The 239,473-nt window shown below is 37.9% G+C and overlaps 3 protein-coding genes across 5 annotated transcripts; all 3 read right to left on the minus strand.

Moving 5' to 3' along the window:
* Positions 1 to 20,760: 20,760 nt before the first annotated feature.
* On the minus strand, positions 20,761 to 62,955 carry C4H4orf50 (chromosome 4 C4orf50 homolog). 2 transcript variants are annotated; one of them, XR_008430531.1, is made up of 11 exons: positions 61,537 to 62,955; positions 60,704 to 60,805; positions 58,766 to 58,912; positions 54,241 to 54,417; positions 51,980 to 52,036; positions 51,400 to 51,582; positions 42,154 to 42,390; positions 40,655 to 41,065; positions 24,060 to 24,180; positions 22,401 to 22,456; positions 20,761 to 20,784 (listed from the first exon to the last, which is right to left on the minus strand). XR_008430531.1 is itself a non-coding variant. In XM_053940828.1 (8 exons), exons 1-8 carry the CDS (start codon positions 62,887 to 62,889, stop codon positions 40,676 to 40,678), a joined length of 2,646 nt encoding a protein of 881 aa, XP_053796803.1. In that variant the 5' UTR covers positions 62,890 to 62,955; the 3' UTR covers positions 39,952 to 40,675. The 2 variants fall into 2 exon arrangements, 1 of the variants encoding a protein (XP_053796803.1); XM_053940828.1 differs by lacking the exons at positions 20,761 to 20,784; positions 22,401 to 22,456; positions 24,060 to 24,180 and having other exon boundaries at positions 39,952 to 41,065.
* LOC128787481 (uncharacterized) lies at positions 62,895 to 75,346 on the minus strand. The gene is made up of 8 exons (XM_053941643.1): positions 75,320 to 75,346; positions 72,475 to 72,626; positions 71,047 to 71,185; positions 68,820 to 69,527; positions 64,960 to 65,074; positions 64,084 to 64,208; positions 62,947 to 63,714; positions 62,895 to 62,900 (listed from the first exon to the last, which is right to left on the minus strand). The coding sequence occupies exons 3-8, from the start codon at positions 71,182 to 71,184 to the stop codon at positions 62,895 to 62,897; spliced, it is 1,860 nt and encodes a 619-aa protein (XP_053797618.1). The 5' UTR covers position 71,185; positions 72,475 to 72,626; positions 75,320 to 75,346.
* A 169-nt stretch (positions 75,347 to 75,515) lies between these two features.
* On the minus strand, positions 75,516 to 218,755 carry JAKMIP1 (janus kinase and microtubule interacting protein 1). 2 transcript variants are annotated; one of them, XM_053940829.1, is made up of 24 exons: positions 218,650 to 218,755; positions 167,355 to 167,549; positions 158,304 to 158,375; positions 154,257 to 154,529; positions 146,477 to 146,971; positions 134,822 to 135,031; positions 134,040 to 134,159; positions 132,072 to 132,218; positions 131,320 to 131,460; positions 128,155 to 128,214; positions 120,433 to 120,561; positions 119,089 to 119,217; positions 117,104 to 117,187; positions 113,445 to 113,507; positions 112,180 to 112,278; positions 109,056 to 109,157; positions 106,151 to 106,204; positions 105,095 to 105,160; positions 102,662 to 102,730; positions 99,492 to 99,569; positions 97,714 to 97,917; positions 82,492 to 82,557; positions 79,762 to 79,806; positions 75,516 to 77,339 (listed from the first exon to the last, which is right to left on the minus strand). In XM_053940829.1, the coding sequence occupies exons 4-24, from the start codon at positions 154,383 to 154,385 to the stop codon at positions 77,307 to 77,309; spliced, it is 2,523 nt and encodes an 840-aa protein (XP_053796804.1). In that variant the 5' UTR covers positions 154,386 to 154,529; positions 158,304 to 158,375; positions 167,355 to 167,549; positions 218,650 to 218,755; the 3' UTR covers positions 75,516 to 77,306. The 2 variants fall into 2 exon arrangements, with proteins under 2 accessions (XP_053796804.1, XP_053796805.1); XM_053940830.1 differs by lacking the exons at positions 167,355 to 167,549; positions 218,650 to 218,755 and adding an exon at positions 164,475 to 164,655.
* Positions 218,756 to 239,473: the final 20,718 nt, after the last annotated feature.

Here is a 239,473-nt window from a genome sequence, read left to right on the forward strand (position 1 = left end):
TCTACCATAAATTGTTTAGTATGTGTTTTATAGTACTTTGCTTTTAAATATAAACATCTTATTTTAGAAAAAAATTGATTAGTTGTAAATAGGAAAACTGGAAAAAAAAAGAAAGTGATTACGAGAAAGGAAAGGTTGCAAAGCTGCATTTTGCAATAATACACATGGGATCCCTCAGCTGTTTGGTAAAGAAATGCTACATAACTAAGAGCATGGTCTTTGCAAAAAGATTTGATTTCTGTGCTTGGTTAAAAGAAAAAAGATCAAATAGTATTCAGTGTAGTCTTCTCATTCACAAATTGCTGCCTCTAAAATGCATTTCTATTTGATGGATTCACTTTGCAGCTGAAGAGGTGTGAATCTCATTAAACTCTCAATGAAGACATATCGATCCCAATTATAACCAATGGCCAACAGAGCTTGCCTATATCTCAGAGGAAAAGAATTGCATCCACGGGAGAAAAAACCCAACAACCAACTAACCAACCATGAATACTGAAAATCACAAATAAATTATGTTCTCTTCTGTTAGAAAATGATATTATGTATTTCTACATTCTTGTGCTTAATAAAGGCATTAAATACTAGAAAAGGTCACATATATAGATCTCATTCAACATAATTTCTCTGGCTTTATGTCAGTTTCTTTCTTATGAAACTAATGGTGCAATGCTGCAAAAAAGAATTCATGAATGATAAATTAGCCTTGTCTTACTCAGCTCTATGGAAAATACATTATTTTCATTAACAGTGGAATATGGACAATATACAACAATACAAGCAGTGCTGCTATTTAATGCTACAGAGCTCTTCATAAAAATGTCACACACACACAGACTCATTTTCACACTGCTTGGAGAAGAACAACTTAGGAGTCTTAATTAAGGTTGGGTAACTATAGTGAAGAGGACTTGCAAATGTGAATCTTAGAAGTGTGCATGGACAGGTGAACTCACTATTGTGCTGAACATCATTCTGGGAGTTAATTTCTTCTGTTAATGGCCTATAAATATATATATATAATATATTTGCTTTCAAAAAATGTCTTCTAGAACAATATTCCTGCAATCCTTTGCAGCTCTGAGACGCAAATGATTACAGAAGATCCCCGATGTCTAACCTCCAGCTTATCAAATATTCCACAGCTTTGCAGGCAGGCAGCAGTAACATACATACACACTTCTGAGATCAGTTGCTAACCCAAAATCCCCAACATGCAGCCAAGGATAGCTAGCTTGCCAAGAGGCTTAGGGTGAAACGTGCTGATATGAGGCAGTTCAGCAATTTAAAATGACAAACTAGGAAACCTTGAAGACTGATCACAGATTGTTGGAACACACACATAAAAAAGGAAAAACCAGCTGGATTTTTTTTTTTTTTTTAAGATAGTCTTCACTCAGTGCTAGTCCTTATCAAAAAGTGGCCTTATTCCAATTTAAAATACGAAACAATTAAAACACCTTTGTATTCAGAGGAACTTCCACAGGACTCCATTTACTTTGCTGATTTGATTTTCCTGCAGTGGCACTGCCTCATTTAGACAGCTCCAAGCCTTTATTAGCCTTGTAAACCTAACAGCATTTATTAAACACAGGAGCTTTTTTTGTGGTAAATTATGCACATGAACTTAATGTTATTTACATTTCTCCCATTAAGACAATCATAAAGGATAATGTAAATGAATTAACATCATACTACAGAGACAGTAACAGCATGACATGTCCAAATACGATGGCAGAGTGGTACCTTCTGTGTATCAGGCACATTGCTTTTGAGAATCATCTCTCAACAATAATGCAACCCAGTACAATGAAAAAGCAAATTCCAGGATTACCTTGTCAAGTCAAAGATGAAGAAAACCTCCATCATGTGCATGTTTTGCTGAGGTTAAAGAAGTGAGCATTATCAAGAAGTTACCTACAGTAACAGACAGTAGGAACAACCCACAACAAATACTTCACATCTAACATAATTCACTGTGTGCTTTAGTACTGTAAAACATCCAGTTACAACATGGTGCTCCTTCCAGTGCTGAAAATGTAACAGACAGATTGACCCACAAGAGTCCCACAGCCTCCCTCCCCTGAAAAAAAATCCAATAAAAGTGTGTTCAACTTGGTTAATTTCACATCCTTCCCCTTTCAGTTTCTCAGGAGGCACCCTTAACACAGAAATCATCATGATGTGTACAACACATCTTGTGGTCCCATTCCCCAGATATGTTTGCAATATGTAGCAGCCATGCACCTTGTAAGTACAGTCATGATGATATGAAAGACCTGCTAGGATTGAAGAGCACAAATTGTGAGCAGAACAAAACAAGGCCCTTGGAAGTGGAGGCTGTTTGAGCCCTTCAGTCTCTGGAACATGCTGCCTCCTTCCTAGATGACCCTTCCAGGCAGTTCTATTCACATCTGCATGGTAACAGCTGCACACAACACTGAGGGCTGTATTCATCTAAGGCACAGCACCCTTTGGGCTAGAGGGGCTTTGTCCTGGAGACACCAGTGATGCCTGCAAATGCAGACCTGCCCATTGTCCTTCAGGAATTTTAATGATCTGAAAAGCACTGCAAATATCCTACAGAAAACCATTAATTTAAATTATTTGACTTAGGGGATGTCACAGGCTTTTTTTTTTTTTTTTTTTTTTTTTAAGTCAAGGTCATTAAGAATAGCTCATTCAATATGAGACAAGATTTTATGACTCACGGGAGACTAGAAAAATCAGCAGCAACACTGCATATTTAAAGTATAATGTTTAGTCATCAAAGACACTTTCAGAGTTATTGCCTCCTCCTTAGACACATTTTTTTAATTGCTACAACAGAGCTGCAGCAGTAACAAAGAAATGTCTTTCCCTAAGATGCACAGTCATAGGAGTAACTGATCAGCAGGTCTGCCTTGCTGCTACCAGCCTAAGAAAAACAGGCAAGTGAATTCACATTTCAGCAAAGCATTTTTATCTCACAGCCTCTCCAACCATGCAGGGAATAATGATGTGTATGCATCCAGAGCACATTAAGCAGCATCTGAAGAAGAGGATTTCTAGATGCTCTGCACCCCATAGCAAAACCTTAGAAACACACAAATATTTGAACATTACTGTTTTGCTTTGTTTTCCTTGCCTGATCTTTATAAAGTCCTGACAAATGCCAGAATAACTGCTAGAGTAGGTCAGATTTAAATTTTTTTTTAAATAGTAATCCAAGCAGTATCATTACAAGTCTGTGAGCAAATCATAGGCTTTCTGTTCCCAGATGAACCCACTGCAGATCCGTGTGTCAGCCTGCACAGCCCTGTCAGACAGACACAGAGGATGCACAGCCATGGTTCCAGGATCAGGAGGGTGATGGTACTTTTGAACACCTCATGGCAGAGCCAGACACACCACTTGTCACTTCCAAAGCCTCCAGACCAAGAGTGAATCTTGCCCAGCCACAGAAATCTAAACACTGCAGAGTTTAATAACTGCAATACATTGCAGTTAAGTTGCAGTTACTACAACGTATTTTAATGTACCATCAACAGTAAAAGCCTAGATGGTTTTATCACAAATTAAACTCCTTGGAAATTATTCAGTAAAAGAAAAACATCTGCTACTCCCATTGATATTTACAGATGCAAATCAAGTTTCTCTGGTCCAGCTTTATCCCTGTGATGGAGGATTCAGCATGCAGCATATGACCTACATAGCAGGAATTCGAACTTTGTTATAATGCTGTCCCCCTGAGCACTGAAAAATTTGGAAATCAGACAAGATGAGCACAGTGGCCCAGATTCTCTCTGTCATTTGGGCAATTTTGCATTGCATCATTAGTCCTAATTCACCCTGCAGTGGCCATAGTCATGACAGTGAGCCACAGGGCCCATCATCCTACATCTCTTTGCCTAGGAAAAGCAAGGGGATGCTCACCTTCTAGGGCTCCCCAGCTGCTAAAACATCACTCTGTAGCTGTAGATTATAAATATAAATTACAGCAACCTTTAGGATGCTCTAACTCACATTGGCGATATCTACTGAATTTTGAGTACATGCTTGGGGTCTATGTGTGCCCAGAAAATTCTCCTGTGCACACTGTTTGGACCAGTATCTCTACTCAGACATAGATCTCAGGGTCAATACTAAAGCAAGCATGAGAAGAAGGGAAAAAACATAGGATACCAACATGTATTCATCCACTTTGCCAGCACCATCATTCTAGCCAATACGTCAGTCAAGAGCCTTCCTGGAATAATCACGCCTTCGAATACCTTCAGGACAGCTGGGGTTTGTAGGCCGTCTGACTACAGGCAGGCTAGTGCTGTTTGAAGAGCTGCAGGTCACCCACATCCCAACTTCAAAGATACTGGAATAGTGTAAATATTTCTTTGTCCTCTCTTCTGCTTCACTGAGCTTTGTACCCACGATATCAGCAGCAAAGGGGTGCAGGACTTCTAGGATCAGGTGTGACACGTTAGGATTACTGCGTGGGGTTACTAAAAGTGGTCAGAAACATTTTTAATGGCACATTTGACTTTGATGACACTGCAGAAATCACACCCAATTTCCTGCCAGGTCCTCTTCCCTGTTCTTCATGTGTATTCCTGACAAGTTGACAGAGAGTGGGAGTTAGAAAGAAGTTATTGCTCCAGGATTATCTCAGAGATTGCAGAGCTCCTAAGCTGCTGGCTCTTCTACAGATCTCATTAGGCAGGATGCCAAGAAACTCAGAGCAGAGTATCTCTGCCCATCAACTCCAAGGCTGCCAGCTCTCTGTTAGCTCACCAGGCAAAAAGAAGAGAAGCAAGAGCCTGGAAGCCCTGGAGATATGTAACTCCTTGGCACCCTAGGCAGCCAGAGGATCCAGACAGAATTCCTCCAGCTGGGGACCCCAGAGCCTGATGTCTCTAGTTCTAGATATCATTACCTTCAGACTGCATGATTGTCGTAGGTCCCTTCCAACTGAAAATATTCTATTTTATTCACTAAGAATGGAAAAAAAAGACTAATTTTCATTTCAAATCAGAATACAATCAAATTAAAGAAATCCTTCAAAATCCTCTGCAAATTGGCATGAACTTTTTTCATGCTGCGCCACTTGAATAATAGGCTGTTATGGCTGGTGTGCAACACATCTTGTGGTCCCATTCCCCAAATATGCAGACTGTAGCATTAGTCAGCAGACTGACCTTGAATCATATTAGCTGCCTCCTCTCCCATCCTCTTTGTCCCAAGTATGTGAGCCCTCCCAACTTAAATTTAAAAACCAAGCCCCATAGGGAATAACATGTTTTGTGGAGTTTCCCATTGTAAACATACCTGGATTTTCTATCTTCGTGTAAGCTAAATTGAATAGGATTTATTTTTCTGAAACCCATATTATCACAAAGCTCTATATGCAGGTCAGCAGGCTTATGTAACAGTGATGCATCTGGCTCTCTGTCCTACATAAGTAAGGCAGAATATGCTGTGACTGCTACATAACCTTGTGCAGTGCTCATCAAAGACTTATATCCATCCTTTTTTTTTCCTATTAAGGGAGACCCACGGAAACCACAGTCTTCCAAAGACCAACTTTTCCAAAGACCTGTAATCATTATATGCTCCGCACAGGGTGCTTCCAAACAGACACGCTGGATCATTTGCATGAGGCTTTTAATTTTTTTTTTTTTTAATTCACTAGTGCTCATCCATTCAAGTCAGTTTTGTTTCTGGAAATAAGGTATTTTGATTTAATTCATATTAGTTGTATTTTAATATAATTTTTTAAACTTAGTTGTTATCTTGTGAGTTCATTCCAGCACATACTCTTGCAGCTGCTTCTTGCTCTGCATTTTCCTTTGACCTTTTCCATTTTGTCACACAACCACCAGTCACTCCAGTGAAATGCTCATGGAAGTGGTCAGGGATTCATACCCACAGGGCACAGCATGGAATAGTCTATCCAGTCTCAGATGCTGTAAAAATCTTCTCTCCATTTAAACTAGGTCAAGGTATCGTGCAGGGAACAGAACACAAGTCAACAGCAAGTGCCCAGCTCTCATGCTAGAGAGGAAGCATGCACAGATCCATGACACACTCATACATACTTGAGAACAGCAAATCTGGCCTACTGCAGCAGGCACAGTGATGTGCTTTATTCAGCTATCAAATACATGTAGACATCTATGCATATCCCAGGTCTAGATCAAGCACATAACTCTAACTTGTAACTCTAGCCTCCAGCTAGTGGGGAAATGAAATCACTGACTTTCTATAAAGATGAAAATATAGTTACAATGCAAGGTGATCTACCAGGAACAAGGAGTACAGCTCACACCTGCAGAATGGTGGATTTGTCCAGAATGGCCCTAAAGAAAGATCAGAGGCTGTTCTAGCAGACAAGTCAGCACATCTAACAAGCACAAACGAGAAAGACCAAACAGGACTTGGCAGGTAAACCAGCAGGCTGTCTGACAGACAAGCCTTTGACACCTCTCAGGGGTACTTATGGTGAGGAGAATATGTGAAGGAGGATTTCCCTCCCATTACTCCCAAATAAGAGACTTTTCAGAATAAATGGTCTATTCTGCAGATATGACTTTACACTTTTTTTGGTGTCTAATTCTATTTTTACAAATAAAATATTGACACTAGGCCAGGACAATAATGCAATACCAAGTTCACCAAAACCAATGGTACTCTTTGCAGAAGTGTAACACCAAAACTCCCTAAATCCACATCTGTAATAACAATCCAGAGCATGGCCTGTTTAGATCATGCACAGAGCAGGCTCATCCACTGAGCAGTTGGATAATTAGTTAATATATGCAGTGCTATACTAAACCCAGTTAATCAACATCGCCTATTCTAAAAGCAGAAAAAAAAATCTGTGTGTCTATCACACTCCATCAGCTTTCCCCACTCACTTCAAGCAATTAGTTTTGAAGACTTCCTGACTAAATTTACATAAAATGCATCCTTCCCACCTACACTTTGTTAAAGCATTAGGCTATAATTTTATAAGGGGTTCTTGGAGATCAACAGTGGCAGACAAGTATCAGAGATTACACTATGCCTCAAGAACAGACACAGGAATTTATGAGAGCAGCAATTTCCTGGATCACCTCATCACCTTCAATCGACTTAAATACTTGTGGAACAAGAATGTTATTTATTGTCTGAGGTTTTCTGGGTCTGTCTGCAGAGATGGCTGTGGTTGCAGATGGAATAGGCAGATGAGAAACCTATCAGTGGACATAAAGCTGCAGCTGAAAGGTCAGCAAGACTCATTGGAAAACCTCTGAAAGAACAAACTTCAGTCATTTGCAAGGGGAGAAGGTGGAATGACCTATCTGGGTTTGAGGTCCAGGCTTCTGATGGTCAAAATGTTTGGTTACCAGGGTTTTGGGCTTTTTAGCCAGGACTCCAGCTGGCATAACTTCATGAGCTAGCTCAGTTCTAGACTGATTAATTAAGCAGGTGGTGATGTATTTGTGGCTTTCAGTTAATGACTTGGTCTTGCAAAACCTCCTCACATGGATCTGTTCAAAGTGTTGTAATGGGAACAGCATATTCAGGAGACTTACAAGATGAAGCCCAAAGTACTAGGACACAACAGCTGTGTTGGCAACAAGCTACTGCAAACAGTTGCATAAGCTGAAGAGAAGCAAGAGCAATAGTTCCAAGCGCCTGCTTTTAGCATTATATTTACAGCTTCTCCTTGACTGTGCATATATTAAGCAGATTGCAAACTTGTAGTGAGTGGAGGGAACAATCTGGGTACTTAGAAGGAAGTTAACCTTTGGCAATGGCCTTTGTATTAACATTAAACAGGTCTGCTTCACTTTCAGAGGACCAGGGTTTTCATCATTTGGAAAAATTAGAAAATATCTCATAGCTACCTGTGGAGATAGCCAGAAAGATTTTATCCTTGCACTGTGAAAGATCTTGGCTGATACAGACTACATGAAGTCAATGCAAACCTGGGACAAAGCACAGACATTGGCAGAAAGCAGCGACTCCAGAACACTGCCAGGCTGAGGGAGACTTTTCACCATGTAATACTCCCATTGACCTTGTTCTCATCAAAAGAAATATGCCACACCTATCTGTGTTCAGAAGTCACCTGCCAGTATCAACTATTAGCTGGACTCCCAGCCACATAATTTATCCAGTATTACGATGGAACCAAAGAAACCGAAACAACAATGGCTGGCATGACACTTATTTTTCTGACCTAACTTCAGTGTTTGCTTGTTTCTAGGGCAACTCACAAAACCCATGTAAGAAAATCTCTGTCATGATGGGAAAATAAGATTTTATTTTTAGATTTGGTAAACCCATCCATTAAGAAAAGGAAACTAAATGAAATTGAGAGTTGCAATAACACTGCCATGGGATAAACACAATGTTGTCATTGACTACATCTGAGGAAACAATTAACTGAAAGTACAACACACTGCTGTTTACAGAGGTCCAGGGCTGATTTACTTGGGTTATTTCCAGCTTAGCAAGTAATTTCATAAAAATATTTCAAATATAGTGTGCATACTATACTCTTGAGATGCGTACTTTAATTTTATTGGCTAATTCGGAATTTTCTTTCTGATAAAGGACCACAGAAGCCAGAACCTGCTTTCTACTCATCTTCAAATACACAAAACCAGCAAAGCAAGTTCTCCCTGGTTTTCTCCCTGGATTCTCAGGGAGAACTTACGGTGGTCCCTAATTGCATGTTAATACTGTGAATTATTCAAAATCACAGCAGGTAACAACAAACATTCTGTTAAGCTTAATGATACAGCTAAACATGAAAAACCATACAAGTAGTATAATTAATAGCTAGAAAAGCACAGTTCAATTAAACAGCAAATCCCACTGTTGCTTATGCACTTCACTGGTAGATGGTTGATGCCACTAACTTCAGAAGTGCCAAGCTGCTGTAGCCCCAGGAGACACAAGGCTTCAAAGAGTCCTTCTTTCTCCATGGGAAGACAGGTCAGGAGGTTTACAAGGACACCCACTACAACCAGTCCCACTTCATTTCAGCAAGAGAGAGAAGTGTCCATCTGCTTTCAGTTTGCTGTTTTCATTGGGAATATTTGGAGGGGAATTTGAGGCAGGCCATACTCCTCTCCATCCACCACATCTGTCCAGTAAATCTTACCCCATACGATCAGAATTCACTACATTATTCACTGTTACCATTAGTAATACCAGTTTTCTAAATGTTAAAAATGAGGCTCAGGTTTAAGAAACATGTCCTCTGCCATTCAGTAAAGCACTAGGGGTACTTCATGGGACCAGTTAGTACCTCTTCTACACTGTTGCCTGACTCAATGTAATTAAAGGGTAGTTGTAATGACGTGTCTAGAAGAAAAGAAAAAATCAATTAAATCCAGGAACATAAAAATGAGGCATAATATTTTCATGGTTTGAATTGTTCAGCTACAAATTGTAGAAAGTGAGATTTTTCAGAAAAAGAAAGCAAAGGAAAAAAAAACTTTCATTTCCAGAAAACTAGTGAAGATCAGCCATTTGGCAAAGTACAGATCCCCTGCACCCTCTGTCTCATAAACTACAACAAAAGAATGTAATTTAGGCATGGCACATGCTTCCTCAGAAGAGTGTTGCAGTGGTTATGAGGAGAAAATTCAACTCAAAAGAGTTAAAGAGTTAAAATATAAGTACCTGCTGCAGTGCTCTTTAACAATTACAGATGACCTTCTTTTTTGACTGAAGGTCTCAAGTTGGAGATAATGCATCTAACATATTACCAGCTATACCTCATTCATTTTCAATTTACATTTCCTGTCTCCCCAAGCAATCATTATTTAGTGATACAGAAAAGACAATTCAAAGCTTCCCTACACCCAGAAGTAATTTTATTCTAAGTGATATGAATTAAGGGATGTTGGCAAGCTCACAGGGAAAACCAGAACTTCGCTGAAAGCATGAACTAATTTTTAAATAAAATTGTTTGTTCACACTTTATTTCTTCCCACCCTTCTTCACTCCATTATAAATAGATTTTTATGTGATGTCTTTTGAAGATTCAGCAGCAGCCCTGGGATGAGCTAGTCCAACTGGTATGTTCCTCTGATGGAAAGCAGCTCCCCAGACCACAGCTTCTTCCATTTCTCACATCTGTGCACAGGCTGCAATGAGGAACAGAATGACTGTGCTTTCTCTCAAGTCATCTCCAAGCCAATATTTAACTTGCAGTATTGGACACCAGGTTCAAAGGTCAGCTCTCTGAGCCATTTTTAGCCAAAAAGCCAGAAGTAGATTGTCACAGCTAACTATGCAGACATTCTGTATCCCACACCTTTGCTTGAACATACCAAGTCATTGGGATTATGTGGATGATTATCCTGCAAATTCCATAGACCTGAAACTGAGAAAGGGCACCAAGCCCATAAAGAATGACACTAGGCAACTTCTAGGTACCCTCACTTCACTAACATTTCTTATGGAGGCATTACACATTCTGTCTTCACTTCAAAATATGTAAACCACCCACTTTTGCAGAAGCAAAAGGAAATAAACAAATTCCTTCAAGCTTCCTCTATCATTGCCCAAGGGATTTAAGCACAAAGTCAGACATTCTGTTACCCATCTGATTTAGTGCCCAAATGCCTTGGATGCAGGGGCCATATCTATCCCTTTATTGCTGGAGCCTAAACCCTGAAATGTGCTCAGCAGTGCTTGGTGCAAGGCTACATTTTCATAAGACTAATACACAAAAAACTCCTTAGTCTCTGACAGGAAGTAAAACAATGTGGATACTTCCCTAATCCTGCAAACCCTTCTTTACACAAGAAACAAGCAACATGGATAAATCTCTTCAGGGACAGAACCTATTTTATCAGCAGAGATTGATACACTATACACTGCATCAGAATACACCAGGGTGTACACCAGTGGGAACTACAGGGAGAGTTTTTATTTCCATGAGTCTAACATTATTCAGTCTACTGGAGTAATGCCCACCTTGAGAAGCCTAAGTGAGTGTCAGCTGCAAGGGAAGTGCTTTTCTTCTCTCCCCCTTTTGGCAGCACCAAATACTCTGAATTGAAAAAAATACCAATGTGAGCAAATTACAAATACCCAAATATTCCCTGTGTCCCACCAACAAGGGGGAAGCACTTTTTTGTCAAGTTTTTTCTATCTAATTATATCACAGAATAAGAATAAATTATTCTAACTTATTAAATTACTTCTTCAAGGATTCAAATCAACAGCTGCTGTCTCATGAGCTGCCCTGCAGCCGAGTGAAGTAACACAACAACCAGCTAATGCAACAGCCATCTCTAACCCATGACCTGGAGGAGTGAGTGGGTACAAGTTTGTGTCTGAAGCTGGATGCTACATGTTCCACCCCTTCCCCTTTCTCCAGAGGAGAGCTCATTTCACAGCCAAACTTTTTAGTTGGTTCTTGAGCACAAACAAAACAACCTTTGTGCTGGGAGGGAGGCAAGGAAAGCCATACAAGTGGAATTTCTGATGCAGAATCTTTCTTTCCCTTGTTCCCCCTGCAGAAAGCTGCCCGGCCAGCAGCAGCCTCTCGGCAGGAGCAGGCTGACAGTCCCAATAAAGCAAGTAGCAAAAGTGATCTGCCTTTTCAGGGCCAGACAAAAAGGAAAAGAGCTGGGACCCTTCTAAACCAATGAGAGGTTTTCTTTTTTGAGGACCTTCTAAACCAATGAGAGGTTTTCTGAGAGGACTGAAGGCTGAACAAAGGCTCACAGGAGACTAGAATTTTAACTCTTCCCTTATTTCACTGGTTTAGGCTCAAGTGGTATGTTACAGACTTAGCTAGCAAATTCAATTGGTAGCACAGATGAGCTGTGGCTACAAGAGAATTTTTAGGTTTGGTTTCCAATGAAAATGGAGTAATCATCATTCCTCCATATGTCTGCACTCACTGTTGCCTCTATTTATCTGCATTCCTGCATTACTTTTGAACTAAGTGGCCATGCTTAACTAAAACAAAACAAACAAAAAAAAAGCCTCAAACTTCCTACAAGAATTTCCTACAAGAAGGAAGTGCTTTCTGAAAACTCAGAGGCAAGGTAAAAGCAAACAACTCTCACAGGAAGCTTCCTTGTGCCACAAAAAAGTATAGAAATTAGGATTTTCCTGCCTGTAGAGTTCACATGGGTCCTCTACATACCAAAATACTGCAAAGCTTCTTTGGGGGCATGGACTATGAGAAATATTCAACTCACAGGCAAATCTGATTCAGAATTTTGTTGCTTTTCACTTGAAAATTCTCATTCCTTTGTCATCAAGACAAGTCTCCCTGACAGACCAGCACTAACACTTAATGATGCCTGTAACAAACCTCTCTGTAATCAGGTTGTTTCTCATGTTAAGACAAAGTGTCTGATCCCCACTAGCACTGGACTGTGTCTTCAACAACTGCATTCAACAACATGGGCTTACCTCAGCTTCACAGAAAACACCTTTTCTTGGTTTTCAAAGTATCTAAACAACATCTGCATCTAGAGAGCAGGTTTCACACCCAGGATCCATAGCAGTCTGTCTTCTGACAATGTGATTGGCGACTGGAACAAATGAACATCAGCTGTGATACAAATCGGGGGCCTTCCCAGGGAAGAGCATCTCTCTAATTACTAACCTGTTTCACAGGAAATTGGCTTCAAGTGCCAGCCTTTCTCATACTCCTCAAGGCAAGGCCATAATCCATGCAGGACCAAGTGCTCATTCAATGGATCTAAGCATTACATTAAGCAGAAAGCTGTTGCAGGCACCCCTCAATTATTTTATTTATCTAGATAGCCAGATCCTTCACTGTCTTTGCATTGATAATGCAAGGTTACTATAGCAACATCTGTGACCTGCATGATCAAGATAGCAGAGAAGAGCTGATGCCTGGATTAATGTATTTGTAGGCTTAAATAGGAACTCTAAAGATTAAAGATTAATAGTCTATGAAATTCATATGTACTCTACTCATGATGTTACATTTATCCCATTTCCTCTCCTTTTCAAAAAACATATATCTCTAGAGTATGTCATGCAATATATTATGACAACACTATTTAAACATGCTGTTTATTCTCTGTTTTCAGTTTAGCACTCAATTAAACTTCTTCATGAGGTCCTAAGACTAATGTATATTTTATACTATGGTTGGCCACTTTATTAGCATCTTGTAGAAGCTAGAGTTCTTGACCAGATTTGCAGATTATTTAGACCTCCACAATATTTCAAAAAGAAGAACATTCAACAAGTTGTGCAGCTAATGCAACATTAACCACAGAGACATCTTCAATTTGCTTTTTATTTTCTTGTACTTAATAGGTTCTTTTTAAGAGTCAATGACTTTCATTCAACTAGAGATTTGATTGCCAGCAGTCTGCCACAAGTTCATAACAATCAACACACATTTAGCTGCTTCCTTGACAGCTCTTCTGTAGACAAGAGAAGACATTGTTCCTGAATCCAAGGCTGGATGAAAGCTGCTCACATAACCAGGATGGTGAGATGAAGGTTAGGCATGGAGGAGGTACTGGAGAACTGAGGTAATTTTTTTCTTTTCTTTTTCTGGTTTCTCATTAAAGTACAGGCTTAGCTCCTCTAAGAATTTCAGCCAGAAAATATAGTTTTACTTTTAATGTTAATGTTTCCTCCATTAGTGCTGCACAAACTGCCTGAATGGGCACACATGATCACAGATCAGAAAAACATTAGTAGTTCTATCCAGTTTTAATTGCTTCAGGTGCAGGACAGGAAAAGAATTCTCATTCTAAGTAATCATTCAAGCAAAAGAAACAAAACAGTGGGCCCTAAAGTGTGACTTCAGCAGCATATAAGTCATATGGTGACCTTCCACGGAGTCACAAAATGTCTCCATGAGACAGCAAATGAGTGTTCATTGTGCTCTCTCAAGCAAGTTTCTTCTTTATTTTTATATTTTTTAATATTTCATGCTAATATAATTCTTCTCTGAGCCAACTACTTCTCCCAAAGGCAGCAGGATTACTATTCTATTTTCAGAAAGGAAGGGAACTGAGCTTCAAAGTATAGTGCCTCAAAGCCATGCAGTATAAAAACCTCCACCAGTATCAGTGGAAGAACTGATGGGGATGAACTAAACCCACTGTAAGAATATTTCCTCTTTGCAGTCTTGGCCTTAGAGTCTCACAGACTCTCTGCTCTGCTCTTAGAGCAGAAAGTTTAAGGGATTCTTGGACTAAAAAGTTCTGTCATCATAGGGTCAGTTGCATTTAGGTTTTTTTTGTTGTTGTTTTGTTGGTTTTCTAGCTTTGATTTCATACTGTTGGTGATTTAGCTAACAAAGAGCTTTTGTATCTCCTGCATTTGGCCTTTTCTTTCTCATTGTTTCAATTGCAGTCTGTAGACAGCATAGGAAAGATAGGCCCTCACAAATGCAGCAAAAAATTTTGTTAGTCCACAGACATTTTCCAACAGGAACACTTATTTCAAAGAAATCCAGTTGAGACTGCAGAGGGAAGAAGCTGATTACATTGGGTCCATCCACCTGGTTTCTCATTATTGTTAGAGTTCTATTTAATTCCAATCAACCTGCGTAATTGACACCAACCCAACCATATGTCAGCTTCACACTTCTAATTTTTAGATTTACTTCCCTTTGATAATTTAAGGCTTTTGGCTAAGATTTTTAAAACTCACCTTCCCTAACCCCCCAGCTATAATTAAATGGCCTGGTTTTATAAAAGTGCTGAGTGTGTCACACCATCACAGAGGCCTGAATGGTACTTAGTGTTTCTTGGTTTCAGTCTCACACATCACAAGTTAATCTTCAGAAAGTCTTAACTGCATTTTCTTGCAACACTCACATCAACCACCAAGGAAGAAAAATCTTCCTATGCTCCCAGCATAATAGGAAAATGAGAGGAGGTTTTTTTTGTCCCATCATCATTGCATTCCCTTGTGTCTTTGCAAATGAATATTACACCTCTCCAGCTCATATGACCATACATCATTTCTTCTCACCTCTTTGCACCCTCCTGTGTTCTAAGCCTTTTATTTTAATTGACTTAAGAAAAGGTTTTATCAAAGAGGACAGCACACTGGCTAGCAATTAAAATCTATCAACATCATTTCTGCAACCTCCCTTAAAATCCTAGCCTGTCTTTCTCATCTTTTGCGGAAAAGGGTCATATAGTCTCTAAAAACAACACAAAGACAAGGAAAAATATACATAGATGTATCAAAGGGATGACTGAAACCTTTAAAATTTATTTTTGTGTTAAAAGTTTCCCTCACTTTCATTGATAAAACTAGCCTAAAATATCTCATCCAAAACATCCGTCTAAAAAGATGCTTAGTAAAAGCCCCTAGTGGTACAAAGACTGGATTTTTTTCCCATTCTACCAGGATTTGCATCAACAAATAACAATGTTGACATCATCTGCATTTTAGGGTGATTTTGTAGGTCACTCTTGAGTCTAATCTGGGGTCTAAAGCACAAGAAAATCTGGTTCAGCTTCTTTCGTATCTTCAAACTTCTTGGAAACTGTTGGAGAAATTATTCAGGCTCTTTGTGTCTTGACCATCTTCTTGTAAAAACAATGATGTAACAACTACTCCAATGTTTAAACACCTGCCTAACCCCTCAGTTTATCTACACCTTTAGTGAACTGTCTTCTGCTATTGAAGTTCATGAAATTTCCCTAAACTTGCACTTAGCAGTTTTGCTGATATGGCACTGTAGTGTACAGAGCATTCTCATCTCTAGGCTGATGTTAAACATATATGAAGTGATATAATAATGTATATTTTATACTCACGAACCAAGTCAATATTTTCTTTCTTAAATCCTAGGCAATCAAGTTCTGCCTTTGTTAAAGAATCCATGTGGCTCTGTGTGCCCCAAATTGAAGCCATTAATCTCTCCTGTTTGTCACCTCCAGATTAAAGTAGTTTTACAGCTAGAGCCAGTGTAGTGTGCTCCTGATGCTGGAACAAAGCTCTCTCTCAGGAGCCTCTACTTGTGCACAAAGGGTGAAAATTGAATGGTATATGAAGAGCATCACAAGTAAGAAGGAAATTGTGAATTCCTTCAGGCTTTGATCCTGCCTATCTGAACTGCATTTCACTATTGACTTTAACAGGAGCTATTCTGTAAAAAAGCACACAGGTAAGTATTTAATATACTGTTAGCATCAAAAACTTATTTGTGTTAAGTTACACCAGCCTTTTCAAGATTGTATGATTATCACAACAAAGACCATAAATTTGCAAATTGTCTAAAAAGTATCTGATTATGAAATTCTGTTTTGCTTTGGTTTTGTTGTTGTTTTTTTTTTCCTTAGCAAATGTCTGCTTTTAAAGGCATTTCCTATTTTGTGAAAAATATTTGGGAGAAATAAAATTTCTTTTCTTTGGCAATTTCTAAATATTTAGAGAACATTGAAAACAAGTTTGTCATTATATAGCCTGACCTACTGAGGTGTTTGAAGTTACCTTTAGTGACTACAAAAACAGCTAAAGCACAGTAAAAATGTAAAACTACCATTAATATGTTGTGCTTTGTCTAACTTAGCAATTAATGAAGTGCAATGGGAGCACAGAGAACAGAAAGCTGGTATTAAGGACTCACTAGACACACTGGACAAGTTTTGGGGCTTGATTTTGGAATAGCTTTAGTCTGATCTGATGAACTGAAAACCATCAGCATCTGGAAAGTATTTTTCAGTAGGGAGTCACTTTGAAGAAATTAGTTTTACCTACTGCGCTATTTTATCTATACTGCAGCAGAGGGAATGAGCAGGGGATTAATTTCAAAAGTGTAAACTAAATACTCAGGCCAACACATGCAATCTGAGTGCAATTTAGGGATTAGTCAAACACTTCTTACAAAAAAAAAAAAAAAAGGAAGTAGTGTCCATCAGCAGTCACAGAATTTTTGATTTTACCCAAGACAACTAGTTTTCTTCATCATTAGCTTTCTCTTCTATTCACTACAGTATGTTGTTTGCCAAGGCAGTTTTTCATTTTACCTGAGGTAGGTCAAAAGATACCTCTGCTAGAAAAGGTAGGTTGTTAAACTAAAATAAAGATGTTCTAAAAATATTAAATCAACATCTGTTGAATAAACTATTGAGTATAATCAGAGACTAAAGATTTTTTGTGAAAATTTTTAATTTAAGTGTTCTATGCATTAATTAAAAATAGACCAGCAAACATGCAGAACCTACTGTATGGCAATAAACACATAAGAATCACTTCTTTGCCCTTTAGATGAGTAAAATTATTTTGCCATGACTAACATACAGCATAAGGAAGAAAGACACTCTCTCTTATTTGTCTGGATCAAGATTATTTCCTTTTACTTTTTTGTATCTGTCATCAAGACTAATCCTTCCAGAAATTGTGTGAAATCAAGATTTTCCAATTTTTATTTTAAAGGTAAAAAAAAATCCCAAATCAAACAAAGTTCTATCTCAAATGAGTAAATTTGTGTTGTCTTTGTCATCCAACAGGCTGAGTGACTGCATTTTTGTGGCAATGGACAGCACAGCAACACACAGCCTCTGCCTTCCCTTGGACACGTACTGTGCAAGGACACATGATGTGGGAGGCATATCCTGGGGTAATAAACTGACAGATCTCTACCCTGGAGACACTACAGCAAAAAGGGAACATAACCATGTTCACATGTGAACATTTGTCACTCTGATCTGGGTAAAAAAGTCACCTTTAGCCCTAAGTACTTATGTTACAATTCATATTTATGATTTTTAGGTGAGGGACCTGCCACAGCTCCTGTGCTGAAGGGCTGGCTTGGTGGCTTGTGAAAACCACTACAAAGCACTTCCAAAATGGAGCCAGTAACAACATTTAAACAACTATAATTTCTTACTGAGGTCAGCCTGGGCATGCAGGGGCCCGAAACAGCAGGAATTTATTATTTCCACTTGCATTCTAGGTAGGATGTGTATAACACAGAACTGCTCATGTCATGGAAACCTCTGGGTAGCCAGCACTGTATAATGCCTCGCCCAGCCAAACCCAAACTCAGCTGTCACACCTTGCAGAACAGGCATTCTTGGTGACAAACTCTTTTCCTTCATGCAGTGCAGGAACCTGCCTTTAAAGGCACGTAGATTACCATACAAAACCTAATTAAAATCTTTTTATCAGAGACTCTCTCTACCAGGCCAGCATTTTTCTTCATTCTTCACCAAGATATAATGTCTGCCTCCTACTTTCTTCAGAAAGAGAAATTGTAACTTTCTTAATCAAGTTTCAGAAGATCCTCCAAACTTTGAACTCCCTGTATTTCTAACCCATAAGTCCTTACATACTAGTTTTATTAAATCCTCAAAGCAAACTTTGCCATAGCTGAGTACTCTTTCACTGTGTCCTTACTAACATTTTTTCATGTTACAGAGAATAAAATCAGGTCCTAAACAGGTGATCTGAGGTTGCTCTTTATCTCCCAGCTACAGTAATCTCTTTATCAATCTGTATCAAATCCAAATATCTCAGAGTTAACTAGGGCAGGAAGTTTGATTCTTAAAACTGAAACAAAACACCCTCAGCCCTCACTTTCCTTAACAATTAATCCCAGCTCCTACTCCATTTGCTGTCACTTGGAATTTGGTTTTAATGAGGCACTGAAACTCTGTTCTACTCTGATACATGATATCTACTCAGGAATCACAAACAGATGCTTCAGTTAAAAAAAAAATCAAAATACTAAACTACTTTGTGCATTTCTGCTGAATAACCAATAAATGAATGTAGTACTGACCCTTTACGAGTTCTCTGGCATAAAAGTGTCTCCGTATTAGAATGGGCCTCTATTTAAATTAGAGGCTTTTTCCACAAAGACATTAGCATGGACTCAGCACAGAGATGTTGTGGGGATAAACATTGGCATTAACTTTCCCATGAAGAGCACAACTGCTGCCTTACAAGAGCTGGTGACAGGCTGGTGCTTTTCAGAGCAAAACTGAACTTCAATTCATGGGGCTGCTCTCCTACACCTGCACTGGACATTTCTCTTCTCAGACAGCAAGCCAGAAACACCAGCAGTCTGAACACTGATTTGAAATGGACACAGAGAGCCTGGAAAGAGAAGAAATGTTAATGGTAAAATAAATGACTTTTGTACAGCCTTTTTAGCAATACTACTGACTGCACAAATTTTTCTGATACAGTGCTAGACCAAGCTAGTAAATGAGTACTGATCCTTTGCCCTGAAAGGAGTTTTACTTGATTGCAGCATAAGAGATTGCAGTACTTTGTGTGCTACGTAGTATATATATGTAATATGTGGTATATGAAATGAGAAAGAAATAGCACTGAGTTTTCTTTTAATCTATAACACAAGAGTGCCAGAACACTTGTGAGTAATGCAGCTTTTCTTAAATCTTTACCATTTAAAGATTTTGTTATCATCTTTAGAAATTTTTAAAATATATTTTTGGCAAAGTACTTCACTGCACTATGCTTTGGCATCTGGACTTCTGCTGAAGACCTCACTAAAAGTCAATAAATTGTTTATAAATTAAATTAGTTATTTCATGCTAAACATTACTATGGTTTCAAATCTACGATTTCAATCTTTAGGGAGCTAAGCGTTAATGGCATTGAAAAAAGTTCTCTCCTGTGGGAGAGAATACTATAATATCCTTGACATAAAAATGCTTGTATTTAACAGCCCCTGAGACAATCCTACTCCCCTCACAGCACCTGCAAGGGAGCAATTAGTATCTGAGAATTTCACATGACATAGAAAGAAATTATCTTGCCTGTTGTAATTTTTATTGGCAGCTCCTAGGTCACTGGTGTGGGGTGCTGGAAGAGACCCCTGCAGCAGAGATCAGATGGACTGGGGGCAAAGGAACAAGATAAACCCGTTTGCCACATGGTTACACAGTTTTTCCTATTTTTTCTCATACTTGTATCACCCATGCATACAGCTGACAGAGAAAGGAACCAGTAGCTGCAGTGGAAGAAGGTATGCTACTGTATTTCCAAGCATAGATGCACGGTGTTGACATGAGAAACAAAGGGTCAAATGAGCATTTTTAGATCACAGACTGAATCAAACTATGATGATTAAGACATCTGGGAAAAGGACACACAGGCAAAGCAGCACAGATAATGACTTCACAGAATTTGTTTCAGATATTCAGAGTTAACTCTAGCTCAGAGAAATGAACCTAATCTTTGTGTACTTAGAGTAATAACTGCAAATGATGCTCTTAAAGAGCTGCCATAACAGACTCGGAAGCTGCCTCAGCATTCAGAGCCCACAAAAGATGGATAAGGCTGAGCAGGAGCAATAGAACCAAGGGCAACCCCACCGAGTCTCTTCCCACTGCTCAGGATGAGTAACTTGGTGTCTTCAGGGGCTTACTGGGGGAAGAACCACAAATCCCAGCAAGAGCTAATGTGTGCCTGAGAAGGCACATCACACACTGTGTGCTGGGAACCCACTTCAGTGTGCCAGGAGAGCCCCTGAGCAGCCAACCAGCTCAGAGACACTGATGAGCCCCCAGAGGAATTTCAGAAAAACAGACAGGAAAATTTATGTGCAATACCAAGTACTCTTGGCTTGTTTCACAGTTTTTTTCCACAATTCAGTATTTGCTGTTTATTTATTTACATTCCTTCTAAAAAGTGAAGAAAGCATGAGAGGTGTTCAGGGAGCAGCTTACCCATCTCTATCAAATTATGCAGGTCAGTGGTTGCTCCAGATTAAACATTAATAGAATAAATAATGTCTTTCAGCAAAGACTTGGGTTACCTTAGTACTTGCTGAACTCATGGCAGACTTCCCCAGTCCCTCATCTGGGTATAATAACCATGGCAGAAAACAAAAATAGTTAAAAAGGGCATGTGAAAAGCACAAGTTTATATGATTTAATATAGGATAGAAACTACATTTGGTAGTCATGAAGTTGTAGCTGGTTATTAAAGGGTGATCTATATTTCATAACATTTACTTTATTATGATTTGATTAGATGGACTCAAGGGCAAGTAGATCTTCTATCAGACTTGGAGACAAACATAGCAGTCTCTCTGACCCAAGCACAGCTGTATTATTCACATGGCTGACTAGAAATGGTCTTATTAAAGCTTTCTAATATCTGGTTTCAAGCTTATCCTCTGATTCACATCCACCAATTACAGCAGAAAGGCTACAAAGTAAGTAATATATATGTAAACAAAGACAGTAATATATATGTAAAAACTGAAAAACCCAGGCTAGGTACATTAGGCCAAATCCTATAGTCATTCTTCTTCTTCCCCTCCTCCCCACATACATATTTAGGTAACTGACTTGCTTAAGCATCTTTAAATAATTAAACATCTTTAGCATTCAGGTAACTTTCAGGCTAATTCAAACAAAAGATAAATTTCCAGGCTTTCACAGGAAGCTACTAGCTTGGTCTACCTGTACCTGTGCTACAGAAAGCCACAGGAATCTCTCCAACTTGACCCAGTGTTCACTGCATAAATGAAGTGGCACATGTTCATGCCAGCTACCTCCTGCAGATATATCCAAATTCTCTTTCAAGTTGGTGTGTACATCTTCAGTCCATACCGCTAATTTGGATCATTTGGATTTAATTTCAGCTTTGCATGGCAAAGTGCAACTTAATCATCAGGAAGCAGTGGATTTCAAAAGGACTGAACAAAGAATCAGCTCTTAGTTGATGCTGAGCAAGGGCTTCAGCCATGAAACTGAAATTTCTGTTTGCAAAAAAATTCTCCTGAGTACCACAGTATAAACACTGACTAAAAAAACCAGACACAAATATACAGCAACTGTGAGCAAAAAAATTCTTCAACTATTCTCTTAGTCTGAAGGAACACAATTTAAACAGCCTAAAGATCTGTTCCTAAATGCATGTGTCTATACAGACATCTTAACCCATGAATTATTGTATGAATAACACATATTATTGTATAGTAATAAAGAAAATGGGACTACTATTATCATTAATGAAACAGGACCAAAGCCTTGATAAGAAGATGAAAACAACATCCCTTTGAAAGATCATAAGTCATTTCAGATAACACTTGCATAAATCCAAATGACAGGATGATTAGGAGAAGTGATGTTACACTCATGGGGACTGTGTTTAGAGTAACGGCAAGGGCAGCAAAGACACGTATTTAAAATTAATGTGCACAGGAAGATGTTGAAGAATTGCAAAGAATACACCATTTTAAACTAGAGATAACAGTAGCCAAACACCCTGTGTACCCTTAATATTGCATCTATACTAAAATAGTATAAAGACGAGAATGTATTCAATTTATACATTGATAATATAATGCATTTTCAATAATGCATTCTATTATCAATCAGAAAGTTATTTAAATTTTCATAACAAAAAGAGAATCAAGTGATCCTGACTAAGTCAGCACAGATGTGTTGGTTAAAATGAGCACATACCTACACACAAGCGAGCTGCAGCAACCACTGTCTCCTGTCCATCCAGTTGCCAGGAGCTGTGAAAAATGGTTAACAGCATTGCAGGTTGAAGAGGGAGTGAAATGTCGAAGGGACGTAATGGGGCAGACAGAGGAAACACTGAAAGAGAGGAAACTGATGTGTGAAAGATGTAGGAAGATGGAGCAGCAAGGTAAGTACTTGGAATCTCATAAGTAATCCAGTAACGTGTTTCCTCCGTGAATAGTGATCTAAGCATTCAGGCAACCAAAGGATCAAAATACAGGCTGTGAACTCTCATTTTTGTAGAAAACTATCTCTTTCAAGTCCACACAAGCTTTCAGTAACTATATCAATGCAATTATTGTGTTTATTAATGAATATAGGACTCCTGCCTGTCCCAGGTAATCAGTATGACGCCTTTCACAAGCACTAAATCTATTCAGAATCACAGAATAGTTTAGGTTGGAAAAGACCTTTAAGATCATGAAGTTCAACTATTAACCCAGCACTGCCAAGTCCACCAGCAAACAAACCATGCTCCTAAGTGTCACATCTACACATCTTTAAAATACCTTCATACTCCACCATTTCCCTGAGCAGCATGTCCTTGACAACCCTTTCTGTGTAGAAATTTTTCCTAATATCCAAATTAAACCTCCTCTGGTGCAGCTTTGAGGCCATTCCCCTCCTCCTGTCACTAGTTACCCAAGAGAAGAGGTCATTCCCCACCTGGCTACAGCCTCCTTTCAGGTAGGTGTAGAGAGTGATAAGGTCCCCCAAGTCGCCTTTCTCCAGACATAAGTTCTTATGTATTTAGTTAACACATAAATCAATCTCCCATTAAAATTACATCTCAGCTTTCAATGCATTTATTTGTATTGGGTAAAAACGTGTCAACTCTTCCTTCTTGATGTAAAGGGATCCATTGCTTAGTGCACTGCCCTCAGATTTAGACCAGATTTTGATACCCTGTTTTGTCACTTTGAGACCCAAAGTCTGTATGACTTTGGGTTTAATCTCTCTGTACCTCAGTAAAGGATAAAGCTTCTGCATTTCAAGGGCATGGTGAAGCCTGATAGGTTAAGACTGTGTAAATCTTGAATGCAATCAAAGCAAGCATTACACAGCTCAGAGAGGCAGGTAAATAGTTTGTACAAATTGGCTGACTCAGCAACCATTGCACAGCCTGAGTCCTAGCCAAGTCCAAGTCATGGACCAGAATCAATGGGAGCAAGAAACCTAGCCTTCTAAAATGAAAAGGAAATATAAATAAACATGGTAGTTCAGCTAAAAATACAATAATTACATTAAGACCAATTTTAAATTGTTTATTTTAAAGATATTGTAATATATATTTCTACTTAGTTTGCTGGCTTCATTTTTTTTTTTTTTTTTTTGGTAAGGCAACAGAATGGATTATATGTCAGTGACCATTGTGCAAAAAAATGACAGATGTGCATTTGTCACCAGAAATGGTTCTATTGACTTTATTGACTGTTTCAAGATCAATGTGCTTATTTGAAATTTAACACTCCTAAAAATTAGCATAGAGGGTTTTCTTTATCTAAATGAAACTAAGAAAAAAAAAGCATGAAATTTAAATAAAACTTATTTACTGTTGAGATAAGACTTTAAATGTTCATTTTTTACTGAGCCTACCTTGCATTCTGCATTGTAAGTTATTGCAACATCCTAGTTCATCCTCATCTCTGAACTGAACATCAGAATGCCTCTCTCCACTGTTAAATAATACAGACTGAACCAACTGGTAAACTCATCCCTGGAGAGAAAAAGAAAAATCATACAGCAAGAAGAGTGTTTTCATTAGCTTTTTCAATCACTGACACAGTGTAAAAGTAGGCACTGGAGCTTTTGTTTCAGAGAGGAAAGTCAACTTAACAGTGTCCTCAGTTCAGCACATCTCATCTGAGTTCATGCTATTAAGTCAATTGTTACCCCCTGGCCAATACAGCATTCCAGTTACAATGCAGTTTCAGATAATGCTTTAAATGCTTTGGTTCAACAAGGACACAGCTTTCTAGTATCAACCACTCCTGATCAACACTGTGATTTTTCTCAATTAATTCTATATTTTGGAGATTAGCAAAATATTACTCATGTCAGTCACTATCTTCAGCATTAGCTAGGCAGGCTGCATAAAATTTGCATTAAAATATGTGGTGGTACAATTACTTTAATAAAAGTGGACTTAACAGACAAAACAGTGAATGAAAAGAAGCAGGTTTAATAGAATAGGGTGGAATAGTAAGACAATATCTGAAATAGCTGCTAAATTCACAAGGCAGGAATGTGAGGAACGCAACACCTCAAGCAGAAAAGCCTGACTGTCTTTCTTAATATTCAACAGTAGAACAAGTGAGAATTTGGGGTAGAAATGTGACTCAATGACATTAAGACTTTGGCTTTAAAAGTTCTGTCAGAATGGGTAGCAACTGAAAAGGCAAGAGGAAGCCTGGAGATGTTAATTGTGCATACATGGCTGAACAGGGCTGACAAGAAAAGACTCTCATTCTGTTTTGCCTATTTATTTATTTTGGATTGTAGTAACCTAAGACAACATGTGAAACTGAGGATTTCCAGAGTGCAAAATTTTACAGCTGTACAGGGAAATGTCAAGTACATCAAACAGAAGTACTTAACTGAAATAATAATTTTTTTAAAAAGTGTATATTTTGTAATTTAGTTCACCATCCCACTACTTATCCTATGTTCCTATGACAAGGAACACAGGTTACAGTATTAGTTATACCTCCAAAATTTGCCTGTGGTCTGGAATTGGCCCAGTGTGTAATAGTAATAGTAAGCTCTATTTACAATAAAGACTGTAATTTTGGAGGAGAGAGGTTTTAAGACTTTTCAAAAATGTTTACCCTATATATGACATGAAATGGCTTTGGAAATTTGATTCCAAAAGCTAAGAGAGAACTAAGATGTTGTTTGCTAGATAGATTCTTGTGCAAACTTTATAGTGAAGATGGATTCTTGGGTAAGACTATACCTAAGTGGAGAGGGAAACCAAGAATGACAAGATCCAGGATGCACTGACTGGTAACAGGTTTCTAACATGTTAAGAACATATAACTAAGTGGTGGGACTCCTTTCCATGGAATACTGCTAAGAGAAAAAGCTTATAAGGGTTCAAGAGAGCCTTGACAACTTAAAATCCATCAAGGTTCTCCGAACAAACAGAAACCAACACTGCTTCAGGAAATCCTTGAGCAGAAAATGATGAAAGCCCTGGAGAGAACCAGTCTGCCCCCATCTCTTCCCCAAGGTATCTGCTTTCAGCTGCTGGCTCATTTTTTATGGATCTTCCTTTTCTGACAATAAACATATTTCTACCCTATTCACAAACAAGTTTCCTTTCTCTAAGCATAAGAAACAGCACAACAATCTGGCTATTTGACTTCACCACTCGTGCTCTGCTGTATGCCTGCAAAACCCACGAGGAGGTAACTTTGCAAGTAAGAATGAAGCCAATTTTTAGGACACTATACCTTACAGTAATTTGAATGCTGTAACTTACTTGCTCAGAGGAGGTCCATGCCACAGTGTCAGCATGTGTGGGGGTACCACACAGGCATAATGTGCACAAGCCCTGTCCTGGCACGACTCAGCAACAGCAAAACCACTTTTGGCAGCAGTACCTACTGTCATCTCATAACTAAAAGGTCTGAGAAAGGCCTAAAATAAATTTTAAATGATGCTGCCCACTTTAATAACTCATTAAGGACAGAAATATAAGCCAGATCCAACTGTCACACTTCACCAGGACTGAAAAAGCCGTGATCTGTCTGGATAAAATCGTAGAGTGCACAAAGAAAGCTCTAAGTGCTCCAGCAAGGGAAAGAAATTTCAGCTAACCAGACACTACTTCTGTCTCAGTTAAAGATACTTTCAGAAGAAAAAAGAAAGGAAATCCACAACAGCAACTAAAAATGACATGGAAGTAACCATCAGCTCTCTCTATAGGAAACCAGGTGTTCATTTGTCACAGCTGATCTTATAACAAGGCTCTCAGCTGAAAACACATTGTCATAGGGTTTCTGTAGGTGACCAGATAAAATGAATGGGAATTCCAGCCTAGACAACATCTGTTGCTTCATTCTGATCCACTCTCTCCTTCCCCCAAGAAGTCCTTCAGCACCTGGGCTCAGCCAGGCACACGTGTTTTCCCATCTGAGTCAACCCACCTGAAGATTTCCAATTCTGGCCGCTTGCTGTGGAGGGACAAACATCTCCAGCATGATGAGACTGAACTTCATATGAAAAATATTTACACTGACTGTCTCAGCCATGAATTCTTGAAACTCTGGGGAACAGAAGGAGGCTCCACCCTTCCTCCTTTTCTCCCCATTTTGAAGAATAGCATAATGCATCCCATTTTCTTCTTCAAATGCATCTCTAAGAAATCTAATAAAAACTTGGTTTTCTCCCTTTTAATTACTACATGAGCAACATATACACAAGACAATCCAGAGCTAGGGTTCACCCTGGATATTATTTCACCTATTTTGTTGAAAATGCTTCTTCATGCAAACACCAGTTTGGAGAAAGACAAGCAATTACAGAACTTATAATTTTTTCTGATACAGGTCATTTAGCAGTATATAAAGCCTTCCACCCCTGAAGAAAGCTGTTCATATTCTTACCACAAACCATAATGTTTCTGGCTTTAACTATGTTTTACTGAAGAATTAAATGTGTGCTATAGAATTAAGTATATATGATTTATAAAACATAACCATCAGAATTGAGAAACAAGGATTCACTTGTAAATTTTGTCCTTCCTAACACACATTGCCTGTTTATCTCTTAGTGCTTCTGCCTCAACAAAACTTCATCTCTTTTTCCACCAGCCTCTGCTTCTGTTCCTGGACAGATTCTTGTTTCCATTGTTTCTTCTCTTCAGTATTTTTCCTCTTCCTCTCACCTCCTTTAAAATGAGTAGGAAAGAAACTTCTACCCAACTCAGCCCACTAGCCTTAAATCCTTCATAATTTCACTGCAGCTTGTGGACTACATGAATAATGAGACTCTCTGTCACCAGAAACCTGACCAACACTCTTTATCATCACCTCCTGTCACATGACAATTATGAGCACTCCTGAAGGAGACAAACAGCCAAGCCAGCATGGAATACTTTTTTTTCCAGCTTTCCAACCACAAGAAATTTCTAAACTTCTCAGCAGAGAGAAGATCTGTATCACCTCAGTGGGAAAACCTTGGTTTTGGGGCACTGGTGGGTGAGGCCTGGCAGGGTACCCCTTCCCACATCAGATGCAGACTGTGAAAGAGGCAAGAGCCTTCCCAGCAGCTGCCTGGGACATGGCTCTGCTCACTGGTGCAGATTGCTAAAGGTCAGAACATGGAAAAAAAAAATCCTATTTTCTGGGAGTTAGGAATTGTCTTTTGGACTCTGCATTTCCCAAACATGAGTGTTATGGCCTGGACTCACTTCAAGTCCACCAAATAAGCAGGCAGAGCTTGCTGTCTTTCAGGTTACCAACAAGTAGAAAGGAGAAGGGAAATTAAAAAAAAACAAAAACAAAAACCAAAAAAAAAAAAAAAAAAAAAAAAAACAAAAAAACAAAACAAAACAAAAAAACCAAAACAAACAAACAAAAAACACACACAAAAAAAAACAAAAACAAACAAAATAAATTGAAATCCAAATGCCATAACTCACCAATTAAATAATGTGATTGACAAGGCACTGAAATCCTCTGAGGACCAGACCCTAACTGAACTCCAACTGAATCAGGGAAAGCCTCTGTTGAAATTGGAGTGTAATCATCCTCAAACTTCTTTAGATCACAAGTACCTGCAAGCTGGAGGTCTCAATTTACAGCTGTTTGATAAATATGAAAATTAGTAAAAATTCCAGGTCTAAAATGCTAAGAAGCAATAGCTGCTAAAATCACAGCTCTGGTACTGAATTAGTGCATTTGGAAGCCATCTGTGCTCTTACAGATCTGATTACAGGTGGCAATTTTGCTGATAGTGGCATATGATTATCAGTGGCAGCAAAAAAAGGCTGGTTGTACTGTTCTGTGGATGAATTTGCAATCAAGCTGTCTGGGCACAGCCACAGCAGACCAAAAAAGAGAGAAAAAAACAATATCCATGGCCTACTAGTAAGAAGAGGATGAAGGAGGTGTGGCCCTAAAACACCAGGCACTGATTCATACCCTTTTCCTAAGTTTTGTACCTTTCCTTGGCTCCAGGCAGTCACACAATATCCCATTTCTGCAGCATTCCATCACATGGGTTTGGCAAAGGAAGAAAAAAAACTCCAGATTGGCTTTTCATGAAGAAAATAGGGCTGTCCTCTTAAACTACAACTGTTCCTTCCAGCTTTTATGTGCAGGGATATTGGAAAGAGATTTCTACACTTTTCCAAAGGTTTTAGACACATGCACTTCTAAACCAAAATATGATGCAGAGAACAGAATCACTTTTCAAATAAAGGTATTCCAAGGAAAAAGCATCACTGCCTATGTGCTTACTGCACTTGGGTACCTCATGACATTTTGGGAGGGAGGAGCTCCTGCTGGAATGACTGTGCTCAGCCAGGGGAGCAGGGTACATACCTGTCTGCCTGCCCAGGGTTTTGAAGTGAAGCACTTCTGAAGCCTCTGATACATGAGTCTCATCAAAAGCTAGTAAAAAATGATACAAATGCACAAGATCCAGTAGTCCCAGGGCAGTGGCAAAACCACAGCATTAACCATTGTCACCTCACTGTACTAAGAAAACAGTTTCTCTTTGGTTAGCCAAGATGACATTATGATTATAATACGTTTAGAGTACTTCACTGTTCCAGAGGGAGAATCCTGAGGTGGAATTTGCTAAATTTCTTCCCAAGATTGCATGACTTGGATCCCACAATAGCCCAGAGTCACGCCTGCAGACCTCCATTCCTCCAGCATGGTCAGGCCCAGAGGAACAATGATAATTCCAGCCTCATCACAGCTAACTTGCTTTCTGCTCCAACAAGCAAGGCTTCTTTTGGTTTAGTAAATTAACTAGTACCTGTATTCTGTATTCTATACAGAATAATGGGAGTCTTTCCCCTCTCTTACTGATTTCTGGGGGGAAAAAAACAGACTCACAAACCAAGAATATTTGACCCACATCCAACCCACCTAGGAATTAAGGCTTTTTAGAGGATCTAAAATAAAAGAAAGATCAACAACATGTTTGTAAATGTAATAATATATGCCCATATGGAAGGAAAAGCTAAACTGTCCTTTTCTGTGAAAGAAACTCAACAGATTGCCTAGAAATAGGCAGCTCCCATTCCACTTACTGAGGGAAGCAAATGCCATCCAGATGGAAATTATCAAATGGATCAAACAGCTACATTTTATTCCCAAATGATCTTCGTTCTACTTATCACTCATTACACCAGGAAAATTATTTTTCCTATAGCCCAAATATAGTAAAGAGTATTATTTATCGTATGCCCATTCAAAATGCTCTGTATTGAAGGTTTCCCTGATGAGATATCGATCTTGACACACAAAAAGGGTGATAAGAAAAGCGTCCTTCCTAATGAGAACATTCCTTTAAGATCTGTGGAATCTTTTAATTCCCATTAAGTCCACACTGTCCTGGTAGCAGTTGGATCTGCAGCTACTTTCTGATGCCCAGGGTGATGAAACTCCCCTTGAGCAGCCCTGTCACTTGCCAGTTTTTAAAAAGGGGAATGCTACCAAGTCCCAGTGAAACCACACTGAGGTTCTTCAGCTACTTTAATTTATACTGTCCAAAGGGTAAATACTTCAACTGTAAATTTGCATTGAATAAAACCTAAATTTAAAAATCACAAAGAATCCTCATCTTTGATCCCAAGTGATTATGTAGGGCATGTATAATCAAATTCGATATTTTAGGGGGCATTTTCAAGGACATAAGAGGCATTCATTACCACCTAAAAGAAAGGCAATAAAATCTGAAATCCTAATTTTTTCTTATGACTTTGAAAAATTTCTGTAGTGTTTTATGTGGTAAAAATAATATTTGTTTAAGCATGTCCTCCTATAAATTTATGATTATATATATGGATAATCATCCTAGTCTCCTATATATGCTCTAGCTATTTAATTATAATATGATCTTCTTTTAGCCTGAAAACTGACAGCAGCACAAGTGCAGTTTTATATGAGGACCTAAAATGTTAACAGCTGTGGCTGACTGACAGGACTAGATCAAGAGCATCTAATCTAACTGGGCCATGTAACACTACCTTTTATTTCACATTAATCATTGAACAGGAGCTCAACTGTGTCATAGATCGATCAAGTGGGCCTATAAATTAGGCAATAAATTAGAAGTTGATTTTTTAATGGTGTGGTCACTAACATAACACTGGGTTCAGGTGCAGCAATCCAAAAATACAAAGGATCCCACAGCTCCATGAATACTGATAATCAAGGAGAACTTCAAGCAGTGTCAGATATTTTGTACAACTCTGTGACTTGGAAATTAGTCCCAAAACAGTCATTCTGAAGTGGGAAGAAGCCCCCAGTATTAAACTTCCAGTGTATGCAGCTGAGACATACAAAACAATGTATTGCTACAACCTCTGTTCATCTGAGAGCTCAAAAGTAGTAATTCATAATAAGTTGTATATCATGACATTTCTAATAAAACTTAGAGACAGGACAACCTCTTCTAAGAGAAAAGCTAGTCTGGAATAAAACATTTGAATGGTTTTACATTTTAAAAGGGTCAGATTTATCCACAACAGAAGTTATTACTCCTAATAATACTGCTAAGGCAATTGTCTTATTCATAACCTATCTATAAAATTTACAGGGTAGCCCAGTAGTGCAGAAGACTGTTTATTTCAAAACAGACAAGGAGTGTTTGCTTTCATGCTAGAGTTCAGAATTTTTTTTTCCCCCAAGGACCACTATTAAATCGAAGCAAAGCCTTCTTTTCAAAATGGTTTATTAAAGTGAAAGATGTGTCTTGACAATAGCATTATTCTTTCCCCAGTATCCAGTTTGCCAGTGCAGAGAGCAGCACTCATTCTTAGCTGACATGTCATTTTCCTTAGACTTGCAGGAGTCTGAGCAGTTGCTTTTCATTTAGGAGCAGCAAAAACCACTTCCCTCCTGTGCACTCTGCAAAGCTCCCAAGGAAGCATACCAACAAGGAATAGCTTTAATATCACCTTACTTAGGACACAGAAATTAAGAAGAACAACACAAAAGAGGTCAGAAGCCCTCTAAAGGAAACACTTGTGCTTAGGCAATTTCCCAGGAGAACAGCAGTGCTGCAGCCACTAATCCACTGCAGAGACCTCCCCACAGCTCAGGCTGAATCCATGTTTGAACACACTATTTTATAAGCTGCTGCCGTCTGTTCTGCACTGTCCTCTTTTAAACTACTCAAGAGGAAGCATGCACAAGTGCAGAGGAGTGCAGAGTTCACAAATAAAGAACAATGCATCTGGCTTATTACCATGCAAAAGCTCCTGAGTATTAGCACTACACCTGGCATATGTTCAATACCTCACTTGATGAATGCTGCCTCTGATCTCCTGGGGCCTTGTGAGAATCTGTCAGGTCAACAGGGCTTCAGGTATACATGGTCATTTTATTTCCTGTTTAATCTATTTATAAACTGGTACCTAAAATTTTTACAGTGAATCCAGAGTTTGTGACTGTAAATTAAGACAAAACTATACACCCAATCCAAGCTGTAGATATGGAGGGAAAGTCCTCAGGCAGAACATTCAAAAAAAAAACCCAGATAGAACAACACAAAAATGAGGTTCCCAATGATTAATGCCCCCTTTCTCTTCTATAAACACTGCTCTGGTGTTCAGAGCAGTCACCTAGGACTCAGGAGGAAGACTGCAAGTCTTTGTCCTGCTAAGCACAACCAGGTCACCACAACCAAGCACCACGTGACCTTGGTCACTTCACTACTGAAGTACCTTGGGCAGGAATCTCCTCCCCTTTTTCCTGCAGTGTAGATTTGACATCTGAGGTAGTTCCATTCCACTCATCTTTGTAGTCAGTGAGTTGAAAAGGCACCTCTACAGTACAGATCATCTTGCCTACTTTAGATCTACATTATGAAGATGAATCCTGTCCTGTAGATCAAGAGATGATTTCTCTTCATGATGGCAGGGACGCCAGGAGACTAACTCAGACTTATACATGTGCCAAGGAATCCCACTCCTTGGAGCATGACTTAAGCTTAGTTCTTAAACACATGGTAACCAACTCCTTGCCAGGGAGACAGACACCTGACAATCACTGCTTGAAGGTCTGCAGTGTTGGCTGACCTGTAAGCAATAAAGAGCTTAATTTTGCAGCCTAATAAAGGCATCTTGTCACCAGAGAAGATCCAGGAAATGTTGAATCAATTTTCCATCCACATGAAAAAGTCAATGCAAATGGCAGTCTCAGAGTCATTTCCAAAGGGGACAACAGGAATTGCTGTTCTGGGAAAGATGCAGATGTCAGATATAACAGAATCACAGAATTACACAACATTTTGAGTTGGAAGGGACCCAGCAGGATCATAGAAGTCCAACTTCTGGCCCTGCACAGGATGGTTCCAAGAATCACACCACATGCCTGAGAGCATTGTCCAAGTACTTCTTGAGCTCTGTCAGGCTGGTGCTGTGACCCCTTCCCTGGAAAGCTGTTCCAGTGCCCAACCACTCTGGATGAAAAACCCTTTCCTGACATGCAGTCCTAACCCTCCTCTGACAACTTCAGGCCATTCCCTTGGCTACTGTCACTGTCACCACAAAGAGATCAGTGTCTGCCCCTCCTCTTACCCTCACGAGGAAGCTGTAACTGCACTGAGGTCTCCCCTCAGTCTCCTCCAGGCTGAACAGACCAAGTGACCTCAGCTGCTCCTCATAAAGCTTCCCCTCAAGGCCCTTTGTCATCTTTTAGCCCTCTTTTGGACACTCCAATTGCTTTATATTTTTCTGATATTGTGATGCCCAAAACTACACAGAGGATGTCACCTAATCTTGCTTCCATTGCTCATACATCCTCCTTTTTTGCCTTATCTTCAAAGAAAAATCCCTGCTCAGCCAAGACAGCCTTCTGCCTGATCTGACAGACTTGAGACATTTAGGAATTGCCTGCTCCTGTGCCCTTAGGAGGTGCTGCTTAAAAGCTGACCAGCATAGATAGACCCCAGCATCTGAAAAAGCTTTTCTCAGGGAACCTTACTCACTACTCCCCTGAGCAGTCAGAATTCTGCTCTCCTCATGTCGAGAACTGAAATTTTGCTGGCACATTTCATCCTGTTTAAAACAAGGGATTTTAAAATCAATCACTTAATGGCTGCTGTGGCCTAGACAGCCACCAATCTCCACCTCATTCAAGACCCTTTCTGTTAACAAGCAGCAAATCAAGGAGGGCATCTTTCTTAACTGCCTTATGATTTAGAGGAATCTCTTAGTTCCTCAAAGATCAATTTATCAGTGTCATTGGCCTGGCTAGACAGTCTATAGCAGAGTCCTACAATGATATCCACATTATTTGTTAGCAAGTTGTGTTTTTTGGCTCTCCTGAGCACCATCACACGAGGTACTTTCTGGATGAACCCGATTCAGTCCATGTAACAGACCATGATTCCTGTCCACACCAGCTGCAGCTTTGTTTCTTAGGTTTCAAAACCCTGAAGAGGTCATTGCCTTCAACATGCTCTCCAGCACTCACTCAGGGCCAGCCACCTGCTACCCACCACTCATTCTCCAGAATTACTGCACAGCTCCTTCTGTGGTCATCTGCTCTTGAGCAGGCTCATTGTGACAGAAATGGTTTCTGGTTATGCTCACCAGCTACAGGTTACAGACAGAATACTTCTGCCTTGCAAAATGATGAGACACCAGATCATCTAGGAGCTATATAAAGTAGATTTGTTATTTATTTCTATCTACCAAGCTCAGGTACTTCAAATGACCCTGTCTGCTCATTCATAAAGAGTCATTTGCAAAAGATCTACCACCCACAAAAGGTCTCTAATTAACGGTTAATTCAGTAACCATGTCATATTGGTGATTATAACCAGCACAGAAAAGGCACATAAACTTGGAAGGGTGGCAGGCATCAGCAGAGCCCAGTCCTTTGCTATCCACATCTACATTATGGAGTACACTTTCTCCTACAAATCAGCTCCTCTAAGAGACAAGAACTGCCTTGTGTCCCCAAGCAAAGCTCTCTGTGCAAACAGTCACAAATTATCAATACCTTTCAGCTAGGCAACCTCATCACGGCATTTTAAAGCCCATTTACCAGAAGGGACTGTCTGCAGCCAGCTGGAAATGGAGATGTGGCTGCTGAGAGACAGAATCCCCAGCCCACAGATGGAAAGCAGGGAGGCAGCACTCAGCAGATGGTGGGGGCAAATGTCAGCCATGTCCTCCCTTTTTAGCTGCTGCTTTCAGTGAGGGTGAGAAATCACTCACAATTTTCAGCCTTGGAGCCACATTATAAAAACCAGCAATGTGCTCCAGGTGCTTCCCCTTCAAGGAGGTTTTGCCAGCCAGCCATACACTGACAAGCCACAGCACTTCAAATTCCAAATTGTCCAAATGCAATTAATAGTCCAAAACAAACTCCCAGCAATTTTTAACTGAAATTCCCTTTTGCTCCATGTTCTCACACCATAATCAAAAAACAGTGACTAGGCAGAACAGCTAGCATCTTAATTTCTGAGTAATCACTGATTAAATACTCCCAGTAACCTACGAGAAAAAGAACGCTCTCTCCATCCTTAGACATTTGACCTGGTTTAGTAATGGCTTGAACACACAGGCTCAGTGCCTGGGAAGCCAGGCTCACAGCTGCTCTGCACCACCAGGCTGGAACTGAGCTGCTCTTGCACCCTGCTGAACCTGACCCACCATCTGTAACAGGATCCTCTAGCTCTTTTCCCTTTCTTTTGCTTTTTTCTCTCTTTTTTTTTAAAGACCTGCTTACTTCACAAGTCATAGCTTTTTCTCTCAAGAACTTTCCACACTACAGTAAGATTTCCAAAGGCAGATAGTTTACATTACATGAAATATGACAGTGGCCACAGTTCAAGAGCCCTTTGCAAGGCTGCAAGTCAGTCTGGCTCCCAACACAGCAGCTTGACACTTTTCCTAGGGGTGCCTAACTCCCACTCAGAAAAAGCTCAATGGTTTATGCAGATAAAAGCAAAATTGTGCTAACAATATTTTATGCAACCACTGATCTTTTTCCCCCCACCCTTTCAGCAGCAAAAGAGACAAAAGGAAGCTAAACTGCTACAGGACAAAGTGTGCCCCACTGGCCTGGTCCCACTGTCATCTACATTTGGGCTGGCATGTGTGGCACACAAGTGAGTGTCCTTCCCATGGAATCTAGTTTATTTGGGAAGGAGAAGACAGATTGATACATATCTGGATTTTTAATCTGCAGTGTAGTCAACTGGTACAACCAGAACTTCCACTGTGCAGTCTTAGTTCCCTCTTAATTTAAGGTTTAAATTCAGTCTTTAAAATAAGAATTAAATCAGTCTCTACTCTTGTCCTTACTTGTATTTGCAAATCCCTAGACAAAGGAAAAAACAAAGCACAAAAAAAAAAGAGAATGATCTGCAGAAAATAACTTCTCCCTATTATTTTAAACCATATTTATTTATGCCAAATGGCATGCAATTATACATATATATGTGTGTATATATATGCACATAAATATTTTATGCACATTTATATGTAAATGAACACATTATTCTATGGTTTACTATTATCCTGACTGATAGGATGATTAAAGCCAGATAGACTGCTGACAGACTATAGTCCTAGCTAAATGTAATAGGCCATTCTATCTGAAATACCTGATTTTCTGTCCCTGCCTTTGTTCTCCTCATTCCCAAGAACGAGGTATTGTGAGAAGGATGGACCTAAGTCAGTGCCTGACCTGGTGCCTGACCTGGTGAGAATACATTTGTGCAAACAGATATGGGAGGTTCTCTGGTTTAATCAGGCCTTAAGAGAAAGGTTTGCACTGTATAAATCTTTCACACATTATCTGGTTTTAATTAGGGGCTTTAATATCCATCAGCTTACGGGCTCAGTGAAAAGGCTGTTGCTAAGAAGGTACTAGATCGTGCTTTTACAAATCAGAATTGCTACTGAAAAAGAATATAAAGATATATTCTTAGGGATTTAATCATGGGCAACGTGGTTCTGTTCCCACTCCTACAAATGCCAGTCCTGAGGATGAAACTGAGTAACCACAGATTGAACATAAGACCTGATTCCCAAATTTCCTATGGGAATGAAAGCTTTCCATAGCACAAGGCAAGCAATACATGGGGAGTGACAGGCTTCACAAGCAACCCTTCTGCATTTTCTACAAATGTTTAATATACAGGACAACCTAGGATCCTGGCATCTTTTACCTGAAAGACACTGAGTTTTGTCATCTTCCATACTTTCCTGTGCCTTCCCAGCCTTCTCTAGCATATCAGTTCTCAAAGAGGAATGCAGAACATGTTCCTTCCACTGACTCTGATCAAACCATTTCTGTTGTAGACATTCATAAGATGCAATGGGCAACTTTATCTTTTTAACTTGCAGAATGAATTCTTTCCAGTTAAGTGAGACTGCATGCACAGCTGAGTGCAGACAAAATACAGGGCAACTTACCATTAAAAAAAAAAGTATTATGAATGCTATTTTCCTGAAAAATAAGAGAAGTAGTCTAATGCAGGAATTGCACTGACTAAAGAGAACTCTTTTAAAATATGCATGATCTGTCATTCTAGGTGTTCTTTGCATTTGAACATAAAAACTGGCATTACATTCCATGTTTATGACTTCTCCTATGAGTGAAGAGCAAAACAGGAGGAGGATTATTACAGGAGGATTATTAGTTTTCTTTAATTTCAGGAAAATGCTCATTCAGTGTTGGAAGAAAGTGATGGATTTTTTTTTTCATCTCTTACAGGAGAAAGACTATTCTTTCCAGTGGTTTTTGATTCTCAGATTCCAATTTCTCCCTCATAGTGGGTACAGACTACTCCACAGTGCATTTTTAGTCTCAGATACACCATGAGTTTCCTTTTTTATGTTTATCTCTCACACAGCCTTTAGAAAGCACTATGCACTATTTCAGGTTAATGCTTCCATGTAATTCCATTTCTAAGTAACACTTCTATTGAAACTAGAGATAAAAAATATAACTTTGCTGCTAAAAAAGAGGTATTTTAATTTCAGTATTAGGTAGTTCAAATCTAAAAAAAAGAACAGGGCAAATATTGCCTGTATATATTAATAAACACTCATTTGATACTAACTATTGATCCCAGAAAATAGTTTCCTGTGCTGTTTCAGACAATATCTTTGGGAGTGGAAGAGTCTGAACGGGGAGCAGGCTCAGTGAGCATCAGTCAATAGGCAGCATGCTGTCATCCAGCTTCCTTCCAAGTATCCTCATCATCCAGCCCAGTACAGATAATGCCATTCGACTGATGCAGGTCCATGGATGGCAAACAGCAGACCACAGGTGGCTCAACACAGGCCAGTTCAGATGTGATCTGCAAGCACTTTGCTACTGATCCCTCTCCATATAGAAAACCCCCAGCAAATAGTTTACAGAATAAGGGCCAAAATTAATTATCCTGTATAACTCACTGAGCAAGCTGAGACTCCCACAGGACCTCAGCTCAGCAGGACACCAATAGAGGAACCATCTGGTCTGACACTGCATATTTTGGGTCAGGTTTCTATAAATGACCATGTTTAAATAATTTGAAACTCCTTGTTTGATGGTGCAATGTACCCTCTCATCTTCTTGTAAATCAACTAGTACATAATTATTTGGTATGATCTTACTATCACTTCTCATTTCTCCATTCAGTAGTGGGAGAAATGGAGTTAGACAGAGGTTTAAAAGAGGAAACCTTTAGCTCACTCACCTTTTCCAGTGCTGCTGCATGCAGCTCTCCAAACTGATTGCTGCTAATTTATTGCCATTCCTCCACTGTAGTGTCTGAACCATGGCATTTTTAATTAAGAGAAATGAAAAGCAGCTGAAACAGCTGGCCAAATGGTAACTGTGGTATCTGCACATCTTTAAACAATGCTTTGTAGCAGGAAGAATGGATGTCTTAAAAAATTAAAACCACAAGGATCTACAGGATTTTAACTGAAATCTGTGACTTGTGAAGCAAAGCAATGAAATGCCAGCACAGGATCCATTTGCTGGATGAATTGCTTGAGTCCATTTTGAATTACTGTGCTTCAATGCAGGTAATATCCTTGCAAATGTCTGTTCTTCCATCTACATCTCTGTGTCTGCAGCCCTTGTTCAGGAAATTATTAGTTCCAGCAGGAGGAAGAATGGGGCCAAATAACCTAATTAGCTTAAAATGAAGCCTGAACACTTAAAATAAACCACACTTATCTGTGATAGAAAGGGACTGGACTGACAAAGGCTTAATTTCATGGAAAGTCACCATAGCTCCAAACACAAAGTAGATTGCTTCACCAGCGTAACAAAGACTTATTATCATATTATCACAGAGTATTATTATTAATACCCTCATTATTATCACACTTCATGCATTATGATCTGACCTCAGACTGAACTGGCAGGCCCTGTATTTTACTGTAAGCAAGATAAACCTCCAAAAAGTTCTCACAATGGCAAATTCTTAAAGCATCATTTTATCAATGTAACAGTTACCATGTTCAATATTTACAAGTGGTTTTGCATATCAAAATATCTTAATACTTGACAAGGCACCTTATGGCTGGATAGCAGGTATATCTGTCTTCAGAAGCTCTGGCCAGCCATCAGGAAGAAGAGAAAGACACATAAAAGCAAAAGCCCACATTTTGGAATCTTGCTGTTACCTCCTGCTTAGGCAGCACTCAACAACATCACTTCCAGGGACTACTTCCCTTGGCATCTGGGGTGTGCTTTCTAAAGCTCTGCTGGATAAAGAGCAATTCAGTTACTGCTGCACTGCTACCTTACTGAGCAACTGGAGCTGGGTTTCCACAATAAAGTGTGAGTGTGTGCATTAATATTTCATCAAACCAGGCATTTTATTTCTGGCTTCCGAAAAACAAGTAGTAACATACTATGAACCAGCTGGGGTAATCAATGGAGGCAGAGGAAAAGCACAGCAACTGTGACATGCATTACTGGGTGTGAATGCCCTTTTCTAATAAAAGTGATGAAAAATACAGAATAATGATAAAGGTGTACGAATAATGGATGTTTCTCAAACACATTGACTCTGGTGAGATCACAATATAAATCAGTATTTTGTGGAATTTACAACCATGCTCAGTTAAACTTCCCAGAGCCAACCAGCATCAGTGCACTCATGCACCTGCACAGACACACTACTCCCTCCTCCTTTTCATAGCCAGGATGCACCCAAGGCTCCTGCAGCCCAGATCACAACTATTTCTGAGCCAGACTGCGAGGAAGCACTGTCCTGGTGGTGCACTCCATACACTTGTCCCTGTGCAGGGGTCTGGCAGCACAGGGTGCAGCCTGCATCGTCCATCCTGTGAACTCAGATGTTTCTGTACCCACAGTGGCCACGCAGTCCCCTACAGAAAGTGGCTGTGGACATGTCCAGCAAAGCTACTCAAGCTAAGCTGCAATTTGTTACTTAAAAGCAGCAATTGAAGGATGCTACTTTACAGAAACTAGCTCCTACAGCAACACACTGAATGTCCTGCTGTAGGTGGGCCTATTAAAAAAAAAAGCATGTATTTTTTTAAAATTTCCCAATAGTAAAGAAACACAGCAAAATTACCCTCTAATTTTTATGAAATTAATTTCTAGGAGGTCCATGACACTATATTTCCTGAAATTCCAAAGGAAACAGTCCCACAAGGGAGATGTTCTTTCAGAACTTGCCACTGCACACTGAAGAAACAGGTTACACATAGTAGCAAAAGTGATTTAATAGATTTGTTTCACAGTTTCAGTTAAAAGAAAATCAAATCACCAACAAAAGGTGAAAAGAAAATAGGGAGGTGGCCTGGCTAAAGAAAAATAAATGTGTTTCAGTGATCTCAAATATTCTATGAAGCTTTCATAATGAAAAATATCACAGTTCTTTTCCATATAAATTTTCCAGTCATCTCAAACTACTTGCTAGGCCGTGCTAACTAGTAAAATATCCCTGATTAAAAAAAAAAAAATAGTACTTTTGTATCAATAGGAAAAAAATCACATTGCTAAGATGTTTACCTTGTTTTATTTCTGCAGGTTTTATTCTTTCCCATGCAGCTGATTTCTCCCCACAGGATATAGACCTTTATTACTTGCTGACAACACGTCTGGCAAATAGCTTTCTGCTGTGGTAGCTGAGGTTGAGCCATCTGTTTTTTCTCTAGAGAGCCATGCCTTATTCATAATGGCATTTTTGTGTTTCATTCCCTGGGCAATAGCACCTGCATGCTGATTTCCCATTTGACCCCAAAATACATCATCGTGTTTCGACAGCCGATCCCTCCCCTTCGTGGCCCAGAACACGGCACGCTCCGGGGGCACCGCAGCATCCTTCATCCCTGACAGCACAGGCCAAGGGGCTTCCCCATGGATCATGGGCAGGCTGGGACCAGCCCACGGGTTTGAGCTGGAGGGGACAACTGAAGGTATCTGAGGAGGAAAGAAGAACAGAAACCGTAACCTTGGATGTCCCAGTGTGTTGCTGTATGTTTTTATGGAAACAGGATGCTCTGTGCATTGAGGCTGATTTCAGTTGGAGCCTCCCATATAAATGTACAACAGGCCCATGTCCTGCTTTCTTTGGGATTTAATTAAAGCTCATATGATTTATATAAAAATTAATCAAAGAGCTACTTCCATTCTGCTTTTCATAATAGTTTTCTTTTATGGCCATATTTCATTGATCTTTTTAATATGTGTGTGAGAGAGAAAAGGACTAAAAAACCTGATTTGAACTGTTACATATATGCCCTGGACTAAGTAACGTGTTATCAGAATTCTGAGTCACCATTTCATTGCATAATAAATTACTTAACTAAAAGGAAATCTCAGTATCTTCTATGTTCTTTTCATTCATGCCAAAAGCAAAAACTATGCTTTTAGTTGCTTCATTGCATGTATTTTAATCCAAGATTATGAAGGAACTTCACTAGAGTAACATTTTTAACTACTCTACCTAACTGGCTCTGGTAATTGCATATTTGGCTTTTGTTTCCATACAAGTATGAAGAGGTTATGTTGTCTCAGAGAGGCTGAAATCTCTTGCGTGTTTAGTTTAGCAGCAGACTGTCACAAATGCAATTGCAATTGATCAGCTCTGTTCTTAACAGGATTCCTGCAGTTAATGGAAATTACTATAAAGAGCTTCAGGGCATAGGAATAATTGGATCACCAAAAAAAAAAAAAAAAAAAAGAATTGGAGGGGAAAAAAGGTAGGACAAGATCAACATAATAACTTTTTTTAAAACATCCAACAATTTGCAAAGATTATCTTACCATAGAGTAAGATACACCATGATGAAATCAAAATCTTTTAATTATTTTTATAAGCCCGAAGCCCCTCTTAAACAATGGGAAAGAAAATGCATAATGAAAAACATTAAACAGTTATTATTGTCAGCTTGTCTAAACTAACAACCAACTGTGCATCTCTGGAAGGAATCATTCAAACATCTGTATCTTCTGCCAAGAATAAGAGATTTCACTGAACTAAAAACAGTGAGAAAACTTTTACTGACCTGGCAGTTTTTGTGATGGTTCTCTCTTAGCTCTCGATGCAAGGCTGTGATCCTCTCAGGGTTTGTTACAGAAGAACCAGCACACACATTTGGGGTGAGGGGAGAACTGTGGGGGCCATCCATCCCTGGCTGAGAGTCTGCAGATACTGACCCAGTCATCCTGTTCCCTTTGGCACCTGCCACACGATCCTCTGGCTGCCCATTAGCCTGTGAAATGTCTGTGGAGGATGGCAGCACCTGCAAGAGAAAATAGCATTTCAACAAATTCAAGATACATTAAACTTTCAAATGCTGCTCATTTTGGATTAGTGGGAGCCATTTGGATGAGTTCACTAAAAGAAATATTCACGGAAATTAGCTGTAAATAAACTACATTTAGCAAAATAAGGGAAAAGATAACATACCAATTATTTCAGACGTGGAGCATTCCTGCACCTCTCTAAATAAAGAATCCTGTATTCAACAAGTCATCCTCAAAATAAAACAAAAAATATCTCTAAGCTTTAACTGCAGCTGAAAATTTGGCTTGGGCTATTAAGAAAACCTAGATTAAAACTAGAAAAAATTCCTATTTTAAAAAATTATCTCAGTTCTCCTGAAGAATCTAAAAATTTCTAACAGCATTCTTTTACACACATATTTTTTTACTCCACACTGCACAACTAATTCAGGTTTGTCTACCTATGAATGCTCAAGAAAGTTAAGCTGAACAGACTCCAAAAGTCTGTTAGTTCAACTGCATGAACTCTTATCTGGAGCCTCCTATTCAAAACAAAAAAAAATATTAATTCAGTTGATCTTATTTCATATCTAAATTAACTTTAACACCACAGCAAACTATCCATTTAGAATATCTTTACTGAGCTGCAGACAAATTTAAGAGAGAAATGGCAGTTTATGCACATTTTCATAACAGTTGCAAGCAGATCTCCCTGAATACCAATGACTACTACAAGGCAGTAGCATTTTATCACTCAAAACCAAATTTATTATACCTACCAGATCATTGTTGCATTTTTTCTTGAGATTGCAAGCCTTGCCATTTCAGCCTTTCAGTTTTTGAAGAGTTATTTATTTATTTATAAAATTAATACACCTTGTTATGCATTAACATCTCATTGCCATTACTCTTCCTGCAAAACTCCAGAAATGCAGATATATATATATGCCAGGTCAGGAAGAATTACTTAAAAGAAAACACATTTTACTTAAAGTAATATATTGGTTTTGCTCTGTGCATCTTTATTGAGTTTTAGCTACATCACTTGTGGCCATTAAAAAAAAGAAAAAACCAAAGGACTCTGAAATGCAACAGCAGAGTAAGATTGCTCTGAAATGACCCAACAGAAAGATGAGCATTTATTGACAAGCTCCTGCATCTAAATATAGTTCTATTATGACATGAAGAAGAACACATGGTGTTTTTGTTGTTGCCATTTCACCTCCTGTTCTTGGCTCCCCACCATGAGCAGAGGGAACCAGTCCTGATGAATTGTGGCCATTGGTCTCCTTAAAGTACCCAACACAAGCATGTGTGGCCAGCTGAGACACTGCCCAGCAGCAGCTTCCACCTGGATCCTTTACTTCAGGCTGAACAACAGGCCAGGGAACAAGGCAGGCACATCCAGGAATGGAAGGACCACTCACATTGGTCAGTTTGGGGCACAGAATTTAGATTGCTGCTCTTCCCTAAAAGGTTTGCTTTCTCTATGCTGATTACAGAGAGGGCCTGTGATGCCATCTGGATATTGCATTTATTTAGGCAAGGTGGCATGGGTACCCAAACATATCCTAGCACTGCAGGCATAGATCAGTTGGAAAGTGAAAGCTTTACATTTGGATGTTCCTCTCTAAACACAGGAGCCCAAGGCAGCTCCTGAAGTCCTTGGTTTCTAACCAAGGTTACAAGTGCAGTATCTCTCCCCATCACTCACAAAAAATGCCAGCTGGCTTAAAGCAATGAAAGGTCAGCCCTGAAATGTTTTGAGGCATGAAGATATCAGATCTAAAAATATTTGATGAGAATATCCTCACTACAGGAAGCACAGTTAGAGGCATTTGTGGTGATAGATGAGAGTGAGCAGAAGCAGAACAAGTTCTGGGGCTCAATGACCCATGCAAAGGCAAATCACTGTCCTGCTCATAGGCAGAGGAGCTGGGGAGCTGGTAAAGCTGCTAGAAATAAACACACTACCAAATCAAAGCTCTGACACAGGCACATTTCTAGAAAAATAACCTCCTTGCAGGGTCATTCCTTTCCTTCAACTCTTTACCCCACAAACCCTTTTGCCTCCTGCAATTAGCAAATTCTTCTGCAGCCAAAGTAGTGACGCAGCAGAAAGACTCATCTCCAGTATGTCGTAAGACTAGCACTAAAGATTGCATTTCCTATAGCACTAAGGATGTAGCTAAGCAAAAATTCTGTGTTTTGTCTCAGTTGCCCAGACATTAACTTGTTCTTTTTCAAGTTGTTTCATTTTTATTACTAATTTTTACTATATTCATTCTATTTTCCTATTCTTTTTTTGCTTTCATCTCAATTTTCCACAAATTATCCCACTTAGGAAGAAATTAAAATATTGTGATACTTGACCAAACTGAGAAGAGTGTAAACTTGTATAATGTCAAGTTCTAGAAAGGATTGCTATTGAAACCAAAAACCAATAGCTTCCCCCAACACTACAAAAAAATAAGACAGTGGTGTCAGAGAGAAGATGAAAATGTTTTACCTGCATATTTTTAATTGTACATTTTATGTTAATCTAAATTCTATCATTTATCAGAATATAAAGGAAGGGTTCGTTTTTAAAGCTTTTCTTTTTTTTAGTCATGGCTATTCCTGTACTGGCATGTGTGCTGTACAGAAATGCATGCTGTTGCCCATGAACTACAGCAAAAACCACTGCTGAAATATCTACTATGCAGTCAGGAAATAGATCTAAATCTTGCCAACTAAGCCCAATTTTACTTTCAAATTAATGGGCACTAACCTTGAGTAAGAACCTTTTCCTCAGCCAGCACAAATTCTTGAGATCCCCTCTACCCAAACAACCAACATAATTATTGAACAGCTTTATCAGTTATTTCATTGGAAAGGCCAGGCTGCCACTAACTTTTTAAAATCTGTATTTCATGTCTCTCAGTATTTTTAGTAATTTCTCTAAAGGTCATAAAATAACATATCTCTCAGCAATCGACTTCACCCTTCTTTAAAAAAATTGATAAGTAACTAACTCCACTCCTTCATCCACTTGCAATTCCAATCATTCAAGGCACATTTTTTGTAATGTCAGGTAAAAAAAAAGCCTCTTCCTGCAAAGAAACCTTTGTCTTGAAAGATTCCTTGCTCTTCATCAGCCTTGTCCCAAAAAGATGAAAGCCTGCGGCGTGGGTTTTTGCTCTCCCCGGCTGCACGCAGCTCTTGGGAGCCCGGCTGTGGCGTAGCTTCCACGTGCTGCCGGGGTTTGCTGCCGCGGGTTCCCGGACACGGCTCCGTGTCTCGGGCGCGTGGGCCGGCCAGTCTCTGTTGCCGTGCGCTAGGGACCCGGCAAAGAGGAAGGAATTTGTCCATTTACTCCGTGCTTGGCAGGAACGGTTTATTGGTCACGTGGCGCGGATCGATGGAAAGACGCGACCGCTCCCGGCACTCGCATGGGAGCAAATGGCGTCTGACTGCCGGCGGGATAGGGCTTTATAGAGGGGCGGGGCGAGAGGATCCACGGCCTGCCGGCCAATAGGGGCGGCTGCCGTGACGGTGACGCCAGCAACAGCGACCAACCAGAGAACCCCGCAGGGGCGGGCACCGAGCCAGAGCGGGCTGAGCGGGACCGTGCGGCTCGGGGCGGCCAGCACGGGGTTTCCCGGGGCCGGGCGGCAGGGTGGCTACAGGAGCGGCACAGGGGTAAGATCCGGCAGCGGGCAGCGTGGGGCCAGAAACCGCGGGGGGGAACAACGCGGGGGAAACGCGGGATTACAGAACTTGGCTTATTTTAACATAAATTAAAAACCCTAATCTAAACCCAAACTCCGGGATGCAACAAAAGCCCAAAGTTAAATTCTTTCTCCCTTCTGAGGGTGGGACTCATTGAACCAAAGCGTATCTCCCCTGGCCCCCTTGACAATCACTGGAGTCCAACTTCTACAGCTCTTCCACCTAATCACAGGATGGGTCAGGCTGGAAGGGACCACACTGGGTCATCTGGTCCACCCTCCCTGCTCAAGCAGGGCCATCCCAAAGCACATGGCACAGGATTGTGTCCAGGTGGTTCTTGAAGATCTCCAATGAGGGAGACTCCACTCCCTCTCTGGGCAGCCTGTCAGTGCCCAGTCATCTGCACTTACCTAAAGCAGGTACATAAAATAGGCAGGATAATTCCTTGGAAGTATGTTTTTGTCTGCTTTAACTATGAAAACAAATAGATTAACTACCACATATGACTGTCAGAAGTACAGACATCATATAGGAAATGTATCTCACCCTCAGTGCCTCTGAGGCACTGAGGCACTGAGAAAAGCCTCTGACCTTAACAGCCACGCACAAACCATTTTAAGGAAAGCATCAGAGAATTTTACTTCAGGCCTATTATCTTCAAATACGATTCACTGGAAAGCAGTAAGTGATTTCTTGCAAAGTAATGAGTAGAAACACAAACCAATAAACAAACAAAAAGCATTGTTCTACCAAAACATATCTCAGAAGAAATCCCTTGACAGAAGGAAGAATTCAGCTATGCTGTTCTGAGCATTTAATCCCTGTTCTGTAAAACAATTCACTGCACTGGACACATTCCTTGCCTGGAGCTTTCCATCCATAAGGTTTAAGACGACTGCATGAAAAGCATTAAAAAGCACTACCATTTATCCCTACATTCCTTGCAAAAATTCCCTTTCAGCCCCAAGAAATGAGGGCAAATAGCCACAATGGTTTCAGATCCACTATGGAAAGAATATATAAAATATATCATCAAGTCAAAGTGTTCCAGCACAAGAGAAATTGGATGAGCAGCATTTTCCGTTACAGACATCCAGACAGAGGCTGTTTGCTTAATCATTTGAAGGAAAGAATTTAACATACTCCCTTCTCTCCACACCTAGCCCAAAAGAGAGAGAAAAGGCCCAAAATACTGCACAACTGTACTGGCTGGACTGTGTACATATGAAAGAAGAGCCAAGCTCACTTGCTCCTCTGTGTGGTTCTCTGATCCACCAAAGGCAGCATGGACACTGCCTCACACTCAGGCCAGCCAGTCTGGATAAATCCTGGCTCTTAAACTGCAAGTAGACACTGAAACTCAGGGAAAAAATCGAGACTCCTCTTTCACATGTCCTATTACTCATCTGGAACATCTTCTCTTGCTTCCCACTTTTACCATCCCAAGTAAAGAAGCTATTGCACAGCTAAGTCCCAGTCCTTTTTTGTTTGATGTTTCGTGAACATGAATGTGCAAGATCAGCTGATGAATGCTGTCCTGTGTTCTTTTCACTGGGAAAGGCAAAAAAACAGTAACTCTTAATAATGTCCACAAATTAATTATACAAAAGTAAGAAAAGAAAGATGAGGCCAAGGTCCTTCCAATTAAAAAAAAAAATCAGCATTCAAAAGGAGGTGATTAAAATGGGACATGACAGAAGGCCAAAGACGGACACACATTTTGTGTCTGACATTGGGCACGTGAATCCCCGCTATGGCACTGTGCCGAGTGCCACATGTACCCGCTGGAGGCAGCCCTTGTCCCAGGAATGTGTCCTCTTCAGCCACATGCTTTTTATTTTCCAGACACAAAAGAAGAAAATATTTAAAATATTTCTATTGCCAAAATTTATTATCGCTCCACTCCAATGGGCTGCAATGGTTTCTTAAGTCTTTAAAAAGAGAATATATCACAAAGTCTTAGAAATTAACTTCTTCGTGCCTCAAAAAATTTCAAGTCCATATTAGACATAGATTGTCATTCCAATGACTGCCCAAAAGATGACTATTTTCAAAGCTGAGAGGCAGGATTTGTTCAACATCCTGCACAGAATTTTTCTTTCATCAAAGTGACATAGGTGGTGGATGAAAAAGAATTGAAATAAAACCCCTTCTGTGCAATCATATATGTTTATTATGATAAAAACCCACTAAAATTAAATTATACTAAATTTGTCAATTAAACTAAATTACAAATGAAGAGCTTCATGGTGTGCAGTTTTATCATGAGGAAAAGTAATTCAAAACCTAGTCCTCTTTACAGGGACTTACTAAGAGAAGGAAAACATATGAACATATTACTCTACCATATATCTGACCTCACTGAAGAGTGCATTGCTAGAACAAAATTGTGAGATATTACATGATTTAAGGAAATTTTATTTCTCACTCACAAACATTTGGATGTAATTCTGGGCTGTGAAAATAATCAAGAATGACAAGCCTCAAAATGTATGCTGCTCTGCTGAACTGAACCATTAAGACATTGATGAAGTCTTAAGTTAGTCAGCAAAATAAAGCCACAGGGACAACAGGGATTTATCATGTCTGAGAGCAGAGCTTTGAATGCTGAAAGTGAAGTCTGAAGACAAGCTCCAAAGACAGTGGGTTTTGCACAACACCATCTTTGTGGTTTAGTATTTTAATTGGGATGGAAATTAGGGAGAAAATTCTTCTGGCAAACAGAAGAAAATGACCAACAATCCATTGTGTCCTGAATAAGCAAAGAACTGAAGTTTGCCTTGGTCTGTAAGCATGAGTAACTTGGTAGTGTCCATAAGTCCCCCACCAAAGCTGGGGATCCCAGCACCCAGCTGAAGCAACTCTATCCCCTCTACATGTAATTCCATGTACAGGTCAAAAAAATAAAAATAGTTCTTAATAGAACTATGAACCAATATTTTCTCTGAGAACATGACTCAAAGTTTTTTACTGAACTATAAAATGCCAGGCACTTAATTGAATACAGAGTACTCTTTCCCTTCAAAAGGCTCTGTATCAGTTCTTCATGCATCATTGCAAACTTTGAGCTGAAATTTATCAGTAAGTGAAGGCACAGAGGTTTGCTGCCAATGTGTGACAGGCTTCCACTTGTTACTGGGTCCAGTAATCAATAAAGCCAATTGCAAATCTTTAATTTAAGAGGAAAAAAAAATAAAGCAATCCACCACATTTTGTATAGTAGAATTCTAATGTTAGGAACAAAAAACTGAGGGGAAGGAAGGAATGAGCTTTCAAAGGAATTTTATGTAAGTGGATGCTGGGCATAGCTCTGGAATCTTAGATGTAAAGTCCAGCAAGAATTAAGAGTTGAAAGCAAGAAATAAAACTTCCAAGATGAAAAGTTAGTTCACTTAAACATATGTCTACAAAATCTTTTAAACCAAAGGAATGTATCACATGAATATGAAACAGTCTTTTTTTTTTTTTTTTTTTTTTTTTTTTTTTTTTTGGTAAACATTATTAAATTAGTAGTAGGGAAACTTGGACATTTTTTCATTGAAGTGCCTTCCTTTGGAAACCTGATGTATAGAAATAGACATTTTTCATGAGAACATGCAACTCTTCTTTTGTAGGAAAGTTTCCTCATGTTATATGTGGAACTACTTATCACAGACCAGAAGAGCCTTTAGCTCAGTGTCAACTCACCCAGCAAGAGCCAGTTTGTTCTTTGCATGATAAAAAACCCCAGGCTTGAATCCTATTTGTGCTGAGCCTAAGTGAGACCTCTTGCCACTACAGTGCTAGACACCATGGGAAGGGGCTTGTACTCCACTTACTATGAACAGCTAAATATCTGTCAAAGCAGGGGATTTAATATGGGGCTCTATGCTGCAGGTAAGTTCACTTATGTATTTAATCTCATTCTCTCTCGTTGAACCGGCTAAGTCTTGTGATAATTGAACATTTAGAGTGTGAGTGTGAATACTGTTTTGATATCTATTGTGTTGGCAAGCTTTACTAATGCTCATCTATCACAGCAGTGTCTGAGAAAGTACTCCACTGCCTTCAGACTATCTCCCTTCTGACAGATGAGTTCCATAAAACACTCCTGTGCAGTGGGAGCTTGGGTGAGGCAGTGGTGGACCCACACTTGAGGTACTCAAGGAGACACAGCCAGAGAGTCCTGTCCCATCCTGCAACCAGGAACTGACCCACCTTTTCCTTAACATGCAGTTAAATTGCTTTTTGCCACAAAAACAAGTATGACTGATAGCTTGCAACACTTAGTAACACTGTAAGAAAAAGCACTATCAACATGATGCAGAATACCACTCAGTGTGTAAAAATGCAAAATCATCAAAAAAAAAAGTCTGTAGATTTACTATACTATATGCCCATTTTGAGCATCTTCTGCCAGTGAAAATGTCAAGTGTCATTAAGATAAATTATTTTTATGTATCCATTTTGCAGTGCATTCTGTCAGCTGAAGTATAATATATAGTATGAACTAATATTCTGTGTTCTGTTGTGACAAGCATACAATATTATACAAATGTGTAACACACAGTATTTCCTCCCCCTACCCCACTTTTAACCAAAAAGATTCTACTTGAGTGTAGTTGATACAAACACTACCAAATATTGTTTGGGTACTTTTACAGGCTTTGAAAAAAAAAAACAAGAAACAGAAATCAAAAGGAAAAAGAACTTATTGATGGACACTGAAGTACTGCAAGGGAATTCCTGTTTCTTCAGGTTGCCAGATTGAGATTCTTGTCCTTAAGAAAGTCTTCAAGTAGTTGCAACTCCAAAATTAGGAAGTTTATTCCCAGCATCCAAGATATTAATGACAATATTGAATATAACCAGGTATGAAACAGACTTTGCCACTTTTGCCTTGCCAGAGAAACACAAGTGACTAACTCCCTTTCAAATACAGATGTCCACTGAGTTGACTTAAGTCTTAAAATATTCACTGTTGTCCTTTATTTTCCTGACTTCTTCAGAAATCTGAAACAATGTATTATGCAGGAAAGAAATACAAAATTCATAGTTAAAATGAAATTGGGTAATATGTGCTGCATTATCTATCAGATACTTAGTCAAAATATCAGGGGAGTGTTTCTTGCATGGAACACTGATGCACTTTGCTTTAAGCTCCTGAAATGTAGACAACAGTAAAATGGCCAACTCCACTAATTTGTCTGAAGCAATACTTATATTAAGCAATGAAATATATTTTATAATTACACACTAAGTCTCACTAAACACTTTGAAAACCACCACTTAATTCAATACATATGAGGATCCTACAAGGAAAACAGAGCACTTACCTCTTGATCACACATTGGTGTAAAAGCAACCATGTACTCTGCCAGGGTCATGTCATTCACCAGGTTCTTCATCTCATCATCAAATGCAGAGTTAATAAACCCCTGCCTGTGGAATTCATCGTGCATTCTCCTAATGAAGCTGTTCCTTTCCTGGCACTTTTGGGTGAGGCAAGCCAGCTTAGCCTGTGTGGCATGAACACATAAACATTCCATGGCTCTGTCATTTCACTCCCTTCTGAGACTGCAAGATTACATTTTGTGTCTGATCTGTAATTCCACATTTTGACCCAAAGCTACAGACTGTATTCCCATGTCTCTACATTATTAGATGCCTCCACACCTTCAAGAGCAATATACATGCACAGATACACTGGAAAGAGATGTTCCCTTTCCATGTGCAAGGTCTCCTTTTTGACAGCCTGAAAGTAAGCTTGCAATAATGTCAGTGAGCCCTTGCCTAAGGTGAAGCCCAGCAGCATCCAGCTAATCAAGGACAATGCAGAAGGAAGGCAGAGAAGCCTGTAAGCAAAGGAATACCCCTTGTGTAGGTCCTGAATCACTGTTCAGGGAAACACGGTACCTTCAGAGGAGCTAATGTCAACTTCACTTCAGACTTTCTCTTCTGCAGTTCTTTCTCCTGAAAGGTTGAAAAATATCCTGCATCAATTTATTCAAGAATCATTTTGAAATACTCCAGCAGTTTTTTGGTATTTGTTTTAGATCTGACACTGAGATGTACACTTTGCATATTTGTGTGACCCTGTATCACAAGCAAGTTGAATCAGTGTAAGGCATCGGTTGCACACAGATAGGCTCTGGCATACAAACACTGCCCTACTCACATTAGCATTGATCTTAAAAATTAACATAGGCTTTTGGATGTTCTTAGATGGAGCCTTAGATCAGTGAGGTTATTTAATCAAAGCAGCATCACAGTAAAGACTTGGTATCCTTCATTATGCACTCATGTTCATATTTACTCTGTGGATCTTCCAAAACATTCTTTGGGGAAGAATTTTCCCTTTCCTTATCAATATTATATTGTAAAACTAGAGCAAAGATGAGGGATTTTCTGCATGTATATTCTATTCTGGAAAGGAAACATCAACAACCTTTTACTCTGACACAGCTGATACATGTCCTCTATTAGGAGCTGAAGCAGGGAGGGGGGACATATTATTTAGTCTGTTCCTTATGATTAAAATCTACTGATGGTAACCCTAATTTCTGATTATGCAGAAAAAAGATACAGTATCTTGCAACATAAAAATCCATCACCATTATGAATCAATACAGTATTTTTGACAATACAGATTCCTTTGCATTTATTTTGCCTGACAATTTATATTTCTATGAAGTTTACAGTAAATATATTATATTCATAATTAAAAAACCCTCCTTTATGACAAATCAGTTATGTGGACAAAGATCACATTGTCCTCAGCTAATAAATTGTGGGCTTGGGAGGAATCAGAGCAGGCAGGACAGGGGAAACATGTCTTTACATTGCACTAGCACTGGGCAAACAAAGGAAGAGCTGGCAGTAGGTCCCTGCACTGGAGACATTCAATTCTTGGTGAGGCAGGGAGCAACACATCTTGCTGATGCAATAGAACAATTAGGATTTGTCCATTTATATGGACAGCACATCTCACCCTTTACTCACCTACAACCTGATGTGACACCAGACACTACAGAACAGTTTCATTTTACCAGCACTGTTCTTCTAAGAGGCATGCCCTAACCCATGACTGAGAGAAGCCTCTAACCCTCTTTACAGGCCTGGTTTAGAGCAAACCACAGCACAGGATGAGGCTAGGAAAAACAAAACAAAACTACATCACCAAACAGACAAACAACAACAAAAGAGAAACAAAAATTGTAGAAAGATGGATTTACTGTGGAGAAAGTGGAATGAAACCTGTTCCCAGTAGGGAGAAGACAATAATCTCTTGTATTTCAGAGTAGAAGCATGTTCTACTTGTTGTATCAGGCTATGAAGAACAAAGAGCACTATTGAGAACATGCCATTTAGTAGCTGTTCAAGAGCCTGATGGGCAATTCCAATTTGGCTCACATTTTGGAACTATTATCCTGTTCCAAAATATAGTTCCCAATAGGAAGCAAAATCTAAGGGAAAGAAGTCCTAGGACAAATTTGTTTTCACCCAAGAGTTCAGTAGCTGTAGTCACACTTAGAGCCAGAGCTTTGCTGTCACACTGTAAGGCAGCAGCTTTGCAAGACTTAATGCACCTGCTCTGGTTTGCCAGGTGAAATATAATGCACAAGTGTACAAACTTGTGTCAGTGCATTTGTGCATGCATGGGAGTTCTCATCAGAATAACTATGACAAAAATCCAAACCACACACCTCTCTGAAAATGTCTGAATGAAACTCTTCATGTGTAACCCCAGCAGATGAACCAAAAAAGTTAGGAAAACTCTATCAAAATTCTATTATTACCTTGGAATTTCATAATCTGATATAGTGGAAAAAGAGAGTTGGGAATTTTAAAAAATCCTGACAATTTAAGCCAAGGATGTGGCTCTGTAAAGAATTTCAGCATCACTGTTCTTGCATTACACTATGGTGATTAATTAGAGCAGAGATGGAATTTTCATAATCCTCTATCATTTTTCCATAACATGGATCACTCAGGCAGTTTACATCTTTTCCCTATTTCTCTGAAGTCAGGAGTACTTTTATATGCCTGGAAACCATTTAACTATTCTCAGATTCATTCCCAGGAAAGAAGACTATTTTGCTTCTCTCCTTTGAAAAGCGAGATGTAGAATCTGATGTCTAAGCTCACATTTAAGCCCACAGAAAACAATTTTATACCTTTTCACATAGCTGAGCCTGAAGGAGTTCCACTTCATTCTGCAAGTCACGAAACTGATTTTGTAATGCAGCCTGGTCCCTGAGCTGGGCTTTCAAGGTCAACACTTGCTGCTCTAATCTCTTACTGGCTATTCTATTCACTTCTTTTTCCTGGGCATTCTTCAATGTGTACACAGGCTAGAGAGAAAATACACAGATTTTAAATTTAGGTGTATAAAACAACAAAAATATTCTTAATCATGTCTTGTATCACAAAACTTCTCAATCAATATAACTACCTACCTTGTACATCAAAAAGAAGCAAGCTCTTTTAAAATGTATGATCCAAAAACTTCATGAGCATATTAGCACTAATATTTTATACTAATCTTAAGCTCTTTATATGTAAATAGTACATGACCCCTGTGAGAAGAAGCATAGAATTGGATTCTCACAACATTTCCTCAAGGTAAATATATGTATTGCAATGATTTAATAAATGGGGAAACTGGGTAAAGACAAATGAAGTGACCAATCTATGGTCACATAGTGAGTAAGGAAAAAACTCAGGAGTTCCCAGTCTCCTGCTTCAAGAAGAAGCAATATGTCCCTTGTTTTCCTACATATATTTATCTCAGTGAGATAATTCCAGTCTCCCAAATATTTATTTGTTCTGGAAGATTATTAATAAACTAATCAGATCTTAAGTAAAAATTTCTAAAAAATATTTTTACATTAAAATATAATAATAGTGATATAGAACAAGTGGAAAGAGAAGCTTCTGAATTTAACTCCTCCTCCCCCACTCTTCAATTTCTTTTCTCCCCAGTTTCATGCACTTAGATTGAGAGGATTAGTGAGAGCTTTAGATTGATGGTCAGCATCATAAGGTCAGCTCCTATAAGTGACACTGCCTGATTAAACATATAGATTTAGAATGAAGCAAATCTGAAGGAGAAGGAAGTACTGAAAAACACTTATGCTATTATATTAAAAAAATATATTGAGTTGATACACACAGCTGGTCAAGATTTCTGATAATGTAAGTATCAGAAAATCAGATAAACAGTATATAAGGAATAATATACTTTATATGTGTATATATATATATATATAAAAGATTAAGCTAAAAATTATAGTCAGACCCATGATATACTGTGGCAAAACCATATAACTTTCTGACAACACAGAGTGATGTTTTGATTTTAATGGTTACAAATATTGATACAACTGAGAAAGAAGTTTATACTCAGCCCTGATGCACAACACCAGAGTAAACTTTTCCCAGCCTTTCTGGCAGCCTTTCTGCCTTTGACATCCTTGACTGCAACACACTGAAGGCACCATTCCATAGGGAACAGCAAACTGAACTGAGAGATCACATTACACTGCCTGCAGCCCACCACTGCAACACAGATTAAACCAGAATTTTGTCACTGTCACAGTGTTCCTCCTCAGGAAGCCAGTCCTCTGTGCACAGCATTGGAGCAGGTTGGATGCTTTGTACCAAACTTTTTGGCTCCCTCTTGTGTCAAGAGAACAATAGGAACAGCTGGACACATCACGATGGATTAGACCAGGGCTGCAGGGACAAAAGCCTGAGGATGAGTCCATGACATGGTATTTGCCTTATCTTCTCTCCCACACGAAAAGTAAGTTAAAACCAAAAGGGAAACACTCCCTAACTGAAGATGTTTTATGGAAAAAAAAAAGGTGGGGAAGTAAAACAACTGCGTGGAGGTCAGAGACAGGGAAAAGTTGCCTCTTTCCTTTTGCATTTGGCTGACCCACTAGCAGTTTTCTGTAGTTTCAGCACACAAATGAGGCATACAAGATTTATGTATGAGCACTCTGTCAGACGTCCCAGTTTTCAGTGACCTTAGGTTATGTAGTCAAGCTCCAGAAGGATGAAGGACCCAGCAGCTGGGACTGGGGAATAACCAAAGGATAACTAAGCCTAGAACATAGCATTTAACACACTGTATTCTTGTAAAACCTGGCAAGATCACTACTTTTTGAAGTTGGTAACTAAACATTAAAAATAAAACCAGTATCTTCCTCTTCTCTTGTGAATTATGATTGTCTGAAAACTCAGTGAGAAAATGAGAAGGAATATGACCTTTTTTGCTACAGGCCTTTTTTTTTGCAGTCATCAGGAGTTCACTGGGGAAGCCTGGTGCCTTTTTTACTGTGTGCATTTCATACAAAATTCTTCTATTAATTTTAAAGCCGTAAACAGTACCCTGCCCCCTTCCTGCTCACTCCCATATTTCTTTTAAATTCAACCAGAGCACCACCTCAATATCCCAGAAAATTCACCCCAACAAATACTTCTAGGCTAAAGCATATTTCACCTGTTAGCAAATAGTTCACTGAAACAGAATCCTAACAGTAAGCTTCAAATATCTTATCTTAGCTCTCTTTTACTTGCAATGAATAATACCATGACAACCTTATGGAGCCTCAGGTGACAACTAGGATCCCTGGGCAGCAGGGCCTGGAGAACATAAGAAATGCAAAAAGTTCTAAAAGACACACACAAAACACAGCATATTTCAAACACTTTGGGTTCTAGGCCCAGAGTGCTCACATCTTCACTTCTTTCAAGCATTGCAGAAAGAGGTGTTCCAGAAAAATGAAATTTAGAACAGGAAAAAGCATAAATTACTGTGATTTACTGTATAAGGGTTTATTAGTAACTTTGAGTAACAAAAAAGCATTTTGGTCAAGGGTAGCAAGTAGCTGAAAACAAAAACTGGATCACCAGTCAACGAAACTGCCCTCAGGAAGTAACATGATGCTAGAAAAGTAGATCATGATCTTTTCTGTGACAAAGAGTCTTTTTCTTTTAATCTAGAAAAACTTATCTCATATTTTAAGACCTCACACAAACCCACTAACAGCAGCTTGGTGTATATTATAAAGTTTATTTTAAAAGTGAATTATTGAAATAAAGTTGACCTTTGTTAAGGTCAATTATTTCTATTTTCTATTCTACTACTTGCTAAATTGTGCCAACAAAATAAATATTATTTGGTTAAAACATAATGGACTTGAGTTATGCAGATAATTAGCCCTGCCATCAAATAGTGCAACCAGCTCTGTGAAGTACATGGACTGCATCTTTGACCCTGGAATGAGACACCTGTATTCAAAAATTTAACACTACGGCTATAAGTAATTCAACTGGATGAAGAAGTCAGACCTAAACCAAACAGCATCACAGTATTGCATAAATTTATCCTACTGATCAATAAACAGTAATTTGAAAACATAAATAGTTGGAGTGATTTAGAAGTGGCAGGGTTTTATAGCGAAAGGCTGACCTGCACTTTTTCCAGTGTAATTTCCCAATTTCCAAAAAATGCACCCAAAATCTTATCTGCTAGCTTAAACAAAACACGTGACACATTTCTTTTTATTTTCAAACAATTTGGGCATTTCTTCTTGCTTGAAATAGACTCTATTGTATTAGGATGCTACATGCCAATACATCAGAATGACATGAAAAATCTTTTAAATTTTTCATTTAAAAGTCAGAATTCAGCTGTCTAAACACCAGCCCATAGTGCCACGTAGGGTGTACAATCTAACATGAAATAACTGCCTAGGACTTCCAGGTGGCTATGTATACCTTCAGCCAGGATGCCCTAAGGCCTTTAACTGGGATAAACAGTGACATTTAGGCAACTGTACTGATTCCAGAATCCTTATATTTTTCCAGAATTTGTTTCTATTTTCTTCTAAACCCATATCTATCTAACCTGTTCAAAATGAATCTGCAAATATTTGTAGATTGATACAAATGTGCTTTTCCACTTGGTAGAAATTGCATATTTCTTCTTTGTAGCTCACCAGTTAAGGAGGGCAAAAATAATTACAGGGTTAGCTGAAAAGTCTTTATAAAAGCTGCTTCCAGAAGATTATTCAGTAATTAAAAATCTTACCATAAAACACTTTATTTTGGTGGAAAACATAAACCTGTATCAAGACAAAGAACCACCTGAAAATTTAAGAAGTTTCATTTATAGCAAACCCAGATTTTCTGTGATATAAACACATTCCAGTGAGATAGAAGGATTTCCTAGATTTTGGGGACACATATTTGGACCACATGCATCCATTAAAGACTTTGACTTTAATCCACACCATCTGTCCACAGTGTCATTTTGCCTGTCCAAATCCAGCAATCAGGGCTACAAGGCCTGAAATCAGGGCAAAAAGGCCAAACAGTGGAAACACTGCAGATCCTCCAAGACCTTTCATTTAGGCCACCTGAAGATGACTTTGGCTAAAGAGAGTAGAGCAAGAGCCCTCCTAAACAAAGAAGTGAGGTGTTTCTATTGCCCATGCAGAGCCCAGAACCTGCACTATTCTGCAGACAGATGGTCTACCTTGCATAACATCTGCTCTCTTTTAAGTTTTCAGTGCCTGGAGAGGCTCTACAATAGCTTCAAATCTATTCCCAATACCCATGATGGTATTTCTGCAGCCAGAACACTCCTCCCAAGGACCATGCTTTTCTCCATGCCATTTACATACATACCATTAATTTGCAGTGCTGCTTTCCCTGCGTTTTGTCCCCAACTTCTTGCTTAAGGCGGTCTAATTCTGAGAGAGCCTGCATCAAATGAGTTTTGGTTTCTTCACACCTTGTTTCAGCAAAACCAAGCTCTCTGTACCATTTCTGAGCCTAACAGGAAGAACAAAAATTACTGAGCATAATTAGTCCAGCAGTGGCATCCTTTCTCAATACCAGCTTACAGCCATGGATTTGAGGCTGCTCTCTACATCATAGTTTTGAATTGTTATAAATTGATTAAAACAAATGAAGTTATACAATACACTACAATCTTATCATAAGACATTAATGCAACTCTAGAATACCTACAGAATATCTCACTAGAGCTATGTCAAAAATATTATTTAAATTTATTTCTAAATGTGAAGGTACCATGAATACTCTGAATAAAGTTTAAAAAAAGCAGTGGTGTATGCATACATGATTTCAGAGATTACATCTTTGAAAGCCCTCAGAGCAATGTGAAAGCAAGATTTTTATTAGCTGGGCAGGGGGAAAAAGTTTTCTTGAGGAATCTGCCCTGGTTTCAATTGGGACAGAGTTAATTTTCTCCATAGTAGCTGGCACAATGCAGTATTTAATTCAGTATAAGAATCAAAACAAAAATGTCAAAAATGAAGAATGCAAAGAAGGGGAGAAAAAAGCCCTCCACATGCTCACCTTTTACTTTTTTTCTAGTCTGCCTTTATTCCACTAACACACATTAACTGTAGTTTTGAAAACAAGAACAAACCCAAACAAAAACCACAAAGAAGCTCCTCAACAGCTCAGCTGGTTGCCTGACAGCAATCTCTTTCCTTCCTATGATATATCTTCTTTTCTCCCTTTTGGAAACAGTGTTTTCACATTATTTTAAGTAAACTGAGGAAAGTATTTTAACACACAACTTCCTTATAACACACAAAAGGATAAGAAGGACCCAAGTTAATCAGATTTTACAAAAGAAATAAAAATAAAACTGTCTCTTTATGTTCAAAATACAAGGTCACAAGTCCTTGTTTAACCATCCAACAGTCATCTAAATCCATCCCTTCATTCCTGTTGCCTCACTTGAAAGCTGGGAAGCCTTATAAAGCAGCTTTTCAAGGACAATAATTTCATACAATCACCACAAAAACCCTATTGCTATTTTTCATTTACATACTCAACACACCTGTTTCTGCCAATAGTTTCTCCACAGGGCATGTGAGTGATGCCTGTTACAACCCCATAAATATATTCCTGCCACAAAAAACAACACATTGTGCTTAGATGTGCACGGAGTGGAGATTGACTAATGAAAAATAGGAACGTGAATATCTAGTGCATTTGGAAAGGCACAACACTGAAAGCTTCCTCAGATGGTGTCAAGAGTGCAGATGTACTTCACACAAACACAGAACTACCCCTCCACACTTGGAAGTCTCCAAGTAGGTGTTGCTGGACTTGGTGTTTGCTACACAGCTGTGGAGAGAAGGGGCAGCACACCTGGCAATGCCTCTGGATGCAGCAAACCCCTGGCAGTGCCAGGCTGCACATGATCTGGCTTCTCACTCAAAAACTCCTTTCAATTCAGGTTTGCAGTAACCCTCAGTGCTTCCACCACCTTCTCCTCATTCCCAGTGATGTGGAGGGAAGCAGCTGCCCAGAGATGGCCAGAGTAGGCAGGTTGTTGTGTGTGCTTTTATCAGGGGACTCAGCCTCTGCCACAGAGTGCTGCAGGAATGCAGCTTCCCTTGATGTTCTGGCCAACCAAGAGTAACTACCATTCATCACCCAAAGATTAGAAGAACATTTTGGTACTGCAGATCAGAGACTTCCCTGTTTTGTGAAAGTGTTAGAGCCTGGCAGAAAGAAGACAGCCATGCAAGAGAACACAAACCCAAATTTGGTCCTCAGAAGTACGTCAGAGTAGAAGGCTACCTCTTTTTTTGATTTTTCTAATTCCTTTTGCTGTATTTTTAGTTCCTCTTCCACCTTTCTGACTTGCTCTTTCATCATACTGTAGCTTTCAAATGTGCTGCCCTGGATAGACAAAAAGACATGATGTCTCCTCTCACCTGTACCAAATGGCACACAGTCATTTACAGAACAATAGATGGTTTCCTCCTAAACTACTGCAAAAAAATTGCATAAAATCAGGGTATTACATATAAATATTTCCCTGTTGACTATTTTCAAGTGAAGTAGTAATTCTGCATTTATAAGTACATAGAAATCTCCACAGAAATTCACTGTGGTGTAAGATACATAAATAGAGAGGAAAAACATGGATAAGAAATCCACCACGAGTAAAGATCCTGTCTTTAGAGCTATGTTTCATTTACATCAAAACAATTTAAAAAATTAGACCAAATCAAAATCATGGGCAAACTTTTCACCAAAACATGACATATCCACCATTATAAAAAGTTTCCTTCTGTTAGGAGAACTTGTGGTAGAATAAAAGCTTCTTGTAAAAGCTTTTACTCTTGCAATAACATAAATAATTTTTTAAAAGCCTGAACAGTGCAGTCTTTTAAGTATTATTTTTAACTTTGTAGCTTGCTGTATCACTTTAACATTCTCTAATACAAGATTCCAAAAAAACACCTCTCTGGCATTTTGCCTTCTATTTTGAAGTTAACTTGAGCACCTCGGCTCATGTTAGAGGTTACAGTTTCCTCCATCACTCAGCTTTGCCCTCCAAATGACATTTGTATCTCCCTTTCTTTTGAAGAGCCTACTCGATAACGTTCCTTACTGTTATTATTTACCTTTTTCCCAGGGGAATAATCTGAAGGATCTATAGCCAGAACTCCTTGTTCTTCAGTTTGCGTTACTCTACATGTTGTTTCAACTTTCTTTGGCTTAAGACCAGGTTGTTGACTTTCTTCTTTTAGTTTTAGTATATTTTTCTTTGTTCCTATACTTTTCTCTTTTATCAACTCTTCATATGTGAAACCCAAAGAAGACATTAATTCTTTTAAATTTTTATTTTCTAAAATAAAGTTTGCATTTGCTTTCTGACATTCATCAAGCTGTTCTGAAGTTTCTTGTTTGATTCTGTCTATCTCTCTTTGTAATGCACATTTTTCCTCCTGTAAGTCAGAAATGGTTTTATAACACCTAGTTTTGCAGTCTTGGAGTTCTGAAACTAAGGTCCTGTATTTGTCTTGCTCACACTTTATCTCTGCCAAATGTTCTAACAAAGTTTCTTTTTCACCTTCTGAAAGAGCTATTCTTTGTAAATTTCTGTTTCTCTCTTGTATTAATTCATTATATTTTGCTACATAGTTCTCCTTGTCTTGTAATAATTTAGCCATTTCTTTGAAGCATCTGCTTCTTTCTTCTTTCAGGTCAGAAAGCAGCTGGAAGTACCTCATTTTCCTTCCATTCAGAGATAGAACGCTCCCGTGAAGTTTATTTGATGCAATTGTCCATGAGTCTTTTTCAGAATTCCTGTTTTTCTCTTCAACATATGAGAGATTATTAGAAAAAGTTGAAACTAAAAATGTTCCTGGGGTCATGGTGCTTTCTTCTGTAAAGTTATGATAACATCCACCAGCAACTTCTTTCTCATTAATTAAGTTTTGGAATGAAAGAATGTTAGCTTCATCTGCTGCTAAAGCATATTGAAAATATGCACCCATCTCCTCTTCCAGGGCACACATCATCTGAGCATATCTGTCATTCTCCTGTTGCAATATACAGACTTTTTTGGAGTAATTCTCATTCTCTTGCATCAGCAGAAATATCCTCTGAGAACACGCAGCCACTGCTTTTTCCAGTACAGATATTCTCACATTACATTCATTTCCAGCTTCCCAGGTTGACAGATGACAGAAACACTTATAAAAACTGGTCCCTGACTGGAATAGTTTGCTTAAGCACACAGACCTCTCTTGCAAAGGAAACAGGAAGTTTAGTGGATATCTCTCTTCATCCGATGAAAAAAAATTCTGAGAGTATTCAGGTTGCACATTTTTAGCAGCTCTTTTTTGACATGAGAAATTCTTATTTGGTTCATGTAGTTTCAAGGTCTGGTCTTTCCTTTTTTTCAGGCCAATATTTTTGGAGGGGCTTGTTTGGTGAGTTAGTTTCTGAGCCTGCTTTCCTTTCTCTTCCATTTCTATTATGTCTTCTCCATTACATCTACTATTCACATCAGGGAGGCAGTTTTCTGCAATATTTTCTTCTTTAAAATCAGCAGATAAACTCTGGGCACCCTGTGTGCTATGGAGACTCCCTTTGGCTTCCACTCCTGGTTTCCCAGGACTGAATAATTCAGTTTTGTAAGAAACTTCAGAACTTTCTTCAAGATCACAGGTCACCTGTTGTTGTTGCGCTTTGTCATTCTCTATTTCTTCTCTTTCAGCTCCCCCTGTAAAGATTTTTTGGTGATACTTTTCATCATCAACATCTTTATCCAGACATTTGTTTTCACTCAGGCTTCTTGGCAGAACTTGCTTGTTTCCCCAGTGTTTTTCCATGTTGCATTTTTCTAGAGATGCTGTGAAAATTTCAGCCACAGTGGAAGGCAATGTTCCATGAAGAGGTTCAGTAGCTCTGTCATAAAATCCTCCTTTTGCAACAATGCAAAGGCCATCAGACCAAAGATTAGTATTTGTCTCACAGAAACTCAAATTCCTCGCTTTCTTCTCAGTGGTAAAAGCTCTTATATGACATCTCCCAAGTTCAAATAAGGTCAGTTTGAGCTTCTTCCTCATTAAGATTTCAACCACAGAAGCAGGGAATGTCTTCACTGGTGGAGTTATCGTGTGTTCCTTCAAGAGAAAAAATGTTTCTTCATCTTTGGTTTCCTTACTTGTCTCATCATTGGGTAACTTCTCAGAACAAGGGGGAAGCAGCCCTGCTTCATGATGACTTGGGGTACACCTGAGCAAAGTGAAACTGTCCTCTAGAGTATTTGCCCTCTGTGGTCCAAGGGTGACCTGATGATAACAAATGAGACATGTTTCAAACTCAAAAATATATGCTAAGTAACATACTAATCATAATTTGTTTTTTCCTTCACCCACAAAATACTTGATTACAGATTGATGAGAAAAAATATTTCCATACAAAGGGTTTTCAAATAATTTAAAGACTTACAACAAGAGTAATGTTACAAATTAGGTATGAGTAAGTCAACCATTGTCTTAGGGTACATCTGTATTCACCTTGTAAAGAAGCTGTAGTAGCTATGATTTAAAGCTACTTTTATATTCACCTTTAAATACACCAACTCTTCATTTTCTCTCCAATTTCACATGCTCCCTGTGCACAGAGATAGCAAAAACAGCAGTAACTTTTCTTCTCACCTGCTCAGTTTCAGCTAGACCAGCAACTTTCACAAAGGCACTGGAACTGCATTCCAAAACTGGTACAAGGTCTTCTGGTAGCTCCTCCATCTGCTTTAGTCCATCACAACTACAGGCTGCTGTTTCTGTTATGGTAAAGCACTGGTAAATGTAATGTCACTCCCAGACAGTTACACAAAAAGCAAACCCAAAACCATCCGAGCAGATGTTCTGCATAGAAAAATATTTTAGTGAGAGTATGCTCAAAATTACCTTCTCTACCAGCAGCACACATCACCATCAATACAGATACAAGCATGATGTTAAACACGAAAATGAGCTTCATAAAACCCCCATAAATATCGAGGTCTAAAACAAGGCATATTTGGGGTTCATGGTTTCCAGTTCCCAAAGCATTTAGAAATAGAAAATACATTTCATTATAGTGGGCAGGTGAAAACCTAGGGATTAAATTTACAGGTTAAAATTATTCAGTGCAGGTCTGCGTTTACATACACTAAAATTTGCTATAAAATTCCCATTAATTTATGTTGGAAGAATTTACCTGATCTAATCTGCCAAGAAAATCTGCCAATTTGTTTGGTCTGAAGAGCAAATATATCTCCTGCATGGCATTCCCAAATACTGTACTTCATCCAAGACATACAAAGTACCCCCTCACCTCTGTAGTTTCTTGAAAGTTCTAGGATTTCTTGTGAAAGCTCCTATCTGAATAGTGGCAAACAGTTATCATTTCACCTTCCTGAGATACAGTTTACAGATTAGGAGGATTTTCAAAGGGTTTACACCTTTTAAGTCATACACACCCCATGAATAAAATCATCTTGACTTTCATGGCACAGAAATTAAAGGAAAAGCTCAGATTTCTTTGCATACCAGACTCTTTATCATGTAGCAACTCAACTGGAGTTTGAGTAGGTCTGCTTCTGAGTGAATCCAAGACTGCCCTCCATTTCAGATTCTGAACTTCATCCTGAATTAGATCTCCATTCTTAATGGGAAAAGGGGGTGGAGAATGAAAAAAATCCACAGGTTATACACATATATGTGGAGCTTGTGATATGAAAAACAGGCAAATAAATCTCCTTTGCTATTTTACATTCAAAAGATACATTATTTCATTAGAACTGCTGTTTCATACAATTTTCTTACTTCAACGTTTTCCAGTAAATGTTGCAATCATAAACTTTCTTCAAGTTTTCCCTTCATATTTTACAAAGCATTAATGAAGAAAATCTGAATCATAAGCATGTAATATGTCGGATCACAGGTGGAACAGTGACTAAATTATATGATCATCAACAAAGATAAAAGAAAGTCCAATCAAGTAGGGAATAAGACTAATAGTTCAGTGCCCAGCTGCAAAGACAATTGTTCCTATGTTGGAAGAACTCAAAGTGGAATAACCATTCTGAACAAAATTTTGTTTTTCTATTGATAATTTAATTGCATATTTCATATTCTGTTCTTGACATTTATCTTGAGTCCCTGATTGAATTTGAAAATTTTGACACTTCCTGATGCAAAGCAGATACCCCAACTGCTTAATAAATGCAGATCACATTTCATGTGCACTGTGATCATTTTCAGTGAACAAAAAAATCAGATTCGATTGTGTCAACAAAACATCATTGAGACAGTAACCAAAACAGCTACACCACAGAAACCACACCAACACAGGCACTTTTGTCTTCCTACAGTGGCATCAAATGCCAGCAGAAAATAAATCTGGTCCCTTTGCACTGAGCTGCAATTTTAAAATGACATATGGATGGGAAAGGCAATGACTTCCAAGCCTTCAGTTCCTAGTGAGTCAGAAAAGGCTGCTGATTTTCCACAGGACCACCAGTGAGAATAATTTTATTTCAACCCAAGTCAGCTGCCTCATCATTGCGCTCTATTAAAAGATCTTGACTGAGCGGCAAAACTTAAGTGGAAACCACAACACTTCCAAGATTTCTTCCCTTATTTTCTCAGTAGTATCGACTAATAGAATGGTTTGGGTCGAAAGGTATCTTAAAGGTCATCTAGTTTCAACCCCCCTGCCATGAGCAGGGACACCTTGCACTAGAGCAGGTTGCTCAGGCCCCATTCAACCTGGTCTTGAACACCCCCAGGGGTAGGGCATCCAAAACCTCTCTGGGCAACCTGTTTGAAACTAATCTCAATTCCTTGAAACACAATCATTCCTTTCCTGCACCTCTTCATTTATTTCTTTACAGATATCAACTCTTGATTTATCTGTGGGTACTGTCAAAAGAAAGTTACACAAAATAATGAATAAGACACAAGGCTCAGGTGGCAGAACATCACACTGAGAAAGAAATCAAGACCTCAGCTGTCATGTGGAAGCTGCAGAAAGATGCATTGTTTGGTTTTTTCATACTTTTCCCTCACCTTCAACAGACTCCCTAATGTTCACATGTAGAAACTGATAAGTCAACACACAGCCACAGGCAACAAACTGCTTTTTTTGGTGTATGTTCATTTCTCATTTAGGCATATACTGCAACTGGAATATTGCAGATAGGATGCTGATACTGAGTTTGGAAATTCAAGTCTTCTACAAGATTTACTTGGAGACTACAGTCCACCATGAGATGCAGTTCACCTCTTCGTGGTCAGTCTAATTGGATCTTGTATAGCACACAATTTCTCATTTCTATAGCTGTTGGTAGAGTAGGATGAGATCAAATAGGATTTTACTTGTAACTGTTTTGGCTTAAATACTACAAGATCGAGGTGACGAGACTGAGAAATTCTATTTTAATACACACTGGTAAAACTCTAGACAAGGGGGAAAAACCCTCTTCAGTTTTACAGAAAAACACCAGATGTCTCCCTCCTCCTTTTATCACAGATACTGAATTTTTCCCCTGCTATCTCGAGGCATTTTCTACTAGAAAAATGCAAGTGTACTTGCAGTACCAAAACAGGAAGAACAGACAACCAGAAATCCAGAAGGCATAAGATTTGATGCTGCTGATACTATAAACAGTATTTAAAGAACACTACCCACTCTGCAGCAGAGTAAAGTAAACACAAATTATGACCTGTTCATTTATACCAAAGACTGGGTAACTGAGACTCTAATCTCCTATGACACCAGAAATGTAAATTAATACTTCAAAAATAAATGGTTAGGAAACTTCATGTAGAGAAAAAATACTTTTATTAGAGTACAAAATAGAAAGAATCCTGTTTCTTGAAGACTTCTTGGACTGGTCTCAAGCAATTAGTCAGTTGTGTACCTTGCTTTCCCATCTTTAAATAACTCTACATTTTATTTCTCCTTTTCTCAATTTTATCAAACCAATAGTAATTCTTCACTACTTCTTCTCTGGCTCTGAAAGCCCTCACTCCTCTTGACTTTAGCTGTGCAGTACCCTCATAATGCATTTGTTTGTTATACCTGTTTACAACTCAGTGCAAGTCTCTCAAGAAGTATCTTAAAATATTTTTAAACCGTATTCTTCATTCCCAAGGAAAAGTGAATACACCAGTTAAAGTAATTATAGTCATGGCTCATGGTAAGCTGTTGGTTTTTCTGCCACCTCAGGGCAGCTCCAGAGACATGTGGGGTGAGGTGCAGCTTCTGAGCTCTCCTCAGAGGTCACCCACATGCTGCTGGTTACTGTGGGATGATCTCACCACTCTCTCACAGAGACAACCTCCTGGAGCTCCCTGCTTTGGGACTCTAGAATCACTGATGGGATAAAATCACCAGGCCTGCAAAAGTGCATTCCACTACCAGGTTAAAAAAAAATTGTCTGTATTTCTTCTAGCTTTATGGATACAAGATCCTCTCTAGCTTCTCCCAGTTCTGGAAGTACTCACAGTCTGACTGACCTCCAATATGAAAGGGTTTTGTTCATGCCCATTACCTCTTGGTTAACTGCAGCTAAAATCAGGAGAGTTCTTGGGATATCAGGTCACAATCTAAATGAGTGTGAGGCATAGCTGATCTCACTTTAAATAAAGTCTCAATAAAAATACCCTGCACCTCAGTGCATGAAGAATAAAACTTTGTTTGAGTCCAGTCTGTGAAAATAATTGTTCATCACCAGCAAAATGAATTGGCAGTAGCTGAATGCCATAGTACAGCATGAGCAGAGCTTTCCCATGCAGTGCTGGAGTGAAGTGCTTGAGGCAAACAAGTTCCATTCAGTGTATTCAGGGCACATCACAATGCTACAGTGCCACAAACCACTGACTATCTCAGCTGGCTCCTGCTCATCAACGGTGCCCCCATCTTCCCTTGTTTACCATCATCCAGAAAATCTCAGAGACAAGATTTATTGTCAAGAGTTCTTTTTGCTCCAGCATTTGGGCATGAATAAATGCAAAAATTCATCCAACCATATGTGTCCTTCTCCACTGAAGGGTGTCCACAAGGCAGGTCTCAGAAGTTCTGGGCTCTACTTTTAGTGCCAATCTCATTCAGATTGAGACCTTTTGCTGTGAGCACATCACTTCAAAGGTTAAGGAAAAAAGGTTTGTTGAGTGTCCTCAATGTGCACCTAACAAAAGCTCTGATGCAATGAAGCTCCAACTACTGATTCTACTGGGTGTAGAAAGACACACTGGGAAGTACTAATGAATAAACAATAATAATAAAAAAAAAATCAGGCAGGATAAACCTCACACTTGCATCTTGACTGTATCATTCATAACAGGTGTAATGCAGGGTGATACAAAGATAAAAACTAATTACATTTTGAATTATTTTTACTTACCAGTTGACTTACCAGGTTAACACTGTTGTCCCCATCCACCAATCTTGTAAGTTCTGAGTCTTTTTCTTTCTTCTTTTTCAATTTTGCAGTACCTTGATCTTTTAAAGTTCTGTTTTCATCTAAAAGCTCTTCCACTTTTTCCTGCAGTTTGATTTCAGATAATTTTAATTTATAGACATGATGTTGAGATTCTTCCAATTTTGTTCTGAGAAAGTCTTCAGTGTTCTGAAAGCACTGCAGTTGAGTCAGCAGGTCTGCCTGGTCTCTTCTAGTGTTCTCTTCTTTTTCCCTCAAGAACATCAGGTTTTGCTGAAATGCCTTGAGGTGGCTTTTCACTTCATGCTCCACATTTTCAATAGAAGTCTTCCATTCCATTTCTCCCCCACCAGGGTGTTTACACCCCTGGGTCTCACTGCACACTGACTGCAGCTTCTGCTGGAGGTGCTGCACCATGCCCTCTTCTAACTTGGATGTCAAAAGAGCAGTATGGGCATTAAGATCTAGGACTTGCTTTTCCAGCCTAGATACCTCACCCTGAAGGTAACAGTCCCTTTTCCTCAGTACTGCTGTCTGTTGTCTCTGCCTTTGTTTGTAGTGCTCAAAATATTCTGATTGGCTTTTTATTTCATCCTCTTTTGCCTTCAGCTGCTCCTGAAGCCAATGCAATTTTTCCTTGTGCTTCTTCTCTGACTTCTTTTGGTTTTCAACCTATCATTTCAGTGAGATGTACAGTTAACATCTTAATATGAAAGCTTTTGTTCCCTTATATTTTTCTTAATTTAGTGATAATTCTGCCCTTGTTTTCTGAAAACTCAGGAATGACACAAGTGGAATTTTTTTTTAAAGCCAGTAAAATACTACATTTAGAGCAAAAATAACCTGCTTTGTCATTTCAGCCATCACTGAAACATCTTAGTAGGAAACAAGCAAAACAAACTCATTCATATCTGCTACTACATGTCATACAGGAACTTTTAAAACACATTTTTGCATGTTCTACAGTACATATTAAATCAAAATAAACCTTAGAACTGTAATTAATATATCCAGTTCTGATTTATACAGTAACAGATCCTTAACACAGACAGTACTGTAGCACTGGGGTGTTACAGGCAGAGGAGCTGTCGTTCTGTTATAGAAAACACACTTTCCAGAGCCCAGGACTTCTCCCTTTGCTCTTCCCCATACCTGTCATCTGTCAGCTCCTCTTATGAGACTCCTGAAAAAGGAGAAAGGAACAGATGCCTTTTGAAACAGTTTGAGAAAGACTTTGGTATTTTCCTTTGCACTAGAGTGTGTTTGAACACAGAGACTTGGAGGTGAAAGATGCCAGTGAAAGGCAGAAGAGGCTTTCATGAGTCCTGTACTGCCCTTGCTTTGAGCAGAGTAAGAGCCACCAGTATCACAGGGACATTGCAGCAACTTTGAAGCAAGACTGAAGGCACAGAGACATGAAGGGATGACTTTGGTTTTTTCAAAGACTTTTTAGATCAGTCACTGTGCTCATCAGCACTTTCCTGTCTTAGGCATTCACTGGCAAGGACTGGTCAGAAGGAACACTAGGCTGAAAAGTCAGGTAGATATGGGCTAATATTTTGTTTTGTTAACTCTTATGGGAATATATGTCTAAGCTTCCCAAGTCTTGAAAAATACATTTCACTTTTAATTACAAAAGCAGAGACTTTTAATTACAAAAGCAGAGACTATTCACTCTTGCCACACGATACTAGAGCCCTGTTAAGAGTATTCGATTTTGACCTAAAATGCTGAGAAAATGAAAGGATGTCTTATGATAAACACAACTGAAAGACATTGTTTCACTGAAGCCTGCTCCTGAAAACCTTTCATTCCTTCTCCATTTTCATGAATCCATTGAATGAGCAAACTAGGTAAAAATGCCTGTTGTATGGGGCTAGAAAGATAAAGTCTGGCCTAAGAAGGAGTACACTGAGCAGGTCCTAGGGAGAAAGTAAAGAAGGGGGAGCATAAATTTGATCAAGGGCCTGAATGAGAGAAATAACAGCAGTGCTAACAAAAATAACAGAGAAATAGAAAGCTGGGAGGAAAAAAAATCCAAAAATTCTTCTCATTTCTTTGGTTGTAGAAAAAGAGAAAGGCTGAGGCCATTTATTGCTTAAAAACAGAGGTCACTGGAGATGAGCTTGACTTATAAATTACTACCACAAAGAGGAAATAAATTAGGTCATTTGCAACAACATCCCCTCACCAAATGGATCAGGTCCTCCTGAATGCTTTGCAGTTTCCCTTTAACGCGCAGATTGGCATTTTCAACCTGGTCCAGCCTCACATAAAGTTGATCAATCATCACAAGAAGTGTTTTGTGTGACAGCTCCAGCTCTTTCATCCTGTGATAGCGAGAATGAACATTTTTGCTAAGTAAATACCACAGCACAGTTCCAGATGGATAAGCAGTCACAACCAATGCATCAATTTATCTTTATTTTTGTATTTATCTCCCAAAAATAAAATAGTAACAAATTTTTGATCACTAATATAACAAACACTTAACAAGTCTACTGGGGTTTGCACATTATGCTGGAGAGTGTTGAAATTGTTAAAGATAACACTTTTCTGCTGACTTAATAAGAATACCATGAGCAAACATGTGTACAAGATTTTTGTTCAATGGCGTTTGGCATGCTATATGAAGTAACAACTCACCATAAAGACAACCACAACACTTCAGTCTCTGCATGCACCTGATCATAGGATTATGGCAGGTTCACAGTCAGTGAATCCAATTTTTATGACAGTAAGTGCTTCCCATCAAAATTAACATCATGGGCAACCTACAAGTACCTATGTTTTAGGGGCTGAAGTGAAAATATCTTACTTGTAACATGCCTTCAGTGGGCACTAAAACTTACAGTGTGTTCTTGTATTGACTTTGTCTGCAAAGATGGATTTTGACAAAATACAGGCTTGCTTTGCCTGTTGCTAGTCAAATAGTAGTATAAAATTATGAAGTGTGATATGAAAATCTTTAAAAAAAGATTATTTTAAAAAAAGCCATTAAAATATTTCTGACAAAATTCCTTGATGAATTCAAAGCAATTAAAAATTATACAAATAAATGTTTTAATGCCATTTGTATTTCCTATTCTTTTTAACTTTTACGTTCTTTAGAACAGTGCTGTTGCTGACTATCAAAACCTTATTATTCTAGTCAAATGCATAATTAATGCTTAATGGCAGCTTCATCTAGTGTAATGATTAGCATTAACACACTAAATTAGATGAAACTTTCTGAAAAAAAGAAGTTTTTTAACAACACAAAATTCCAAATTAACTCTTATTTTAAAAGGAAAGGAATATACTTTACAAACAGAATTTGCATCATATGAATATTTAAGAATGAAACATCCTGAGAAAGCTGCCTGGTTATTTGCAGCAATATGTTAGACCATGCTGTAGATCTTACTTAAATAATAATTCTTATAGAAGTGATTATTGCATTGCTATTCTGACAGCTATACAAAATACACAGGAATCTTCTCCAACACTCTAAAAACACAGAAAGTCTTTCTTTTTGCTGGTTCTACACGTATCATTTGACAACCAGTACACAGGGCAAAGTGAAGAGTACATTTGTCACATAACAATAAATTTTAATGCAAATGCCCCTTTCATTTACCTATTTCTTAGGATGGAATCTGACTCCACGTAGTCCTCTAGAACACCTTTCAGTTTTTGCTCTGACTTTTCCAGCTCTTTTATTCTGAGATTCAAATTCTCTTTTCCAGCAGTGTTTGTTTTTTCATCAGGTGTGCCTGCATCTTCTAATTCCTGGAAAACCCAGGAAGTTCCAATTTTAACACTGAAATTCAGGATAGCAAATTCTTCATTGCTAGGCATTCTAATACAGTAACAAAATTCTTGTTCTCTTCCAGATGAAGGATCCATGATGAAAAAGAGCGCAAATTAGGTTCTCAATGTACTACAGTCTAAGCATGCAGTAACAGAGTCTAAGCCTCTGATGATCAAATGAAGAGTCCTTCTTGATTCTGAACACATTTATTATTTATGAGAAAGTCTCATTTCATTAGCCCCATTAGCATGTATGAAGGGAGTTGCTGTTCACGACATGAGATCCCCATAAAAGATTCAGTTAGACTAATTAATAAATTAATTAGTCATCAAAGTTTTGAAAAGAGAATAATTTTCTACTAAACATGGGAGTTCATAAAACTGAGTGTGTTTATTTTGGATAAATATATTACATTATTACTGTTTCAAGACAAGACTAAAAAAAAAGATATTTCCTATTCAAAAGGCATTCTATAACTATTTCAGATAAAACATTCTATTTATTTAATTGGTATTTTGGAATTCTGCATGCAGTATTTTATTTGTATCTACTTCACTTCTGACAGGTCATGAAACCATAGCTGAAAGAAATTTTCAAATTTGGGCTTGACAAGGCAAGCTAAGGTTGGTTCTTTTCTTCTTGCTCTTTTAGTCATAGATCTAAAAGTTCTTCAGAAACTCACTTCAGTAAGTATTGTCTTATAACTGTGTCCTGGTTTCTGCTGGGTCAAAGATAATTTTCTTCTCAGAAGCTGGCACAGCGCTGTGTTTTGGATTTGGGATGAGAATAATGTTGCTAACACTCTGATGTTTTGGCTGCTGCTCCGTAGTGCTCACCCTACGTCAAGGACTTTTCAGCGGCTCATGTCTGCCAGTGAGGAGCTGGGAGAACAGCTGGGACAGCTGATCCAAACTGTCCAAAGGGATATTCCACACCACAGAGCTTCCTGCTCACTATATAAACTGAAGGGAATTACCCAGAAAGGGACTGATTGCTGTTCAGGAACTGGCTGGCCATTGGTCAGCAGGTGGTAGGAAACTGTAGTGTAAAGCACACTTGCTTGTCTTGAGTCCTGTTAAATTCTCTCTCTCTCTGCCCTTATAATTACACTTATTAGCATCAGCATATTATTGTAGTAATATTTTGTCTCAATTATTAAACTGCTTCTCAACCCAAGAGATTTACCTTTTCTTTCTGATTTTCCTCCCCATGGCTGCAGGGAGGGTGTGGGGGGAGTGAGGGAGAGGCTGCATGGTGCTGGCTGTCAGCTGGGTTAAACCTCAACCAGCTGGCACCTGTGAAATGATTTTGCTACATTTGTATTGATTTGGAATTGGATCTGTTACTGGAATTCAACCAGAGTTTGAATTTATTACCAAGGAAATAATGCAATTACTTTTTTTTTTTTTTTTTTAGACAAATGCTGAATCTACAGTGCAAAGAAGATGATAAAAGTAACTTTTTTGATACTGATGAGTAGAAAATGGCACAAAATCAGTCCAAAAGAATAAAAAAAAACAGTTTTCTTATCACCTCATGTTTTGATGTTTTGTTCTGTGCTATTCACAGGTACAGTCAATTACTCTACGTGCTACAATTTTGGTCAATTGTATCAACTCACTGGCGACACAACTCACTTATGTCAGCCGCACAAGGACCTAGAGCTGAAACGATTCAGGCACTCCTCAGCCCTTTAAGAAGCCTCGATACTTAAAAGCTTGAAGTGCAGACAGACATCAAAGAATAAATCCATGTGGACAACAAAGCTTACACCTCTTTGTGATACCAAGCCCAGTCTCTTCTCAGAGACCAGGCATCCCTGAGACATGTTAACATAATTATGGCTTTCCCCTGGATGGTATAATTTCCCAAATAGAACAGTATCTTCAATTTAGAGTTCCTTGAGACATTAGTATTTTGGTTTTACTTGTTATTTGTAAATGGAATATACACCCTGTTCTGTGACAATGGTTATCCCTGAAAAGCACTGCAAAACGCATATATAGTAACAATGAACATTGTTACTTTTTTTCATTAATAATTTACAGTGAAAGCCAAATTAATATCATTTGCAACTGCAGTGTGAAACCAGGAAAGCTGTTACAACTGACACAAGAAATAAGAAATTTACAGTTTCCGTCTTCACTTATACAACTGGGACAGAATATTTGAAAGCTGTGTCACAAAAAGGGAAAATCAGGCCCGGATTCTGTGATTCAGTCCATCTTGTATGGATGAATCACAGAATAATAGAATCACTAAGGTTGGAAAAGAACCTCTAACAGCACCAAGACCAACCACTAACCCAGCAGTGCCAAGTCCAGCATTAAACCATGTCCCCAAGTGCCACATCCACACCTTTGAACATTTCCAGGGATGGTGATTCTATCAGCTCCCTGGACAGCCTACTCCAAAGCCTGAACACCCTGCTAACACATGGCACCCACTCCCAACTCTACAGTCAATAACAATATACCACATATAGTAAGATCGTAATGATCTGTTTTCCAAAAGTACAAATCCTGCTAGCTCAGTGCAGAAAAAAAAAACATCATAAATGCAATGGAAAATGTCAGCTCAATCAGCCAGTTTTCTTGAGAAAACTGTCACATGTAAATTACAACATAATTACAAAACACATAACAAAATCAGGAAATGAAACTGTTCATACCTTCTCTGCTTTGTAAGAAGACCCTCTCCTGTCTGTGCAGTGCACTTATCGTGGCAGCCACATGCTCTGACCATGGCGTGTTTGTGCTTGTAGCTCCATATTCAAAACAGGGATGAGCAAAATCTGTGTCTACAAGAAGTGTTTCTTTGCCAAGTGAATCCTTGTTCCTCCATCGCACCAGGTTTGATTATCTGTTTACCTTCTTTTGTGGTTCTTTGCTTTTGAGTAATGCCAGGACTCTCTCTTGCAGTGAAGGCCATATTCTGTCATCAGACTTCTAAAAACCTTAACTAAAACATGAAAAATTTCTATTTGAAAACACATTCTCTAAATGCTTGCTCCTTTTGAACAATATATGTGAACATCATATTCTTTTGGGGATTGAGATTCCAGACTTCTGCATGATCCTTGTTTCCAAGGTAAATTGTGTTTTCTACCAGGGTTATTCCAACCCTGACATCAGCCACAGTTTGCTGCATGTGACTGAATTAATCCTGTGGAGTGTCTCAGCTCCTTCTGTAGGTAAATGCTCTTGTCCAGTGATTCTTTGTGCAGAGTGCTTCTTTTCAGAGCCTGATAATTATCTGAGAAAACAGGATGCTTCTGAGGCTGATTCCCACACCTTCAACTGCTTCCTCTGTCCTTCCTTAGTTGTTTATTGCCTTATGTTATTTTTGTCAATCATAATTTCCACTTCATGTGATGTATTATGGTAACCAGCTACTTCATGTCGGAGTTCAGTGTGTCCATGGGAGCAGGCTTGTTTCTCTGTGGCTTTCTACACAAATATGATTTTCAAGAAAATGTGAGGGAGGAGAAAGTTATCTTCTAATATTGTGCTCTTAATGTTTTCATCTTGCCTCAACATTTCAGAAATAATTAAAATTATCTATTTCTTCATATTGCCTTTCCAGTTCTGAAGTATTGATTTGCTTTTCCCTCTTTAAAAGAGTAATATTTTTTTCATTTTCTAACCATTCTCTTAAAAAGGTCTTTGCAACTTCCATTTTTTTCAGTGTGTGCTTCACCCCAAATTTTTCTCGTAGTCCAGGTGATCAATGACTGTTCATCTACCTCTGCTGGTTGAGGTTGTGCCATTTTTACTAATGATGATGTTTTTTTATTTCATCTGAGAGGATGCCATGATTTCCAAATATTCATGTTCAACTATTTCTCTGCTTATCACGTTTATCTACATGTCCATTTCGCAAGTTCTTCTTTCTTCTTGAAGAGATAACTGAGCACAGCACATCATGCATTCTCTTTCCCTGACCTCTCAGGCTACCATGGAATCTGTCATTTTCCCAGTGATGTCTTTATAAGACATTGCCTTACTTTTCAAGAAACATTTAAAGAATCATATTTCCCACACAGTTCTCACCCACTTTAAAGCTTTCATACTCCAATCTACCATCTTGCCTTTCTCCAAAACCCTTCCTTTCTGCACCTGTGGATTTCCAGCTTAGGAATTTAATAAGAATTTGACCACTGCAGGGTTGTAAACCTTTTTTTGTTTCCAACTTTGAACAGTTTGCTTGCTTTCAGCTATTTACTATAGACAACTTAATGTCAAACACTTAGCTTTTTTAATATAGATATTAAAAAGGAGATCCTGTGTTTCTTGGGTGAAATGCAAACCACATTTGTTGAAAGCATGCAGTATGGAGACAAAAATCTCAGTACTGTAAGAAAACCATTTGGTAGATAACAGTTCACATAGCAGCCAGTAATTGCACTTGTATTTTTTCTGCTGTTTGGTTGGTGGGAGAGTGTAAGTTCTGTTTATAATTTTTTTTTCAGTGTTTATGATGTGCTGGTCCTTATTTGATTGTGAAATCATTCCAGCTTGAAGCTATATCTTTTTAAAAATCTCTAATTTTAAGTTCAAATACTTTGCAGCTTCAAGTATTATGCAAACTGTTTTATGAAAAAAATGCACCAATTTAAAGCTGCTTAATAAATATTTTCCGTATTTTTGCATGTGGACTCAGCTTTTCACTCCATAGGTTCTTTTAAAAGCCTGTAAACAAAACGAAACCAAAACAGAAAACAAAAACAACAAGGAAAAGAAAAAGTCTGCTGAGCTTTAGATAAAAAACATTACTTTAGAAATACATGTTGGTATCAAACCCTAAATTCACAGACAGCACAATACCTTTCTGAATGTTTTATATTACCTTTAGAATAACAAGAACCAAAATTACTATCAGTAAATCACCTGGTTTGCCTTGAAATACTCAACAGTGGTGAAAAGTCCAACTATAATTAAGTATCTTAAAATTGGCTTTTCTGTGTTAGATTAATCAGACAGATTCACCTCTGGCAAGATGAATTAAAGAACATTGCCCTTCACACCAGCACCACAATGTGATGTGCGCTTCTAGAAAAGTCAAAAGCTGAGTAGTTATGTGGCTACACAGTCACTAGCCCTGTGTTATCTCCTCAAAATGCTTGTCACCAAGCTTGAATGTAATTACTTAAGTACTTACTGTTAACAGGAAAAGTAGCATATTATATCAGCACAATGCATTTTTTGAAGGCTATTAACATTTGCAATTTCTTTTACTTTTGTTTTTTCTCTTTTAATCCAAGAGGCACAACGAATACTATCATGTAATATCTTAGTGGAAATCTATAGATCCCTTGAATACATAGTATGTCAAAATATTTTAAATGGAATTTTTAAAATGCTGGTGATTTCACTGTTTATTGAATGGTTATAAAGTATCTCTAGACTTGGCCAGTATATTTTTCAACATATTTAAAAACAAATATATTCATCCAGATGTTAGCACCTCTAACTGGGACTGGTATAAAACACCTGGAGGAAATTCCAAAGACAATAGTTTGGTGACTATTACCATTACTCTTTCAAACTTATCTTAACAAAGATAGCATCTGTCTTATCCAAAAATTCACTTCAAAATGGGGAAAGGTGAATAGTTTACCACAAGGCTTCACCTTTCTTCAGACACCTTTCTATAAGCATATGCTCAATTTTTTACAAAATAAACAACATTTCAGAAGCAATTCCGAAAATACTGAAAAACTTTGTTCAATTTCAACTACTTTTCAACTTCTAACAATCAAAAGAAAGCTCCTGCACTTTTAAGAAAACAATAATACCTGAGAATTATATTCTACTCATCTGCATCTGTTACCATGTTGTTGAAAAATAAAAAGCATATGCAGCAATGCTTGTAATGAGAGCCCAGAGCAAGTTCCAAAGAGCATCAACAGAAAGATGATAACTGAACATATCGGACCACAATAAACCCTAGAAAGAGCCCATAATAATACAGGTCTGATTTCTCAAAAGTACTTGAGATCTGGGCAGTAGAAAATACTGTTTCATGCTAATAATGTATCATGCTCATAATAAGGGCTTGGGGTAACTATTGTCATCATTCTTTTTCATGATCTAATACTGATAGCAGTTTCAAAGATGTTGATTGAACTCCCACTATAAGAAGATTCCTTGAAGATAATTCACAACAGATTACAAGGAAGAAAAAACTTAGAATTTTTGTAAAGGTAAAAGCATTGTGTATTATTGGGTTAAAAGAAACAAAACCAAAAAACCAACAACAGTAACAATACAAATCCTGTATAATATTCGATAGCTTTAAAGCATAGTTTAATCCTCAAACAGTGAGGCTGCTGAGTTACCATCCTTCCTGAAAGGCAGTGTGGAACTTGTATTGCTCCAGGGCAGAGGACTGGGACCGATTTTCTAAATTGCATTTCCCTCTTGTTCTCTGTGAAAGGTGAGTACTGGCACTGTGGTTCCTGCCACAGCTGAATAAATTCACTGCCTTTAGCACTGAGCTGAAAGGATCAGGACACTGTGGAAGGACACTGAGAGTGATGGAAATGCCTCAAGGGAGAGGCACAGAGGTTTTTTATCCTCACCCTTTCCATGTTGCGTCATTCACATCGCAACCTTCAAATCACTTCATAAAAGGGAAAATTTGTTATTATTTCCTAAGTTATTTCATGGCCTCAAGGATCTGGAGGAAGTGAAATCAACTCTTTATTTTGCATGGGTGGTTATGCTCACAAGGCTTCTTAGAAAGCAAAATTTAAGCCAAGTGATTCTTTGCCTCCTCTCCATCCAGCATGACAGAAGGCAGGAACCTGCAACAATAACTGGACTTTCAGGCAAAATGTACCTGCTCTGCAAGAATGGAAAGCACCCACTGCAGTTGAGCCAGTCAATATCTTTGAATACAAAATCATTTCTCATTGAAAACCCAATCACTTCCTGCAGCTATCTAGGAAGGAAAGTATCCAAGTTGGACTTTATAGATGGCTCTTCCTCTCTGTGCAGATAAAATCAGTATGCCCTTCCTCATGGTTTCAGGGTCTTACAAACAATCCCCAAAACATGGCGAAATCTAGGAGTCAAAAATTGAGTACAAAGAAATGTAAAGAATACCAACCACACGTCTCGGCTCAGTTGTGTCATCAAGGCCACAGAATGAATGCTAGTGAAAAAAACAAAAAAAGGAACAAAAACTATAACATAAGATCAAAAGAAAATGAGGAAAAAAGAAAAGAAAGAAGATGTAAGATATGTAATATGAAATCCAGTGACATTACAGCAGTTAGTCTTACATCATTAATTGAGCTGATCTGAAAGAAAGACACAGTATACCAATCTTACTCTAAAAAGCAGTAAAAAAAATCAGTATTTGAGAGCAATTTTACAATGGCAAAATCTGTGGATTCCTATATATTAGGCCTGGTTTTGTGATTCACTTAAAATACTTATAATTACACACACATTCACTTTCCTGAATCAAGGCTTACCAAGCCAAGGGCACAACCTAAATGCAACTGAAATAGCAGAGAATCAGCTGTGAGAAAAGCACAGAGTGTTTAAACAGCATTTGTTCCTAATATATCAACTCACAGATTAAAACTGAGATTTTATATCATTCTTCTGTATAGCCTCTAGAAACAGTTTGCTGAAGAATCTATAGGGCAGAAATACTGTAATATTTATGTTCTGATTTGACAGAATTTTACACAAAACTTAACAATTGAATCCACTCCTAAAGGAAAATGAGAAGTCTTACTCATGACACAATAACTCTAAGTGGCGAACTGCCCTCAGCTACCTATAGCTACAAATGCTGCTGTTCCTTCAAAAGCATAAGATTCCTCTCCGTAAGAAATTATTGTGCTCAGTATCATGTAGATGTCAGTCTGCACCCTTTAACACATTAAACCTTTAGAAGAACAACGAGGTAAAATTATTATTATATCATTCATTGCTTCCCTGACAACACAATCTTCCTTTGGACCATCAGAATAGGATTTAATCCCAGGGAAAAAATAATTCAAATGTAATAGGGATAGAAGGAAGCCCTCCACCCATCCAGAAGCTGAAGGTCAATAGAAAGAGATGAAGCTTTTTTGAGGTCTCTTGCTAATGTAACATTAAAGCAAAGAGGATGTTAATCATTTTAACTCATTACCAGCTTTCTGCTAAGCTTGTGATTAAGCTCTTTCTTTTCCAGCGCTTTTCCACATCCATCCGGCTGATGAACCAGCAGAGATAATGCTATTTTCCATTTCCAAAATTATCAGTCTGGCTAATCCTATACCTGCTCTGTAAACTGCAATGGAAATGCCTTAACGGCTTACATTTTGGCAATAGCAACACCTAGAGATGTTTATTTTTTTAGAATAGGTGGATAAACAGAAGTATTTGAAATAATCATTGTCTATCCCTCAACATTTCTCTGCTTTGAGGAGTTAAGTGTAGCACCTTAGACATAACTGGCTGCTAGGCAGGAACAGCTTCAGGTATATACATGGTCTGGGGCAGAAGAGGACAAAGGCAGCAAAAGGGCCCTTTTAAGGGTGAAAAGAGCCCTTTTAAGGGTGAATAGTGCCTGTGTTTCTCTGCCAGTGCCAACATGGAGCACTGCCCTCCCAACGGATGCAGACAGACCAGCCCCAACCACGGCACTGCGGGGTGAGTAAAGCGATCATTAGCAACAGCAGCAGACAGCCCAGCTTCTGCAGGCTCCTCTCCTGCTCTTCCACAAACCCAGACGGGTGTCATGAAAAGGGCAGGACAAGGTACAGCAGAGAGGAGACAACTACTGTGGGAGCAGAAGGGGCCACGGAAGATGCTGAGGGAATTGGAATAGTTGCTGGAAGTGCAACTGGGAGGACTGCCACATCCTGAATGCAGATGAAGGGATGCTGAGATCAGAGAAGGGTGAGGGAGAAACTTTTCCACAGCCAGTGAGCTGCTCCCTGAATCCTCTCTCTGTTCTGCCAACCCCACTGAGGGTTTTGCAGAGTCCTGCAAAAGCCTTCCTTTTGCCCTTTTACCCATTCTCATCCCAAGAGAAAAAAAAAACAATGACTGAGAACTCCACTAATGTCTCCATTCAGCCCAGCAGTAGGTTTATGTAGGATTACATGCCCATAAATGCTGAGGAAAATGAAACTGGGACATGACTCTTGTTGGCATCTAGGCACTGGTTCAGCAAAGGTAACAAAATGAAAACACTCTGCTGGGGCCTAGAGAAAGGCCCACTGTCAGTCCATGCTCTGTAGAGCAGCCTGAACTCCACAGACCTGGGAAAAACCTGAGCCCACAGTCCATGAGCCTTGTGCCATCCCCTGCTTGGGAACCACAGTGACACAAATGAATTTGCTGTCTGAAGCCTTGATCAAAGCTTCTTCTTAAAAAAAAAATCAAATCCATTATATTAACTTTTTTCTATATTAAAGCAAGAAATACTCCTTAATTGTAGTGTTTTGCAGGCACTTCCCTAATTTTGTTTTATTTTTCCATACTTGAAAGCTTTGCAAAGCAATACTATCCAAAGAATAGGGCTGAGCTAACCAATTTTTTCAGAGACAAATCTTTGTTCTTTTTTGATCTACACCCCAGCAAATCCTCCTTCGACTAGTCTAGAGTCTCCCCAGACTCCTTGATTCCTTCCTGTAATTGACAGAAATCCTGGATAGGAAATAATTTTGAGCAGATTAAGGACAGAGCTGCATTTCATGCTGCAATGACTCAAACTCAAATTTGTCTTAAAATAGATTTAGTGATATTAGGTTAAGTGCAACATCAGTGCAACAGAGAAAAACAATTTTCTATGGAAAAAAAATCCATTGGTACTGCCCAGACATAAATTTACCTTTTCCTCAATTTCTTTGAGTTGCCTCTTTTGAAGTTCTATTTTATCTTCTAGATCTCGAATTCGCTGGAACAGAAAAAGCAAAATAGACATTATTATATCTAATTTGAAAAGCATATGAATCAAAAAGATAAGAAATAGGTAGAAAATAAAGAGAACAAATGGCCATTATTAATGTAACACTTCCTTTACAGTTATATTAGGCATTTCCATGGCAAAATTTTCCACATTTCCATGAAACGATGGCAATTCAAACAAGCTGCATGTTCAGAACGTCATGTTTACTACCAGGAAGTCTACTCATCACCACTCATTAATCATAATTTTAACATATACACACGGACAATTCCATTTTGCATCAAAATTCTTTTTCTGTGCAACTGCCAGTTTTTCTGCTTACCTAGACAGTCAGGAAATTACACTATCACATTTCCTTTTAACCCTTAATTTTCTTTTCTTATAAAACATAACCATGCTTCTAGCATCATCAGGCTATACCAGAGAAAAGAGAACACACAGATTTTCAGTTTATCACAAAGATACCATCCAGAGACTCAGCTCTGTCCTATTACCAGTCACCTCCCACCAGAGCCAGATGGAATGTTTCCTTCACTGTAGCTCCCCATATTTTTAAGGATTTTCTTGTTCAGTTTCACAAAGATTCTTCAAAAACATGACTGCTGCTGGGTCCACATATCTTCTTCTTTTCTGCATCATATATCTCCTTTTTTCCTTTCTGTAAATCACACTTTTTTTTTCCTTATTTTTTATTTTTCTTTTGATGTTGGGGTCTTATACAATTTAGATGCATTTTATTACACTTTCAGTATATTGTACTTGTTACAGATAAAGTAGGTTATAAGTAATTTTTTCTATAGGCAGAAACCTGAATTCTACTAACAGTCACTGGTGATCAAGAAACAACTTCAACACCAACAATGAGATTTTTTGGGGGATTAACTACCCAATCTCAGCCTGGCCTAAAACAGCTAGGGGTGTTAACAGTTCCTGAACTTGGAAAGACAAATCATTTCCTCTAACGTGGATAGCATAGGTGAGTAAAATTAATGCAGCTGCTGCTGCCTCACTTCCAATTATTTTATGGCTCTCAAATTGATGTGAACAATAGTACCTCTTTCAAAACAACATCCAGCCATTACTTACAAACCTGTGTGTATCAGCTGCTGCTGGTAGTTGTTTACCTGCATTCAGCTCTAAGACCTCAAACAGGGTAAATGCTCCACACTCATTATAGCCCAGGACTGCTGCAGCAAGGCAGCAGCTGATCCAGTGACCAGACTCCTTTGGAGAAGCACAAAGTTTGGCCAGAAAATCACAAATCTAACCTGGAACTATTCAAAAAATGAGGTACACACAACCCTGCAGTTCACTTTTCCTAGGGCATGCTCCTCCACACAAATTTTGAAGACAAGCATGAGCAAAAAAGCTTTGTTATCATTGCTCCTGTTTCAAAATGGAAGATTTTGCTTAAAGCCTGTTTTGAATATTGTACATTCAGTATAAGTCAATCAAAATCTATACTGTAGCATACTGCAGTGCTCAAAGATTTTCCCAGATAATACACAAACCAGCACGAACCAGATTACCCTCATGTGACATAAGTGAATGCACCTTTGCTGACAATCACAAATGCCCCAAGCACAGCTGTATTAATTTCACTTTTCCTCTGTTCCATTTGAATTGATTTATAGTTCATCTACACGCTGTTCAAGGCAAGCCTATCTCTCAAGTGATCATCTTCACATACTGCGTGTAGCAGGAATGTTACAATCACTGTGAAAAACCATGGGATGAGAAGCAGGCAGTTGGAATCACCCCCAAGATCTCTAATCCATCAGGCTAGACTCCTGTTTCTCTCCTACTCATTACAGTTATGCTGATTCCTGCTTATAACCACATCCCAGATCTCAATGACAGACTTCAGTTCTCTGGGGGTTGTCCTATGCCCTGAGATAAAATTTGACCATAGTGAGATAAGTGGAGAGAAGCAATTTTTTAAAATATCATTTTCATCTTCAAGATTTATCATGTAAAGGTATTTTTCAATAACTCCTGAGACTCTGCTTTTAGAAAAAAAAAAAAAAAGAAAATAAAAAAGCCACCACCAAACATCTGGTGGCTTTCTCACCTCAGGGGTTAGAGCAAGTGTTCCTCTCTAAAAGAACAAGTTAATTAGGATAAGATGGCATTTTTAGGATTTGGGAATTATGTTAATCAAGTACAAATCGAGATTTTATTAGTCCCTCATGATTTTTTTCATCTTTTCAAGGTTATAGCTATTCAGCTATTTTCTCCAACTATTCAGAACAGTTCTAAAAAAAAGGCTGATGCTTCCATTTTCCAATTCCCTCCGATAATAAGTGTTAAATTTTGGGAGATGAAAGACAGAGAATATTTTAAGGTGCAGAGACATATACTTTCTTAAAAATCACTTAAAATACAAAGTCAACCTACCAGCTGAAAGGGAATACAGAAAGGATTTAATTTCTTAGCAGTGAAAATCTACAAAAAACCCTCAAAACAACTAGATTGGTCACAGTAAGGCAGATTATACTGGTTTTGCCTAGGGTAGAGATAACTTTCTTCACAGTGGCAGGTGTGGGGCTGTGCTGTGGATTCATGCTGAACACAGGGTTGATAATAGAGAGATGTTTTTGTTATTGCTGAGCAGGGCTTACACTGAGCCAAGGTCTTCTCTGCTTTTCACCCTCCACTCTGGCAGAGAAGTTGGAGGTGAATGGGAGGCTGGGAGGAGACACAGCCAGGACAGGTGACCCAAACTGGCAAATGGGATATTCCAGATCATGTGACATCATGCTCAGTATGTAAGGTGGGAGGAAGAAGGTGGAAAGGGGAACATTTGGAATGGTGGTGTTTGTCTTCCCAGTCCCTGTTACATGTGATGGGCCCTGCTCTCCTGGAGATGGATGAACGCCCTTGGGAAGTGGTGAATTAATGTCTTCTCTTTTTTGACTTCTCGTCACAGCTTTTGCTTTCCCTATCAAACTCTCTCTATCTCATGAGTTTTTTAGTTTACTGTTCTAATTCTTTCCTGATCCTGCTGGGGAGGGAGGGAGTGAGTGGCTGTGTGGGGCTGCCAGAGGGGGTGAAACCCCAGGAGCTCTGTTTGGTGCCCAGTATGGGGCTGAAGGGTTTGGGATAACAACAGATTTGACTGGGATGTACTAGATTGAACTTACAGCTCTTAGTGCTGTTCAGCCAGGGATCAGCAGGCTCCTGTTCCTGCCATGGGGCTTGATTACCTGATTGTGGATTAGAATCTATTGCTCAGTAGTGGCCACTTCTTGCTTTCCCTGCTTGCTGTAGTGCTGTACTGCTTATCACCTCACTGAATTGTGCCTGGGAACGTTCTGATAACAGCCATGGTGCAGGGCCTGGGCTGGCAGGTGGCCAGGGCACTGCTGCTGCCCTGCACAGGGCAGATAAAGCCAGCAGGGCAGACACTGGTGTGAATAAATGTGTGTTCAGAGCTGCTCCAGACTTGGTGCTGAAGGCAGGTGATTGTTTAAACAGCTTGTATTCCTCTCGTATGAGTGGAAATCACAGTGACAGAATACTTTTGCTGCCAGTGAGTAAAATTTTGTAACTAACTTATTTGCTGTAGAAATTAAAGAGTCTGTATCTAGACAGGGCAAAATTTGTTTTAAAACATGACCTTGGGCTGGAATTGTTCATCAGGCATCAAAGCTTGAGGTTGTTTGCTCCTAGCTGTTTACTTGCTTTCCCCTGGAGGATTATCCAGGAGGATGAAGTGGGTGTAGCTATCCCCATGAATATCCTCTGATTGCTCAGGGACAGCACTGGAAGATAACCAGCACAGATCAGCTATTTATATATCCTGAAAAATATGATTTAATTGCTTATTTCCATTAAACTGTAGAGAAAGCCTTAAAAATATATACATGCATATGCAATATATTGTCTGGAAAAAAAAACAAACAGATTAACCCTTGCATAGAGTATTTAACACATAAAAAGAATAATTTTCCTTTATTGGATGCATTTACTGCATTATCTTGATCACAAAGATGACAATTTCCAAAATACATCTTTAAAAAATGCATGTAAGATAAATAATCATAGCTGTAACAAAAAAGTATCTTCTAGAAGTAGCAAGACATGTTCATCAGTCAAAGGCTATATATAATTCCTGAGGAGGAAATGACACAAAAGTTAGAGATACCAATTAAGACCAAGGCACGACTGTTTGAGATTCAGTATAAGCCTTTGCATCTTTACCTACTGTTCCTTTCATTTGTAAGAATTACCAATCAAGAAGCTGTGGACTTGCTCTCAGATTTCAACACTTGATTAGGTGCTTTCAGTATATTCTGATTTGTTTATGTTTGCCAAAGCGTGACTGTGACAACAAATGCAGAACTATTTCACTGTTATAATGAAATTCTACATACTTTTATGCTTCAGGGTATAAATTGATGATCATTAAGTTGAGCTTTTCCCAATATGTGGTATTATCTTGTAACAATTGTGCTATAAAAGATGCATTCAGCTCTACCCATGACATGCCTTGCAGGAACTTTGCAAATCCAGTGTATTTTCAACAGCACAAAAAAGTGTGAGGAAGCAACAAAATCGACTCTATTTTGCTCTCAGAACTTTGAGTCTCAGCTGAAAAGAAAGCCACAGGCTGTTCTTCTCTTTATTTCCTTTTTTAAAAAGAGAGGGCTAGGAAATACTGATAGGCAACCTGAATCCAGCAGAGTGTTTGTGTTTCCTTTGGAGTCCCTAGCTTGGTCACAGTCAGAGTGAGGGTTAGGGACAATGTAGAGCAGTGCTCTGCTGGGTTCTAGCAAGTCCTGTGTTCTGCAGTTAATAGCTGCCCTTCAGTCACAGGAGTGACTTTTTGGGACTGACAGGATTCATGAGAATAGCCCAATGTAGTCAAATCACGAGGCCATACAATGGAGTTACTGCAGGCAAACAAAGAGCCATAGTCAGGCAAGAACAGGGCTGTGGGAGTGCAGCCATGGAAGAGAGGAGAGTGAACGTAAGGGACAGACTCCTAACACTGTCCACCTTGCCTGCATTCAAAACCAACGTGCCAAAATAATGAATTGATTTTTCACTGATTTTATTATAATAGCAAATGAAATCTTGTCACAAAAGTTCTGGAAAATAGATGGTGCCTTTGCAAATACTCCCTGCATGGAGCTTCCCTGAGTTTCGAAAGAGGGTTGGACCAGCCCCCATTTCAGCATGGCAGGCACCAACTCGAAAAAGAAATCATTTTTCCACTAGCAATGAGTTTGCTGCCACTTCTGAGTAAGTGCTCCCAGGCAGCCATGGTGCAGCCGGGGCTGAGGCATTCCCTGTGCAGAGCTATCAGCAGATGGCTCTGCTGGCCAGGCTATGCTCAACAGCAGCTGCAGCTCTGCCAGGAGTGGGGCTCAGTTCACAGATCCACTCCACTGCCAACCAGCCACAGAAAAAAAGACACTCAAGATGCCTTACTTATTACTTAATTGTGATTTGAACAGACTTTTAAGTTCCATTATAAACCTTTTCTTCATAGTAGTTACACATGCAGCACATATGCAGGGGCAGGAGGCACAGATGTAACAGCCTAAAAATGCTAACAATTAGGTAAGGGAGAGCACATCCAGAAGGGTCAGGCACCTAAAGTACACATTTCTTTTGGAAGTCTGTAATGCCAGGACAGGCAAAGACTGCCCCTAATGTGGCAGGCACTACATATGACATTGTTACTAAAAGAGTCACAAAAGGGATGTTTACCATCAGTCAACCACAGTTATATAAATTATATGTTCACTGACTGCAGGCCTCTCCAGTTTAATTCCTGGAGAGATCCCAAACACAAAGGGCTGTCCAGGTGCCCCAAAAGCAAGAAATTCGACATTTTTTTTAGCAGAAGATTCCTCACACAAGGGAGTAATGACAAGAATCAATCTGCACCCAAGCTCAGCAGGAGGCTAGATAACCCCGGATGCAGATTGATTCTTGTAATTACTCCCTTCTACAAGGATGCAACAAAAAGGATAAAACAGTATTTAAAACTGAATTGAAGACAAAGAGTCTAATGAAATCATATTAGTACACTTCCAGTAAAGACCCTGCCGGGTTCTTGTTTCAAAAGGCAAATTTTGTCATTTGTAGCATGTTTTGGTTCCTGCAGCTACACTGCAACCCCAAGGTTGGATGCCACATCTCTGGGAAGTCTGAGGAATCAAAGTTTAGGCAAAATGCAAGCAGCATGATGGTGGATGTGTGCCTGGAAATATTACTCTAGTTCCACTAATAGAGACATTTCAGTAACACAGGCTTAGAAGACTCAGCTTGTGGTTAGCCAAAATGACAATATTGCTCCATTTAAAAATAAGGTTAATGGCATTCCCACACAGAACACATGAAGTATGGGTGCCCAGCATGTGTTTTAATAGCAATCCATCTACATTAAGTACCATTCCCATTAATATTGCTCCCTTTGTAAGGGAGTGCTGAAATAAATGGAAATCCTTAGTCTGAGTTCAGTGAGCCCTGGATTGCAGTCTCAGAGCTATCATTTTTATACTGGAGGCAACATTTCAGCACAGTAATGATTTCTCATAAATTTAGACATGGGAGGAACCTCAGTAATACAAAGAAAGAAAATTGATCTGAGCTGTACAGAAGTGCCCTACTGCACTTAAATGCCAGGTCCAGATTTCCTCCCCTAAGCAGCCAAAATGTGTGCACTTCCTGATTTGATTAAACTTGTCTTTCAAGCTATCTCAAGTTCTGAGGAGAAATGGACTGTGCCACTGTACAATTACATGGCGCCTTTCACAGATTCTGTTTGTTTTTTTTTTTTTAACTTGATGTCCCAGCTGCCTTTTTAGTTACACATATGTCTATATGTGCATTTGCTGCATTTTCTCTCTATTGGGCAGTGATGCAGGCTACATGAAGTGGGCTTCTTCATCCAAGCCTTCTGTCCTCTCCAATTTACCCACAGGGCTAGTCAGACATTCACAGTCCTGAAACAACATTAGATGCCTTCAAATCCTCAAGAAGCTTTGTCAAACAGGGAAAAGTCTATCAGGAAAAGAACTTCTGTGACAAATTTTGTCTTTCAATGATCACCACATCATCCTTCATTTAGGTGTCAGACTGTAGAACTGACGTTCTTGTTCCCTACATAAGTAAGTAAAGAGCCCACCTATATGAATGTACTGTTTTACAGACAGCAACACCAAGATCAATTAATCTAGCTGCAAAATATGCCCCTTGACATACTGCACTTGTGAAAATACAGGAATGTGCTAATCGGGGGGGTTAGAAATCACCTTAACAGTTCCTGTGACACACTCTTATTGGATTTACATTCACCAGCAAATCCAAGAAAACAATTTGATAATTTTAGTACAAAGCAGACAAAGAAGGATTTGCTAAGCTGCTTAGAGCCTGGCCCTGAAATGTTGGAAAGGTTCAGGTTAATGTCCTTTCACAGGATAGGCACCACGGACAGGCTGCATCTGACATGAAACATGTTTTGAATATCTGAAGCTATCTTATGATCAAGAAGGTATCTCATTCTACAGCAAAATTTGGCATGGGAAATATTTTATCAATCTGACAGAGGGAAGAATCAATGTTGTTTCATTATTTTAAGAAGATTCTCCTCACTGTTAAGACACAGGTATGTAAGATCTTCAGCAGTGTGAATGGCATAACTATGTTACATGTATAAATTTAAACAAAGATGAATATAAACTGACTTTCCTTTAGCTATTATTCAAATCAAATGATCATTCACTAAAGTGATGGATAAACACATTCTTTTCTTGGGCTTTTTTTGAAATCCAATGCATTTTAACAGCTGTTTAAAAGCATGTAGTGTTTTAACAATACAATTTGCATAGGCAATTGTCACACACATTACTCAAGCTGTTGGACCTGCTGCTGGAAGGAGGTGTGTATTCAGAAATCCAAATGTTCCCTTTAATGCCATATTCCTAGAATGTGATTTTGCATAATGGTCATAAGGAAACAAAAATGCCACTGCAACAGCATTAACTTAAGCTGGTTTTGTTGACATTTTATTTTACTTCATGAATGAAAACCTAATATAAATTTCAGCCAGTTGCATATGATAATAATAATAATTTTGGATGGACTGTACCTCTTTGATTCTCAATCATTATTTTGTTTGCACAGCAGGTAAAAATTTCATTATTTTCTCTGTTCTGCAGTCTAATTATAATCCAATTAATAGTTACTGATGTAATCTTTATTATGCATCTGTAGTTTATTTATTTGCCTTTCTGAGGAGAATGAACCTTTTAGCAGCTGCACTGAGGAAGCATATGTATTTTCAGCATATGTATTCTCAGTATATGTATTCAGTCACATTTGTGGTTGAATTTTATAAATGCATTCAGCCCCAAATAACTATCTGTTATAATCTGATACAAATTACTATATGTATGTAGTATTTATTAGTAAACTTGATTAATCTTTTTTAACACTGAGAATCTTTTAATTTATGCAATAACATACATTGATATCTAACAGAAGAATATCAACAGTCCTATTAGTTTTCATTAGGGAAACCAATAATTTAAGTCATATTAGAATTATATTTACACAGAATGGTTATGCTAAGTCTATGTGAACTCTGAAGACAAAACACATTCCACATGTTAAAACTGACTCTGTGACAGCCTAAACACATTATCAGGTAGGGAAAAAAAAAAAACCAGAATCATAATGTTGTATTTATCATTAAATTTAGATTATTTTACATTCAGATATTTAAATAACAAATTCCCATGTAGGCAATTATAATGATATGTGTATATATTGGGCATATGAAAATACACTTTTCCTTAACTTCTGTAACAAACTTCACATACTTTCTCTTTCTGCCTTGCCTTTCCTCAGCTCCCACTGGCCTTTCCTAAGAAACAGGGTATTCAGGATTTCAGATGAGAGGATTTCAGCATTCAAATTTCAGATAAGAGTTTTCTTGATACTAATATTATTGCAAGACATACAGTTGCTCTTACTTTGAGTAGAACCTCAGTCACACCTTATTTAGGACAAAGAGAGCAGACCTTTCAGATATATTTTTTCATGTACAACAGTCCTGCTATCACCACTTATTCAGACAAGTAGCATCACTAAAGCAACAAGCAAAGCAGACATAGTTGAAGACTATATAAAGAAAGCATATACAGGGAAACACTGTTAAGATGAACATGTAGAAATTACTAAAATTAACCCTCACTGCCATGCATGTCAGCTGTGGGAAATTACAGAAGTTTATTGTGATATTGTCATTATAGCAGCAATAATGCGCTGAAAGACTCCATGCTCACTCCTGCATGACAAATCAATACCACAGGTCAACCGTGATTAGCCTAGTCATGATGTGCTTGATGAATATTGATGACAGCTATACAGCTGTGGTATATCAGATGCTTTTAAGCGCGATTCATGAATATAAAAATCACATTATCAACAGTAATCTATTATATTTTAAACAACAAACTACAGACAATCAATAGTAAGGGAAAAAAAAGAAAGATCAGTGATTACCCTATGTATATCTCTTCATATTGTATGCAAACAGCTAGCAGCTTAACCTTTGAGATTCAAAATAAAAACATTAAACCATTAAATCTAGGTAGATTTAGAGGAAAAATTATCTGTGCCTCCCCAGTTACTATTATAGCAAGGTTCATAGTAATACTTCCACCTAATTTCTAAATTGTGTGACACAGCTGTGAGTTTTTGACCAAGCCAGCCTCTCTGGCACAAGGCAACATGGCAGAGGAGGGGTTGTCTTTAACTCGTCCTCTCTTTCACAAAGCATTGTGCCAGAGAGGACAGATTTAAGACAGCATCTCCTTATGCCTATCAATGAGGAACACTGAGCACAGCAACCTCCCTCCCTCTCTCCCTCCCCAAAAGTGTTTCCATCAAACATTAAGCCTTAATAATTCTTCTTGGGTGAGAAATAAGCACCAACCACCCCCCACCTCCAAACAAATATCTATTATAAATGGCCAACTCAGTATGGTCATATAGATATGCTGACATCCAACCCTATGGATTTGTAAACAAACTGCTCTCCCAGCATGGAAAAATTGTCCAAAATTCCAAAAAGAAGAGAGCAGGAAGAACTCATGGAGCAATGGCATTTACCATAGCTTTGTTTGGCCTTTAAGCCAGAAGAGCTGTGCCTTCAGAAAAAACTGCTGGTCAGAAAAGGAACTAAGTAACTCAGTGAAGAAAATTAGTTGTTTCTCAATTTCAAGTGATATTTTGACATTTCAGGATGAAAAGGGACATCGGTGCTTCTGACTTTTCCTTGGTGTCCATGAAAAGCAGCGCCTGAGGCATCACACCAGCAGTGAATCCTTCTCTATGGAGTGGCACATGGAGGTCAGTACCTGTTCTGTCCTAAAGATTTGCCTCCTTCTAGTAAAACATGCAAATAAAATGGTCATTTCTGCTCTTCTTACCGTTGAATAATCCAATCTGGTCACAGGAGTAAATGTCCTATTTTAATGAAAACATAGTTAAAGTTTTTACAGCTATATTCCAACTATTTAAAGCTGGAATTGGTTGAGTTCAGCAGTTCATAGATGTCTTATATTCAAGTCTAGAACTAAAGTAATGATTTCTTTTACTCTGTAAAATAGAGCTTCACCCAAGAGTATTCTAACTCAAGTTAAAAGAAAACACACTCAGCTTAGTACAGTACTACAGTACAACTTAGGGGAAAAAAATCACACTTTTTGATGACACAATGAACTAACCTATTATCTTTCTTTTTTCTAACAATTTTATACAAAGATAAGAATGCTCTAGGAAATTATTGGACTACATTAATAAAATCTGTCTTTCATATACCTTCTGACTGGCAGCAGCCATTTTTGGAACTGTGTGTCTATCTGCTATCCTTCAAGGATTTTCTATCTTCTCTTTGGATTTAAAATAACTTCAGATGAAATCAGAATAAATTACATTTCTATTATAAATTTTCTTTATGTTTGAATACTGCCAATAGTGCAACTTGAATAAATCTATCCTAATTTAAAACCTGCTTCTGCTGGCTTTCCCCAGTTTCATACTCCAGAAGCAGCTACAGTAAAACCAACAAGAATATATTTTGGTTTTTAATTTGTTTGATTTATATAAAGCATAATTTGTCATTTAAATATTTACTAGTTTTAGAAGACAAGACGATTACAATATATTTTTAAGGTGAACTAACCATAATGTTGTGTGGATTCTTCTGAACTGGGATTATTTGGGCTGCTGTTGTTTTGTTTGTTTGGGGTTTTTTGTTTTATGGTTTGGTTTTTTTTTTGACTTTGCTTAATTAGGAAGTTGATATCACTACTTCAGAAACATGTTGTATTGCTCTGTTTAAAATATCTTTTCTCTGAGATGGATTTTATAGCTACACAACACATTTTTCTCTCCCTCTAGAAATGGTTCAAAGTATATGCTTAAAAATTTACTCTTCTTAAGAGAACTTGCGAATAATGACCTTCATATTTTCAAAAAAAAACCAGTAAAGTCATTCCATTGCACTGACTATAGCACAAATGTTACTTTTAAATGAAGTCCTGCTAAATATAAACCAGACATTGATTTCCAAAAGGTTGTAATAGCAGTGTAGCACAATGAGACTTTTTTGATGGCAATATCTGCACATGCCCAATTGCTGGAAGCAAATATCACAAGCTGCTCATGACAGATTTTTAATTAACGTGTTTTACCTCCTCCAAATAGAGAGGATGGTGTAAATCAGAGCAACCTCTCTGACTTAGAGGGAATACTGCCAACATACTTCAGCTGAGGATCTGTCCCCCAGACCTGCATGTTGCACTCTGGGTTTAATAAAAGTGTTGTGTGCCTTAGCAAGCAGATCTAATCACACAGTCTGTCTAATTTGGCTCCACAGAGGCCTGGTTCCCTTAATGCACAATGGGTATACATGAATGGTTCCATTTATATACTAATGATACGAATGAACAGTAATAATGTGGGGCTATACATGCCCAAGTAGAACAGACCTACCAATGTAATACAGAGCCTGTCTTCCTAACATATATTTATATCACTGGAACAAAGTCAATACCCAGTGGCCAAGAACTCAAGCTTTACATCTGGACAAAGAAGAACACATAAAGCAGCATTGGCTCACACATAGGGAAGCCATTTACCCATTTCCTTATGCCCATCCCTGTCCCTCTCAGACAGTCATTCCCCAGGAAGGACATTTACCAGCTCTGTAAAACCAGCATCTCACACGTTAAATCCTCAAAGTCCCTGCATGAAGCAATTAATCTATAATGAAACCTTGCATACCAACCTATAGCTTTCACCAAATGCCCTCCCACTTCTGCACCCTGCACGTACAGTCAAGGAGCATTTATAGGCAGAAGGAGGGAACTCTATCACCAGACCTCCTTGAACCCTCACTCTATGACACAGAAACTCTGACTCAGAGAAGACTGTTGCCAGCCTGCCAGATAAGCAGAGTTGTTCATTTGAAGCCCTTGTATCAGGCAGACCAGAAGGCAATGAAAGCAAAGTAACAGGCCTTCTGAAGTGATTGAACTTCCAAAGTTTTATAGAATTTGGAGTCTTCAGCACATGGTTTCTTTTTCAGGGAAAGTTTGAGAGTGTTTGCAACAAGGAGACTCTGTATTAAGCCTTGCAGGTCCATCATGTTGTCCTATCATTCTCTGTAACCTCCACTTGAGCAGAGGAAGAAGTGTTGCACATACTTTTGAGGCACTGCAGACTATAAAATCTGGCCAGGTCTAGACAACTGTTTTGCCAGAACAAAGTGCAGTGGGTGCTTGCTGATGTCACAATGTCAGCAAAACTTCTCCTGGACATAAATATACGAGGAAAGGAGGGTACTTATCAGATATGTACTTAGTGCAGCTTCATCCATTCATTAGGATTCTCTCAGCACAAGTGGGGTTTCATTTGTGTAACATTCCGCTTCTGTCATTTGCTAGTGAGATGAAAGTAATCCCGTGAGAATTAGCCCTCCAATATCCCAGGCAAATTAACTAGCGTCTTTGCCTTTGTTTTTCCTGTTTAATAGGGAATGTGTGGGGGGAGGGAATGTGTGTGTGTGTTAAAAATAGATGACTAAAATACTTAGATGCTTATTAAGCAGTGGAATTCAGTTTAACATGTCCTGCAGGGCTGTAACATTAGCATGTCTAATGAGATGGGCACAACACAAAACTCTAATGACATCCAATGAAATGATCTGGAGACAGGTACATAAACATCCATGGCTAATGAAGCTATGTTTATGTTGGCATTTTTGTTTTCCTATGCACTCATCATATTTAACCTTATGTTGTGAATCAATCTGTGAATACATGAACTGGACTAACAGAAGAAGTGCTCCAGATGTGCATATAAAGTGGTCTAATTGATAGCAAGCAGGCCATGAAACAAATTGGAACAAAATCTAAATTAAACCCCAGATATGCATAAAATGTGTATTTTTGAGTCCTCTGGGACAACTGTTTTGCTTTACAAGTCTACTCCTATTTTTTCCTTTCTATTTGCCACTATTACATGAGTCCCCGAAAAATACACTCTAACAAGGGACACAAAATGTCAAACCACATTTCTGGTGAAATAAAAGGACCAAACTATATCTAGTCTGATGTTAAAATCTGAAATTGACAATTATTTAGGTGTAGAGGCATTACTCAACACTCAATGTCAGTCATACCATTAAATATCATTGACAAACAATATTTACCCAACTGAAAAGCACTGTGTTATTGTTTTGAATAAAACACCAACAGTCTGGCTGGAAATTGGACTGCCTAAGAGACTAACAAAAAAACTCCATTCTCACTAATTTTCAGCTACACTAATAACATTAAACTAATATCTTCTGGCTCCATCCTTATGTACCAAATTTAATATTTGCTGCCACTAACAGTGTCAGCTGGTACCTACCTTCACCAGCTTTCTGTGCACCATTGCTGATGACTAAAAATAGGTGACAACCCATTAAACAAGTTCATCTGCTCTCAATGTTACACATTCCAAACCAATGGAACAGAGTCAAAGAGTAGAGAAAGGAAACTTCTTGGAACTCAGAGCTCAGGTCTGGTACTGCCACCATAAGCACTTCCCACCACTGCAGGATGACAGGAGATGAACACAACAGTGCTGGGTCACATCACATCAGTTTCATCTATACTCATCTACAAAGCCAACATGAACAGAGAGAGGCTAGGACTAAACTAAAAGCAGTTCTTGCCCCAGCATCTGAATCAGCACCTGAAATAGCAACATTGTTCTGGACACATCTGCATAGCACATTTTGGCGTTTACAATATGTGATTTCAGACTTGCACAGAGAGTATCCAAGCAGTCCTCAAGATCTAGGACGTCTGCCTACAACTTCCAGAGTCTACTATAAAGGAGAACCAAAATCCTTGGAAACAATTATTTCTGCTGAAGTAAATAATTAACACCCTGAGACATGCAGCTCTCTTCTTTCACTGAATATTTGCACAAAAACACTAGCAATGCTACCAATACTACATAATTACCACACTCTATAGGCCAGGACCTTGCCAAATTCAAGTCGTCAATAATTGTGCTAAAGGAAGCAGTTTGGACAGACAAGGCTTTTCTGAATGAATTTACAGGAGTGAAAGCTTGTAAATGGCCTCTTAAAATACTTTCTGAGACTTCCTCTTTTTAATTTCATTTAAAAGAGTTCATAAATAGCAAAAATAAATAAAAAGGGAAGGGGGGGAAACCCTTGGATTCTTGTAACTACTGTTTCTGCCTTTATCCCTTTCATAGTGTTACACTCTAACAACCTTCCATTCCGACTTTTTCCACTTTAGGCCTTAAACTTGCAACAAGCTCCCATTGGAGTCCTGTGGAAGACTGTGTGGTTGCTCAGACATGAAAGGTTGTGCAACAGCACCTTGTGGTGAGACAGTGACTTGTTCTGTGTGTGCACCATGCCCAGCACAACCAGGTCCTGACACCACACGGCTCCTTGGCATGGGAGCTGTACAGAGACCAGACTGAACAGAATCCACGAGGTGAGGGTGAAGAAGCGATGCTGTCGTATGGGCAGTGGCAGCAACCACAGAGGTAACACCAACATCAAGGGGGAGGAGAGAGAACCGGGATTACCTGCTGGGCCTGCTGCAGCAGCTCCATCCGCTCGTGCAGGATCTGGCTGTCAAACTCGCGGCTCTGCCTCAGGATCTGCCGCCGCACCTTCTCCACCGCCGCCCGCAAATCCTCCCGCTGCGCTTCCGTCAGCGACTCGCTCGCCCGCCTGCCTGGATCCTGCTGCAGGGCATTATACAGCGTGGCTTCCAGCTCCTGGATTTTCTAATGCAACCCAAATCACACACAGACAGGCTGACGTTTGAATCCAGCAAGCAAACGACCCACCAAGAGCTAGAGGAGAAGGCTAGCAAGCGAAGGCTAAGGCAGGAGGGCAGGATGGACACAGACAGGTAGACAGAAAGCAAGCAAGCGTGAGCAGTGAGGAGCATTCCACACAGAGTGCACGCAGCCTCATGGCACGGATTGACACCTGGGAGATGGGTCCTGTTCTAGCAAATCATTGATTCTTCCGTTTAAGAAAGATTCAGAAGATAGGTCTGCATTCAGTACCTGATAAAACTCCAAATCCTGATGCTGAACATTACAAATTTAACTTAAACGAACAGATTTCCTTCAACTGCAGCTGAGTTGTTAAACCATCATATAAAATAAAAAGACCCCAGGTCTTTTCTTTTCTGTGAACAGAAATCTCGCTCTCCCTCTCTGTGGCCCTAGTGACCTGATATCCATGGCTCACAGTCTATGTCACTGGCTTAGCTCCAAGCTGCCTTAAGCAATGAAGGAAGGAACACTTGTATACACTAATCTCTCATCCATCTCTTGCTGTCTGACAGATTCCTAACATGACTCTCATGCACTGACCAAACTGCAGTACTTTGCAAAGCAGAGGACACAGAAGAACTTCACATTCACGTGGAGAACTGTATTCCCAAGAGGAAAGGAAGGAATCATGGCAGTGTTTCCTTTATTACTGGGGTTAGTATCGTCCTATAAAAAACCAGCATCCAGACTATCAGTATTCGGATCAAGAGCATCTGACCACATCCCTTTGGCCCTCATAACACCTTTGTGAGGTAGGTAATTCCATCTATATTAGTGATGCATAAACAGCTGCACAGAGAGGTTAAATGGCTTGCCCAAGGTCACAGTGCTAGAAATAGTGCCTGCTTGCTTTTATCTCTGTTATCTGCTCTGAGCACTAGACCTTGCTTCTTCTCTGAAAACATTTTCCACATAAGAAACACTTACAGTGTATAAATAGTGCTTCAGGCCATTATATTCTGATTTCCCAAAGTCTCACTAGAGCAAAGTTGTGTGTGTAGTTTTACCAGTTCCTGGATAATTCTTGATTGTTGTTTAGCCTGAGAAAAGGCAAGTTTCCCTTTTGAAAACAAGGAAGGGTAAGGTTGGATAGGATCGCACAGGAAGGAATCGCATAGGAAGAACAGGCATTCCTGATTTAGGATAGGTTAGCAGCAGTAATACTTACAAATGCTTCAGGAAAAGAAATACTGAAAAAGTTCTAAAGTAATTTCTGGTGTATTTTAGCAGTCATGGTCTTTTTCATACATAAACCAGCTTCAAGATTTACCAACAAGATGTTTGCATATCATGGAATAAAAAATGCAATGCAAAATGTTACACTTGTAAGTACTATAATCCATTTCCTAAACTTTTGTTTAAGAAATAGTTGATTTCTAGTCTGGCAGAAAAAAATAGATAAAGTAAAAAAGAGTCCTATTTATAATTAAAAGAAAAAAAAACAAAACAAAACAAATCCTGCATTTTATAAGATCTGTTCAAATAGAAAAATTTAATGACTGTTCTTTTCCTACCATGTATGCCTGGTCCAGAGCTTGCTTCCTGTAGTCGAGTTCTTCCTCTAAATAACCCTTCTGTTTACTGAACAGGTCCTGAGCAATAATAAAAACAAGGGAGTGTTTGTTCTTTATCCTAATTTATGAAGAATCATAAATGCCATCATTTTTATGCAAGCTTTCCACTTGAAAGCAAAAAAACCCATAGCAAATGACCACGTTCATCCTAAGGATATTTGGAATATCAACTTCACTATATTAGCACTTCAAAAATGTCTATCATATTAACAAGTTATACCTAGAAAGCACTGACCTCTACACCAGTGTACAAACCTGCCTGGACCTGACAGAAGTGCAGCAAAAGGTGAGTGGGGATGTACATGCATGTCCAATAGCTATAACTTACACAGGGCCAAGGGAGGGAAAAGACAAGCACAAGAGAGGGCACTTTATGAAAATATCCCATGGAAATATTACCCTTAAGGAAATCATGGGCATGCCCTAATTGTTGTCTAATCTGTTCTAGGGAGGAAACCCAAACATGCAGGGCCACAGCTGGATTCTGCAGCACCGTCCCGTGACGTGTTACTGAAGCTGAAGTAACAACTCGGTCCTCAGCCTGTACAGGCAGGAAGCCAAATTGAAACAGGTGAAGTGATGCCCAGAGAGGTTGAGTGACTAGCTGAAGAGCTGAAGAAGTTTTCAAGATATCTAAGATTTAAGGGATCATTTACTTTTTTTCTTAAAAATCAAACTCCTCAACTTTATAAACCCCACAGACTGGGGTTTCAGTGGAACTCAGTATCCAAAACATGATGTTTCAAGCAAGTTGTGGACATTCAAATGGTTGCCTTTAGTGTTTCAAATCATAGAATGGTTTGGGTTGGAAGGGACCTTAACTATCATCTTGATCCAACTCCCCTGCCATGGGCAGGGACACCTTCACCTAGACCAGGTTTGATGATAGTAACTACAACATCAGAGAGTTACTTAATTTTATTAGCTTTTCTTTCAAAGCAGGTTTTCACACTCAAAAGAATTAGTAGTAGAACAAAAATCAGAAAAGCCCTTTGACTGAATTTAATATTTTCTATCATTCTTTTTTTCTCATCAACAAGCTTTTGCATTTCTGGTGCATATAGAATAAATGCCAAATTAAATACATATGATTCTTAAGATCACTAATTGCAGCTTTTATTAACAGTATTAAAAATTTAAATAATGTTGCTCTGATTAGTTTTATTGGATATGGGATTGCCTCCAAGTCACTTAGCCAAATTTTGCTATCAGACATATATGTGGACTTCTGAGAACTTTTCTGTCCGTTGCCAGTATAGAACTGGTAACAGTAGCAATATATGACCAGTATTAGAGGATTTAGAGGAATAAGGTGCTATTTGTTGTCTGTATAAGAAGTATAATATTTACTATTAATTTATTTTGTAAACTGGGAATTCTTTTAATTACCTATTAATTAATATTCAAGGCAAACCCAAAGTATAAGTCAGGCCTTGATCTTGGGGCTGAAATTTGGTTGGGAACAGATGGGCATCTATTACCATAATAGCCATTTTAGAATCTTCTACTTATGCTACTGGCCCTGAAGGGAAAGGCCTCCAACAAGTCTTGTAGGACATATTTTTCTGCCCTTAGTGGACATCTCCAGAACTCTGAGTTCAGAACTCTGGAGGATGTGATACAGTATTAGACACCACATTTATGCAACTGAATGCCAACCATGACCACCCAGGTGGCTCATTTTCTAACATGGATGACTTACAGCAACTGCAAGGCTGTTGTACAAGATGAAACACCACCATGCACTGGGAGTGCACAGCAAAGGACAGGCCTGGTCCTGACTTTCCTACAAGTGTCTGACACCACATTCACTTGTCTGAGACAATAAAATGGGTCAGAGCTACCACCAGACCCCAGAATAGCCATGCAGCTGCCCTGATCATGTTACTTCTCAAAAGGGATAGTAAAGGCTATCCACAGCAAGCAAGAGGGAAAGAAACAAGAATAGGAACTCAAACCCTTAACAGGGGTTTCAAGGACAACTACACCAGTGCTCAGTCCTTCTAAAAGTATCATGCTAGAATATAATTTCTCAACTCATTGAGTCAATCATTAGGGATGCAGATTCTCAGATTGCTATGCTAAACAAATAGATGCGAGGGCTATCCACAGTAAGACTTGAAAACATCACAGATAATAAGGGGGAAGATAATATATCAAGCCCCCTTATAAGCCCCCTATTTTTTCCATTTTTCTTTACAAAAGAATCTAGTATTTGTGGCCACTTTCCTTTCCCCAAACCTTTGTATTTTTCTTAAAAGACTTAAAAATAAAGAAATACTAAATGTGGAAAGTATCTTATCTGTGTTAAAGTATAATCGGTATAACAGGTTACACTCAACAGAGAACACAGTCTGAGCACTCCTATTTTTGTTTATGGCTCAAACACACACTTCTTCAGTGGCCCTGGGCAAATCACTTAACCTCCCTGTCTCATTGTCCCATTCTTTAGGATGAATGCAATGCTGCTTATTTATCTACCTGTAAAAGGTGTGGTGAGGATTAATCAGTGTTTGGAACGCCATTTGAAGATGTGAAGCACAGCATGCATGGTAAACCAATAAAACAAAACACTCCTTCTAAAACTGTTCAACATATGGAAAAATAAGGTCAGTTTGTTCTTCAAGACAGAGCTGCTTTTTGAGACAGCATTCTGTCTTTAGGCATGAAGGCATGGGGCAAGAAAGGTCATCTGAAGTAAAAGGTCTTGACAGCTTGTCCAGAAGCTGAGTACCAGAGAGCAAAGAAATGCCCTTGCCAATTCTACTAGCATGACCTCAATATTAAAAAGATGATGCTGCTCCCTGACAAATTAATATACAAAGAAAGCACAGAGACAGTTTCACACTGTTTGGTTAATGTGCTCTCCAGTTATGCCTTTGTGCCCTAATCCGTATATATTTTTGCTATTTTTGTTCTATATAGATTTGAAAGTTCTGTCTCACCCCAAAGAATACAAGCAATAGATTGTTCTAGAAACACTTGCCTATTTTACCATTAAGCCATCTCTGTCAAGCAGAGAAAGGCAGCAAACCTGCCTGGGATGAAATATATGCACAATCCCTTGACATAAGTTTTAGCTAAATGAATTTTTAGCTATTGTTTCTTACCTTCTCATTCTCCAGGTCTAACATCTTCTGTGTCAGTGCAGCTTCTGTCCCCTCTATCTGTTTCAACCACTACAGCAATGTGAAGAGAAAAAATAGAAAATGAACAGAGATTTTGAAAAAGGTTCTACCAAACATTTTTCCAGTTTGTTGCCAGCACTTCCAGGTATATGCTTCTCCCATGCTATCTATTCACTCTGGAGACACGCATGAATAAACAGGTTGTGAGAGCACAGGCAGAATGGAGGACTGCAGAGACACACTAAAGACTAACAAGTGGAGGTTGCTTTCCTACAGTAAATTAAATGGGGTTTTCCTTTGTAAAGTTCAAGAAACAAAATACACTTGGGTCAAGAATGCAAAATCAACCTGATTGTTTCTTACTCAAACGCTTGTTGGCCTGATTTGTGAAACCATCATCTCACTTCAGGCCTCCAGTCCTTCATTTTTCCAGAGGGCAATTTAAACAAAAGACAAGGTGGAAAACTCAGCACTTAATTCTGAAGAGTTTACTGCACTCTTTGTGGGAAAAGGCTCACTTGTAAAACATTGGTAATGTAGAGGGAAAAATAAAACAGACAGACAGATGGAAGCTCTTGTAGTTGCTACTATGAATCCCTTACCATTATGGTAACATTCAAAACAATCAGAATGAAGAACAGCCATTGCATTTCAAAGGTAAGAATAGCACATCATAATAGCTAAATGCATGGATACAAGGTTTTTGCTTAATTACTGTCACCAGGATTATGTCAATATTTCCATTTAAGTTTATTGGAATGGATGGGAATGGTCAGATCTGAATTATTTAATTTGATTTCCCTACTGGTCTTCAACAAGGACCCATGACTACAGAGAGCAGATTTGCCACTGATAATTCTCACTTTTCTCAACTGCCTTGATTACTAACAATGGACTACTCATATTTCCTTTAAGTCTTTTGGTAATCTTTGCACATCAAATCCCTTAATTTAGTGTTTTGTGACTTCATTAGGAAGTCACTTTTATTCAAAGGAATTAATGATATACTAGCTTTTTTCCCAAGATTTTTATAGAAAATTTCAAACATAAGTTTACAACCTATGAAATGTGAATTCATTACTTCATCATTTTGAACCTTCCACTATTTAAGAGACTGATGAATAAAAATGGAAATTTGTTTTATCTGCTTAGCAGGTTAGCTTTCTACAGAAAAAAATTGACAGAACACCATATTCCCCAGAGATTCTATTTTCACCATCTTTGTTTTCTTCATTTTGAAGGTGACAAGCTCAAGATATTCCTAAGGAAAGCCTCACTACGGATATTTGAGCATTCTGAACCTTTGAAATCAATGGAAATGGGAAATCCTGAGCATCTCTCACAGCTACCCTCAATCAAGTGAAGGGCTATTTGCAAAAATTAGAGGTCTAATTTTTTTTTAAGGTATGCAAATGATATGCAAAATGAAATGTTGATTCTGAACATTCTATGCCTGTTATAGCCTTTCACAAACCAAAGGGCACAGGAGACACAAACAGTATTTTTGGGAGTCTATATCTTAGCCTTTTATAGTTCTTCTCCTTTCATTTTTTGGATGTGAAAGGAGAAGAATGTGCTAAAATTCCTTCTCTTTTATGCCACAGCACAGTGAAAAACCATAGGGATTTTAGCCCATTTCCCCATTTGTATTTTGCTTATAGCAATTACTCATTTAAATTAATGATTATTAAATTACCTGATGTAGATTATTTACTTTAAGGTATTTAGATAAGTAGATTATCAAAATTATATCAATTAAAGCAATTATTAAAAGTGCTCAAATTTTAATTTAAAATATCTGATTCTGAATTTCAACAATACATCAGGAAAGATTTAATGGAAACATATGAAAAGGATGCACAGAGCTTCTTCAGAGAAATATGCAAGTCTTTCTTAGTTCTAAATGTCCCCCCTTTCATATACAGATTATATTCTCTGGAAGTAAAGAACTAGCCATACAGAAATGAGTGACCTGATTGTCCTGTGCAAACTACTTTTTCTCTATGCCCACTAATTTACAGAGGAAAGGACCACTGACTGCTCTGAGCTTTTTCAGTCACACACAGAAATGAGCCCAAAAGGCACCACGGGCACCTTACAGAGGGCACCTTACAACTGCTCCAGAGCACTGAGGACACCAGCACTTCTGGGAATGAAGTCTCTTGTGTTAAGTGGATTTTTAGTACTTTATGCTAAGGGAATATCTCCAAAACATGTATTTATTTTTAAACTGGGTTTCTTTCTTAAGTTTGGCTTTACCTCAAGACATCACAATCCAAACATTCATGTAAGGATGAATACATGCTCCAATCTAGATGACCTGAACAGAACAGCCATGCTTCCCTGGCAAAGTTATGAGGTATCTTAGAAGATTTGGCCAGTTTTTAGCAGAGAAAAATATTTACTGGATTCTACCTTTTCACAGAGGGAAAGCACAGTCCCAGCTTGGATTATTGCAACCTGCTCTTCATTTCTCAAATTCTAAAATACAAAAAGATGCATTTAAAATTGGATTAAAAAATCGTCCTTTAACACGAGCAGTAAGTTTTAACCATACTCAAAAAGTAAATCAGTTATAACATTTAGGATTATAGATATGACCAAAAAGGATCCCATGACTGAAAGTACTGAAAATTAAACCAAGGGTGCTTAGTTCCACTCTATTTCAGCATACCAGCTCCACAACACTTTTTCAAAGAATCAACGCTTTTTCAACAAATCATTCAATGAAACAGATCTTTCAAAGAAAATTAAGTGATTTCAGTCAGGGATTTTGCCATTTTTTTCCTGTTTTTGCCAGTTCACTGGACTAAGCCTTGCAGCAAGTGAATCTCACTTTCATGCACTTCAGACTTCCAATTAACGAAAACAATGCAAAGAGGAAGTGCCATAGAAACCTCCACAGGACTTGCAACATAACATGCAAATCTAGAACTTAAAACTAGTATTTAAAAGACCTCAATCTGTTAAATCTAGCTATAAACTGGACTCAGCTCCCTGGATGTTTGTGCCCCAAATGTGTGACTAAGATTTCATACTGTACTTAGCAATAAAGAGGAAAAATGGGAGAGAGTTATCCTTGCCTTTCTCCCAGAAAATCCACTCCTGGCAGTGACAGCCTTCACAGCAGAAGGTGCTACTATTACTACTCAAGAGGGATAATTCACAACCTGGTCTGGCTTTGCCTTCTGTTTTGCATCTTTTCACTTTGCCTATTACAGTGCCTATTTTCCATATCATTTGGTCAAGACCAAATCCTTCCTTCAAAAAATACTCTTTTCACTACCATCAGTTTAACTAAAAGTTTTCATGTTGTAAAAGCCATTCCTAACCATTCATATTCTTCATACAAAAACAAGCATGTAAAAATCACCCTGTGCACTCTCTTGGATGTTAGTATTTGCTGTGGAAAAAGAATGCTTTAAATTAACCATGAAATTGGAGGTACATTTAAAAGTAAAAAAGTGTTACCCCATTATCTCCAAGAATATCTAGCTTCTTCATAAGTTCAGATATATTCACGTCCTGAAAAAGATGTTTGACACTTATTTTTTTATGAAGTAGGTCAGAAACAGTTTTTATATGCTACATTTTATGTACCCTTTATTTTCTTCTTTGTGTGAGACTTCAAATGTAAATAAGTGAAACATAGTTTTGCATCACAATTACAAAAGTAATTACTGGTATTTTAAAACAAAACCAAAAGTCACTTTCAATTATATGAAGCAACCTGGATGTCTGTGCATGAAGGCAGAATGTTCCTGTATTATTCACACTTATCATCCTGCTAATGTGTAGAGGAAAGACCAAAACTGATAAACAGGTTTAAAAGACATTAAGACAAAGGGCTTAAAAGACTTTTTTTTTGTTTGCTTGGAGTGGATCATCAACCACATCAAGCTACAGAAGTTACAAGGACAGAGAGTATAAACAAATAATTGCTAAGAAAGTTTGCTTGGTCGTTTGGTTTTTAAACAAAACTGTGGAGTTTCAAATCAGCCTTACAGTGGCAGAAGGGAATGTGCACAGTGGGCAGAACATCCTCCTCCAAACAGCTTATCAGCTCATAATCATCTTTCTGATTAGAAAGCCACATTTCTCTGCCACTCAGCTCTCAGATAATGAACTAAGCAACTCATCCTTATTAAGGCTCAGCCACTGAAATAAAGAAAACCACTCCTCTGATTAAAAAAAAAGAGAGGCATAAATTCATGGAATCACATAATCATAGAATATGCTGACCTGGAAGGGGTCCATCAGGATCATTGAGTCCAACTCCTGGCCCTACACATCCCCAGGAGTCACATAATGTGCCTGAGAGCATTGTCCAAACACTTCCTGAGCTCTGTCAGACTGGTGCTGTGACCACTTCCCTGGGGAGCTGTTCCAGTGCCCAACCACCCACTAGGTGAAGAACCTTTTCCTGATAAAATTCATATGATGTCTGTATTCAACACTGTGCCAGGATCCATTCCTAGGCCCCAGAATTCTATTTAAGTTTAAAAACGTGTTGGAAAGGGTCATGGAACTGTTTAACCACAGGTAACCACATTCTCCTGAGCTGTCCCAAGTTTGGTCTGCACTTAACAGACCAAAGTTAACATGGACCAGGGATCATTTCCACTGACAGCCTGGATGCAGCCATGCTATTTGAAGGCAGGAAGCCTTGAGAACATGGGAATAGACCAGTCCATGTTAGTCCAAAATGCTTCATACACATACATAAAGCAAAAGAGCCTTGTTAAATGCTGCCACCCTCAACTTCTACTCATGTTCAGCACTTAGAAAAGGCCAACATTTCACAGGGCCATGTGTGGTTTTCGAGTTTTTCTATACGGAGAGGTCCCCTCCATCTCTTCCCAAAAACTTCAAGGGTGTTCCCAAATGCTACATGAGCTATTTAACTGTGCACATCACTAACTCTGGAATGGTGCATATCCTAAAACACTTGTGTTTGGATGGATGTTAAAAACAAAACTATTGATTACAATCAGCATTGACAATGCTGAACAGAAACTTCTTTAGCCAACGAGTTACACTAGTGAACAATGGAATTTACTTGCATCTATTGAGCTTGAAATAATAATTCTAATAATTTATTTCCATATGATGCATAAAGGAAGAATCAGAAACCAAATCAGATTTTGCATCATTCTGGAATCTACATTGCTACTGATGGCTAATAATTTTGAAAAGCATGAAAACAGATAAAAGGTCAACTATTTCAGTCTGCCCATTTTAGGTGATTGCCCCATCTTCCAGGTAAGTAAACTGAAAGGCAAATTGAAAAGAATCCACCTGTTAAAGCACAGATGACATATGACAATGGAAAAAAGGGAATTATGGATTTTGGTACACTGTACCTGCTACAGCCAATATGCAGATTAGAACAACAGGTAAGCTAAAAGTGAGTCTGGCTCTATTTGTAGGTGATATGCTAACTGATGACTTGGTGTGCTTTGGGAGGTGAGAAGCCAACCAATTCTGTAGGTAAGAAGCAGATTTTAACTCTTTTCTTTTAGACTACTCAACTTCCTCAAAATATGCAGGGACAATTTCTGTTTATTTCCTCTAGAGATCATACTGTGCTCATTAAAGCACTGAATAGCAACAAGCCTCCAATAAGAGGACTTGTAAACAGAACTAAAAATTCAACCATAAACCACTGGTGAGTGGCACTGAGATTATGCTTTAGTTACTTGTAGGAAAGTTACCCAGCCCTGTTGTGTAACATTACTGACAACACAATCAACACAAACATTACTGACAATTCAATCTTAAGTGAACCAGCACACAAATCAAGTTCCACAAATAGCCTGTTCATGGGGGAACAGGAGTCAAAAGAGTAATTCTTTCTTCCTTATATCAGAAGGTAATCAAGCGAGATCCTGATGTTTACCTTATTCTTGTTCTAAAGGAGTTCCACCTATCTGAATGAGTTCTGGGTCAGGCACCTCAAGCTTCAAGGCCTTGGCCTTGGCAAATAACTTAAGCATATTCATTCAATAAAGAAAAGCCTTCACTAAATTGGGTGTAAAAAAAGGACTGAATGTTGTATTTCTGAACTCAGATGAAGACATTTAATATCACGAACCACGTACTGTAGCAAGCCTGGCAAGGAATCACATTAACATCAAGATTCTTCCCTAGACTAAATGTAAATGATCTTGATTGACCAGCCTTCAGTTTCACTAAGGATCTCCTGACATGACCAGATCATATTCTTGTGAAACTGTTTCCCCAGTTAAAAATATCTTTTCATATTAATTTTTTTTTTCATTTTCTTCCCTGGTGTCAAACCATTTGTCTGGATATTAGACTGGTCATTCAAGAAAGGTTCCTAGCCATCCAACTGTTTCCAGTGCTCTGCATATACCTTTATTCCTTCCTGATGGCAGAACAGTTGAAGTGCACTTCCATTGTTTTCAGGGAAGGTGGTTATATGAAGATTAAATGCTGGTGACCTTCGCTCTCTCTCCTGAGGAAAGATTTGTTTAAAAACAACATTTGTGATTATACATTAGCATTTATTCCCTACCTTTAAAAAACAAAACATACTTGTACATTAAAAAGGCAGATTCCTACTCTCATTCCAAATCTATTCTATTTCCTCTTACCATATTTGAAGAATTTTGGCTCAATACAGACATAGTGTTAGCTGCCAGCTGATTCCCTGCACACAGTTTCTGCAAAGCTACCTGACACTCTCCAGCTGCAGAACCCTTGCAACACTGGCCCTAATTGACTGGAGCCCTCAAATACTCTGCAGGTTTTTATGTTGATTATAACCTTATATAACTATTGCTTTCTTTCATGGAACAATAAAAAAAAAGAAAGAAAAATCTGCAGAAAAAAATTTAAACTCCATCATGAAATAGTATTATTGAATATTTTCTCACTAAAATTAAACCTGTGCGTCCGATCCCTGTTTATTTTACAGTCTGCCTTCCTGTTAGAGCATTTAAAATCCCCATTCATATTCACTCCACAAGCTGAGATGTCAGAATATGTTGAAAGGCAGCACTAGTCTACAGTATGATGTTCCTTGTGACAAAACAAATAATTATAAATTCCCTTTAATCTAAAGCTGTAGTATATCTAAAACTTAACTGGTCCATGTACATGATTTCCATGCATTTCTTCAAAATAGCAACCTATTATTTCTTCAGAAGGTAGAAATAACATAATAAACAAGCAATTTTTACCAAAATTAAATTTTAATGTGCTTGTGAAAAATGACTGGACTGAAAGCTCTGGGCAGCCAAGGCATTGGGTCTTACTCTGAATTCTGTCTGGCCATGAGAACATGAGCAGGAAACACCAGATTTCATCTCCATATTACAAGGGGATGCTTTGGCAATGTGAGCTTCATTTTCTCAGCGAGACCACTACTACAAATACTTCAGTTCCTATGACCATCCATGTATTACTCCATTTCCTAAATCACAAATGAGGTGCTTTAATTGATATGGCAGGCAGGGTGCATCCATTCACTTAAACAAGTTACAAGCATGGTAAATCTTGTTCATTAATTAGGTTAAACGTAATTTGAAACTATAGTGTAAAGAGAAAAATCTCTGTAGTCTATGCAATTTTCCCCCTCTGAGGTTTTTTTTTAATAATATTTACATCAACAGTCTAATTCTGAAATGAGCTTAAATAATGTCTTAGCTGTAGTAAACCAAAACCAGAACTTTAATTCTTATCCAAATTCAGTTATGATTTTAGATATTGCTAAAAATTCATCAGTTGCTATTGCATTCATCTCACCTAAACTTGCTTGCTTTAATTGATAAATAAATGATTGTTTTATGGTTTGCCTAATTTTCATCTGAAATAACTGTGCTAGAAAATACTGTCCTGATTACCAGAAGAACTGACGGTTTTCCTAAAGCATTGCATTATCAGTCACATTGGTGTCTACATGCTTGTCTACTAAGGAAAAAAATCTTTTCTTGCAATCACACAAGAATACTTCCATTGTTATTCTGTGAAAGAATTTTTCCAAGCTTTGGCACATGACAAAACCTTACATGACATACTGAGCTATTTTTGATGTGATTCTTCCACGTGAAAAACACATTGATGAAGGATGTTTTGAAGAATATTTGTTCATTCCTTAAGAAATCTTTTTTGGACAGTTTTACTTCTAAGAACACCCACACTTTAGGAAGCAATTTCTAGTGCAATAGCCAATTCAAATCCTAAACTGTTCTCTATTTTTCTTTACAGTCCTTTCATAAAATATAAATATACGTATTAGAAAGCATATCTATTTTTCTGAACATCTACTGGAATTCTAATAACCTAATTTCATAATTTTGAATATAATGGGCTACGACATCAAAACATATGGTTGATAAAGGATGAAAGAAAGATTAAGAAATGTCAGAGAAAAAGAACGTCCACATAACAGGAAGACATGACATTTTCATCTTTATCAGAGAAGTTACACATGCCAAGATTTTTGGTGAAACGTGCTGGGTGATAAAAATGGAGGAGTGACAATGACAGGTTTCTCAGAGAGTTTATTCTAAGCAGTGTTAAGAATGCTGGTGATCTTTGAAACTGAACAATGTGTCATCAGGCAATACAACCATGTGACAACTGTGCATCACACACAGATACTTTAGTGTTACTAAATTCAACATGAGCCCAGTTTGTGAGGGGATGAGAACCATTGCTTTCAGTTGTAATCACAGGCTACATGTTCAGTGCTAATAACAAATAATTTTCCTTATTTCATTTACATAAAGTATGGAATTTTTTTTATATAGCAACATATTAGCAACATATTAGTTTTATAGCAACATATTAGTTTAACATACAGAAGTTTCTGCTTTACCACTTTTCTTCGGCATTGCCAGAGGTTTGAGGTTTTTTTCATTGACTGAAGCCAATTATTTCCAGTCCATGACCACTTTAAACCATGCAAAAATGGATTTAAGGTAAGAGGAATTCTTAGGAATTTGCTATCAAAATGTCTTCTTTTTAAGGTAAATTTACTTCATATGAATGTTGTCAGTATTAAATCCATGTAATTTAAAGCAATTTTACATTGATGTGATGGACGTGTCAGATCTTTAGTCAGATCACTGCATGCAAGATGTGAGAAGGTGTGTTAATTTAATCAATGCCAGCCAAGGCTGTAGAATACATACCAAGTGATTTTACATGCAGGAAAGGAGCAGTTATGGAAATGAAACAAATAAAAAAGGCAAAATATTGCAAAACAAAATATTTTATTAGATGAAATCCAAACTATATGCAATTTATATTAGCTATATTACATCATTATAAACATTAGTGAGCATTCTGTCCAAAATATATTAAGGCAGTGGCATCAATTTCATTATCCCAAGATACATTTAAAAAATAGATACCTAAGTGACTTCCCTTACACATGCATCAGACATCAGTAATCTTTACAGGAATTTCAGCTTGGGTTCAAACATAATTTCTGCTCCATTTGAGAGTTTGCAACAGAGAGAATCTCTTACTTCAAGCTCTAGCACTCTGAATTCTAACAGCTCATTCTGGTCTTTTGCATCTTGCATCTCATTCTTCAGTTGATGCTCTTCTTGTTCCATTCTGTAAATCTGTGAGACAAACACAACATGGTAGCACCCTAGAAGCACTAGAAAAGATACTGCTTACAGCAGTAAGCAGGGGTTTAGACAAAACTTTTAATTATTTCCGTTTTTCATTACACATCAGGCTGTGTCATAGAGATAAAAAGGAATATCACATCAGAAAGTATTTCTGAGAACTGTCAGCAGAAAATGGTCATTGTTCTCTTAGAGTAATAATCTGGAAGTAGCATAAAAGTGATATGAATATTGTATCTAAATAAGTTAACCAGTAGAAGTTTTCTTTTAAAACCCAGCAAATGAAACTGAATTACATTAACATTTGGGTAGACTGTTCACATTGTCTCTGCCTAATTAGACATCTAATTTTTTACAGTATATGAAAGACAATAATGGTGTGGTTTTAATGATTACTTTTTAATTTGCCAGAATTTTGCCTTGGGGTATTAACAATGACAAAATAGAAATTCAATACTGGCTATTAATTATGCCAACTAATAGTTTTGATCTACTGTCTAGTTTAACTGGGTGATCCTTTTCTTTGTACAAAACTAAATAGAAATGTAACATCTGGCATAATGTACTTTTAACATTTATAGTGTTCATGTAAGTGTCCAAGTAAATTAAACCTGGCTGTGGCTACTTCTAATAATGATATTTTATTTGATTATCTTATTTGTATTATATTAATATTAAGCTACTAATTAACAAAATCAGTTCTTTGTTTTCCTGAGCTGACTAGCCAACTTTCCCACCACTGTCAACAAAGAGCAATGCAGACGCTCAGCTCTGAGTATCTCAGACAGTTAAGATAACGAACCTTAAATCAATCAGTATTACTTAATGTGTGGAAAAGCTATAAAAATGTTGACGGGAACAGGCAATTTTGTTAGTGGTCAGGACAGTAATAATCTTTGTGGAAGTGTATATTTTGTTGGACACTAGAAACCTCAGTCAGCTGGGCTGTACTGGTGGTTATCCATGTAATTCCACAATAAAAAGCAGCTTTGATTCCTGAAGACTATAAAAGCATGTTGGTAGTTTAATCAGAGACTTTTATTTAAATTTATGTTTCTGGTGAGAAATAAAGCAATTTCATGCTGATTTTATAGTACTTAGTGCATTCAATTTCTTTTACGATAAAGGGCAGCAATGGTGAAAATATTCCCACATACCTTCTCTAGCAACTCCTGATTTGTCCTAATTAACAGCTGCTTTTCTTCTACCCATTTTGAATCCTGTGAGGAAAGTACATATGTTTTGTTAAAGAAGACAAATGAATGGCTACAATAATTAGATTTTAGACATAATTTTGCATTAAAGTATACAATGGTCACACACTGAAAAATAAAGCCATCATAAATGTTTCAAGGGTGTACAGCATTTTATACTATAGTGAAAATAAAAATTCTTTCCTGTAGCAGTCTTTTGTTTCCTATATGTTTCAGCTAGCATGTACTTTAAAATCTTTACATGTAGCAATTGTGGGTTACCACAGTTATATGCTTTATGTCATTTTTAAAACATTTATTTACTCAGCTGAACTCAAAACTATTGCTTTCCATTGCAAAGGTTTGGAAACTTGCTTGCAAAATCATCCCATTTTAAGTAGTGCAATACAAATCCAAAGGGAGAAAGGGATGAAAATGCTTTTATTACCCCAAATGACCAAAAAGAAGCATCAGCAATATAAAGTTAATCACCCTCTCCTAAAAATCTGAGAATCTGGCTAATACACAGTGTTTGTGACAAGAAATTCAAGGCTGTGGAGGAAGGGAAGTGATGCAAGACATTTGGAAACTGTATTTCCAATTAATCACTTGTTCCAAAACACATCTTTCTTTTTAGGTTTTCCCATGGCTTCAAAAGGCCTCATCAAATATCCCTTTAAAGATCCAAGCTACAAAAACTCATGGCCAGCCATAGCTGGACATTCAGATTTGATGGATTATAACAGCCAAACTTGCTCTTGTTTTTCCTACAGAGAAATCTATTTACATAACCTTGCTCATGCTGCTCTAAAAAGTTTATTAAAACAATATCCAAAACTTAATATGCCATACTAACTCTAGATCAAATTATCTTCTAGGTTCAAGGGATGATTTATTTTAAATGCAAATGTCTTTACTAAAGTATTACGGACAAAAAATTATTTTTCAGGAAGATATTTGCACACTGATGTTGTGTAAGGAATCAATGAAGTTTGGATATCCCAGCCCATCAAATATCCTCAAAATTTCAATCTAAAATACTATGATATTATATTGAGTCCAGTTAGCATTTTTTAAAACATTTTAGTTTGTCACTTACTATCTACTACAATTTCATTTGTACTGTTTTCTCTCCCTTTTTCCACTCATACACAAAAATGCTTTTCATCTAATAAACAGGCTCTTCATGGTTGTGATGTTATAAGAATAACATACTAAAATGAGTACTGAAAGGCATTACACTTCTCAAGAATTTTTGAGGCAAGTGAAAGAAATGTTGAAAAAAAAAACCTGGTATCTAGTTTAGTATTTAACTAGCATTTTTCTAAGGTCAAGGAATGAAGAATTGCATGCACAGACTTGGGTGGATATCCCAAAGCATGGATGTGGTAAATGTACCCACATGGTAAGGTTCCCCAGCTATGAGACTGCAGCTTCAACTACTCCAGTTCACACAAGTAGAAAAAACAGAGCAATCTGCTCTATTGGTAATGAATTTCTGCATCTTTCTTGATGGAGTCCAACTACACTTTCTGAGAAAACCTGAACTCCAGCAGAATTGCATTTACACACCAGATCACTGAGACAGTTGAGCATTCATCCATTTGGCACATTGCATATTCCAATACTTTTAGATTTATTATTTGTCATTATTAGTATGTTTTAAGAATTTCTTCACTTATGCATGCACCTCAATATACCATGCAGAAATGGATTATTAATTTTCTGTTACTTCTGGGGGAATACTGACAGGTCCAGCCAGAAGAGAGATTAACAAAAGCCATTGACAGTTGCTTTGAAATTACACATAAATTGTTATAAACAAAGCTTCATTTAATTTTTTAACAATAAGCTTCTAATCTCATGCTCTGAAATTGACTTCAGGAAATTTTCAGGAATAATATACTTTTGATTCATTATTTCCTTTACAAACACACTTTAGGGGCTGGCTCCCAGAATGAACATTCCACAGTTATTACTAAATCATCATCACTACCATGACATCTAAATGGCAAAGTAGTAATAAAATAATTTTTAAAAAAATCACATAGTGCACAAAGAATTCAGTTTATCATACAACAATTTATTTTGTTGACTGTAAATACTAACAGCTCAGGAGAACCAAGCAGGTGCTAGAGATCCCAGGAAGACATTGTGATCCCCTCTGGGGGAAAGCTAATGCTCAGTGTACAAATCAGCCCCCTAGAAACAACATCACAGTGCTCCTTGTCACATCCCTGCTCACCCTCTCAGGATTACTAAGATACAAAGTTGAAAATGTGGTCCTGAATCTCAAAGTGAAAACTAATTAAATTCTAATTTCCAGATACAGGATTTTGACATAATGCTCTTGCAGAAAAATCACAGAAGTAATTCCTTACATGGATATCCAAATTCATTTATCTTATTTACATACACAGTACTTACATTATACACTGTACAGTCAAATATCTTGTTAATGTTTTCAACTACACAGCAATTTGATTGCCCATAACATCTTTCTTATTAACAAACCAAAATAGCAGCAATAGATGCTTGGGACATCTTTGGTTTCATTTATTCTTCCATGAATTCAGTGGGCCATCGTTTTTAGGTTGATAATATATTTTCAATTTTAAGTAATTGAAATTCACTAAGCAAATTGCAATTTGTTTGGAAGCTAGCATAAATTATTTTTGTCCTTAATTTGAATATGGTCCCCAAACCTTTGCATTGATCTTACAGAATCTTATGGAAAATTTTAACTACAAAGTATAAACCATAAAAATAGTGTTATCATTCATTTGGCATTATATGTAAGTTGTGTCAACTGCTACAGGATCATCAGTGTTTGAAATGTGTATCTATAGCTAGCTCTATCTTATTACTATAAGCTACCTGCAAACTTAAATTCTTATTTCAAACAATAAAGCATAAAATAACATCTCCCCAATTTCTACTGTGTGTTCTAGCAGTCACACAACTGAACAACTTGCAAATGCATACTCATAATTCTTATTCAGACTTTCTGAGGGCCCTAGATAATATTAAATATGCATCAGTAGACACAGCTTTGGTGAGTATTTACATATATTACACATACTGAAGCACAAGGCCTGATTTTACTTTGTGTGGTGGTTTGGGAATCTGAAAGCAACTGGGCTCTCTGAGACTTTAAACCCAGGAGAGTAACACCATAAGTGGCTTCCATTAACCTGACAGGGTCAGTGTTCATGTCTCTAGTGTGTCTAGAAGTTGGGGCTTTTAAAAGTTTCTTTGGTACACACCAAAAATATTCTCCAGTAGAAATATAGAATATTTATTTTATTAGAATTTATAACAGATACTAACAAAATGGAAAAGAGGAGAAAGCCCTTCACCAAATGACAACAGGAACAGAATGTGCATGTACCCGTGGTTATTTTGATACTATCCTTTAGTGTATTATGTGTTAGAAAATGAGTGTGTAATGACATTTTCTTAGACTGCAAAATCCTTTCCTGTATTTAAGTGATGTAATGCTGCAGTAGCAATTAAGCTGCATCATTCACACCAACACACCAGTAAGCAACGAAGATGGCAAGGGCACCACTGCAAGCAATGGAGAACATGATGTGGTAGAGCACATTAAGAGAGCCTTTTACCTGTCCCTTCTCGATTAGAGCTTTCTCCAGGTCCTCAATTTTTGCCTGACACCTGAGAAGATCAGCTTGCAGTTGTTCACGAGTCTAGCAGGGGGAAAGGGGGGAGGGGGGGAAGGAGAAATCAAAAGTAAATTTATTTTTGACTATTTTATGGGCTGTCCTGTTTTTTCCTGTCCTGAAAAACTATTTTAATGTTTCATTAAAATGGTTACTTTTGTGTTTATGTTACACGATATTTGAAGCTGCCAGTTTAACAGGATTTTTCTTTCCTAGCCTTAAAAGATGTTAACATCCCATATTCATTGACAAAGTTCTTACCAGGGGAAGAAGAAAATAAATTTAGAAACTGAAAAAGCTCTAAGAAATTATTTATAAACTTTAGCAACTTAAGGCAACTGGGGGAAAAGGGACAAGGGTGAAAGAGAATTGCATTAAACACTGAAAAAGGCCTTTAGGTAAATGAAATACATTGACCAAAACAATTCACATATCCCATAAACAGCATATGCTGGTCAGTTTTCCTCATTTACACGATCATTACACTCACCACTACTCTACAGTGGGTATTACCCCCTAAATCCAGTGATGCCCTAAAAGGCACTGGATCATACAAGGTAGCAAACAAAAAAGGATATAAAACACATGTTTCTGGAGACCCTCGGCCACTGAAGCTCCTTGACCTACCACAAGTATTTTTTCCACAATACTTCAGGTATTTTTTCACCCAAGCACTTTAAATATTCCTACAGGGATTTTGTTTCCTGCATCTTTGCATCCTTGGGTCTTTGCTTACCTTCAGCTTCATCTAAAAGTAATAGGAAATGTTCATCCCACCAAAATAAACTATGCAAAAAGCTACTTTCTGACTCACTCAAGAGATGGATTTGCAGGGATGTAACAAAAAAACCAAAATTCCATTAGAAAGAAATAGCAACAATTTACAAGTCTACAAAAAGTACAGGCTATAAATGCCTGCAAAATAAAATAAAAAAAAAAAAACATGAAGGCAAAGAAAATATATAATGGCCTCTCATAATTGGCAAATTGATGACTGCCCCTGAAATCCATTTTTAACAGTAGATGGAGTTATGTCCCCCATCCTAATTCTATCTTCAGAAGTGATCTTCTAAGTCTTTATAGCTTTCCTTGGCTAAGTGTCCTACTTAAAAAGAGAGTCAGAACTGACTAGGCTTTTGTAAGATGCTAAGAAATCTAACAAATAAAGCCATAAAGCAGTAATTTTACTATTATAAGAACTATATTTCATAGGAAAAAAAAAAGAAGAAGTGTAGGTTGGTTGAGTACTTTCCCACCAGTAAGTTTTAAACACATTAAAATAATTTCTCTTTTGCATTCTTAGCAACACACTGCAGTGGCACAGTACAGTGGCCACATGTAGCAAGGCAGTAACATGTAATAACCACAGCACTTAATATGTTTCTCCATTTTTGGGGTTTGGGGAAATTGTAGAGTGAAGAAAGTCAGGGGTTTTTTAATTGCCAGCTCACGTTCAACTTGGTGTCCATCAGAAGCCCCCACTTCTTGGTGTGCAAAACTGCTTTCCAGTGAGCCAGCACCAAGAGTTGGGTCAGACTTTTGATTCAGATTTGGGAGATTTTTAATATACTTTACTTTATACTTTTTTTTTAATATATAGAAGTGCCTATTCCCCTGTAACAACCTACCCTGTGATTCATTTAAAATCCATCATGCCACTATCCAAATTGCAGGTTCAAATGGGTTATCACTCTCACAGAATAGAAATATTTAATGTGTTATACATGCTAAAATAAAGTATAATGACATCTTTGTTCTGATTGCACCAGATGAATCTAAATTATCACCTTACTTATGATATCGTCTAATCCTCAAAAATATTGGGCTACATTGTATTTCACTGACCTGCCAAGATACCTCCTGCTATTACGAAGTGTTTCAGCTTTTGCTATTCTTTCAGAGTTAAAAGAATTTCAGTTAAAAATTACCCTTGCTTCTCTCTCTGCATCCAGGGTTCCACCAACTTGTTCTTGGAGCAATGCATATGCTCTTTGCAAAGCTTGATACTCTCTTGTTAGCTGGCAAAACCTGAGTTCAGCTTCTTCTTTAGGTGTGCTCTTAATGAAAAGGGGGGAAAAAGTGGGTTAGTATAAATATATTTAATAATGGGTTTGTCTGTACAGAAGACAGACTCACAGACAAGCAACACAACTCATACTAAGTCTCAAAATTTAATAAAGGTATAAAATCCTAAAACAAGTGGAAAGGAAAGGAAGGAAGGATGATGAGTAACTGTGTCTACCACACAATTTAAGGACAGTGTAAGTTGCCATGTAAGACAGCAATGTACAGAAATGGGAAAACTGTCTGGGAAAAGAAGAGAGGAAACAGTTTTGTGCAACACTGTCTTCAGCAACTCCAGAGCCAGAGGGGTCTCAGAAGGTATTTGTTCTATTTCTCATGCAGTCCACCCTTCCCTCCTTACACTTGTTCTCTACAATGCCAGGGTAAAGCACAGAAGTTACATTTCAAAATTATTTCAAAGACATTTTCTTAAATTTGTTCTTTTAATACGAAGTATTTTCAAAGTCTTTATTTTCTTTGAATTTTGAGCCACTAACTTTTACACTTATAAGGTCTTTCGTATACTGCTGAGGATAAAAAATGTCCTTTGCTTTAATTAATTTTTGCTCCAGGAACTTGAGTTCTAAGGAAAAGAGATTACAATATTATTAGACACTAAACCTAGGAAAAAAAAGGAAGCTTCTTCTGAGGAGTATTAATTCTTGTTAGTGAACAAGAAAGAAAGATGAAAAAGAGCATCCAATTCGTGCTTTGTGCTCACACACGCCATCTTCCAAAGTAGGCCAGCAGCAGTGTGTATCACAGAGCTGAGACAAAACATGTCACTGGCTATTTGCTACCTATGATCATTTAAGCCTTCAAAGCCTGCATTGCAAAGGACTCTCTGAGTCTTGTGAGCAAAGAAAGAAAATCCTGATTGTATCAAAACAGTCAAATAAATTATAAGGTTGAAAGGCAAGCTATTGTCTAGTAAGTGTTGACTACTGGCAAAGCAATATGCCTATTCATTTTCTTATGACTAATAAGAAAGAGTTTGAGGAAAAAAAATATTTCTTACACCAATATCTGCCCAATCTGTCAGGCGGAATATTATCTTATTAATTTTATTGCAAAGTGTATATGTTACCAAACTTGAAAATAACCCAGAGGAATTCTCTGCCAAATCTTTCACAGCTCATGTGGTACAATAGCTGAAAGTTTGTATTTATTCAGGAAGTAGAAAGAAGAATGAATCAATTACCACTTACATCTTCCAAATCTTCTTCTGGTGTTGCAGGTGTCCTGTCTGTTTTATCTGTGTTGTATGAAGTTACAGATGAAGTTTCTGAATCAAGAGATTCTTCATCAAATCCAAAAAATGTCTCCACAACATGCCTCTGAAAAATTAGGGTTTTTTTAGCTTGTAGCAAAACAGATGAAAAGCCCCAATGACCCAGTAAGCAGTAACCAAGGTCTTCTCTGATTATTATTTTAGTATTTAAGAAGAAAGAAAGGTTCCAGTGCAAACTCTTCTCTAATTAAATAAGTTACTTTTTCAACATCATTTGTGGAAGAATCTCCAAGAGCAGAACTAGACATAGAACAGAGATGAAGTAAATACCTAAAGAATAATGCTTCAGCAAAAGTATAAAACCTGATTACCAAAATCACGCAAGTCCTTATAAGATTCACAGTAGAGAAATCCAATATCTATTCAGAAGAAAGTAAGCCAGGACAATGCAACATATAAGATGTGCAACCAAAAGGAAAAAAAGTATTCTGGAAACCAAGGTGGAACAAATTCAATTGCTCATAATAATTGCAAAAAGAAAAAAAAAAAAAGAAAAAAAAAATTCCTATTTTGGAAAACCCTACTTAAAAGTATAAATTAATGCTTACCATTTATTTTTTTCAATATCATATTTTTTTTAAGTTTGCTCCAATACTATGCTTAACCAAAAAGATGTGTCTAGGAAAAAGCAGCATTGCACTGCAGATTTAAAAAAATTTACACAACATTATCAATGAAATGCATGCTTAGAGAAAATTAGAGAAAATTAGTAGCTAGTGGAAATGAGTACAATATCAGTTGCGAAAAATTTGATTTTTTTATATAAACACAGTCACATAAAGCAGCAAATTTCCAAGGAAATTAAACTGTTAAAAAATTTGTTTATAAATTTAAATAGAAAATAAGGGTTTTAAGTGTTATTAATCAATAGAAAGCATAACTTCTTACACAACACAAGTATCTTAATAAACACAATTTCAGAGAAGCAAGAAATCTGAGAGTATTTTTTTAAAGGGTGTTGCTGAAAAATGGATTCAGGTTATGAAGCAGCTTAGACAGAGAGGGTAGTGGAGAGAGGTGGCTGTAAGAAGATGAAGAAAGATCTCTACATGTTTGGCCACTGCTTGATACTGAAGCACAGATCCTGATGTCACAGTTTGCTGTTTGTTTTTTTTTTTTCAAATACATATCAGAGGTTGTCTGTGAGAAGATAATAGCTTGTTCATTAAAATAGCCATAAGGATTAAAAAAGTCATCAGTTGTTATTAATTCCAAGCATCATGAATCCTACATTTCAGCAAATAATTGTGATCAATTTAATTCAAGATACTGAAAAGTTTTAACTATAATGCCTTGTCTCATGATTATTTCCAAATATTTATCTTTCCTTGCAGTTTTCCAGACTTAGCTAACCTTAGAGATTTCTTTCCAGTATACCTATATAAGTATGGTCTTCTCTCTCACACAAAGCCCCATAATGCTCACTATACTCTTTTGGTCCAGCACAGCTCTCATCAGCAGTCAAAATACTCTGTTTTGATTTAAGAGGTACCAAAAAATCAAGCCTGTAGGTGTGACTTTTTGCCTACCATGTGCTCCATTTACAGTCTGCAGTCCTGGCCGCCACGGTCCACCAGGTCACAGCCTCATCACTCATAAGCTGAACAAGTCCATAATAGTTTCACAGTACAGCTAATTCCACTCAAACTGCCAAAGACAGATCCAAGGTCATGTCCTGAATCACTCAACTGCTTCACTAAAGAAGACCCCTTCAAACAGTACTTAAAAATATTCATTTAGAAACCCAAAAAGCCATATCTTTTCTAAACACACTATGTTTATCCATATATGCATACAGATAAATATGATGCAGCACAAAAGGCAAAGAGCTTCCAAACAACCCTGAGAAACAACTTTAGTTTTGCAAGACCACTACTTCGTGAATCCATAAGATCACAGTTATAGTGCCACAGTGCTGGAAAGACATTACTCTTTCCTCACTTCTTCAGGAAGCACTGTGCTCTTCCACCAGGCAGAGCTATGTCCAAGGTGCTTAAGACAAATGGTTCCCTGGAATAGTCTAATCCTTTCTCCAGCATTCACCACTTCATCTTTCTGCCCTACTTAACAAAACAAAGGGCACAAGGAATAGGTTTAAGCTCTACTCTAAAAATACAAAGACTTATCCAGAAAGCTAATGTATTTACTCTCACTTAAAACCATTTCAGACTTCTCTTCTGTAAGTACAAAGGTTTACCACGAAACACAAGGGGTCATGAGTCCTTGGGAGATGGCCCATCCATCCCATGGCTTTCCTCCCCCACTGAATACTGATTGCAGCTTACAACCATGTAACAGTAATACTACAAATAAATACTGGAAGTTGAAAATAGAGCTAAAGAAATGGTGCTACTTCAAGTTGTAAGGAAGACAAATTTACAATCTGAGTAGCCAGCTCAACTTACTTTCCTGACTCCAAACTGATCTGAAGATACAGTTTCATAAAAAAGAAGGTACATTTTATGGAGGTAAAGAAGATGGCGGCAGGTAAACAAAGCAAGTGTCAACTCTTGACTTTGCAAAGGCTGGCAGAAGGGACTTACAAAAGTCACGAGGGTCAGCAGCAGCTTAATTGGAAGTGACAATAAAACCTACCTACCTATGGGATTTTTTTGTTACATCTCTGCTGTACAGTGACTTTTAGGTAACTCAGGTCAAAAACATATCTTGCTTTAACCCTGCATGCACACACTCACCCATGCCATTTCAAGAAATGAAAATATATTAGCAAAACAACAATGACTTTGATTTTGCAAAAAGGTTTATAGGCTGGAGAAAATACTTAAAGCAATGTCATTATTGTGAAAAATACTTTGAACATTTCACTTGTAGCAAAAGTAGGGGGAAAATATATACATATCAATAAATAAACCACTTGATTATTGGATATGAGGAAATTCTGAAAAAAAAACCTTAGTATTTCCCATCACACTAAAAATGCCCAACACTAAAATGAGAGTTAAAAGTCAAAAACTTTTAAATTCTATAAAGACTGCCTGTAATATTTGGAGTTACAAGTGAACCATTTCTTTTTAAAACTCCTTCATTTTTAGAAAAGCTGTACATTTATAATTTTGTGGAGCAGATCCATTCCATGGCAATAGAGGTAAGGTATTTAATTATTGTATATTACCTGCACATGTATGAATTGCTTCATGACATAATTACAAAATAGCCAGTTTTACTGTTGATCATCTAGTATCTGAAACAACCAACTATGAGAACTGATTCACAGCAAAACCAAAACAAATTAATTCACAAGGGAACAGCTGTAGGGAGAGAAAAAAAATAAAAAATACTCAAAAGAAAGACATATGAGTCATAAAGTTGTAGATAAACACTGTAATAAATAATAAAGCATCAATAAATATATCAGCTCCAAGGCAGAGTCCATGCATGCCTCAAAAGCTGAACCACAATAGTTTCTGAAAAGTATACAGAAATGCACAATATTGACTGGATTTTTGTAACTATATAAACTATGTTTATTCAAGTTTCATTCAAACTTTTTTGTAAAAATGGCAACATTCTCAATTAGCAACTTAGATATTGCTTTTTATTTGTTTGCACATTTCTTATTTCTAAATTACAACTTCTTAACTGAGAAAATAGTCATGTAAATTGCAGAAAAACTCTGATTTGAATTCCAATTTGACTGACTATTGCCATGCATTTAAAAGCAAGCATTTTTCCTGTGGATTTATAGCCATGTTTCATATAATTTTAAAGTAAAATTACACATTAGGTCTTTATAACTCAAGTATTAATCCTTCTACTGCATTATCGTGCTCAGCAAACATCAAAGTTTAGACTACTATAAATCAATAGTGACACATAAACTACATTATATGCAAATTTCAATATAATCTGATTTCTCTGTTGCTAAAGGAGTTTCATTTTACATTTAAATATCTCATTTGAAGGGATCTAATCAAACATGATGAAAATGATCCAAGATATATTTCCTTGTAATGCAATCAGATGTGCTCATCATTAACTTCTTACCTTCATGCTTATATGTCATTTCTTGGCAGCCAGAAAAATACAGGCACACCAAAGCACAGAGGCAGAGAAAAAAAGAAAAATATAGAACAAGAAATATGAACTCCATGACACCAGTGTGCAGGCTTTCCAGTACTGCAAATACAGTTCATTTATTAAAATTTTTAAAAAGGCACAATCCATAGAGTCCTGCAGTTACCAAATAAGCTGGGAAAATGTGTCTTATTTCAAATGCATAACTCCATCCATCATGGAATGAATGTAACTCCATTCCACATGTCAAAAATAAACAAAATGTTAAAAAAATACTGCTTCGGAAGTTTCTTGATTATTTCACAACAAAAATTAAAAAAAAAAATTAAAAAGCACGTTGGAAAAAATCAGGCACCTGACTATATAGAGTCACTAATCACTCCTCTGAAGACCTTGCAAGCACAGAGGTTATAAAGCCCACCCCACTTTGCTGCTCCTTTCCTCGGGGAGCCTGAACCAGTTGCTAGCATTGCTCCATGGACTCCTTGGGAATTAAAAGAGTGCTCAGTGAAAGCTACAGTAGCAACAGTAACCTACTGCACCTACAGAGCTCCAGAAATAACACTGATAGCTAATTACAAAACCAAGAAATATAGAATTTTCAGAAGCTTCCCAGCTGAACTGATGTTCAGGGCTGTAAAGGCTACTGGCAGATCATTCACACAAGATGTCTTAAAGATGGAGAAAGGCATTCCATGGATTCTGTGCCAGATAACACAAACAACTGTTAGGAAAATACTCATTAGAAAACAACCACAGACTCTCCGCAGTCAGACCATCTCAGGAATGAAGGAAGCTGGAGTCTACAAGCACCCATTTAGAAAAATCTGCCACAGATGAGTGTAAATTTTCACCCTGGCACCACGTTCCTGGTTATTAGAACAAAAAATCATTCATTCTATACCTTCCACAACGAGCTTATCTGACCACTTTTATGAAACCTCATTCTCATAAGTTATTTTCTCCTTCACTTTGTCACAGGGAATGGGACACATCTAAAAGTAGATACATCTCCACCAGCCAAACTTGTTAGCTCACTGCATTAATCCTAATTTTACATTTAACAAACCTTAGAAAAGCAGAGCCAAAGACTTAGATCAGAAATTTATTTTTCCAAGGACAGGTTAACATATAATTTCACTACTATTCTATAAAGGTTATATCATCTGTAAGAGGTAAAAATCTTGCACAGATAATAGACAGAAATACACTTATGCTGTGCATGTCTACGTATAAAACAACTCATCTTAGACTGCCTTTATAGTCTGTGGAGAAAACCAGGCAATTTTAGGCCAAAACTCATATGTCCTATTTAGATATCTACTTCCAACCACTTAATGTTAACACTTTGTCCAGAGTAAGATGTCTGTATCTCTTGTCCATTACTGACATCTAATTGACATTTGCAACACTCAGTTAAATAAATTCTACAGTTTTCTTCTGGATTCTTGATATAGGCTGTAAAAACAGAGATAATGAAATGGCAAAATCCCAACTCATCTGAGTAAGCCATCCATTCCACATAGATTGTTTAAATTAAAAACTGTTGGAAAACTGTGGGAAACACAGCTTCCTTTGAGGATTTTGATCCTCACAGTATCACACAGGTGGCCTGGAAGGCAATCAGCCTGTGTGCCAGGATTGGATTTTTAGAAGTTAACACCAACTGCAGTGAAACTGTGAGTCAACACTGCATATAAATGTAAATAGTCTACAGGTTTATCCACTGGCAGGTAATGGTACAGTAGTATTACTGATTACTTCTTTCATTCCTTAAGGAATTAGCTCATTTAGAAAGTTTAAATACAGCTATATGTTAACTATATTAACTAGTGTATATATATATGTGGTGTAACTACCATAGTACATAAAATCCCATTCACTCTCCTCTCATAACCTTCTCTTTTTTCACTTGTTTTTGTTTTACAGTCCTACTTTTCCTTTCAGGACATAGCATCACATAGAATTTCAAATGGTCACTACAGCCATTGAAGAGCTAATGGACAGGGGATGGAATAATTTGTAGCAGAAATGTCTACTACTGATTAATTTGTTCTTTCTGATGTATCTTTTATACCCTAAATAAGAAGCACACCCTTACTAACTCTGCTGCCTATATGCATACAATTCTTGCAGTACACTCTGCAGAATTCCCTATATTATAGCACTCTTAGCAAACAGAAAACAGCATTGCCACAAAAATTTTAATGATATCACGCCCATTATCTCCAATCCTCATGCTTTTCAACTCCTGCTTTGGTTGGTAAGGAAGAGATCACAAAAGCATCAGGTTGCTCAGGACAAAATAGGAAAGGTACAGCACGTTCATCAGCTGAAGTTCTACTAACACAGAGCATTTTCAAGACATAAATGCATATTTATTGAAGTTTTCAGCCTACAAAAATTCTCATCACCAGTTAACAACACCTAAAAATTGACTTAACTTGTTTTGTTTCATTATAAATTTTACAATTTAGCAAATGATCTTACATATTTAACTTACAGTCAGATAAAGGCTAATAATTAGAGAATACTGCAAAACGTACAGTATAAGTTACATACATATATATATATTTACTTTTTTTTGCATTCTTTTTTTAAAGTTGCTCTCAAAACACAAATTTCCAGTTACACTATATCAAGAAAGAATGGTTGTTGCAAATATATTTGGCAGGATCTATTGTTACTTCTGATTTTTTTTCTTTTTTCCTATGTATAAGACACATCATTATTAGAAATAGAATTTGAAGAAACTACCAGTGAAATAGAGAGTTACGAAGGATAAATTTTTCAGAATATAGGCATTAGAGTGCAGAGCAATAAAAAAGCACCACCTGGAGGTTACCAGGAATAGATTATGCAGAGCACACTGACACAAGGCACCCATTTATGACAGAATACATCTTAAACTACTATATAGATGATAATGATAGCTCCACTCTTCATTTCCATTTTTTCCCTCTTACTCCATTTCCCACTTCCCACACACATGCTCCAGGCTGCTAATGTTCAACTTCACAAAAAACATTATTCAGCAAATTACTTTTAGCACATTACAAGAAACTTTAAGGGTACTTTCTGAAGCAAAAGTTCTCTGTTTTTTTAATCTGAATTTTTGTCTTGAGCCCTGTATTCCAAAACAGAGAAATTATTAACACATAACAGTTGGAATTGTCTTATACATCACATACAGAAACATTATTTCAGTAACATCCCCAGCATAAGTTATTCTTTAATTGTGATTTAGCTCTATGTTGGTACAAGTAGTTTAAAGGGGGTACAGTCTTTAAAACATGCTGAATATTTGTCCTTTGAAATCATACTTGTTTCAAGCCATTAAATCGTTATGCCTCGAGCCACTTGAATACTAAGGCTACAGTGGATAAAAGTGTAATTTTATTGTTTATTTAAAACAAACCCCAAAACAACATCACTTGTCTGAAGTACAAAACTCTTGAATTACCCTAAAAAATGAAGCACTCACCAGAGTAAGCAGAAGAATTATATGGATTTTTCTCATTAAGCAGAGCTTTAAATTCGCAGTATTTGAAAGAGGTGTTGTTCACAGCAACAGAAATGCACGAAAAACCGAAGGTTTGCTCACCTTTGGAGGCTTCAGACTTTTCCTCCTCTGTTTTTTAGACCGCAATAACCGTTCTCTTTCCTAGAAGGAAAGAGAACATTTTGGTATGGGTTTGTTTTAAAACTATACTTAGATATGTCTAACACAGAGAAATATCATTAACATTTTCTTTAAGCCTCTGGTAAAGCTAACATGATGTCTTTATCCTTTTGAATAACACCATGTTACACCACACTGTACTGCAGCTTTATGCCTTTAGCAAACAAACCTTCAGCCACGTACTTCACGCATTTGATGGGAAGTTGGCAAGAAAAAGCTTTGTTAAGTACTGAGCACAGATCTCTGACAGTTCTTTTGAACCAAGATGCTTACTATGGAAACAGAATTCAGAGTGTCACTCCAGTGTTCAACCATCCTGAAGAAGCAGGTCAGTAGCCAAAAATTAGTCCAGTCTTAGTAATTAAAAGTTATTATATCAGATATATTCTGATATACAAGCATGCATATGCAGATACTGTTTTACATCTGACTTATCCTTGTAGGGCAAAGTCTCAAATCCAAAGGCACTCAGTCTCTGTCAACTTAGTTGCTGTCTTTTTTCTACTCCAGTTTTGGTGCAAGATCACAATAAACTATACCATAACATGAAGAGGTCATGACTGTAAGATTTATGTTCGTCTAAATCCAAGAATACTGCCTCAAATTCCAAAGGAGAAGAGGATGAAGAGAAAGTAAAAAAATGTGAAGGAGAAAGCAAAAATCCCCAACAACACAGGAGGCAGGTGCTCTGTCTTCTTGCTTTTTTCTGATTCTTTCCTTAGCTCTGCATCTTTGTTTGCAGCACCTCTATTTTTAAAAGACAGATTGCAGTTCCAAGTGCTTCTTTAGCAGTTATTGCTCACTGCATGGTATTATTCTATTCAGTTATTTGCTTTGCATTCAGTTCAGAAACTGGAAACATAGGAAGCTCACAGCAGAAATCACAACAAAATTACTTATCAGCACATTGTTCCAAGAAATAAGTTTTGGAAAATGCAAAATAACTGAGAGAAGTACAACTTACACAGCACCTTGAATACATGTGGTATGAAAAATAAGTAATGGCTGCCAAGGTAGAATGGTGCAGGTATTTCAAGCTGCAGAATAATGTAACATTTTAAGCTAAAAAAAGAGACAGTTGAATTTTATACTGTTGAAGAAGAGTGCTCTCTTCTCAGATGCCCACTTAAGGCACAATTCCTGCTTTAAGTGGGGTATTCTTCCTCCCAAGCAGGTATCCAAACAAATGCAGTGCAGAAGGAACAAACACTTCCAAAATCCCAGTCCTTCCTGTTTCTAGTCTTGTTTGTAAGAAGACTGCTTAATTTACTGCCTCAATATAAATCAAGCTACCAGAACAATAATAATGCCAATTAAAAGCCACTAGCATCTTTTGCAGTCATCTGAGTTTACCTTGACAACTTTCCTTCTAAGAACTGACCAGAACACCCTGTCATGAGAAAAGTCACATATTGAAAAGGGTTCAACAGCATCAAAGATATTCTACAGATGACACTGTTAATTAGTTCAGACAACCCTACTGCCTAAGACTACTGCTCTTATTTCCATGTATCATACTGGTCTCAGCTGGAGTTAAGCTGATGATTTTTATATTAATCAGATATGGGACATTTGAGTCATTCTTGGTAACTATGATACATTTGTTGTCTGTAGAGGTGTGGTTTGGGCCAGAAAAGAGAGCTCAAAAGCAACAGTGTGCAGAATTCCACTGCACTCACATCGAAGGCAAAGGCTCAGTTAGTTTGTACTGGAACCAAAGAAGTTTCCTAGTTAAAAATTTAAATAATTTCTGCAAGTGGAATAGTATCTGTAAGTAGGAAACAAAGCAAAAATGAAACAATATTTTAAAATATTTATTTATTTTACTTTCACACTAAACACAAGTTAATATTATTTGACCAAACTCAGGATACAATATATTTCCTCATATCACTAGCTGAAACAGTAAAAAGAGAGTCCTTTCATACCCACTTTGCACTGAAATATAAGTGAGGTTTTATCTGCCATATACTGCACATCTAACGTCATATCACCATCCCTACCTATGCAGTTTTATTTGGAAGCTAAAGCAGCATCACTCTGTGGACCAGACCCTACATCACAACATCTGAGTAAAATCCTACTGTTTGTAACACTGTGACACTGGAGAGTGCACACAGACATCGAACTTTGGCACTGATTTCAGAGAAAAATCCTGGGTCAAAATCTCAGAGAAACTGCCAGGAACTGAGACAATGTTCCACATACAGCAATAACAGACCTTCTTGTTTTTCCTTTTTAGAGCTTCTCTTTTTATTTTCAATGATGTATCCAATTGTTTAATTTTCTATTTGGACAGAATTTTTTTTTACTATTTGTAGCAGTCAGTAGTGCCACTTGAGATGTCTGAGTCTGCCTGAGTTCCAGATGCTGCTCCAGAATGGCAAGGGTCTCTCAGAGATTATGTGTAATTTCTGCCAGCACCAGAAGGGTTTATCACAAATTGCACTAAATAGCACTAGACACCTCTAACACAACTTGAAAGACTCCTCATCAAACACAGCTTGAAGGGTTCCTGATCAAACACTGCGAATATCCGTGAGCATCACCTTCAGAAGCCTTTGGAGTCAGAGGGCAGCAGCTGTGCAATTCTAATCCTAACCCATGCTGCTACCTTTGGTTTGATGAACCACACAGAGTTCTCCCCATCTTTTTTAAATACAGCTTGTATGGCCAGCTCAGCTAGAGATGCTTAGCCAGGTGAAAGTAACAACACCATGTTTCCTTCTTTTAGGAGAACTTCTAGATCAGGGGAGTGCTTGGTTTTTCATCCAACACATTTTAGTCATGAGGATTTGGAAAGTCTCCTTTACTCAAGTTCCTCATTTGTTGACAGCCAGTTTTCTAAGTAAGGCTGATGCACTTTTTTTCACAAGCAGCTCATAATAGGTAAATATTTTTAATACAAAGATTCATACACATTCCAAAAAAATTCATTCACTACCTGAGAAAAAACAAAAACCCTTTGACACCAAAGAAGTATTTCTACATCACTACTACAACTGGAGTTAAAACATTCCTCTCAAATCTTTAGCTTGCCTATAGATGTGTGTGCATGCACATGTGTATACCAGTCATAAACATTACCACTGTGAGATCATCAATAACATGCTGTTGTTCTTTGACTTGCAGTCTAAGGAATTCAATTTCTTGTTCCTCTCGTGTGCTGCTGAGATCATTCAAAGATGTGTGCCTCTTCAGTGCTGGTTGTGCAGATAACTTTTCTTTCTACAAAAATAAAACACATAAAGAATGTTTTAAAGTGTCTTGCTGCAACAAGAGAAAAACTCTCATGTGTGATGTAGCAACCAAGAATTCTTTGAACCCATCAGTGCATACTCCACTACAACACAAGGCCTCTTTCAAACAGAAAAAAACCCTCACATTCTATATGTCTCAGTGTTAATCTCTCACTTAAGATATTTTAGAACAGAATCAAAGAACAGCCTGAGAAAAAAAAAATTAGCAGACAAGTGAACTCAGTGATCTAGCATAGTGCATGCACTCAAATTCAGTTCTGACTTCTAATCATAAAAGCAGTATTAATTAAAGCTGATTTTCAGTCACAGCTTTTTACAGCCTGCAGAAACATTTTATCTATCTGGGCTCCTTTCCCTTAATCAGTGTGAATTGATACAACACAAAGCACATGCCACTCTGAATTTAGAATATGAGTATTAAGCTGCATTGTCTGCATTTGACAGTTGCACCATCCCACCATGGAGACTGAACTGTTAGAATAAAAGCCTCACAAACTCTTCCACCTCAAAGTAACTGTGTGCAGTGTGCTCTCATAACATGATGTTGGAGATGATTACTTACCAGAGATGGTTACTTACCAGTTCTACATTTTCCCTCGATAAATTTTTTATTTTCTCTTCCATTCTCTGGATACATTGTAACATATCATCATTTTTTTTGCTCATCCTCTTATTTTTTTCTACCAAAGGCTTCAGCTGACTTTCTGTCTCCCGAGAACGTTTCAGCTGCAAATGGCAAAGGAACAAAGTTAGCTGTGCTTTATTTTACTTTTGAAGGAAAGAAAAAATAGGTGTGTTTCCACTTGCTTTTCTTAATTCAGAAAGTTTAGCTCTTCTGCTAAGTGGCCTCCAACATATACCACTGCTGAACTAAGAACTACAGCAGTCCAAACAAGTAAGATGTAGCATTTTTGTATTGTCTGCCAAAACACTAAATCTAGTCACTGGATTTTGCTCTTGGCAAACACTTATGATGATCCATAGTGATTTCTTTATAAACTAATCTGAACATATATAAGCTTCTTATATATTATATTAATCAGATATGGGACATTTGGGTCATTCTTTGTAACTATGATATATTTGTATCATAGTTCTTGTGACCAACTAGGTCTCCAGATAAGTTGTTTTCACCAATTTAGCCATCCCTTAAGAGAAGGACACTTTTCCTCCTCTTAATGCATAATTAGAGCAATGAGAAAGTCAGCCAGAGGTCACAGATTCAATCTCAGCATTCTGCTGATATTTTCAAGCTGCTCAATTTTGCTCCTGCGGTTTTATGATGTTAGACAATTACATGAAGCAAATTACTGCTCTTCCTTGCATTTGTGTGTATTTAATCTTCCACTGCTTTTACTCCATGAGCTGTTTTGTTTGGAAGAAGAAAATCTATTTTTCTCAGTCAAAAGATTTTTAAATTTGCTAACTTTTATCTGGAAAGGAGAAAGAGATTGTATTTGTTTTGATAAGTTCACTGAGTTTGATTTTCTGTTTCACTCTTGAGAAAATTATTTTTCACAGTTCTTAATCACAGGGCCTTCCTGATACTACTGATTTAATGTGTACTATTGTCTCATAATATAAAACCTGCTCCACATCTCTTTTAAAATATATTTCTTATGCCACTGAATCTAGAATCAAGAAGAACACTTGACTGAGTCAGACATGCCCTCCATCTAGAGGGACACTGAAGGATACATTGCAATACTTCAGCATAGTTCAGGGATGTTTTGAATTATTCAGGCCCACAGAAAGGATTAACAAGGAGGGAGATTTCAATGTGTCACAAAGACATCGATGTTTCACTCATCTACAGGACTGACACATGGCACCACTTCAGCCCTCCACATAATTTTAGAATCAGATATATAGGTTCCATCTTTTTAGAATGAAACATTTTTTCTACTGCCTCTAGAATTAGGGCATTAAAGGACATGTGTAAAAATTCCTATTGTGAAACTCACCTCCCATTGCAGTCAATGGGAATTTTACAATTAACCTCAGTACACGCAATTAAGTAGTGATAAAGGCTAATAAAATTCATTGTTAAAATTCATATCATATCTTTTTGTGTAATTTACTATCCCTCTTCTAGGATAATTTCACCTACTTAAGAGACCTCCCTTGAGAAATGGCAGATTTTTCATCACTAGCACAAGAAAGCTTTTTTAACTCCTAGCTAGCATAAGCATGTCACAGAAACAAATTTCAAAAGGACGGATACAGCAATTTCAGTGCATGGATTATGCATGTTTTACACAACATCATTACACAGTGCTACAGGCAATATAGCAGTTAATTTGATTATTATGACCCCAAAACAAATCTGTAAATTTTTATTTTTGTGGAACAGGAAAGATTCCATCCATGTCTTCTATGGTCACAAGATTAATTTCTATAGAAATCTCTGTTACATTTAGATATAATTGACTGAGGCCAACCAGGACTAATTCATAAATTATTTATAACACTGACTTTCCAACATTAAATCTTTTGCCATAAAGATGCCCTCCCAGTCACCATCTGTGTTATTACTAATTAATTTACCAGTTCATTTCTTTCATCTGCTAGGAGAGTATTTCTGTCTTCCAGCTTTCTTATTACAGCATTCAGTTCAGCGATTTTTAACTGAAATCTCCGCACATCTCGTTCATCCAGATGCTGCTCCTTTACATCAAAAACATATAGATTCATAAAATTACTTAAAAAAAAATATTTCACTGTCCATAGTTTAATAGCATAGCTTAGCAACTGTATTGTGTGAGTTTAAAATGGACTTGTACATCAGTATCTGGAAAAATTACTATAATTAACTGAAATACTAAAAAATAACATCCTGGGAAAATGCTTCATGAACAGCATCTTGTGAAATGCATGTAAAGTTTAACAATTAAAAAAACTATCGAGGTAAATAATATTTCATATATAGCAGGTTATTTCTCACCAGATTTCTTAATTAATTTCTGTTTTCTCAGCTAAAACAGTTCTAGTGTAAAGGACATAGATTGAAATCACATAGCTCAGTTTTTGAGAAGTATAGTACCTATTTTCTAATGGTTAAAATATTCCTAAATTAATGAAATAGTGAGAAAATACTGAGGTTCACAGATCAAGATCACAGTGTAAATTCTGGAAGTTCTATATCCACGTATTTCTCAACATTCTTTGTAATTTAAGAGGTCCAAGGAGTTTTTAAACCATCAATAAAACAGCACAGTGCAGAACCAGGTCATTTACCATTAATTGGTCCTAGTAGTAACCACAAAACCAGTGTGAACACCCAGGCAGTTTTCCAGAGCTGAACTTCAGAGAAAACACCATTTTCTTACCGGACTTCCCATCAGTTCACTGATATCTCCCACTCCTGCAGGAAGCTCCCTCTTAGGACTACTATGGTATCGTTCTGCCTCCTTCACTTGGACAAGCTGTTCATCCAAAGCTTCTTTCTGAAGGAGCAGTTTCTGTGTATGGCCTGCCTGGACACCAAGGTCCTTCTCCAGAGCCAGAATCACCCTGTCTTTGCCTTTTATCTCGTCCATCTAGAAAGAAGTAATGCATGAAGGAAGTTTCTGTAACATCCCCAACTGCTCACGGCATGCAAACATACAAATTTGCAAAAAGAAAGTTCTGTTTCTCTCAGAATTACACCAGCACTGAAACTGTGTCTGCCAAAAAGAAAATATATCTTCTCTGTAGTCTTTTTCTCTGTCCTTAAAAAAGGTTCAGCCTTCACTTGATCAAGAGTTTCCTTGGTCTAGTCTCAACTCAAGAGACAAACAAAACCAGATGCAAACATGCAGTGAAACAGAATACATAGCCATTGAAAACATCCACTTCACCTGAGGATACACATTTCTGTACGGAGAAGAAAAATCTGCTTTTACTATGTTTCAGCAAAGAAACACAACTAGCACAAGATAAGACAAACACAGCCTTTAAAACTCACCTGGGCTTTGTTTCAAAGCTTGAGCCACAGACATTTGCCCCATGTTGACTCCCTCTTTATTAGTGAATATCATGTGGTGGTGAATCTCTTCACAGACATTTATAATTAGTAGCATATACATGCACAATATTTAAACTTAAAATCTTAAGCATACCTATGTATTTTATGTGCCCTTGTTATAAGATTCAAATGAGGACTAGTCTTTGTGTAGAAGGAAAAAATAAGTGCACACAGACCATTAGAATAAAGAGTAGGAAGAAGAGTTCTTAAACATCCTCTCTGGTTACTGAACTGTGTGCTCTTACATCTCCATACCAAATAAAGCACACTGCTCGCAGTGATCTCCTGCAGCTCTCATAGGATTTGTCCCTCGCAGCATCAGTGTTAAATTCACTTTGGTACTATTCCAAATGCTAGAGGAAGTGACAATCTGCAGCAGTTACTATAGAAACAGATTTCTTAACAAGAACATTAACCATTAACAATATATTTATTGGAACTCTGCTGTGTCTCCTCCAGTTTACAAAACTGCTTTCTTGGCCAACATAAATGCATGCAATTTTGGAAGTAAATTTTTATTTTGAAAAATAAAATAATGAAGTAGTGATATAATATGTTTGTGGTTTATTATAGTCCTACATCCACAGAAGTCCTTTATGTCAAGTTACACCTAAAGAAAAAAGAGGGAAAAGAAAAAAAGACATACTAGAAGTAATTTATAGTTCAATCAAAGTGATTTACAGGATTAAACACAATGAGATTACATGATCAGTTGCAATTTGCTTCTTCAGGATTCTTGTCTTAATCCTTTCACAGTCTACAAAGCACATGAAATTAGTTTGTGTAAAGAACCTGACTGGCAGGAGTGGCTTGGCTGAACCATGATCAAAGATAAAAAGGTCAGATTTTAAGTGAATAATCTGGTCTAGAGTACTCTGAAGTTCTAACTGGAACTGACAAAGATTGGTTCAGATGGAGATTTCTTCCCTGATTTAGAAAAGTTGCTGTGTCCCAACTCCTCATACAGAAAATAAAAACAATACTTCCCAGTATGTCAACTCATGTCTGTGAGACTTCCAAGTATGCCAAAAAAGGACTTGCAGGAAAGAATGCAGTTTTTATTAATGGAAGAATTTGCAACATGCAGGATTTCAGACGGACTGTGCAGTGAACAACAATGACAAAAATTAAGCAGCTGCCTCATTTACTGAATTCTATCTGTCAGGCACACTGATCTATAAGGGAGCCCTTGGGAGGAAAAAATGTCATGTAACTAAATACTGTGGACAGTTTCGCTTTCAATGACACAGGTGTTCACACTGAACATCCACATAACTGACACACAAATCTGCCCAGGCAAGGCACACATTCAGTAAGAGGACCCAAGCTTACTTAATCCCCGATTCAAGGTACTCAATTAGTAGTGTATTTCATACTCTTCCTGTTCTCACAACTTAATGGTAAATGCAATGACATAGGCTCTATGTTGAAAAAAAAAAAAAAGGAAAGCAACAATCTTGGTACTTGCTGAACTGATGCAGAACTGATCCTTTGAAACAGATGTGACCAGTGCAGTCACACCCATATCACCCTTCTCTCACACTTCCATTGATCAAAGCACACAAGCTCACACAAATTAGAAAGCAATGCCGTGAAAGAGCATGGCTTTGAGGTGAGGGCTAAGGGAAGGCATAATTCTCCTCTGCTTTTCCTATTACTCTTTTTCCTACCACAAAAATCTACACGTGGTGAATCTTTCAGATAACAACAAATGCCCCAAGCATAAAAGTCTTTGAAACAGTAATATAATGAAATAACAATGACTGAAGATCCCTTTTTATTGGGTTTCTATTTAAAGTTACAGGTATGCACTAGAGAACCTCTTACTTATGTAAACCTGTGCACACACACACAAATACACAGAACACTGCAATTGCGCTTAGTTTTTAATAAGCACAAACCGTCAAAACAAAGAATTTCTAAGCAACTACCTTACCACAAATTGATAAAGATGATTAGAACTGCATCAAGAATGCATCCAAATTGTGCTTCAGAAGCATGGGAGTCAGTGCAATTGTGCTCTCTTCAAGGGAATGGTTACACCCTTTGTTCATCCAGTATAACTGCACTGACCTAGTTAATGTCTCAATTTTCTTACCTCTACTGCAATCTCACCCAAAGACTTACTATCTTTTTCAGCCTTGCATGGTGCAGAGCAAATTTGTTCATCTTCCTTGCCTGTTTTCTTAACAGAGAGCACAAATTGGTCCGGGGAGGGGGGGGGGGGGAAGGAAGAGAAGTATTTTACAGCAATGCAACCTCCCTCAGTTCCATGTGGAAGAGATAGTATGTCAGGGGCCCAAAAGGCAATGAAAGAGGAGTCACATGACTAGGAAAAAGAGAGAGATGGTTTAGGTTTAAACTGAACATTAGCTGCCATAGGAGAAGACTTTAGTTTAGCCTAGTATTATATATCCCAATAGTTGTAAAAGCTCAAACAAAGTCTCCATGTCAGTTCTGTCCCACTGGAGAACCACTGGAGCCACAATTTGTTACATGAAGGAAAAAAAAGTTGGCAGCATAAAGGCAAACCAACTAGTGTAATTAGGTATATATTTTAGACATATGTATTATGGTCTCTGCTTTAGTGGGGAGAAGCCTATCTTCCATTAGGCAAATGAAAATTAAAATTGATTAATCCAGTTTCCCTGCTGCTTCTATTTTAATCCATCACATGTTGTGGAAGCAATGCTGTCGTAGCCAAGACTCTCTAAGAATCTACATGGTCTTAAAGAGAAGGAGTATTTTTTATTAGAATAAGTGACATGGTTGATAAGAAAGTTTTCAGGCACAGAAACCCTTCAGCAGATCAGATTAAGAAGTGTTTTCATGTTTTCTACCACGGCATTGTACTTGAAGTACCAATATGTGACAACTGAAACCGGCATGCACTAACTCCCACCACTGCTTTCATGGATTCCTGCCTGTTCTGCAACTCATTTGAGACCTCTCAACAAGATACATAGAGGATAGATACCATCTCTTCTACCAACATGTTTACCATAATGACATCCCAATCATGCATTGTGCTCACACATATTGTATAAAGCAAATACATAATCCCAGAAATTCCTTCCAAGTGTTGTTTAGGTTTCAAATTTGTTCTCAGTTTAAAACAAATTTACCCACTTTTTGCAGCTACCAAGTAAAACAGGGTCACGTGAACTCTTTTATATTCTCTTTTGCATGGGTTTTAAAGTACTTTAGAACAGTGATTATTTTTCTTTATGCATTTAAGGGTGGTACAAGTCAGTACAAAAAGTCTGTGGTAGGAAGACAGTGGAGCAACATGAGGTTAGAACGTATTTTCAATTATAGGCCTTGAGAAGAAAAGTAGCAGAAATACCCTCTGAAGGAGGATTTAAAGAAAATAAGATCATTCACAAGCAGCTGCAGAGGCAAATTACTGAGAAATCACTTTGAGTAGCATAAGTAACTCTGGAGCTCTTGGTTAAAATTAGAGCTTTTTAAATATAATTTCTTCAGGGGGTTTGTGTTGTCAAATGTTAGTAGCTGAACACAGACACTACCTGCATTACGTCAATGAAGAGCTAGCATTTACAGCCTGTGTCAAAATTACCCAGGTTCCTAAGAATATGTACCTAACTGCCCCCTCACAGCTAAGAGAAATGAGCAGAAATGAGTCTTTTTATAATATTTATCAAACATGAAAGAGAACCAAGCCAGTCATTAGAAAAAGCATCCCCTGCCAATTATGCCACACTTCAATGGCTGCAGTGAAAGAAAGTCAGAGACCTTTGGGGGAACTTCAGTCTCTCATGAAGTTGAAAGAGAAATTCCCAGGGAATTAAAAGCCACATCTATCAAGGCAATGACATATTCAGTTTCCAAAGTGGAAAAAGCCAGCTGCTGCATTGCCAAGTGTAAGACCTTCCTCTTTACCCATCCTTGTCAAAGTTATCCCCTAGCCAACTGCAGAACAAAATTCTACAGTGCTCTTCTCCAGCAGAAATTGAATTAACCTTTATACTTAGTGCCTGACACTGAAAATAGGGCTATCATGACAGAGAGATTGCTGGTTACTATGAAGAACAAAAAGAAGATGGATGCTATTAAAAAAAAAAAATAAAATAAAACAACAACAGGTAAAGATTGAACCAAAAAGAATTAACATCTTTTATATTTATAAAGGGACACTAAGACTTAACAACAATATCCCAAGTTGAAAGACCATGTGGAGAAAATAACTAAAATATTCCAGAGCTGTGCATAGTATTCCCTACAACAGACATGGTCAGATATTCAAATAAATGTTTGCTGCCTATTTGGGACACTTAGAGCGAAAAAGGACAAGAGATGCCAACCATTCTGTGGAATAATAAGGGTCACAGACAGAAATGAATAGAGTTTATTCTTAATTTCATGTGTGATTCAGTCAATATTTTCCTCCTTTTAGTAGCTTTTCCCACATATTTTTCTGAAGTATGTAAATCTCATTAGAAGTTTTGATAAATTATACAAGAAACACCACATGGACAGAAAATTCCAGAACTTACTGATAAGAGGTTTCTCACATCTTTCTCAAAAGCGAATTACAACTGCTACTACTGGATTTTTCCTATTACCTATACCAAGCTATTACCTATTACCTATTCCTATTACCTATACCAAGTTCATTGACAGAACTGTAATGAACAAGAAGTCAAGAAGATAAAAATGTAGCAAAACTAAATAATACAAACTTTAGGAGATGTTTTTTTTTTTACTGGGTGCTACACCATATGAAACTTTTGTGAGTTTAAATACTGTTCCAAATTTTGTAAAGATATATAGAAGTCAAATTTGTGACCTTCCACTTATTAGAAAATATTAAGAACAAACACAAAATGCTGAGCCTGCACTATGAAAAAGGTTTCATTAGATCTGCTTGATTCAGAGAAAACATCTGGCTGGAATGCTGCCCTGTGAGCTCCTGAGAGAAGAAGCATAAATCTTCAGAGGACAGAAAGGCAAGTATTATTTGCAGTCCTACAAAGCTGGAGGTGGTGGGTCTCTTCTGCAGAGTAGCTCAGCCTTGGAATGCAGCTGAAACACGTGTCTCAAACAGATGGCAAAATCCAGGGAGCAGCCTACCACTTGATATCAGCAGCTGTGTGTGAAATACATGCGGGGTTAAGCGGCTGAGAAGCAGCACGCTGCAGCTCTGCCCAGCCATGCACGACTGCCTCGGATGACTCAAAGCTCAGCTTTCCAGTCTCAAAATTCGAGACTGCTTAGGAGTCAAAACTCATGCACACGTGCCAGTGCACAAGTGGAGCAAGAAAAGCCAGGCTCCACCCTCCTCCTCAGGCCAGCAGGGAGTGCCCCTGCCAACTGTCCCTCTGCTCCAGAATTTTCAGAGACAAATGTCTCTGCATTGCCCCCAGTGATGAAAGTAGCATAAAGATACGAATTCTACTGCCTGAAAATGGCAAAATCCTAGCAATGGTAATGCAGCAGAACATGAATGTTATTAGAAAACTGTTCCCATCAGTAGGTAATTTGGGGTTCAGTGGAGTGCTAAACTTTTGCTTCTATTATTTTTCATGTCAATTGTCCATATGAAGAAATGGAATGCACTGTTCCCCAAATTTGTAGATGATACCCAATATGGGGGTGCTGTTACCACACTGAAGGATAGGAAGACCACTCAGAGGAACTTTTTGACATGTTGCAGTAATGAGCCAAGAAGCCCTCATAAAGTTTGCCTGAGAAAGATACAATGTCCTGCCCCTGGGAGAGCTCAAGTGCCTGTTGGATGCCAATTGAAGTCAGCAGTTTTGCAATGGGAAGAAAAAAAAGAGAAAAAATAGAAAGACAAAAGGAAAGATCTTTGCGTCCTGTAGGGCAAGTTGGATATGGGTCAGTGGTGAGACCTTGCAGTGATTGAAGTTAACTTGACACTGAGCCAAACCAGGAGGGATGTACCAAAAGAGATTTAGCCTTTTATTAAGCATATGGCAAACTACACCAGGGGCACTAGAGCCACTTCTGGGCTCCCCAGCACAAAAAAGAAGGTATTGACAAACTGGCCTAAGGGCCATATAACTGGAGGAAGGCCAGTAAGACCACTGTGGGGCTGCAGCATCCAGCATTGAGGGAATGGTGAAGGCGCCAGGCTCGCTCAGCCAGCCAAAGGAAGCAGGCAGGATGTGTTACAATGGCTGATATCCAGTGAGCCTTCCAAAGGGGAATACAGCCATGAACAAAGTGCATGCTTCTCCAAGACACACAGCAAGAGGACAGTAGTGACAATCCAAAGGGGAAGAACAAGAAAGAAATCTCACAGTGACTGGACTTTAGGGCAGGCTATCACTGCTGAACTCCATCTTGGGAGGTTTTCAAGCTGGACTGGAGAAGGCCCAGAGCAATCTGATCCAACCTTCAATGCAGCGCTGCTTCAAGCAGGACACGGGACCAGCTGACCTTGAGAGCACCCTCACCATCTAAATTTTCCATGATTGTATTATACTCCCAATACTAAATCATACTAAAGGCATAGACACCTTATTAGTATGAGTATAATCCTTACTAAGGACAGAGAGACAGATAACCATATTAAGAGCTGTGCAAGGTTGGAAAATATGAATTTGTGAAGGATGTGAAGTTGAAATTTTGGGCTGTCCTAAACTGGAGCAACCTAATTCCTAATTCTGAAAAAAACTTTTCAGAAGCCTTCATTTAGAATGTGAGATGCTGTATTACACACAAATACAAAAACGGAAATATTAGTTTTCAAAAAGCAATATAAATGATACATGAGCTCATTCCATAACATGTTTTTTCTCTGAAGAGAAGTTTCAGTGAAAATGTCTGGACTTCTACCTTTAGAAACTGCTTAATCTATTAGTTTGAATTATATTCTTTCATGCCCTGCATTATATTTATTTGGGAAACAACAGACAGAAGCAGTGTTTCATACGGGAAGAAGTTTTTTGTTTATGCAGCAATATAATTTGGACTAAGGAGATTAAGGACACTTAAATATTGCATTTGTATAAATCACTGCTTCTCAAGAACTTCTAAAAATCACCCCTTGAAAACAATTTATTTTACTTTGATGCTCTTAGCAGCAAAAGGATTTTTTGCCTTGCAAGCATGAATCTGCAGTACTGTCACATTGCTCTTTGGACAACTTTTATACAGCTACTTGAAAGTACAATTGAAATATGCAATTTTAATTCATCTGGTGTACTGTGTGCCCTCTTAACCAGGAACCTTATTGTGCATCTAATACAATCAGTGGAATCTTAATGATTTTGTGGTTAAGAAAATTGGGTCTATTTTATATTGAAGTCTTTCAGTAAATTTCAATCCAAGCTGTTCAAGAATATTTAGGAAGACCATATGTATAAAGATTTTAATAGGGTAGAATGGTATTTAGCTGGAAAATAAGTAAAAGGCTTGGTGTTACAGACATTTCCAATAAAAGAAACAGTGTTTACTAAAACATACACCACAAAATGCAGGGTGCAAGTGTCATTTGTTCGTTCCAAAGTTTAAATACTATATTAAGTGTTCACAAAATAAGCATTCAGGTTTTTTCTTATTCAACCAATACTAAAAATTAGTAGATCAGTGATGCAATAATTCAATATCCTTTTAATGACTGGGCTTCTGCACGTATTTTCCAAGGCAAGCAATGCAAAGTGTCCATTAATTTTGCCACTGCAAAAAGAGTACCTAGAGAAATGTGACTTGCAATGTAAGGGCCTGCTTAAAAACAGTGTCCAAGTGGTCCCAGAATGAATGTAATCTCTAAATAACATGCTAGAGTCAACAGCCATGCCTCCTTCCCACCTGTGCTGGCAACAGAGTAAGGCTGGGCTGTTTCCAAGGATCACCAACAACCTGAGCAGGCTATTTCAGGATTGTCAGGCAAAAGAGAGCAACTTTACCTACCTCTGAGAACTAACTTCAAACCTGATCATCAAACCAAGTAAGTCAGTTAAATGGCAAGCTTAATCAAGGCCTAAGAGAAATTGGCTGAAATTGCTATTTTGTCTACTGTTGTACAATTTTCATTCTGTGGAACAATACAACTCTTCAGACTCAACTACTCAGAAAATATGGGCTGAGCAAAATAAATAATAACTGCTCTTTTTTTCTGATCTTATTCTCCAAGGTGCCTCTTTACTTTCAAGACATCTGTTTCATTTGTCCCTCCTGTTTGTTCCTAGCTATTTTTACTTCTGGTTTCATAGCTGCTAGCACATTGTGCTGATGCATATATACAAGGATGTATTTTCTTGGAAGGTGGGAGAATAAAATCCACAGCAATTAGCATTCCTTAAGCAAAAGAAAACATTTATATCACTGTTACATTTTCAATTACAGGATCCGAAAAATTCCAATATAATTTCTTACATAGAAAAAGTGTGTTATATGTTTTGCCAAATAGATATTTTACTTTCTCTTATTAAGCACTAGGACCTTAGCCATCCAGTCTTGTTTCTGTTGAGATTTGTTGGGTATTTTTCATGGCTCAATTCAAAAACAATCCCCAAACTGATTAATCATATTTTTAAAAATATATATATGTAATTGTAAAAAATATATATAATTGTATCTGTATATGCACAGACAATGGATTTTGCTTTTTTTCTTTCTCATAACTTAATTTTTAATAACAGCCAAGAATTGTAAGATTTTAGTAAGATTAGTATGGGTGTTAAAGTTAATGGCAAATTACAGATTTTTTCCTAGCTGCAATATCTATACGAAAAACATGCACAAAAGTAATCTGTGATCTGAAATGCAAAACAAAACAGCCAAGTCTGACAAGATCAAACTGCATCCTGAATTACTCTATCTGAATTTGAATTACAGTATGGCCAGCCCATTTAGGTTGTTAATCCCAAAGATGCTGGTTTCTTAATAGTGCCACAAAACACTGCACACATACAAAAGAGCATATTAATTGAAACTCAGTTACAGAACTGTGCCAATATTAATAACACTGCCTTTCACATACTGATCATTTAATTTCACAGAACTGTACAAACCAACAAAGAACCCCAAATCCATAGCTGATAGGGCTAATCTGAAGGCGAGCATCCCTTGAACTAATCAAATGGAGGGGAAAGGAGAGAGGGGAAATATCCCAGTGATCAGATTCTATAGCCCCACATGCTCTCTCAAAGGAAAAGAGAACCTGTCTAGGAACCCTGCAGTGTTTTTTACCTCATCCCAGATTTAAAGACTGTTCTGTGCAATAAAAACTACCTAAATCCCTAAGAATTCCTAGAAGAAACTCTTCTCTCAAAAAATCCCACAAATCAGTGAATTTAAGGAAAAAATTGATATTCATAATATAAAAGGAGTGGAGGCACTAGAAGGCAGCACCAGACCCTTGGAGGAAGACACAAACATTTCCTGAGAAAGCCCATGAGACCAGTGGCATGCTTCCTCTGGTGCTGGGAAAAGGAAAAAAGAGTTGCCTACATACTCTCCCAATATATTCACCTTTTTAGATGTACTGAGTAACTCAGGCCTAGCAAGGCTACAATTAAAATTCTGAATGACTTCACAAAATTTTTTTGTGCCAGACAGAAAACAGAGTGCCCTTCTTCATCACCTTTGCACAACAGCAGGCTGAAAACCTCTACTCTTGAAAGTGAAGAGTTATGTATTTCCTTTGAAACCCTTCTTGAACGAGATTAAATTAATTTAGAAAATGTCTTCCAGAAAAACATATGCCAGAATGTATCAACCTTCTCTCTTCTTTAATATTTTTTATAATTGTCTGTACTTCACTGGCATGATTTTAGAATTTTACATTTCTAATACAGAATAGAATATGAAAGAAAATATGTTTGCAGAAACTCCACATTGTCAGTCTTTGCAGTGGTCTCAATTAATGAACAAAATGATACCCCTGAGACTTGATCAACATCCAATTAATTTAAAGCATAAACATTTACTGCATTAAAAGCTTTCACTGTCTCAGACAGAAAATCAGCAGCATTAAACAGATATTACAGTTTGTAGCTTGTCCTCATTATAATTTCTCCTAAGGAATACATGAAATAAGAGGTCATTTCTGTGCAAATTCAAACCAACAAGATATTTTCCTAAGGAAACTGATGTTTCATTCTATTAAAAGTCTGTACTACTTGACATAACATAAATATTATTCTTATTGTATTTTTTTATTTTATTTGCATAGCTATCATACTGCTAGTTTGTGCAGATAAACAATTAGATATATAGATGCATATAGAAAATATCATGTTACCAAACAGAAGTGTCACTTGATGAAGATCTCTCTAAAATGTGTACAGCCCATCTTAGATTCTTTACATGTTAAAAAGCTGAATAATTTGGGGCACCCACTGTCAGGAAATACCTCCTGGATTTTGGTTTTATACAAACAGCATAGTCTGCCATCTGTGCTGAAGTCCTAGGGTTTATGAAGCATGAAAAAAGCCTGCTGTCCTAGGCCCTAGCTTTTCTGCTGCTATAGAAAACACACAGGAATTCTGAAAGGACAACAGTGCTTCAAGTTGAATGACCTGGATAACGATGCAGAAGAAGCAAAGAGACTGCCTTGTTTTAGCACAACTGGTTTCTCCAATTTAAATATAAAAACTCTATGTGAATTTAATGTTGCCATCTCAAAGCATTCTTGCATTGTCCAGTGAACAATCCCTGACTTGTTTTGGTCACCAGGACTATAGCTGTGCAACTAGGAAGGGAAAAGTCTATTTCTTTGATCTGTTGAGAAAATTCATTCTGGAATGTCTTGGTTGACTTGTATTCTGTTTGGTGGGACTTAGACTGTGTTGGATAGGCTATGGAGCCAAGGTTCACCTTTGCTGTAAGGAGGAGAAAGCAGTGGAAACAGTGGCCTGTTGTAGCAATCAGCACTGATGGAAGATATCACTGCCAAAGGCTGCTTTTGTATTTATGGGCACATACAGCAATGTATCAATACCTGCTATAAACTGAAATAAGCAGCATTACTTAGTGAACTTACCAGCCTGCGGATCTCCCTCTCACACTCCCGCTTTATTCTGTTGATCTCATCCTGGTGGGACTGATAAGCCGTGCGCAGGTCCGCAGCCTTCATTTTATCTGCCTGCATAATGTTGTTCAGAGCTTCTTCGAGCTGCTTTTTGCCAGATTTCAGCTCCAAGATCTCTTGTTGCAGCTTCATTCGTTCCCCATCGAACGCCTTGCGAGCCTCCTCCTTTGCCTCACTCAGCAGCGCCGTCTTCACCTTGTCAGCCGCCCCGTCCCGCAGGACATTGACTGTTGACTGCAAACGCTGAATTTCACCATCTTTGATTTTCACCATCCTTGCCACCTCCTGCTCATGCTGCCGGATCAGTAGCTCTCTGACACTCTGAAGTTCCTTCATTTTCTCCTCGTGGAGCTTGGCTTTCAGTTCAGAAACATAGGCAGTGTGCTTATGCTGCTCCTGCTCCCTTTCTTGCTTAACCTCTTGGATTTTTTCTCTCAGTTTACCCACCTGGAACAAAATATAAAATATTGATTAACAAGCACCACTCCACTTTTTAAAGGCACCAAGGAAACTGCCTCTAAACTGTTCTTAAAAACCTATCCTGAGTATTCGAAAGCAAAGACTGCGCAGCTCTCTCCAGTAAACAAGTGGAGAAGCAGGGCTGGAAAAAGGCCATGTGCATGTTAAGAATCTGCTATAGGGATGTGCAACTGGTAATGAGTTCTCACAGATCTAGAGAATAAAATAAAACTGAGCAACATACAATCTAGTTATCTCCTTATTTCCTGTACCAACCACACCAGACTATTCTTACCCATAACCCCTCTACTGCACTCTACAAGCAAATGGAAAATTATTCAAACAGGGAAAAGACTTTATGCTGGAATATATTTTATTTTGTATTTCTTTATTTCTTAGCTATTTTAATGGGAAAGTCCTTATTATATAAGCCAAAAGAATTGGACTTTTGAAAAATCAAGTCTACTCAATGGACCTCAAATCTCACCTCAAAACTGAGACTATTCATGTCCCCAGACATTTCAGAAAATACAGGCCAGTGAGTTAAGGGAGGGAATAGTGGAAAACTGTTACAGTAATATCCACTGTGATGAAGCCTCATTATAAAATGATGCTCAGCAGGCTGCATGGAAAGCAATGCTTTTTTCCATGTGGGACTAGATGTTAATTTAGAATAAAGGGGGAAAAAAAAGAAAGGCTCACTTGTCTCTTGCAGTATACCAGAAAGACTATAATGTATTTCATCATTCATAGTTTCAGTAACATCTTTCAACTATCCCCATTACCGAGACTGCCAAAACCTCTACCAGAGGCAGAGGTTTCAAAACTTGTGTTTTAACCTTCAGTGAAATACAAACATACATAGCAAATAGAGCTTCATGTTAAAAGGAGGCTACCAAGCAGCAAAATGTTAGTCACTGCCACATATGCTTCTATCTTTGTCACACAGCTCTGATCTGTAGTCATGTGATGCATTTAATTTACACTAAATTAAGCCAGAATTGCAACTTGATCAGATAGGTGTCCAGTCAGGATCAACCCACCACAACTTGACCTGAAGTCTCAGACAGCTGGGACAGCTGACTTTTCCTGTGCAGAAAATGCTTCAATCCTCCTATTTTGAACAATAACTTTGAAAATTAACCAACTCAAACTTACCTTTGATTTAAAGAAAGGAAGAGACTGGAGCAAGAAAGGAAGGAAAGATCTCTGTATTTTTATGAAAGTAACCTAGATGCACTGCTGACTAAACACCACCTGGGAGAGCACTATAATTAGAGCTGTTCAAAAGGTAATAGCTCTGAATCAGACACTGTCACATGCAGATTTTATAGGTATTGTCACTCTGTTTCAGGATGATTCTGAGAACATATCTTTATTAATAGAGATAGAGGTTGGGTTTTTTTTCCCAAATGGTAAATCTGACTATTGGAAATTATCTGCAGGATATATCCATGCATTATTTCTTTTGGTGGGATGACATTTAGCTCTAAGCCTACAGTGGATAGCAGTGATTTTCAGTGCTTGCATGAGGGTACCCAATTCCATAGGAGAGTCCATGGCAGGGAGGTTGGAATAGATGATCTTTAAAGGTCCCTTTCAAGCCATACCATTCCATGACACTGTAACAAAACTAAGTCACTTACCCGCCTATCTACCATGAGAACTAAACAGACTGGTTTATAGATAAATTTGAAAATGAAACAACACTCATTATTTACTTATTGCTTTACTGATGAGCCAAGAAAATTGAAATTAAATTGAGCAATGAAACCTACTAATGACAACACAGGGAAACAAACAGCATAATGGCGCATACAAACACAGATAATATGCCTCCTTTAAATTAGTCATATTGTACCTAAAGCATACAACTGAAAGAAAGTTTTCAATACAACACATTCAAGAATTTAACTTCCTAAAAGAATTTTTAATAAATGAGAAACGGATTTTGACATTTTGGAGGAGTGCTGAGTCACCAAATCAGCATACTTGCTCAATTTTTTTCATCTTTCACTTAATTAAGGGAAAGCAAGGCAAAACCTATATGCAATGTTACTGTCTGTGAGAACACATATTAACCACTCAGAGTAACTGAGTACTATCATATATCACTACTAATTTTACCTAAAAGCTTCAGTAAGAGGAATTTAAGCAAGACGAATTTGAATTCTTCAAAAAACCCTGGAAATCCTTCAAAATACACACAAAAAATCCTTCAAAAACACAGTAATAAGCATTTAATAGGCATATTAAATGGTTATTGCACCTCATGATCCAGAAAAAAAAAAGATGCATCCCAATTCTCAAGGTCTTTAAAAAGTCTTTTCTTATTACTGCTTTTGGTCAGAGAAGATGGAAAGTTAGATCTGTCTGTTAGATCTTCTCTGAAAGCCATGATCTGCCCTTCCCTCACTCCTCAGTCCCTCTCTCCTGCACACTGTGCAGTTCTGTACTCGTCTGGCTTCCAGAGCAAGAATGAAATGAAAACAGTAGTGTGGTATTCTCCCATATGCTGCAGTCTCACCTGTTTTTTTTGTATTTTTCTTTTAATATGAAGAAAGCTATTTATCCAAGAAATTGAGCCAATAGGAAAACAAAGTCAGTCATGATATCAGGACACCAGTAAACCAGTTACTGTCTACCTTTCTAAATAAAAAAACTAATAATTGGTGCATGTGGGAGGGATCCCCGCCCTCCCTTGGGAGGCAACTTCAATATAGCAAAAAGTTGTCAATCACATGCTGTTTCCCTCCCCAGTTGAGGCTGTCTGTCAAAGCTTAACACACTCCCCAGTTCTAGAAAGTTCTTCTGTTCTGTTAATCCCATTGGACCCTGTTAGAATGCCACTCCTCTCCTGTATCCCGATTGGTTCATTACATGTCACCCCATCCCGTCTCCTCCCCTCTACCCTTTACCCATTGGTTGGTTTGTGCCCTAGCCACTCCTATCCCTCTGCCCTTATATTCTCGGTCCCGCCCTGGTGCTGGGCTCCCGAAGTCAGCCTTTCCTTCGAGAGGTTGCTGTTCCTTGCAATAAACCTCTCGGATCCTGCTGCTCGGGAGACGTCTCGTCTTTATTTGGTGGAGCTTTCCAGGTTACATCTACCCCTCCCTGCGGACCGGTCAGCCGAGGATCACTCCCCAGACTGGCTGGGAACCCAGGGAACTCCCGGAGGACCTAATTTTATACAGGTGCATATTTTTACAATGCTGTTGTCATAGCAGAACTTAGCTTGTTCAAAAAATAATGATTAAGAGCATCTTTGCTTCTTCCCTTTCTTATGTGTAAAAAGTGCCTGAAAGCAGAATTTTCTTTAAAACAATATAATTATATTTTCCTTGGATATTTGCATCTGGTGTTGTTTTCTATAGCAAGTTGTTTTACACACTTGAGACAGAAAAATAATAGTTCAGCCTTATGATCAGAGTCAACAGAATAATTTTAAAACTATGCATTTCTAAAAGGTAATAACCATATAAAATCATATGTGCTTCCAAGTGCTACCAAACCATTGCCCCAATAAAAATGCTATGATTAGGAATTATTCAAGACTACCTCATTTTTTTTTCTCTTGGATTTAACTGTGGGGGTTTTTAATTTGTGACACAATAGTCAATCACAGGAGGGATGCTCTCCACACTGCTTTTTGCCAGGAACTGCAAACTTGAATGTAAAAGAAGGTAATCAGGAGTAGTCAGCATGGATTCACCAAGGGGAAATCACACTTGACTGGTCTGATAGTCTTCTACAATGGCATGGCTAGATGGGTCAGTGAGGGGGGAGCAGTGAACGTTGTCTACTTTGACTTCAGCAAGACTTTTGACACTGTCTTCCATAACATCCTTGTAGGTAAGATCTGGAAATGGGGGTAGAAAATGGATATTTAAAGGCAATAACTGAACTTGGTGAAGATGGAGTGACAGCCAACATTGTAACACCTTGCTACCAAGAACAAAGTATTACTCAAAATATTGAAAGACTACCTTTTAACTTTTCCTAACTATCTCAGTGGGAATAGGTACTTTGGAATACTTGTTCCTAAATGTTCATGGATCTCATCACAAGCATTTATAAAACCACTGAGCTGACTGTCTAGACCATGCTCATTCACTGCAGCTCCTTGTGCTCATAGCACTGGACTTTAAGGCTCAGTCAGACTGAGTTCTGTCCCCATTCAGCTTAAAATAAGTAAAATTTTTGTGCTTTGGTCAACTCCTTTCGTCACTCATTACCCAACATTTGGATGTTTGCCAGCAAAGGTTTTTCACTAGCAGAATGAGGGTATGTGAGCCCCTGTTCAGTTCATGCATTTCCTTCTCCAGGCTCTCCATAGATGGCAGCAAACCTACAGTCCAGGAGGACATCCTCTATCCAAGAGGGTCCCCAAAGCTATCAAGCAGGTGTTCCCAAAACAAGACTCAGTACATGGGAACTAAGGCAGGGCCACAGATTTGCTTCACCCCTTAGGCAGCACAAATGAACCCAGCTACTCATGTGTCCAATGGTCAAAACACCACCAGCAAGATCAACAATGATGCACATCCAAAAATGTGCAAACATGTCAAATTTGGATCGGGTATTGCATAAGCATGCAGTAAACAACTTGACAGAAAAAAATTTCTTTACATGGATCAACAACCAACGAAACAAGATGTACTAGGGAAATATGTACAAAGTTTTGAATGTCTCTTGGGTAAAATTTTATTTCAGAGAATGCAGTATTTTTCAGGCAAAAGTATGGTATGGTTAATTTCCATTTGTGATGTCTCTCATCAATTAAAAGGTTCCTTCTCAGATAAATCATTAATATAGGCATATATGTGAGGGAAAAAATAGTTTAGGAAGATTAAATTGAATAAATTGGCCCCACAAGAGTTTGTTACCTTCCCTAATACAGTTTATATCCCACAGGTCACAGAGCTGTCTGTTTAGCAGCTTCAATACTTCTCTCTTACCCATATTTACACCAGTAAATATATTTAATTTATTTAGAATTCTCTAGGTACAGAGTTTTTACTTTTCTCATACCAAGAAATAATTTTTCTTGGGTTTGTAATTTTTTTTGAATTGCAGTCTAAAAAATCTCTATTACAGGAAAAATCTCTGTGGCTTTGATTTACTCATCTTGTCAGTCAAGGCTTCCTGTAACTGCTGCACAGGCCGAGAGTAGGCTGGGAAATAAACTGCACGTTCAGTTCCAGTTAAATGACTTACAGCAAGCACCACAGCAAAGATGAGGGGAAGAGGTTGAAGATTTCCTCCCCCAACTGCATCCTCACAGAAATGCACTCCAACACACTGCAGAATTTACTTAAGACTGCAAGGTACACTTGGTAGGATTTTAGAGCACTCAGGCTGTAATTTCCTCTTTCCTCTTTCACAGATTTAATTTGTGAGCTCACCCATTTCTCTGCACACATATGTGCTCAATACACATTCTGTCTCCAGTAACAACCTCAGTACACTAGAAAATATTAAATTTTTAAGCCGAAGAAAGGTGAACAAGAAACAAAGCTGAAGTGAATCTTCCTATACTGAATATAGTGTAAGAAGACTTATATTGAAAATATTCCTGCAGCTGTCATGGTCTTGTACTTACACCGCACTCTCAGCTGAATCAAGAGTTAAACTTGATGCTCTTACAGGTAAAGACTGGAAGTGTATCAGGGCTAAACTCTTTTTAGTGTTCATGTAATTTTTTTTTTAATCAGAGTTATTTAATGACTCAAAATTAATTCATTCTTTTGTCCAAGATATAAGATTACTTTATGTGCTTTTTTTAATGCAATTTTAAAAATCATAACAAAATTCACATCCATATTTCTACATATAAAATTATATAGAACAAAATAGTAAATAAGATAACTAAAAAGAAAAATTTACTAGTATAAATGTAATCTACCATCAACTCTTAAGTCTCCAAACAGAAACACTGAGACACTAAAAATGACAGCAAAATAATGCAACTTACTGACATGTAAATTATAAAGGGTATTAGCCACCACTAAATTATGCAACTTGTTTTAAAATTTGTTGTCATTATATCAATCAACAAGACAAGTTGAATGAGAAAGCAAATAGCAAAACCCTTGACTTATCTGTTCATTTATCAATAACCCTGACCCGTAAGGGATTTGCCTTTTTGCTTTAGTCTGTGAAGAAGAAAAATTTCCAAGGCAACACAAATTTAGGTGGCTGATATTTTCTGAGCCTATTGCATCAGTCAAACATGAATTAAGGCTTTACCGTTTCTTTTTCCTCTGTAAGAACGAAGTTCTGAAGATTACATTTGTGATGGTTTTTGGGTTTATTTTGTAAATTAAAATGTAAAAAAGACCTTTCAAAGTTGAGAATCACACAAGGATGTTAATGAAACTAGAATGTACAGAAATGTTGTTATTCAGGTGTTCCCCATTTTACACTGATAAAAAGAAGAAAGGCTAGAACAAAGATCCTTTATATAAAGAGAACACATTTTCACCGCATACTTTCTCCACTTGGTAAGTTTTTGAGATTCTTGCAACTGCAGTATCCCCAGTCAAATACACCATGCACATGGATTAATCTCCAGAACTGCCTTGTTCAAAGCCAAATGCACTAACAGATTTTAATAACTAACAGAATAGAAATAACCTTACTGGTTTGTCCATATCTTAAACGAGCTACAGAAATACATAAAAGTAACTGCTAATCTCCATAAATACAAATGTATTTGATGAATTAATAGTTTATTCTATGTGTCCTCTTGATTACCTAAATACCAGTTGAACATATGCTAGAGAGAAAAATATTGATGGATCTGTTTCATCAGCAATCAGATGCATCATTGAATAGCTCAGAACAATGACACACATAACCTCAGCAAATCAAATCAGGACTCCTACACAGACAGTTTCCAGTTAATTGATATTCTTCATAGGCATTTAAAGTGATATGCTTTGGATAAGGTGCTGATGTTTGATTTTGGAAGACAATTCTTTTTACAACATAAAATTTTCAGTAAGATCAAATACAAAACTCCCTTGTCAGTAAGCTAATGCCCTTTGTATTGCTGTGATTGCAAATTTCAGTGACTGGATGTTTGGGGATATTTAGTCCCTTTTGCACATAATTTAAAAGAATTGGCACCAATTTTAGTCTATCAGTTGTTCTTCTGACTTCACTTCCCTGTCAGGTTTTTCTTTTACAACTAACACATTTTAGTATCAAACTCTGCTGGTTTCTAACAGTGCTACTGTTAAAAGAATGATCACAAAATAGAGACAAATACCTTGGTTTTTTCTTGCTGGAATTCTATCTGGATGTTGGTCAGTTTAGTTCGCAGCTCCTCATTAGCAGCTTGCAGGGCTTCAGTCTCCATGTCGGACTTCTCTCCCTTGGCACGACTTTTCTTTGACATAATTGTTTTTGAAGTTTAAAATAAAATGTTTGCTCCACACTGAGCTACCAGCTAGTGCTTTCTCCTTTTAGCATTTAAGAGTCCTGCAGTGGTCAACAAAGCCTTTCATACAAATCTCTTCCATCATGGGAGCAGTCTCATGGCCTGGAAGAAGCAAAGTGGTAGGAACAGAGTTAGGCTACAGCACTGAGCAGAATCAATACATCAGACTTAACATCCATTTTTAAAGCACACTGGACTTCCTTGAATTATACTATACTTCACAGTGTACCAGAGTTTGAAAGAAACAGATAAGTTACATAATATTTCACTATCTTTAAACTCTATCCACTGTATTCTGATGTTCACAGAAATAAAAGTATTAACAGTTTTGATGAATATAGCATATAAACAGAAATTATATCTTATTCAAGACCTGACTAGAACCATGCTCAGAATTCCCAAGAGGCACAGAGAAAACCATAAATTAATTGAGGCAGTGTTTCAGTGGGAATAGTTTATTTTCTGCAGTAAGAAGAAAGTATTTCTCTCCCTAATGTATCAGTTATAATGCATAATTGTATTATTTGTAATTATCATCGAGTTTAACATCATCAGCATCTATTAAAAAGGCATCACAAAACTGGAAAAACATTTAAAAACATTTCTTAAAATATCCTATCTATAACCTGCTTATGTTCAGGGTTGATACAGTTTGAAAAGCTGCAATGGAAACAAGAAAGTATTTAACTTCATTTTCATTTCCCAGTATGCTCTAAGCTTAAAAAGTAATAAATTATTTAAATTAGCTTTATGTAATATTCAAGGAGAATATCAATAGCAGACAAAGAACCCAAATTCCGATAATTAGGAAATCCCATGATTAGTTTGCCTCATGAGTAGTCAGTATAGAAGTTTAATCTGTGATTTTTTTTTCCTCTCCTCTAAGAATAATCCGGTGCTCCACAAGAACAAACTGTGGAACAAGTGCTATCAATGCTGAACTACTTTCCAAACCCATGTTCTCTGCATTTTAAATATTCACATAATTTCATCATTAATTTTTTGACAAAGCAGAAAGGTTCCTACTTTAAAACGGAATGACATTACTGGAATATTATATTTCCAGGAAAATTGTTATCAATTTGCCATCAAACAATAAGCTGCTCTTTCCAACCTACTATTGATGGGGAGTTATTTTGAAATTGTATTACAATGAAAATCCCATGCATTCCTCAGCACATACTTTCTAAAGGGTCAGTGAACAACAGCTCAGGTGTGTAAAGAAAAACTAAACAACTCTGTTTTATGCTCCTTTTCAAGCACTGGTAAACAGGTGGTGAGTTAAATATCTTGCTTAGGATGACAAGTCAAATCAGATGAAAAGTGAACAGAACTCAGGACACCAAGTCTCAGACTGTTTGATGATATTCCTATTAAGTTCTTTCATTTGTAAAAAGCAATTGAAAAAAAACCATGAACTTTACCAATTATTTGCTGAAGCAACTTAAGAGTTGTTGTTAGTTGTTTTGCTCTGTAATATCAGATATTCTTCCTTTGAAATATGATTTATCAAGTTATCCTATTCAATAAAATTTTATTTGTTCCTTGTATTCATTATATGAAGCATTTTAATATATAATCTGTGAAAAAAACAGGTACTTAAATACATTTCAATTTTATTATGTATCAGATCTACCTTACAAAACAAATAAACACTGGTGCTATTGTGATTTTACACATAGTAGTTGATTCAAGAGAAACAATTCAGCAATATTCTTACAGTAAATTATAAAAAAAGTAAAAAAAAAGTATAAAAAGTATAAAAAACCTGGTGAGTAGAAGAAATGTGAGGAATTACTCTTCTTAATAATGGAATTTTATGCTATTATTCTATGGAGTTTCTATGATGCTCAAATCACATCTAATACTCAAATTAGCCTTAAAACTAGAGAGCTCAGCATTATTCTTTGAAGTACTCATCAGAATTAAAAAAAAAACTCTCGAGGCATTGCTCTCAATTTTTTTCCTTTAACTCTCAACATTTGAAAACTGTACTTTTCAAGTAAAATAAAAGCTTAGTTCCAGAACCTGAAAAAAATCACCCTCTTGTCTTATAGGCATTGAGGGAAGGAGAATGGGGAGGGCAGCAAAAGCACCACCTCCCAACCAAACTAAACATAATAAATTCTCTAAAACCACAAAAGAAATAACCAAAAAAACCAAACCAACAACAAAAAAACCAAACAAAACCCAAAGCAAACAAAAAAAAAACCACACAAAACAAACAAACCCACACCGAGAAACAACCACCCATCAAGATGCATTGATGGACATAAAAAAAATTCCATTTTTACTCTTCCCTAGATACATCTTCCAGCCTACCTATTTCAAAAGCAGGAACTATGGCAACACAAAGCCTATCTATATACTCAGAGAGGCACATAGCCAGACACACAAGGGCTGAAGCAGAAACTGCATCCTGATTCCCAAATGAAAGGCACAGAACCAGTGAGTGCCCAGATTCCCTCCTAGCTGACTACCCACATTTGATATTTGGATAAAGGTCAGGACAAAAAAAAAACAAAAAACACCAAACAACTTGTAAACACAGTGAGAAAAAATGAAGGAAAAAACACTCCACTCTAACAAAATTTTACTGACGCAGATGCTTCAACCAACAACCTATTTATTAACTCCCCATATGTCTGCTGAGAGGCAAATTTATGATGCCACCAGGATACAGTCCCACAATCACTCCATGACTAAAAATAGCCACTTCCTGCACTCTGAGTTCTACACACTTCTTGCAAACCCTGGAATCATTTGAATGTATTTTATATTTCACATCAAGAAAAAGATACGAAAGAGTAATGGATTCTAAAGCACAAGTCATGTTTTCAGCAGTCTCTGGAACATACTGTTTCTGACTTGATAGGTATAGGGGCAATTGTCATTGAAGAAAAACAACAAAATAAATAAACTTGATTGAATCTGAATCGACTACACAATAGTTTGGGGGATTGGTCTGTAAAAGACCAAATATTTAACAGGACTTCTCTTACAGATGTTTTGGGAAATCTATTAAATTCTTAACATACTAGAAAATCAATCAGCTGAAAAATGCCCTAACTTCCAATTTCTCTTCTATTTGCTTAGCAGATTTAAAGGATGCTTTTTTTTAACTACCTCAATCTATTCCCTGGTTTTATTAAACAAGATCTCAAACTATGTAATTAACTGCTGTATGATGATTCTAGATGTTAAATATCAATAAAACATAATAGGAAAAAAAATATCATTTACTGCAGAAACATGAAAGTTTAGCATCAAAGAGTTCTGATTACATAAGGGTAAGGAAAAAAGCACCCCAATACTTTCTGTTGAAAAGTAAGTCAATTTGAAGAAATGTAAGTCTTTAAACCTGATCCTGTATAAAATACACAAAAATATGGGGAGGATTATATCTTTAGAGAGTGCGTCTTCCAGTAACAAACAGTAATCAACAGGAAAAGTAAGTAAACCCATAAAATCAAGTAATAAATATGGATAACATTACAACACAAAAAATTTACTAAATTATATCAACCAAAATTCTGCATTCCAGCCTTATTTCAGACTTCAACAACATTACTCAGCTGCAGCACAATTTTTGGAAGGTGAAATTGTCAATGAGTCATCTCAGCTGAAACACCAAGCCGTAGCTCAGTTACTGGAGTGAAATAATAAAGCTTCTTCATCTCAACACTGCACCTCCACATAAATAGTGCACCATTCTACTTCAACTTGTTTTTTTTTCAACCTTTATCTTTTAATTCTGCAGAGCCTACTGCAAGTTACCCATAACCCACACTCTGCTTGTGAACATATGAGATGTAAGTACATTCTCAACATAGCACAATTCTGTACATTCAAGAAGTTTAAAATAAATTTTATTACCAGAGCATCTGACAGTAGTAAATGCAGCGGACACAGGTACAATGTTAACTTCAGAAGTAACCTGCAGTTCACCTATGTTATAGTTAAAAAAAAAAAAAAAAAACAGTGATAATCAGCCAGTGACTGTATGGGAAAGACAACATTCATAGCTGCTGATGCCCAAGGCACATTTCTCACAAGGTTCAGATGACCTACATTTACTGCTTCAATTCTCAGTTCTATGTAATAAAGAATGTAATAAAACATGACTGAATGGATAAAAGCAGAAGAACCTCTACAGGTTTATAAAATAATATTCATCACAGCAATAAATCTAAATGCAAACTATCAATAGTTTTCTAAGTATATTGTAGACTGGTCACCTTTCTGATACCCCTTTGTAGCTACCTACAAAGACAGATCTATTTCTGTAACAGTAGAACCTTTGAGGGTTACTTTAAATCATAGCCTGCTTAGGAAAATACAGAGTTTCCTTACAGTGGAACATTTTATAAATGTCACTTGATTTTTTGATGGATAAAACCAGAAACATGTTTATTGTTAACTAACAGCCCACATTCATTTTTTTTCAGATTCACAGCCTAAAGTCTTGAGCCATTCTTGCTTTAATAATATACCTTATAGGGCCACACTATATAGAAAGCAATCACCAAGAAACTATAAGCATTTTTTCATTGCTTTTTTGCCAGAAGACCTCAAAGTAACAATCCTGCAGAGCATGGGGAACAGAGCTTTCCTTGGTAGAGATTACAGTGTAGCATGAGTTAGGCTTTTATGACACTCGCTCAGATTTCCACAGCAGGTGACATCCCACGGATGAGCACAGGATCTGTAAAGCAGTCAGCTCTTCAGTCCACATTAGTAATTGCTTCCGTATTTTTTTCAATGGCATCTCAGCAAAGGTGATCTGTGATTCTGTCACTCCACATCTTTCAGAAAATTCCCAATGCCCTCAGGAATCAGTACCCAGGTTTTAACTTCCCACCACAAATCACTGCCTTCCAGGTCCTTATACAGCAGTTCATAGAACTAATTTGGCAAGTTCCTAAATTAATTTCACCAATGTATTCATTTTCCCTTCAGTGAATTGGTTGCCTGTGATATGTGCATCTGTTAAAACATAGTAACAACCATGTGACACAGAATTTTTATTTCTGATTGGTACTACTCCATGCCACTGGATAGCATCCAGTATATTAATGGCTTCATTTTAGTGAAAGGACATAAGCCCACCAAAACCACCCCAAAAACCTAGCTCTTATTTTAAAAGGATTTACCACAAGTAAAAATGAATGTCTGAGCTAAAGAGGACATGGCACAAGGAAAGGAAGGGATCCTGCACCTCCCTTCTGCACGGCACAACACTTTCATACACTAGGAGTTACTGAAAACTTAACCTGAACCCCTTCTCAGAAAGTTATGAGCTTGACTCCAGGACTTTTTTATTTTAAGTAAATAAAAAATATTCACTGGCTTCAATGAATGTACATTATTAATATTTACCCAATTGCACTTACAGCACTGTTTCAAGGATTTACCACATCATTAATCATTAAAATCACTCTATGAGCCCTATTAAAAGACGAAATGCTACAAAGAGGAGTCCTGTGGCACACATAAAATAAAAGAGACACTAGCACAGAAAGGCAAAGTTCAAATGCAACTAAAATGGCAAAACAGAACCCTCCCTCCACAATGTTCACAACTCAGCTCTGTTACCCAGCCACAGTGCTTTAGGGTGCTGGGCTCACTGCAGCTCCGGAGAGGCAGCTCTGGGCAGAGCTGTTCCCCTGATCTCTGGGCCAATTCCTTTCTTTCCAGCACACACAGGAGACCTGACCTGATGCCTGCTGTCTGGCACTGTGCATCAGCCTCTGGACCTTCTCACTGTGCCCTGGGTATGAGCAGGGAGATCCCTGTGCTCTCACTGAGGAGCAGAACCATTCCCATTCCCATTAAAGTAGAACATTTAAGAACAAAACCAGAAGGAGGAAGAAAGGGCAAGTTACAGCACTTCTCAGTTAGGGCTAGATAAATGGCAAATACAGAGACAGATTCTAATATCTTTATTGACTATCAGTGACCCCACAAATATAATCAGCCTGCCAAATTTAGGCTTTTGAATTATACTGGACCAGTTTTGTTTAGCTACTCACCTGATTTTTCCAGGAAACTTCCTTTGGGCATTTTTTTAAACCCATCACTACTATTATTTTTATTTTATTGTAAAGATATAGAATAACTAAAACCTGAAACTAGAAAAATTAAAAATTCAGAGATGACAGAAAATGTAGTGTAGAAAATGTACAAGGCAAGAATGTGGTGTAGAAAATGGACAAGGCAACTGAAAGGCTTAGGGGCAGAGGTTCAGATTCCCAATTTGATCACTGAAGAGACAGGAAGAATCTCAATGACAGAAAACCTGAGGTTGTCTAACACTTAATTGTATCTTGAATATTTATTATTTTGTAAATCAATAGGATAGACTTGAGAGGTCAGGCAAGTGTAAGGAGAAGAAAAGGTGCTTCTGGATGTGATATTAGTTATCAGCAGAACAGTGAAGCAAACAGAGGGGCATGATTTCCACTGTCTCTGATCTCAATAATTATTTTGTGCTGTTGACCACCTTTACTAAGTCTGTAAGCTACCTCATGCTGTGGCAGACAGCTCACACTCTCACCTCACTGCTCCAGCACAGAAGAATCATGCAGCTCTATGCAGAGCAGCACAAGCCCATCAGTCAGCACAAAGAATTACAAAACTTCTTCACCTACCAAGGGATGGCTCAACTTTCACACAACTTCTCATTAAAATCAGGACTCTTAGCCAAAATGCAGGTATCAGCCTAGTCCAGTAATATAGGAAGACTGACAAAAGAACATGCTGCATTTTTTCCAAAGTTCCCATTATGGTCCACTTTTTAAGACAAGTTCCTTAGTTCCTGAGATCAAAGTAAGGATATACACTACAGAACTGGCAATGCTGTTGCTTAAATTTTGAAGAATGATATAATTCCCAAAAAGGTACCTACCTGTGCTCAAGAATTTAGGACCTCAAGCTTGTGTTTAATTACTGCATCAAGAACTCCTATTCAGCTTCAATGTTCTTGACCTCCACGTGCAAATCTCATTTCAAATCTAACTGGATAATTTTTATCATACTGGCAACACACAGGCTAAGGCTTGATGGATTTTGGTTCCATCTACAGCTCTGTCACAGATGCCTTGTATTTTCTCTACCAAATCACTTAATCTCTCATCAAAGAAGGCATTACACTTCCAGAAAGACTATCAGAAATGTATTCTGAGGACAATATTATGAAATAAGAGACTGGATACATGTAATGAGAAATGAAACTTAAGAGACCTAGAAAGAGTCTGCAATTTTTCTTTTTTTTTCCAGGAATCATCAAATTTATTGTCCCACAGAACTGCAATTCCCTTGGAAGATCTGTTAACTTTCTCAAAGCAGTGCTCTGATAATCAGCCAGCTAAAACTGGTATTTCAATTTCTGGTATTTGAATGAATGTTCATTGCAGTGAACAGAGTTTAAGTCACTCTGGGAACTGGCTGATGCAACTGCATCACCTGAGATAAAATATTTAAACTAGTGTTTCAGCCAGACAGTAGCTTCTTTCCTCTCTCAGCTCCCTGAAAGGGAGCTGTGCAATAGCTTCAAATTACAGGCAGTTAAAAGCACAGCTACATACTAACACAGCAAGAGCCTGGAGACAAACTTTTGTTTCTCTCCCTGGTTAAACGGGACAGAGACAAACATGACAAAGCACAAGAAAAGCACAGAACAGAAACTATGAACTCTTTGTGTAACCATCTTCCAATATCCACAAATAGAGAACGCTTCACCACCGTGAGAAGACTACAAATAAAATACCCTTCTGGTAACTGCCAGCAAATTTGATTCAAACCATTCCAGACTTGTTGGAAATGTTGTTGGCAAGTCAGCCACCAGAAATACAAATGTGCTCTCTGAAGATACTAAAAGTTGAATGTGGCAGCCATGAACAGTTGCAGAAAATGTATTTATCCAGAAACATGTATCAATATCATAATTTCAAGGATAGCGTGCCTCAGAATGTTAAAAAAAAAGATGCATTCAGTCATGGTTCACCTTAAAGAGGGAAACAGGCAAGTAGATAAAAATATAAAACTCCAGAAATACTCTGTGACACACCACAATAGACTGTGACACTTTCTGTTGTCCAGATGAGACTGTCCCAAAGTATTCTGAAGCTCAGAAATTAATTAATGTGCACACACACACACACATACACACACACACACACACATATATATATATATACGGAAATAAAGCTTCCTAAAAGCTTCCTAAATTTGGGATAATGTTAGATAGAACCAGACTATTTGAACATACAACTCTGAGCACTTTAGTGTGCAAGTTGTGCATGCAACTTATGGGGGTATCCAATTTATGGGGGCACAGCATTGCTAGCAGTGTACCCTAAACTGCTGAGTGCTCTCATAGTCAAATTGATTTCAACATTTAGGTGGACTAAAAAGTGATTTGTTATTCACTCCAAAGAAAACATCCTGTCTCTTTACCTATATAATGTCTCTCCTACACTGAGAAATCAAGATTTCATTTCACTATACCCTTTCAGAGAGCAAATTGTGAAGATGGTACAGTGTTTTGCAGAAATTTGAGGCCAAGACATGTCACCTAAAGGTTACAGAAGTCCCAATGGTTAAATGAAAAATGTTTATGCTTCATTGCTTCAGAACACAACCTCCTTCTTGCCGTGGTGCCTGCAAAGAAGGCTATTCTCTGGAAGGTCTAAATGACTGTAAATCCTCTGTGACCATACACAAAAATCTTTATTCAAGTTGTATTATCATGTAAATTTGACACAGTTGCAACCCTATCTATGAATCCAGTTGTGTGAAAATATGTTCATATTGTTTATGCTATTAAGTGATCTTAGTGTTCAGTTCTGCTCCTCTTCCAATCTCATCCCCTAGAAGAGGCAGCAGAGGGAAGCCTCAAATTTAGGGTGCTGGCAGTGACTTCACAGACAAACTTCATCTTAATGAAGACTCGGTGGAAAAATATGGAAATAGGCATTTCCCAGAACTACTCTTTCTACACCATCTCCCTAAACTTTAGGTGAATGGGTGAATCAGATTTTCCTTTAAGGTTAAGGTTATCACAGCTATGGCAGTAACACTGTAATTTTTCACCTCCTACGTAGCAAAATTATACTAGCAAAACTGAAAGCTTCATGTAAACCAAGACTTGGCTGTTACCTGTGTACATTGCCCTTGCACATGAAAGGGGAAATGCTGAAATGCTGCCTATTTCAGTGAACAATCTGAAAACTGGGAGTTCTTAAGTGAAACCATGTTAATTCCCCTCCCAGGGCATGTATATTCAAATGGCTACACTACAAACACATACTATTTATTAATTTTTTTGCAATAGAGATATCTGGAAACATCAGAAAGATCTTCACTATCACTTCCCAAATGTTCTAAGGAATTAAGAATAGAAAATTTCTAGATGTTTGCTTTGAGATATGCAAGTCTTCACCAATAAATAACAGGGTTATATGTTTCCTTTCATTGTCCCATTTTTAATCCTTACACTGATTGTTGGAAGTTAATTGAAATGCCCAAATACTCTCCACCTCCCTTCTACTACAATATCTCACATTTTTTGTCTTGTGTTGTAATAACATCCATCACACCTGTATAAATATAGTATGTGTAGATGTGCACAGGATGGGTTTCCTTCAGAAAGGATATGTTGCAAGTGTTGAGATTAAAATTAGTGTCCTTCAAAATTTTTCTCCTAGAAATCAACATTTACACAATGTTATACATAAAACAGGTTTTTGCCCACATGCATACATACACTGCTGTAATAAAATTCCATTATCAAAGCTATTTAATATTCAAAACATCATTTGGAGCTATTGACATTACAAATTAATTGAATCAAAGAACTGAGAAAAAACAAACAAAAAGCATGAAAGACAACCATAACTAAGAGAGAGCCTATTTATCAAGAAAAAGCACGAGGTGCTGTAAAACTGGTGTATCCTATGGAATTCTCAGAACTGCCAAGTTTATGGCCTCTCACTACTGTTTATTGAATGCACAGTACATAGGCTACAGGTATCTCAGAATTCATACCTTTTTTTCCCCATTCGTACTCATTTATGAACATACAAGGAGCTCCAGAAAAGACTGAAGATCTGCTGTGTCTTAATACTGGACAACAAGGTGAGAGCCCTTTCCATGGTGTCAAAAAAGTCTGTTTAGTTTTCTTTTTAAGACCTCTTGCAAACACTCAGCACACAGATGGTAACTTTTAGATGATTAAGCGCAGCGTCACTTATCTTATCTCGACACAACCATAACCAACCACAGACTTATCTAATGGCAAAACGTGTGGGAATTCTGCCAGCAGCTGCACAGCCACCAGCCACCCAAATGTTCTACCTTGTGACATTTGCAAGTAAGAAAAACTCTTTAGACACAAGCATGTTATAGCACTTGTTTTCTGTGTTTGGAAAACAATGGATCTGTAATCACGTGGCAGTGACCATCAGTAATATTTGTATAGAGGAATTTGTATAGAGGATTAGTCAGCACAGATTGTTTGTTCAAAGGGTGTTAAGAAAAAATAGAAACATGAGAGCAATACCAAAGTTTATCTCAATTTAATTTTCAGCATTCAGAGGAAGAAGGAAAATATCAATCTTTGTTAGATTTCATTATCAGCCAGCAAAAGAAAGAGCCATTTAAAAAATGTGCCTGGCCCTAAGTACGGCCAGGCATGCTGCAGCAAACCTAAATTTTCACCGAAGCAGCCAGGCATTCTCTAAAGCAAAGTGCCAGCTCACAGCTGCATGATATAGCAGCACCATTCCTGCATGAATGCCTGTGTTTGCACTTCCAGTCTGAGGAGGCACTTGGAAGAGATCAGGAATAGTCTAGACAAATAATAAGACATTGACATGCAAGAAATATGACTAATCAAAAAGAAAAACAGGAACCAGATAGGCAAGATTTTTTCCTGTAGCATTGGGCACATGTGCATAAGCAATCCAGAAGATGAAAACCCACTGTTCAAAATTTTATAAGGCAGTTCCAATGATTAGGATAGACATAGATAATTGGCACATGATGGAATCACTTTCCAAAATACACTCATGCTTAGAACATTTCATCTTTATTACGCAGAGTCAGCTAAACAAACTATTAAGTCTAAATCAATTTTTAATCTGTGTTCCACTGTTTGGATGTACAGCAACAGAGCAGTCTAAAGGACAATAGGGGGATAATAATCTTTAAATAGCATCCTTCTGAAATTTAAAAATTAAAATACATTTACCTTTACAGAAAGTCAAGTGATAATAGTCAGCAGATGGGTTAAGAGTTCAGCATTTTAATTCTTTCTAAAATCATCATCATTTACTTGCTGTTATGATTAAGTAGATATGTAGATAATATTTTTAGATAAATCTATGACTGAAGTTCCTCATGCACTTACCATTAAGTGTTAAACCCAGTCAGAAGAAAAAGATTAACTACCCTCCCAGGTACAGAAGAGAGAATTTAGTTGGTACATCAGTTTATCTGTTGCCCCCAAAACAAATTCAGTTACAAATTAGAAATTACAAATGAAAATAATTATTCTCTATAGCGAAAGTTAATTACATTAGCAAATATTCAATTATTTTAGACATTCTTTTTCACTCTTTATGTTTCTTTCTAATGACTACACTATAATGAAATTCTGTGAAGTGTTAAAATCAGATACTGCAATGAAGTAGTAGCTGTATTTGAGTGTCATAGAAAACAGATGGACCCTAAGACTCATTCTATATCCTACATTCTTTTACTTTATTCTTTCCTTCTTCATGACTTTTTTATTAACAATCATGCATTCTACAGCTGTCAGTTCCCACAACACTTGCCTTATTTAGTGTCATACTTTTCTATTCAGAGAAGGAAGAGTTCACTATGCAGTATACTAAATATAAAAAGGTGTATTTCAAATCAAGCAAAGCAAAGAGGCAACAATTTCAACATGCAAACTACAAAATAACCATTGGGAAAGAATATTTCTCAAAATAACCATTGGGACTGAGTATTTCCTGGGTAACTGCTGCTTTGCTTTTCTTTCCGTATTACAATTTTCTGGCAAACCTCAATTATATTCTCAGTGTCTTTCTAGATGAAAATGTCTTTTCTAGGGATCAACAGCATTTTGCTGCAGAAAGAACAGTTACACAGAGTGGGGGTTTACTATTTCCTAATATTTCTGAGCCTAATAACTCTGTCATCACTGCAGGACTACCACAAGATGAAAATACCAAAAATTAGGCATGGGGTTAAACTGTCATCCATGCCATACTTCTCTAATAGGAGGAACAGGTAATTTCAAGATGATCCTTGAAGCAAACAAAATATTATGTTGGGTTTTACGAATGGCATACATAACTACCTGCTGAATACCCAGACATGTACACATTATAAACACATAAAAGTCAACAGAAGGCTGGGAAAGTCTGTCAAAGGAGCTTAGCTCTCTTGACTGAGACCAAAGCAACTGAAGCCCTTCTTCTTTACTAATGGTGACAGATATAGCATAGGTAACACAGTGCTCAAGTTAGCAAGCATATGATAAATACAAGACACTAAGCACACTTCTGTACTGCACATCTTAGATGCCATGGGTGGTGGTGGTGGTGAAACCACTTAAAAATTAATTAAGAAATCACAAGTGAGAAAATGTTTATATCAAGAATCTGTTTAGTGAATCCAGAAAATGCCTCTGTAAAGAGAATGAAAGTACCTCACAAAAAGACAAAAGCTTTGGTTTACAGATTTGGTTCATTTTATTGCCTGCGAAATCTGGTTGTGTTTAGAAATCTCTCTCAGTACAAAAAGAATTTCAAACTTGAGGCTTCAAATGATATTGTCTCTAATAAAATGACAGCATAATATCTGTATAGCAGATTTATTCTCTTTCTACCCAACCAACATGCTGGCAATGCACAGTACCTTTCTCTTGTCCACAGGTTTCTGAGGCAGTTGTGTTTGATTTTAATTTAAAGAGGTGAAGACTGAGCAGCACCAGTAGCTAAGTCACAAGCTATGTTTGTTCTGGGACTTTCCACACCACAGCTCCTAGTCCTATTGGAACGCTCTCCTTTTCATCAGCAAGGAGGGCTTTCTGAGCGGTATTAGTGACATCATCTGTTAAACAAAAGAAAAGAGATTTAATACAAATCAGATTTCACTAACAGCTTTGATGGTAGCAATGCAATTGAAATTTTTTTACACAGGGTAACAAAATGCATCAGAATAAGGTATCATATGAAATTACAAGTGTGGCATCTTCTTTCTATTAAGAACACATATGGAAGCATGGCCTTTCCTAGAAGGTCCTCAGTGAAAGCAGGATGGGAACTGCTAAGCTCCTTGGCAATTAGATGAGGTCAATCCAGACTGTTAACTCTGCCTAGCTAACACTAAATTTGCATTCCATTTCAACACAAGTTATTTGTTTTTGGGATACCTAAATTGCCATGGTGGCCACCTATAAATTGTCACGTACAGATTGTCCACTGCCATGAATCTTTATAAATACCAAAAGTATACCAACATAAGGAAGTTATCATGTGGCATATTGAAAGAAGGACAAGACTAAATTTTAGAAAACCTTAATTCTGTTCTTGAAGGCAATTATCACAATTTCCTTTTGAAAAAAAGCAATCAAAAGACAATGGACAGGGTCTTAATATTGTCTTACTCGTATTTCTTTATAATACCTCAATGTATTTTGATCACAAGGGGAAACAACTGAAGCATTTGAGTTTTTGTTGATGTTCACTGCATGTTAATTTGAATTGGTACTTTCCATGCACAGAAAAATTTACAGAAATAAAATTATCATTATGGAGATATCTTCATGGAAAATACTACTCTGAAAGCTTAATAACTGAAAGCAATTCAAGTTCCTTAATGAGCAACATTTGCCTCAGTTTTCCTACAGTCTCTAAACACCTTTAACTACACCTTTCACCGCAGAGTGAAAAAAAGCAAGTAGTCTCCTCAGTACTAAATCTTCTCTTGGTATACCCCTTGTGTTAGAGATTGAGGACAAGTGAATTGAACAAGCCAAACAGATTTCAGCAATGTGTTAAGCAGACATGGGGGTCTCCAAAGCAGAGAGCTGGCAGACACAACACAGAACAGGTTAAACTCTTTGCCTTTTGGGCAAGAGAGCTGGAAGCCAGACAGAATTCCACATATGAACTCTGCTGAAACATTACGGCTATAACTACTATCATGTACAATGTTCAAATCTTCACCAAAAAAAAAATGCATTTCACATATAATACATCAGGATTGCATCCAACAGTACCAGTCCCAAAAACATAATTTCAAAACCACTTCCCTTGCTGGGAAATACTGCATTTCTCTCTAGGGGTTTGTTTAAGGCTGACACCATGTATTCTGTTGTTAGGGGTTTAAAATCTTAATCCTTTATTTGTTCAATAGGCATCTAGGTAGTATTTAATGGAGAAAGGAAATCTGCATACTCATTTCCTTAGGGCCAAATTCACTGCTGTGATAAAATACTTTTGAAAAGGATGAAAGTACAGCTAGGGCCAGATCATGGCAGAAGATCAAAGTGCTGAAACAGCTTAGTTGGCATATTTAAGTAGCACAAAACACTGGGAAAGAGGAATTCAATTTATTTATATAGTAAAAAACCTCCTCAGGCCAAGCACCTCTCTTTTTTATGACGTCAGACATGTCTCACTTCATCCCATCTTCATCATCCTTTTTGAGTTGCCCTATTCTTAAATATTCCAATATTGTTATTCCACATAAAAAAATGTACTGCTCTATTCTGGCCTTCAGTTAGCACTCTGAATACATTTAAATGAAAGAGGTTTCCCCATATTAACATGCAATATAGAAACACCTAAGACAAAGCAAGAATTTACTTGTAAAAGGTAAGTAGACAGCAATCAGGCCAATAAGATGATAACAAAACAGACCAATACTCGCAAGACACAAAAGGGGAAAAAAAACCCCAGAAAACCACAGCTCCAAATTCCAAAGTTACCTGGGTAATTTGTCTACATTGAAAAAATGTACTTTTAGCATATCTACTAATTCTGTAATACCAATTCTTCTAAAAAGTAAGTTATTTGATCCTTATTGTTAAGATTAATAGGTTTTTTTTAATTCTCTAGTAAACTCAGAAATAAAAAAATATCTTTTCTTTTTGGCCAACTGGCCTGACTATATAACAAGAATAGTGTTTACAAAAGCTTTGAGAGAAGAATGAAACAGAGATCTAGCACCTGTGTATGTTACAGTAATAAGAGCAAATAAAAAGAAGTAGCATAGTAATTTGATAATATCTGCTTCTGAAAGTGGATGTTTCAGTAGCAGAGCATATGAGTGAGATTAAAAAAGGAGATTAATTGGCAATAAGTCTTGCAAAAACTGGGGCAAATTTGAAATATTTAATTATGCCAGTCAGTACAAGTTGTTAGAGCGCTATTCACAGCGAATTACCAGCAACCACTGGAAAACTACAACCTAATAATCCTTCAGTTAATCTTCCTATAGCTTCTTAAAAGATATTGTAATACAAAAATAACTTAAAATAATTGGATACTTAATTTCTCATTTCCAGTAACTGCTAAGCTAAATCTATTTCTAATGGCGGAGAGGAAGGATAAAGAGGGGAAGCTATTACTGTGGAAATATATCTGTTAATCTACCAACAAGCAGAGCATAAACTACAGCTGTTCAAATTCATTCAGAATTCAGAATATACCATACACACCAAAAGCACCTCAAAGAACCAAAACTATTATAGAAATAATTTGACAGATGAACTGATGTTTGATACATTATTAATTTCACTCAGTGCAGTGAAATCACCAACATGTTTATATCCTGCAGTTATGGCAGCAAATGCTAAATAAACAAAGTTGATTCAGTTATGTTCTTTATCATGTAATGGCTCTCTAGACAAAATACAGTGTTATAAAAATAAGGATTTTTGCTGTTTACATGAAAATAACTAGCAATACTTGTCAACATTTCCCAAATAGTTAGGAAAGGATGGAAGGTATTCGAGATTGTTCAGGTTTTTAATCACAAACTGCAATACATAGAGTCTTTGGTCAAAGTTCTGTTTCTTACACTTTTACCTCCATCATTTCAGGCAGCATTGCATCTTGAAAGCAAGATAGGTTTAAGGGTAAGAGAGTAAACACTGATGCCAGCCTCCATCCTTTCCTTGAGATTCCCAAAATAGGCAAAGCACACAGGTTCTCAGAGATTTTAGCCAGATCTGTTCACATGGGACATCTTAGTCCATTTTAACTCTTAAACAGAGTGCATTACTTACGGAAGTTTAAAAAAATAACTACTAAGGTGGACAGCTAGTTTAGATTTCTTCTTGAAAGCAGAACAGCTGAGGACAATTCCTCTGACAACTGGGGCAATGTCATGTACAGTCCACATATGCAGGGTCTGTGGACTATAAGGGGTGGGGATCTCAAGAGAACACCTTGTTCTGTGGAAGAGTGCTACAACACACCTCAAATAGAAACAGGCAGGGTCCAAGTACAATCCCCAGAGCAGAAAAAAGAGCAACCATCCTTGGCATATGGTAACAGTAAAACAGTTTCCCTGAATGTTTTGGAAGTCCTCCCTATGTCTTTGTACAGCTGATCCACATTTTGAAGACTTTTTGAAAACAGGGCTTTTTTGCTTTAAAATGACTAAACATAAAACAAGACTGACCCAAATAAAAGGCAATTTCTTTGGGAAAACAGTGTGGAACACATCTGTGAGCTCTCTGCAGTAGTTGCTAGAGATTTCAGTTGGCAAATGCTTTGTAATGAGAATATGTACATTACTACTGGCTTTTTGTCAGAAGTTATTCTAATTGACAGCTAGAGGAGCGGGGGGAAGGGGTTCTTTCATACTACCAAATGTTCAATGATTAAAAAAGCAGATTTCTTTCAAAAAACCTATGACATTTCATTACAGTGCCTTGTATTCTACTCTAAAGCTTTCTATCCACAATATTAATTTGATTTACAGCTTTTAAGAGATCTATTTATCAGGCATACAAAATTCATGCAAGGAGACTGCATCTTCCCCTTTCTGCCCCTGCTCTTGGATTTCTAAGACTATGATATTTTGGTACCAGATTCCCTGGGATTTCCAACAGAGCAAAAACTTTATTTACATATAAATAAGTGGCACAGCTGCAGCCCCTCATGAACAACTTCACATTTTGACAGGCAGAACTTGCCAGCAACAAACACTTATGCCCAACATACATCACTTGCTCTGTCCTTTACCCATTCAGTGTCTGCCTAATATACAGTATTACAACCAGAAATGTGCTACCTTCTGCTGTGGCTGCACCAAAAGCAGATTGGGAGGAAAGAAGAAAAGCAGGAGACAAAAAAAAAACCAAAAAAAAAAAAAAAAAAAAAAAACCAAAAAAAACCAAAAAAAAAAACGAAGAAGGCAAAAAAGAGGTATTTAAAACAATCCCCTGAAAGCAAAGACAATCTAAAGGGAGGCTTCAATGTAAATGCATCATGGCCCAAGGAAGAGATAGCACAGAGCACAGAGCATGCCACAGAGTCACCCCCTTTCAACACAGATTTATCAGCAGGACAATACTGTGGCATGACATTTACAGACCACTCTATATATGAACAACATACACTTTGAAAAATGTGCAACCACAATCTCCATTCTTTACATAGTGAACAAACTTAAAGAGCACAAAAAGACTTCAGAAACTTTCTCTTATTTTTAATACCAACTTTGAAATTGATAGAGCTAAAATCAGACATGATAAGCAGCAAGTTCTTGGCTACAAATACATCTTTCATTACTAACAGGGAATATTGATGCAAGCTTTCCTGATCTGTTTTAAACTCTTGTTTTTATTGCAAAGTACATCTTTGGTGAACAAAACACAGAACTTTTATTTGGATACTAGAAGCAATGACAGATATAGAAGTAGTCATTCATTTTCCTGCCTCCCTTATGTTACATCTTTCTGTTGGCATCCCCATAATAAGGAACCCTTTGGGATCATTTGAACTTTTGTCAGCAATGATGGACTACCAAAATTAGGTCAACAATTCAAATTTGTTTCCATGTTATTCTTTTTGCTTTGCTGCAGATTACTATGCCACAATTCCCAGATGGAGAGCCTACCAATGACTGAAACAGTGCTTTCAGAGGAATTGGTATCATTCCTGACACCTTGCTGTTTTAATTGGATTATCAAGGCAAAGAAAAATCTTCCTATTCTTTCTCTTTTTCTCTGAAGTAGGGGGCAGTAGAAATTATTGAACATGTGTTTCAGAAGACTCTGAGTGTGACTTGCTTCTACAGTTGATTTAAACCATAAAACCCATTTGGAAAGTAAGCTAACTACAGTGTTTACTAGATTTTATATGACAAATACAGTGTGCAAACCGCAGGACAGGGTTGCTTTTGCATGAAGAATTAGGCAAATCTGTATTCTCTATGTTACATAGTGCTTATGTGTAACAGTCATACAAAAATTTTTTCAGTAATTAAGATGAATGGGATGAAGTACCAACCGGAGAGAAAACTATCCATATTAAATTATGTCCTTTAAGTCTACCAATAATTAACTAATAAAGCAACAAATTCTGTATTCATTAAATATCAAATATACTAAAGCTTTAAAAAAACATATTCAGTGGGCTTTCAGTGAGCATGGCCAGAGACTGGTTCTAAGAACCAGTCTTTTTATACCTTTAAAAACAAAGGAAAAAAAATCATAAAATGTTTTCCCCAACACACATTTATTTTCTGAAGGATAAGACTGGTGACACCTCTCAGCCTGTTTACAAATGTTTGTGGGCTCTTTTTGCTTCCAGGTCTGTCAAAGGAGCCAACCTGCTCCCTGGAGGCTCTTCCATCCAAGACCCTTTCTCTCACAGAAAATAAGATTATAGACAGGTTCCATACTCTCAGGCTACTCAGACATTACAAAACAGCCTATTCTTTTAGGTTAACACTAATTTTTATGTTACCACAGGATTTATGCAAATGTAACAAAGATGGGAACACCAAAATTTTATATAGTCATCCATAAAGCATCATCTTAAAAAGTAGGAGTAACTGGGACAGTGTTCAGTCTTAGGGACTGTAAAATCTATGGTAGATAAATTGCACTTATAAACATATATTGCTTGCTTAGTTTAAGAAATCACACTATCTCTTTGCATCTCTGAATATTTAAATACTCATTGCATCTCTGAATATTTAAATACAACATTGGAAGGTCTAACACATCAGTAGGAGTGTGTTGAGTGCATTAAGAAACTTGAAGGAATATTATTTTCTTTATACAGTCTTAAACACCAGTGAGTTTTGAGAACTTTAAAGAACAAAATAAATAATGCTCTTCAATACACTCCGTAGTCTTTTTTGACTGATAAACAGATCCAGAGAGAATTTCCAGCCATGCATAGGCTTCAAAAATAGTCCTGTGTAACTCTCATTCCCTGGCTTGACACCTCTTGCTCTGTCTGCCTGTGCTACACCAGCAGGCAGTCCAGCTCTGCAGGCTCCCCACTGCAATGGGACAAGAATTAAGGGAGATGTTGTGCCATTGCTCTGCTTTCCTTTGTGCTCACTGGCAATGCTTTGCTTCCAGATCAGTTTCAAGTTGCTGAGTAACAATTTTTGTCCTCTGGACTTACCCAGCAACCAAAGTTTTTTGTCTTGCTGTTATCAAGCTTACTTGCAGGCATAGGCTGGCATAGAGAAGGTTTAAAAGACCATTTTTCTTCCCTACTCCCACACACAGTGTCCAGTGCTGCTTTTTCAAAGTGATGTAAGATCACCAAGTCAGTATCTTCTTCTAAATATTTTAGATACTAGAGAGTTTTCAGTTTTAAACATGAACAAGGATTCTTCATATGTCTGTCACTGGTAAAACAACTTCATGTATTTGCATGCTGAAAGTCCTTCACACAATGGAAAAGCAAAGGTTTCACCCTCCAAAAAGAACTCCTATTTTTTCAATGGTGCTCCACATGGCCTAGTATTTATAAAATGCAAGATTTATTAGGCTATTCAGGCCTTTCAGCTTCTTTCACATATGGCTTGTTTATTTGCTGTTTTGCCTCAGCAAAACAGTATATAAATATGCATGACATTCATTTTACATTTATATGAGTACAAGCAAATACATACAATGGCCTCATAAAGAAACAAATTAATCCCCAAATCTGAACAACCTGAAATCCATTTCCTATATCTTAACTGAGAATCCTTTATGCAAATGTTATTCTATTATCAAAATTAACTTTTAACATGATTAATTTAAAAATAACAAATTTTTACATCTGCATTTGCAATCAGTTTGAAAATTGCTAAACGTGACCATTGCTAAAGTAATAGTGTTCACTTTTAATTTCCTTGTGTACTTTAAGAAATCTGCACTGTGTCATAACAGTGATACTTCATGGAATGTGCATTATTTTTCAGAGTTTTTGACAAACCAGTCACAAAACTCTTCTTTGCAGCTCTGTGGCAGTCCTTCCCTTTATAAGCCAGACCCTTAAAGCAACAAAAAATCTTAAAATATGTTTTTCAATAACAGAAGATTTGAAATTCGTACATTAAAAATTTCAAGCCGAATGAAAGCAAAGTGCAGTGCCAAGGATCTTTGCCAGCTGGAATTTGGTATCATATGAAAAACTGGAAAAGTACAAGCTTTTGCTTTACAGTGTTACAAAGATTTCATAGGGTCACAGTCTTCCCTTTAATTTTTCTCATTCATTTTAGAGAAATTCCTGGCTTTAGGGGCTGGTCTGTATACAAACACTTGTAATTCAATAATTTTTGGGAAGTTAGTTCAAAAAAAAGCAGATCAGTATATAAACAGATCAAATATCTGTAAATTTGAAATATATAGAACAGCATAAAATTATCTGTCAGGAGGAGGGAGATAGGATGTCAAAGACCCATTACAGAGACAGTCCACCATAACACTACTACCGCTATTTCTATATGTATATTCCTAAGAACAGACTTGTACGTATGCATACAAGAAGCCGTATTAAAGGTTAAAAGTAACATTAGGCTGAAAGAAATTTCCTTTTTTAAATTTCAGTACCAGGTTTTCCTATTATTATTTTTGCTCTTTAAACAGAGGCCTCTTAATTTTGAATCAGTGTTGCAGAGTAAACTGGAAAATGCTCTAAAATCCAGGAAGCCAACGATAAGGTCTTCAGACAAGTTATCAACCCTCCATCCCAGCTCTCTCCTCTCTGTCCCTTGACATGTATATCCCCATCTCCTTTTTTATTATCAACATACAGTGCCTATCATAAGATTAATAAATCAAGAAACAAACAAAATAATTTACATAAAATCTGCAGTTTCATTGAACTTCTCACCCGGGAATAAGTGAGCAGGTCATTGCTAGTGCTCCTCCTTTGCAGGCAGTGTGTGCCAAGGGAAGAGGTTTACACAAGGTCACCCAGTGACTCAGCAACAAACTGTGTTCAAGGACTCAAGGCAGCCCAGCCTGTGCTCCATGAGCAGCAGCTCAGCCTCCGCAGCAAACCTGCGCTCCCAGACCCGACAGCATCTATCAGCTCTGCTGAGGCACAAGCTCAGTGACCTCAGGTTTGTAGCCTATTAGTAGTAAATGCCTCAGTTCCAACAGCAAAGCTACAAATGCCTGCATTTTCTCTATGATTGCTGTGTGCACAATACAGATTACAGAATGTAAAAATGACATGAGCTTGTACATCTGTAAATTCTGTGCTTCTCTGTGCTCTCTTGCAGATTTTGACAAAGACTAACCATTTAATAAGTATCAGAATCTAGATAGCCTATTATTCCACCTACTCACAAATGGGATATTTCTCTGCTCAGAAGCAGCATGTTAAAGTGATTCACAGGAGGAGATGGTAAAAGTTTCCTTCTCCCAGAAACCTCAGCAAGTTCTATTAAACAATGACAAGTGTAACAGCTTGAAACAGGCACCGTTTGATACAAAGACATCACTATCTTTCAGTAAAGGACCTCACGCTAGTTTTACATGAACAAAGAGCTGCTTCCAATTAAAATCATAGTAATGGGGGATGGGAGGAAAAAAAATCAACCCAAATGCTCTGCATGTACTTGCCTTTATGGAACAATTACCCAGCAATGAAGTGACATCCTTCTCCAGCCATTTTGCCAAGAGCACTGTAAGGGAGTGCTGTAATGTGTAAGTACAATGGCTGCTAAATTCTACTTCTCTGTTAATTCCAGTCCGGTTCTTTACCCAGCTGAATTCTTACTGTGAGGTTTCTACTGTGAGGATTTCATGTCTGATAATGGCACATTTCACAACACACATAATTTTACAGCTGTTACTGAAAATGCGTCTTCCAGTCAAGAAGTATTTAAATATTCAGAGATGCAAAGAGATAGTGTGATTTCTTAAACTAGGCAACCAATATATGTTTATAAGTGCAATTTATCTTCCATAGATTTTTCAGTCCCTAAGACTGAAGACGGTCCCAGTTACTCCTATGCACAGAAAGAGCAAAGGCTTTTGGCATTCTCAGTTCAATACATTGAGTCCTTCACTAGCAGCACCAAAGCCACACCTCACATGTATAAAGGAAAGCCCAAGACCATTGATACCAAAACTGCAAACTCAATGTAAATTTCTTTTAGCGTACTAGATTATATTCTTCCTCTACTCCATCTTCTCATTCTACAGAGAATGAACTCTCTTTTTCCTGTTGGAGACAATACCTCACCATTTCTTCCTATCCTCTTCATCTCATTACTATTTTTGTTTGCCATGAGTACTAAGGAGTTTTCTTCTAGAGATGTTCTGGCTGACATATATCTAATTAAAGTCAGAACAGGTCCTCTTAGCTCAGAATAAGCTGGTCTTTGAAGGTGGCCCCTTGTGTTTCAGACCTGATTAAAAGGCCACATGCCCAAGACCTTGTCTAACACTTCCACTGACATCAGCTGGATTTAACAAAGGCTAGATGAGTGCCCCTGCCTGCAGACATTGCCTTGCCAGTATAAAGAGTCAATGATCTCTCTTGAGGAGTAAATATCTACAATCAGAATCAGGAAAAATAGGTTGGAGCAATTTTGATCATCAATGAACAGAAAGACAGAAATCCACTGAGCTGTATTTTCACAGAGCTTTGCCTTCACTAATACATCATCAAGTTCTGCTTCTAGCGTCCCCAGCAAGAGCTGAAAATACCAGCTGTGAAAATCTGAGTGTCCTAAAAATATGGCTGCCATGGCCTTCTCAAGATACATTAGAGAAACTAATCTTGTTCCAGTAAGTAAATTAAAAGTAGAAACACACCTCCTAAAGCCTGGCATCTGAAATCCTTTTTCCTTCCTCTCCTCACACATTTTTCTCATATATATATATATATATATATATATATATATATATATATATATATATAAATTCACATACACACAGCAACACATATGCTGCACACCAAAACAGAATGCTGTCATTAAATGACATAGCAAGAAATGGCTACAGGTTTGGCAGGAAAAGTTCATTTCTGGGATGCATAACAGCCTGGTCTGAGCCTCAGATGCAGCAACTCCACCAAGCATTACACTGGTGCTCACTAAGGTCAGGAAGAACTTGAGCTGGAATGTGCAATATCCTGGTAAAACATCCATCTTCCACAGCAGTGACACAGGGAGGAGGCAGCCTGAGGGGCTTTGTGCACACAAGACATGCCCTGGTAGGGTGGGGTTTTCTGAGTTTGTTACCTTTCCTTCAGCACTTCAGAGATGTGTTCACACAAACCTGCAAAATACCCACTTTTCAAGAACATGAGTACGGAGACCAGAAACAGACACAAACCTGCTTCTAATTCTCCCACAAGGGAGTTCTTATTATTGTGACATATGCTGAGCTTAAAATCCTTGCTGCACTGACTGTACCAACACAGCTCAGCTTGTTTTACTTTGCCAGCTCATGAAGTTCAAACTCAGCATCCCTAACTGCAGCCCACTGCTGTTCTGGTAGTTCCACACCTGTGCAGAGTGAACTCCCCTTTTCAAGTAAGTTCTAACAGAAATTTGCTTCAAATCGGTTTGGTCCATAACAAAGCTAAGTTTTATATTAATATTTTAATATTATATTAAGAAATATCAAGTGAAATTCTTTGCAATACCAAACATACTGTACCAAGTATTTTTTATTTACAATTCAGTTAAGACAATTTATGTCATATAAAATTATCTGCAATACTATCACCTCATTTGTTTTCCTGACAGTCAAAAAAATTAATCTGTTTTTCACTTTCTTTATAATACCACCTTTAATGAAAAGCATAAAATAACCAGAGAATCATAAAGCACTTTGGGTTGGAAGGCACCTGAGAGATCATCTTGGTCTAACCCTCCTGTCATGGGCAGGGACACCTCTCACTAGACCAAGTTGCTCAAAAAATTGTGTACTTATTTACACAATTTTTAACTTAAATACTGAACTTAAATACTGAACAGAAATATTTAAAAAACTTATTTGTCCAGTTTCAGGTTTGTTTTTTGGGTTCTTCTTCCTTTGGTTTTCACACACTGGATAAATCATTTGGCTTTATATCACCCTTTTTTACTGTGTATTTAAATAAACACCTCCCAGTAAATAAAGTTTCAGATGAAACAGACTGCTGCTGGAGTCAGCAAAGATATGCTAGAAAAAGAGAACTAACATATGCATGCTACTACATCAAAGTATCCATATTTATTAGGCACAATGGAATAGTAAAGGCAAGGAAAGTGCACCCATCAGCAGAAGTGCATGTTGCTGATAAAATATATTGAAGAAGCCACGTAAAAGCTGGCTTATACTTAGTCCTTATCTACACAGGAAAAATTTATATATCTTTATATATACAAAGACATATATATTTAAATGTATAGGTGCACACATCCAAGGTTTTTCTTTTACCAACATGGCAGCTCTTACACATTTTCTCTCTAAAACATTATTAATAACATGTCATTTAGAAGTCCTTTAGGGGGTTAAAATGAGAAGATGGATACTTTGAACTTTTATTTCTGGCACAGATTTCCTTTGTTGCAAGGCAGGCCTGCAGGGTCTGAATGCTGTGGACATTACCATTTATGTGGTGGTGTCCTAATTACCACTCTCTGCCTACCATCTAAAGGTCATGAGGCTGGGTTTGTTCTTTTCGGTTCAGCACAGCCCAAAGGCTTCTAAGGAAGCTGTTCACTAGGTTGCATATCTCCATTATGATTTAAAATCCAACAGACATTACAGTTCTTCATTTCCACACATATCACTAGGCAAACCTGCACTAAATTTATTCTATCATATAGCCAACATTCACATTTTTTTAAGTCCTTGTGGGATTCCTCACAATACTCTTTAACTAATGCAATTTGTTTGCTGAAGGCATGGCAGCTGCTGTAAAACAAAAAAATTCAATTAAACTTTATACTAAAATATTGCTAATTTTGAAATGTCACTGTATTTCAGATTCGATGAGTTCAAAGCTAATTAATTTCAGACCACTGAATACCTAACAAAAAGGAGAAATTGTTTTTAAAATTTAAAAAAATAAAATTAACCTATAAGATGATTGATGCTCGGTACTATTGGTACCATTTCACCCAGAGGGTTACAGAAAGTAAATTATCACTTTATTCCATGAGATCCTCTGCCTGCTGTACTGCAATAGGATAAATTATCCCTTCCCATTTGGTTTTGATGTTTATAAAATATGACTTGGTACAGATACAAGCAACTCATCAGCATGTTTGCAGAGGGAGGAAAATGATATACACAAACACAGCTAGATCCTCCAATGCAAAAGTGTACTTGTTACTCTAAACTCCATGAAACTTTGTATTTGGAAATTTTAGTTCAATCTGCTCTAATTCAACAGGCTAGAGGCATGAAATAAAATGGAAGTCCCCTAAAACTGCTCTTTAGGATTGCATTAAACCTGAAGAATATCTCCAATTATTCTTGTTAAGAAACAGATTTATTGAAAACTTTCTAAGTACTATTTACATAATCCCAAGAACAAATTGATGATATTGAAAAAACTGATGATTGAACATTTAGAAATGAGGTCTTTATTCACAACCAGCATCATAGATTTCTAAGATACAAAAAGACAATTTATGAAACAGTAACATAAATGTGTAAATTAAAAAAAAATCAAGTTAAGAGTTGATACATAATATTCTAATATAGCACAAAATGTATCTTTACAAAATGTACTATATTTATAGCCTTTTTAAATAATTAATGGTCTCCAAAATGAGGCAAGGATTAAAACAACATGAGCAAGTGATTTTTTTTTTTACGACAAACATGAGCAGATAGAACAACTTTTATTCAAGTCAGATCTTGTCTAAAGTACAAAAGCAGGATAACAAGTTATAAAACAGCTGGCTCCTGCTAATTACTATTTCTAGATTTATTGGATTTTGGCCTAATTAAGAAATTTAATTAAAGTCCAATCTACAGCACAGATGATAACTGTATTAAGCACAGCAGCTTGCTGGCTTTGTTGGATCATTAGCACCTCTCAGTGAATGTCAACTGCAGGGCACAGCTCCGGGCAAACATCCTGAGCCTCAGCCCTGTGTCCAAGGCAGCTCAGGGGGCACCCCAATGTCCTTCCCAACCCAGAAATCACCACCACTGCTCACAGCATCACACACAACAGGCCATCTCTTAGAGAATGCAGGTAGCTGGAAACCAGCAAACACATACAGCAAAGGCATTAAATGATTTTCGTGAGTCCTAACACCAGCTTTCCCATTTCTCACCTGACTGCCAGTAGGGGCTAAGAAATCCTCTTTAAAAAAAGCCAAAATGAAGCCGTGCATCAGTTAACTTAGACTTCAGGGAAGTGTTTGACCCCGTCATCCCACAGCCTTCTGCTGCAGAAACTGGCTGCTCCAGGCTCGGGTGGGTGCCCTGGAATAGTTGTTTGGGCTCAGAGAGTGGTGGTGAATGGAGCTACACCCAGCTGGGGCCAGTCACCAGGGGTGTTCCCCAGGTCTCAGTACTGGGGCCAGTCCTGTTTAATCTTTATCAACAATCTGGGCAAGATCAAGTGCACCCTCAGTCAGTTCACAAAGGACACTAATTTGGGTAGGAGTGTTGATCTGCTGGAGGGCAGGAAGGCTCGGCAGAGGGATCTGCACAGCCAGGATCAATGGGCCGAGGCCAGTGGTAGAAGGTTCAACAAGGCCAAGTGCTGGGTCCTGCCCTTGGGTCACAACAAACCCAGGCAGTGCTACAGGCTGGGGCAGAGTGGCTGGAAAGCAGTCTCATGGAAAAGGACCTGGGGGTTCTGGTTGACAGTGACTCAACATGAGCCACAGTGTGCCCCAGTAGCTAAGAAGGCCAATGGCACCTGGCTTGTATCAAAAATACGGTAGGACCAGGACAGTGATTGTCACTCTGGCACTGGTGAGGTCATACCTCAAGTTCAGTGTTCAGTTCTGGGCCCCTCATGACAAGAAGGACACTGAGGTGCTGGAGAGTGTCCAGAGAAGGGAAACAGAGCTGGTGACTGGTCTGGAGCACAAGCCTCATGAGGAGCAGCTGGAGGAGCTGAGAGTGTTTCATCTGGAGAACAGGAGGCTCAGAGAGAGACTTCATCACTCTCTACAACTACCTTAAAGAAGGTGTAGCCAGGTGAGGATCGGTTTCTTCTCCCAGGTAACTAGTGACAGGATAAGAGTAAATGGCCTCTAGTTGGAAATGGCCAGGGGAAATTTACATAGGAAAAATTTCTTCACTGAAAGGGTTGTCAAGCATTGGAACAGGTTACCCAGAGAAGTGGTGGAGTCAGTATCCCTAGAAGCATTGAAAAGATGCTTAGATGTGGCACTTAAGGACACGGTTTAGTTGTGGACTTGGTGGTGCTGGATTCACAGTTGGACTCAGTGATCTTAAAGGTCATTTTCAATCTAAACAAGTCTGTAATTCTATCTATATATAATGTTCTATATCACTTCAAACCATGGTGTATGGTGTGTAATAAAACACTTTTTATCTGAAAGAAAAGATTCAGTATTAAAAATGAATGAGCTTGAAACACCAAAGCTTAGAATTATATCTGGACAAGTTCAGCAGAAGAGCTCCAAGAAGGGATTCTTATGTTACCACATCTTTCGCAAACTATACAGAAGGTCCCAAGCAGCACCATAGTGGGCTGGCCCTGGCTGGATGCCAGACACACACTCTAACAGTCCCCTCCACAAGTCATAGGGGAGAGAAAATATACTGATGGATACATGAGGTGAAGTAAGAGCAGGGAGAAATCACTCACTGAGTACCATCACAGGTAGAAAAGACTCACCTTGGACTATTAACTGAATTTATTATTAACAAAATCATACCAGGACAATGAGAAGCAAAATAAATTTTAAAAACACCTTCCTCTTCCCCCCTCCCTCCTTTCCAGCTACCTCCTCCCTTCAGTGGTGCCGGGAGACATAAACACCTTTAAGAGCATAACAACATACTGTGCATCTGTCTCAAAAAGCAGACAAGCTGCTAATAGGCAGGTATATTCAATGTGAGGTATATTCAAGAATAAATCTCACGTGTGAGGTGATTCCCTTCATTACCTTCAGTCTGAAGTACTGCATCCAATTTTGTGCAGAAATAGGCCAATTAAGGCATCTAGATAGAGGCCACAAGAAACAGTCTAAAAGGCATGGCTGAAAATAATTGGAATTGTTAATCTTGAATAAAAGAAGAGAGTGAAGTGTTAAGAGTCTTCATATCTGTAAAAGGTTGTAACCAAGAGAAAAACTAATAAAATCCTCACTGAGTTCATGGTGAAGCAGATGATAAAGGAGCAAGACGAGATTGATATTGTGAGGAAGAGGGGGAAACCACTAAAACTGCCTAACCAGAAAGAGATAACCTAGAAAGAAGCAGCCTAAAAAGACCTATTAAATCTTTCTGAGAAGCCATCTCCATCAGGCAGGCAATTAAGAACAAGTTGAACAAATATATAGTGGTGCTTTATCTACCCATCCTACTGCTAAGAACAATGAACCAAGTAATGTCCAAATCTATTTTTTATTCTTTTGAAGTTTTTTTTTTTTCAAGGGAGGGCAGAGGGGAAAGTAGTATGGATACATAAATTTATTTCTGCATGGTATGTCAGTTCTTTAACAGTATTTCTCAAATGTCTCTCCAGTAAATTAAGGGTCACTTAAATGCCACGCTAAGATAATTTGATTGTTTAGAAGACTCTCAAGGCATTCCAAAAGGGCCATGATCTAATGTTCACTACACTGGCTTTATCACCATACTTTCAATATTTTTTGTGGATGCTTTAAACACAGCACTGCAGAGTAGGGCTTCTCTCTTTTTAAGGGGAGAAATCAGCCAGAGTAACAGCTCCAGTCTAAACCCCACACTGTCTCCTCAATGGTTTTAACAGATTACTTTATGACCAGATATCTTCAATGACCTGGACTTGCATATCTTACACAAGAAATAAAATCTTGCTTTTCTAAAACACGTAATCTAGAAGTATTCATGGAATTCAAAATGTTAAGTATGTCTCAAAAACCAAACACTCCAACCAACTAAAAATCCTTGTTTTTCCATTGAACTGTTTTTAATAATTTCTGATTAAGGTTCATCAAGAACTAAGAAGAAAATGTCATCATGTACCTCACAGCTACAGAACTAAACTCTAAATCAGATTTAAATTTACCACCTGAAGTGACTGTCGAATGAGGCAGAAAATCCACCATGTTTTCCTATCCTTGCATATGTTTCTTTGAATTCTATTAACATATAAATGACAGAACTCCAGAACAATTGAGAACTACTTATTTCTATTTTGATGAGCTGCCAATCAAGATGAAAACAGTAAGGGTAATGCAAGAATGCCAGAGACTTACTATCTCAATGCCTTCTGAAAGAGCTGTACATGATATACAAAATACAGATATACAAACAGATGTGCTCACATATCGTGGCACATTTTTAAGGAACCACTGAGTAAGCAGTTAGGTGGGTGGGATAACTCTTTCTTTTTCCCTTCCTTTTTTTTTTTACACATTTTTAATTCTAGTTCTTCTGGCAGTACACCTTGCTCTGATACAAGACACCAACAGGTAGTAGGACTATTGCATTTTTGCTTTCCAGGAATTCTCTGGCAAGACTAAGCCTCCCTAATGTGACAGGTGATCACCTCAAAGTTCATAGCTGGTGTCAGGCAGGTTGGTGTTGAATATCTGCAGTGGGAAGCTACTAAATGAAACCAAAATGTTGACAATACTGACTTTGTAACAAATGTACATTTTATTCTTAAGCCATTGCTCTTCACAGAAATATGCACAAAAAATACAGTTTTTCCACTGTATTTAACAATGAATTTAACACTGAATTTAACAATGCATGTCAGAGTTGTTAACCTCATTTTAGTATTTTGTTTTAGATACCACCAGTCCTGTCAGACTAAAATAGCTCCAGTGGGCAAATCAAGAAGAATGCTCTGGGGTAAGGGCTGGATTCCTGTATTTCTGTATAAGCTCCATCTGAATGAACCAGGTCTGAGTCAACTGATTACCTCAGTGTGAAGGTCTGGGTGGGAAGGAAAGGTCAAGTTTGCTATTATAGAACCAGCTTAATGGTTAAAAATATATATATATTTTTTTTTATTCTTCTGGTAGTACCACTGTTTTCATGCTTGGATAGCCATGAGGGCTATCAGTGTGCAGTGCTGTTGGAGAGAATTGCTGGTTATCCAATTGACAGGGTAGGGTGACAGCATGGCTTGTTAGGACCTCAAGAGTTCTCTATTTCAACTCCTGCTCAGGGGGGCAGCTCTGAGGTCTGACCATATGGCTCAGGGCTTTATTCAGTCTGCCTTGAAAACCTCCAAGGATGCATCCTGCAGACCTTCTACAATGTATCCTCCAGGACAACTAACACAGACTATATTGGCCCTTCCTGTATTCCTCATTAATCTACTGGACACTGGGTCTGCAGTTACTGCAATCTAGCCCAAGATAGCACCCACAAACCAAACACAAATCACTTTGTTTCACTGATCTTTTTTCATCATTACACTTGATCATGTAATCCTTCCATTTCAATTTGCTAATTTAGTCAAAGGATAGGGGAGATGAGAGGAGAAATAAAACTATTTGTGTAAACACACAGGTGGTGAAAACTATCACTTTTCATGCACTTCTGAAATACATCATAAATATTTTAACAAAACCATTTTAACAAATGTTGTAACATTTCAACAGCTTTATTGCTGAACAAACCACCACTTTGTCATAGGTCTTGGGGCAGATGGGTCAGAAGTAGTTGCCACAACCTTCATCCTCAAAAAAATCAAATACAAATGAAGCAGAAAAAAATCCTACTCCAGTGTAGCCACTTGAGAGATGTTATTCTAAACCCTTGCAGATTAGCACAGACAATACAGCTTATGAACATTTAACAGTTGGGCATACATGGGCACAGTGCAATGAGAAGATAATCACCCAACCAAAATGACTGCTACAAATTTATTCCATCTCAATATGTAGTTCAACTCAAAAAGCATCTGCCTTATCACCTCAAATCTTGAACGATGGTGGCCCTATTGGCACAAGCATCAGCAGTCATTTTTCTTTATGTGTTCAAGGACATTACTGACGATCTACTCTGTAAGTATCAGTTCATTATACAATAAATAATTCATCAGTATTCTACTGACTCCTCTATAATTATTCAAGCTGGTAGGCAGCATAACTTTTAAGAAAAAAAAAGACAAAAAGGAAGACACACAAACACACATTAAGAGCTTTAATTTAACTGGCATTGCTCTGGAAATGGCAGACTTCCACTGGCTGAACAGAATACTTAAATACTGTGCTTGTTCACCTAACTGCAAGTTTCTACAGTCCAACTACAGAAGCTCTGATACAGCAAAACACAGAACACAAACTCCCTGTTCACTAAAAAAGGCTTGATAATACTCAAGACTTTCCAAAACCAATTCCTTCAGCACCCAGAACTGACTTGGCATGTTGAGAAGTAGCACATTTGCTTGACAGATCTGCCTTTATAAAGTGCATTTTATAAGTGGATCAAGGACTTGAGAATTGTTGGTACTTTCATGGGTCATGCATTTTATCATGGTAAAAAATGAAAACAACATAAAGATGCCATTGAAAGATCTGATTTTGTACTTTACCTGCTTTGTTCATGATTGACAAAGAAAATTAACACCAGCTTTGCACTTTCTATGCTCCTTATATATCTGTATTATTTACTGGTATTAGAAGGAAACACTGAATTCCAGTTTTTGCACATTCTATGACACAGCTTGACTATGGTGTATCAGTCAGGTCACCACAATGACTTCTTTTTCATCTTTTATTATATACTCATCTGTTTTACAAGAATATGTTATGATCACACTGCATTTCTGCCTGGATGAAACGATCTTTGTTAAAAACAATCCAGTGATAGTTTCTAAATACAAATAAACCACATTCAGTGCACAAAACCACTAAGCTGCAACAGCTGGGGGAAGGGAAGAGTAAGTTGGAAGTGTCTCATATTCTTGTCCTGCTTTTAATTCTTTCTTACCCCAGACTCAGCTTAGCAACACTCAGGATACACCATATATTGTGTTAAGATAAAATTCATTATTACACAGTTACCACTTCTCTTTAATTGTCACAAAAACATATAAAAATGGGTCAGGTCAAGATTACAATAGACTTTACTTAAGGTTTCTGCTTCTTTCTCTGCAACATTTTGGTTCTGTTCATTATCTGAGAGCAGGTATTAGACTAAGGATCTGTGCATTACAGCCTTACTACAAGAGTAGGCTTCCAGTATTCCAGCGGTTCAGCTGCAAACATTCAGTGTTTTACTAAAGGAAGAAAAAAAAGAAAAACAAAAAAAAACCCCAACAACCTCACTTTAATTCATATCTTATTTTTTATAAATCTGATCATTTTAGTAACATACAAGTTATTGAATGACAGAGAGATTTGCAGAATTTATGAGTTTTGTTTTAGAACATCTCTTACAAATATGAGTTTTACCAAGTGAAATTTTAATGATTTTCTCTTAAAAGTACCACTTGAAAAAAACTTTGCTGTCAGTTTATTTCTGTTTCCAAGCAAACTCTTTATGAAGTTTTTTTCATTGTGTAAGAATAGAGAACAAGTCTATTTCTAATTATAAAAAAATAATGGACATTAAAGCACACTTTAGGAAGAGGAGGGATGAAATAGCTACCTAAAGACTGGTTACAATCTTTGTATTATCATGTCAAGTTGTCATGTTGAAATGCATAGAAAAAAAAACACAAAAGGGAACAGCAAAAGCAGTCTGACAGTTATTTATACTGCAGATTTTTTATAGCTGTAGGAATAACAACTCCTGTTTGATACACCTTGTTTTTTCCACTCATACTTTGAGGCCTTTTTCTGAAGATCACGGGAACTACTTCTTAGTGAAGACTTAAGAAGATTCTTAGCTAAGGTATGGTGTGATTTTTCTTACTCCATGACATTAAACAAGACTGTACAATTTTCTGAAAAATTCAGAAAGGTTTAAAACTCGTATTGCCAGAGCTGATGGGAGAAAAATATGAAAACAGTGAGGTGAGCAACAATTCACATACCTCCATAATTAGAATCAGCAAAAGTATCATCACCTTTCACCCAAAAATACAGGTTTTTATATATATCACACTGTCTTACAGCTTCTCTCACCCTACTTCTACTGAAATCCTAAGCCCTAATGCATTGAAACTTCACTAAAAGAGAACTGAAGTGAGAAAAGCTGTGAGAAACTGTTTGGTGTTTGTTTTTTTAAATATACATATACATGTAAATATATATACCTTTTCCTGAAAGGTTCAACAAAACAAAATTAAACAAACAAAATAAAGAAGACATTGCTTATATGTTCTATGAGGAATCCTCTGAATAGAGAACTGAGGCAAAGAGAGAATTTAAAACCTCCCCAAGATTACACAAGCAGTCTGTGAAAGAACAAACTAGGACAATCCCTTTAAATCTCATCATCAACAACTGTTACTAATCTTGTTATGAAAGCCTTACTTCTGCTTGAGGTAAGCACACATTTCTTATTTGCCTCAACTTTCCTCTCGTAATATCCCATTTGACTTTACAGTAAACACTATGTATGAGTGTAAAGGTACTTAGAATCTTTCTCAGAAGTTGGCAAGTTGAGTTTTTTTTGTCTGAAGATATCAACGTATTTTATTTCTAAGTACTTTTTCACATTATGAATAAACTCACACAATGACTATAAATTCTTTCCTTGGAACCAAAGGAAAATCCTAAGGCAGACACTGGGATGAAGTAATGTAACTCACTGTCAAAAATACAGAAGAACACTTTTAGCTCTCAAACCATTTTCATAGCAAAAACAAATCCAAAATTCAAAGCACATCTGAAGTTTACTGTACGCCTATCTCTCTAATTTTTAACAATTAATTACAATTATTTCATTTTCTTTACAATGCAGGATTATGGTCTACAAACAAAAAACAAATTGCTTGATTTTTCAACTCTACACCTGCTGACATATCACTAGATCATATTATTCTTTCATAAAAGTCTAGCTGTTTCTTCAATATCATCTTTGCTAATACTTTTGCTTGCAGGATTGCGCTTTTTTAAAAATAAAAGTCACAATCTTCATGCACAACTTGCATCAATGTTAAACAGACCAAAAAGCAATAGAGATACAGCTTCTTTGCTAGGTTGCCATTTAAGTTTTGGATACATTGATTTTCAAGAGTTGTATCTCCCACTAGGTAAAAGACTCCTGAATCTGCAGTGGTGCTTACAAGAAAATGTGTGGCTGATCAAATACCTAAAATGAAGGAGAACAGCACGAGAGAGAGACCAGGCAAGGGTGTGAAGGCATCTATCATTTAGAAAGGAGAGAAAGGAGAAAATCCTCCTGGACAATCCTGTGAGAGCCAGCAGAATCACAGCTAGTATTGGAACTACCAGTGGTATCCAGGAAACTTTAATGCACTGGCACACATTCCCTACAGTATATTTAAGTTACTGAAGTTACTGGTTTCATACAGATCCACAACACCATATTAAGCTTTCATCCTCATGTCCAGCAGAATTAAAAAAAAAAAAAAAAAAAAAAAAGTTAAAGTTGATCTCTTTGCTGAAGTTTCAAACCAATTCAGCTGGCTGTAGAAAGAGTTAGGAGACTGCAGTATTCCCTACAAGGCTATAGATAGGATATAAAATAGTCATAAGATTGCTAACTAGCAAGGCACAGCATCAGTATCTTCCATCTTCAAAGGAGTCTTAGGCAAATAAATAATCCCCTAAACAAAAGAAACATGCACCTCATTTTAAAGGGTTCAAATTACTATCTGCAGTTGCTGTGCAGGTGTTTCCTTTTGTAGGATGTTCAATTTAAAGCACCAGAATTGCATGACTGAAGGAGAATTAGGTCACAAGTACTCTAGAGAAAAACATAACTGATACTTTGATTACTAGCCCTTCATACAGTGCAAACATAAATCACAAACCTAGCCTTTCACATAAAAAGCCTGAAATCTTTGAATTACACTGGAACATCTATACACTTATCCTGACCCCAAATATTAAGTTCCTGTAGGACTTTTAAAGTGGTAGCATTAAAGAACATATAATAACACCTTTTTATTAGAAGCCAGTTACAAAACCTCAAAATATTTTCCCCAAATAATTTATTTCATCTATTTCCCCTAATACACACAACACACCTTTGTACCTCCTGCTCTCCCTAACTAGCTGCCAGCCCTGAAAAGAGAGAACAGAAGCAAAAATCACATCACAAAACAATTCTCTCTATTAAAAAAAAAATGCATTTCTGTGTGCACACATGAAAAAAAAAAATCCCTTGGTGTAGAAAACATTAAAAAGAGTGGACTTCTAAAGAAATATCAAAAAACCCAAAGTGTTTCAAACTAACAAAAAGCTTAAGGAAATTCACTCCTCACCTTGAGAGATTATTTATTGCCCAGGATCTTACCAACTGAACAACCAGCATTTCTGCAATTCAAGATGGACTTAGTTTCTTGGATTTCCACAGTATTTCTAACTGGAATCCCTTTGATGAAAAAAAGGGGTTTAGAGGGGACATTTTTTGTTGATCTTCTTAGTGGGAAAGCCAGACAGCTGTCATGAACATAAGGATTTTCCTAACTGGGAAGATGGGTAGCCTGAAGGCAGAGAAACCACAACAACCAACCAGTCAGGTCAATTCTTCACTTTAAAAATGCTCCAGAAGTGCCAGAACAGGTGCTGATGAATTTGGTTAATGAGATAATTTTCAGTCTGCTTTTTCACTGGCAGGCTGCCCCCTGACATGGTGAGTTCTTTTTATTTCATAATAGCACCATAAGAATCAAGTCACACATTTAAGACCTCCTGCAGTGCCTGGCATGCATTCATCTCACAACTCTTCAGAAGCTCCACTTTACAGCAGAAGCTAATTTTCAATTAAGTTTTTGCATTACTGATCCTGATAGTGTATAACACACTTGTATTTGCAGCATTACTTATTTTTCACTTATTGCAAGATGTGAAAAGAAGTTCTATTAAATATATTGGAATACTTTGTCTAATTATTACCCTTTTTTTACTAGCTGTGCAGTTTTAGTCCTGTTTTCCTGTAACCATCTACACATAGAGTTGTTGGGTTAAGGCTGTTGTTAATAAGAACTTACTTTATGATTGTTTCCTGCATGTAAATTACCTCTTTTGGTAGAGATAGATAAATAAAAAATCCCAAATAACAAAATCTCAAAATAAGTTATGGGGTTTCTAGTGTCTTCTGACAATTTTACTTTGCTTGACTGACTGTAGTATTTCCTTAGTTGCTATTTTCCAATGCCTTAAACAAATTATTTCGCATATTAGATCTTCCTGAGAAAACTCCAGAAAATATATCTAAATGTTAGTGAGTACAAAAGGTTCTCTAAATCTTTCTTAAAACCTGTGAAGATCTGGAGAATATTCTCAGCTCTGAAAAAGACCCTGTTCTGGTACTGGACATTTACATTATAAGCTAACAGAAGACTAAGAAAAAAAAACAAAGAAAAAAATCAAAGTTTCCAAATATTTGAAGATCAGTGGGCTTTTCTAATAACAGCAACAAAACCATATAATTGGTAAGATTAATTTTTACATTACTGATGATTTATGGTGGAGATAATTATTATCAGTAGTGTTGTTCCAGCTTTGCTCTTGCCAAGTTTTCTTTCCACTTGCCTGTGTAATTGAACAGTTCACATATGACAGCACAACTGGTAATGTTCTCTAAGCTTCCCAGAAGTGTGAACTAATCTGATGAAATCTTGAGAAGCATCCTGGGCTATCATCAGTCATCCTCTGTCCAAATAAATTAAGACCATTATGGATAGTGGAAACAGGGATTCTCTCAGGCAAGGTGAGGCATCAGCAGTTCTCTGGTCTGGTATTTCTAGGCGCACGTTACTGGCCTTGGCATTACCAACATCACATCCCTCCAGCCCTCTCTAACCCTCTCAAAAATCAACTGAGATGACCAGTGTAAAACTCTATCAATACCTCAGTACTACAAAAACATCACACTTTAATGGCAAGTCATTCTTGAACAGCAGCATGCAGCTGAGATGCAGAATGCATTACTCCCACACCCTACAACCCTCCTCCCCAAAAGCCTTCATCCCTATTTCAACAGGACATAATCCATGCTAATGCTTTTTAAGTGCAGGAGGAAGAAAAAGTTAAGTACTCTTGAGAAATATCTTGACTGTAAAAATGAAAGACTTAAATGGTTATAGGTTATAAAAGCAGAATTACAATGCAGCATTTCTGTAAAATGATTTCCTTCTTATCCAATATATCCTTTAAAAAGAAAAATAAATGCTTCCTAAACTACAAAGTACCAGAGGGAAGTAAAAATCAGTCCTTTGCCACATAAAATCATACTGGTAATTAGAGTAAGTAACTGAATTCCTACAGTAAAGGATATTTAAAAGCCAAACACTTGATTCAAGTGTTTCTTATTTTAATTTAAAATATTCTTACAGACACATATAATCCAGGTAGAAGAAACTAGTGAAGACCCTATTTTCTCTCCTGGTTACACTGCTACCTTTGGAAAGTATACAAATCCTGCCTTGAATAATTTTATTAACTTCCTGGCTCCATCAAGAACATTAAAAACTTTGCTATTGACTTCCATAATATTATATTGCACAAAGTGTCATTGTAGAACATTGCAGAGGAAACTCAGAGCAGTTGGGTTTTGTTTTTAAACAAATACACTTCATTTCATTTGAAGCACTATTTAAGAGAGGGCAACCTTCTGCCTTTCTAGAAAATACCAACTTTAGATCTGGGTGTCCATCTGCAAGGTGACTACCTTAGAAATCTCTCAGCAAAACACTCTGATTATAGTCCATCAGGTTGGGAAGTGATCTGAACTATTAGGATATGTATGTATTGGGACAAACAAAAAAATATTTGGAAGTGGTGCTTTGCTTTGAATTATCTTTGAAACAAGAAAGGAGCACTTCTGGCAGAAGAGGGAATTGCATTTCATCCATTATGGAATAGTGTGTTTCCTTCTTGGTGAGAACCATGAACACCCTGCTGCAGTGACTGACTGCAGAGCATTCAGTGACTGACATGAACCTGGACCACCCTGGGTTACTACTTTTTGACTGAGTGTGAGATTCACCAGAACCACGTTGAAAAGCTGTTCTATGCTTTTCAAGAATAGCAAAGTTATTTTTAAAAAAATAGTATTTTGAAGAACACAAATCCACTCCAACCCTAGCAGAAGTAAATATGCCTGGAATCATTCACTATCTGGGACAAACTTTCCTGTTACACAACTCAAGAGAAACAGAGCAGCTACTACGGGACCCAAGGGCATTTTGCAAAAGCATATACAACAGAGTCCATTTAAGAATTAAATGGAATATCTGCCTCAAGTTTTATTTCAGTAGGCAGTTTATTTCTTCACAAACTGAAGAGGTGTGAAAAGATCTAAGAGATGTAAAGACACTGGGCAATTAATTGGGAAAATTAAAAATACTAGGAGGAGATAATGCAAGCAGATGAACAAAATGCTGTTTTTTCTTCTTTCATTTTGGTTAGCTGCTGTTAGGTACAGGATGGAATATATGTGAGGGACTAACACTGTGCATCGCACAGAACACTTTGGGTTAAATGGACCTTTAAAGGTCATCTAGTCCAAACCCCTTGCAATGAGCAGGGCCATCTTCAACCAGGACAGGTTGCTCAGACCCTCCTCCAACTTGGTTTTGAATGTTTCCAGGGATGAAGCATCTACCACTCCTAGGGGTAACCTGTTCTGGTGTTTCACGACCCTAATTGAAAAAAAAGAATTCCTTATATCTAGTCTGAATGTGCCCTTTTTTACTTTAAAAATTTACCTATGAAATGGCTTAACAAATCTGAATGTATATTTATTTATTATCATGAAAAAATTAAGAACATTCTTCATTTGCCTTACAAAACCAACTTCTATAATCACTATGAAATTTTTATGTTATGAAATAGAAGGGATACATTACTTAAATTGTTTTATTGTCACAAAATCAATGTATTTGCACAAACTGTCCTTCAAACTCCTGTAAACCACACAACAAAAAGCAACCTCATGTTTCTTTTCTTCCTTATAAATTAGAGTATACATCAATGTTCCAACTAGTCACAAGAATAACCAGAGTTCTCCAGCAACTTTTAAAAATGCTGATCTATGTATCTGTCTGCGAGATCTGAGCGCTTACTACTGTGATAGAATGTCATCTCTGCAGAAGATACTCTCTCCTGCATTAATTCAGGTGTAGAAAGAGAGTAAAATTTACTATGGTACAAATGTCTGTATATTCATGCTCCACAGCCAACAACTTAACACTTTGGAAAATGCTTCAAATCAAAAGAACAATATCCCAAACAGATTAATAAATAGTATAAGAAGTAACATGATATGATCTTTCCTGTCTAAATCAAATCCTGCTACATGATAATGTGATTTCATCTAACAAAATTAAAAAGAATTTTTTTCATTCCTTTAGCAACAGCCTTAATACATCTGTGTCAAAAAGTATTAAAAATCTGTCATTTATCATCCTGCAGAAAGACTACTTTGCTGTGCTACATTGACAGAAACAGAACAGTTCTGCCCTCCTGACAACACGAAGTACCAGCAGAGCCTTGCATAACTGGATGTGCTCGTTTGCTGGGGATGTCCTGACATCCATGGCATTCCCACCCCCAGGCATCCACCTGCAAGTCCTGCCTTGCTTTCCAATGGACTCTGGGGACATTTGCCTGCACCAGGCTAGAAGAGAACGCTATCACAGCATCACTTCCACCTCCCACTCCTCTGCACACTACCTGCCTATGGAAAGATACATTCAGGAGGAGGAAGGACAAGAATTATTCTAACAGTCATTAAATAATACAATTTAATTTTGTATTACATCACAGATGGGTTAAACTATGTAAGGATAAACATTATCATGACAACTATAAATCAAAGTATTTTTAGAATTCAAATTAAGAAGTAACAGTTGTTATTCTACAAGAAAACTTACTTAGGAACCTGTTTGTAGTCTTCCTCCTAATGACAAAAGACAAATTTTAATATCGGCATCATCTTTAGCATACCTGGTAACTGTAAACCCTTACCATCCACAGTTTTATACACAACTGATATTTCTTCTTAAATCTGCCTACTTTAGAAAAAAATTAAAAACATAAAATCATAGACTCATAGAATGGCTTAGCTTGGAAGGGACTTAAAGATCATCTAATTTCAACCACCCTCTCATGGGCAGGGATCCGGCTGCACAGGACCCCCTTGAACCTGACCTTGAACACCTCCAGGGATGAGGCATCCACAAGTTCTCAGGACAACCTATGCCAGTGTCTCACCACCCTCACAGTGAAGAATTTCTTCCTAACATCTAATTTAAATCTTCTTTTAGTTCTAAACCATTCCGCCTTGTCCTATCACTATCTGCCCATATTTATGGGCAGATAGTGATAGGACAAGGGTGAGAAGTCCTTCCCCCTCTTCCTTGTAAACCCCCTTTGGGTACTGGAAGGTGCTGTAAGGTCTCCCTGGAGCCTTCTCTTTTCCAAGTTTAACAAGCCCACTTCTCTCAGCCCATCTGCACAGCAGAGGTGCTCCAGCCCTCTGAGCATCTTTGTGGGCTCCTCTGGACCCACTCCAACATCTTTCTCGTGCTGGGGGCCCCAGAGATGGGCCCAGCACTCCAGGCAAGCTCTCACAAGGGCAGAGTAGAGGGCAGAATCCCCTCCTGTCACTCCTCCTCTTCTGCTGCAGCCCGGGATACAGTTGGCTTTCTGGGCTGCAAGTGCACACTATTGACTCATATCCAGCTTTTCCTACATCATGTTCCCCATGTCCTTCTCTGCAGGGCTGCTCTCCAGTAGTCCTTCTGGAAGTCAGCACTAATGACCGGGATTGCTCCGACCCAGGTGCAGCACCTTGCACTAGGACTTGAGGCTCTCGTGCTTGTCCAGGTCCCCCTGGATGGCATCCCCTCCTGTTCTATCAACAGTACCACAGTTTAGAGTATAATCAGAATTTCTGACCAATGATAATGAAATAGTTCCACTTGAAGTAACAGAAATTAAAAAATAAGAATAACAACTTAATGTTTTTTCAGTGTACAAACCCTCTTGGAAGTGGTGATCTGGTATACACAATTGAAAATGAAAATTCGGTCATCTTTTCTGCCCTCCCCATGAGTCCAGTGAGTTTATATTTGGACAAAAAAAAATCTGGACAGAATTATTACAGGAAGATAAAACTGAAATTAGTACAGTGCTTCAAAGGACAGGAGTTCTAGAATACCAGAAAATTCTACATTTATATGCACAGAGAACATATTTTAATGTCATTTTTCTGCAGAGCTGCAAAGCATTATATTTACTGGGTCTTCTGCATTTTAGAAAGCTAACTTGAATCAGTTACTCAATTGGGTCAACTAGCTTTGCAGGTAAAAATGTGAGATATTTCCAGCTAGAGGGAAAAAAAACCCCTCCAAAATAATCCTAAAATAAATTCTTTCATGCACACAGAGAAAGTATTTGATACTGATGTACATAGGTACCCCCATTAATTTGAAATTAAGACAACAAAAAGAAATTAAATTAATTGTTCCACTGTTTGGGGTAGAAACAAAACTTTACAATTTATTATAGAATCAATCCCTCTCTTAACAACAGTGTCATACTGCTTTGTTTTACTTTCTGAGGTTCTGCTACAGTTGAGAACCATCACCATCTGCTGTCACTTAGCAGACTGTCTTTTAAAATAAGGTTAATATGAAACACTTCAAATTAATGATTGAATGAATGAGGAGCACTTGATAAAGAAGCTGCCATTAAACTTTGCACCATTTTTTGATACAACTCATGATGTTTTAATTATGGCTCTGCTATTCCAGTGTTATAAAATGGGGAATGCGTAAAAATTTTCTTGAGAAAGGGTGATCTTTGATGTTTGAACTTTGTGTACTTTCCAGCCTAGTCAACAATAAGGAAGATTTAATCTGTGAAACAGAACAGCTACCAAGCAAGCTCTAAGTGATGTCCAGGTGTTAGAAAGACAAATGATGTGTGGGTAGAATTGCCTTGTTAAGGTCTAGGGCTCAACATGTTTCAATGACCTCAGACCTAGTGGGAAGTTAACAAAGCCTGGGAAGAAAGATGAACCACTGATAGTGAACACAAAGAATGCAGAATTTACGGGCTCCAAGGACATTTGGCAGAACTCCTAAGATTAGGAAGAAACTAATAAAAACAACTCTGCAACTGTGCTGCATCAGCTCCAACCACATGGTGGTTCTGGCAGGGGCAGATCCCAACCACCAACTCACAGACCACTGACCCAAGAAACCCCCACCCCAATCCAAAAGAAGGGAAAGACTGAGCATGGGAACTAATTACCATTAGAAGTGAGAGAACCATTAACCAATAGAAGATAGAATAGTAACTAATAACAGAACTATGCAATTGCAGCCAATGAATATTAATGCCTTTGTTTGGTAAAATGTATAAATAGTAAAAGGTTTTGATAGTTGCTATGTTTGATTTGTGAAATAACAGTGAGCATGCAGGCTTGTGAAACTCTGAAATAAATAGCCACTGTCTCTCTCAAGTGTATAATTATTGGTTTGTTTCACATCAGGTAACAAATGCAATTTTTCTGGACAACACCAATTGCCCAGTGAATTAAGATCAGTCAAAAGAAAACAAACATCTTTACTTAGGTTATAAGTACTCCCAGTATTCAAGTTGCTGTCATTTAAGCAGATTTCAGAGAGAAACAGTAATGGTTTTTAACACCGTCTAGAAGATTTTTACTGAGAAGGAAAAAAAGAGATATGGCTTCTTATTGTAAGAATATTATGAGTATTTGAGGTGGCAGGACACTGGGCTGCTGGAAGGTGCACCATATGATAATGGTGATTGTGTTTAATTTCAGTTAACGATTTCAGAGTAGATCTGCAGAGGGTTTGGCAATTGCATCACAAAACATCCAGAATATGCAGCCTCTGGCCTTTCCTCTGCCTTTACAATAAGGGGGAAAGTCCACCTTTTCCTCTCTATATAATCCTCAGCAGAAAACAGGCAGTAAGCTGTGTTTCTGTGACTAAGATTTCCTACAGCAGGCATCTCCACTTAATACAGCTGTAAATCCCCTTTTGCGGTTTAGATCCCCTTTTCTTAAAAAATAAAACAGGTGAAGATTTTTCTTTTAGGTGCAATTCAAAGACTATGTTATAACAGCCCTTCACACAATTATAATGACTGCAATGCTTTCCCAGCAAATGACTGATTCATTTTTCTCCACTGAGAACTGCAAACATTAGTCTAGAGATCTAGGTCCTTCCCTAAGGACCAATAAATCTTTAATTATTTTATACAAAGTGACCTAGTTTCAATAGAAAACTGGCATCCTGCAATATTTTTAATGGTAGTTCAATGGTTAGCTCTGATTTGAACAAAAGACTTCTACAGACACAGAAAAGGCCTCTCCTGTCTCTTTCTCTGATGGTATTTGTGAGCAAAATCCAGTAATTGAATTTCTTAAGGCAACCAATTTGCCAGCATATATTAGTAAGAAACACCTACTGATTTTATCCCCTTTGGTGACACAGATTAAGTTAAAGGCAGGCGAACAGTGACTAGTTTAGCAATAAATAAAGTCTCTATTAACTTAGAAAAATTCAACACCTGAGCTAAGGACACACAAACTCAGACCCTTCCAGAGTAGAAGTTACTATGCAGACATTTTAAGAATTTCACCTTTAGATCTGGGTAATTCAATGTGTCTGTGAATCCAGCCTTTCCCAAACCTCTCTGGAGCAGAAGCTACTGATGGCCGTGTTGGTGTGACCCGACGCTGTGGCTGCAGCCTGCAGCCAGCCAGCCAGTCCCACAATGTAGCACTGGTATTTACAGGAGCACACGCTGTCCCAGCTGTGCAGAATGCAGCACAGGAGCAGGGAAAGTTATTAAACTCAGCAAGAGCTGTTGTGGAACATCAGTGATTAGGCCACCTATCTCTGTTGTTCTTGTGTGAAAGTGGTCATGATTAACACCAGAAAAGGGCAGAGGAACAGGATACAAGAGATGAGTGCTAAGGCATGTACCTGAAGAAAAAAATCTTGGTATGATATTTTTTATATAAATATATATATCCTAAGTTTCTGGTCAGCAATATTCAAAGGTAATCCCTAAAAGGATATGCAGCGACAGGTGCTCATTCCCTTCCTTGCAATTTGCTGCAATTAAGGCTATAGTTCCATGGACATTTTAAGCTAATGTAAACCTTAAAAAGAAATAATTCTGCCCTTACCTTAAGCCAGCACAGCTGTGGTAAATCAAAAGAGAGAACAAATTCAAGCTAAAAGTGAGGCATTTTCCCTTCTCTGTATCTTTAACATTTATTGCTTTCTCTCTGAGCCAATTCTTCTCGTAATCTGTAAAATGCTGGAGCCAGCACAAGGGAGAGTTGGCAGAGAAAAAGAAGCTGAATATGGCAGGGGAGGAGGAAAAACTGTTTCCATCACAGTGTTGGTTTCCAAAACTTTTATAAAATTAAGTCCTAAACCATATCAGTAGCCACTTACAGCTTTTTCATCCAGTTCTGCCTACTAAACATCTAATGACATTTTAATGTATTACAGCTCATACAGGGTTTTTTGGTTTTTTTTTAATTTAAAAACTCATAGTCTAGTAGATGTGATCATTTTTCTGTATTTATAAATACCATATTGATCTAGCTGAAAGTATAAAATTAGACAAAAATTATAAGAAATACAATTAATCATACTTTACAACTTGTTACAAACAGACCCAAGGACCAATTTTGACAGTATTTTGATTTTACACACAGTTCCTACCTAACATGTGGCACTTTCTATTCATCATTCTTGTTTGATGGAAGAAATTAAGACCATTTAACTTACTCTCTGTTCCAAAACACTGCTAACAACTGTGTCCTCAACCCTTTATATCTATTAACTTAGATTTTGATGCATTTGGCAAATTGATTTTTAAATAATTTTAAATCATTAAAGATCATTTCAAGAATTCCCACTTTTATCAGTTCCTAGAAACACTACAGAGATTTCTAGAAACAGGAGAGATTAAAGAAAGAGGAACAATGTAATTTATTTGGGCATTAGGTGATATTATTAGATGATATTATCAGAGAATCATGGACTAGGCTGAGTTGGGAGGGACCCATCAGGATCATTGAGTTTAACTCCTGGCCCTATCGAGGACATCCCCAAGAGTCACACCATGTGCCCAAGAGCATTGTCCAAACATTTCTTGAGCTCGGTCAGGCTGGTGCTGTGACCCCTTCCCTGGGAAGCTGTTCCAGTCCCCAGCCACCCTCTGGTTGAAGAACCTTTCCCTGATCTCCAACCTAAACCCCCTTGACACAACTTCAGTTCATTCCCTGGGGTCCTGTCAGGGTTACTAGAGAGCAGAGATCAGTGTCTGCCCCTCCTCTTCCCCTCACAAGGAAGCTGTAACTGCAGTGAGGTCTCCCCTCGGTCTCCTCCAGGCTGACCAGACCAAGTGACCTCAGCCACTCCTCACAGCTTCCCCTGAAGGCCCTTCACCATCTCCACTGCCCTCCTCTGTCCGTGTTCTGCACATACCGTTGGATTTTCCAATACCCTCATAGAGTAATGCAAAAGAAAACTAACAGGATATTTGACAAAGAAGTAGTATGACTTGGTAAGATGTATAATGAGGACAGAAATGGATGGATTCTAGGGCTAAGTAGGATAACCCAAAAAAAGACAAGTTGTGTCTCAAAAATTAACTTGTTTTTTTTATCCTTCTGAAACATGGCAGATGAATGAAGGATTTCAGAATGATGATGATCAAACACACTGAGGGGTGCAAACCTTCCAGTCAGTAGTTCAGCAACAATGTGTTGGGAGCTACAGAATAATGACACCATGCTACAAAGGCAACACATAAAATGCTAAGCCCCTTACATATTTTAGTTGCTGATCTTTTTTTTTTGGCACTCGTACTTTTACATAAATCAGAATTCTATGTCCATGCTGTAACATTGCTGTTCTTTTCCTGTTCTCTGGCCCAATAAAGTCACCATGATCTGGGAATTTTAACAAAGAATATCAATCTTGGTTTCAAGTGAAGACAAATTGATATTCAGGTCACAATCTAAGCATGCCCACTGACCCAGTATATTTACAAATATTATATAACCTGAAGTCAGAAGATAAGATGAAGTAACAAAGACCCTGAGATCATTTCAACTTAGCAATAAACTTAGAGATACAGATACACGCTCATTATTTAAATTTAGGTGGTCTTGAGAGAGATAAATAAATTAAATAAATAAAATTTATTTCACACTAAAAAAATGTTGCAAGTAAGTGCTTCAGTTCAGTGGAATTCTAATTATACCACCAAGAGCAAGGAACACATGAAACAGTCAGCAAAAAGCATTAGAGAAGGCCTGTCTCACAGCAAGGACTATTTTGAACTAGAGATAAAAAACACAAAGCAAGGCAGCCGCAACCTGGATTTTACCTGAATATTTTCACTTTTCCTGCCTAGAAAGAATTTGCATATTAGCCAATAATATAAAAAATTATACATACTGAGCAAGCCAAGACTTCTAAGAAATAGAAATTACTACCCATAAACAGTAAATCTGATGCATTAAGCACCTAGGGCATGCAATAGCAATTCAGTGCAGCTTGTCTGCACATTCTTCTGCCTGAGAAATTGCAGACAGAAATACAACACTGTGGCTGCTGGTCTTACAAACCACTCTCTTACAGCTTCTGTCCACATTTTCTAACTTAAATATGAAACTTGTGACTTTACAACCCTATTACTAGTCCATGTGTCACATTTCAGGCAAATACTATACCCTAAATAATTTCAAATGTAAATTAGATGAATTGACTGCTGATAGAAAGTATTTTTATAGTAACGCCTGCAAAATATCCTGATAATAAGACATTCTCCCAGACTATAGAGGGCAATTTGTGTTCATTCACCTACTCCAAAATAAAAATCGTTTGGCAATAATTTTGTTATTATGGTACCTATTTCTAGAGCATCAATCAAAGTATTTAATATACACCCAAATATACTAAGAGCATCTATTACTGTGTGAGTTGAAAAGTAATCAATTTCAAAGTTCATCTGGACAATGTAATTTACTTACACCATTAACAATTATTACAACTTGAAATTCCAGAAATGCAAGGAGAACCTAGCTGAAAATATGACTGCTTCTCACATAAACACGCTGTCTTTATTTAGGGATCAAAAACACAGCTGTGAAAATACTGTAAGTCTTGTCCAGGTGAAAAAAAACCCAACCTAAGCTGGCACAGATAAAAAGCTCAAGGAGAGACAGACTCAAACTAGCAAAGCCACATCTTGTTAAAGCATATGTCACATGTCTACAATACTTTTAACACATGCTAGAACATACTGGATGCATTATCACATTTATTGCCTTGACAACAAAGCTACAATTAATAGTACAGGGTAGTCTTTGTTCAAAAGAACTAAAATTCAAGAGGAAGCAATGGAAGTATAAGCTGTATTTTCAGATGCAATCTGAGAAGTTTTTCTGGGAAGCGAACAAAAAGCCAAAATTGTCTAAAATGTACTGGTTAACTAGAAGTCCTTCCTAAATGCTGTTCTGTGACTGGCAAAATAATTCAAATAAAGCAAAAATAAGGAAATCTATTTTAAATAAAAAGTGTTTGTAAAAAAAAGTTATTTGAAAATAAAATCTTTCAATTTTTCAGGTTTCTTTTTTTTCCCTTATGGCAGAGGATTAAAAAAGAATTTTAAAGCCAATGGAAACAGAATGTGTTGCAATAACCAAGTATATTTGTCTTCTACAAGTCTTTAAAAAACACCACATTTTCTCCAGTACTGCTCTTGGATACTGGATTTAGGAGAGTTCTCCTGAAAATACCTTACATGAAGCTGTGCTTGGTCTCAAGTACTAAATTCTCATTGTGATTCAGCAGAAAGGCATATTTTCTTAACATTGTTCCATATCTAAGCTTCCTTCTACTAGAAAATCCCTGAGGTCCACCAAAAACATTGCCCTTGCTTTTTACATTTCTAATGCATGCCATAAAACAACTTTATTTCTATATTTCCGAGACTGTCATAAAAACAGTGAGATATTTCTAAAGGAAATACTCCTGTGAGAACTTGGTTTATTCCACATATACCATGTATGATTTCCACAGCTCCTAGTCTTTCAAATATAGAATTAAGGCAAATAAATAATTTCCTTTTCATTAGCAAATGAAGAGAATGAAATTAATTACTTGATGTTCTCACTAACTTATTAATGTAAACAATCTGTTTAGGATGCAATAATAGATAAAACACAGAGAATTTACTTGCAGCAGTTTATTAAAAGAAGTACTGAGATTCCCAACTACTCACATATTTGGTTTTTTAGAAATAAATTTACTAATATGACTTGAACTTATAACTGGACTGTACTTGGTGGACATGGTATAACCTTATCAGAGTTGTCCACGTTTATCTGAGAAAAAAAATTACAACAGCAATTATGAATATGAATTATGCTCATCATGTCTTCAGCTAAGGCTCCCACTCATTTTAAACCATGCTCTGTTCTAGATATGCATATGCACCTTCAGCAGACATGGCAATGACAATACACTTGGAAAAGAGAACTTTAGCTCTGGTGTGCCCCCACACATTCACAGACAAAATGCAAGGCTACTCTAAGAAATGCAGCTCATGCTGTAACAGAGAAGCTGAAGAGTTCAGCACTGTGAAATGCAGCCCTGCTCACAATAATAGACTGGTTTGGGTTGGAAGGGACCATAAAGATCATTCCTACCCCGTGCCATGGGCAGGGACACCTTCCACTGAACTGGGTTGCTCAGAGCCCCAGCAGAATGAACCTCACAGTGCCAACAAAAGGCTTTTTGAGATCAAAATGTTAAATCAAGGCACTGGCAAGAATCTTTTCAATCTATGTGACTGCTCTGTATAACCACTAACATACAGGTCCATCTAAATGAACACACACAAATATGCATCCTGCCAACTGTATTAAAAAATGTCATTTTTGACTGCAGGTCAAGGTAAGCCCCAACAAAGAAATTGATTAAGATGTTTAAAACCCACCTAAACTCTAATGTTAGAAAAAGGGCATTTGTCGGTTTTTGTTTGGGTGTTTTTTTCAACCTTTTGAATGGAAACCAAAAATGATAATGTCCCTAGAAAATTGTGCTTAAAAATAATGATAGAAGTATAGAGCAGCAATAGGAAATAAAAACAATATTCCACATCTCACTAAGGAACACATCTTCTATAAACTATGCCATGAATTTCTAATTTTAATGTAAATCTAGCAGTTCAAAAAAAGAGGCCAAGGGAATCTATTTATTCCTATAGAACGAATACATTTCCTTTATTCTCTTTGTGATTGTGATATCATGCAATATTATGTATTTTATTTTGTAGATTTTTATAACTAACATCATCTCTACTTTTCCTGAAATACCCTTCAAGATCATATCCTAAATCAGTAGATATACCATATCTTAAAACACATATATCATATCCTAAATCAAGATCATATCTCAAATCATTGCTAAATCAGGAAAAGTAAATAATTCTTTTTATAACTTGATTAAGATACAATAGATTAGTGAAAATTGTGATGTACATATTTCAAGTTTATTCCAGTCTGTCTTGTTCATTAATATTTTCATTTTTAAAAAACCCACCCCACCCTAAATAACAGCAATAAATTCAAACTGAATTAAAGATGGAATCTTATGTTTTGGTTCTCTTGTTTTAAGCATATCACTGAAAAGGTGGACAAATCAGACTACTGCTGCCAGTCCACATAGATTTCATGGCAGCCACATATTAGAGTAAACTACAGAACTATATTTAACCTGAGAAGATAGGGTCCCATTTATGTAATCCTACTTTAGGAGCTTCTAATGAGTTAGTGCAGCCTAACCCAGATATGCCTGCCTGTAAGTTCCCTGCTTTTTCATGTCAACTCAATGATGAGAGTACAATTTCATTGTAAAAATTGCTGCATAGCACAAAGAGTACTCTTGTTAAATATGGCAATCATCAATATAATCAGTAACCTAAAAATAAACTTCTGCCCAATTTATCTGATATTTATAACACAGACTCTTTATTTGTATTATATTTGCTGTGTAACTATAGTCAGTGTTACTAAAGAAGAGATTCCTAAGGCAGGGGAATATGCAGTCAATGGAATTAGGTAAGTAAAAAGATTGGTGAGTTCTTTGACACTAGAGCATTCATTAGAGAGAGCAGATGCCTGCATTTATAAGTCAGTGAACACATGAAGAAATTACTGAGAGATGTTTTAGGACTCAAATTATACATTAAGCGAGTTATTATCGCAGTGGTCTCTTTTTCCCTTGAAAATCTATTGGCAAGGATGCTCATCCATCTCAGAAAGGTCTTCATCTTCCAGAGAGCATCCTCTGAGAGCCGTGCTTCCCCAGCTGAGGGTCCTGCATCCCACCACCTGCCTGGCAGGCACATATGGCATGTGGGGATCAGCGGGGCTGGGGCGAGCACCGCTCACGCGGCCACACCTGCCAGCTGATCAAAAGTGGCATTAATGAAATGCTAAAAGCAGTTTAGCTCACTCCTGCATGCTGAAAGACAGCTGTAGTGACAAAAGGTGTATGGGAAGAGCACCACATTAAGATTACAGATGGGAAAAGGAGCAGGGAAAAGGATGAAGCTGTTCAGAACATGCTTTCTGACTCAAGTCATCTATTGTAAACACCCTGTCAAATACAACCATACTGCTGCTTGAAATCAAGCACAGTATGGAATGCAAAACTGTGATGTAAGAAACAAGGACAGGAAAATATTACTAAAAGCAGAAGAAATAGTTAAGAATTCATGATTACAATTTATCATTGCATCACACAACTTCAGTTCCTGTAGTTTACAGATTTGGCTGTGTTTAAAGGGTTCTTCACTTGAAGTTCATTTCTACAAATGATTCCACAGATTTCAAGATTCAGAGCAGAGCAACCATACTAGGCATGGAAACATGGCATTCCCAAAACCAAACAAGGCCAACAGACCATAAACATGGTATCTTGACTTGAAATGTGAATTATTTCCCTGCAAAGCTAAAGCTGAAGTCCAGTGGGAAGTGCTTTTACTAATTTAGCTCTTCACGAAGGAAATACAGAGGTGCCTCAAAGATCAACAGTTTACATTTATTTTACTTAAATATTTTATTAAAAAATTCGATGACAGGAAAACAACAAGCAGTGGCCTTCAATCTAGCAGTAATTTTGTCATTGGCTTGGCTGTTCACATGAAATACATTAATCCTAATGCAGCTCTCTCTGGGAGAGGGAGATGTGAGCCCTCCTCCAATCAATGACCCGGTCATTCAGATGAAGTGCAGAAAAGGGGCCAGGCACTGAACCACCTCACAAGCAGCTACATCTTTGTGTACATCATATTCTGCACAATGAGGTGAAAGACTGGGAAGGGAATGTCTAAAAGTTAATTTTCTATGAATGTGGCTTCTGTAAACTGAAAGATTGATTTTTAGCATTATTCTCAAGCTCAAGAAAGCTAATCTGTCTAAGAAGAAAACAATACAATCAGTAGAAAACCTAGCATTAAACAATGACTCAGCATGCTGACTGAGTCTCAAGCTCTGAATAAAGTATTTATAACGTATTCAAAATTTAGAAGGGTGGTTGCATTCACTCAAAGAGAAAAAGAAAAGGTATTAGTGAGCCAAGTAGTAAGCTATCTAAGAGCAAAAATAAGTAGCTTGCTATTTAAAGAACAAAGAAAAGGTCACTTTTCTTAATGTAAGGGCAATTCAGAAAAAATCATTTAACAAAAACACGGTAAATACTCTGGAAATTTAGTCATCCAACATGACATGCTCATGAAGGAAAAATCAGATACTGAATTCAGAAAGATAAATTCCATACTTAGCACCAGTAAAATACACTTCTTCGGTATTATAAAGGTAAATTTGAATCTGATTACTAACGTTTATTATTATAAATGCATAAGATAAAGACATATTATGAATATTCATGAAAATGTCTTACACAAATGCAAGATGATCTGTGCAGACTGAAATATATATTCTATCCTACAAAGAAAGATCATCTCAATGGAAGAAAAGAAGCAATTATGTAAAAAGGAAATACAGAGTGAAACATACCAGAAAGAGCTGAAATTCAAGTTACACAGGAGGCTTAGGTGCTTCATGAATAAAGAAGGAAAAAACCTCAATAAGTGAGAAATCATGCTATGAAGAAAAAAGAGGAAGTGTATCAACTAGGTATACAATAATATGCAGATTATGGTACAGTGATATGAAACATCAGCATATAAATTCTACTTATCAGAAACAGAAGGACTTTTAGCCAGGTTAGAAAATGCAAAGCTGAGCTCCAGCTTACAGATCAACACTATGAATTGTGGCATCTTCCTACTGGCTCAGTATCTTCTCCAGAAGGATGACCAAGGAATTTACTGCTTTCCTGCCATGTGGATAGGCAGAACAATAACTAAACAACCATCAGCTTTGAGTACAGTGCTTTCTGCCTTATCAGGAACAGGATGATAGTTTTGTCTCCTTGACATACTTCCATAGCCAGCACTCCAAACACAGACGCAGGAAATCAAATTCCCTTGGCATTAAAAGATGAAATAAATCTCTGCACAGAGACTATTATTCCCCACACATATACTCAGGAAGACAAGCAGAGTCAAATTCTGATCCAACTGGCAGACTGTCTCTTTGCTAGTTGCAGTGATGTAGACATCAATTCTGAATTGTATTGCTCAGCATCACTACAGGAATACCCAAGGCAAAAATCACTCAAATATACAAGTCTGCCCACATCCTGCAGGTTAAGGCCTCTGTGAAACACAGTGTTCTAAGAAATTCTTTCCTTTTTTTTTTTTCTTGTAGTAAAAAAAATTGATTGTTTACATGATTTTCAACACAAACACCACAGCAATCTACTCCAACATTACCAAACCAGAGAAAGAAACACAAAATTTAATGCAACTTCTTAAGTAATGAAGCTCTGATATTTAATTGATTTGCTTGAAACTATGAATTGCCAAAAACACAACACTGTTTTAACCTGACAGTCCCATTGAGACCAATATTGCATACTACACTGTATCTTTATTCTAAGCTGTTTATTAGCAAAAACACTACTAACAGCATGCAGAAAAGATATTGCCAACACAGAGCTGCCTTTGAACCTCTGCTTGCCATGGTTATAGGATAAAGCTTCATTTTCACATCTGCATAGGTACTACCCAGTCTAGTTTGAAGCCCAGATTACTGAACCAAGGATTGACAGTCTTCAGTGCCACTCTACAGCTCTGCAAGTCAGGATTTCCTGCAACTCATTTCCAACATTCCTCTTGGACTCAAATGTTCATTAGTTTATTTAAACAGCATTTAAGTCTTCAGCCACTATTTCTGCAACATCTTGCTCACCTAAGTCAAACAACCCTAGATACCACAATGCAGAATATTAGTTAACCAGAGAATTACAGAACATACTGCTCCAATGTATCATCTTCATACAGCACAGAAGATGGTGCTGGGACATGCTTTAAAATACCTGAAAAAATAAGTACTCCTTAATCAATGAGATGATGTCTCTGCAAAGGGATGTCAAGCTAGAGTGCATCTGGTCTTGTTTAACCAGCTGTAAGTTAAAAGGACAGTAGTGGCCAAGGAAAGAAGTCCAGGAACAAACCAGGGGATCTACAGTCAGAATGGTGAGTGCATGTGCAGGACCAGGTTCCAAAAGGATTTGATTTTTGCTGTCAGTAAGATCTCAGTGGAGCACACTTAAAATATTTACCTGAAGAAAAAACAGGAAAAGAAATCCAGAACTACTTGACAGTTTTCCATAGAGGAGAAATTATTAACAGTCATAGAAGCCTTGCTCAGGAATTTTAACACATGTGTTTCAAGCCATCTCTCTGCTCTTGATATTTTGTTTGACCAGTCTAATACAATTTTGTTCTACTCCAGAAATGTCACAAGACAGAGCTCCAGGGTACCACAGTTTTCTAAGTTGATATCCAGCTAAAGCACATGTGGAGGACAGGCCTGCATTTTACTACAACAGATTAAGAACATGATCAGGTTGACTCTGACCTCTCCCAAATTTATGTTAAGATGAAATGTTTCTCGTCTTTGCAACAGTGGCTTTTATAAAGAGAAAAGAGTGAAGTCTTTTTTCTCTGGAGTTGCATATATGTTCTTTGCACAGCAAGTTACAATGAGGACAGCAATGGCCATGATCCTGTACCAGTGGTGTTTGCATGCAGCACCTTCAGCCACCTAAATTAATGTGACATGCAGCATTTCCACCAAACACCTTGGAGCCAAGCACAGTTTTAAAAGCCACAGCAAAAACTAACAACAAAGTTCTCAAAATCTGATATGTTCTTTAGAGAAAGTTAAATCCTATTTGGCAAAATTTACAGGTAAGACCTTTGCACCCAATGCACAACAACTGAGGATTTCCATACTGATGTAGGTGTGCTGAGAGCTACCAAAGCACAAGCATTATTTTCTCTGCTTATGTGCTCCATGCAACATGGAAGCTGTAGACAGAATCACTCAGACCAGTCTCAAAACTGACTCTTCATTTTTTCAGTAGGCAGGAGCACCCACCACCTGCACAACTCATTGTAGCCTTGCACCAAATACTCACTTCCAAATATCCAACTGGAGGCTCACAGGCTTGTAGTGAACTGATAAACCAGCACTCCCAGGGCAATAGTCACTGCCTCCTTTATTGCTTTAGCCTTCTCACTGGCAACAATGAGGGAAACACTGCATGTATACACTGTGAGGCCTCCCCTGATTCAAAGGCAGAGCCATTTCTTGTCATCCAAAACCTACTAGGGACTGGGATGCAGTGATATACCCCCTGTCCTACACCCAAAGTGTCAGTCTATCAAGAGTTTATAGCAATTACCAACACAGGCAAAACCACATAGCCAGGAACTGTGGTCTGCCAGGTCAGCACACAGAAGATCTCCTCCATGACCACTCAACAACTCTAAGTTCAGAAACAAACACAGAATATTTGCTCATGCATCTCCAGTGCCTTCTACATCGTCTCCACCTTCTGGAAAACTTCATCCAGGTCTGAGGTCTGCCACCAATTAGAACAGACTCAAACAGAGAGGACATGCAGTTGGAGGTCAAATGCATCAATGGATGAAGAATACAGCTCCTGAACACGGAAGCCTACTGAAAAATGCCAAGAAATAAGTTCTAGGACAGTTCAAATGAAAGGGCCTGGCACATGAACTGAAAACAATAAGGACAACCAATGAAGTCCTAACAATACAGGTATGGATGATACAAAGCTTTGTTACATGGATGTTCACAGGTTGGTTTAATGAGTCTCAGAACTACAATACAACCTGATTATATTTATTGACATTGTAATTAATAAGTGTACTGTGTTAGTTTTATACTAATATAGAGAGTTAGCACCACAGAAGAAGGTCTGTGCATTTCTTCAATCACTTAAGTTTTCTTCTGTGGCTCCAAAGTCACATTTGTCCACTAAAATCCTTGGAATACATACAAGCACCAACTTACAGTCCCACTTTTCAGGGCAGGCTTCATCAGTCAGAAACACCTGCAGCATGAGCCATGCTAAAAGCTGGGGAAAAAATCCAAACTTTAGACTTTACTTCAGATTATTTACTGCTGATTAAATAATGATATATATGTAATCAAAGCCCCAAAACTGTAGCAGCTCTTCCTATGCCCAGAGGTCAGGGTCACAATGAGTGTAACTCTTACTGTCAACCTCACTGCCTAGACTGGCAGTGAGACTAGACTGGGTGTTATTTACATCCAGTGCAAACTCAAAACTCATGCAATAAAGGTGATGAATGTCTGGATGATGGATCCATGCTATACAGACTGTAGCTGAGATCAGAATCAAATGAGTCAGTATCAAGAGGGTTCTTGTTTTTCTACTTTAAAATCTACAGCTTTTGCAAGGGAGAAGCCATGAAAACATTTCTATCACCCACAGGGTGGGGTGCATCTCAGGCAGTATGAAACAGGAAAAAGAAAAAATGCTTTGTGTAATTCAAAAACCCCAAAAGTAAGAGTTTCATATTGCGCAGCTTCATTGTTAAAGAATGTATCTCAGATTTAATGATTCCTTCCACATAAAAAAACCAAATTATATCAGAAAAAAGAATGACATGGCTTAATCTGTGCAGAAATGTACTCCTCCATCACGACAAAGCACAACAAAATAAGAACATGTAGCATTTTGACATCAACAAAGCTGCCTACATAGACGCCCACTCTTTCTTATTTTCTCTGCAGCATATTTTTTTAACTCACTCATTTCCTTCTGCATCTTTCTCGCCATTCTTGACTTATTTACTCCCTGTGCAGCTTCTTCAGACTTGTTTTCACATGAAGACTGACCATGGAAATAAGTTACTCCCTTACAGATAGTTCTGAATACAGCATCCATTTTATTTTTTCCTTCTCCCACTGTATTTATATGCCAATAAAAATAATTTCCTTGAGAAACAGAGACATCATTCCAGACTATCTGAAATAACTAGAGCAGGAGAGTTATTCTGCAGAGCTAGGCTTCATGCTGTGATAGATTCACACATTTGGTCCCACCTCCCAGTAAGGAGCTGGCAATTACTGCATTCCAGTGCAGGACCATGGATTTTTTCCAGCTCCTTTAGTCCACATGCAAGTTACAGCTGATTATGGCAGCTGAAGCAGCAATGCATTTTTGCATCAGATGTGCAAAGGCTAGACAGACTGGACTGGGTATGAAAGAGCAAACGTGCAGTATATATTGGAGGGGTGGTTCTGCAGATTAGAATTATCATTCTTGACAATTATGATATTTACAGCTCTGCTTTACTGATTTTATATTTACAGATCTAAATCTTAAGAAATGCACTGTATTTATTATCTCAAGTAATAAGGGAACACATCCCTCTAAAGGTTTTAGATCCTTCTCTGCTTTATGTGAGGAAAGAGCAAATAACTGGAATCCTGTGTTGCTTTTGTGCTATTTGAAGGATTAGCCTCTCCTCAGTTCCTGGACAATACATATATTAAGTACACTAAGTGCTGCAATTAGAGCTTAAACACTGTTTAAATCAGACACATCTTCAACACAACCACTTGCAAAGCATAATTTATCATTATTATGTAATTATGTTAAAGTGGTGTATGCAGGAATCTTCTATTTCACCCGGTTCATCAGATAGGCTGATGAAACAGATTTATTTATATAATAATTCTTGGAGTATTTTCTGAGTACACACAAAATTCTCAGTATTTAAACTTTTACTCTTGAAAACCACAGCTTTTTTACCCAATACCTAGATTCCTAATGGCTCAGTAAATAGACATAATAAATCTAGCTTAGATATACCTAACCATGGCTATGGTCACAGTTCCTTTTTTGATGCAGAAGCAGGCATCTACTTTTTAGACTGCACATAACCTAGGAAAGGCTAAGGTGAAAAGATGGCGGGAAAAGTACACGAAATCCTAAATATTTCAGGCTTTCTTACTCAGTGGACAGTAGCAAAAAAAAAAAAAAAAATCTGCAAGCAATAACATATACACAAAATATTTGTTATTGAAACAAAGGCAGGGTTGGTAGTTAGCTGAATGCAGGAAAGCTTTGCAGTTTTGCTGCAAAAGGTAGTAATAGCTCCAACCTCCTAGCTGGTCAAATACAGAAACGAAAATATTATGAGAAATTTCAGTATATGATGGCAATCTACAAAAAAAAAAAAAAAAAAAAAAAAAAAAAAAAAAAAAAACCAAAAAAAAAAAAACCCACAAAAAAAAAAAAAAAAAAAGCCAGACAAAACCCAAAATAAACAAACAAACAAAAATCCCACCACCAAACCAAACTAGAAAACATTCATAAAGGGATATAATGAGTTTAAAGGGATATAGTGAGTTGCCAGGAACAAAATAGTCCAAAAGATTTCATTTTTCAAGCTGACTCATTGTAAAGAATACAAGTTCATGCCATTCATCAGTGAAAGCTGACCAAAAATACAAAAAAACGGGCTCATCTAACCTCTGCAATCAAGCACATATATCTTAAGTTCTGGAGCAGGAGATTTATCTTCAAGACTTCAACCATTTCACACATGTAGTTTGAAATTGTCCAACAAATGCAGAAATTAGTCATAGGGGACTCAGATACAGCAGAAGCATTTAAAGCTCATTTCCGTAGGAAGCCAGGCTACAGCAAATGCAATTTAAGTTTTTAGTAAGAGTTTGCCAATTTACTAAAAAACTCAGAATTACCAGAACAGACAGTAAGTGTTGGGGCACAGCATCCCATCCTCCCTCCCATCCTACGTGGTAGAGGCCAAAGCCTCATGCAGAAGCTAACAGGATGATTACCTTGAGAAGGATTACACTGCACAGAGAAGCTGAAGTCTGCCTTTGTGAGAATTAAGTCAATCATCCTTACTGGTCAGCTGAACTATTTTCTATTGCCATAGTTCAGATATATTATCAATTGGTCTTCCTTAAAATGAGTGCATCTCAAAGAACAACGATATAAGAAGGTGGGATAAAATGTATTTGCAGACTTTTTTTTTTGTTGTTGTTGTTTATGAACTAGGGAGTCCAGAAAGGATTCAAGAGGAAAAAGTAATTAATTCTTTTATAAGAAATAAAAGTCTGCCACACTAAATTAGCAGAGTATAATTATAATATACTCTATATCTAACAAGCTTAGCAATAAAGGATTGAGCCATGATCTGTTCTACAGGAAATGCCAAGATGTGACTCAAGTAGATCCACATAAGGTAAAAACATTGTGAAAGTACCGCTTTACACCTTGGTATGGAAAAAAAAAAAAAAAGTCTGTTCTTGGGGTTTCATTTCTCATTTCTAATCAATTTAGAGAAGGAGCACCTCCCAACACACTCTCTCCATTCTGACAGAATCCAGATAGTGCAGAAAGTGCTACAGGAAGCAGTTACTCCAAAATCAGGGAAGTACTTGTATCTTAGGGACTCAAACAGAATGAGAAGTCAAACAGAATGAGTAAAACCTTCACCCTAGAAACATGTCCCGATTAGACTCAGGGTAGACATGCATCACATCACCACAAGTATTTATAAACATGGATAATAAGCTTGTTCAGAGAATTAGCAGTTCACAAGAAAACAAGGCTTGTATCTTTGGGTGGTAGTTCAAATGCAAGCTAGAAGAAACGCAAAATACTGGACACTTTTTTGCACAAACAGAAGCATTACAGAGCAGTAAATAAAAAGCTACCAGATGCTGGATACTGCTCTGGATAGAAAACAGAAAAGAAAATAAAATCTCAGCCTCATAATGACTGACATTTTGGAAAGTCTTAGTAAAATAGTCTGCTTTACTTAGATAAGATGTTCCTTGTTCTGACTTTTGAAGAAGAGGAATAAAATCCTTTTGGAAGAATCCACAGAGGATTGTTCTGCAATGGTTCACTCTTACTGTCATCATACAAACAATAATAATAATAACAACAATAGTAGTAGCACCTCAGTTTCAATTGCACCAACATGCCACTTGGCTCACCTCACCTTAAAATAAATAGATAATGTTAGGATTAAATTTTAGTGTGTTATACTCACAGGGGAAAACAAAAAAATTGCCTCCTCACCTGCACAGCAAAGTCAAAGCAATCAGATATGCAGACAATGACCATAATGAAGGCTGAAAACTATGCTGACCATAGCCAAAGGGACACCATTTATTGAGGTTACACACAGGAAGCCAAGCATTTCATCTGCAGCACATGCTGAGCATCAGCGCTAAATCAAAAGTGAAACTGCAAAATGCAGCTCTGTGACTCTACTGACACTTCCTTCCTGGATGGAAAGGTAACACCTATCACAAGGGCAACTCAAAGCTTTCAATCATAATGTCTTGTCAAATTCAAGTTAAATTTAAATGGACTAGGAAATATGAAAAAACATACTTTCTGAAACAGCTCTCATTTCCCTTAATGTCAAGGTAGGGTGCTAGATAATGGGCAACATGGGGTTAAGATGGGCTAAAAGTGAGAAGAAAACTGAACAGAAACTTCGAAGAGTTAGGAGAGACATCTTAATCCTCCTATAGTTGTAGCTACATTCAGCATTTAGTAGGGAACAAGTAAGCAACATATAAACAAATACATTTAAAATAAATAGCTCCTCTCTTAATTTTACACTCATTACATACAGAATGCCAAATTGCAGATTAAATATATAGGTTTTTAAAAACATCTGCAAGAAGCCAATTAACTAATATTTACATCAAAGTTCTCTTATTATCAGAACAAAGCAAAGATGTCCTTCAGCCATCTTCCACTAAAAACAAAGTCAAAGCAAAGCAAACCAATGTTGACTGTGCTTTTTGAGGATGATATAACTACTATTAAAAAGTCTGTTCATTACTTCTAAACATTTCACAATTTAAGTGATTTTTGCTTCAATTTCACTTTCACCTCCAGAAGCTGGTTTCAGTTATTGGGTTATTCAGCATGTTAACAGGAAAGCACCAAAACGTCATGTGTATATATGTTTATGTTTTTAAAAATGTGCATTAGGTAACCCTCTCTTAAAAACAAGGATATGAAGATAAATTAAAAATTGCCACTCTATACCTTTTTCTTCATTGACATGTAATTTCCCATTGTGAACAAGATACAGACTGCCTACAAGTTTCTGTGAACTAACAACAAAAATAAACTAAAGAAATTCCCACTGTATTTCTCACTACATCAAGCACCTTATCCATTCCTGTCCAACTTAGCAGCTCCAGGTGGGAGCTTCCTAAATACATCTGGGTCCAAAGCTATCCAAAGGTAGCTGTGGAATTAAATACCAGACCTCACCCACCACTGCACATGGCAGAAGCTTCTCTTCAGCTGCCATTCTTATTAGACAAACAAAGTGATGAAATATTGCAAGTAAGGAAGTAACCAACCAAGTTTTAGTGATTTCTAAGAAAGACCTACAAAAGCATTCCATCTGCCAAAGACAAAATTCTGTGATCTACAATAATGTGCAAAGGATGGAAGTATCATGGAAAAAAAGAATGAATGAAAAATTAGTTTAAACTACTACTGTGGTTCCATTTTGCCTCACTGACAATGAATCTGCATCACTTTGATTGAACTACTATAGATTTTTCCCTATTACTGAAGTTAGGGCTGATAAAGTTTGCTATTTTAAAAAACCTCAGCAAAAACTAAACAGAGGAAACAATATTTGCATGCAGGAGTAAAACTTCCCAAGATGGAAAAAACCCACTTTTTTGGATCATCAACTCAAGATATTTTATTGTAACATGTGGAGAAAATAATGACCATGAAATGGATTTTCCTTGCAATAAGTACCCTAAGTTAACAATTGTTCTAAATATGGATTTTTTTTAAATGAGAAACAAGAGATGGAATGTGTTTGTGCATATCAGTACACAAAGCTGCAATTAAGGCTTTGTGTATATTCTGAATATTGTACCTTCAAAATGAAGCAGAACAGAGTTAATGAAATTTGAGAGAAAAAAATTCAGGATTACAGACAAGAACATGAGGAAGGGTCTGATGTTTCCTTTGATTGATGGCAGAGCAACTTTAATTTCAAAATTAATAAATAGAGATGCAAAATCAGTTGTACCTGACTAAATATCCTCTTACACAGAGGCAGCATGCAACCAACTTTGCTTTTATACAAAGGGGCAATCCAATTTCACATTCTTCAGTATTTTCTGCTCCCTGACATGTATTTATGCCAGCTCCATCTGGCCTTGCACAACCCAGAAATACAGCCCAGGCCCATTTCTTTCTTCATATACTTGCTACTCCTACATCTCCCATCTTCTATCATAATCCAACCAAAATGTTCTACAAAAATCTATACATGGAAGTAACTGCAAACATTTGCTACTGACAATTTATACTTAAAGGCAGAAACTGACAGCAGAGCTGGGATGAACTGTATCGAAAATGGTGCTGTGGATATAAATGTACTAACTATGGAAAACAAAACATGAGCTTGAATGAGATGGACCTCTAAGAGAAGAATCTTAAGAAATGTCTGCTCCATCACTGTGTCTTGGAATTAGCATTTTAACAGAGCACATCTCTTTCAGTTCAAGCCTCATTTATACCTCAGATTCAACACATGGCTTCTTTTGAGGATATTTCCAACTCTTGCATTCCCGTAACAACAATCTAAGACACTAAAGGAGCATTCATTTAAGTGGAGAGCAAGCATTGCTCTGAGCAGAGCATTTCTAAAAAGCAGATGGAAATAAAAAGCCTCTACCTACATGCAGAAAAACTTAAATGTGTTAGGCAAATCTCTACACCAATGGCCTCTGTTACTTGTGTCTCAGCCTGCAGCAGACAAGCCCCAGTGCCCCAGTGAAGGAGTCCCAGGGGTGGTCTCCTTGAACTTGTAGAGCACCTCTCCCAACAGTGGTGTCTCCACCCATAAGAAGAACCACCTTTTCCACAAGATCCAAGATTCTTGGCCCTTCTGTTTGAATCTCCACTATATCTATTCAAATATTAAATTCGTATTAACGACCTACATGCACCCATCCAGAAACAAAAAGCTCAAACCTCAAATGACCCCACACTACCTCAGGTGCAAGAAACAAAGTCATCCCAGTGAACTAAGAAGTAGAAACAAAGCAGAGACAGAAAACAAATGTTCTAAGCCATACACAGTATCCCAGCATTTGTATCACAGCAACTAATTTTAGCATTATTAACAAAAAGGCATGTGTTTTTTCAATGCAGAACAAAAACACCACGTCAAAAGATAATTAAGGCAAAATTTAAAGGTCTTTAGAAAAACCTTCCTGCCTAAATGCACCATAATTGTAAGTGTGTCTTACAATCACAAAACTTATTTTCAGCACATTTTGGAAAACCAACACAAAGATATTCACCCTTTGCCATATAAAACCTGAAACTGAAGCTGGCATCTCACTGAGATGAAACACAGCAGACCCTAATAAGCATTACAGAACCCAACTCCTGCATAAATATATCGGCACATCAAGCTTACTGTCAGCGAGACCAACCGTGTAAGAAGAGGCATGACTGTCTATACATGATGGGTTTTAAGCACAGGACAGGGATCTCACTGAGCAATAGAAATCTCTGAATGAAGAGGGTCACAACGCCTTCCCCCCTACAAAATTTCTTTTCTTTCTTCTTCTAATAATTCTATTAATTTTTAAATAAATACAGTCAATTATAATTAACATCATTTCTTAGGGTTGTTTTGATTAAGCAGTGGGGTGCAGGGAAGTCATTAGTAAGGCTAGTAAATATATAAATACCTAACAAAAACAATTCTTACTAGTTAGTTAAGCCTGTGTTCATCCTCCTCCAATTTAGAGATACAGCAAATCTGCAGTGACGTTCAGACCTAGCCATTGCTTTAAGGGCTGATGGAAAGAACTATTTTTTAAATTTTACCCATCCACTAGAACAAACCAGTCCTGATGGGAAACCAAGAGAGAAAAAATTACAGTGTGTGCAGGTACTCCTCTGATCCAGCCCACTGGAGTGATCTGTTCTGTAGTGTTGCCATAGAAAATGGAAAGGAAGCCTCCAATTAGGGACGAGGTCACATTTAAGCAGAGATATTATGTAAATATCAGCCAGCCAGCACCCTGCAAAAAAAAAAAAAAAAAAAAAAAAAAAAAAAAATAAAGGCCTCATCCTGCCAACCCTCCAAGGGCAGGCCTCGCGTTCGCTCCTGGAACACCGCTGCCAGCAGGACCCGGCTCGCAGGAGCAGGTGCCAGCCCCGGAGGCTGCCCCGGGGACCCCCGGCACCGCAGGTACAGCCCGGGATGGGGGCGGGCGGCGGAGCCGGGATGCTCCGGACCGTCACGCCGCCGTGCCACGGGTACCGGCGGGGGTGGGGGAGCACAGGGAGCCCGCGGGGCTCTCCGGCCCCTCCGCGGCCGCGCCCCGGCCCGCTGATGGCTGCGGGGGAGCTGCGGGAGGGCGGGGACCGGCGGGGGACCGGCCGAGCGGGCCCCTCGGCGGGCCGGACCGGCCCCCCTTCCCGGGGCTTCCTCGTCCGTCGGGTCACCGGCACGGATGGGCGAGCGGAGAGGGGCACAGCCTCGCCCCGCCCCGGGATGCACTTTTTTCCCTTAGGCACCTCGCACGACCAAAGTCTCCGCGAGCGGCAGCATCCTCCCTCCATCCATCCCTCCATCCTCCGTCCTCCCTCCCCTGCCACCCCGTGCCCGCGCCGCCCCCGCATCACCCACTCGTGCCCGCCGCCACTCACCCACTCCGCGGCCGGCGACGGCGGCAGGGCCCGGCCAAGCCCTCGCCCGCTCCCTGCCCGGGGGATCCGCTGGCGCGATGCGGACAGAGCGGCGGCGAAGCACCGCCCGGCAGCCGCACCTCGCTGCCGGCGCCGGGTCCCTCCCCAGCTGTCACCGGCGGCCCGCCCTCGGGGGCGGTGGCGGCCGGGCCCTCCCGCGGCCCCGCCCCGCGCCCGCCGCCGCCCGGGGCGCTCGGCAGCGCGGCCGCGCTGGCTCCGCGCTGGCTCCGCGGGCTGCGGCTGCGGGAGAGCCGCCCCGCACGGGGCCGGGCGCTGTGCGCGCCACGGGGACCGGGTCCCCTCGCTCGGCCCCCGCTAAAGCAGGTGCGGGCACGTCCGGCACAGAGTGCCGAGGGGATGGACCCATGTAATTTTTTATGTCACACAAGAATTAGACACGGAGTTGTCAGATCAGCTAGGCTGCCGGACGCCTGTAAATCCTGATGCCATTTAAAACCTCGTTCCTTTGTCAGAATGGAAGAGAATACCAGCTTGAAGCTCCCGGGCCCAGACTTTGCTGGGGGTTTCAAATCAGACTCATTCCTCCGTGCTGATGTACATCGCCTGTGAACGCACCTTTACTAAATGCTGTTCGTGATTATATTTCTGTTCATCCAGATTCAGTGATGACCCAGTGAACGCAGCAGAACTGTGTTTCGGTGAGCCAAGCTCCAAGAACCTCCGGGTCTGGGAACAGTCATGACAACTGGCTCAGTGTTATATTGATGGTTTATGCAGTATTTGTGTAAATTGGCCCCAAATCAAGAAGAAAATAAACGACTTTACCACTCCATTTGTTTTGCTGTTTTTGCTGCTGCTCTGTAGTGATAGGTTTGTACTTAGTTTAAAAAAACAAGATGGCTATGGGAAAATAGATTTGAAACAGAAACATGCATCAGCCTCAGATTATGCTCAAAGAAGTAGTTTGATGGAGTTCAGCAGAGAGACAGCTCAGGGCAGCATCCCAGGCTGAGAAGGGAAGAGAAACTTCACAGAAATTTGAGAAGGGAACACTTCAGTATTGCAGATAAAACTAACTCTGTTGATGGCCACACTGAATTATTAAAATCCAAATTGGAATGCACATTTTAACAGTCAAGCCAATTAAACAGAAACACCTTTTGAGACTAAAAGAGAATATGCATTGCTGGGCAGTGTGAAGCAACACTTAAATCTCTTTCCAAAGGGAGACATTTCGAACAAGACCTAAAGGAATTCTTGTAGCCAGAAAAACCCCAAAAGTTCCTTCTCTGTAAGAGAAAATGCTGCTTTTGATTTTAAAATCAATACAAATTGAATGTCTCGGTGTTAATTACTTCATATAGTTAATTTTTTCCATTTTCTAAGAAAATTTCAGGTATAAATATTGATATTTAGGCTTTTAAAAATGCCAACACAATTATTAGTGGCTATGTTCCAAGTCTGGATTAATGAAACCAGAATAAGCAGCTTGTTATGCTTTAGCTGCTATCTAACTGTTCTTCATAAGAGTAGGAATCTGGGGCCTTAGTTCTGGCCCTGGTCAGGGAGAGAGGAAATTGGAGCTCATAAATACTATCTGCATGGTATTATATTAGCGTTATGTCTTGTGCAAGGATGCAGTGTTGTGTTCTGAAGGCAGGATATTCTGTATAGGATTTGCTTGTAATGGGTTGGTGCATAGGGTCGTTACATGCAAAATATTTCTCATTAAATAATTTTCACTTGAAATTACTTGAAAATAAAAAAGAAAGTATAGTTTGTATTTTAGCTAGCACTTTGTTTCTTAGTATTTTTCATTAATAGAAATGATTTAGCTTTTTTTTTAATTAACATAAATTTGATTTCATTCAAAAATAATGTGATTATCTTGTCTGCAGAGATATATTATCTTCCTGTCAGATGTGGCTCTAATACCTGCTGTTCCATTCAGCTGGGGAGCAACCATCCCTCCATGAATCCTAAAGCATTCTTTTGAGAGCTTGGACTTTGATATCAACTAATATCTAGAAGCTGAGGGACCCACTGTCTGTGCTGCACAGATTTACTCTAAAGATGGTCCCATCCCCACAGAGTGAGTGCTGTTAGTGGCCATGGAATAGCCAAGAGACTGGCATATTAGGTGAAAGTAAAGATTTATAATCTGGCCTGGTTTTTGTTTGCCTGTTTATTTACAGCAGTGTTGTATCTCACTGGAAGTAAACTACTGGGTCAAGCCCAAGTTCTCACTGGAATTTGGTGGGTCGGCCAAAAATGAATTCTGCTGTATCCTGGCAACTGTGGTGTCTCTGCTGATGTGGGAAGCTTCTGAACAACAGAAACAGAATGTGAAGCTGTGAAATACAAAAGATTTTGCAAAGGAAGAGAGGTATTTTACCCAGCTATCTGCTGATTTATTACTACTATTGTTTGGCTAGTGTGTTACCAGCTTCCTACCTCTGCTATTAGTAGCAGGTAAAGCAGTCTGAAGTATGGGATCTGAAAACTGGTATGTGAGACATCAGCAAGAAAATACTTGGCTCTGTTCTGAATTCCTTATAAATCAATGCGAATTCTTCATTTAGTTCAGGAGGAATAAAACTGACTCTTTGAAGCAACACTTTAAAAATGCCCTAAAAACCTTCTGGTAACCTTATGACTATGCAATCTAGAATTAGAAGCACTTTGACTTTATTGCCCTCATGCTGCAGTAGCTATATTAAGTAGAAAGCAAAATAAAATTTCAAGGACAGGCCATAATTGAAAAGTTAATTCATTTTTAATATTGATATTGTCATTTTAAAGAGCTTTAAGCCTGCAGATTAGCAGAAGAATTTCAGACTCCTTGCTCTGAATTTGCCTTTTAATCCTAATAAAATCTCTTATAAACAGAGGTGATGCTTCTGTTCAGTTATCAAAGTGTGAGAAGTTTTTAAAGCTTCAGTTCTTTTTGTAATGCCTTAAGCTTTTAAATTCTTTTATTAAAAAAAAAATCCTAGAGCCCATTTGAAACTGATTTACACAGAGGGGACCAGCCTATTTGCTGCTATAAATGTAGAAGTGTTGCATTGATTATTTTTTTATTATTGTTGTTGTTATTATTGTTAATATTATCAATACTATTATTTAGAAATCAGAAATACACACTCAAAGAACAGGGTTTTTTTTAAACAGTATATTTTTTTCCCATTGAAATGCAGCCATCTGCAGGCAGTTATATAATAGTGCATAGCAACAGTACAACAATTATGTACAATATATGGCTATATTTAAAACTTACAGCACTGATTATTGTGAATGTTAATACTGCTCAGGACAAGCAAGAGAAAATTTCTTTTAGAGGGAACCTTAAGTCGAGTGACTATAATTATGCACTTTAAAGGATTTGGGTGTGATCTTTTATAGGAATGATTTTTCTAGAAAAGTTGGATTCAAGACATCTTTAGAAAGCCTGGGAGATTTGGAGTCATTGAAATGGAATGAGGTTTATTCTTCTAAGTTATTGTGGCATTGTGAAACTTGCAGGGGATTTGCATTTGAAACAGTCATGTTTTAACATTCATTGAAGTTTTTTTAAGAAACACTATTTTCAGATTCAAGCTTGCTGGAAAGAGCTGGCCTGATTTTCTGTACTTGGGATGTGTTTTGCTCAGAGAGCTGGCTGCTAAGTGTCTGTGTATGGGATGCCTAGGCTCCCTCTCTGCATTCTGGGAGAATCTCTGGCAAGGCTACCTTGGTCCTGGAGCAGAGGTACCTTTTACACACACCAAGAGAATCTGTCTTGCTGTGCAATTGTGTACAAAATTCATAGTGGCACCAACATATCCCAAAAAATAATCACCTAGCATGCTGCTGAATTTCAAAACACAGGATGTGTGTCTGCTGTACCAAAGGGGAAGTTGTGCTGGCGTGTACAGCTTGCAAGGTGGGACCAGTAAAGGTTTGGCCAAGGTCAGAACCTGCCCACACCTGGCAAAAGTTGTGTGTGCATCATATAAATTCTTTCAATAACACATCGTCAGAACCTCATCTTCTTTTACAAATGGCCAAAACACTGACATGACAAGTTGCAGTGTATCTTCTTGGAGATTTTCTCCTGCTTTTCTCACCTTAGTGATGGGTTCTGCCTTATGTGGGTGATGGTATAATATCCAGAACTAGCATGTGTTACAAATGCCTGCTTTTAATAGGGAATAATTAACATGCACAGGTATAAATAGTGACCTAAGGAAGTAGACTGCAATTAAGAGTTGAAATATGTAGTTTAACAATCATAAGTTGTGTTTCTGTATTTACTGGATAGATTGATTGTACAATATTCCTTTTTTGTGTGTGTGTCAGCATGTGTCTGAGCAGATATGTATACACTTTTAATGTATTCTTGCACCTGTTTTAGAGAAGTCATTTATTCCTTAACAGAGGGGGAAGAGTCTTCTGGGAATATACACCCTGAAATTAGGATTTATTATGGGCTTTATGTACAGCTGACTTGGTTAAAAGCTGCCTTGCTGTGCAGTCACCTATCAAATCAAAAATGACAATATAAATAGATGAAGTTAATGACTATGCTGTGGAATATGGGAATAAAGCATTTGACTCATGTTAAAACAAAAGGGAAAATGGAAGATTCACAATATATTAACCCATATGTGGTCAAAGATGCTGCTATAGAAGCAAGCACTAGTGCTTTGGATGGCAATTGATTTCTGATGCTACGCTACCTGCAGAGCCCTCTTTAATGTGTATGCTGAGATGATTAGCTGTAATAAGGAGAGGCTAGGGATTAAAAGTGTAAAAATAACAGCCATTATACTTCTTAGAAGGAATTCTCTGAGGATGTGTGCCTGTGGCTCACTCATGCTTGCTTTACTACATGATGTACTGAGCCAGTCAGAGCTTTGATCGAAAAAGGCTTCTAAACATGGCTGTTAAAATCATGACATTTTGGTGGACCATTTTTTCTCTTCATTATTCTTTTTTCTTTCTTTTTAAGAATGAGTTGCTAATGACCACCTTGACTTTCAAAATTCTTATAATATCATATATATCAATAATATTATGTAAGTTTGTCAATTCGTGGGTTGTAGCACCCCTCTTATAGAAACTTAACGTGCAAAGGAAAAAAGAAATGAAAATACCTTTCACTGATCTTCTAATTAATATCAGAACTTAATCATAGAGAATATTTTAGTACTGCTGCTTATATGTTTAGAGCATAGGTGTACTTCTCTTGCACCTGTGGATTCAAAACTGCAGGTTCAGGACATGATACAAGGTTATGCATAATTTCAAAAGATAGCAGCTAGCTGGAAATGCCCTTTAAGATCTATCACAGCTTCTGTTATGCAAACTGATGTCAATCTTCAATAAGAACGCAAAATCAATAAATACTTTACTGCTGTTGTGCAAGGTCTTTGTTTGAGGCATTCCCCTGGATGTAGCTTTCTTAGAGAATGAAAAAAGGTTGCTCTCATAAAGTTGACCTTTGAGAAGAAATAAAGGGTGATAGATAAGTGAACAGATAGTCTGATAAATTCCTTCCGTTTACCCTATTAAAAGAGAAAATGAGCCAAAGATTTGTTTATCTTCGGAAAACAGCATGTAACTGAACATAGATGTGTAAGATCTGCTGTTTCTCACTTGGAAGCAGCTCTCTTCAAAGACAGAGTAGGACTTTAATCAGAGGTAGAAACTGGATAAGACCAGTTGCTAACCAAAGGTACAGGAAGTTTACCTTGTGGAAGATAAAATGGGCCCTTTCATTGCTCGTCCCAGAGATGCATCACCATAGTCAGTGAAAATACCAAAACTCCTCCTGTACTATCATATTATTGTAAATGCTCAGAAGCAAAATAACTGAAATTGTTCCTTGCTGTCTGATTTCTGGTGGTGCAGAACCTGGATGCTTTTGTATGTAATAAAAGTATATTTAATCTCTGTTAAGAATATTTAATTTTTGTTACGTGACAGTTTAATGTGCAACAGAGGAAAATTAAATTGTTTTTCGAGTTTAAAATTTAATTGCATCAAGCATAATTAATATTATGGTAAGAAAAAAAAATTTATTAATTGTCCATATAGTTTTAGTCTCCATGTATCACTTTAAAGGCAATTTCACCTAAATTCAATAAAACAGGCTGCAATAAGCAGAAAGTTTAGACAGGATTAATGACATTAGCTCTGTCTTTACAATGTTTGTCCTTAGGAAACTTACCAAATTGATTATTGCCTTAAAGTACACTGCTCAGAGTTCAGTAAAAACTTGAGTAATTAAGAGTGTGTAAATATAGACTTCTGTCCAAATAACATGGAGTGCATTTATATTTTCTTATGGACCCCTTTTTTCTTTAGAAAAATAATTGGGATTAGAATGGAGCAGTTCAGCTGGAAGGGACTGACACCAACCCTCTAGGCCAGCAGCAATATGTGCTGGTGGAGATTGCCAGTATCATTTTGTGATGGAGGGTGGAGTCACATGGCAAATAAAGACTAAGAAAAAACAGGGATGCATGTCAAACAAAATTTAATTAAACTCTGTAACTGCAGACTCAGATGAACAGTAACACTATGAAAGTGTTGCGAGTACTGCCATAAGATGATATAATACATACAACAGCTTGAAAAAGGCTCTGAGTTGTTGTCTAGCCACAGTAATGTCGTAGTGGGTTCAAACAGATCAGATGGGAAGCTGATAGCAGAAGATATCAGTAAATCAGGCTGTGAGAAGATACAACAGATGTACAGTGGAGGAAAGGGCAGTCAGCAATAGAAGTGACCGAACTGCTGAGGTCCCACAGCTCACACTGTGTATGAGCTGGCTGCTCACAGCCCAGGGGGCTCGTGGCTCTGCTGCTTCCAGAGGCAGCGTGGCCACTCTCCATGTGGGCTCTCAAAGGCTGGCTCCAGTCACAGTACTTTGTAACATGGACTTTATCCTCTGTGGCTCTTCCCTCGGTGATGATTCATGATTCACTTCAAAAAGAGAGGGCTGCCAAGATGACAAATTTAGGCTGCAGATCCTGCAGCAAATTAATTCTCTCTCTGTGCAGTCTTTTCAATTTCCCAAAGCTCATCTAAGAAGGCTGCAGGGCAAAAAGAAGCAAAGAGAACACTATTCATACCTCAGAACTCAGTGTATGAAATGTGGTTAATCTGCTAAAAATGGTAAAGCTCATAAAGTGCCCGGAAGTGCTCGGAATTTCTGCATTACTTCCCTAGCTTATTTTTTTATTTATTTAAGATGCCAGTACAACTGCATTTGGAATACAGCCTGCCCATCTCCTACAGAATCCTTTCTTGCTCACATGGAATGAGTCAAGCACAGTGTGTATAAAGTGTATAAAACACTTTGTGGTGCCAGACATGAGGCAGTGTAAAGCAAAGTATTTCTCTGCTTCAAAAAAGGAATGTTCTCTTGCCTAAAGTGAAAATGAAACGAAACCTCCAAAGGCATTCTCTGTTCCTCATGTACCTATCAAAGGGTATAACAGTATTGAATTATTTAGGTAACTTTCCCTATTAGACTGTGCTCTTTTATGAATCATTTCAAGTGGCTTGGGCTCTAATCGTAAAAAGTCTTAGCGTATTCTAAAGACTTTGAGAATTGCCCAAAGGAAAGATTTTAGGTGAGTTAAAAATTTATAGCCAAAAAAATCTTACAAACTTCAAATTGCATTTTTATGACATAATCTTTTTAATCTTAAGGATGTGCTGGTTTTGGCTAGGGTAGAGATAACTTTCTTCACAGTGGCAGGTGTGCGGCTGTGTTGTGGATTTGTGATGAATACAGGCTTGATAATAGAGAGATGTTTTTCTTATTGCTGAGCAGATCTTACACAGAGCCAGTCTTCTCTGCTTTTTCACCCTCCACTCTGGCAGGGGAGTTGGAGGTGAATGGGAGGTTGGGAGGAGACACAGCCAGGACAGGTGACCCAAACTGACAAATGGGATAATCCAAATGATGTGACATCATGGTCAGTATGTAAGTGGGGTAAGTAGGTAATGGGGGGATATTTGGAGTGATGGTGTTTGCCTTTGTTTGTCTTTCCAAATCACCATTACTTGATGGGTCCTGCTGTACTGGAGATGTGTGAGCACCTGTCTGCCCATGGGAAGCAGTGAATTAATTCCTCATTTTGCTTTGCTTGTGTGTGTGGCTTTTGTTTTCTCTATTACTCTGTTTTTATCTCAACTCCAGCTTTTCCAGCTTTTACTTTTCCAATTCACTTCCTGATCCTGCTGAGTAGGGGAGTGAGCAAGCAGCTGCCTGAGGTGAAACCACATCACGTAACTTAAAAAAAAACCCCAACCCTCTCTGCCCTATCTCACTCCACTAAAATGCCAGGTTAGACAACTAAAGGGAGTCTAATTCAAGAATTAAATTAGTCCTTTTTTTTTATCCTGTGCCCCAAGAGCTTCTTGAAGATTTGTTTCTTATTCCCACTCTGCTATTGAAAGTTTTGAGACCAGATGACACCTTGATCACGTGTAAAGAGCAGATCTCTATTAATGAAGCTTAATTAATGCAATGATTCACGTAAGTATGTCAACAAAACCAAAAAAATAAAAGGCAGATGTATTACCGGCTTTCAAATTGCTAACTGTGAATATTGTCAAACATTGTGTTAGCAAAGCATTATGCTGATTGGGTATCGAAATTTGTCTCTTACTAAATAAGTCTCTGATCAGTAGTCTCAGCTGTGTCCGGCAGAAAAAGTTTTTCGGTTTTCTCACCAATCTTAGTGAGATTAACAGAGGTAGGAAGTAATAAAGGAATATTCTAAATATCATACATTTAAAAAGTGATATATTGCAACATCCAATTGGAATTGAGGACTTACCAATGTTCTGAAACTCCTCAAAACTTCTTTAAGAGTGATTCACAAAGTGTGGTAATATGAAGAATAAAGAAATGTTGATAAAAATCTCAAAGTTGGATGAAATGTTGATATCTGAACTATCTTGTTCTCTGAAGCATCATTCCTAATACCTGGATATCCCTTGTAGCAGTTTGTATTGCCTCCTCTTAAAAAAAAACCTCTTATGATGGTTGTACATATGGCCTGCTACAGTGGTCTTGTAAAGTTTTAATATCTAATCTAAATCTCATATGCTGCAAGTTATTACTTCCTGTTCTAACCCCTGTGAGTACTAAAAAACATTCTCTTTGCAAAACATTTTGCATAAGATACTTCATTTTGAAGTATCTTCTTTGCCAAGGATAAAAGACCAATTTTCCCACATTTTTTTTCCCTAAATTCCATCTAGGTTTCTGACTCACTGCTCTCCACTAGACTTTATCCATGTGATTTGCCTCTTTCCAAAGTATGGACCTGGATTTTGAAGTGTGGCAGCTGTGGCTTTACAATCCTTAGTAGTGAAGGGATTACCTCCTGTATGCCTTGCATGCCACAATGGCACTTGCTTTTATCTGAAATAGAATGACATTCCTGATTTATCGTTTTTTAATCTACTGTAATCCCTTGTGTACTAGTACACAGCCAGTTATTCTTCATCCTTCTTTGGCTTCTTGATCCATCCTGTTACTGACCTATCCTGGATCATAGATTAGCTCTATAAAATATAACATACTGTGTAAAATTCTTGGGTGGCTTGGGTTTGGTTTTTTTCCCAATTTATTTGAATCATTCTAATGATAACATAAATGAAGAACTGTAACAGATTGTCTTTGAATATCAGGAGTCATTTTATTTAATCTTTCCTAGATCTATTACAGTAAAGTGGATCCTGAAGTAATATAGGGAGACAAGTAGTAGAGAAATGGGTTTGAATCTCAGTTTTTGTAATTATAGAGTGATTTTTTTTCAATAGTTTCGTTTCCTGTTAACAAAGTCAGCAGGAGACTGACTGAAGACAATTGTCACTAGTGAGATGTGGGAAATGTCATAATTTGTTTTAAGCTGTGTTGATAAATTCTAATTCCATTCAGAAAACTAGGTTATCTCCTTCAGTGAAATGTACCCATGAATTCTGAATTCAATACAGAATATAATGGTATCTTCTGATTAGTATGTTGGGGAAGACAGGGAAATGCAAACAGGGAACTGCAGATTTTATCATATGTTGAAAATATTCATTTTTAATATGAAAATATTCCTTTTTATGATAGGCAGAATTACATTATTTATTTGTTCATTAGGAGCAGTATTTCTAGGAAGCGTATCTCAGAAGTGTATCTCTTGCTGTACCTGTGACTGATGCAAGTATAAATACACTATATAGATGCATTATAAATCAGTGGAGAGGAATAAATAGTCCATACGAAAAGCCAGATACTCTTCTGCATAGCTGTTTGGTATGGGGGCGTTCGGTGACTTTTTTTGTGTGGGGAGGAGGAGATAGGAAAAAATGACTGCAGCCTTTAATGTCGAATTCTGTGTTCTTAACTGTGAGCAAACTAAATGGGACAGATGTAAGTACAAGTAACTAAGCTTAACTAAGAATATGAGGTTAATTTTTAGATGGGTTTTTCTAGTATTTAATATATTACAAATTTTGTAATGCTTCATAATACCTGAAGTGTTTGTGTGTCCACATGCTTGGATGGTCTTTTCTTCAAATATATCATTTTGCCTAAAGAGCAATAGTAACTTCTGCTAAATCTTTGCCTTATTTAACAAGTTATGAAGTCCTTCAGAAGGGCAGTTAAGTAGCTCTTGCAGATAAAGAAAGAGAGCTATAGAAAAGGGCAAATTTGTGGCCTGGGTCAAGGCAGCAATTCAGTCCTGATCCCAGGCACCCTATGGGAAGTACTCATGTTGGAGAAGTTCATGGAGGACTGTCTCCTGCAGGAAGGACCTCGCACTGGAGCAGGGGAAGAGTGTGAGGAGTGCTTCTGAGGAGGAGGAAGGAGCAGCAGAGATGACCTGTGATAAACTGATGGGAGTCCCCCAACCCCCGTCCCCCTGTGCTACTGCGGGGAGGAAGTGGAGAATATGTGAGTAAAGTTAAGCCCAAGAAGAGGGGTGTTTTTATTATCCTACTCTATTTTGATGAATAATAAATTAAAATAATTTTCCCCCAGTTGGGTCTGTTCTGCCCATGAGAGTAACTGGTGAGTGATCTCTCTCTGCCCTTATCCCAACCCATGAGAACCCATTGTCTCCCCTGCCCAGCTGAGTGCAGTGATAAAGTGACTGTAGCCAGCACCTGACATTTAGCCAGGGTCAACTCACCACACTGAGTTTGTTAATCTGCATTATACATTAACTGTTTCAAAATTAAAAAGAAAATTTGCACCAGAAAGTATGTAAAACTTCAGGCCAAAGTTGCATCAGTGTGCTACTCATCATAGTAAGGCCTGCTTGGGTGCAGAAATGATGTAGAGACATATATCTGCATGCATGCCTGTGCTAGAAAAAGGGTAGGTAAAATCAAGGGTGATGTAATACATACAGCAGAAAAATATCATTTATCATTAAGAAATAAGGGGACAAGAGATTTTTGCAAGGAATTAGGATGAATGGGGCAAGAAATATATGCCAGAAACTATAAAAGAAAAGTAGGGGGCAAATCAGTGCATCTTCATGCAGCTTTTGCTACTGGCACTTCACCACTAGTGGCAGTCAACTAAAGCTGTATGTGTGCAGGGTTTTTCTCCTTCAAAAAAAGGATAGGAATAGAAATACAGGATAGGAATATAGCAGCTGTACAGCACTTATAGAAACACACCTGGATTAAGTCTAAAAAAAGTATTTCTTTTGTAGCTGAAGATGTGAATTTGATCAGTCTAAATATGAACTAAAATTGTGAGACTTCTGTAAGGTTTAAGCTCCCACTAGTAAATTAGCATTTCACACTGTCTGCTCTCTACAGTTTCATCAAAAGACAAAATTATTTCAGTTTCTCAGGAACCAAGTGGAATATATTACTTGTATTTACCTTGAAATAGCTGTTAAGAACACAACAATGACTATTGCCCAGCATGCTTCTATCTGTTCCCGGACTTTTTGTAAGCACTCGTACCTTGAGAGTTCAGAAAAATAATTTTCTATCACCTTATTAGAAATCACGATTTCCCCGTCTAATTAGTACACAACATACGCTTCTACCATCTAAAATAATTGCAAATGCTTTAAAGAATGAAGAGGTTTTATTGCCACCTGGTGGGAATCTTGCGTGTGACACGTCCTAATTACAGACAAGATTGGGAAGATGTTGAAATACCTCAAGCTGACCAACACCATCCTGCAAGAATACAGTCTAACTACATCTGGCATCATAGAAATAATTATATGATTCAATTTGCTAAGAAAAAACATTATTTAAAAGTATTATTAAAGAGCTGCAATCTGTTCCTATTCTCCTTTTAATGTCAGGTAAAGGTACTGTTAAGTTACTAAATTCCAGTTCTTTTGATATTAGTCAACACAACTGGAGTACTGGCATGTATAAATAAAATCTGAACAAGCTTTTAATTGTGAAATATAGTAGAAAAATATAATTTTCATATTATATATAAAATATGGCAGAAAATGGTATTTAAAAGTTTTTGGGAAGATAGCCTAATGGACAAAGTACAGAGGTTTAAATATGCATTTTAAATTGACTGAACCCTTTCTCTTTATAATTTTATGTATCGTGACACTGACAATCAAAAATGTGAACTTTGCAGGTAATAATTCTGAAATTCTCCATTTAAGAACTCCTTGACACAACAGAAGAAGGGGATGCCATCCAGAGGAACCTAGGCAAGCTTGAGAAGTGGGTCCAGGAGACTATCATAAATTCAACAATCCAAGTGCAAGGTGCTGTACTGAGGTCAGGGTAATCCCTGCCATGAGTCAAGACTGGGAGAAGAATTCATTGAAGGAAGCCTGTCAGAGAAGGACTTGGGGATTCTGGTGGACCAAAACCTGGACATACCACAGCAGTGCACATTTGCAACCCAAAAGGCCAAGCCTGGCCTGAGCTGCATCAAAAGAGGCACAGCCAGCAGGCTGAGGGAGGTGATTTCTCCCCTCTGTACTCTGCCCTTGAGAGACCCCATCTGCAGTGTCGTGTCTGGCTCTGCGGGTCCCAAAATGAGAAGGGTTTGGACCTGTTAGAGCAGGTGTAGAGCAAGTCACAAAGAAGGCTGGAGCACCTCTAGTGCAGAGCAGACAGGCTGAGAGTTGGGGTTGTTCTGGCTGAAGAAGGCTCTGGATAGACCTTGCAAAACCTTCCAGTATCCAAAGGGAGCTTAAAAAAAAAACATGGAGATAAACTTTTTACACAAACCAATAGTGATAGGACAAGGGGGAACAGTTTTAAACTGGAAGAGGACAGGTAGATATTAGGCAGAAATTCTTTACTCAGAGATTGGCGAGGCACTAGAAGAGGTTGCCCATCCAGCCTGGCCTTGAACATTTCCAGGAATGGGGCTCTGGGCAACCTCGTCTAGTGGGTGGCATCCCTGCCTATTGCAGGGGCATTGGAACTAGGGTTTTATGAATGTGCAAAGAGAATTCACCTTACCTGAACATTGAATGTTAGGAAATGGTTACCACAGCAAGTCCTGCTTTCTGACTAAACCCCCAAAGCCACAATATGACAGAATTAGATCTGATATGACTAATAGCATGTATTTCCTGTCAGGAATTAAATTTTCCATGTGACAGTTTTGCACATTTTTGAAACCTTAATTACATTCTGCATAATCTCTAGAACAGAATTCTTTTACATTAAACATTCCTAAAACTGAGATGTAGCAAGGCAGTTTTTTCAGACAGCAATCCATATATAATGTTTTGTGGTTGCAGAACAACATGTCCATATTTGCTGCTATGTAGCAGGAGTAATCCTAGGAGGGAGAGAAAATAGTTTACAGAAAAAAAACTTCCAGGGTCTTTGGCAATGTATTGACAGTTTATATTTCAAGACATGTGAACTTGTCTGAAAAAGGAATGGTCATCTTTATTTGTCCAAAGTAAGCCCAAGATCACTTCCTTCTGAAATGTGTGAATATGCTTACAGCTTTAATTTTTAATAGTCAAGGATTTAATTAGCTAATTCTAAACTCTCTCTAACACTGCCAAACACTTTAATATGTAATATTTCCTACTAAGTTACTTCCTATAATTATATCCTCCACTTTTTTCTCCTGCAATTTTGGAGAAACCAAACAGAAAAATCTTTGCTTTAGAGCTTTTTTCCTGCCCCTATTTCATGCAAATTGTTCTGCAGAAGAGAGGAGGGAAATGGTCACTTCAATGTACTTGGCTGAGAAAAATAGATGTAATATATTGATGTCAATTCTTAACTACTGAAGTTAATTCGTAGCTATAGTGTGGATAGGGTTTGAAGAATCTGTACATTCTACAGCAGCTGTTCTTACAGAAATTGTTGCATCACTGACTTCTGATTTGTATCTTTCAGACAAAGTTCAGTGCAAGGTTTCAGAAAGTAAAAGCAATCTCTTGTACTTGGGAATGCTGAAAATTACCTGAACCTCTTACCAAATGTATCAAACCATTCATGGAATTTTTGATAAACAAAAATCTGATCAAAATGGCACAGGAATGAAAAAATCTTTGAATACTGTATTTGGTATGGCTAAAGGAATGGTTTTGGGTTCATGGTTTCCTGCTCACGTTTTGCATGCTTAATGCAGTGTGTCCTACAGTCAAATAGATGGCACACACGTGTCCCCTCATCCTGGTAAAAGTATGAACACAAATGAAGTTCTTTGTGCACTGCCTTGGATCCACTGCATTGTCTCATCCAGTCACACTAGAGGTCACTGTGAGCAAAGATTAAGCTTGAAAAGGCAAGAACACTGATGGATCAATTTACAGGCCGAAATTTGTGGCATACCTGTCGATTTGAAAGGTTGACACAAACCCATCCATGTTAAACATGTTATTTGAGGGGGGCCATGGTACTTAATGTTACCTCATTTACTCACAAACTACTTATAAACTGTTGAAGAAGTTATTCCTATGAAGAAATCCTTAGTGCTTGAATATGTCCAGTTCAATTTTAGACCAAATTTTATCTCTAGCAACACCAAAGTGATTAATGATAAGAGTTCCAAATTTTGTTGATACTTGTTGCTGTTTTTTCAGGTATAAAATTTAAGGTACAATCCTTTCCCCCTAGGAAAACTGCCCTGCTTTCTCTAGACTGTAGTAGAACAGTGCAACTTTGATTCAAGTGCTGCTTCCAGAGTTCAGCAAGCTAAGTCCCAGCTGTATTGTGGATTAGGAGCGACATCAGTAGCTGTCTCAGAGTGAAGTTGTGAATAGAACAAATCCAGAATATTCAAGGAACTGGAAGAGGAGTGGACTCCTCTTTACCTGTTCCAGGGAATGCATCCAACCCAGGGCTTACCTCCCAATAGCTGCTGTGTCAGACCTTCACAGTCTCACCTGCACATGGTTGTACCCGTGCCCAGTTTTAAAAACTTTTCCTCTTTCACAGTGCCTGCCCATGATTAGAAAAGGTGGCTGAGCAGTAAATGCAAAACTGAACATCTGGTGCCACCTAAGTCACCTATGGCTTCCTTTAGTGTAGGAAAGGAAAGTGTTCCTTCCTTTAGTGTTTGAAAAGGAAAATGTTAACCCTTCCATCATGGCTAAGAGAGCCAATGGGAGAATGAGAGTGATGCTTTTCTGTACAAAGCAGTGATGGTGAACATTGCTTTTGTGCTGCCACCCAGAGTATTTGGCACAAGGACATTGGAATAAAGAGAGATTAAAAGAGCAGTGGACAGGAAATGATGCTCACATTACCCTACATACTTTAGTGCATGAAAACAGTACTTATGTGGAAGCTACTCCAAACCTGAGGTAACAAAGGCAAATTTAATATGCAGATCTGGGAAGAAGAGTCTTCATCATCATCTTCACAAAACTCTTCAATTCCTATTTTTACCTACTTTTTGTGCCCACTTCTTGTGTTTTCCCTTCTGTTTCCTCCCATCCTTTTATTAATTCTTTCTACTGAATGTCCATCCAAATGGCACTAACATCTTAATTGTTCCCATCAAATTGTTGATTCTCTGGATCCTGTGTCCCTTGTCTCACTATGCTTAAAGTATTGTGCTCTTTCTGACAGAAAATACCTCCCACTTTAAATTATACACTGCTTTAAAAAATAAAAAGAAATCTGTTTTTGTGGTCCTCAGTCTAATGAAACAATATTACCCAGATGCTCATGAAGGATGCTGCAGCTTTTATTGCACTAATATTATGGTGATGTAATGCTTTCATCAATTAAATTATACTATTAAAATGGATAGCCATAGTAAACAACAAAACCTATTATTTTGAAATAACAGCTCTTGTCTTAATTGCTAAGGTGGGGCAAGAAAAGGAGATTATTTTTGAGACCGGTTTTACGACAGTTTACTTAGCATCACTCAGACATTTTCATTTCCATAATGTATTTCCTTTCATAACTACTGAACATGTACATGGCATTTTTCTATGAATTTTTCAGCTCTTCTCACTCATACAAGAGCACTGCTGACAAGGTTTTTGCTAGGATTAACGTATTCCAAAACCATCCAGAGTAACTATGCCAAATCTGTTTCTGAGTATACCATGGACTAAAGAAATTCATTTTCAGAGGTGTTGTGAAAAACATATGGAGCTGAAGGCTATTCATAGGAATGAATCACACTTCATGCAGGTCTGTTTTCTTGGATGATCACTGTTTTCACTCTTCCTTTTAGGAAGTGTGGTTAATTTTTCCTCTGGACTACTAAGAAACTACTTGTATGCCAGCAATGCTATAAGCATGATCTCATTTCAGTAATATAGGTAGATTAGTTTGAGTGATTTAAGAATAAAATGTATTTAAATGTTGCTTAGCATAATCTTTTGCTGTTACAAATTAATTTTCTAGAAGACAGACTTTTCTTAAAGATTTCAATACTAAACACATGCCTAAATACAGAAATACAAACTTCACCACAGAATGTGAAAATGTCAGTTTATATTACATTCAGTTTAGCAGAAGCAACATATGAGTTGCTCAGATTATTAGATATCCCAAGTATATTTCTAGAACTCATTGATGATTATATGGAAAAGCTGTTAATTTCAGCCTGCATCTCAGTACTGCACCTCAGGTGTTCAGACAGCCATTTCTATTAAATTTCATCATCTCAAGTAAAAAATGTTTACAGAAATCAGCTTAAGTCCAACATCACTCTGTAAACCTTCAAAATACTTATTGATTCTCTAGTACATAAAGTATGGCTTTTTTCTTTTGTTCTTGTTGCAACAAGGTTTTTTTTTTTTTTAATCTGGGCTGACAGCAACCTCATGCAGTTAAACAAGTGTGTAGTTCTGGACTCCCTCATGCAAGGAGCATGGAGGCACTGGAGTCAGTCCAACAAAGGCCACTAAGATGATGAATGCACTGGAGCATCTCTCCTATGAGGAAAAGCCAAATGAGCTGGGCCTGTTGTTAGAGACTGAAATGTTATGGTTAATAGCTTAAACATAGTTATGAAGGAGTTTTGCCCATTATGGGAACACTGTATAAAGAAGCTGTGACCACTGAAGTGCACCCCACCATGATTATGCCTCCTGAGTGCAACCTTGGACTGTGGGTTAAGCAGCCTAAGGGAACCTGAGATAAGGTGACAGAATTGCTCAATCATCTCAGGTCTAGGGAAAAGCAAACAAGGCTGAGGGAGAAGAACACATCCACAAGATAACCAAACCCAGCAGCTGTCCTGAAAATCATCCCTGGCTGGGTTCAGACTGGGGAGGCCGTAGCCCACAGGCTCATCTGCTGAGGCCAGGTTTGTTCAGACTGCCCCCAGCCAAAGGGGGAGCAGAGTTTTGGGTGTGTGGCCTAACCTCTGGTCAGAGACACTGAACACCCATCCTCCCTCACACAAACTGGCTCAGCTGCAAAACCTCCCACCCCGGGAGGGCCACATCCATGGGACATTCATGTGAGGGGCAGCTGAGGGGGTGTCATAATCCATCAAAGACTCCCAAAGTGCTCCCCAGACTGATTCCTGAGGCCTTGCAGCAGGGCACTGCAGGGCAGGGATGCAACAAATCCAGTCTGTTGTGAGACTGTGTCAAAACTGTCCCCCACCCGTCAGGGGAGATACCTGGGCATTCCCACCTGGAACAAATGAACACTATGTTTTCAGGGACCCTCACCACCAAGAAAATCAGAAGGATAGGATCAACAGGACATCACTGGGATCCACAGTGGTGGTATTTTTTACTTAATCTGTCTCTGACATTATCTTTCTCTTCCCCCACTTCTTTGTTCTATTTCTTTCTTTCTCTTTTCTCGTATTTACTGTTAAATAAAATCCATACTACTGACTTTGGCATATGGTCACATTTGCACCTTAATTCAGGCAGAGGCATCTCATTCTAAAAGTTTTAAGAACTTGATCATAACACCTGTTCAGACTGGAGAAGAGAAGGTTCAGAGGGATCTATCAATGTATATAAAGACCTGAAGGGAGAATGCAAACAGGATGGAGCCAGGACCTTTCCAGTTAGTTATAAGACCAGAGGAGTGAACACAAACTGGAACACAGGAGGTTCCTTCTGAACATCAGGAAGCACTTTTTTAATGGGAGGGTGACCGACCACTGGCACAGGTTGCCCAAGAAGGTGATGAAGTCTCTATCCTTAGAGATCCTCCTAAAGTCATCTGGACGTGGTCCTGGGCAACCAGGCCAAGGTGGCCCTGTATGAGCAGGAGGGAAGAGCAGCTGACATCAGGATGTCCCTTCCAACCTCAACCATTCTACTGATGCCATAAGTCATAACTAAATTTAAATAGGTGCTGTGCCATGTAACAGTAGCTGTAACAATTTGCAACTGTGATAACACCAGATGGGAACTCATCATTTGTGATAAAGTAGTGCCAAAGTGAAACCAGTGGAATTGATAATGGAAGTTGTCATCATGTCTGAGATTGGTTTACTCTCACTAGTGTTATCAGTATTTATAGAACACCTGTGAGTATATAAGGTGTGCATGACAATTCCTTTACCGCAAAGGTTTAGTTGGTTTTAAATCAGGACCTGATCAAATTCAGCAATGTGCATCTTCAGTGTAAAATGGATCAGACATAAGCAACCAAAGAATATTTTACATCAAGCCTTGCTGTTATGAGGGTTAGTAGCCAGTGTGGCAATTTTACCCTTGAACTGGAATGGCTCCTGCCATGTGTGACTCTGCCTGTGCTGGAAAGCAGCAGGGGAGGCTTTATTTTACACTTCCTTTATAGTTGCTTTTCCAGCTACCACCCTCATTTCCACCTGTTCCCTAGGCATGTTACATCCGTTAAGCACACCCACTAAATACCAAATCAATTGTATAAAATAATATCTTGAAGGAAATGTGAATAGCAGGGGGAGCAGATTGCAGAACTTTGTCATATCAGAGTTAAGTCACACTGTCAGTCTAAGGGAACAAGACTGGCATTGCATATTCCTGATGAAACCACATTACACTCAGACTACAAGTGATCTTCTTAAATGTGGTTTTTTTTTCAAATTTAAGTTTATTTTGAAATAAACAGAAGCTTAGCCATGTTTGTTTAAACTTGTTTTGCATTAAAAAAAAAGTCTTATGCCTTCCAAGGCAAGGAAATAATGACACGGGGGACCATATTTTTATGTGGAGATTAAAAAGAACTCAACAGGTAGCGATCAAAAAAGATTTTACTGATACTTAAAGAAATGAAAGCTTCCCATGATCTCCCGCAAAATTAGAACTTGTGAAAATCAACAAAGTAACTTATATGAATGGCTGAAGTTCAAATTTAATCTCTTACTCTGAATTTGTAGCTTGTTTGTTTGATTGGAGTTTTAATTAGAAGCTATTCAAAGTACCTTGACTTATTTAAAGAGCTCGAGAATAAAAGTTATTTCTAAAACGTACTAAGTTCACCATCAAAACAACAGCAACACACCTAAGTTTACAGTTCGCTTCCTGCCCAGAAGCCTTCCACCTATGTAGCAGAAATGCTAGTAATGTAGAGGGCATTAAGAAAAAAATCAGCTACTGAGTTACCGCCCTTTTTCCCATTCCCTTCGCTCCTGTACCGAGAAGCTCCGCG

The sequence above is a fragment of the Vidua chalybeata genome, chromosome 4 (assembly GCF_026979565.1).
Source record: "Vidua chalybeata isolate OUT-0048 chromosome 4, bVidCha1 merged haplotype, whole genome shotgun sequence".
Classification (NCBI taxonomy): Eukaryota; Metazoa; Chordata; class Aves; order Passeriformes; family Viduidae; genus Vidua; species Vidua chalybeata.

Coding starts and splice junctions, on each gene's coding strand:
- LOC128787481 (XM_053941643.1), bottom strand. CDS start 71,184: ATGAAAGAGCTGGAGCTGTCACACAAAACACTTCTTGTGATGATTGAT. Junction 69,528..71,046: donor AGGAGGACCTGATCCATTTG/GTGAGGGGATGT, acceptor CTGAAATGATAG/GTTGAAAACCAAAAGAAGTC. Junction 65,075..68,819: donor TTAACCTGGTAAGTCAACTG/GTAAGTAAAAAT, acceptor TTTCCCATTAAG/AATGGAGATCTAATTCAGGA.
- C4H4orf50 (XM_053940828.1), bottom strand. CDS start 62,889: ATGGAAGAGAAAGGAAAGCAGGCTCAGAAACTAACTCACCAAACAAGC. Junction 60,806..61,536: donor ATTATTCCCCTGGGAAAAAG/GTAAATAATAAC, acceptor TTGTCTATCCAG/GGCAGCACATTTGAAAGCTA. Junction 41,066..42,153: donor ACCATCACAAAAACTGCCAG/GTCAGTAAAAGT, acceptor TTTCCTCCTCAG/ATACCTTCAGTTGTCCCCTC.
- JAKMIP1 (XM_053940829.1), bottom strand. CDS start 154,385: ATGTCAAAGAAAAGTCGTGCCAAGGGAGAGAAGTCCGACATGGAGACT. Junction 128,215..131,319: donor TTATTGATGATCTCACAGTG/GTAATGTTTATG, acceptor CTTTCCTTCTAG/GAAAGAGAACGGTTATTGCG. Junction 102,731..105,094: donor TGCTTTCCCTCTGTGAAAAG/GTAGAATCCAGT, acceptor ACATTGCTGTAG/TGGTTGAAACAGATAGAGGG.